This window comes from Mastacembelus armatus, chromosome 16 (assembly GCF_900324485.2).
Source record: "Mastacembelus armatus chromosome 16, fMasArm1.2, whole genome shotgun sequence".
NCBI classification, from domain to species: domain Eukaryota; kingdom Metazoa; phylum Chordata; class Actinopteri; order Synbranchiformes; family Mastacembelidae; genus Mastacembelus; species Mastacembelus armatus.
Genome location: NC_046648.1, coordinates 14,751,723 through 14,963,439, shown reverse-complemented (window position 1 = coordinate 14,963,439; position 211,717 = coordinate 14,751,723). Strand labels below are relative to the sequence as shown.

Here is a 211,717-nt window from a genome sequence, read left to right as displayed (position 1 = left end):
CAAAATATATCACAATGATACAGAATCACTTCACTAATAAAATACTAAATCCAGTACTACAAAGCCTCTGCACAAAAAAATGTTTACCTGCTTGTCAGTTATCTCTAAATCAACATTAAATTACATAAACTACCATGAATGTTGCTGCATAGATAACGTTTGATAGATAATCTCAGTGTTTGGGTAGGGCCCTAATTAACTGAATGACATAAATCATCATTATCATGCTGGGGGGCCACTAGACACCCATTAAAGACCCCTGTGGCTGCCGGACCCCGCCGTGGGAACCTCTAATCATCTGCTATAATCTATATTCCGTATAGTCAGACAGATGGCGCTGGTTCACCGGCACTGATGGGTCGGCCAGTCGGCAGAAACAGAAGTTTGTTCTGCGTCGCGTCTTTACGCAGGCGCAGATCAAGCTGTTTGTCCAGTTTCGCTGCTTGACTTTTACCTGGGAGGTATTTTAGTTTCGGTTCGCGGGTGGGAATAAACAGGAGCACCCACCGGGATCCGCTTAGTCCAGAGGTAATAAGAGTTTCCTCCTCCCTCTCCGGCCCCGTGTGACTCAGGGGTTCCCACTGCGGAGGGTTGGACGGGATTTCTCCGGGATTTTAGAGCCGGTGCGCAACAGCGAGCAAGGTGCACCGGAGAAGACAGGGCAGGGGAAGGAGGAGGGCTGTTTGTATTTCCGTGACAGAGTCCTGTCGTTCACACCGGACCGAATGATTGGAAATCAACTGGTTGGCGCCTCGGTGGTCCATCTGTGTTAGTTTCATTAGTATGCGGCTGGAGTCCCCCCGCTGCTACCGACATCCAGCCTGAGGACTGATCGGCAGCCCTGAAGTCTCCTCCGTGCCTGCTGAGTGACTCCTCGCTCCGGGGAGGACGAGGAGGAGGAGGTGGTGGCAGCAGCAGGAGCAGGACGCCGGCTGCGGCGACTGTTGTGTGGAACAGTTTTCACGGACACAGCACGGACTTCCTCGCCTCGTGGATCGGGAAGATGATGGGCTTTCTGCGCCGGACGTTCAGCCGCCGCTCCCGGAGCCGCTTCCAGACGAGAGAGAGGGACGAGCGGGACGGGAAGGGGGGTGGAGGGGGAGGAACAGGAGGGGTGGCTGGGAACCCCCTGCTCCTGGCCCACCAGCAGCAGGTCGTCCATGCACCTGCTGTGGTCACCGGGGGAGCGTCGGTTCACATCCCGGCGGCCGGGACGGCGCGGACCATCATCACCTGCCGCGTCCTGCTGCTGGACGGCTCGGACGTCAATGTGGATTTGCCCGTGAGTGCGTCGAAGCGGCTCCTTGTGTTTATACTATCCCGGAGAGTGGGTCCACGTAATACATGTAGCAGGACTACGTGGTAGCTTAGATCAGTGTGTGTCAAATATGTCCCGGGGCCCCATTGGAGACTATAAAGTGGTTCCTGTTGGTAAAAAAAAGAAAAGAAAATCGGGGTTAAAATGATATTTATTTTGCTGTGATTTATCCTGCTCAGCCTGGAATCAGGCTGGTTTGAGTCATCAAATTAAACTTTTCTTAAACTTAACTCTTAAACTTCTAGGAGTTGAATGAACACAACCCTTATTAGAGAATATTTAAAAATGCAGAATATATTTTCATTTTATAGGGTTTTATTTCCATAGCAGATGTACAGTTCAAACTAGGGCACAGCTGATTAATCAATTAATGGATTGGCAGAATTTTTTGATGACAATTTGAACTGTGAGGATTTTACTTTTCTCCGTCTTAATATAATCTACAATCAATTATGCAGTGGTGTTAGTTGCAGGCATCGAATTCTAATTGACAACAATATGTGTCTCTTTGGTGTCTGGCACAGATAAGTTTTCCCTCCACCAAAATTTCACAGCCTGTAGTATCACAGTGACCTATATAGTACAAGTGTGTACGTGAGTGTGCCTGTGTTTGCACAGTGCAGCTCACGTGGTCACTTCATCACATTACTTCCACATTCTGACTTAACTAAGATCAACCTGAAGCTGCCCCCTTCCTGTTTTATCTTTTACACAACCTTTCTTTCACTTTCTCCCCTCTATCCCCTGACTTTATCAGGTCTTCCTCAAACAATCTCTGCTCTCCGCTGCCTTCCCTCCTTGTGCCATCCTCCCTCTTAATCAGACATAATCTTTACAGTCCCTCTGTGGCGTGCTCCCTTGTTCATCGTCTTTATCTTTCACACTCTACCTCCCTATCCACCCTCCTTTTCTCCTTTGCTTCCTGTGCTCCATCCATCTCCCTCTGTGTCTTTCTATTCCCTGACTCCCTGATCTGATTTACCACTGCAAGGACTCTGTGTCACGGACGAGTGCTACGAGTGTGTGAGGGGGTAGGTGGGATGATGAGCGAGTGTGTGGGCATGTGTGCGTAAGTAGCTTCTCATAAGATGTTTTTATTTTGAAGGTTGTGTGTGTCACTAAAGCTGTTGCGTGTATTCATCACCTCCGAGATGTTCATCCAGTGTATAGTGGGCTATCGGACTTTTTCTTGTCCTACTGTGAAAATACACATATAATAACACAAAGCCACGGCTTCTGACGAGGTAGGATGGCTCTGGCAGCAAAATGACACATAGATTGTTAGGCTGCATGGTGGCTTTGTCACAGGTGTGTTGGAACAAGTTTGTTCATGTCCCCTTGTTTTCCCACAGGCATTGATACAGAGCTAAAACCCACTTGCTAAAGCTTTTTAGTCTTTCAGTTGAGGTTGAGTGCAAGTGAAACAAAAGGCAGAACGGGTACAGTAAAATATTCACGTCGCTGTGCCTGAGCGTGTGAGATAAATCTTTGCCTCGCTGTTGCTCGTGCATGTGCGCCCACGTGACAGAGGCTATGATTTCAATCAGCTTCTCTAAACTACTTGCAGCAAAATGAGCAAGAGCATTTTGTGATTTATTTTTTTCTGTCCCCAATCCTTTAATGCCACTGATTTCCTCACACGCTCATACACACACTAGGAAGTTCAGATTGGTTATCAGGATCCAAAGTACAAATCTGCCAGCGTTCTACACACCCACTGTGGATGTTATAAGGGTTAGAAATGTGTTGAGGTGATGAGGCGAATCTGCTTGTAAACGGTTTTGATAACGTTTTGGACATAATGCTGCAAGGTGTGCTTAAGTGCAGTGGCTTGTGTTCCTGGTCCTGTGTGTTAAAGACACAGGCCTGAATAAGGGCCCTTACCTCAGGGGCCTGTCCTTTTCTTTTTGACCTAGATGCACACACACTCACACTCAAACAATCACTTTTACATCCACTATAAGAAGTTTTGTTACTCTTATGGTCACAAGTTCTCTTTCTGATATGCTTTTAACTCTCAATTACTAGAAAACTTGTGGGCCACCTGAATGATGAAAATCCTCAGTTTTGAAGTCTGCTTTTATTCAGAGATCATTTGGCACAGCATAAGAGATAAAAAATAAACATGCACAAGGCTCAGTTGAAAACAATTTGTTTTTTATTCTTCTGTTGTAGAGCAAATCCAAAGGCCAGGACCTTTTTGACCAGATCATGTATCATATAGATCTGGTTGAAACTGACTACTTTGGATTGCAGTTCATGGACACAGATCAAGTCTCAGTAAGTACTAAGCTCTTGCTTCTCTCACAATAGACCACACACTGATATAATTCATTCTCACCGTCTTATACTTCTCTATCATCGTCTATTTTAGCACTGGCTGGACATGACCAAGCTTATAAAGAAACAGATCAGAGGTGAGTTAGGCTCGGAGTGTTTTTCTAATTAAGCCTACTTGTGCATGTGTGCAGGGAAATGTGCATCTTGCATGAGGAAGCAGGTAAGTGGAGATCAGGTGGCACATTATCAAATGTTGACATGGTGATGAGCATGTGCATTAGGAGTCATACCCTTGTTTGCTCATCAGTGTGTAACAGAAGGATAGATGATACAGAAAAATTGGCTGAGGGATGGCCTTTGTTCTACTCGTCTACTGGCCGTTTATTCGCTTTGTATTTTTAAAAGAAAGTCAAATCGCTGCTGTAGTGTAACAGGAAAGAAATATTGAAGTAGAGAAAGTACAGAAATAAAGATTTATGACCTTGCTGACAGTGACTGATGGATTTGCTGAACAGAATAGAGTGGAATGATTAAATAAAATGGATAAAATAAATCATAAAAAAATGTATTTGATTAAAATAATTTGAAAAGTTTCTATTTCATCTCTCTGCACCTTCCTGTCTTTGTGTTTGTCACTCTTTAGTCATGCTCTTTTCCCTCATGTCTCCATTTCTTCCAGATGGGCCTCCTTACAGACTGTTTTTCAGAGTGAAATTTTACTCTTCAGAACCAAATAACCTACGTGAGGAATTTACAAGGTAAAAATCTCACACACAAATCAGACATACAGATATGAGCGCACGCAGTTTTCTCTGGAGCCAAGTGTAGAGGTACAGAGGGGATTATAAGGCTAATTACTTTGTTGCTGTGGGCAGATTCAAATTAAGGCCAAATGGGTGGAGACTTGTTAAAGAAAATTATGTGTCAGAGATGAGGAAAAGCTTGTGGTGCATTAATTGATTTACGTTTTATTTTTCCCAACAGGTATCTGTTTGTGTTGCAGCTACGGCAAGATATTCTCTCTGGCAAGTAAGTTCCTTGCACCCATATATGATATATATACACATACAGTATACCACAGTTTTATAGATATATATATATAGTTAAACATCCAGAGATGCTGGGTCAAGAAAACTGTAGTAAACAGGAGATGAAGAGTGTCTAGAACATAAGTTACCTCACCACTGCAAATACTAAGGTGTGTGGCTCTGAGGGGATATACTACTGTGAAACCCTGCTTTGAGGTAAATGCTAGCAGGTAAGTGTAGCTTGTTAACATTTGCTCATTACCACTAAACATAAAGCAGCGCTGAGACTGATGAGGATAATGTCATTAGTTTGGCATGCTTCACTCCTGAGCTGATATAGTGTAGAAATTGAAAATTTGACCCGATGATGGTGCTATATGAAACGTTTTTAAATTGTATCCTGTCTGGCACATGAATATCCCCACAAAGATTTATTGCAATACACCCAGCAGCTGTTGATACATATCATTTTAAATCATTTGACAAATATGATAACAAACATGGAAATTGTGAAGTCATGTTATGTCAAAGAGCTGATGTTTAAGACTATTCTTAAAAGGTAGAGAATGATGGACAATATTCAGCTTGAATATTTTAAATAATTACCCTTCTGTAAATTCCCTACAGGGAAATTTGACTCCATTACTGCAGTGTAAAGTAAACTGATTTCCTTGGACTGTTTTGTGAATTAACAGAAAACCTTTACCTGAACTGCTCACTAGGGCAAAACAAGTCCTCACCAATCAGCTTTTGGTAATTCTTCCTCATTTATCTAAGATGGTTTGTTCTCACAGGTAGCATTTAACCTGTTATACACAAATTTACCTGTGTGAGTGTACACACAGGTCACCTACAGTGAAGTTTGTGGGGATTCTGTGGACATCAGCCAGCTTCTTAGACAAACATTATGTGTTACCCCTCTCTCTCCTCTTGGATCTATCTGGGCCATGGATCCCCAGAGTCCAGCTCTATTATAAAGCTCAAGATCAAGAACAGCAGAGGGCTGTGTATTTTAGGAAAAGCGTTGTTCCTCTCCTCCTTGACATGCACACACAGTGCAGGGCATTCAGACAGGTTTATGTCTTTGTAGCACATGATATCATGAACACATCGCAGCATGAACAGGACAGTGGGCTTGATTTGGTGAAGCATTCACACTATAAACAGTTCATCACCGGTGTGTCATTTTCTCTCTTCAGATTGAAATGTCCATATGATGTCTCAGTAGAGCTGGCAGCATATTGTTTACAAAGTAAGTAGACAGCACATACACACTTGTATACACTTCATTTATAGACAGTTATATTGAGTACCACTTATCAAAGGACCATGCTCATAGCCTTACGATACGTTTAGGCCAACAATTAGATATAATACATATTACTGCCACACTTTTCCAAAGCACATTCAAAACTTTAACATCAATTTTGTTTACATCAATTGCTTACTTTCAGTAATTTATATATGGTGATATATTAAAAAAAAATTCCCTTCTCACCCCCTATTGGTGGTGTGTGTGTGTCTTCCTCAATCTCGGGTCCTCTACAAGAGGCCTGGGAGTTTGAGGGTTCTTCGCAGTATCTTAGCTGTTCCTAGCACTGTGCTCTTCTGGACTGAGATCTCTGATGTTGTTCCTGGGATCTGTTGGAGCCACTCTCCCAGTTTGGCGGTCACGGCCCCGAGGGTGCCGATTACCAGGGGGACCATTGTTGTCTTCACCTTCCACATCTTTTCTAGTTCTTCTTTAAGCCCTTGGTATTTCTCCAGCTTCTCATGTTCCTTCTTTCTGATGTTGCTGTCACTTGGGATTGCTACATCTACCACTACGGCTTTCTTCTGCTGTTTGTCCACCACTATTATGTCCGGTTGGTTAGCCATCACCTGTTTGTCGGTCTGTATCTGGAAGTCCCACAGGATCTTAGCTTGGTCATTCTCCCTCACCTTTGGAGGTGTGTCCCATTTTGACCTTGGGACCTCCAGCCTATACTCGGCACAGATGTTCCTGTACACTATGCCGGCCACTTGGTTATGGCGTTCCATGTACGCTCTGCCTGCTAGCATCTTACAACCTGCTGTTATGTGCTGGATTGTCTCAGGGGCATCTTTGCACAGCCTGCACCTGGGGTCCTGCCTGGTGTGGTAGACCCCGGTCTCTATCGATCTTGTGCTCAGGGCCTGTTCTTGTGCTGCTACGATTAGTGCCTCTGTGTTGTCTTTCAGTCCAGCTTTTTCCAGCCACCGGTAGGACTTTTCAATATCAGCCACTTCTTGTATCTGTCGGTGGTACATACCATGCAGGGGTTTGTCCTGCCATGATGGTTCTTGCTCCTCTTCCTCTGCATTGGGCTTCTGTTGCCTGAGATATTCACTAAGTATTCCATAGCTTGGGGCCATCTTCCTTATGTACTCATGAATCTGTCGTGGAAATTTTTTTAAGTTTGAGAGTGACCCCACTGGTGCCGTGTTGTGGGTCTGATGCTTCCCCATCGGAGTTTGATGAACCTGCAACACATAACTTCTACTTTCTCACCCTACATTTCTGTTTTGTCCTTCTTATTCTCCTCAGCATCACTTTTCTAACTTTACCCTTCATTCTGCAGCAGATTTTTTTCTTATTTCTGCCTCCCTTTCTCACTCTTGAAAAGAGTGCCAATTTATTTTTTCCTTCTTTGCTTTCCTTCTTTCACTTCCTCTTCTCCTTCTCAACAACATTCTATAACCACACATTTAACTAATTTATCTGCCGTTCTTTTAGCACTGGGGCTGGTGCTTAAACTCTCACTGGGCTTATAACATACACACAATAAGTTCTCATTCACACTGATCTTTCCATCTCATCGTATGGTCAGATCTTATCACGCACACACTAACTTAGGATGACTCACTCCAGCCAGGTAGGTTTGTATGACACATTCGTTCTGAGCAACATACCCTTATTGTACACACATTGTGCAGACACTGAAGGAGTCACCACAAAGCTTATGAAATTATCACCTCATTCATATGCCCAGTTCATGATATGGGACAATTTCTAAGGTGGTTCTTATCAATAATAGCTCACTTCTCATTAACAATAATATTGCACTTTTCATTAACAATAACAGCTTACTTCTCCAGTACTGTCTTAATTTTTTCATGTTTTCCACGTATGGGTTGTTTCCTTAATAAAACATATGGCTACCCGAAGGAAGACTTACTTCCTCAGCCAGTGGAGTTTTCTCATTGTTTCGTTTTTGTTTTTTTTTTCTTTTTGTTTTTTTGTTTTTTTGTTTTTTAGGATTATTTTTTCGTCATCTGGTGTCTGACCCTCAGACTCACTGGTCTCATCACCAGGAAGAGATTACAAAGATCACGTGATTACCAAACACACACCTAGGGCTTTTTTTTTTCGACGCAGACCAAAAACATACCAAAAACATAAATCAGCACTTAACAAACATACACAAGAAATGATTCATAACACTGTGAATGGAACATCCACTGTCCGCCACCTGTTCTGATCCAGACCTCCGTTTGTCGGCGCGGAACTTTCCCTTCATTTTTAAATTTTACCATCAGTGGTTCATTCGGTCTAGAACAGGCGCTGGTCAGTGGCATCCCATCCTCGTCGCCAAATTGTCGTGGAAATTTCTTTTAAGTTTGAGAGTTGCTAATCCTCAGAAACAACCACAAGTGTGATGAATCATCTCAGGTTTAATCACGGATGTCCAGAGAGGAGCCTTTGCAGAAATCATTGAGTCGTAGGCTTTCTTGTAGTCAGTCCAGGCGGTGCACAGGTTGGTCTGTCTGGTCTTACAGTCTCGAGTGACTGCTTTATCTACGAGTAGTTGATGTTTTGCTCCCCTGGTGTCCTTACCCATTCCTTTCTGGGCGCCGGTCATGTATTGAGCCATGTGCTTACTCATCTTAGCCACTATGATGCCTGACAGGAGCTTCCATGTTGTGCAGAGGCAGGTTATCGGGCGGTAGTTGGATGGGACTGCTCCCTTCTGGGGGTCCTTCAGGATCAGGACTGTCCTGCCTTCAGTTAGCCACTCTAGATGAGTCCCATCCATTAGCAGCTGGTTCATTTGAGCTGCCAGGCGCTCATGGAGTGTAGTTAGTGTCTTTAGCCAGTAGGTGTAGATCATGTCAGGCCCAGGTGCTGTCCAGTTCTTCATGTTTGAGACCCTTTCTGGGATATCTGCCGTTGTGATGGTTACTGGTTCCTGTTCAGGGAGGTTGCTGTGGTCTGCTTTCAGGTATGCCAGCCACTGGGCATTGGTGTTGTATGATGCCTCCCTCTCCCATATGTTTTTACAGTATTGTTCAGTCTCCAGCCTTGGTGGGTCTGTTCTCATGTTACTACCTTGCCACTGAGAGTACATTTTGGACGGTTCAGTGGAGAACATCCTGTTTATTCTCCTTGCTTCTATTTCTCTGGTGTACCTCTTCAGGTGTGTGACCAGGGCTGTGAGTCGTTGTTTGGCAGTCTCCAGGGCCTCTGGTATGGACAGCTTACTGTACTTCTTACTCAACTTCATCCCACTTCTCTGCAGTTCTGATAGTTGGCTAACTTCTCTCCGTGTTGCCCTTATTTTTGCCTCTAACCTCCTTCTCCATGCAGGATACTGCCCCTTGGTGGTGGTGTATATTTTGTGGCCAAGCATCTCAAGGATCACTGTTGCCATGGTGTATATCAGCTTGTTGGTCTCAGTGATGGTCACAGTAGGGATTGTTCATAACGCTGCATTCACATCTTTTAGTAGACTTTCAGAGGGTACATCAATTGGTCTTGGTAACTGGCTACGGAGGTTCCAGGTGTCCATCTTACTCACAATCTTCACTCTCAGGTCAGCTGCCCTTGTGTTGAGCATGTGGGGGCTTGTCATTGGGGCTTGGTACCCAATCTCGGGTGGGAATGGTATTGTTCCCCCCCCAACCTTGCGTCCTGGCTCCCCCTTGCCATAGCATTTGTGTTGTATCTCTTCAATCTCCAGTTGTGATAGCAGTTGCCATTTGCGGATGTTGAAACATTGAGCTATTAGTTGTTTTGGCCCTAGTATAGATGGTGGGTTTTGAAGTTTCCATAGGTCCCACATCCTCTTCATGTAACCCCTATTACTGGGGTTACTCATGCAGTAGCATTCCAACAGTTCTCTATTCTCCGCCCTCGTCCATGAGTGTCGTGTTCCAGTAGCCCATTTCTCATCAGGTTGCCCAGGTCCCCTAGCACCAGACGCGGACCTTGTTGACCCGGGCGACGTCCGAGCCGGTATGACATCAGTATTCTATTGCTCATTTGTAATGAGGTAGGCTAGTAGCGTTAAGGACCTTGGCAAGGCCTGTCCGGGGTGTACCCCTGCCTTCCATCCGAAAGAGAGCTGGGATAGGCTCCAGCAGATCCCCGTGACCCTGTGACCCCTGACTCACACATATATACACACACACATACACACATACATATATATATATATATATATATATATATATACATATATATATATGCATGCATGCTCTGGCTTCCATGTCAGGAATAGGTTTAGGAATAAGCAGGTATAGATAATGGATGGATGGATGGATGATTTATATAGCTGGAAAATCAAACTAATTTGGTGATTTATTGATTTATTGCATTAAAAGCGTTCCATTTAACATTCTGATTTCAAAACTGAAATATCAATACATAAATGCAACAACAGGGACAGTTTGAGGCTATTCATATTTTTTATATTAAGTATATTAGCTGTGACTAAAGATTTACTAAGTTTAAAAAACATTCATATTCTGTGGAGCAGCTGTTTAAGTATTTAGGAATCTGCAGCTTTAACATAAAACTATGTAGACAAACTGAGCAGCAAATACTGTGACCACAAGTAGAAATTACTGGATGATGGCTTAACCGTATCAAAAGTAGAAGAGAGAAAAGTTATACTGTAAAACTAAGAGTAGCCACCATAAACTACTGATGATACCAGACTAAGTAAAACAGTGGCAGCAGTGTGTAAACTGTATTGAACTGAGAAGAGGTTTTTGTTTGTACGTTAATGACAGTGTCAAGAAAAGCAGTGTGTTCTGTTCAGCATCTGCATATATGAACATATTGTTTTATATATTCATTTATTTGTGTGTGTGTCCTCCTCCAGGTGAGCTGGGAGACTGTGATCCTTTGGACCACTCTCCTGAACTGGTGTCTGAGTTTCGCTTCACTCCCAAACAGAGCGAGGCCATGGAGGCAGACATCTTCAGCAGGTGGCTAGAGCTTAGGTGAGAATAAATAAAAATAAGTTATCATAAATGTTGTGCCAGGCTTTCTTTTGGGACACTTAAAGTTGCAAAAACAAGACATTTGCCTTATAAAAACCAGGATAGTTTCATGTGTGTCTGCACTAGTAGCCACATGTCTGCTGTGTCAAAGCAACTCACTGGAAGGCTTCCAGCTGCTGGTGATTTGACCTGAGCAGTTTTCTCTCCTGACTGAATGAAACAACTGTGGCAAAAAGTTAAGTACTACGCCAGAAAGGAAGTCATTCAGCTGATGTCTTTCAGCACCAGCGTTTCGACCGATGATGGCATTTAAATTTCCCCATCCTTCTGTTCGCTCCTCGTCAGCCTCACTCTCCCTCTCAATGGTCTGTGTGCAGGATTAAAGGATTTATCCCTGAAGGGTCTTGATTGATTCCATGCAGTATTTAACCCAGCCGCAGTGTGTTCACTCCCATCCCGGATTAGATTACATACACATATGCTGTGGATCACCAAGATGTCTGATCCATACAAGGACAAACCCATACTGGGTTCACGTTCGTTTTTACACACCCCACCCCAAGACTGAGTCAGGGATGCAGCCTGATAGTTACTCACCAAGTAGTTCCCTTTAAGCTAACACCAGTTACCGGAGCTCGTGCAGCAAATGTTGTTATTGGTAGTTTTCTTTTTCTGACTGAGCTGCCACACAGAGTTTCAGTGCTGAGGTGATGATGGTTGTAATGTTTCTGTGTGAAAACTCAACATGGTGTCTTCTTTTTTTTTTTTTTGTTTAATCCTCAGGGGCAAAAGCCCGTCTCAAGCAGAGATTTCTTTTCTCAACAAATGCAAGTGGCTGGAGCTTTATGGAGTAGATATGCACTTTGTCAAGGTGTGTTTCAAAATAGCAAACATCATTTAATATGTGTGAGTACATTGTAAATGGGCATTGATGAGAATGTGTGTGTGTGTGTGTGTCGGCTCTTCAGGGCAGAGATGGAGGAGAATATGCACTCGGTCTCACACCTACTGGTATCTTGGTATTTGAAGGCTCCAACAAAATTGGCCTCTTCTTTTGGTAAGAACATCAAACATATAAAATTACCTCAATGACACGCAGTTTGGTTTTTTTGTACATTTTATTCAGGTTAGTTCATATTAACAGATGAAAAATGCATTCTTTAATTATGCTTAAAACTACATACAAACTTAAAATTTGTCACAGCTAATAACATGACAAAACGATGCAATTGATAGTTATAAATGATAAACACACTGTCTGGCTTCTGACTTTTCTGGGTTTATTTGAATTAGATCTGAAATGACTAGTCAGTCAATAATATCAGAGTATTTGACATTACATAGATTTATTCATTGTCAAAAACCTAATCAGGAGATTCATTTCAGCCCTAATGTAAAAATGTTCAATAGCCTAAAAATCCTTACTGTTTTATTGTTTATTGTTTTATTGTTGTAATATTGGATATATTATGCTGACTGGTAAACATGGTGGTGTACCATGAGAAACAAAATCACAAACTTAAAGCACTAATTCATATTCCTTGGTCTTATTTTTGTGTTTCTTTGCATTATCTAGGCCCAAAATCACTCGGCTGGACTTCAAAAAGAGTCGACTCACATTGGTCGTGGTGGAGGACGATGACCAGGTTTATATTTTCTTGTGATAACATACAAACAAGCACAGGCACTCAGCTGTAAGGCAACTAACAGTATTTGGTTGTTTTCTGGTTGGGGTCAGGGTCGGGAGCAGGAGCACACGTTCATGTTCCAGTTGGCCAGCTCCAAGAGCTGCAAACAGCTGTGGAAGTGCGCCGTGGAGAGCCACGCCTTCTTCCGGCTACGACAGCCAACTACAGGAAAGACCAGCCGCAGCGACTTCACACGACTCGGCTCCCGCTTCAGATTCAGGCAGGGCGCAGAGACAGGCTCCCAGCTGCTACTCACTAACTGAACAATGTATTAATGACTGCTGAGACTCTGCTGAAAAAGGATAATGTAAATTGGCTTACTCAGGGGGCTGTGGCCAGCACTAAAACACATAAAACAGAGTCTTTGTATCTATGGTTACAGTGTATCTATGGTTACGTGGATCTGTTCCTATGGCGACTAAGATATTTCCTTCATAATAGTTATTTTCTTCTAACTATTGTCAGAGATCATCAAGGCAAATTTTCACACTGGAAGGACACTGCCTGTCATTTGTTGGAGTAGCTGATCCAAGCAGTGTGAAGTCTGTTGTGCATTAGAGTCAGTGGATACACACTCAAGTTACAGGTGATGGAAGTAACAGGAACACCTGTCCAGTACAAAGTAAACCAAATGATCCATTATGACCTATCTGAAACTTTAAGTTACTCAGTTTCTCAATTTCATAAGAGAAATAAATGGGAAATTAAATATCCTAATATTTAAGAGCAAAAATGTAAGAAATTTCAAGTTAGTTATATAAAAAATCATTTTGGTTTTAGATATTAATTTAGTTATGTCAGACTGCGGAGGGATTCTAGTGAAGTAATAGCCTTCATGCTTTTCGCTCTCTTGTACATCTCAGTGGTAAAACAGAGTATCAGGCCACTCATGGAGGCAGACTGAGGAGAGCCAGCACGTTCGAAAGAAGGCCGAGTAAACGATACCCCTCCCGCACACAGTCATTGGGCAAAGGTGAGTCTTTTCCACACTTAAAATGCGCTGATGACTTACAGCACCTGTTTCGTCCTTTACGTGCCTACAAAGGTGACATACTGTTTTAAATCATTGTATTTTAGAAATCTCAGAATTTTCTACATACGATCGCTTCAGGGAATATTATTTTAGAGAGGACAAGCTGCAGTCTGTAAAAGTTTCATGCCTTCCAAATTGATTTCTCTAAAAAAGTAAAGTGGTAATTCGATAAGTTCAAAACTGCTTAAAAATAGCGCTGGCTTCTTTTAAAGAAAGTGCTCGAAATTCCCAATTATTAGACTTAAGTGTCACCTTTCTACTTTCTCAAAAGCACCTGCTGTACTCTTCACTCCTCCATAATTCCCACATTCTGTGAACTACAGTGGCTTCACAGGCCATAAGCCTCTATGTCCCTATAATCTATGCTATCTACATGATTAATTGCCGACTGAAGATCATATTTTCTCCAATATTGTCAGTGTTGGCATCCAAACACTGTATATATTGGATCTAGAACATCCATTCATTCCTGGAATACAAAAATGTATGGAGATCCAAGTAATGGTAATAGCTGAGCATTAACAAAAAATCTGGGCTAATAAATCAGACTTACACCCAATAAGTCTTGTGAAAAAATACTGGTATATGAAGATAACATGACAAACTTGCAGTGCTACCTTCCATTTCTCTACTTTCGTCTCTTGCTGACATCATGTCTCTCTCCATCAGCTGCCATTTCTCCAGCCAGGCCTCCACATATCAGGTAAAACAAACACTCCGGAAAACCACAAAAATAAATAATACACATTGTGGAAACATCCCAGTTATTCACATTCATTTACATTATCCTGTAACCTTGACCTTGATCAGATAATCCTAACTCCAGTAAAATAGCTCTTTGTAAAAACAAGTGAAATGTCCACCACTTTGATAGAATTTAATTTGTTAAAAAACACACACCATTCACTCTTGGTGAAAGAAATGAATGCATTCAGTTAGGTTTTTAAAATTTGCTATCAGTGACTGTTGTCTGTCTTTTCCAGCTCTCATGCCAGCCCTGATTCCAGCCAACACCCAGTGAGTGACCCTTAGATAACCCACTTTCACACACGCAGCAGCCACTGATCTGGCTTTGCCGTTGTGACAACATTTAATTTCAGCGTCTTTTTAATCCCTCTCCTCTTCTCCTCTTCAGTACCAGCACAACATTCCTATTGGTCACGAGCCGTGGCATCCACCCCACCCAGCTCTCACACCCCCAGTTTACCTGCAGCCCACCAGACACACACCACCACACAGGTAAGACAGCAGATCACACACAGATGACCCAGAGGGTTAGGGTTTAGAAATTCAGGAGCACATGACTGTGAAATGGTGTTGAAGCATCTTAAGAGTCCCTGTTCAGAAACTGCCTGCAGAGCAAGTATTCCTTTTTTTGTTAATAATCTCAGGTAGTGCACCTGGTAGTTCACATTATGAATTTTCCATCACACTTCATGTCACTCACACACGTCATGTGCCTGTTTGTCTGTCTGTATGTCTTTTCTACCTCCATGTACATATATATGTGTGATCCTCATTCACCCTGTTATGTTCAGGCCTTCTGTCGAGGGTACGAGTCCCGTGTCCAGTCATCCTCCCATCCCAACACGAACCAGCAGCACCAGCCTGGGATCCATCAGTGTTGTTTACAGGGATAAGGTCATGACCGCACTTTGACCTCTGTTTGACCTGGGAATCTGTTTCAAAACCCAGACTCTTGACACTAAAACATACACAGACTGGTGCCCCAAAGTTAGAAGCTCTGTTGTTGGACTTTACAGAAAAAGTTGTCACCGTCATCTTTATTACTTCTGTCTTCATTCATTTGTCACATCCCTTTATGTGCTTCAGTGTCCATCTTCCTAAAATAAGAACCTTGTCATATAGACTTCTCAAACTGAGAGGTGAAATATGGAACAAAAATAATGCATGAGGTTTTCTGAAAACAACGGGAAGTCGATTATTGTAATTCAGCCCAATATGGACCAGCTCATGGAGGAATTTAAGCTACTTTAAAATCCCATAGCACCACTGCTTTCCGAAAATTGCGTCAAAGAGCTTACACTTTCTCAGGGTCTTAACTCAGACAAATCTAAGTGCCTTACACTTTCTGGGGATACTGTACATTATCTCCAACATTAATGTTAAACAAGCTTCCACAAGTTCACTTAAAAAAGACACTGCTTAGAGCTCCAAAGGTTGCCTGAGAATCATCAGATTTTTCTTTTCTTTTTTTTCTTTTTTTTTTTTGTATTAAAGTAATCCAGTAATAGTCATCAATACATCCATGGATACATTACAAAGAGGGACATTACAAAAAGGTAATTCTGCATACTTTTGCCACTTTGCCAAAATGTAAATAAAATCTTTCAGTTTTTTTTCATGTTGCACTATGAATTTTGTTTGTTTTTAACATTGTCTTACATTCTTATATTCCTCCAACACCCTCCACTGTTCATTCACATACAAATAGTGTCATACTTGAAATAACTGATGTCGACTAATAGGCACCTCTAAAACACATAAAACAAAGACAGAACCAAGTTGAATAGCTTTGTGCTTTGGTTTGTGTTTAATCCCTCAATATGTTTACTGCAAGAGCTTAGATCTGCCTGGAAGATTTGTCTTCATGCCTTAGAAATGTTGTGACTGCTAATTCATCCAACTCACATTAATAACCATGAGATAAAGTGCTGAATAAGATAAATCTGAAGAGGTGGAAGGGTATTAGTTAAGCACATAGTGTATGTTGGTTTTTGGATTATGCTGCTTTATTCGTAGTATGTAGTTCAAGATGAAATAGAAACATGAATTCGAATTCCTACATGTTTTGTTTGTGCTTTTTGTGCTTTGTGTTTATGCTGTACATTAATGTTATTGTGTTAAATCAGCTGTTTACAGAAAATGTGGCCACTGTTTTGCTGTTATTGTGTGTTGCTTTTACGCTGGGTTGTTTACTTAAATCACATGGTATTTTAGGGATGTTGCCATATTGCTTCTAGAAAAATAAACACTTGATAATTGCAAAAATTCATTGTTTCATAACTTGAACCCACTTGTAAGAGTCAAAGTCTTTTTCAGCATCTATATTGAGATGTTTGATGAATATGATTAGTCACAAAATTATAATTAGATGTTAGATGATCGTTTTTTGTTGCAATATTGCAATTGTTATGAAAATGGAGGGTGTCATTAAAGTGGCATATTGTTGAGTGGGGAATTTGTTTTGATTGCATGTGTTGTTGTCAGTTTCCCTCTGAGTGGTCCTGCATCACACCATCAATTAAGCATTGAGGAGAATGAGACTTCGTATTCTGGCAAGATCCACCACCATCACCGACGCCACACACACAGCCAGGACACGCTCTGCCACACACACACCAAGAACAGTGAGTACTCTTAGCCAGAAGAAGAGCAGTGTCTGTCTGCAAATCTGTGATATGTCTAGACTGTACACTAATGCTCTTTTCACATTCGGTGCTGTATATTGGTCAGCAGCTCTCTTTTATGTTGAATAGTGAAACAGGTTTTATTCTCTGTAATTATTCCTCCTGTTCATACCGGCTGTGAAAAGATCTCTTTGTAATGCATATGCATAGACAGAAATGTTTAATAGTTGAGATGAACAGAAGGAATTACAGAAAAGAAAACCTGTCTCAATGTTCATGTGGGCATCAGAGTATTGTTGTAAGACAGGCTTGAAAAGTATGAGCATATCCTCTAATCTTTTGCTTGTTAGTGGCAGTTAGTTATGCAGATAGCTTTGGTTGCATTTGGCTTGGTTATAAAATATCTGACTTCTTACATCAGCCCAAAATAGTAGAGAGGGATGTAATTTAATATTTTACTCCAGAAATAATGTCCTTGTTAATTATATCTATATATCATAAACAGCATATCTACAGTAAATATGATAACCCACAGTTTTAATCAAGGGCCAAAATAAATAAAAATGTCAAAACCTTTTTAATTTGATGGGAAAATATAATTAATGATTTGGGTGAATTGCCCCTTTTAAATTAATTTTCTTACTCTGCTGTGTGATTCCTTCCTTTTTGTATTTTTCCAACTTTCCTTGTATTTGTTTGCGTTTAAAAGCTTCTACAAAAATATGCCATTGGTGATGTAAAATATGAATTACTAGTTACTAGTATTAGTTACTATAAACCATTTTGATGAAGGAGCCAACTTGAATAAAAAAAGATGTCCATAAAATTACATGCCTATACAATGATAACCTATGGTATATTATATTTTCGTGGTGCATTAGAACGTCGTGCCACTCCATTCGCAGCAGATGAGTTGGACATCTCTCAGTGTCTGCTCAAAGCCCTGGAGTCAGACAGTGATTCTCCTCCCTGGCCCTCGCTGCATGTCAACATGGACAATAAGGTCAGACACATTTCCCATGCACTGATAGGCTACCCTGCTTCAACAATCAAGACCTTGCCCAGATTGTCTTACCTTTGTCCTTGTTCACCTGGCAGGGAGAGGAGAAGCAGTTGTCTGAAAAGTCTCTGCACCCGCCTGCTTCTCCAGCAATGCTCCCTGACCACCTTAAGTGTAACATCCTCAAGGCCCAGATGGAGGCAGCTTTCAGGGTGAGTGCTAAAGTAGACTTAAGACACTTAACCGTCTAAACCATGTATACTCTGCAGTGTAACTAACAGAATCTTTCCTCCTCCAATATGTAGAAGGAAGCTCCAACCACTCCTAGAGGGAAGAACTCAAATGAGACCCTCAGTGACAGGTTAGTAATTCATTCTATCTTCATATGTTTAAATATGTTTTGCATATGTGTGTATGTATCACTAGTTTGCCATGTGATGACTTGTTTCCAGGTGTCAGAGCTCTTCCCAAGACTCAGCTGCATCCAGTCTGACTGCAGAGAAGGCACCTCACTGGCAAGAGCACAACCCAACACTAGAGAGGTTGCAACCCAAAGCCAACCCTAGTACAAATCGCAGAAAACGACTGGTCAGACAATTCAGCTTGTGAGTCCATTTCACTTTTCACTATTGTTTGAAGGGCACGGCTCCTAACCTGCACACAACCAACTTCTGCTAGTGAGAAATAGCACTGCTGTAGTGAATAATCCCCCAGTACTTGAAGCAAAAGCAACGCTTTCGCTGCACTTTGTTCATAGCAATCTGCAGATCATGTGAGTCATTCAGTCTTTCTCGTTTCTCTCGTCAGTAACCATGAAGATGACGATAATCTCCCAGAAGCACTTGCAGCCATCTCCTCCCAGAGCACAGCAAAATCAGGCTCTAGCAGCTCACTGGACAAACAGATACAGCCATCTATATATCCACAGGTAACACACACACACAGGCACACAAACATCTTAAAAAACATTAAGATTGCATGTTTGTATAACGCAATACATGCTACCTATGTGGGATTAATACAGCCTTTCAGCATTATCTGTAAGTAAACAGAAGAATGTTTCTGTGTATACACTGATGTGTATTCCAGGTGGATAATATGCCAGCACTGGAGCTGGGTAGTTCATGCTGTCCCTCTCCTTCACCTTCCCCCCACCTCTCCCCCTCATACTACCGCAGCTCCATCCCTCACCTGGTCCCCTACCTTACTGCTCATACTGACAGGTAACTCACTCTACTCTGCTCTCTAAGACTCTGGGTTTATACAGTTTTGGAAAATCATTTCATTCTGTACATTTATCTACATTAAAGTATTGTAAATAATTATATTTTTTGTTACTTGCGCTTTATTCATTTACATTTTATGCTGCTCCTACTAATATATTTCATAATTCTTTTACACCTGTACTTTTCAAATCAATATTTTAGATAAAAACAGCTTTAAATATACAATGTGTCATTGAAGATTAAGCCTAAACCAGTGGTTCCCAACCTTTTTTAGTATGTGACCCAAAAAGACATTTTCCTTTTACATTTCTTTCCAATTTTAATTTAATTTAATTAGATTTTTTAACTGCTTAACAACAGCCAGGATAAGATATTTCTACCAGAACAGTTTTTTCTCTTAAGACTCAATAGGTGTGTGTGTGTGTGTGTGTGTATATATATATATATATATATATATATATATATATATATATATATATATATATACATACACACACACACACACATATATATATATATATATATGTTCCCACTTTGACTTGATCTTTGTTGAAAAATGCATTTAATTCTCAGTGAGACTTTGGATAGATAGAGGAAATTCAACCTTTAATTTGTTATAATGTGAATTTTGTATGTGTCTGTAGTGGAGAGGAAATCAGGTTGGACAGAGAGAAGATCCTAAGAACTCTCCTGATGACAGAGCTCTAACACCTTGACCCTTGACCCTTGTGACATCATCACCAGACAAAGCAACACAGGCTTTAACTGGAGAAGTGAAAACACTGTCACTGTCTCACTGTCACTCATTGCAATCAACATTTGTAAAAAATTTGCATAATACATTAAGCAATGATAAGTATATATTTGCATAAAGTCAATTCTTATATTTGCTTAATCATTGTTTGAGACGGATGGTTCTTTATATTCATCCAACTGAAACTGTATAAACTACAGATGAGATTAACTCACTGGTTAACACAGTACAGACAAGCTACAGATGTGACTGGCACTGCCTGCATGATAAATATGTTACAAGATTTAGTGTTTATCTGATTTGCATTGGAGTTATATTTAGATTTTATGTGATTTCATCATCTTATGGTGATGTTGATGCCTAAACTGCAACTGTTGAGGCATTGTGCTCTAATCTTTTAACACACTGCTGAAATGAAAGGCAGTTGACTTTGAAATCACTTTGTTCAAAATGTAAATAGACATTATGCTGATACTGTAACAGAGCAGGCATCGTAAATGCCTACTTCCTTATTGTATTTATTCTAATATCAGAAGAGGATTTTGATTTTGAGATGCCACAGCATTTGCAGCATTTGAGTATTAAAAAAAAACAAAACTCCCGAAAGTGAACTGTGAAGATGTCGAGACTGAATTGTGAGCTTGTGCAGCTGCAGTCTTAATCGGTCCACTAGAAGGAGACAAACCTGCAGTCATTTCTCATGTAGCAGCTGAACACGAGATTGGCATGAGGAACCAACTCACTTTGCTCTTTTTTATATAAGGTTTGAGTTTTTAAAGGTCAAATACAAAATTGCTCTCACAAGTCATGCTCTTGTAAGCATAGCCCTGCTGCTCATCAATTTTGTTTCAGCCCTTCCATGGTCTCAACCACATCTGAGGTAGCATATGATCTGACACTCTACTGTCTGTGTTGATTGAATTGTTTCTGCCCTCAGCTGGATCTTAATAAAGACTGTATCATCGGTTTGACAACACAATAGCAGCATCTTTGGTCTCTGCACTGACATGGGAATGTGAATCAGCCTCGCCCTGAGTGCCTGTGTGTTAAATGTGTACGCAGGCCTAACCCACCCTGTGAGAGAATGTTGTTGTAAAGAATATTACTGATGTATCTGCCTGTACACACCTACTAGGTACAGAACAGTGAGTCAGCCTGTAATTGCACCTCTGTTCTGTCCTTCAATGAAACATTCAGCACTGCATAATTCATCTTCAAGTCAAGAAGCAGCACTGGTATAACTGCACTTGTTTGTATTTGAAGGAATTAATGTTAATCTCAAGACATTCATGTATCTGGATGAGATGAACAATATGCTTTTCAAAGCATAATCTTCCCCAGGGTTTTTACTATTGTGTTTGTGCATCATCCCCTTGACTTCAACTTTGATTTCAAGCTTAAACTCAACAATCATTTTAACATTGCTCAAACCAAACACTAGAAGTGGAATTAATGAGCTAAAATTATGTTGTCCTCTTTATCGAGCATTCAAGCTGCTTTGAGTTTTAAAACATGTATTAATACTGTCACTGAACAAATGTTATATAACTAAACTGTCATATTTTTGCATATTGTATAATAAATATAAGTACTTTTATAATGCAGAACAAATTGAAGGCAACCGTTGGCCAGTGAAAAATTTGTGCATTCTTCACAGAGATAGTTTTCAATCCCTAACAATTTATGGAGTCACACTTACTATTTCTCAGAACTGACATACCTCTCCCAAAGCCATAATACAGAGACATGCTTGTTGTTTCAGCATATGGCAACATATACGTTTTATCTATGAAATCCTCAAATGCATTAATAAAAGTATTTTTGTAACTAAATATCCTGTAAACATGTTAAATCTTGCAAGAAAATGCCCTTCCTTTCCTTGTTCTCTTAAAAACTAATCAAATTGAACTACCAAAATGACCAAAAAATACATAACTGTGCCTGTTTTCTGAGCCCACTTCCCTGCTAATTGTTGTCTCTGACACATTGTCCCTTTATCCCAAGGTACTTGTACTTCATATGTAAAGAAAGAAATCATGAACTAATAAATTTTCTTTCAGAACTATGTATAATCACACTGCTTTTTCCTCAGAATAGTCACACATACTTTGCATATTTCCCACAGAACTGCCAATAAAGTGATAGTGATCATAGACAAAAGTATTTTGGGTTTTATTGCAAGGATACTAATAGTGTTGTTGGTGGTTTGGACTGTGTTTACTGGGTGAGCAAATGAGTGAGTGTGTTTAAAAGGGATCAAGTTGGGTGGGGTGCCCAAGATTGTATTACACAATCCCAAATCTGCCCTGAGGGGGTCTGACATGCTTTTGTCTGCCTTCATTCTCTCTTCCCCTCTCTATACTCTCTATTTTTCTTCCCATCCTGTGAAAAAATGTGATTAGTGTGCCTGAGTGACTATAGTTTCTTGCCTTGCATGTATGTATGTCTGTGTGGGAAACAGAAGTAATCACTGGGGACAGTGACTGTGAGGGAGTTCCCACAGTTTTGCCTCCAGCCACATTCTGTCTTCACCACGACTCCACCTGTGTGTTTGTGCTCCAGTACTTAAACCCTCCTGAAGTACAGCCAGCACAATACATACACTGCAAGTGAAATCAAACAGCTGGAGGCCGACTGACTTCACATGTTATGTTTATTATTTTTTCAGCATGGCTGCAGCAGGACATCCTGAGCAGGAGGAGTCTTCTTATAGGCATTTATTAAATTGGGTCCAAATAATATCTCTACAGGGAATAAATGTAAATTCATTCACAGGTTACATGTCAGATGTGTCCATTTTCTGTACTTCTCAACTCCTAAAAATCAGCATATTAAAAAGTAATATGGTGAACAGATTTTTGCAGGGTGAGCCATTGTTTCTGTCTTAGTCCCCATGGTAGATGGGGGAAAGAAGACATGGAAAGTGTGATGGACTGGTAAATCCTTATGGTCTGACGAAAATATTAGAGGAAAATCTAAGCTGAGAGTCTGTGACAAGTCGTCCATAAGACTGAAATCCTGTGATTAATTTATGAAGAACAGTGGCTGACCTCTGATCAGGTGTGGGGAAGACAACATTGGCATTGCACAGCATGAAAAGAGACCCACACAGGGTACATAAAGGAGAGGACCAATGAAGTGTGAGATGTCACATTTTTGGAAGTGAAGTCTGATGCAAGGATCAGACTATTGGACAAACTCACATTGTAACAAGTTTTCATTCAAACATACTGCCATTATATTCATTAGTAGTCTTATTGATTAGCAGTGCATTGATATTTGGCATTATGTAAACATCACAAAGTTTTACTACTAACTTCTTCATGCACTAAAGCTTCCAATACAATCATTGTGTACTATATATATATATATATAATATATATACCCAGTACACATGTGTATAAATGCATACATTGCATTGCATAAACAGATTAGGTGGTAAAATGCATCAACACAGCCATGCATAATACTCATTCTCATCTCACTGCGGACACGCACACGCACACTTTCACTCTTCACAGAAAAGCTGAGGAAAAAAAATGCTTAACTGCTACAAGGTCATTCTTCTCTAAGTTTGGCTGTCAAATATATCATAGTGATTATAATATAACATGTTAAAAATCTCTATAAAGCTTTAAAAATACACACTGTGCAATATACGACAAAACTCCTATTTTTGGCTAAGGCCACAATGATTTTGGTATAAAATACATTAATTTCTGGTCTTAACAATATAAATAACACATCTATAAGACTATTTTTAAAAACCTAAAAGCACATTAGAAGTCACTGTCACATGATCATTGTATATGTGTGACCCTACAGCAGGGTCAGGTCCAGGTACTGCCCTGCTGGTTTGGTCATGAGGGCAGGAATGGACATGATGGGAGCATCACCTCCACTGGACTGACCAATCAGACTGCTGCTCAGAAGGGAAACGGACTCCACGGGGCTCTGGAGGGGGAAAGGAGTGAGAGTTAGGGGGACGAAAGCAGAAACAGAAGATTTTTGTTCAGCGTGAAAACAAAAAACACAAAAAAGCCCTTACACCAACACCAGATGTCACCCATAACCTTCTCAACTGCTTCAAGGCTACACCTGTTATTACCTAAAACATTACATTACAACACCACAGATAAACCATTCACTGAGCCCTGAGACTTATACGCTATACTTGTCAAGCTTTGCATTCTCACACATATGCAGTTTACAATGATGCCACTTTAAAAAAAAGAGCTAAATAAAGCATTTAATTTGGATGCTAATTTGGGTTAGGGTGACTGATGACTGTTGCTGGCAGATCAGATGTAGCTAGCAAGTATAAACTAAAACTGTGAGTTGGTTTAGAAGGAGAAAGGGATTTCAGAATACACACACACACACACACACACACACACACACACACACACACACACACACACACACACACACACACACACACACACACACACACACACACACATATACATACACACACATACTGAGCATAGCGCCTATTAGAGAACAATTCACACCATTGTGGCATATAGAGAAATCTAAAGCTTGACAGAACTACCTAAGCTTAACTGAATAATCACTGTAGGGGCCAGGGTTTAGTGAACAGTCAATAGTCCTCTCAGCTATTGCTACAGCCCATAAAAGACAGAAATACAGTGTTCTGTATTAGATAAAACTGATTTCCATAAAAGAGTTGTGCAGTTGGTCAGAAGACAGCACCTCTTCAGATGATGCAAAACAAACCCAATTATTACTGAATTCCAGGAAAATACCTCTAACCACTCAGCCTACAACACTGTGTGGTTAGTGGGAAATATCACTATTGTGTTGAACCCTGTAACCCGCAATGACCAGTGAAGACCCACGCCACAGCTACAACCACTGAATTAACTGAAATCACTGAGCTCTCAGCCAATCCTTACCTGCCACCTGCCACAGACACCTTAAATACACACCCATTCTTTGGGCTGCGTAAGCAATGTCCTGGCTGGGTCATGAGCATGCATGGGCCCGGGGGTGTGCACGATAACATCCTCAGGGGCGTACTGTGGTGTGAGGAAGGGGGAGGAATGACAGAGACAGTGGGCTGAGATACAAGTAACCACAGACACTAATCTATTGACCACAGGGGCCTCAATGTTTATGAAAAAAATTATCAGTCCCAGTTTGTCACTTAATTTCCTATAAACTCCATTCAGCCACTTATTTATCATACTCATAGAATTCTTTGCTCTTTCAGTTTAAATAAAACTTGAGTTCCTCCAATTCAAGTCTAAGCAAGCAGCAGTGCATGTCATAGATCAGGGAGAGTAGACAGGATAAACTAGTTTGATAGCCTCTGGGCAAACACTGCCTGACAATACACACCCTCAACAGCAGGACACTTAGCTCTTACAGACAGGTATGTGCATTGTGAAGGCACGGAACATTTACATATATAGGAACTGGACTGAAAACCAGTTTTTGAGCATACATAGTACATTCCGGATAGATATGTCTCATACCTGGTACCCCTGGACTGCATTAATGAGGTCTTTGACTCCATTGCTGTTGTAGGTCAAACCTGGCATGCGCACCAACCCCCCTGGAGAGGAGAGGGAGGAGGGGGAGGGGAAGAAACCGATGGTGGTGGGTGAGCCAGGTGGACTGGAGAAAGAAAAGAGAGAATGTAAAGACAGAAAATATATAGAGAAGGGGCATGTTTCTCGAAGTAAAGCATATAAGAATCACAAAGTAATTTGGGTTATTTATGAATGACCCGTTTTCTCTGCATTAACAAGGGAGAAATGGAGGTCAATGATGTTTACCAAGTTTTCTGATACCACAGTGTTCAGTTATTAACTGCCCTTGCCGCAGTCTTTCTCCTTGGAAAGATGCATTAACCAAAGAACTGGTTGTATTTTTCCACTTTGAACAAGAGTCTGTATTTGGTGAATCAAATTTTTGCATTTAAAGTTTGCTTGTCAGCAGTAAAGTGTTTGCAGGCAAAGGATTCACCAGTATAACATGTTATTAGCTCCAGTGAGTGTAAAATCTGCTTTCATGTTCTTCAGTTCACCATAATGATGCCTATGTAAACAGAAGACTCAGAAAAACAAACATATAAACAGCATTAGTTTAGTTTCTTTTGCACATACTCAGCAGCAGTCAACAAGTAAAAACTATCTGACAGGCGCACTTTACAGCAATGTAGTTTATTGGCTCTGAAATCTATTTATCCTGGTTCTGGATCATTTGACTATTTATTTATTATTTTATTTGACTTAACTGTAATTGCTAAGTACACTGAATTTAACACTTGAACACTTTTGAACACTTTTGATTTGGCAATTTAATTTGCCAGAAAGATTCCATTTTCACAAAGGAAAAATTTAAAATTTGGAAAGTTTACTTTGTATGTTCATATCAGAGATATGCTAAACAAAATTATACCCACATATACTTGGCTCATACTGACAACAGCATAAACCATTCTGTATCATACTGATATAGAAAATTTGAAATATAGTTGTCCTGTACTTGTATTAATATCTTTGATCGAGATATACACCACCAGTCAAAAGTCTGGACATACTTTACCATTGAATTGAATGAGAAAGTGTGTCCAATCTTTTGACTGGTACTGTACCTAGTATAATTAAGCATTTGTGCCTTATATGTAAGATTGAAGTATTTGTTTTGTAGTTTTGGGTGGAATACCTTAGAATAAATAGTACATGGGTGGAACTGAACCATTAGTGGCAAAAGGAACAAGTCTACTAAAACATAAACACTGGACTTGTGATACGATTTATGACTGCTCTTGTAGTCACGTTTCTAACAATTTGGCAAAGGTATAACTAGTACCTATACTAGTTCACTTATAGTATATTAAACAGTACACTAACGTGTTGGACTAGTAAAATTACTCAAAATACCCCAAGGAAAGAAACTATGTTGGATCACTATTATTGTTTGAATTTGCATTATTTGGTTATGTTCCTTTTTGGGTGTGTTTGTAACAGTGTACGTGGATATTATTGTGTTATAGTTAATTAGTGTTGTGTGACTAGCAAACTAACATATATGTTCAGGTTTACTTGCAATCTACGTCAAAGTATATTTTCATAAACTAAAGGGTGGGCTAAAAGCAAACAATTAGTACCAACACTCTTACATCTAAAGTATACTTACTAAAAAGTTGGCCAATTTAGTCCCAAAAAGTCTTTAAATAGCACACAGTGTACTATCAGTACATTGATATTAGTATATTTACTACATAAATTATACTTTTATAAGTATAAATATATTTGAACTTAACTTAATAAAGCAAACTTTAAATATTACTTTATACTTTTGTTATAAGGGTTATCTTATCTTAATTATCCCATTGGGGTATTTCTGTAGTTGTAATAGGACAAATTGTATAATTTTCTGAACAAAAGAATTTAAAAGCACAGATCTTGATAAAAATCAAGACAATTTGTCTCGAGGGCAACCTGTGCACTTCTGATAATGGCTGACAACTGACAACCACAATGTGTCTAAAGAGAAATTCAGCATGCTATTTAAATTTTTGAGATAGTGAGACTGACAAGATCTCTGTTCACATCACTTTATATCTGCACCACTTACCTGGGGTAGTAGGCTGTGTAGTTCATGTACAGCTGAGCTGTGTTGGGGTAGTAGGCATGTCCTGGTGGCAGGGGGCGGGGGGCCAGCAACACCTGACCAATGGGAGGGTAGAGGGCAGCAGCAGCCTCTGCAGGCAGGACAGGTGGTGCAGGGGTGAAGGAGTAGGATGGTGGAGACAAACCTAGAGAGAGGATAACAGTGGAAGAGACAGAAACTCAAAAACACGAAAACAGTAACTGATGCACACATTCATGATGGTAAAGTTTGTCATTGTTTGTTTCTAGAATGAGGCGCTCATGCAAATTTACAAACAATGACCACCATTACAATTTCTCAGCACACGTGTGCTGTATAAATGTATATGTTAAAAAGCAAAATCTTTATGAGGATGCATTGTACTGGACAGTGGATCACCTTGAATATTTGGCAGCCAGTTGACCAGCTTTTTAGGCGAAAATCTAAATATCCCTTATATAACTAGTGTTTTGATTTGTTACCATATGTGCAGCTCACCCATAAGCTAACATCGTAACATGGAATTGTCTGAAAGATCAAGTAAATCAGCAATGTATGCAATTATAAGTCTCTGCAACATGTGCTATAATGCTACATTCCCATAAGCAAGCCAAGATCTAATTGATAAATATACAAAACTGTCTATATATCCAGCATTTGCAAGATGAGAGCAATATTCCTCTCAGAGCACAGAGGCATTGTGATCCAAAAAGTGGTTGTGGATATAATCATTTGGGGAAAAAAAAAAAAAAAAAAAAAAAAAGGTATGTGTATATGTACATTCTCAGAAGTGTTTGGTTGTGCCACCTGTACACTTTCCCCCTTTCCAAAATATGTTTCTAGCGAAATGTGGTTATGTGAAACAGAGACATACTGTCTAACGTGTATTTGCTTAAGAATCATCAAAATTTTGTCTTGTCTTAACATGACTTCGCAACTACCCACACATGCCTAGCCTTGAATCACTGTGCTGTATCCTTTTCACTGATGTGAACATCTGCACTTCTTATCAAGCAATTAATAAGCTTCAGACCACTTTTAATTGTACCTGTTTTTTTAAATCTAGGAGTGCACCAGTGCACATTTAGGTGATGGACTACAGACACGGAGAATAAGCACATTTCTATGCATCAGCGTTCAGCTCTGCCCACCTTTCCCATAGCTTCTGATTGGACAAGCACTGGAAACACACACACCTTAAGGTGCATTGATCTATTAAGGTTAAATCCCACAACCACGACTATTAATCTGATAAGACTGGAGAGTTGTAAGCCATTTTGCAATATTGTAGCCTAGTTGGTACTGAAGCAGTTTTGCTTACATTTTCCCAAGCCTTTCAGATCTTTATGAATTACTTGTAAGAAAATTAAATTATGAATGAGTTACAAACATGCTGCTGAAAAGGCAAACTATAACACCTAATTAGAATGTGTGAACACAGGTGATAATTGAAAGAATAAACAGTTAACACATGAGGTTTCTCAGTACATGCAGATGGATTTAATCACACTAAATTACAAAGAGGCACCACACTCTCACAAGCATACACCAACACACACTCATATACAGTTTTGAGTCCTCCTATTTAGACCAGATGTCTCCATCCTCCCATACTACTAGATTGGAGAAAACCCAGCAGCCCTGCCCCCACGGCAGGAACCCACCTACCCTGCAGTCCCGAAGCACCCCAGCTCCCAGCAGCACTTACGTCTTGACTTACATGGCGGCGGGCTGAGCCCTGTCCCACATCTGCTCCGGGTATGTGTGTGTGTATGTGTGTGTGAGAGCGAGCCTCCCATCAGAACTAGGCCCATTTCCTCAGCGCTGCAGGGAAACACTTCCACATAGCGGCTGTTCGCCCCACGCTGGCTGGACATCACATGCTTGTGTAGTCGCTGTGAGGCCTGAAGTGCTCGCTCTGCTGAGGTCATCTGGATGAAGCAGTCACCTGATGGGCGACCCTGGGAACAGACAGAAACAACTGCTCACATGCTGTATCAAAATGCATGTGTGTGGGTGTGTTAGTGCGGTTGCTGCATGTACCTGCTGGTTGAGGACCATGTGTACACCATGTGGTCTGATATCATGTGTAAACTCGCCCAAGAAGGTGAGGATATCCTCTATGCTTGCAGTGTAAGGTAGCCCCCTCAGCCTTAGACAGTCCCTCACACCTCCAGGTGGGGGCAGGAGAGACACTGTGGGAAGCACTGATACCAAAGGGGCAGGTGCAACAGGGATCAGGGGGGCTGAAGAGTACCGGTTCAACACCTAAAACACACACACGGTTGTAATGAGATATTAAAATGAATTAATTTCATGGAGACGTACCCCATCCTTAACTACAAACAGTACATGCCTAACCCTAACCTTAAACCAAATTTAATGATGGCAGCAAGGTGGGGACCAGCATCTGGTCTCATACATGCACACAGAGTGTACAGATTTCCTCTCTCTTACTCTAGTTCAAGGAGTCATTTCTCCACTTGCCAATATAGATTTTACATTTATTTTATAATCATGTAAATGCTTCATAAATGGTAAAAAATTAAGACGTGCATACACAATCAGATGCTGGTAAGCCAGCCTATAACAAACATCCCAGCAAGCCAACGTTGTGTGTGTGTTGCATGTGTTGCAATGTCAGACAGGAGCTGGCTTGTTGCCAACAGGACACCAGCATGTTTGCATTTCTGGAGAGGGCCAATAAAACTACTTAGTCCGTCACACATTAAAGGATAAAGAAAGGAGTTTGCATAGAAACGTATGTCCAAGAAGATAAGAAAATTAGTCCACACGTGTTCATCTCATGAGGGAAGCAGTGGGAGACAGAAGAGAAGAAGCAAAGAATGAAAAAGTAAGAAAGAACAAAAGGGAAAAAGTAGTTGACTGTGCACCTACGCTCTAAAGGGAAACACACAAACAGTCCACCTTGTTATGAAGGTCCCCACCCTTAAGCCCTGTTGCAGTAAATACTACAACTAACCATGGAGAAAAGAAACACACCCACATATCGTCATAAACAGAATTCCTGAAAATCCTCTTTTTAGAAAACAAGATTAAAAGATACAGAACAAATTATATCCCAAATGAAGGGAATCATAGAAAACATTCTACAAATTAAAAATAAACAAAATAATATGTCCACTATGTACAAATACATACTATTCAAAGAAACATATCCACATCCAAGTGGACACCCTGACTTACCTGTTGGACCTCTGCTGCTGTACTCTTAAACAGCTCAATATATCTTTTCCCCAGGATTTCCTTGTGTTTCCTTAGAGCACATTGGGCGTGTTCCTCACAGGCAAATAACACAAAAGCATCCCCAGTTGGACGTCCGTCTGGGTAGCGAACAAATAGGATGCCCTCCTTCCCGCCACTGACTGGACACGTCTCTTTAAGATCCTCCCCTGGAGAGAAGAAGGCAAGCACCTGCTCGTGTGTGGCGGTGAAAGGAAGACCTCGCATCCTCACTATGATCTGGTCTTCACGGGACAGGAACAATGCCACCTCATTGGAGGTACCTAGCACACAAACGCAAGGACACAGACACACCTATTAAACCACAAAACAGATTTATCACACTGCTCAACAGCATAAAGTTTTTTCTTGTCTGAGCAGCCCATAGTGATGGTTTGGAGTGTTTTCTCTTGTGTTGTTTGCCCTTCTTGTTCTATAATTGATAAGATATACTGAAATATATACTGAAAATAACTCTTGTGCCTTCATGATTTTGAGTGACAGTCCAAACTCTACATTTTCAGCACTGCATAAGTCAGACTGATAATTAGAGTTTGTTTCATTCATGTATATTAAACTGCCCAAAAAATAGAACAAGGCCCTTGTTATGGTACACTTTTAAAATATCAGTACAACTTGCCCCAATGGCAACCTGCGCATTTTTGACAAAGTCTATCAATATAGGGTGAGGGTGGAATAAAAAGATCAAATTTAAAACCCTAATGTGAAGTGAGGGAGTGACAGAAATACATGCATGCATTTGTTGTAAATGTGCAAGGTACATAAGTACAGTATGGGGGTAGATATTGCAGCATATATGGAAAGGAAGGCTGGGAATAGTCTTAGTTTTATTGGCTCACCTCCAGCTATCTTTAGGAAGTCCTCTCCTGTTGCTTTGTAAACCTACCATCAGAAGGAACAGAGTTAATAAAAATGTATTATTATGATTAATGGGATATTGTCATGTGTGTTGAGGGATAAGATGTTGGTGACTGAGTTAAATCCAAGTATTGTGGTTGATTTACTTAAACAGTAATAACTAGCTTGGTTCAGACATATTACCTCTATATATCTGTTGCCCATGTGGTGTTTATGTCTCTGTAGCGCCAAGTCTCTGTGTTCCTCACTGACAAAACGAACAAGAGCTTCTCCGTTCCTCCTCCCCTGGGCATTAAGACACAATGCAGCCCCTCCTCTATACAAAACAACACACAGAGCATCATAGCATGTTGTAAACCTTGTGTCAACAGCAGGTTTTAGAGCAAACTCAGCTTATAGTATATGATGTAGCACGAGCATGCCTTTAAAATACCAACAACATACTTGGCAATGTTGAGTCCTCTGAAGAATCGAGCAATGTCCTGGTCAGAAGACTGCCATGGCAGCCCTCTGGCTCTGATCACTGTGTTGTCGCACACTTTCTCCATCTTACTGCTGCACACAAACACACACATCAGCGCAAAAGAAGTGGACTTGATTTTACAGAAAAAAATAATATTTATCTTAAGCAAACTATATTTACCACGTGCCCGTCTCAAACTTCTCACTAACTCTTTCTGAGTGCGAAAACATGTGACCTAGAACAAGAAAGCAAAGGAGAAGGGCTTCCAAAATTAGATAACTGCCTTTTGAAGTCACAAATTATAGTACACAATTAAAACAAATTATGCTGCCTTGTGATTAGGGAAAAAATAAACTATATAATGGATTTATTAATTGAGAGTTCCCTATTACAGATATTTACATAAAGAGCATTTTATTTAAGGGTTGCAAGAATATTGTTATTATTACAGGTTGGAAAATAATGAAAAAGTCCACAAAAATAATTATTTTCCAGGGGAAAACAGGCAACATATTCAAATGTCGTTTTTGTCCAAAAATTAATATATAATACATAGATATTCTGTTTACTATCATATAAGCAAAAAGCAGTAAATTATTTCAGTGAAAGCCCAGGCCCATAATAATATACTTACCTGTAAACACACATTAGTTTAACCTAATTGCCTAATTAACTAATTACCGTTTTGCTTTTAGTGTCCCTGTGCAATATAATACTCACAATATGGCTCAGAAAGCAGGCCAAGGATAATGCTGGACATGATCTGAACATGGCATACTGCTATTTCTGCAGGCAATATGGCTGATGGATCCAGGGTGGCCCACATGGCAGGCACTTCAACTGGTATATTAAGAGCTGAGGAGGAGGTAGTCAAGGAGCAGCCAACAAATAAAAACAATCTAACAGACTGAAGTGAGCAAAAACATGCCGTTACAACCATATGTCTGAGAGGTAAAATTAAAAGATTCATGTGTGTATGAGAGACATATGAGATAAATGAAGACAAACACAAGCCAAAAGAAAGCTGTTAGTTTGGATGTTTGTTTTCCTGTTCTGTCCTGTGGGTGTGTGTAGGGTTTATGCTGTTGGCTAAACACACATACTCTTTCACTCAGTGCTTAGTAAGGTGCTGCCATTGTTTCCATATTTGCATTTCAAAACCTCTAGTCCTGCAGCCAACACCCTGTGGCTTATAAACTTCAGTGTATTGTAAGGTTCTGAGTTTAATATGTGCTCAAAAGATCAAGTTAAACATAATAACAAAAACAAAAATTATCCAAAATATCATGTTAAAGGTGTTATATAATAATATCACAAAGTCAATAGCCCATCAAATGAAAACAGGTGACATATTTAAGGATACAGTCCACCATGAAGTGTACATTCAAGGCCTTGAGGTCAGATGTAGGGAAGTGCTCCTTGAACTCTTTCCGAAGGTCGAAGAAAGAGTAGAAACAGTCTGGAACAAGGATGTTCTGGAGAGGGCAGAAATGAGATCAGGTATTGTGAATATGTGGGCCATCAACAGCTGCTGTTTCAATGCTATTATAGTGATAGCAATAAAACCAGTGAAGTAGCCTCTATGTAACACTTAACAGTTTTGAGATGTGGGAAAATATCACCAGCTACATTGTGTGGCAGTGTGTTATTTGCACAAGTATGGTATGAACATGGGCGTGTATCATTAGACAGGTTTGCATGACTGACTCTCAGCTTTCTCCATAACATTAAATTCAACTAGGAGCACCATGCTGACATGACATATTTCTTTGTGACTTGTGCAAGTGCAGGTTCCTGCAGCAGTGAGCGAACATCCGCCCTGGCTGTGAGGCATTCACCCACCCAGCTCGCTCACCTTGCTCGCAGCCTGAGGGTGAATCACTTGACGAATGTGGAGCTGCCCGTCTGTACACAAACACACTGACGTGCCTGTGCCGACGCTGTTAACCTCATTTGTCAGTTGTAAATGAAACTGCAAACAGAGGCATCAAACATTTAGAAACACTGAGGTTATAATCGAGCCTCAGGACCTTTAATTAGCAACTCATTGGTAATTACTGATTAATAAAAGCCTGAAAGAAATGAAAAGGCTTATTTTAAGTAATTTCGGGAAGAGTGTTACCAGATTTAGAGCCGACTCAAGACTTGTGGCTGTATATACACATTCTGCTCCAGATCCATTCTCCTCTTCCACACTCTCCTCCACCACATCCTCCTCCCCCTTTTCTTCTGTCAAGTCTGAGAGGTCAGGCTTAATGAGGAGCTCATTCACCCTGCCCAACTGGTTCCCAGATATAACAAAAAACAAGTCAGTCTTGAAACTGTAGCCTAAATAGAAAGTCACAAGTTGTCAGGCAGGCTGATAAACTAGTGTTAAAATAGATTTGTATTACATATATTGTTACATATAACGTAGTGTAGGCTACTTACACATCTTTAAGAGAAAGTGTATGCCTGCTTATTATTCTAAACTTCAGAGCCTGTACTCAGCTGATATGTGTTTGTGGAAAGGAAACCCAGAAAATGTCACTCCCTCACCATTTTAAATCATGAATTCATATGGATTTAAACTTTACTTTAGACCTCCATGGCTGTCGTTTGTTCAGCTTACCTGTTCACGCCTTTATTTACAACTACATTTCCTGCTATCACATTTAACTATAATAGGTAGAGTAGTAATAAGTTTTACCTTTTTGTTTTTTACATCCACCAGCTGCCAAACCAGCTGCCCCAGCTCCTTTTCGTCGGATCCCAACAGCTCTCCACTCGCGCCAGATGTGGCGGTGAAAACCACCGCCAGGTAATCTACCTGCGCCGTCATATGTGCACGAACACAGCCAAAAGAAAAAAACCGAATCTAATACCACACAAAACTAAAGACCAGTAACTACAGATACACCGGAGGAAAGACACGCGGGAGGCGAGATGTATAAACACCTTTACTTTGTCACCCGAGCGCAAAGGTGAGCTCAGTAAATCCAGATTTCGTCGCGTGTAAATTTTTACGTGAAGCCTCCCACAGTCACCATCTCGAAGTAATGGCTGAACGTTCCCAGTTTTTGTAGTGCAGCTACCTGTATGACCACGTGATCATCTACCTGCCTCCTCCCTCCTTCAGGTGGTTTTTAGATTAGGACGTGGCAAACTAGACCACGGAGGACACAGAATACAGGTGGATTAGGTATAATACAGGTTTAAAAATGTTTTTATGGTACCGACACAGAGATCGGGGTTAAATGGTTATAGCCCACCTGTCACCTGTTTTCAGTTGAATGATCAGCGCATGAAAAGTAGGTATGACCTCGATTTTTTAAATGGATTTTCCCATTTGATGGGTTTAATATTTATGTAGGATTAAAGTAGTTTATATAGGAATGTCTGAGAGGTAAAATTAAAAGATTCGTGTGTGAATATATATATAAAATAGTTGGTATTAGTATGAATGTTTCTTATTCTGTGGTGAATGGCAGTAGAAAAGACTAATTTTAATAAAAATGGTAATAACATTTATTTATATATATATTTGGTAATAAGATTTATTTACATACACATAACTTCAGTAAGTTAACAGGTTGTTTGAAGGTGTGTACTAAAGCATAGACCAAAAAGTGTCCCACTTTACCAAATCCATCCTATAAATAACGGATAAATGTGGCGAAGCAAAAATTTAAATTCTTGCTACAATAAGGCTTTGTCATTAAAAACGTAATGAAAATGATCAATTCATAAATCAAATATTAATTAAAACATGCCTTACAATGTTGCACTAATAAGCACTAATAAAGACACCTCAACCAAGGCTCATAGTACAGACTTATCATTCAAAACAAAATTGTTACATAGGCTACGATAGATAGATAGATAGATAGATAGATAGATTTTAATATTGCATTTTATCCTTACATAACAAAAACATCAGCTAATAATAACCTATGTCGTGATTCAGTTTTATCGAGTTCAAAATATTTGTTAAGACTGAATGTTACAAATATAAATATACATACATTTATTTATTAATATTGTTAATGTTTTTGTCTGTTTGCTTTCTGCACATTTGTTTATGCCTAACCATCACAAACTGTTAATCATATTGCCCCGGAAGTATTCATTTTCCCGGAAGTTTAAGTCCTGGCCCCGTTGTGAGCAAGAAGCGATGGCGGGGGAGTCTGCAACGGAGCTTCTTTTTCTAGACACGTTTAAGCATCAGAGTGCAGAGGTAATGTCTCCGAGGCGTCTGCTGTAAACTGGCTCCAGAGCTGGCTGTAATTGAAACTTATATCCGTTTTATTGGGGAGTGGCTGCAGTTGCCGAATGATGCTCAACTTTAAGCTAACGGCTAATAATAGCTCTTTCGCGATTATCGTTTGAACGCAGCAACTCAGAGCTTTCATTGAACTACGCTTATTATAGACTCCTTTGTGCCAAACATTCCCGCTAAGCGTGACTTTGTTTGCATAATAATGGAACGCCACACAGTTAGTTTTCTTTTTTAGGTTGTTTGCTAGTTAGCCAATGCTAACTTTAAAGTGATTTACCTCAAAGGCCCTCACAAAGAGAGACTGTGAGGGCCTTTAGTTTTAGCTGTGCTCGATGTGATTAGTTTAGACTATTATTTATTTTGTTGTTAAATATGCTTCAGTTAACCAACGTGGATGTTGTGCGGTTCCCTTGCGGGGTGCTGATCACAGAAGTGCGGGTCATTCCTCCAGGGATCAAGGCGCACAGCAGCTTACCTGACAGCAGAGCATTTGGGTAAGAGCTGCAACACGTTCACTGAAAACACCCTCACAAACATATAATCAGCTGACAGCTTAAAGGGCACACCCAGCTGAGACTAATGCAGTAACTGAAACAGCATTAGAGACGTGTTGATTCAAAATTAGTGGCATTTCTAATTAATTATGCATGCTATTTATATTATAAAGGACATATTTCATTTAGGTCATGTCTTACTTAATAAACTATGAAGTGATTTTACAGTACTGTGCAAAAGCATGTATGCACTTTAAAACTTTATGACTCTGTTACTCTATGTTTGTTGTTGATATAATTTGTTTTAAACCTGTGCATAGTACTGTTGAAGCATGTGGTGACAAACCAATCCAATATTCTGAGTCAGTATCAGTTTTGAACTTTCTGTTCCAGTTTATCTCTCAGCATAATTATGAAATTCAGCAGGTTTCATTTATTCATTTAATATTGGAGTCCTAGCTTTTAGTGCCACAGCATTCCCCGGCCTCATATTTATGCATTACATATTACTGCAGCCGCTGGTATGAAGGGTCTTAACAATGTACGACCCTGAACACATCAGGCCGCTGTTTGGTTTTTATAAAGAGGGAAATTATGGATATACACCCCTTTATACTGCAGTATCACTGTGTATGCATATAATAATGGAAAGTCAGGTTATATCTATTTTATCTAATTCTGCAAATGAAATACTAGGAAAATCTCTTAATGGATTAAAAAATATTTATTGCTTCATGCTCAGTGCTCATTTCTAGCAAGGAAGAAAAACTGCCACCACTTGAACACTACAGCATCACCTTCAACTATGACCTCACCAATAAATATATAAAAACATTTACATATTTCTGAAAAGTGAACATTATAATGTCCCTGAATGTATAATTTTGTGGCATATCTATTGTATTGCGTTAGAATACTGTACAGGTGTACCTAATAAATTAGGCTTTTTTATTGTAATACTGCCCATCTATATGTTTATGTATAGCTCACTATTTGAAAAGACTTGAATATAGGGGCCTGAGTTCTGATTGTCTTGTTATTGTGCGTGTTTTCAGGGAGACATCTCCTCATGCATTCCAGTTGGAGCTTTTCTTCAATAATGTCACTAAACCCAACAGCCCCACCTTCCACAGACTGGGCAGGTCAGATCTAAAACATCTCCTTTTGCTGTTTGTGTATTTCCTCTGAGCCTCTCCTCATTCTCCATCTCTGTTTTTCCTGGTTGATTCTCAAATGTATATAAGATGAAAAGTCTGTTTCATCTGTAAACCAGTCACAGTAGTATCTGAGGCCTGTTTTCTCAGAGGTTTTGTGTGTGTTGTACGTACTTGTATTTCTACCTTTTGTTAGGATCTTTTTTAGCATAATTTTATCCAAATGAGGACCTTTTGACAAAATTAGGACATTTAGCCAGGCCAAACTTTTTCAGAATCTTGGATGTGGGTTAAGTCTTGGTTTTAGGGTAAGGGTTAGAATTAGGTTTAGTTTAGGGTTAGACATTTGGTCGTGATGATTAGGGTTATAGGGTCTATGGAATGAATTATGTCTATTACTGCCCTAATAAGGATAGAAATACAAGTTTGTGTGTGCGTTCGCGCGCACCCACCCATATTCGGATTTCTTTGTTCCTTTGCTGGCTAACTGGTCTCTCCAGAAACTCAAGCACACCCACACAGTAACTGAAAGTTGACACACAAACTTAAAGGTCCTAGTGAAGAAGATGAGTAGTGAATGTTTGAGTCTGGCATTTTATTCTGACATAACAGAGGTGTGAACAGTAGCATCAAAGCATAAACTGGTATCTGGACCCATCCATTGTTGAAAAGAGATGTTGAAAACTTGAACTCTGACACACCCATGTTATTATGTCTGCTGAGAAATTTAGGTGGAGGTTATTTTAACCTGTCTGATTGCTATCATACTATCTCCACAATGTAAGAAATAGGACTGAAATAATTTTTGACAAATAGGATCAGGCCGTGGATGATCCAGGTTACCACACAGGAATGCAGTTTTGCTTTTATGTTACAGAAAATCTGAGGGCAAGGGTGTCAATATACAAAGATTTGTGACCAAATAGGAACCTAGGATATTATAGTCACAATGGAACAGTGATTTGTGACCCCTTAAAACAAAGCATCATACCACATGCAAGTGTCAACAGAGACAAATTCAACCAAAGGCTGAGTCCTCCTTCTCAGGTGTTTTTATTTGGGTAATGTATAGATGTCTGAAAGAGTAAAATTGCTGGAAAAATAGAAAAAAATGCGGTATGGTCAAAGTACATTTTTTTTCTGCTCATATTTTCTGTTATTCTTCTTGCAACCCCTCCATATTTTTATGCATCACCCCTGTGCCTTAGACCAGTGTGCCTTTTAAAAGGTGGTTTGTGCCCTTTTTAGACAGTGGATAATAGTGGGCTGGCAGGAAATGAGAGAACAGGAAGATATAGGGTATGATGAATAAGTGCATTTGCAGGCATTGCTAGGCAATTTATGTGCTGACTGAAAAGAGGTTTATCCAGGACTTAACAGGTGACTGCTAAAACATGCTACTTGGTAAAAATAAACTCTGTAAGACTAATGGTGAACACAGAAGTTCAAGAACAGTTCTGCATCGGTTTATATGAGCAGTTATATTTTACTTTTAATCCTTTTTTTTTTTTTCAGTCTGGAATATGATGAGAACAAGTCCATCGTGTTCAGACCCAATGGAAAGGTAAATGCTTAACTACAAACAAAGTCATTTCAGCTTTTGTCCTTGCTTTTCTTTCATGAATAAGTAAATGGGTTTCTGCGTGCAGGTCAACACAGACGGCTTGGTGCTGCGTGGCTGGTACACCAGTCTGACTGTGGCGGTGTACGGGACAGCGGAGCGCTCGCATGGACATGACCAAGACTCCCCCCCTCCTCCACCACCCCCGCCCCCCCAACAGCCAAGTGGACCAAAGAGGATTGTAAAACAAGGTAGACGTCAACACTATGCTGTTGCCTTCACACCCACTTTCTGAACCTAATGAACCCAATGAATAGGTCCTTTCTTATTTGCACAGATTTACTACTCTTCTCATAAATCAGCTTTTCTATATCTCTATTTAAGAATGGGAAAAGGATGACAACGGCAGTCCTCCCAGACCTGCACCCAGAGGACCTCGCACTCCACCTGGACCTCCACCCCCAGATGATGATGAAGATGAGGAGCAAGTCCAAGTGATGGGTGAGATCTCTACATCTGTTGATGGCTCATCTGTGATGGTTACAAAATTAAAATTAAATTAATTAAAGCTAGCCTGTCAGATGAAGGATACAAAGCAAAAAAAAACAATACGAAGTGCTATATTTTGGCAGTTATGTAAAATATATGTTGTTAGAAACAGGTTAAAATGTAAAAGAACCATGATGATTTCTGTTGCCATGTTTTTGTAGATAAATACTTAGTGTTTTTATTTTTGGTATCTGGGTTAAACTGTGTGCCATCCTATCTGTGTTATGACCTCGACAGGGGGTGTGGCCAAAGTGGAACCATGTGAGGGCCGTGAGGACTATCTGGAGGCCGTGTCACCTGAGAGATCACTGCCTGCTGATGAGACGTACTCAGATGCTGAACAAGAGGAAGAAGGTGAGGAGGAGGAGGAAGAGGAGGAGCAGGAGGAGGAAGAAGATCCACAGACAGAGGAGAGCGTTCCCGAGGAGGAGGAGGAGGAAGAAGAGGAGGAGGAAGATGAGGGTGAGGACGAGGAAGAGGAGATGGAGGAAGGTAGGGGAGATCTTATGTGAGAGCAGGATAGGCTACAATCCCAAATGGACACTGAGCCCTGAACCCTTTGACGCTGCAAAATCATCAGGCTTCCCATGGGGCCACAGGAGAAGGGTCCATTTGGGACTGGGTGACAGTTCAAAGTGTGTGCGCTCTGGCATGTAGCCTCCATCTACAGCCACTGGATAATCCAAACTTTACTCCCTTCCCCCCCCCCCCCGAACTCTGCAGGCTTCAATATTCATAAGGTGTCATGTGCAGGTCTCCCGTCATGGCTGAGCTTGTGCTGTAATTATATCCTGCATGTCAAACTAACCCTGCATGTCTGGAGTGAAGCTGCTGTGTGTCAGGTTTGCCAGTTTACACATTTGTGAACAAGTAAGGGAATCAATAATAGTTGCTGGCCTCCTCATTCTCATCAGTTCTTGCACTTATTTTATGAATAAGATGATGTTTGAAGAATTTCATGAGTTTCTCTACACTAGATAATTTGTTTTGTCTCTCTTACCCTGCTAGGTGATGATGGTTATGAGCAGATTTCCAGCGATGAGGATGACCTGGATAACGGTAGCTTCAAATTGCCCACCTTCGACATGGACTACACTCCTGAGGACCTTGCTTCTGTCCCACCTGTCCAGTTTGACCCCTATGAACGAGAACTCAGACCCCTGCTCCATTTCACCCCTCCATACAAGACTCGCTTTGATACACAATTTGAGAAGGCCAGTGTGGAGGAGCCTCGGGATGCTGGTGGCACAGAGGGACCTGCAGGTGGAGAAGAGGCTGAGGCTGTTGTCCAAATGAAAGAGCTACTAGCTAGCATTGGTAACGACAGAGATGCCCGCTGGGTTACTGCACTGGAAGAGGCACCTGGACTACTGGTCAAGGGGTTGGCTTATTTGCTTAAACAAGGAGAGGAGATGAATGAGGATCCTGTTGGAGTTTTAGTCCATTGGGCTCTCCAGGCTCTGAGTATGGAGGTTGCCCTCACACAGCCCATTGCGCTTAATCTCAGACAATTGAAAGCTGGTGCTAGGCTAGTGTCATGCCTGGCAGAGTGCCCACAAGGGCTCACAGTGCTGCTGCGTGAAGGGGCTCTGGGTGTGCTATTAGAGCTTCTCCACATGAGTCATGTATCCTCCACACTGAAGCTGAGCATCCTGCGAGCCCTTGATGCTCTAATCAGTGCTCCTGCTGGGATAGATGCGTTCTTTCAAGCAGGAGAGACAGAAAAAAGTGGCTATCAGGTTAGAGAAAAGTATACAAACTTCAAAATGTTCTCTTGACACCTTTTCCGTTATACACAAATTTTCTTGTACATTTCTTTAACAGGGATTTCAGGTTTTAAATTTCCCTGAGCTAGAGAACAAAAATGCAATAAATATCCTTGCCTCCCCATTCAAGCTGGAAATCATAATAACCAATGAGACAGTGTCTATCATTTGTTATGATCCAAATGACTGTCAGTCTTTACATAAAACCTGATTGTGTTATTGATTCAGAAGCTAATCTTATTCAGACTCACAGCCTACCCATTCACATTTACAGACAGTATAAGCCACTTGGCCTCATGAGTACCTGATCCTATGCTTCATGTCCTTCACAGCGTCTGGTGCAGCTGTTCCTCCATGAAGAAACAGTTAGAGTCATAACAGCTGGCAATGCCATATTACAGAAGGGCCATATGTATGAAGTGCTGGTCGACCTGCAGCGTACAGCAGCAGCATGGAGTGAGCCACAGCAGGTACACACACACCTACACGCTTAATTCAAAGACCAAGTTTAATTTTGTGATAATCATGACCGGCTATCATCCACAGGAGGAGATGGAGGATGCTGAGAGCCCAACAGAGGAGGAACCATCACTGAGCTCCCCTACAGTAAGTGAGGCAGATCTTGACAGGCTGGTTGGGGTTTTGGAAGAGTTACATCACCTGCTGGAGACGGCCCCCCACTGCATGGTGCAGCCACCTGGAAAGGCCTTTCCCACCACTGCAAGAATTACAGGACCACAAGAAAGGGACGATCCATACCCAACATTGTATAGGTACAGATACAGACACATAACCTAACACAGTACCAAAGTTCAAACAGGTTCAATTTGGTGTTTTTATTGTATTTTCTCCTTTCGCAGGTATATGCATGCGTGCCATCTCCTGGAAAGCATGACGTTGTTGTTGTCAGCAGCTGCTGCGGCTGGACACTTAGGCGTCACCCAAGCAGTCCGGGAGCTCTTGCGCTTCTTGTCGCTCACTCAGTCCGGCCTGCTCTTCCTTCTCGCCCAGCCCACTCCCACCAACCTGCTGCTACGCCTCCTCGCATCAGTGGCAGAGACCGAGGGCGAGGAGAGCACATTTACAGGAGGAGAGGGAGCTCTCACAGGTCCAGGGTTTGGTGAGGAGGGCTTCGGTGTGTGGCTGATGCAGGCGCTGCATGCTCTGCAGAGTGTGTCAGAGCTCATGAGCCATGTGGCCACAGGAGGAGATGGAGGAGCTGGGCTCGAGGAAGGTGACAATGCTGAGGTTCTGGGCATGCTCCATGCACTCTACCTGATGACCTTCACACAAACTGGTCGTAGTGCCGTGGCCCATGTTTGCAGTCTGGACAACAACTTGTCCTGTCTGGTCACCCTACTCCAGCACCACAGCAAGGATGGGCAAGGGTACATCTACCTTCTGCTCCTCATTTTGTGGTTTTCTGTACAACTTGGTTTTTCCAATCAAGCACTGATGTGGAGGTGGTTTCTGAATATGGTTTTGCTTTTTTGTGTTTTCCTATTGTAGTGAGGCCAAAGCTCGCAAGGCAGTGACATATAATTATGCCTGTATGCTAGTGTTGCTGGTCGTGCAGACCTCTAATGAACTGCGGATGATGGAACAATATGCTGCTCCGCTACTAACCTTAGCCAAGGCTGATGACACAAATACCAAGCTACAGGGTAAATATTACTGTTATATGTAACACTCACATATCATGTTATGTAGGAAAGTCATAGTATGAGTATATATGTTTTTTGTCTTTAGAGCTCAGTAAATGGCTGGAGCCTCTGGAGAAACTTCGCTTTGAGATTGGCAGTATTCCAGCCCTCTTAGACTACATCAAACAGGTAGAGATTTATCACTCATTAAACAGACTGCTGAAGCAAAGCAGCATTTCACAACATTTGTATTTTGAGTTTATGTGTGAGCTTTTATCTTCCTATGACCTGCAGTCAGTCCAAATAACTCCAAAGGCCTATTCATTTAGGGAGTGATTAAACATCTTTTTGCTTGGCAGTGCACTCACAGCTGCTATGATGTGTCTATAACAGTTAATTAAAGGAATTGGTTAACTCTCTCAGTGAACAATCAAGATCTCTGATCCTTCACTAACCAACAGGGGCAGGCATCTCAAAGTAGAGTTTAATCATCTTTATTTAATTGCTATTTACAGAACTGAATCAGTATTATCATTGGGAAGCGGTGATATCACTGCTTATAACCAGACCGGATCATAGCTCTGAAACATAGATACAATGCATACACACTTGATAAACTTTTACCAAAACAAATAGTTTTCTTTAAGTAATGTGTTCAACTATGTCCCTTTGGAAAGCAGAGCCTCACTGAAAAATCTGAACTGCTCAAACATGTACAGGCTCAGTAGCACATATGAGTCAAGATTATATGCAAATACAGGATGCTATATCGCTCTATGAAACATGTTTCATCAGAATGTGGAGAATGTCTTGACTGCTGAGGGAATTGGACTCGTCACTGCTCTCAGGGTCCTCTGTCACATTGCATGCCCACCACCTGCCGTAGAAGGTAAAGACGACAAATATAATTTAAAAAGTTCATTAACCAAATAATTTAAATATTTATTTTGAAACTACAATGTCTTGGCTTTCTGTAAATGTTCCTGTTTAGATTTTTTTTTAAATTAGACTGAGAGCTGGTTATCATTCCTGTCACAGTCATCAATTTGACACAGCAAAGTGAACAGATGTAAAATGTTATATTTTTGATGTCTTCCTCATCACGGCAGGTCAGCAGAAGGATCTGAAGTGGAGTCTTGCTGGGGTCCAGCTGTTCTCGGGCGAGGGCCTGGATACATGCGTGCGTGTCCTGCAGAAGCTGTGCAGCATGTTGCTGCAGCCATGGCGGTTACATGGACACATGGGCCCCACCCCTCAGCGCTGCATGATCCTCAGTGTATGTATCAGCACACTCAGATTGCTGCGCACCATGCTGACAGAACTTCTCCGTGGGGGAGCTTTCCAGTTCAGGGACACTCGTGTGGCCAATGTGTTGGTCACACTCCACATGATAGTGTGTTCCATCCCTGCATCTGGACGTTTAGACGGAGAGGAGACCAGAGTGCAGGCGCTTATTGTTGATGTGCTGCTCACCTTCACGCAGGGTGTCAATGAAGAGGTGAGTGAATGAGTGCAGGTGAAGCATTGTTTGTGTAGCCAATAAAGTGTAACATTTCTGAAACGATGTATTTGCTGCAGGTGACTCATACAGAAGAGTCACTGGCCAGCAACACGTGGTCTCTGATGCTAAAGGAAGTTTTGGGCTCACTGCTAAAAGCACCTGAAGGTCTGTTCTCTGGCCTGACATTGCTGTCTGAGCTCCTCCCTCTTCCATTACCAATGCAGAGCACTCAGGTACCTTTACTCTCCCTATCTGACTTCTCATCAAGCCTCTCTAGTTGGCTTCACCTTCCTGTGATGTATGTTGACATATGGTTTTCTCTGCAGGTGATATCAGTCCAAGATGTGGCTGTAGCCCTAAACACAAGAAAGCTGTGGAGCATGCACATACGGGCACAGTGGAAATTGTTCTCTGAGACATTGAGGTGTGTGTGCACCACCAGCTGCCCTCCTCTACTGGCCATGCTGAGGAGAGTGTGTGTTCAGCTGGCAGACCTGTCTTCATCCACTGCAACACTTATCATGAAGACTTTGGTGGAGCTGCTGCTGGAAGAGCTGCAGCCGTGAGTGAAGGACTCTGACACTCAGTGTTTATGTTTATGCTGCAAACTGTATTTAAACTGTGAGTAATGTGCACCAACTGCAGGGCGGAGGGGAAAGGTGTGTGTTGGGGCCAGGTCCTGCGTCTGCTTTCACTGATGGATGCCCTGGTGTCACAGAGAGCCTGTAAGAGTGCAACGTTACACCTGCTGTCTGGATCTGTTTCTGGAGATGAACAACTGGCCGATCTGTTCCCATTGCTTCTGTCTCTGTTGGTTCCTCCAACTGATCACTCCTTACCACAGCAGCAATGTAGTGAACTAGTGGGGACAATATTACAGTCACTGTGTGATCAGGTAAGTAGTGTCAAAGATATTAGGGCAAACATCACATGTAAACAAGCCATTACAGGTAGAAAAATAAAGCCTAAAATTTTAACCCCTCTCTCTTCACCAGGACATTTCTTTGGTAGTTCCTCCACCTGGTGAAAGCTGCGTGTCAGAGGCTGAGCAGCTGGCCAATGCACTTCCGGGGCGAGAGATGATGTCATCAGTGTGCATCGCCTTGTTAGAGGTTCTGGGGACTGCAGAAAGCAGCGTTCCACTGCTCCTGACTTGTATCAGGACTTTGACATTCCTCACAGAGCATGACTATGGTCTCTACCACCTCAAAGTGTAAATGCTCTCTTTTTGTTAGCGGGCATGTCCTTTTCATAATCCAAACAGGGCTTTGATTGCACTTTATCTTTATTTTAGCGCACTGAAGAAACATGGAGGAAGTCTGTGCTCACTGTTAAAGAGGCTGGTGTTTCCATTCAACAAGGATTCAGCAGATCTACTCTCAGCTCTGCTCGACTTCCTCAGACAGATTCTCAACACAGAAACAATGGTACGCTCCTGGCTCAGTCATGTTTTTCATGAAAGTAAATGCCACACGCACCAAGAGTGCACATGCTGCTGAAGTCACTGTAGAAATGTTAAAAAATATTGTTGATAAAATATTTGTTAGAGGGTGTTTAACTTTGTGATTTGTAACAGGTTTTTCAAATTTTCATGCTTACAGTAACCATAAAAAGTCCAATAACAGAGGGTTCCATCTAATTTTGTGTAAGGAAAAAAAAAACAACTTGACTGCATTAAGTATATGATCTGTTTGTGTTCTGATCCAGTGTGTTGAGGAGGGTCAGGGGTCCGGTGAGGAGTCTTTCTCTCCTCCTCCCCGGTTGCTGTCAGGCTCTGAGATGAAAGCTCTGTTGCAGTGGGAGAAGTCTGAGTCCCACCCACTCCCTACTTTAGAAAAGCAGATTACGGTACAGTGCCAAACACATTGTGCTTTTTTTTTTTTTTTACTCTATTTTCCACAGAGTATGCTGTCTGCTGATGCTGTCTGCATTCATCTCACTTTATCTATGTGTTTGTAGAATCTCTGTAAAGAAGATGAGTCCCTAGAGACCATGTTGGAGAACGTGATTGTTCTGAGACAGACGTTGGAGATGGCCACAGACACACTTCCTGCAGCTGAAACTGAGCCCACTCTCCCTGCACCTGAGACACTTGGCGCCCAGTTTAATCACAGGTACAGGTACTAATCTATAATCACACAGTCTTATAGATTAGGCCTTTTGCCATTTATCTATATATCTTTTCTTTCTTTGGATTTATATAGTATTAAGCCACGAGGCATTTTCCACCACAACCAAGGAAAATGTGAATTCAAGTTCTGATATGTGTACCAAAATGTAGTTTTACTGCATGGAAATGACTGCTGAGCTTGATACAGATAAACTTGAATTAACTTCCTTAACCCCTTTTATGGAAAAAGACATTACATACAGTATTTGCTGCACGTGTTGTAGGACAGTGTTCATTCTGTCAGAAGCCCTGGATGAGCAGCTGAAGGCTCTGTGGTTCTCTCCATTCCAAGCAGATGACATAGAAACAGACCTTGATATGGTAGGTGTTTATTCAGTCTGCTCTTGTACTCTGCTTTAAATCAAAGTATAATTGGTTTATATATAGGTTCTTTCCTTCCATCTCTGCCAATTACTAGTGAGTTTGAAGAATCACATGGAACTTGAGGTAGAATCAGAAATGCATTTCATTATTAATGGGTTAAATAACAGCAAAATGGGAATCATAAACAATCATCCAGTGTGTGTGTGTCTGCATGTATTGTAGTATAAAGTTAATGATAGTAATTCCCTTTGTGTGGCAGGTGAAAGTGGATCTCGTTGGTCTGGCTCAGGAATGTTGTCCAGAACTGGACCTGAAGGCAGAGCTGGAGCGCTCCTTCCTGTCTGAGCCTTCCTCTCCTGGCCACACCAAGGCTGCAAAAGGTTTCCGACTGGGCAAACACAAGCATGAGACGTTCATTACTTCAAGGTGTAGTTTTAGTATTTGGCTGCATTTTTTAATTTTACATTTCACAGAATTAACATCTTGAATCTTGTTTTAATCAATTTACTGACTGTCATCTCGTGATGTCTCTGCAGCGGTAAGTCAGATTATGTGGAGCCTGCTAAGCGTGCACACATCATGGCTGCTCCACGAGGTCGTGGGGGTCGAGGAGGATTTGGACAGAATGTCTCCCGACCTCATGATATCTTCCGCCAGCGCAAACAGAACACTTCCCGTCCTCCCAGCATGCATGTGGATGACTTTGTTGCAGCTGAATTTAAAGACATTACAACCCCTCTTGGAATTCTGCCCCCTAAACGTCCCCCTAAGAGCTCCCCAAAACCCCCTACCAGGGGCCTGTTCACAGGCAACAGAGGTAGAGCCACCTTCCACAGCCAGACTCGCTTTTTCACTCCACCACAACCAAAAGGTGTACTGCTTTCTGGTAGGTGCTCCGCACATATATACCCACTCACAGACACACAAATCCTCTGTCCTAATCAAGTTGTAAAAATGTATCAGTACACTGGTTTAAAATTTCCCCAGAAATTGCACAGAATATCCCACTTTTTTTTAATGAATACTACTCTTTCTTAATGCAGCTCAGTGTAATCACATAGAAGGATTAATTTGATAATTCTCTTTACTACATACTTTTAAAAAATCTAGCTTTAATGGTAGTTTTTTCCAAATTTACAAAATGTTACATTTCATTACATGTATTATATTTGCCAAACTAGTACATTACTTTACTTTGCTACTATGTATAATACTATTGCTACACCTGAGGATTTAAGTTCAGAACCATTTGTGTGCCAATAGAGGGTGACAGATCTTTTCTTTTTGGTTTTGCAGGTAACTATGCTCGTAGAGAAGGAGGTCGGGGTTCATCATGGAGCGGCCAAGTTCCTGCTGTCACTCACAGAGGAACCTACAGCGAACCTGGACGTGGTGGTCAGAGCAACTTCACACGTGGGCCACTGCCCTCGAGACAGCCCCCTGCAAGTATGAAATGAACAGATGTGGACATGTTAATTTTGACTTTACATTATGAATTTCTAATCCATGAGTTAAAAATACGGAGGTTTTGGTCTGTGTCTTCCAGGTGCTTATCGGCTGGCTCCACGAGACCGAGCACCACGGGGCAGAGGGGGGACCGGTTTGTCGTGGCTTAGCGGGGGAGGCGGTGGCGGCGGCAGTGCTGGAGGAGGTGGCGGAGGAGGAGGCGGAAGAGGATCACAGGGGAGCAAGTTCGGTGGAGGTGGAGGGAGCGGAGGAGGGAGGGGGAGACATGTTCGCTCCTTCACCAGGTAAATTTGCCTGGGCAATGACCCCAACCTTTCATGGCAGCAAATGGACCAATCAGGATATTATATGTACTGTCTCCATGGAAATGCAGTGGGATGATGCTCTCACAGTGACAGACTGTTGTTTAATGTTTTGTTATCATGAGTTGTATTCAGAGAATAAAGCTGATACTAATTGAGCCTTAATTTGTGTTTTTAAGTAAACTCCAAATAAACCAATGTAGACAGTGACATTGATTACCTGTTAGAGGGTTCAGTCAAGGAGCACTTATTACCCATATGATGCTTTAAAAAACTGATACCTTTACAGAAACAAAGCAAGTAGTTGTGAAGCACAGAAGTGCATAATGTACAACAGGATCTAAAATATCAACCAGACATCTCACAGTGCATGCCTTTGTGAAACACAGGTCTTTCTCATGTCAAAGATTATACATTTAGTGATAAATGCATTTTTGTTGCTTTGATGGAGACAATTACAGCCAAAACACATCAGGTTCTCATCACAAACCATACAGTATAACCTAAAAGCTATTCCAGCCATCATACAAAGTTACATTGTAGGATTTCTTTTTGTGTAACTGACAAACCTCTAAACAATTTTAATTTTAGGCCAGCTTAATAAAGTCTTGGTGTCACGCTTGTGCAGGACACTCAAAAATATATATTTTTTTTTTTGTAAATATACAAAATAAATGCTTGTTTTCTTTCATAGAGAGACAAAAATTGCTTTCCTACTTGAAAATTACACATAAAAAGACCTGCCCTTCAAATCAAAACTATGATTCATTTCACAGATAACTGTTTTAAGCTCATTTGTCCTCATTATTTTATTTTGATACTAATTAAAAAAAATAAAGATTTTGTCATTTGAGGTTTGGTTAATATTTCTTGGATCCATTCTACTCAGATGACAGTCACTTCCTGGGTCTTCCTCTTGATGCAGTCTAGAGTTAGACTCCGGGTACCACCCTTGCGCACTCCCTCACTTAGCTGTGTTGATGGAGGTGGACCTGGTACATTTATAGTATGTGGAGAAAGACTGGAGACATGTAAAGATGCCTCTCTCTGCTGGTGTCTTGTTGGCTCAGTCTGTAGCTCAAATCCAGGCATCTGTTGGTCTCTGGCCTCCTGTTCAACAGGATGCTGACTCCTGGTTGGCTGCAGATCTCTGAGGAGTTCTAACAGCTCCCTCTTCTCCAACTCTGCTTCTGCCAGTTCCTGTCTCCTCAGACGCTCTGCTCCTAAGAGGGTTCGCATGTCACACATCACACGGGACAGCTGATCCTGCACAGAAGAGGACACTGAATGACATGTATAGACTTTTCTGTTATTAACGTACTGGAACAAAGTCATAAAAATTCCTCAAATTTTCACTCGATTGCTGCTGTTGGGTGAATACTCTTTCTTCCCGATGGTTTTCGGGGTTAACTACATGAGAGTGGTTGCCAGGTCACCTTGAGCTCCTCCACCTCGTTCTTCAGCTGCGACTCTTTCTGGACCATGTGTCTCCTCTGTGAATCCAACCGAGACTCCATTTCTCGTCTCATTTCATCCACCTTGCACAGCATCTCTGCCCTATTGTAAACAGTAGAACAAACTAAAATTCTGACCTGCAAAGTGAATACAAACTTCTCAGCTTCACATCACTCTGTATAGGAGTGAAGCCATTTTCTTGACCACAGACATACACACCTGAGCATCTCTACTTCAGCGCGCAGTTCTGCCACACAGTTATGTTGTGATTGACTGACAGACAGAAGAATATGGCCACAGCCATTGGGACACTCTCTGCTACGGAAGTTACATTCTGACAGGTGAGCCTCCAATCCCCTCCTCTCCACCTGCACAGGACAACCTGAGATAGAAGTTCGCTTGACTTAAATATGTTGTGTTAGAAATTACTCAAGTAAAACAAGACAATGTCAAAGTTCAGTCAGATATGATATATAGATTCAGGAGGAAGATGCATAAAGCTGCCTGGGATTACAAGGTTAAAATATCTAACTTAAATGCAAACATACATGGGGCATGCTCGTTACTTTAAAACTATCTTGGTTGGCTATTCGGCTTTCTTTAAAGGGAAAAAGAAATAACTTTCCATTTTATGTATTTAAATTCACAGTGTACACAAAACAATCGAAGTAAAGGGATAAAGGAATAACTTATAGTATGAAAAGAATATTGGGTTTTCACCTCACTACATATATTATGCCTTCTTTTTGACCACATTTAAAAAACTTCTTATATACCACAGCAAATCACAGATAATGACAAATATCAGGTTGAATCTTGAGCTTGCTTTTAACACTGCAAAAGGCCAAACTGCATGCACAAACTGCCAGGGTACCTACCACAATGGTAACATATGTACTCTCCATCTGTCAATGACAGGTCACAGTCACATTTGTGCACAAGATCATATGCTTGTATATACTGTAAATACACAAACAATTAAAATACCCATTGGAGAATTAAGGGAAGTTGATTCTAGACTGTGTGAGGTCTGTGAGCTGTTTTTAGATGGTTGAATGCCAACATTGGACATATGAATTCATTTTGATAGTAACACAAATGATATCCATCTGAAACATCAGTCCCATAGGTGCACTAAGTTTGTGGAGTAGCAATGACAACAAAAGAGCCACCTGCTGCTCCCCCACACACAGAGGTGTCATATTGCCTTTGTATCATACACATCCACAGGGATAGTAATATACCTTTGCAATTACTATTAAAGAAAGAAGTAAAATATCACATTGGGTGACTGGTGACGTTTTATACCTGTGTTAGAGCAGGGTATGAAGGCAAATTCACACTCATCCTCATGTGTGTGCAGGCTCTCCAGGGAGCTGACCACCTCACATCCCTGACCTGCATTTATACAATGGATCTGTAGACGGTTTAGGTCATTACGCATGTACCTGTGGTCAAAGACAAAAACACTATCATAGAGTAGAGCAGTATACATGTGTGACCCCACTGAATGGTAGGAACAATATTAAAACTTTAAAGGGAATTATTGAAATGAAGAGCATAAAAGCCACAATATTCAGACATTCAGACAGACCTGAACAGTGGTTTAAGACTGCCCACATCCAACGGTAGCCTGTCTTCAGGACAGGAGCGATGATGGACCAGCCAGCTACTGATGCATGCACTGCAGTAGGCATGTTCACATGGTGCCTGGAGAGGTCGCTCCAACACGTCTCGACACACACAGCACAGAAGGTCCTCATTCACATATCCCACAAACCTCTCAAGATCATAGCCCATCCTACACACACATAGATTGATTTGAGCAAATGTTAAAATTGGGAAGAACATTTAATCTACCACAGTGTTGGTTCTTTTTTTTCTTCTTCCTGTTGATCACCAGTTCTGAAATTCCTACCTGACAAATAAATTTTCACTTTATCCAGATCTTCTTTCTTTCCTCCTCTGCTGGTCCTCTCCAGTGGATTCTCTACATGTGACCTTACCACTTATCTCTCTGCTGTTACACCTTTTCCTTTTTCATTCTCTCTTAACCTGTTGCTCTGTTAAGGTGAGGGTCTCCTCTCGCCTTAAAGCTGTCCCCTCCGTTTGGGAGTGTCTCCATGGAGAGGTATCCCTGACAACAAGGGTTCAGGATACAGGCTGGCAGCTGTGAGACGAGATCAGATTAAATCAAAGGGACAGGCAGAATTACATAAGAAAAAAACACTCAGATACAAAGTCTGCAGTACTGTGTTTTGATCCAGACTGCCTTACCACTAACTCTGGGATGTGTTGTAGCCTTCAGAGATTACTGCTGTCTTTCAGCTATTTCTGTCTCCCTTAATGAGGCACCCTTCCCTAGGTTTCCTTTCTGTCTTTCTCTCTCTCTCCCTCTTGCTGTCTGTGGATGTGGGATTAACATAGATTACACTCTCTCTTATTCTCTGACTGGATTACAGATTGCACGACATCAGATGACACATACTGTCAGACCACAAAAATCGAAAAGGAACCTACACGCCTACACACATCCCAGAAAGAGTAACTGCGTTTTTGGCTCAGTTAAATGTAGCAACATCACAATTTACTTATAGAAATAGATCTTAAATTTACCTAAGTAAAAGTCTGAAATTGTGCAAGGTGCAGTTAAAGTATCATTCAACTCCTGTCTGTGTCTAATTATTACTAAATATGGAAGCAACATTGTAATGTTCTTGCCAGTTGTGGGGAGCTAATTTAAGCTATTTTGAATAACAATGATTACATGTTTTATGTTAATGGTAGGTTTTTAATCTGTAACTAGATATTTTAGCTATAAAAGAAATGTAGCTATGTAAATAATATTTCCCTCTGAATAGTGTAGAGGAGCAGAAAGCTGAGCTGCTTTTTAAAATCAATTTTCAATCTTTTCTAAATATTTCTATCTGTTCTGTTGTCTGGAAAGTACTAGGTGAGCTCGATTTTCACGTCAGGGATCGACAGGTTGCGGGAAATCCAAGATATGTTATTATGCCTTGATTATATTTTTATTGTAAATGATTTTACTTCTTTATTATTATAGCCGATATATTAGTTTGCGTTGTACCCTTTGCTGCTGTAACAAGGCGAATTTCCTCGTTGTGGTTCAAATAAAGGTTAATTTTGTATTATAACGTAGGGACAATAAAGCTGTGTTACAAATCCAACGTACCACTTCCATTGGTCACGCCCACGGGCTCCACCAATCAAATTCTTCAAACCATTCAGCGGGAGAAAGAAACCTATCAAAAAAAAGAGGAAGTTCACGAAGAGAAAAGAAGAGTTTGGTGGAAATAAGTGACATTTTGTGATTGGAAATGTTTTCATCAAACTTGTAGTTAATCCAGGTACGTATGACATGTTGTCACACATTAAGAAACATGACGTTACAGCCACAGAGTTTAGTACATGTCGTCAGTGTTAGCGAGTGTTTGCTGTTAGCGTGTTAGCTCGCTTGCTAACCTACTGTGGTAATGTAACGGGGGTTAATAAGACCAGAGCGGGTTGTAATGAAACCTCTAGCCAGTTTTTATTCTAATGTCAAACAGATGGAGGATTTTCAGAGATATTGAAACGGGTAGAAAGCCATCGATTAGATAATTATCACCTGGATCAATATATACATATATTTACACAGCAGACTTATGATGATCCTGCGATTGTTGCGTGTATCAGAAATGGACAAGAAAAGGTGAACAAGGGCCTAATAAAAGCCTTCAGTGAGTGGAGTCAATTCCTCCTGCTGAACACCCAAAAGACAAATTAAATGGTGGATTTTCAAAGGACTAAGCCCTCTGCTTATCCAGGCAACATATGAGGTGCGCACATTGAAGTGGTGCCAGCCTACAAATATCTAGGCGTACACGTGGACAATAAGTTGGACTGGTCACTTAACATAGATGTACTACATAAAAAAGGGCTGAGACAACCTTTCCTCCTAAGGTACCTTAGGAGACATCTTAGACGTCTTCATGAAGATGCTGCACATGTTTACCAGACTTGTGGTGTTTTATGCTGCAGTCTGCTGGGGAGGTAGCGTAATAAGGATGCAAGGCGGCTGGACAAACTGCTGCAAATAGTTGGTTCAGTGACTGGAATGAGGTTGGACTCACTGGAGCCTGTGGTGGAGAGAGGCACACAGAAAAAGGTAGAGGCCATCCTGGAATACACTGACCACCCCCTTCACAACATCCTGATGGAGCAGAGAAGCAGCTGCATTGCACAACTCACCTCACTGTGCTGCAGGACTGAAAGATACAGGAGATCCTTCATCCACACTGTTGTCAGGCTTTACAGTACCTTAGCCAATGGCAGATGACAACTGACTATTGACTTACTTATTAACTACAAGACTGCCTGTAGTTCTCCTTAGACAGTAATATAAAAATAGGGGACATTTTATGTGTGTTGTTTTTGTTTTGTGCATCTATGTTGTATCTGTAAACTGATAATTGTCTTTCAAAGCTTTAATCAGAGTTACTTTCGCTAAAAAAAAAAATACCACAGAGTAAAACCCAGCAGTATAGTACCTCACTGTGTTACTGGTTAATTAGGTTCTGGACAAAGATATTATTTCTCATTTTGTCAGAGCATCTTAAAAAGTATCTGGGTATTTCTGGACTACTGAGTCAATCGACATGGTATTATTGTAATTATGATCTAATTAGTTGCTACTAATTGTGTTGATTTTCTTTGCTTTCTATCTTCAAGAGATAGATTAGGAATGAGGCGCTCAGCAGCTCCGAGTCAGCTCTTGGGAAATGCAGTGAAAAAACCTCGATTTGTGCCTCCTGGAGCATCTTCTTCATGTCTTGTGGCTGAATCCAATCCCCTGAACCCCAAACCTGGACTAGGCAATGTCCTGGATAAGGTAAATTTTTTCAATGTTTTTGCCTGCAGTTTGATTCCTCTGCATTAATTTATTCTTTTTTGTTTATCATCCAGCATTGTTTCACACTTCCTCAAATTTTTGTGCAGATTTTTTGCTCTTCCTCTCATCCTGTAGGTCCAAAGGAGTTTAGCGGGTCCAACCCTGAGTAAAACAGAACGTGCTATCCAGGCCAAATCTGCCCACCCTGATGCAGTCTTGTCCAGGGCTCTTGCTCGTGTTCTCAGTGCTACAGAAAGTAAGGAAAATGAGAATGAGACAGAATCTCCTGACACTGGCTCAGGAGATCATGCAGAAGACAACAGACCAGCAGGTAAGACAAAATGACTTTTGGCAAGGGCAGTGTCTGGTACTATGATGGCTTGCCAACATGCCTTTTAGCAAGCTCGAGTCTTTTTTATGTGTCTCTAGCAAAAGTAGGGTCCTCCTGGGTCTTTTTCCACGGAGTAAACTTTAATCTGGAAAACAACATATTTTATAGCTGGACACTCTTGTACCTTGATCTTGGTGATCCCCTTCTATCTATTTTCAAGTTTTCTTTACCACCATTCAAACTATCTTTCTGTCCAATCTGGATTCAACATTCAACATTCAGTACTCAATATTATAATGAGAATGACTGGAATGCATATTTATACCTGTCCCTGATACCATAATCATACTAAAAAAGTCATCCAGAAACTGGAAAGAGGACTTACGGGTGAAGGTCTAACAGATCTCAGTGTTGAGAAAGTAAATATAATGGAATATTGTTATTTTGAGTCTCACAATCTCTTTTTGTCTTTGTCTTGTCACAAACTGCCATTTCTTCATATGAAGATTGTTTCTTATTAGTTGGCAAGCTCTCAGATTGAAGCAACTTTTAATTAATGTTGTATTATACATAGATGCGCAGATGCAGATTATGCCTGTATCCTGAAAACATCATATGCAAATGCCTGAATACACTGTTTACCACTTCAGGTGGTCTCTCAATTTTTATTTGCAGTAAAACTTTAATTAGTAGAGAAATACCTAGACTGACATTTGACTGACATCTTTTCACCATGATGTATATTAATTTTTTCCCTTGCTTTTTTTGCTGTGTGATAAAAGAGAATTTGACACTGTAGGAGATCTAGCAGCCTTGACATAATATACAGTGGTGTGAAAAAGTGTTGGCCACCTTCCTGATTTTTTTTTTTTTTTTTTTTTTTTTCAGATCATCAAACAAATTTAAATATTAGTCAAAGATAACACAAGTAAACACAGTTACCTCTTGTTACAGTAACAGTTTTTAAATGAAGGTTTTTATTATTAAAGGAAAACAAAATCCAAAACTACATGGCCCTGTGTGAAAAAGTCTTTGCCCCACCCCCCGTTAAAACATAATTTAACTGTGGTTTATCACACCTGAGTTCAATTCCTCTAGCCACACCCAGGCCTGATTACCACCACACCTGTTCACAATCAAGAAATCACTTAAATAGGACCTGCCTGACAAAGTGAAGTAGACCAAAAGATCCTCAAAAGCTAGACATCATGCCGAGAGCCAAAGAAATTCAAAAAGAAATGAAAAAGTAATTGAGATCTGTCCATCTGGAAAAGGTTATAAAGCCATTTCTAAAGCTTTGGGACTGCAGCGAACCACAGTGAGAGCCGTTATCTACAAATGGCGAAAACATGAAACAGTGGACAACCTTCCCAGGAGTGGCCGGCCGACCAATATTACCCAAAGAGTGCAGCGACAACTCATCCAAGAGGTCACAAAAGACCCCACAACAACATCCAAAGAGGCCTCACTTGCCTCAGTTAAGGTCACTGTTCATGACTCCACCATAAGAAAGAGACTGGGCAAAAATGGTCTGCATGACAGAGTTCCAAGACGAAAAACCGCTACTGAGCAAAAAGAACATAAAGGCTCGTCTCAGTTTTGCCAGAAAACATCTGGATGATCCCCAAGACTTTTGGGAAAATACTCTGTGGACTGACGAGACAAAAGTTTAACTTTTTGGAAGGTGTGTCTCCCATTACGTCTGGCGTAAAAGTAATGCCACATTTCAGAAAAAGAACATCATACCAACAGTAAAATATGGTGGTGGTAGTGTGATTGGTCTCGGGCTGTTTTGCTGCTTCAGGACTTGGAAGACTTGCTGTGATAACTGGAACCATGAATTCTGCTGTCTACCAAAAAATCCTGAAGGAGAATGTCTGGCCATCTGTTCGTGACCTCAAGCTGAAGCGAACTTGGGTTCTTCAGCAGGACAATGATCCAAAACACACCACCAAGTCCACCTATGAATGGCTGAAGAAAAACAAAATGACTTTGGCGCGTCCTAGTCAAAACTCCTGACCTGAATCCGATTGAGATGCTGTGGCATGACCTTAAAAAGGTCATGCTCGAAAACCCTCCAATGTGTCTGAATTACAACAATTCTGCAAAGATGAGTGGGTCAAAATTCCTCCACAGCGCTGTAACAGACTCATTGCAAGTTATCGCAAACGCTTGATTGCAGTTGTTGCTGCTAAGGGTGGCCCAACCAGTTATTAGGTTTAGGGGGCAAACACTTTTTCACACAGGGCCATGTAGTTTTGGATTTTTTTTCCCGTTAATAATAAAAACCTTCATTTAAAGATTGCATGATGTGTTTACTTGTATTATTTTTGACTAATATTTAAATCTGTTTGATGATCTGAAACATAGTGATAACATAGTGATATCTCATATCTTTGGGTGGGATGAGGGGAACTTTGTTTTCATGCTGGACTGCAGAGGACATAAATGAATAGGCTGTGTCTCTGGAAGATAAATATATCCTTGATATAGGAAGATAAGAAAACGGGGCAAAGAGAAGGCGGTAACAAACTGGGGATGATGATGATAATACTATTACTACTAATAATAATAAACTGCAGGCCTGAAACAGCAGTGCACAAAAAAAACAAAATTAGAGATAGAAGAATTAGATTAAGTAACAACAGGATCCACTGAACGATAATGTATCAAGTTAATCAAAAACATCTTATGTTCCAGGAAGATTTCTGGAAGCATTGCTGATACAAATTAACCCAGAAACACTTACAACACAACCTGTTAAGAGGGATTCAGTTTCTGCGTCACAGGTATAATCTTGGGTTTTAAAAGCATTTTTTCCCACATCAAACACTTAGTTTAAAGCCAAAGCCACAGCCCTGTTCTCTTCGCGTTATTTTTATTCTCAGACATACTGAGCTTAACCTTTTAAACCTACGCAGTGAGAACAACAGCCTCAGTGTTGGTTTCAGTAGATGTGATAATTATGAAACAGGGTGAAAGTCCTTTATGTGCGCTCCAGGTAATCATTTCCCTCATATTTTGCCAGATCTGGCACAAAAAACCGTGTGTCTGTGGCAGGATTGAAGCGGTGGGACGGCGATCTCACATCGCGGTGTCTCGTAACAGTGACAGTCCCGTAATTGTAGCTAATAATAATAACAACAACAATAATAATGACACATAAATACGACGAAGATGGATGTTAGATCAGGCGGGCGGAGGCTGGGTGGCGGTACGTCCAGCATTATGCTAATTAGCGGGGTAGCGCCGGGCAGATTAGGACTGTGCTCGGGATCAGTGAGCCTTCCTTCTGCAGGAGCAACTAGTGCCTCTGTTTACCAGCCTGGGAGCACGCCGTTCACACACGCTCACTTTGGCTGCGCACGGGTTTCCACACGGGTCCTGAACACGTGTTTTGAGTATAAGAATCGATATTTGTAACGCAGAGTTTATTTATTTCTTTTTTAGTGCAGACATTCAGCATCGACATTTTACGGGCATGCGCAGCGCGCTCACAACCCCTCCCCCACTCAGTTAGTTAAGCCAGCCCTATTTCAAAGCGCCACTTACTTTTGGTAAATACACTCCTTACCACTAATAACATGTAAATACACTGTTTGGTGATTGTTTTTTCCAATTTGTGGAGGACTAAGTCGCCGCAGCCTTTCCTGTGTCATGAATAAGCAGCGTGGCTGTGCTTTGCGCTGTACTGGGTTTGAGGTTTAGAGAGACTGAGCAGTGTATGTAGGTCGGGCTGGGTTTAAACGGCTTAGCTACGTCAGCCTAAGCTGGGAGGAATTCATCCAAAGCCCTCCGCGGTAGGCGGGGGCCTAAACGAGGCTGGCCTAGTTAAGCCTGATTCTTATTGTGTGCAGCACAGCCTGTTTTTGTTGTGCAACGTAGCTGAGAGGGAAGCCAGGAGTAGGGTATGAATTCATGCACATGTTAGACATAGCTTATGATTTGATTTAGAGAAAAGGGCAAATGAGACATGTATGGGAGTTGGACCAGTGTTAGTTTCATCGCCGGGGACCAAGAGAAGCCAACAGCAGGGACAGAAAGAAAAAAGGCAGGTGGGAGAGTGAGGATTCACAGTGCACAGTGTGGTTACTGAGGGGTAGCAGCCATAGGCCTGACTTGGTCTGTGCAAATCCGCAATGCTTTAAGATGGCGTCCAGCGCTGTTTTTCTGTCTAGCATGGTGGGTAAAGCCCGCTCCTCCAACTTCACCCTCTCTGAGAAGCTGGACCTGTTGAAGCTGGTCCGTCCTCACATACGCATCCTGGAGGAGCACACCAACAAACATGCAGTCATTGTGGACAAGAACAAATGCTGGGACACTGTGGCTGAGCAGTACAACGCCTTGGGAGGGGACAGACCCCACCGAACTGCCCAGGGCCTCAGGACTCTCTACAAGAGACTGAAGGAGTCCGCCAAGCAGGAAGTGATGCAACGGAGACACGCCCAGCCAGAGTACAGAGCGAGCATCTCTGAGCCAACCCGGAGAATTATGGAGATGATTCCTCACCTGTTTCACCATGTGCCCATCCATGAAAAGGACCAGGCACTGCGCAGGTACAGTTAGATAAACCCCTGCAAGCACAGACACACAATTTATTGTGACAGTTTAGTGAGCAAAAACATCCTCAGTTTCAAAAGAAAAATATGTTCTGCCATCAGTTATTGGCAGCTTGTGATTTTGTCGTATACATTCACCTATAAAATACAAGACGCTATGACCCTTGATTTAGGTTAGGTTTTTTTAATGACAAATGGCTAACAAAGTAAACATCAGGAGGATGTTTTTCACTTACTCAGGAAACTATTTAGAAAGGCAGTGGAAACAACTTCTTTGAATGTTTATTACTTTAACTTTGGCAAATCACAATTTCCTTTTGCTTACTTTGATTAGTCAGCTAATCACTTGATTGGTTGATTTAGTGTGTATTATCACCACCAAAGGCCTACTCTTCTCATAAACAAGATGTAAAGATTCAATAAATGCTCTTTAAGAACTTTCCTATCACGTATTAATGTGCTTCTTTCCATTTGTAGGTTAATATACAACAAGCACAGCTCTCCTATTGAACATCCTGGCAGCAGCTCCTCTCTGGCCGGACTCCAGGATTACTCAGCAGCTGTTTCAAGTATCCCCCATGAGGTGGTCCAGCTGGACCCTGAAGAGGATGTAAAACCACCGCCAGACCTCCCCATTCTCTCTACACACTCGGGGCCAGGGCTGGATGGAGGCCAGGAGCAGGAGAATGAGCAGGACTTGGGCAGTGTCCACGATTACGACGCATCCTTGTCCCCCACACCTTCCTCTGTTAACTTCCCGCTCTCCACCTCACCGCTGCCCTTACGCCATGACCTCTACCCCAATGACATTTTCCCACATCGCGAGCCTGACAGGTTTCGCCCTCTGCACCTGGCCAAAGAGGAGCATGAGCTGGTGTTAGCCAATCATCGGAAGGTTGCACTGTACCTAGATGAGAAGAGGGAGGGGCTGAAGAGGAAGCAGGAACTTGAGGAGGAACTTCTCAGAGCCAAGATCAAAGTGGAGAAACTAAAGGTGGCTCGACTGAGACACGGACTGCCAATTCCTCTATAACAAACATGAACATACATAGCTGAGGCCAGTGTTTGAAAAGGAGAAGTCCTAAGTAGTTTGAAGTGGGGAGGAAAATCTTTGGAGGAATCCAAACTTGTTCCATAGGAATCCAAAGTTTGATGTTTGAGCTGATTCAGAACTGGAGTATGTTTTCGAAACATATTGCCTCATATAGACAATGAAATCCTGAGACTGAGTTGTTTCCATCAGTCTTTGTTTGCACTCGTCAGTGTTAACAATTTATTATCATTCTTGCACTTATTGACAGCAGATACAACAAGACCTGATAAACGCTGCCATTACCAACACTGTGACAGGCCAAAATATGTAATGTTGATGTGAAAGTCCTGTTTTTGGAAGGGAATATTTGTTTTAGTGACATGTACCACGCTGTTTTGTTTTGTTTTTTTTTTTGTCCTGCCTTGACTTGCCAATATTATGTACTTATGCCAATGTTAGGTTAGTGTTAATTGTCTTTATTATTCAAGATTATTAGAGATTATGGTAAGATCATTTTCTGTAATGATATATTGGAGCAACAGGAGTCTGTCTGGAGGAGACTGCTGATTGTCCAAGAAAAATGTCCTAATATGCCATCTGTAGAAACCAGTTGTTAGCCCTTTTAGTTAATTGACCTTGGGGTGTAGGTTAGAAAAGAAAAAGAAACTTTATGTTTCTCTACAAAGTTAACACTGTGGTAGGAAATTCCAGAAATACTAAGATCAGATTTGAACTTTCAAAGGCCTTAATGTGTTAATGTGTTACACTAATAATGATAAATTCACTGAATTGGAAATGTTCAAATTAAATCTGTTGCCAGTTTATGTAAAAGAAGAAGGGAGATGTGATTTTGTGATGTTATTTACTGTATGTAGCTACAACATTGATCGTATTGTAACGTTTGTATAAAAGTGTTGTCAGTTTGTTTTATAATTTGTCCATATGTTCAATTATTTCTATCAAAAAAGTAAGTCAGTCATTATTTTACAGGTCTTGTGTTTTTTACATGTCAGACATCCTTTTTCTTGATTTCAGTATTTTTGAGGAATCTAATTAGAGGCTTTTGAGGAATCTTCTCCTTTAACCATTGTCTCAGGGGTTAATAGCAAAGGATCACACCATAACTAGCTGATATGATATTTGCATTGTTGCGTGTTGCCCCAACTGCCTTAGCCTTGTATATGTGCAACAGGTTTGTTGCATGTTTATTAATGGATCAGGGGGCGCTCTGGTTTTCAGGTGTGTGAACATGGTCATCCTGGTTTTTTTATACAGACTTGGTGCAACATTGACCTCTGCTGGTGGATTGTGTAACTTGTACCTAAGTAACTTTGGTCTTTTCTTCACTGTGTTCAATGTCTTTGCGTTACAGGAGGCTGCTCTCACTTGACTCCAGGGCCTCCTCAAACCCTTCAACCACCTACAGGCTCAGACTCTGGCTGCAGTCAGGATGGTGCACGTTACTTTAGTGTGATGTGGTGCAAGGCCAGTAAGAAGAAACACAAGTGCTGGGAAGGCGACGCAGTCCTGGTCATAAGAGGACGCACAGCCACTCTTAAAGACATGGAAGGAAAGGACATTGGAAAGGGTGAGGCAAATGTGACATTTTGCTTAGTTAATGTATCAAAAAACTTTTGATCAGTGAGCAAACAGTGCAGCTCATGTTGTCTTTAGCAGTTCAGCAAATAGCCAGTGTTTTAGAAAATATCTAGTATCTCTCTAATGCATGCATGATATGGTAAATAGTCTTATACTTGTATAGCGCTTTTCTTTACACTATTTTTCCATTCATACGCTCACACATTCATATACCGGTGGAACCGGGGGCAACTGGTTTCAGTGTCTTGCCCGCCCGATATGCATGCATTAAAATAATAGAAGGTTTTACTCTAGAATATTGGCTATAATATGTATATAGTTATTTATGCTTTGCTGGTTTACCAAACTTACCCTGCGAAAGCTACAACTGTAGGACATTGGATACACATTTTGACTGGTCTATGCATCTAGTTTGTCTATAGCTGTCAATTTCTATGAATGTGCTCTAATAGCACTTGTCCATGTGGAAAATAGTCCACTTCTGTTGTCTAGAGTTTTAAAAAACCTAAACTAATTCTACAGGGACAATCAAAAATTGCATTCACAAATTAAACTGAATGCTCAAGTCTATGCTAAGCCGACCAGCAAGTCCATCATTTCATGACAGTAGTGCATGTTTGTGTGCAGGCAGTGGCTACAAGGTGTCAGAGCTGGCTTCCCTGTCAGAGGGACAGACTCTGATGATTGGAGGGAAGGAGGTGGAGGTCATGGGGATCATTTCTCCTGATGACTTTGCCAGGGGACATTGTTTCCAGGGTGTCCAACTAGAGAGTGAGGAGCCACACATAAAGTCAGCTCTACTCCCTGCTCGTCGCATGGCATCAAAACCTTTCTGCCCCCCCTCACAGTTAGGAAGAGCACTGGATCCAGAGACTAAACCAGGGGAGAAACAAACCTGCAGACCTCAGCATAACCCATTTGCTCCAGGTATAAAGACTAAACCAGAAACATCACTGATTGCTTATTCTGGATGAATGAATTAATCGGAATGCATGAATTATAGTTGTGTATACAATACACTCAAACATATTTAATATCCTTTGCCTTGAAGGCCTTTTCAACATATGTTCAGAACAGTTTATAAAATGTATAATCTACTTCCTCATGCAGTTTTGTTGTTTGTGCTGCAATAATTCATCAGACCATCCCTTCTGACAGCAAAATATATTTTTTTACATTCTTTTTATTTGTGACAAATTTTGTTGCTTTTTGTTATAATTTAGTTTGATAAAAGACAAATATTGTGTGTACATGTTCACACATTTTAGGTGCACTGGTGATGCCTCGTCCCTCTTCCAACCATCAGTGGACTAATAACAGGTCAGGGCTTCCCGTGGTCGATGTTGTTGTTGACCCATACCTGACCGCTCATCTGCGACCCCACCAGAGAGACGGATTGCTCTTCCTCTATGAGTGTGTCATGGGCATGAGGTGATGGAGTGCAACTGCTTCCTGTATTATTTCTAAAATGCAGTTTGACTGCTTTTTGGATTTCAATTGGATTAGCTCATGTTTGGTGTGTGTGCTGCAGAGTTGTGGGTCGCTACGGTGCTATCCTGGCTGACGAGATGGGTCTGGGGAAGACCCTCCAGAGCGTGGCACTGTCCTGGACCCTGCTCAAGCAGGGGCTGTATGGCGGGAAACCGGTTGCGAAGCGCATCCTTGTGGTTACACCTGGCAGCCTGGTACAGAACTGGGGCGCTGAGTTTAACAAGTGGCTGGGACGTGAGAGGATCAGCGTTTTTACTGTGGATCAGGTGAGGGGAGGGGGGGTTCATCATAAGGAGTAGAGACATCCTCAATCGATCAGAAGTTCCAGGTTCAGTCCACTGTGATGCTGCACTGTCATCGACAAAGATTATCCTCTTCTTTAGAAGTGCTTTTTTTTGGTATATTATCTTTTTGATAATCACTTTTTAAACTTATTTTTAGAACACTGTGTAGCAATCATGTGTAAATATAATTTTCTTAAAAGATGAAAAATGAATCTGTTACATTAAATTTATTGATGCACTTTTCTGATGTGAATAGGACCACAGAATAGAGCAGTTTGTGCTATCTCCTCTGCACAGTGTTCTAGTAATCAGCTATGAAATGCTGCTGCGTTGCCTGAAGCAGGTAAATTCACCTCACATCTCTGCTATCAAACAAGCGCGAATGTTGAAGATGTATCAGTTGATTTTAGGTTTGTGTGTTACTCTAGTGTTTTCCTTGTGTTTCCAGGTGCAGAAAGTGGAATTTGGTCTTGTAATTTGTGATGAGGGCCACAGACTGAAGAACAGCAGCATCAAAACATCTTCTGCCCTCAGCAGCCTCAGCTGTAATCGGAGAGTCATACTTACAGGTACACACTGAGGCTGAAATACAGCAGAAAGCGTTTTTGATTGACAACTATAACTTCTTGTAAAGGATTCAGATGTTGTCTTTGTGTTTGGAAGGCACTCCGGTCCAGAATGACCTGCAAGAGTTTTATGCAATTATAGAGTTTGTTAACCCAGGGATTCTGGGCTCATCAACTGCTTATAGAAAAGTTTATGAGGAACCAATCCTCTGCTCCAGACAACCATCCCGTACAGAGGTAATATTCCCTCCATCCTTCCGTCTTTCTCCCTCATTTGTAGTCACTTCCAAGATATAGAAACACCTTTGTCTGGCAATAAACCTGATCTCATACCTGTCTCCTACCAACAGGAGGAGAGAGTTTTGGGAGAAGAGCGGGCGGCTGAGCTTTCTCGCCTGACAGGCATGTTCATCCTGAGACGGACTCAGGAGATCATCAACCGCTATCTGCCACCCCGTCTCGACTGGACATTGTTCTGCGCCCCATCCTCTCTGCAGCTAGAGCTGTACAAGCATCTCCTCTGTCACCAAGTGTTTAGAGCCTGCCTTCAGGGCTCCATGCAAACTCACACACACTTGGCATGCATCACTGCACTGAAGAAGCTCTGTAACCACCCTGGTCTGCTCCACTCCACAGTCAAGGTTACATTTTTTATTACTCAGTTTAGGAAGTGAACCTGCATGTTTGTTAAGCGCTAGTCTGTAAACTTATAGATTATGGTTGATCACTTTCTGTTGTAGTTATTTACTTCTGAGCATCACTGTTGGAAAGAAGTGGAACAACTAGTTGCTCTGTATTTATGTATGTGCTTGGAGACTTAGAGTTAGGCTCCATCCTAACTGTGAGTTGTCCTGGTTTCAGGACCGTGAATCAGTGGAGAGTTCATTGTACGAGGGTCTGGTAGATCTCTTCCCAGAATCCTACTCTTCAGGTGGAATTAGCACTACTGACTCTGGAAAACTCCTGGTTCTGTCAGACCTGCTGACTGCCATCAGACAACTCAGCCCTTCAGACAGGTGTGGATTAAGTAATTTGCATGAGCATAGTTTTGTCTGTGTGTACTGTAAACAGCAGATTTTGACAGTGTACCTGTGCCCCTGCAGAGTGGTTGTAGTGTCCAACTATACTCAGACACTTGACCTGCTCCAGGACTTGTGTGTGCATACGGGCTACACCTTCTGTCGACTAGACGGGCAGACACCCACTGGCCAGAGACAGCGACTAGTTGACAGTTTTAACAGCCCCTATTCTCAGAACTTTGTGTTTCTGCTGAGCTCTAAAGCTGGTGGGGTGGGGCTGAATCTGATTGGTGCTTCTCATCTGGTGTTGTATGATATTGACTGGAATCCTGCTAATGACATTCAGGTACGACAAACACACCAACAGAGTTCAACATCTATAAAACAGTTTTTCTTGTTAATCGCCAGCTTTGCCTTTGATCTTGTGCGTCCTGCCTGCACAGACAAATTCAGGGTGCATTCACAACCAGGTTGTTTGACTTTTTTATTTGGTCCAGATGAAATGGAAAAACTACAAACTACAGGTGTGAAAGCCCTTGATAGACCAACATAGTCGCACACATGCATGTCCTGTAGATGGAGCTGTATACATGTGTGTCATTCTCTGCTTCAGCATCATCTTCTGTATGGTGTTTAGGCCATGGCTCGAGTATGGAGAGATGGACAGAAGAAGACTGTGCACATCTACCGTCTTCTCACTGCAGGTTAGAATACACAAACACACACTGAGCCAGAATACACAGTGTTTCATGAATTAGTCTGTTTTAAAATGTTATGTCTTGATGTGTGATACCTCCTCTTAGGCACCATTGAGGAACGTATATTTCAGAGACAGGTGTCCAAACAGGGGCTTTCGGGCACTGTGGTTGACCTGGGCAAAGGGGCAGAGCACACCAGCTTCTCCACCAATGACCTGCGAGACCTTTTCAGCCTGACGGGCACACCCTCTCTGACACACGACCTGCTGAACTGCAGTTGCAGCATGGATGGAACAGTACAGGGTAATAGTCAGCACTCAACAGTAACACCAGTGTTTTACTTCAGAGACCCTTTATCTCACTTCTGTCTTCTTTCTCAGCCGTCATGGAAGAGGAGCTGCAGATTTCTGATAGGCCTTGCCAGCTCGGTCGTCAAGGTGACCGTGGAGGGGCAGTGCAGAAACATCTCAGCATGTCTGAGCTGATGCAGTGGAAACATTTCTCGGGCGACAGTCACACCTTTTCAGACCCCTACCTTGATTGCGCGCGAACCCACATCACCTTCGCCTTCCAGACCACCATATCTCACAGCATTCAGGAGACAAACACACACTAGATTGTACACTAGATATAGATGATTCACACATATATTTCTTGTAAATGTTATGTGGATGCTTTCAGGGCTTTGGTTACTGCTTGCCCACATTGTGTGACTAAACACTCAACTGCTGTACATTTAAGAACTGTCAACGATGCCATGTCTAATGGTCTGAAAGGACACTGGTTGTGAGATTCTGTCTTGTCTTGTTTTTGTATTTTCCATATTTATTCAAATAAATATACAGTAAATTCATTTTACATAAACAGAAGTCCAAATTAATATGTGTACTAAACGGTTAAGTAGTTAAACATTTGTTGACAGGAAGATTCTTGCTGCAGACAGGGAGACCACATTAGTTGTGTGTATGCAACAACCTGACCTGGAAGTATTTGTTTACTAGGTATATTATAAATATGGTAATGTTTACTGTGTCAGTTAAAGGATTTACATTGTTCTGGGATGGGATTAGGTGACAGGGCCTGGATGGTATAGAGAAAACGTGCACAGCGATTTATTCAAAGGAATCTAATTTATGGCAGTCTGCATAGTGATTGTGTCATCCACAACTGAATTTTTCCATAGAAGAATGAAGGCAAACAAAGAGTCACCTGTGCAAATAATTTTTTGTTTTTCAGTGTCAACAGTTTATAATTTAATGACTTTAAACAGTGTTTAGTAAATCGACTAGGTTTTAGGCGTGGGACACACTGTGAGCTGTTTAGTCTGTTCATGCTCTTCAACACAAAGCTGCTGTGTGGGAGTTATGTAGTTGTGTGTTTCAGTGTGTGTGCGTGCCCTGAATTTAAATATCATTTGTGTTCTGCTCTTGTCAGTTTGACTGAGCTCCAGTACAATGTGTGTCTTTAGGTAGTAATTATTATTTATTGGATGATCACCACTCTGCGTGATTGTTAGACAACCTTGTTGTGTAATAACTGGGTCTTTGGGGTGTTACATTTTCCCTTTATGCATATGACAGTCGAAGGTATTGGCAGCAGTGTGGTGATTATGCAGATACCTGCTGTTTCTCTGCGGCCACAGTGTGAATTAAAGCTGATATTGCCATTCTTACGCCAGGATTCAAAGTCTTCACCCTCACATATTACATATACTAATTGTACAATTTTCTGTGTTGGGTCAATGATTTGGGATGGTAGCACAGTTTGCTTGTGGTTTGGGTCCAGCTGTTGACGTGTGTCTCTCCACCGAGACAAAAGATGTTCACATAAAATGTTAAGTAAGCCAGAAAATATTCATACCTGGGAAACATTAAACATTGCAAAAACAGTTGCTGGCTGAAGGAAATGTTTCTAAGATTTTACTCAAATTGAAGTATTTTGACCTGATGAAGGTGTGGATGAATTGTGAACTGATGAATTCCTGGACATTTTAATGACAATTCACCCAGCAGCTGTTTGTGCCTTTAGGTAGTAATTATTATTTATTGGATGATCACCACTCTGTGTGATTGTTAGACAACCTTGTTGTGTAATAACTGGGTCTTTGGGGTGTTACATTTTCGCTTTATGCATATGACAGTCGAAGGTATTGGCAGCAGTGTGGCGATTATGCAGACACCTGCTGTTTCTCTGCAGCCTCAGTGTGAATTTAAACTGATAATGCCATTCTTGCGCCAGGATTCAGTCTTCAGCCTCATATCAGCCTCACATATTACATATACCAATTGTGCAATTTTCTGTGTTGGGTCAACAATTTGGGAGGGTAGCACAGCTTGCTTGTGGTTTGGGTCCAGCTGCTGATGTGTGTCTCCCCCAAGACAAAAGATGTTTACATAATATGTTAAGTAAGCCAGAAAATATTCATACCTGGGAAGCATTAAACATTGCGAAAAACAGTTGCTGGCTGAAGGAAATGTTGTTTCTAAGATTTTCCTCAAATTGAAGTATTTTGACCTGATGATGGTCTGGATGAATTGTGAACTGATGAATTCCATTCATCATGACATTTTAATGACAATTCATGCAGCAGCTGTTGAATTTTTTCAATCTGTACCAAAGTGGTGGGACCAGCAGACCATCCCCAGAGCCCTGACACTAACATGGACAAGAAAATGAATGCATCTTAACCACAACACAAAGTCTGTGAGTCCTGACGTTAAAGAGACTGAAACCAGTGGTGTCATAGCAACTGTCACCAAGCAACTTAACACAGCCCTGGCTGGGCAGTGTAAAATGGCGTTGTTTTAGAGCAATCACATTTTGTGTGGCAGCAGCAGTTTGGCATGTGTATTGGACACGTGTCTGGCAGACGAGTGTCACTTGCCAAACTGGAGTATTGATCCAACTCACTTCTCTAACAACCTCCGAGGCCATGTGCGAGTGGGTGCATGAGTTGAATTTGTCTGTGTAAAGCTATTACTAGCCACTGCTGGCTGTACTGCAGATCCCTCTTTTAAGCTGTGTGTCCAGTCTGACAGCTCAAAGACCTGGCGCATGGAGGGAATGAATGTCTAAACAGAGGGTAGGGGAGAGAGAGGACCTCATGTTTTAATGGAGACACACAGATTGGAAGTTTGCTCCCTGTCTTCCCAGGAATTCTGCGGAAGATGTGAATGTTCAATAGAGGCTAAATAGCCACGCCACTGGTTCTAAAGGTATTTTATATCCTGTGCATTGTGGTTGGGGCAGAATCAAAGTAGAGGTACACCATGTTGACAGGGTTCATGCAGATGAGGCCTTGAAAGGCAAGCATCTGTCAGCGACTTTCCCTCAAACTTCTATAGAAGGAAACAGGCTACTGGCTGATCTTGATGAAACCCTGCATTTTACGTTAAGCAAAATAAAAAAATAAAAATAAAGAGGTCACTTCTCTGCTACCTTATATAGCCACCAACATCACCCTGCCAATCTGTAACCAGCCAGAGCACAACCCTCCATCCCCTCCTCCTCACCCTGGTCCCGCTCCAGCACTTAACAAGGATTGACTTTGCCCAGTCATCTGTCAAGCAGATCAGATCACAGCTGTAATACATAGCAGCAGGTCCTGCGGTTAAGGCTACAACCCGATACACAAGTCCTGAAAAACAACAGCCGACAAAGAAGCCTAATCCCACAATTACTGTGATAACTCTGTCTGCCCTCAGTCCCTCTGGCTCTCTTACTCTAAACAATTTGCTGAATGAAAATCTGATGTTTATGAGTCCATGAATATTTAATGTGAGGCACTGTCTCTCTGGGCATTTGTGTACATTGTTAGATAGGTCATTGACAATATATTAGCTGGTGGTTTCTACCCCATTAACAATATGCTGGTGCTGGACACATGATCTGAGGTATACAGTGGGTACGGAAAGTATTCAGACCCCTTTTAAATTTTTCACTCTTTGTGTCATTGCAGCCATTTGCCAAAATCAAAAAAGTTCATTTTATTTCTCAATGTACACTCAGCACCCCATCTTGACAGAAAAAACCAGAAATGTAGAAATTTTTGCAAATTTATTAAAAAAGAAAAACTGAAATATCACATGGTCACAAGTATTCAGACTCTGTGCTCAGTATTGAGTATAAGCACCCTTTTGAGCTAGTACAGCCATGAGTCTTCTTGGGAATGATGCAACAACTTTTTCACACCTGGATTTGGGGATCCTCTGCCATTCTTCCTTGCAGATCCTCTCCAATTCTATCAGGTTGGATGGTGAACGTTGTTGGATATAGCAGAGAGAAAAGAACAGCAACAATAAACAACAAATAGACACTGCAGGTTGGTGGGACTAGTAACTGCACATAAGCAATATACAGCTCCAGGACCAGGGACACCTGCAGAAGGTACAGACAGAACAGAGAGAGAGGGAGAAAGCACAAATAGGGGAGAGAGAGCACAAGGTTAGTGACATTCAATGGTGGAATATACATGAGGTGGGAGGAGAGGAAGGGGGGGGGGGGATAACAAAAAAAAGTATGTACATACACACATACTGCAGTAAGACACATAAAAACAGAAAATTAGAACAGTTTTCACTTTAAATTATGTCGACACACAAATCAAAAGAGCTTAAAATCAGAGTTTCTCTGGTTTGAAAAAGAATCAACAGATAAATGACTGGCTCAGTGCACCCATGGTCCTCGGACAGTCTAGGCCTATAGCAGCATAACTAAGGGATGGTTCAGGGTTGCCTGAAAGGCCTAACTATATGCTTTGTCAAAGAGGAAGGTTTTAAGTCTAGCCTTAAAAGTACAGAGTGTCTGCGCCTCCTGAACCCAGGCTGGGAGCTGGTTCCACAGGAGAGGAGCTTGATAACTAAAGGCTCTGCCTCCCAGTCTGCTTTTGGAAATTCTGGGAACCACAAGTAGACCTGCACTCTGAGAGCGAAGTGGTCTATTGGGATAATATGGTACTATGAGGTCTTTAAGGTATGAAGGAGCTTGATTATGAAGGGATTTGTATGTGAGAAGAAGGATTTTAAATTTTATTCTATATTTTACAGGGAGCCAATGAAGAGAAGCCAATATAGGAGAAATACGATCTCTCTTGCTAGTTCCTGTCAGGACTCTGGCTGCGGCATTCTGGATTAATTGGAGGCTTTTTATGGAAATATTGGGACCTCCAGATAGTAATGAGTTACAGTAATCTAGCCTTGAGGTAACAAATGCATGGACTAGTTTTTCTGCGTCATTTTGAGACAGGATGTTCCTAATTTTGGAAATGTTGCGGAGGTGAAAGAATGCAGTTCTAGAGATTTGTTTTATGTGTGAGTTAAAGGACATGTCCTGGTCAAAAATAACTCCAAGGTTTTTTACAGTAGTGCTGGAGGCCAGGGCTAAGCCATCTAGAGTAGCTATAATTTTAGAAAAGTTATTTCTGAGATTTTTTGGCCCAAATATAATGACTTCTGTTTTCTCTGAGTTTAAAAGTAAAAAGTTACTGGTCATCCAGGCCTTTATGTCAGTTAGACAGGCTTGAAGTCTGGTTAACTGGTTTGTGTTAACAGGTTTTATAGATAGATATAACTGAGTGTCATCTGCATAGCAGTGGTAATTAATAGAGTGCTTCCTAATGACATAGCCTAGAGGAAGCATGTACAGGGTGAACAGAATCGGTCCTAGCACGGAGCCTTGTGGAACTCCATAACTAACTTTTGTGCATGTGGAAGGTTCATCATGGACATGAACAAACTGGAATCTGTCTGATAAATAGGATTGGAAACATTTTAACGCTGTTCCTCTGATACCAATCACATGCTCCAGTCTCTGTAATAAGATGTTGTGGTCAATGGTGTCGAATGCAGCACTAAGGTCTAGGAGGACAAGTATAGAAACAAGTCCATTATCTGAGGCTAAGAGAAGATCGTTGGTAACTTTCAACAGTGCTGTTTCTGCACTATCATGTGCTCTAAATCCTGATTGGAAATCTTCAAATAGTTCATTCCTGTGTAAGTGGTCTGATAGCTGCTTAGCAACAGCTTTTTCTAGGATTTTAGAAATAAATGGCAGGTTGGATATTGGTCTATAATTAGCCAAGACTCCTGGATCAAGACTAGGCTTTTTGAGTAAAGGTTTGATTACTGCAGTCTTAAAGGCCTGTGGTACGTAGCCTGATAATACTAGGGAACACTGGGCTCAACAGAGCTGTGACTTTTTGTCAGCCTGGCTACAGTGCTGAAAAGAAACCTGGGATTATTCTTATTTTCCTCTATTAGTGATGAATAGTATGCAGTTCTGGCTTTACGGAGAGCTTTGTTATATGTTAGTAGACCGTTTTTCCAGGCTAGAAAAATTTCCTCTAAGTTTGTGGAACGCACACTTCCTTTCCAGCCTTCGTGATGCCTGCTTTAAGGTACGAATATGTAAATTATACCATGGGGTTAGTCTTCTCTGATTCACTAACTTCTTTTTCAGAGGGGCTACAGAATCAAGCGTTTCACGCAGTGAGGTTACAGCGCTGTCAACAACATGATCAATTTGGTAGGGAGTGGGATTGAAGCAGCTGCCCTCCACTATGTTTATACTTGGCATAGATGTAAATAAAGATGGAATAATTTTCTTAAATTTATTAACAGCGTTGTCGGAAAAACATCTGCTGTAGTGGAATTTTCTTTCAAACGCTGCATGATCCATCATTTTAAATTCAAAAGTTATTAAAGAATGATCTGACAAAACAGGATTTGGGGGGAAAACTATTAGATGTTCAATTTCGATGCCATAGGTCAGAACAAGATCAAGGGTGTGATTGAAACAGTGGGTGGGTTTATTAACGTTTTGAATGAAACCAATTGAATCTAATATAGAATTAAATGCAATGCTGAGGCTGTTATTTTCAACATCTACATGAATGTTAAAATCTCCCACTATAATGACTTTATCTGATCTAAGCACTAAATCAGACAGGAAGTCAGGGAATTCAGTTAAAAACTCTGAGTAAGGGACAGGTGGACGGTACACAATGACAAGTAGAACTGGTTTTTGTGTTTTCCAGTTTGGATGAAAGTTTAATAATAAGTTTGAGTGGAAGATTGTAGCTACTCCTCCACCTCGACCTGTGCTTCGAGGAACATGATAATTTTTATGATTGAGGGGGGTTGATTCTTTCAGACTGACATATTCATCCTGCTGTAACCAGGTTTCAGTAAGATAAAGTAGGTCAATTTGGTGATCAGTTATCAAATCATTTACTAACAGAGATTTAGATTAAAGAGACCTGATATTTATTGATCCACATTTGACAGTTCTGTTATTGGCCCAGTCTGTAATCAGTCATGTCTGGTAACTATCTGTCACGTTGAACAGGCTGCAGCAGAGGTTTGGATCAGTTTCTCTCATCAGCTCATGCACAGAACTCTGTTAACATTGATTAAAAAAAATTGAATTGCAGCTTAGTGTGGAATTCATGAGATCTGAAGTAAAAGCAAAACCCCTTTGTCATGGAAAATAAATTCAGCCTAAATAAACCTTGAAGCACAATTGTTGAAGTATTTCTACAAGAGTTCAGTGAAAAACCTTTGTTTTCTCATACAACATATAACTTCATGATCAAATTTCTTGGTTTTTTAGCAAAATTCATAAATTACTGATAAAGTGACTGAAACTTTTTATCCATCCATCCATTATCAATACCCGCTTATTCCTAACTGGGGTGTTGGGGATCTGCTGGAGCCTATCACAGCTCTCTTTGGGTGAAAGGCAGGGGTACACCAGTCCATCACAGGTCCGCATAGAAACAAACAACCACACACACTCACATTCACTCCTATGGGCAATTTAGAGTCACCAATCAACCTAACATACATGTTTTTGGACTGTGGGAGGAAACTGGAGTACCCGGAGTAAACCCCACGCAAGCACAGGGAGAACATGCAAACTCCACACCCGCTTATTCCTTAACCAGGCTGAATAGTTGTGGCTGAATAGTAGGATTATACATATTTTATGTACATTTTGTAGTATTTTTATGTATGTACATTATTTCTCTTGGAATGCAGAAAAATTGAAAGAGCTAAAATGAAATAAAATCACCTTTTAATTGTACTTCAGGCAAAATACTGTGATTTTAGCACTGCAGCTACCAATGACAGTAACAGGCTAAAACTAAATGTGAAAGTGTGAAAGTGTGACAGTAGCACAGCTGGAGATTGTATCAGCAAACTAACTTACTAACTACTACAGTTTTGGTGTAACTGTAATGCCAGCAGTCACATGAACGACGGCAGTAACACCATCACCCTCCACCCCCCATCCTCCTCTTTATAAAGCGCAGGGAAACTCCATCAGAGCTCCAGAGACTCACTCTGCACCCTGAGGACTCTGCAGCTGGACATGTCGTTCCGGGATTTATCAGTCAAATCTTTTCTTTGCAATTCACGAATTAAAATTTGTTTTTAAAGGGGATTTGCGTTATTTCTTCTAAATCTTATCTGAGTTTTTTTTAATCAGCTTTATTATTGAGGGTGCAGTAAATTGGTGTCGCGTTATAACTGCGGTAGAGCACTAATTCAGACCTTCTTTCCTGAGCTCTTTCTAACTATGCGACAGATTTATGGCACATTTTTTTAAAAGTAGATCTGAGGAACGAAAGGACTTTAATGATATTTATCTGACGGGAAAAAAAGACGACTTTTAAAAAGAGTTTTTTGGGGCGTTTTCTCTAATAAAAGACCTTCTAAAGTGGTTTAGTGCCCTTGCTGTTAATCATCGTTTTGTCACCGGCACCATGCTGTCCACGGTGCGCCGACACAGCCTCCGTCTGCAGACCGAGCTCCACCGCTGGAGCATCTGCGACCCCGGCAGCCACCTGCTCCCGGACGGTCTCATGGCCCGTGTTCCCGGCTGCATCTCTCGCTCCAAGTCCTGCACCAGCTCCGCCGGAGAGTCGGACGGCAGCCGTGGGAGCTGGTCGTCCTCAGACTCGGTCATCTCCACCGACTCCGCCGGGGAAACGGCAGAGACCGGGAGTCCGTACCGGGTGGTGCTGCTGGGGGCCAACGGGGTTGGGAAGACGGCCTTCGCCAGCATCTTCGCTGGAGCAGCGGACAGCATGGACAGTGATGAGTGCGAGCTGTGTGGAGGTGAGAAAAGCTTACAGCCATACTGTAACTTCTCATACTATTTACCAACTATAACCAAAGTATAATACAAACAAAATCAAACCAAATCTCTATAGGCGTACATAGGTCCACTTGCAACATAGAAAAGAGCCATATACTCTGAAAAACTGATATAAAATTATTTGCTATAATAATATAATGAAAACAAATCATTGTATGATTATGTCCAACACATTGATGTTTCACTAATGCAAAAATGCCTGTGTGATTGATTTATAATTTCAGATGAAATGTGTGAAAAGGTAATTGAAGTGGATGGAGAGTCTGCAGCTGTGACTCTGCTAGACACATGGGACACAGAGGTGAGCTTTAAAACAGGCCTTGACTAATGAGAATCAGAGGAAGAGCACATCAGACTGGATGCCAGCGTCCATGCCTTATTCGGCACCCCTTCTCTAACTGTGTGTGCTTTTCAGAGTGATGATGAATGGGCTCAGGAGCGCTGCATGCATACAGGTGATGCCTACCTGTTGTTGTACTCTATAACTGACCGGGCCTCATTCCTGAGAGCCTCAGAGCTTCGAATAATCCTGCGCCACTTCCGGCCTGCCCAACACACACCAATCATCCTGGTGGGGAACAAGTGTGACCTGGTGCGACGCAGAGAGGTGTCAGTCAGTGGTGAGGAGGACACAGTCCCTACCCATTTGTGTGTGATGAACACACTTTTTTTTTTCTACATGCAAGTACAGATTATTTGAATTTGTGTTCCAGAGGGCCGTGCCTGTGCTGCTGTGTTTGACTGCAAGTTTATCGAAACCTCAGCTGCCATGCAGCACAACGTCTGGGAGGCCTTCCATGGCATAGTGCGACAGCTGCGTCTACGCCGAGACTCCAAGGAGGCCAACAAACGTCGGAAACACATAAACTGTAACACACGCCGCGAAAGCCTCCCTGTGAAGGCCAGACGCTTCCTTGACAAAGTGGTGGCAAAGAACAATCCGAGTGTGGCGTTCTGGCTCAAGTCCAAGTCCTGCCATGATCTGTCTGTGCTGTAGGGGCCCAACAGACACATGTGTGTTTTAGCTCTATACCAAAACCTTGAGGGGGTGAACAGAGTGGAGAGCAGAATATGTGTACATGGAGCTGGAAGGAAGCCTGCTTCCAAAGAGGCTACAAGTCAAACCTAGCTCTCACTATTCACATCCACCTTCAACACAACAAGGAAGGAGTACAGGAGAGGTGTTTAAAACACTATTCATATGTAGTCTGAACTAGGCTGAATGGACTGAGCTCTACTGGTCAGCCTTTGTGGTGGACTGGACAATCAGCTCTTGGACATGTCCTGTCTGTGTAGCAGAAATTTTGGAGTTAAACCGATGGAAACTGAGTTGTTTGTTCATTTGTGTTCTGAACAAAGACTTTACATTAGACTTTTCTCTCCTTTTGCTCTCATTCCTGCCAAATATGTCAACTGTCAGTCCTTAAGTGCTAAGATTGCCATTTCTAAGCTACTGATGATTGTGCGATTGTCTTTCATTTTTTGAATGATGATAATTTAGTAGTTACTTATAGTTACATATTTATAACATCTTGGATTTTGCATTTACTGTGAATTATATTATATTGATGAAGTACTGCATTCTGCTATTTGGATGTAGTTTCAGTGTTGTTTGATGAAATAAAGTGATATCTTGTGATTTTGGGGTAAAAAAAAAGTCCCTTTTGTCTGTCATTGCAACCTTCCTAATGAGACATTCCCATTAGGGAGCTGGGTGACTCAGCTTTGACACAAAACACACACACACTTAGACAAACAGTTTTTAAGAGCCACGCAATTGAGGTGATGAGTCAGGCGGTGACATTAACGTTGAACTTCCAGAAACAAAATGAGTCTATTCGTTTGTGTGTGTGAGAGAGAGAGAACTAATTTGGTGTTTTTACTGACCTGACAGTGTGACACCTACCATTGTGCTCAGACGCTACTTGCTCAACCCCCAAATTGAGTTTCGCTGGAAAAGTGAAAAGTAAAAACAAGAAAATGTGTTGCCAAGGTAACAATCAGCCGAGACCAGAAAGTGTGTGTGTGTGTTTTGTATGTTCAGTCCATGGAGCGACAGGCAGATGGTGCTGGTGCATGTTGGCCATAATATCTGTCAGAGTAGTGTATGGGCCGATGTGTTACAAAATCGAGCCACTACCATGTGAATTAATGCATTCATCTGGCGAACCATCAGCAGTCACAGGTTCTATGAATCAGTGACTCACTCACAGCCTGTTTTCCTGCAGTTGCCAATTTACACAAATCTCGTTGTGAAGCTCACTGCTCTCAGCCCAAGATGTGTGAAAAATAATCCAAAATTCAGGTAAAGTTGAAGATTGTTTTAAAGTTGACTTTAACTCCTTTTCTGACATATTTTATGCTTCTTAGAAATGGGAAAATTTAGCAATAATTAAGGTGATGAGCTGGAATCAAATCTGCTGTTTAACAGTTTCAGGGTATGTGCCTCGATCTGCTAAATCACCTGGATGACCCCATAGCTTTGCATTCATATGAAACAGTGGATGGGTGGTGTAATCTGTTAGTACTGTTGTCTACACACACACACACAGAGTTCCTTATCAAGCACAGCCTCTAATGGAAAATCTGACAAGAAACAGTGCAGAGGTCAAAGTCCAAGGGGAAATTAGAAACTTATACACTGGAGAGCAGATTTTTGACAGATTTGACCCATAATGATTCATCCTTTTGTTCTTGGAATAATTATGTGCTGTTTACACAATTGTAATCTAAAATGTAAAAATGTTTACTATTGCTTTGAGATTCTTTCGATCTGTTTGTTTGAAAACAGTAACACAAATAATGTTCAAACTATAACCATTTTAGTATTTATGGTAAATCAATAATTGATATTGGTTGTAATGGATTTGTGTTGTACAGTATTGTGCATATCATTAGCCTGTTCTTTTTATTCCCTCTCTTCTCAGCTGCCTACCCTGCCATTGGTTGGCCTCACAAGAAGGCAGGGTGATTAGACAATGATTAGATCCAATAAAACATTGATGGTTAACACACTGGTTAACGTTTGACCAGACAGGATGGGGCTTCACAGATCTTCACTGAAGTCTGAGGACTGACTCACTTGATCTCTCACTTGATTTCTCCAGTAAGGTAAGTCTCCTCACTCTCTATTTTCCCAATTTTTAGAGTTGTTGGGTATTTTGCGGTGTCTGAACATACAAACAAAACTGCCTCTATTGGTTGTGATAGGCTGTGTGTTGAGGATGTCAGATTCTTAAAGTTTGTTGTTCTGTGATCTTGACTTGACTTTGGAGGGACCTTTGTGTCAGGTGTTGGCATATCTAACAACCAACCATTGCTTCCTTGTGGCTTCTTATTCTTCTGTGCCTGGGAGTCGAAACTGTCTATATGAGACACTAGATTTGATATCACAGCTGCTGAAATTTCACCTAAAGGTTTTTTCATTTACATAGCTATTTCCTGACTGGATCACTATGGAATCATTGTAAGTTGATTTTTCTATGCAGCATTGACTTGTTAAACCTATGCCAGTCAGCAGAGGTAGTATTCAACACAGGGCCAAAACTTATACATGGTATAAACAAATCAGTATATTAAGGTCAAGTTTGTGTTTCGCTCATAAGAAGTTTTGGTTTGCAGTGATAGCATTAAAAGTGCTGTGTGCAGCAAAAAGGTCATTAGCCACAGGTCAATGTCACCTTCACTTTCTGAGGTGGCTGAAGTCAGCCTTCTTTCCAGGAAATCTCAGACTTTGTCAATCATCATTATGTTCCTGTTAAGTGTGCTACACATAGCGTTTGTGTGTAAATATGGTATGTCTACAGTAGTGTCAATTGTATTTTATGTGATAATCCAGTGTCACGAATAATGGTGATTCAATCAACTACTTTGTGACAAGAGTTTTTGAGACACATCAAAGAGACTGTTGCACAGTAAAGGCAAAGTGTATGATACAAAAATGTTAATTTCATCTTCTATTATGCTATTTTTGAGTTACAGTCAGTAACTGTGTTATTTGTTGTTCTTTTTAAACACAAAAGCTTTCTTAAACCCCACTCCTGCACACACACATACTTTCAAGACTGCCATGTATTGTAAAATCATTGGACTCAATGACCTCTGAGTGTTAGTTTCAAATTCACACAAACTGGGACCTGAATGACAGAAGCGGAAACAGGCCTGAGCAACAATCACCTATATTACTTATTTACTGCATCAAAGCTCTAACTAGAGATCTAACAGTTTTTCACTGTGCACTCACATTGGATGGTGATATGACCTGGTCATGTAGGTGGAGCCACACATATAAGGAATTTAAAGTTCTCATTCAGCTTGATGTATGAGGCAGAGGAAGATATCATGTTCATGTGTGGATTCTGAAGAGAGCAGACTTTCTTGACCAAGGTCTTGTCTTTGTGAGTCAGTTCACATGCACGCTGGGTTTAATTGTTTCTACATGGATGGAGTAGCAATAAATCACCTGCATTTTTCATGTTTCTACAAGCTGAGATATGAATTTACCTGAAGGTTACAGTTAATATCATCACTTGTAAACATTTAAATGGGCAATTTGTAAAAATAAAATGTGTAATGCCTCTGCCTCCTCAACCTCCTTCACCATTTTTCAACCTTATATTCCCCATATCTCCTCCTCCTCCACCTATTCCTCTTCCTTCCCAGACTGTGATCATGACACCCATGGTGCATCTGTTGTTGCTCCCACTTCTGTTCGGCATTGTGAGTACAACTACTGCCAACTGCTGCTGCAATCCTTCAATACATATTTATAGAAAATACCCAAATGCATGAACCTGTTAAAGGTCTGTGAAACTGTCAATGTGGATTAATGCTCAGATTTATTCATCTACATTCATATTTTGCTGGGGGATGTTTGGTGCGTCAAAGTGTTTGAAGCCTCTTGTACAAAGAAAATGTCAGAGTCTGCAAGGTTAAGTCATTTTGTGCAGGAAACATTAAATAACTTATTTAAATTGCTAAATGGAATTGTAACAGTATTAACCTTAGTGTTAATTAAAAAAAAACAACAAATCCCTTATGAGCAAGCACTTGGCGACAGTGGAGAGGAAAAACTCCCTTTAACAGAAGAAAAAACCTCCAGCAGAACAGGGCTCAGTTTGGGCAGCCACCTGCCTCGACCGGTTGGGGTGAGTGGATAGAGCAGAGAGAAAAGAACAGCAACAATAAACAACAAATAGACACTGTAGGTTGGTGGGGCCAGTAACTGTACATCAGCAATATACAGCTCCAGGACCAGGAACACCTGCAGAAGGTACAGAGAGAGAACAGAGAGAGAGGGAGAGAGCACAAACTAAGGGAGAGACAGAGAGCACAAAGTTAGTGACATTCAATGGTGGAATATACAATCTTTTGTATCAAGCAAGGTAATCAAGGTGTTAATCTTTTGTCTGTAGACTTTACTCTCCTTCACTAAAGTAAAAAGGGCAAATATGGGCATGAAATTCATTTTCTGCCTGTACCACAGTCAGTTACCTATGACCTCTGTTTCTGTACTCTGATAGGCTGGTGGAAAGGATCTGGAGGAAAAGAAGGGCCCGTTTGTGAACACAGAGCTGGATGTGCCAGAGGGCACACCAGTACCATATCCCATTTACCAGGTATTACACACACATGACAGCAGTGTTAGACACTGGAAAGTATTTCCATATTGTGCTACTTCATACTTCTATTTAACTACATTTTAAGAGGAAAATATTGTACTTTTTACGTCAGTGTATTTAGTTTATTTGACAGCTCTGGTTACTACTCACTTTTTTAAGTAAACATTTTTAAAATGTGAGACAAAACCCGTCACAAAAAAGTCACCTTGTGACATGTTTCAGATGTGTATGAGCAGTTCCATCAGTGATTTCACCTCTAAATGTCTCACAGGTTTTTATTTAATTTTAAGTAAATATTTGAGACCAGGCTTAGATGTTAGCACTGTCGCCTCACAGCAAGAAGATCCCAGGTTCACAACCAGGCAGGGGCCTTTCTGTGTGGAGTTTGCATGTTCTCCCCGTGCTTCCATGGGTACTCAGGTTCCCTCCCACAGTCAAAAACATGTATGTCAGGTTGATTGGTGACTAAATTGCCCATAGGAGTGAGTGTGAGTGGCTGTTTGTTTCTATGTGGCCCAGCAATGAACTGTTGACCTGTCCAGGGTGTAGCAGATCCCCATGACCATGGTTAGGAATAAGCGGATATAGATAATGGATGGATGGATGGATAGATGTTTGAGGCCAAAGAGGTAAAAAAAAAAAAAGTATTTTAAAATGTCTGACCAGTAACTCCATTTTTTAAAAGAATGTAACTATTTTAACTCCTTTGTCTGTGATCAAAGTTTTAAAAGGCCACAAATGAATCTTCAAGTTCAATTCTCCTAATTTTCTCTTTCCTGTCAATCTTTCACCCTGTAGTTTCAGGTGACCCATCCAGGTGTAAATAATTTCAGGCTGAGTGGGGAAGGCAACCAAGAAATTCAGATCTCAAAGGATGGGTGGCTGTACCTGGAGAAGCCGCTGGACTGGTCCCAAGATGACCATTACATAATCATGGTACTGTGGTCTTCTTTTCTTCTTACAAACACACAAAAATATATATCATGCAGTGCAGTAACAATTTAAAGTGTATTTATACAGTATTGTGTATGTGTGAACACATCCAGGTGGAGGCGCTGGCAGATAATGAAGTGGTGGAGGGTCCAGTCAATGTGATCATAAATGTGTTGGATGTCAACAACAATGCTCCATACTTCAACCAGAGTGACTATAAAGCCTTGGTTAGAGAAAACAATGTAGCAGGTGTGTGTTAAAAAAAAAAGGAGGGGAAACACATCTACAGAAAGCTGTTAAAAATACCAGTGGCAAACTTGAAAATATGTCCAGTGGCCAAGGAAAAATTATTGTGGTTGTAACAGCATAGAGTATATGACTTTTCAGCATAAACAATCCATCAAATGTAACAGTAATGGATGCCCTCAAGTATTTCCCTACCCTCTAAGTTTAATTAATTTTAGTTTATTAAAAATCGTCCTGCAATGAAATTTATTGAGATACAATAAGTTAATCGTGAAAAGGAATCTTTATATAATCTTTTGTAATAATTTGTCAAAGAGACTACACTAGGATCGCATATGGATTAAGTAGTATTTCTATATGTTTTTTGTGAACTGTGATCCAATCATTACACTTCTCTGTTTTGAATTACTCAGGCCGACGTCTCACAGTTCTATCTGTTTTTCCAGGTGTCCCATTTACTCGAGTGTTTGCGTTGGATCATGATGACCCAGAGACTCCCAACGCTGATCTGCACTACAGCCTGATAAGCCAGATCCCCAACAAACATGGCACTCTCCTGTTCCAGATCAACCCCAAAACTGGAGAGATCTCCACCACAGAAGAAGGTAGCGCACACGCAAACCTGTACACACACATCCAAACATAAACGCTCAGGAGAGGGTGCAACATCTGGGGGAAAGTCCATAATCTGCCCATCTCTGCCTGTAATCTGGCAGTATAGCCACTGTAAACCCTGATTACACAGCTCATCTTGTGTGCTCAAGATTAACACAGATTGGAGGCAGATTGCCTAAATGTGTTGCGTGATGTTGATCACTGATTACTGGGAACATGTGAATGAGTGAGTTTGAAAATGCCTGTTCACATCGGTGAGGTAAAGTGTTTCTCAAACGGCAGAGTCCAGTGACATTCACACAACTGATCATTGTCAGAATGCAAATGAAATTTGTGTGAATATTTGAACAATATTTGATGTGTGTGTGTGTGCCCTTCAATAGGGGAACGGATGCTGAAGGCCAGAGAAGGCATTCAGTACAGCAGGGGAGAAGATCAGAGCATTGACACTCTGAAGAAAAAGTTTACTGATTACTGTCCATTACAGAAGATCCCTTTTGAAGACAATCCCTTCTTCATCTGTGTACAGAGGGCAGGTTTGTGTCCAGACATACAGTATCCAGAACGTCTAACCATTGGGCATGTATTAATAAACTAGTGAACTGACAGGAAATGATCAGCTATTTTGACAGTATATTGTGAAATGCAAAAATTAGCTTGTTCCATCTTCACAGATACCAATAATTTCTGGTTATCTTTGGCATCCATGATAGAAAAGTGAAGTTCTTTGGACAGCCAGTCAAACCATACAAGGCATCACTTTGGGCTCTAAGAATGTGTCACTGGAAATTTTCTGACTTTTTATAACTCAAATGATAAATTGATTTATTAGGAAATATTGTTTTTTTTACTTACTTACTTACACTATATTGCAACGTGTCTGTTTCTAAAACCTTAAAAGTCATCCTGGAGGGATCCCAGTCATTTGTGGTGTGTATTAAACTTCCAGCTAAGAGCATTTAATGACACAGAATCATGGATGTAATGTAGAAAAACACTGCCTGTAATGAATAAACAACTGTCAGCGATTAGTGATGGTAGAGTGATTTATTGGGTGTTGAGCTGAAGAGTTCATCAAGGGAAAGTGGTTAAGCCAAATCCATGTGACTGAAATGTTGATATTCAGCTAGCTAAACTTTTCCTTTTTTGCCTGTTCAATGACTAAATCCAAGTTTTACCTTCTTCTCTGGTGTCAGAGATGAGGAGGAGGAACATGGACGCCCTGGAGGACCCAGACTACACCCTGTTAGTGCGTGTGCAGGACCTGGGAGGAGGGTCAGACACCGCACTGAGTGGAAACGCCAGAGTTCATATCATTGTGCAGCAAAACCTATGGATCAATCCCGGACCAATAACTGTTAAAGAGCACTTAGAGGAAAATTATCCAATGATCATCACAAAGGTGTGGTGGAATATACAAGCCAGAACCATGCGAAGTTCATGTACAAGTTCAAATAGTCATCATATCTACTTTATGTCCAGTAATTAACTATTTCACTCTGGCTTCTTCACCTCTCTCTGGCTCCAGGTCCAGTCTAATGACCCTGATGCCATCTACAGTTTATTCCAGAAAGAGCGTCAGCTGAAATTTCCCTTCCAGGTAACAGAAGATGGAGAAATACTCCTAACAGAGCCGCTGGACAGAGAAGAGAAGGACATGGTACAAGATACAGGCTTAATTTGCACAATAAAACTGTCTTAACTCACACAGAAATACGGATGAACTTTTGGGTGTTATTCTTAAACATCTGTTTATTCTAAATTCAGTACATCCTGGTGGTGTTTGCTCGGGATAAGAATGACAGAGAGGTGGATCCTCCTATGGAGATTCAAGTCTTAGTGGAGGATGTGAATGACAAAAAACCAGTATGTGAAAATGAAGAGAGTGTATTTGAGCTTCAGGAGGATGAACCCGTAGGTAAGATATGTGTAGGATTATAACATGATATTTTGGTTCTTTCTCTGCTTATATTTAATAAACTTAAAAGATTTACAATAAAGAAATCTCTAAAGAACCAAGTTAGTTGGTTGAGAAATCTTAGAAAAATCTTAGATAAGTGTGATTAGTAAACATTCATCACATAACTTACTCCTACATGCAGTGGAGAATGAGTAGTGTTTAGGTGATCCATGACTGATCACATGTACATTCAGAGCATGGTTCATCCATCATAACAATCTTAATTCTACAAAAAATGAATAATTTTTTAAGTCCTATGAAGTCTAGTATGTCAAGTGGAAATAAGTGTAAAATTGACACATATCAAATACATTTCTGCTTATTGTGGTTTCAGGCAACCTGGTGGGACAGCTGTTGGCCAATGACGACGATGAAGCCGGGACACTGAATGCTCAGCTGACTTACACTATCATGTCCCAGAATCCACCCACCACACCCAACGCCTTCTCCATCGATGCTGCCTCTGGAAGAATCCAGGCACTGCGCTCGTTGCGGCGAAAAGACCAGGAGGTCTTCAACCTCACAGTCAGAGTCAACGACCCAGGTAACACGCACATACCATATGATGAAACACACCTGTAGGCACATGTGAGTCAGCTTTGGCTCCAAGATGTGGTACTCACATCTCTTTGTCTCACAGCTTTCAGCACATATTGTAAAGTCATCATCAAGGTCATTGACATCAACAACGAGGTGCCCCTGTTTGAGAAGAATGATGTAAGTATTTAGATTTGTCACTTGACTCTTATTTCTCACCCAAATTTTCTTCATGTTTCTGAGTTGGTGTGTGTCTGTGCGCAGTATGGCAACCACACTCTTGTAGAGGACACCCCTGTTGGACACACAGTGCTGACCATCACAGCATCAGATGCTGATGAACCAGGCAGCGGCAGCTCACTCATTGAGTTCCATATCTCTGCTGGCAATTATGATGATGTTTTCACTGTGGAAACAAACGGTGACGGCGTTGGCCACTTGGTTACAGCTAAGGTACAGTAACTTCATTCTCTGCAACTCTCACATTAAGAAATGCTTATGATGTCATACAGCTCATCGTGAGTTTGTTTGCTGAAACATTCAAGGTCCCATATGCTATGAAATGTATACTTTTTGTTTTATATTTGTGTGATATCTATCACCTCTTATAAGAGGTTTATGTGAAATTATTAAAATTCCTTCAAATGAATTAGACATATTCAATATTGACACATTTTTTTCAGCAATGCTTCTAAATATCTCAGTCTTTTGAGTGAGTGTGTGCACCCAAAGGACTAAGAGCATCCCACCTACTGTATGTTGTGGCCATTGCTTCACTTTTCTCTGCTAACCAATCTGCCTCTCTCCTAACAGCCTCTGGACTTTGAGTCCTCTCCCACCTATATCCTCCAGATTGATGCTCGTAACCCCGAGCCCCTGAAGAAAGGCCTGAAGTATGACAGCAAATCAACAGCCTTCGTCTCTGTGTCTGTCACTGATGTAGACGAGGCACCAGAGTTCATCCTGGACACACTCCATGTGACTGTACCGGAAAACACCAGCACAGGATCAGTTTTGCTCACTGTGGAGGCGAAGGACCCAGAGGGCAAAGAAATCAGGTAAACAAAATCAGGCTGCTCAACATCACAGTCAAAACTGCTTTAGGTTCAGTAGCTGTGCAGAAGAGGCGACTTGGTAAAAGACAGTCCATGATACAACAGAGATACACAATACAGGCAGGATCAAGCAGCAAATGCCATGTTTGCTGGAGGAAATAACTGTGCCTTTCTCTTAAAATAAAAGTATGTATATTGTGTCCCATTTTTAAAGATGAATGTCATCAATAAATACTGAATGTAACATGAGCTGATTTCCATAAACAGAGCAGCACAGTCAGAAAGTATAAAGGATTGTTATAAGACAAATGTTGACAGAAATTACTTACTCTTGCTTCCCTTAGAAAAAATTAATGAAAAGACAGAAGTATGCTTAGGAGTGCGTTTGCATGTCTGTTACATATAACCATGTTCTTTGCTTGTGTCCGTCAGCTCCATCCAGCACCTCCCACAGTCCTTTGTTAAAATGTAGTTTTTCTTTGGCTGCAGTAACTGCATGATGGTTGCGAGCTGTAAATACAAATCCAGACATTAGAAACCTGCGGGGGGACCTCACCGACACTGTTTCTGTTATATAAGCACTGGTTGATTGGCGATCACGTGCACACAAACCAGACTACTGACTGCTGTATCATGGATAATATGTGAGTGTGGCTTTGTGTGTGATTACTGTTGTGTGTGGTGCAGTTTCAAGTTGGACGGTGACACTCAGGGCTGGCTGGAGATCGATGCTGCCACAGGACAGATCAAGACTAAAGAAAAGCTGGACAGAGAGACCCTGGAGGCTTTTGAAGTCACTGTCACTGCCTTTGAGAAGGGTCAGATAATACAGGGACACACAGCAGCTTTTCATTTGTCATGTATGCCACACACTTTCTGAATCAATACTGGCTGAGAGTATAACAGCCAATAGAGGAGGTGAGGTAGATGCCGTCCTGACAGAAAATATAATAGTGGATTTATACCTTTAATTGTTTTAATATAGTAATAATACTGTTGATGTTAGGAAAACTATAATCTGTCAATGACCTTTAAAACCTAACCACTATTTGCCTTGGGTCAGGAAATCTCTTTCATATTCTCTGATTTCCAGAAAACCCAGAGATGTTTTCTGAGCGTGTCCTGTTTGTGAGGCTGCTGGACGTGAACGACAACATCCCCAAACTGACAGAGACCCAGGCCTTCATCTGTGTAAAGAATCTCGAACCTGTCATCATCAAGGCCCAAGATGAAGACAGTGCCCCCTTCTCCCGACCCTTCACCTTCACTTTGGCCTTTGACAAGAAATCCCCCAACTGGGACCTGACCAGTATTGATGGTATGCTAACACTGTCTGCAGCATATTACAGAATTTGTATTTTCACAGACAATGACATTTTTCCTTGTCCTGTGTGTGTTATGAAGATACAACAGCTAAACTGACCCTGAAGAAAACACCAACTGAAGATAAAACCTTCACACTGCCCATTAACATTAAAGACAATGCAGGCATGGGAGTAACACAGCCGTTTAAGGGTGAGTTAATACTTTAAGTTAAGCTTAAAGGATAAGTCTGGCCAACAAAAATTAATCCACATAACAATTTTTCCTGCCTAACCAAAACCTAATGCAAAAAAAAAAAACAAAGAAAAAAATGAATATACTTTATATGACGATAAAAGATTTAATCCAACACATTGGTAGTTTGTGACTTTGTGAGATTTGATACAGATACTACCCTCAGTCTTATCTTCTAAATGCCAACATGAACACTTCGCTCTGTGACATATCTCTGATAAAGGTTTAAATTGTGTGTTGCTCTCTCCCTGCTACATGCCAGTGAGAGTTTGTAACTGTACAGAGCTGGGCTACTGCTACATGGCACCAGAAAAACGTGACTTCAACTATGGAATGGGACCCACCATCGGGATTTTGGCTGGTACTCTGGGATTCTGTGGTAAGCCTGACAAATGTCATGATAGAGGGCTAGGTCATAAAACCAACTCACACACAGTGCAGTAGCTATTATACTGGAGTTCACTTTGTTCCCTGCTATACTTTTACCCCTATTTTTGTCTTTTTGCAGTGATTATCTTCATCATAGTAGTCAAACGCATAAATAAAAGGGACAAGAAGAATCAAGCCCTGACTGGGGAGGAAGAGAGGAAGATCCTGAATTAGGAATATACATGCTGTTATATATATATTTGTGTGTGTGCGTGTGTGTGTATTTTTTGTGTTAATCAGTGAACACATAGCTTTCAAATAAACTTTCTAAATATATTCACATTTTCATGATCTAAAGCTCAAATTTGTCTTCACAAAGATCGATACACACACACATAAATAAACACACACACACACACACATTTCTTTTAGCTTATTTTATTTACATGGGAGAGCTGATCGTAATGTTTAATTAAACTGTCGCCTCCTCCCAAGCTAATCATTTATTTACTGTATGCAAGTTGTCAACCTAATTTATTAAGATGTAACTCCCACATTTTGGTTGCTTCATTAGCAATTCCATTCATTTAGTATTTGGCCCAGAAGTTGTTTTGTGTTTCCTCTGTTTGAATTTAACAGCAAATTGTTGATTGTTTTGTATTGTGTAACTGCTACAAATTTCTTCAACATCAAAACCTTGACTGTCACTGTTGTCACGGCAATGACTGTTTTGTAATGAGCAATCACGGCTCTCCTTCTTGATAAACACTGGGAACACATCATCATTGTGCACGTCTGCCATGTTTTTGCCTGTGTGGGTGCATGTGATTTGTGACAAAAGACATGAGCTTAATACATACAACTTTCACTGTGCTGTCTTTCTTCAGGTAAACTTCTAGTCAGATTTCTGACTAACATTTATAGTCGCATCCTTATTTTTCTCTCCCCCTTAACTCCCTCCCTCCCTCAAGGCCATAGTACCGAGAGCGATGGACTGAGTCATTTCTGTAACAGTGGGAGAGAAGCCACAGATTGTTATCAGTGCTGAAAGAACGATGGCATCATTGTGGGCTTTCATGCAGCACAATGAGTCCACAGCACAGCACACAGCACACACACAAAATACACTCAGAGTGGAAAAACACAGGTTGAATGTGGGTGCTACATGTGTTGCTGTGACCCCGCATCCTTCCAGTCCATGTGGCACGTTTGTGAGTTATCATGTGTGTGTGTGTTTAGGATGAGTCATCGAATGACCCGCTGGAGCCAAACAGGACAGTGGAGTCAGAAGCACAGGAGCTACTGCCTCATAGTGACAAACTCAACATGGAACCGCTCCAGTGTTTATATCTGCACTTTCTCTTTGCCTGTAACCTAGCAACACTTTCCACAACAACCATAACACACACACATGCATGGAGAGTCCTGGAGCGCTGGTGGTAGAAGTTGAAAAGTTAAGGAACAGAAGAGAAGAGGTGGAAGAGAGACTGGGAGGATAAACTGTCTGATGGATGATCTAGCTATCAAATCTCACTTTCACCATGCAGACAGGAGAACACTCTTATCCTAATATAGAAGTACTAAAGGATCGACACCACACTCAAAATAGTTCTGTACTGCATAAAACATCCATGTTTCCAAAAGTCAGAATTTTTCAGCCTATTGATTGTAATACAATTCATCCTCAGGATAAATTAAACTATTTGTATTTTTTCATTATGTCCAGTTATTAAACTGATAATTCATAGTAATCAGCACAGGAGAAGTGAACCTTTCTTCTATTTACACATATAAGCTACAACTAGTCAGTCCATGTGCATTGTAAAATGTAATGATTTTGTCAAAGGACTGAAATTATTTAAAATATATATATTAAGCCTATTGAAATCACATATGTGTTAAAGACTATTGCACTGCAATCCTGACAAGTTGTGACGTCCTCTAATGGTGGATAACTTTGATTTAATTGGTTGTAGCTGTAGTTGTACCCTGTTGTAATATTGTATATCAAAGACTCAGTTTGATTATGTGGGACTCAGAAACTTTTTTTTTTACAGCTCCTGTCTTAATCTCGCAGTCCCAAGTACAAGCATGTAAATAGATTCCATAAACAAGTGTCACTTAGTTACAAACTGGTCCTGGAAAATGTGCTACAGCGGAAATGAGACATCTATGGGACCAAAATATTATATGGAAGTGTTTATTTCCAGTAAACCAAATGAATATCTCTTATTAACCAAACACCCCAGTGTCATTGATCTCTTATCCCTGTACATCCAGGGTTGCTGGAGCCAACCGCAGAGGTTGGGTACACTCTTCTAAATGTGTCAGTGTTAACAAGCCTTAACGGAGAACGTCTGTAATCATGTAACTCCTCAGTTCCATCTATTATAAAACAATAGAAAGAGTTGCACATTTGCACAGTATTACTCCAGGAAATAAAATAATAAAAGTGTGTTTTGTTATTTTTCCTGAACTTTATTAATGACCCTATATCAGGATTTGATCTCAAGTAACAATACTATCAACAGGCTGCAATGTTCAGGGTTTAATTACACCAGTGACAGAGTTGTTACCTGGAACTATATGAAGTTTTGATCACAGTTAACACAAAAGAATTTATTGGGGTGTTTTCTCCTCAGTATACTGTTTTATTTCTGCTGTTTTAAAGCAGATTTGTTATTTTCTTCTTCTTTTGTGTTGATTCCTGTACTCACAGTCAACTTGGTCATGGTGATCAGCTTAGTGATGAAGGTTCAGGAGAAGTTACCGCATACTGGAACATATGTATAGTTGGTTCATTTTTAAATAACATCTATTAAGAAAACAGAATGAAGGTAATAATTAGTTACTTTTCCCAACCTTTAAAGATTTGAAACTTAAAATTTGGTCAAATAGAATGTATGTAACAGTTTATAATATAAACTGTATAGAGGTATAACAATTATACCTTCGCTATGAAGACATTTCATTTGTTCTTCATTTTAACTAAAGGTTGTATTTTTAAATGTTTACATTATATAAAATAGACAAAAATATCAACTTGATGGTTTTTTCAGCTCTGGTATGGTTCAGAGTTTAACACTTCACCTTACTGATACTGCAGCATCATCTAGTGGTGAAGTGACTGTCCCTGACTGTCGTGTGTTACACTGAACTCACTTATGTGTATTCAGCAGTGACAACAGCCGCATCACCAACCAGGGCTGCAGTGACCATCATCCTTTCAACCCAAGTCACACTGACCCTCCCAGAGATCTCTCCTAGTGTGGTGAACACTAAAACATACAACAACTCAACTACCAGGTGCTGTGTAATTCAGGATTTATTAAACCTATATACAAAAACATACAATTATATATACATCAGATAAACATGTAACATAATGTGAAAGCTGAATAATTAAACTTTAAACAGCTTCTTTCAAGTGTCTATTCTACCAGTCTGGACCTAAATACACTTAAACACACAGCTACGGCCTGTGATTAGCGTTTAGCCGGAAATTATCAGGACACTGTTCTGCTTCTCTCTTCATAAAATTCCAAACTGAAACAAAATGATGACCTGTCAATAAAACAAAAAACAAACAAAAAAAAACCCTACAACTCACCCACTGAAAAACAGAAGCTTCACAGCTGCAAACAGATGTCATAACTATGTTAAAGTTCTGTTTACTAGCAACTCACTGACTTTTATTCTACTTCACTCTAACAAAGCAAGGTTATAAAATGGAGAACACTTTACTTTTAAACATTAGTCATTTTAGCAGAGACGTATCACAATAGTCAAGTGAGACTGTTACAGAAAGTCCAGGTATAAATCAGTTTACCTGTGTTGGTGCAATGCTGCAAGTAGGAGTTCAAGACTTGTTCAAATACAGTTCTGTCGGTAAATATTTAGGCTGTTTTGTTTTTGCCTTGTACTGCAATGCAGCAGATTTCATTTCAAAACAATCAATATTTCAGTGGTTCCCAACCTTTTTGGATGATGAGTATTTAAAACGAAGCAAAGTCGACCTCTATTCCCCCCTTTACAGGTTAGTGCTGGCTCAAAATGTGTTGTGAGCAGTCAGACCAATCGTTAATCAGGCTGTTTCATTTGAAGCTGTTTGAAAAGTCTGAAGGTTTAAGTTTTTGTAACAGAACGACAGAGTAAAGTCTGACCTTTCACCAAATCTATCTCTGACCTACACTTTAATCTGACAGCTACTGTTTGATTTGAAATCCAGTGAGCTGGAGTGGAGAACATCATCTAAACTGTAAATAAAGAACAAAAAGTGTGTTTGGGCAGTACTAAGACTATATCTTCTACAATGGCACACAAAAAAGTAAAAACAAATGGATTCAACAGTCTTCTGTCATAAGATCAGTCTCTCAGGTACAGAAGCATCATAGAAGGTGAAGGAAATTGTGCCTTGGGTGCAGAGAAAGAGAGTGCAGTGTTTTCAAGACAAACCCCAGGTAGAGTCCAGATCAGAAAAAAGCAGGACGTGTCAGTCCTGCAAGGCCTCTTCACTTGTCAAGTCCCAAACTTCACCCTGTTTGGAATTTCCGTCATTTCAATCCTGCAGAATCTATGAGTAGATAAGGTGGCAGAAATTTTTGGCACAAAAAAAAAAAAAAGTGTATAACAATGTCTTCATGCCATGAGGAGAAATGTTATTAAATGGTTGCCAGAAAATGTTGGCAGCATAAATACTTTCCAGTTTTAACCGGACAGTTTTAACAGAGCTCCTTTCACTTCACAAGGGACCAAATCTTCTGTGGTGCTTCATATAAGCTAACAAATTATTTACATAAATAGGATTAAACTAATAAGAAAACTAATTAATTCAGACTGATGGACAGATATTTTCTTAGTATGGCCTATTGTTCCAGAGTGTCCCAGCGTTTAATGTAAATGTGTTTTCTCATCAGCATTACATCAGTGGACGGCTTGTGTACAGCTCAGGACTGCCCTTCCTGTCTCTGTGCTCCAATCACATGCGGGTTGAACTGAGCGATGATAATGGTGATGTCATCGCGGTACATGCGAGCCAGCTCCTCAGGTAGAGATAACATTTTTGACAGCCTCTCATGATCCACAGTGCCAAACTCGTTGTTTCCCACTGCGTGACGCATCAGGTGAGTCGCTGAATTCTGGTCCTCAAAAGCAGAAGATAAGCGAGCCTTCCTCTCTTCGAGCAGGCCCTGCATTTGTCCCAGGGTGACCCTGTAGCCTCCGACTTTGAGCGGCTGACGCTGGTGCACCCCTGTTAAATACTCCCCAACAATACGAACCACTTCCTGTCTGTGAAGGGTCTCCCACAAGCCGTCAGAGCCAATCACCTGGACAGAAAACGGTAAGCAAAGTTACTCACATACTCACTAAAGAAAACCATATAGCACCCTTTCTTTTTTATTATTAGTCTTTGTAAGTGATGAAACTGTGCCTCTTCTCTCACCAGGAAGCGATCCTGTGGTCGCAGTTTGTGGTACGTGATCTCAGGCGCTGCGGTCAGGTAGGGTGGCGTGTGATAGTTTGGGGGGATAAACTTTGTATGCTCATTTTCATGGAGTTGATCAGGCCCAGACTCCAACACGCGCTTTTGCAGCTCAATACTCCACTTGAATTTTACATCCCCGAACGCACGGAACGGCATGAGGAGACCCAACAACCGGTCCTATGGTTACAAAAAAAAAAAAGAAAGAGAAGACAACAACAAAAAGAAGGGATGAGTTTTTAATAAAGACTGTAGAGCAGACTAGCTGGTGTAGTACCTGTCGTATGACCGTCTTTCTCTCTGATGCAGGGTGTTCACTCCGTATCCGAGCCACCTCATCTTCGTTCTGGGCATTGTGGTCATTAGAGAGTGTGTGCGCCCTGAAAGAACCATCCTCCTCCTGTACCCCCAGCACTGCCCGAGCATCTCCTGCATTGGCTATAAACCTTTTAAAACACAGTAAGGATGATCCAGGGCAAAAAGAGAATGCTTAAAGTATTTGGCAACATGAGAATACTTTCTAGTAGAACTTATTTATACCAGGAAACACCTGTTTTGTTAAAAAGTATGCATGCATTCACAACACTATATTGTACATACAGATCAGGCCCATCAATGTGAGCCACACAAGCCGTTGCTCCCGAAAAAGCCACTCGCAGAACCCAGTAGTGCAGGAAAGCATTCGGGTCACCAACCTGCATGATAACACTGTGAGCCTCCAGCATCGAGACACATTACATACAGAGCAACGACAGCTGAGCTCCTCTTTAAACCATAGGTTTAGCATGTGCACAAGTATTTATGCATGGCTGCTGCGAGGCAAAGGTGATATTCAATATGTATCCTGGTGAGTGAAACAGTACTCAGGTCCTGCACATGGAGCAAATATAATGACTTTGAATCAGACTTGAATATCAGTAACTGGAACTTTGGATTCGGTAACAACGCTGACACTGGCAAAATATTTTTAGATCGGTGTCTTGAATATGTGCCTGAACATCTAATTGTTTAATACTATATGGTTACGGCACCAAATGTAGACCAAATGCTGTAAACTGTAAATTTTATGTAAACGTGTGAGACATACTGTCAGTGTGAAAAGTAGGTCCAAATGTAAAATAGGAAAATCAAAACTGCTACAGCCAAATTCATGCAAATTTAAAACATAGAATCAATCAAAAATTAACTTCTGATGTAAAATACACTGTTTAATGTTTTATTCATTGCTAAAAGAGGACCTCATATGTTTCGGGGTTTTGAGATGAATATCTGAGCTTCTCTTTATTACATTATACATTACATTAATACAATAGCTACTATTCCTACCTGAGCCTCTAAAGAAATGTCTTGGTCCAGCCTCTTGAAGGCACTCAGCAAAGCCTCGTGGGTATCTGGAGCCTCACCTGGGCTGAAAAGAGGTCACAGCATGTGTGAAGCAAAAGACATAATCCAGGGGTCTCCATAGACCATAAGTGAAACAGGACTGTGTATATTAAAACGATTGTTCCCGATGCCTTAAGCATTGGGTTAAAAATGGATGTGGTGCTGGGTTAATATATGACAGACACAATGTTGGGTTAACTTTACCCAGAACCCATGGGTTGTTCTCACCCAGTGTTGGTGTTATTTATATATTTCTGCTGGGTGAGTGGATCAAAACACATTGCCTCACCTGGTTTTCTGCCCATGAACACTGGGTAAAGATTACAATTATGCAATTGCTATATTGGGCCAACAGCCTTGGCATCTCCAGCTCTGACAAAAAAAATCAGTGCAAGTGAAATGAACTAGAAAACTTGTGTTTTCTGTCCCAGGATTGTGCTTCTTTTGCTTTGTTTTCTGGTCCTCACCTGGTTAGATCTATTAACTCCTGCCAGTAGGTTCGCAGGCTGTTGAAGTACAGATTCTGAGCCTCCCTGCTGAAGTAGTCATTAGGGTGTTTGTGCCACTGCAGGATGGGGCTGAGGGCTCTGCCAGCCTCCACTGCTGCCTCAAGCTCACACAGTGTGTTGTGGGGCAACAGAGACACAGCTACGTAGTAAAACAACCTCTCACTCAGTGCCTGGCGGAGAGGAGGAGAGTTGATATTCAAACATTTCCCAGGATAAACTAATGTCAATGGAAAAGAATATACACTAGGTTAAGTTGTGATTTGTAGGATATACAGGTTAATACTGACATATGTAAAAGCTTGCCAAATGTTTATAGTTCATAACCTAAAATTTTATAAATCATGTGATAGGCATGCAGCTCACACTCATACTGTAGATGAATATGCAGGTCAAATTAAAGAATCAGATCACAACCCCCCCCCCCAAAAAAAAAGAAAACACTGACTGTTCCTTTGAACATCACTTACTTATTACAGTAAATGTTTAATACTTTAGTAAAGCCAGAGATATAGTTTCCTCATTTTTAACATCACTAGATGGGAAATAATATTATAATTTTTTTGGTTTGTTTTTTAAGCAATGGAGGAATTATTTAACGAAAGAGTTAGACAATAGATAAAAAATGTCAACACAGTCAACCTTACCTGTGCACAGGCACAGCCAGCATGGCCATCAAACACACCCAGCAGCATTCCTCGTGTCTGCAGGCAAGTGGCTGCGCTGCGACGGTCCTCTATTGGGGCATTGGCTGGGAGCTGATTACTCTCAAAGCCCATGACTGATGACACATTCTTCCCATCAAACTCTGGCACCTACAGCCACCACACCACAAGTTAGGATGAAAAATTAAAAAGCAGAGCTAGCAAGTATGTCTGTATGCACAAACAACCCCACAAACCTTGAAGCTGTACTCGTTGGCTTTGAGAATGGAGTTGACCTGTGGTGGTGTGAGAATGTAGCTCTGCAACACTGAAGCTGTCTGGTAACTTCTTGAGCTCTGGTGACTCTGCCACTTGCGGGACGGCCATCTTGAAGCAGGTTGGTGAGTGAGGAGCATTAACTGGGAATGGTACTGTTGGCATGGTAACAGACTGGAGGCCAAAAATTTGGTATGGGGCAAACCCCTGAGCAGCTGAGATGTCACAGGCATGGCTGTCCTTGCACTAAAGGCACACACAAAAAACGCCCCACTGATGTATACACACCTACTGAAGAGGCACATAGAGCTTAGACACACAGCAGTCAGATGGATGTATGTTTGACAAGACTCTTCTACAATGCACCGTTAAGCATTGAATGTGCAAACAGAAAGTTTATGCAATCAGGTTTGAAAGCTGGGACAGACTGAAAGTAACAGGGCATTAAATTACTACCTTCAAAACAACAACTGTTTGGAAATTTGGTGCCTGGTAACCCACCACAAAGGCCAGCAACCTAAAATTTAACCATATTTAAAAACTTCATTCATATAATGTTCAGTCTCTGGTATTTGCCCAATTTTACATTCTGTCCCAGCTGACTACCGTTCACATATTGGTTCAAACTGGTTGCTCATTAACTGCCTGTTATACTGGCTCTGCAGAAACCTGCATAGTTACCAAACCTAATATTAGTAAAAAATAACCTAATGTAATAGTAGTAGTAACAGACCAGTAATACTGCCTTAGCAGCTACTCAGTGTGGTTAAGGGTGACCGATTCACCGATTGGCCAGCTGTGGCGCGCGCCCTGCTAAAAATAGCGTTAGCATTTATTTCAAGCCTGACATTTGCATCTTGAGAAAGGATCTGTCCGGTCATGACCTACTGAACTGGATCCTGACTTCGTATAATCTGTAACCGTTATATAACTAGGCGCTGAAAGTGACTTCTCCCTTAGCTCGATCTGCTTCCAGAAAAGGGTGCAGCAGTATTTACGCTGTGAAAATATCCTAAAGGGGCTGACCGCGCTGTGCAGCAGTAAACCGGACAGCCAAAAATCCCCCCGTGCTGTGCATGAGTCAGAAAACCCAAAGAGGACCTTCCCAGGTCTGAGTTATCAGAGAAAGTTGCCATGTTTGTTGACATAACTAGCCTCCCCTAGCTAGCAGCAAAGCAAGTGTACAAACCCGTCAGCTATCCGCAGAGCAGCTAGCTTCGTTGCAACACAGAAGAGAAGTGTCAGAGAGTTTCGCTACCACAATAAGACATGATTACCAGTTTAGCTCTCTAATGGATCAGACCTGGTCAACCGTGCAGATGAGCCAAATACATGCTAAAAGCAGCTAGTGGTGTCCGAGCTACACCCACCGACTGTCGTCAAACTGGATCATGTCTGCTCACATAAGACACCACTGCTCTGCTTAAAACTGCTATAAACCCAACCGTGTATGAAAGTTAAAGTGTAAAAACGGAGAAAAACGCACTCACCTTAATCGATGACTGTGAAGTTGCTGAAGTTCATAGTTTAACGCACACCCGTCGGCTCCGTGTCATTCTGGAGCGCCGAACCGCACACTGAACGCTGATTGGCTGAGCCCTGACAGCCGCAATGGCGTCACGTCTACCTCACACACGATACGGAGTTGTCTTACATGGAGATATTTGAAAAGACATATATTAATATTATAATAACACTGTGAAAAGTATCAAACAAGTATTAAACTATCCCATTTATCACTTTAACAACAGATTTTTCTTGATGTCAGTCACATCATAATTCACTAGACAAACAGTTGGATTGTATTAAAATGTCCTCAGAACAAAACACAAAACGAGGCTGTTTTCACATCAAAACATTTTACTCAATAAAAACATTGCAATTTTTACAAAAATTATGGTATTTACATTATGAAGCAGCAGTGAAAATGTGTCTGTAAAGAAAAAACATCAAAAAAAGAGCTGGTCAAGCTGTGCACATTTTTTTTTAGCAAAATGCCAATCAATTACGAAAAGTGGATTTTATATCAGAAATCTCTCATCCACCATGGTCTTCTTGGCAAGGTTCTTCCTCCCAAGAATGTTACGGATCAAGCAAAATATCTAGAATAAATGAGATGGTTTTTAATACAAGTTGTTTTTAGCACAGCGAAAGCAAAATACTGCATACATGCTAAATACTGACCATTTGCTGTACGTATGTAAGCACAGCTGCAAGTACAAAGCTCTGAGATCCGAGGTCGACAACACAGAAAAACAAAGTGTCAAAGATTAGGAGTGTGCTTTCATTTCCATAGAACAGCATATCACTGAAGGAGTGGGCCTCATCTGCAAACAGAAACACAAACAGACAGTATATACCAGGGATATACTACATAGTTGTATGTCACAGTGTTTTTTTGTATAGCTTCTGTTAAACAAACAAAACAAAACAAACTAAAATTTATGAAAAAACAGAAATGTAAGGGTTTTTTTTTACCATTGTAAAAGATGCTTTTCTCACTGGCTTCAAGAAATTCCATCCCTATGACCCTCTCAAACATCAGCTTATCCTTCACTATATAGTCCATGTCAGGGTGGGCCTAAGGTCAATAGGGCAACATAACAAAACAAACTCATCCATACAAAATATTTCAAGTCAATCAAAACAACCCATATATTTTACTTCTTATATATAATCAGATCCCAATTTGTACTAACGTGGTCTATAACAGATCCCAGGAAGTGGTTCATCGTGTGGTAAAGTCTAATCTTCTGCTCAAACCCAGTGGGCATGGATGTGTCCATCAGACGTGACGGAATGTTCGCCTGGAGCACAGGAGACAGTTAACAATTTAAACAAAAAAGGTGGGACTGTTTATTATGAGGGTTTATAAGAGTGTTACAAGCACACACCTTACTGAGGGACTCCCGTATCCTGTCATACTGTGACCGCAGATGGTTGGTAAGAGACACCTGAAAGCTCTGGATTTCTGTGTTGGGAAGCAGCCCTCTTTGACCACAGAGGGACTCCTTGTGATACAAAAAGATGGAGGGGAGGGTGGAACGAAAGAGGATGGATATGATGATGCCATAAATATGCTATAAACACTAACACATGTAATCGGTTGGTGTACATACGCCTTCTCTCTTCAGATTGCTGTTCATTTCCTCCATGTTTGTATCTGCATGACCATGTACTGAACGCCCATGGATATAGTAGCCAAAGCAACGATGAGATAATAGCAGAACAGAAATCTATATAGAAACACAGGCAAAATTTGTGGTTTGCCTTATTGGTTCATACATAAAACGCTTCACAGAATACACTGACATACGACATTACAAATAAATTGCTTCATATATTATATACACATTGGTACGTACATTGCTGATGGAGCAGAGATCTACAAACTGACGGATTTTGTCCTCTACAAAGCGCTCATGAAACACAGTGAAGAAAATCACCTGTAGGGTTACATAATGATCTTTTAAAAGGGCTCTCCACGCTCATACTGTTTTTTTTCCTTATTTCTGCAGAATGACAGGATGAAACAAAAGGGAGGTGAGAGAAGAAAGCCATAAGAGCTGATGTCGGAAGTTTCACCTGCAAGAGGCCGATACACAGCCACAAAGTAGCTGCCAAACCATAGCGCAGAGTCAGGCTGTATGAAGGGGTGTATGTCTGTGAGGAGCGCTGTAAATTTGGCCAAGGGTCCCTCAGGGCCAGATTGGAAAAACCCAGCACCTGTACAATGCACAGTGACATTTCAGCAATGAGGAAAGGGGACATTATCAAAAGCTAAGTGTATGTGTTGATGTAAGATGTACTTCAAGAAAGAAGAGCACAGTCATGATCTGAAAAGTTGGGCTGATCTTGCGGATGGTCTGGATCTCATTCCATTCATTAGCTACAAAGTAGGTCCTCCAGATGCTGACAGGAGCAGGGTCACGTTTTAACTCTCCAGTAGCTGAAATAGCAGTGGATATGAATGCAGTAAAACGGTTGTACAACTACTAAATATGATGACATTTAAATCTTGAGTAAATGTGTTTGTACCTTGCACAGTCCTGCTAACTTTGTTTCGTGGCCTCTCCCAGTCAATTAGGAATATATCAATTGACACCTGAAGGCTCAACTTGTGGAGAAACTGCACAGCCTACATACACATACACAAAACAACACTATGTAGCTTTTAAAATTAATACAGCTCATTTTTAACTCTGTTCAGTATGTCTCTAACCTTGAGAGCGAAGGCACAACCAATGTATGTCACAAACTGCTTCTCCTGATGGGGCAGTGGTAACAGCACTGAAACAAACTGTTGGGCCTAAACAGACACATAAACACATAAATCCCAGAAAGCAGCAAATAGCAAATACATCAAAATCTATGCATTCAAAAAACATTTGGGGAAAGTAGAAAATAGACTTGCCTTTAATGTCTAAAGAGTGCAGAGAGGAAAAAAACAGAAAACCATGCAAAGACAAAAGAAACACTGTGTTTAAAAAAGAAATAATTCTAATAAAGGCCTCAAAGGAAAAGGCAGATAGAAAATAGTGACGCAAACAATAAAGACAGAAGTAAAAGTATACAAAAGTATATCAGTCCTATAATTAAGTGAAAGAGACTAACCTTGTAAAAGATGAGCCAGTAAAGTCCAGTTCCCACAGTGACAGCAAAGAAAACATTGGCCAGATCTCCAGCATAAAACAATGCAAACTTCAGCATAGTCTGAGACAGAAGGAGGGAATGACCAGAATTTCCTCTAAAATACACAAACATGAACTGAAGTGGTTTAAATCATGATATGTTACAGACACAGTACCATCACATCAATGAGCGGAGAGGCGATCCTCCTCTTCCAGCTGATTGTTTTCAGGAGAGAGTAAAGCACAGCCACACCACCCATCACACCCAGAGCAGTCTGTGCAAACACAACATTATTAGAGCTACAGGTGATGCTGTGTCATGGCATGCTGTGACATAAACACAGAAACACACAAGAGCTGTTTCAATAATGTTTAATTCAAACTACTCACATCAGTCTTTATGCGAGCCTCACTCTGATCCATCTCATACTCCACAGCAAATGTTGCCTAGATGCAGATAAATAAATAAACAACAACACATGAGACAATTTAAAGTTTGTTTTTGAGATAAAAGCAACTCATTTCTATTGGGAAAAACAATCACATTGCAACTTCATTTCTGAAGATAAGGCTTGGAGTTAGGCATTTCATGGTTAAGAAAGGATTAGGGGATGGTGAATGCATTATCCCGTTCCCACAACTATATGTGTGTGTGTGTGTGTGTGTGTGTGTGTGTGTGTGTGTGTGTGTGTGTGTGTGTGTGTGTGCGCGCAACCTACTCACAGACACAGTTTGCGTATTGATGTCTGTGATGGGAATGTCACTGTAGGTCACAGTCATTAGAGGGGGAAATATCTGTCCTTCCCGGGTTCGTGGAACCAACTGGAACCTAGCAAGTACACACTTTTGATCAAAAACATCATCACAATTTCACAATGTAGTTACAATAGGAAGCTTTCACTTATTTAAAAAAAAAAAAAATGATGGTAGAGTACCATGTACATCAGGAGCCCACCTAATTGTGACACTGCTGGCCACACGGATGACTTTAGGCTGGGAGGTGATGCTCTTCTCTCTTCCACTCAGTGTGTCAACAAGGAACATCCGTCGAGATAGGTACCAGTCCTTCATGCTGTCTGTACAAAGGTCAAACATAGTAAAACAAAGCTCCCGAACAAACACACACACACACACACTCAAAATATACCTTGATTGATGAATCGTCCGTTGTATTGCTGGTTATAGACCAGTGTAGGCAAAGGGAGAAGTTCTCGGTTCTTTTTTCCACCAAGGTCCATAAACACATCATAGAACAGTGGCTCAGGATGGCCATCCAACAGCTTTGCTACTGAGAGATCACACTACAGACACATACAGCTTGTAACACAACTTGGCCTTACAAGAGAGTATAAGATATGTGAAAGAAGAAACACTCACACTTTCCTGGTAAGCAGTTCCAAAGCTGAAGGCTGCTGCCTGTTTGCTGGCCACTTCTGGACAAAGCTAAGCAAGAGGAAAAGAAAAACAGCTTCCTATATTTGTATACTTTGTAAACAAATATAGAACTTAGTCAATAGCACAACTGAAAATTTTCTGTTGTTAACATACAAAAGAGTAAAGGGAAACAATAATTGTGAGTTGACCCTACAACCAACCCATCTGTGCTAACAAGCACTTTTATATACACATGAATGTTACAAAGTGCTATGTTCTTAGAATAAGGCACCACATCTTACCTGTAGATTACCTCCTCCTACTTGCTCCCATCTGAGGAACTCCCCTCTGACATTGTAGACAACAGCAAGCAGCTTAATCTCAGTATTCTGTCAAACAAACACATTTGCATTTCAACATAACATTTTCTGTGCTGTTTTTGGTTTACTGCTCATTTTATAACTTTTTTTTTTTTTTTTTTTGCTGTACAACACTTACCATATTTCCTCCACTAAAACTGAATCCAGTAGGAATAGGATTCGTCTGAAGCACTCTACTGGCCAGTCCTGGTTCTTCCCCATAGTAAAGCCATGGCAGATTAGCTCTCCTGGTGACAGAGGAATCAAAGTGCTTAATTTCGGCCCTGAGTGAAACTCAATCATATAAGGAAGGATCTTCTACAATGCAAGAATATTGCTGATTACCAATAGGAAATGTCCTGAGTTGAGCCTGCAGCAGCCCTTGATCTGAAAATGGTATTAAAGAGACCACAGGCATCATTGGACAGTCCACCGAATGAGTGCATGTTCATCACGCACATGTTCCCGAGAGCCTGGCATGCCGTCATGTTGGAGAAGACCTGTAAGTACACGGATGTGGTTACAATGCTATCTATGCCATGGTCTATGTTATCTAATCGCATGCGTCAGAAAAATCGTAATAACCCTAAAAAACAGTAATGTTTTCGTTACACACAATAATGTCTTAAGAATTGTTTGAACACCAAGACAACACAATTATTTCATCACATGAACTATTACTCTGTATTTTGACACCAACATACCATTGGAAAACCTGAAACATTATCAAGTGGGCTGTGCCCAGGACTAGAACTGGCATCCTATGACATAAAGAAAAAGTAAAACATTCAAGAATAAAAAAAATACATGTAATTACCAAGCAGGCTGCTGATGAGGAATAGAGGTTTTTTACAAACCAGGCAGATTGAAGACTGAACTTCTGCAAGATGAACAGAAGAAAAAATAATAATTAAAATATATCAGAATGAATCAAAATACACTAAGTAAGATGAGACAAAATGAGGAGACTCACCAACTGAGCATAGTTGACACTGGGATTCACATTAGTAGAGAGGGTGCTTGGAGGAATACATAATCCTCCAGCCTGGAAAATCACATAAAAACTATTGATAATATATGGATTGTATTACTCCGTTACATAGATGGTGTGTGTACTTGATGTCAGAGTTGAGGGTAGAAGGTTGGTTGAACTCACCAGGATATTAGGAGAATTACATGCACAGGAGGTGGTAATGAAGGAAGCCTGGCATCTCTCACACCTGAAAAACAATTTTAGACACTGTTCCATCTCTTAAAAACTGCAAATAGATTATTTATATGTTTTATTTTTTAATATACACAGTAACATTATAAGTCACTTGTAAAAATATAATCATCAATATTCAGTATCTTAGTTGTTGTGTCTTGATTTGCAGTTTCAGCCAATACCTGTCTCCACTGCTGTTTGGCACGGAAAAAGCAGAGCTATTTCCGTTACACATTTCACATCTGGCCTCACTCAAAAGGTTTCCATTGTTATCCCTCTCCACTGGAAAAACAGATTACATTCAGTTATTTACATACATTTTATGCAATTATACACACCATCTCTCATGGTGTTGCATTCTTGATATTTATAAATAAGTCCTGTGGCTGGTTACTCACCCAGGACATTGCCTGGTGGGCACTGGCATGTTCCCATATCACTGAGAATGCCTGAACAGCGAATACACCCAAACCCATCTTTTGTTACTGCCTGTAAAACAAGACAGCTGGTCAATAAGGCATCATAAGAAATAAGATTAGAAATTGTGCAGGGAAAGTGACAGTGTGAGATAAATAGTAAACAGCACATACAGGCTGGTCCGTGGGACACTGCTGACAAGTAATGGACGTCTTATCAGTGGTGAGAGTTTGGTACCCAGTTTTGCAAATACAGCTCAGCCCTGCCGGACAAAGGGAGCCAATACACAGTTAGTGTACACATGTGTTACTGTATGATGTATAGGTTCTGAAATATTAATTTGCATCTAATAGTAATCAAAACGTATTAATTCTTCATAAGTATGGGACCCTGTTTATACCAAACCACACCACTGAGATGGTGAGTGACATCACTGCCAGCATAACCAAGAACATAACTATGTACTGTTGCCCTCTCTGCTATGCTCACTACTACTGTAGAACAAAGGGCAGTTCAAGAAGAAGGATGCCAGGCAAGAGCCACATTATGGGGAAATGGATCAAAAGTAAGAAAAGGACTGGTTAATGTGATTAATGTACACACTACTTAATGTGTAAATAGAATTATTATCAAAATGGCATTAAGTACAAAGAAATATTATTAGCAGAATCAGGCTATGATGAAGTCTATTCATTGCAGAAATCAATTAATGATCATCATACTAAATTATACCATACCCAAGTGCTAATACCACTAACAGCTATAATTCCTTCTAGGGATAAATGACACTGACTAATCAAATGTCATTATTAAACATATATTATTAAAACCAGAGTGAACTGGAAACCCCAGGAGCTTCCGCCTGCCTGTGGACGACCTGAAACTTGAAACTTCTCTTTTTATGGCCCTAGAGTACTTGCCTCTTCGCTACCATAATGCATTTGCACTGAAGACCAACTGTCGATAAGAATTTGCTTCTTTTACATTCTTTTACATTTCTGGATGTCAGATGTGTAGGAGAAGAAAAGCAACCTAAACCCGGTTGGCCTCTGCCTTATTTGAGTATTTTCTTGCAGATACCTAAAGAGGCAGAGTAATATTCAAGACAGCAAATTTGAGAATTGTTATTGATTCTGATCGCCATCAGATTTCACAGACCAAACAACTGACTGATTAGTCAAAAAAAATGACTGGAAACTGTTTGTGACTGTTTGTGTTTTAAATATATTAATACTTTACCCCTACTCTGCTTTCCCGTACTCCACCCTCACCTGAGATGGTACCTTCCAACTTCTGATTGGCTGAACAGTTACCTGATTTAGGTAACTAACGCTAGCAGAACAGGGAGAAAACAAACAGGCCACTGGCCCTCGGGGAGCGATGCACCGTGGGTACTTGTTAACGGTGGATTTTCTTTGCTCATTAGCAGTCATGTTAGCTAGGTTCTTGACTGATATTTCAATTATCTTAGCCACCCTGCTAGCGCTTCTCTTGTTTAACGTGGCTTCTTAGCTGACCATCTCACAGTTGATTTACTTTAAAGTAGCTAAATGACTAAAGACAGTTAAATCAGTTCTTATGATGTGGGCTGTCACTAACCGACCTGTTGTACTCCGTCGCTGATTTGGACCGCACTTCACACACGACAGACTCGAAATATCGAAATATTCTTCCACGCCACAATCTGAAGGAGACTTATAGGTAACGACAAAATGCTGGCAGTGCAGTAGGTCTGTGTATATTAAAAGAAATAATGTTAAAGGTACTTTATGTCTGTTAACAACAAACAGTAGCGTCCCTGTCGCCATGGTAAGCAACGGTCTTCCTTTTTACCCACAATTCCATTCATCCAGCGTGATGACGTTACTAACAAATTCTTGTGTACGTCTAAAACACGTAGCGAAACGTAGTGTCATATTCATATTACCAATATGTGTGAATATATTATGAATATTATTTGTAGTGACCTATAACAGAAGCTGGTTTGTGCTCGCTCCTGTGAGAGTGTGCACTTCTGACCATTTAGCTGATCAATAAAAGATCAATGTGGACTTTCAATTTTCTCATCTCTATGAGAAAACTACAAGAATTTCGCCAACACTTTCTTTCTTTCTTTTGGGGATTTAAATTAATAGTCTCTGATCACTCCCTTTATCTGATGCTTCTACAGGCTATCTATCTGGTTTAGTGCAAAAAAATTGGATATTTTTAGATTTGTCTTGTTTTTGGAAGACATCCTCCTTGTCATCCACACCCCCCATGTCATAAAACCTCTTTATTTTACAGTTACATTAACTGAATTTTTTTTTCAGTGAGGGAGGGCTGTCTAATGTAAGCATTGTGTTTGTATCTACATTTTTGGAGGCTGTTTTACTGTTTTTGAAGCTGTGAACCTATAGTGAGTACAGCTTTAAAAATCCAATTTATTTAGAAAAGGTTTAAATATTTAGAACTGTAATTTGTTATTTTTGCCTCTTATAATGTTAAAAAGGTGATATATGATATTATATTATTTAAATTCTGCTATAGTCAAAATAACAGTAAATGTTTTATTTTTCTTGCATTTTAGCTTCCTTTTTTTCCCTAGCAGAATTCTGTGTTGGTGTGTAGAGCCTTTGATGGAACACTAATTAAGAATATCCTTAGGATAACAGTACTTGCCAGTTTTTGGGTATACATTGTATTTAGATGTAAATATTGACCATTATGGCTCAGTTTTTTCAAGCCCTCATCACCAAGAGGGATATTACAGCCCATATCAGAGATAACTTATAGGTTTATTAGGAGGAATATATATATATTTCAGTGCATTCATTTTTCACTTGTCATTGTAGAAAGAGCACCTTATAACTAAAAATTAACATTAACAAAGGTGTCAAAGATCCTGCAGATGGTGAACCTTGAGCTCATTTGTGTGGTCGGCAGTTTAACAAAACCATATTCTCATATAGATTGCAGATCATTAGAGGACCATACAATGCCTGTGAAGGTGAGTATGAATCTTTTTGCAAGAGGAACATTTTTAAACTGGCTGTATAAAGATGACCCTTAGTAATAACAAACAATGCTTTTTAACTTTTGGATTATCATGTGATTCTGAAACAATCTCTGACAGAATATATGAGTCACAGGGGACTTTTAACAGGAACTGTAAGCAGCAGTCTTGAAAATCTAATTCATTTCCTGAATAAGTAGAGTAATATGTCTGCATAGTTATCAAGGAAGAGAGAAGGAGCTCAAGTAAGTACTGCTTTTAGATTAACAAAATGTTATTAAAATGAATGTGTGGCAATAAAAGAGTTTAAGAGGTGTGCATACAAGCTTTACAAAGTCAGTGGAACATTTAAATACATGTGGGTCCTTGCCGGTAACTGTGGGTGACAGGAAGAAGCTGTGTAGAGACCTTTGGGCGAGGTAAATTATGCTGATTGCTAAATGTCTGGGAGCATTTTCTTTGTAATATTTTGGCTGAAGATTGTGATGTTTGTGCTGATGGATTTAGCACTTGGTGAAAGTATCTTTGGGGCTTTTATGGCATCTTATTATTTTATTTATTTTAATTGGGTATTTCTTTGTACGGATTAAAGGCTACATTAAATATGGACTGAAGACAACATTTTTGTGGAGGGAAACGGTTTTTGTAGTGGAAAACGTGATATGCTGTAATGTTTTATAATCATAAAGACTAACGCAGTGAACAAAAGACAGATTATTAAAAATGATTAAGAACAAATATATTATTTCTGTCACAACTAGGATAGTAGGATAGCTCAGTAGTAGGATTTTGCGTGTATACTCTTGTCATAAAATGTTGTTTAACTTTTATTCTGGCAAGAAAATAAATCAGATTTTCCTGCAGATGAGGAAAGATTTCACTGTAGGACACACTCCAGGCCAGTAGGTGGCAGTAATGCACCTCCGTTAGATTTCAGAGCCAATAAAAGTAAAGGGCGGGGAAATGCGCAATGTGGGTTGACGGGGGAGTGGGGGCAGCTCAGGAATCTCCAGCACGAAATTTCGATTAATTTGAGCCAAAACAACAAAAACAGCAACTTTCTGTTAACAACTATAGATTGTATCCTGTAGTGGTGAGTATTTGTATATATTTCGTGGCGACAGAAAACTTTTTTTTTCATATTTTACCGCGTTTTTTCTCTTCCTTTCAGTGCTCCTGTATGACGCACGTGTTTTCTTCCTGAATATCGTGTGGGAATACATAGCAAAAGACTGTTATGCATTTGTTTCGTGTTTTTTCTCATAGTTTCCTTAATTTTCAGATATCATCTGACCTGGTATGACAAAATGACCATAATTCTGCGATTACAAGGGCTTGATGTGAAGGCAGGTACAGAAGATATAAGGAAATTCTTTGAAAGTCTTCACATCCCTGATGGTGGGGTGTACATAGTGGGAGGAAGTCTCAGAGAAGCATTTATTGCATTTAGTACTGAGAAAGAGGCCCAGCTTGCCATGAGGCATACTGGACATTTCCTCAAAGGATCTAAGGTGATTCTGCACATAAGCAGCATGGCAGAGCTGGAGCACAAATTAGAGTCAATGTTGAAGAAGAAACCCTCCTCCACATATCCTACATCTAAGAGACCTGAGCCATCCCTGGAAGTAAATTTGCCATCTTTGAAAGCGGGACCTCGTGATCCCAGGACTTCAGATCTGCCATCGACTCCTCCCAGTGCTGCAAATCTACAAATGCCAGCTCTACAGACCCTTGATTCTAATACTGCCTTTCTTCTTGGTATTTGTACAGTCCTTCAAGGTCTGCAGTCATCCCATCAAGGCAAAGGCGATGGGATGGTGCTGGGAGGTGACTTCCTTAAGGCAGACAGTGTAGTTGTGTCTGACAAGTTGAAAACAACAGAGATAACCATGAATTCAAAACCAGGCTATGTTAGACTGTTTGGTCTGCCACTCTCCGCTACAAAAGAGGACATCTGCATTTTTTTTAGGGGGCTGACAGTACAGGAGGTGATAGTGAATGTGAATCTTGGTCTCAGCCATGGCTGCCTTGTCAAGTTTGCAAGCATGCAAGAAGCATGTGATGCTCTTCGGTTTAACCAACAGTTGCTGGGCTCCATTTGTGTGGAGGTACGTGGTGCAACTGAGAAGATGTGGATTAGTGCATTGCAAGAATGTGAAAGTGCTTTTGTTAATGGGGAAAATGCAAAAGCCCAGCAAAACCTTCTTAGAGAAACTATAAACCACAGACAACAGTCCACTTCTGTGCTGGAGCTCAAGAGGCAATCTGTCAACCTGTTGCTATCAAAATATCCAAAAAAGCCAAGACATGACTGTGACTCAGCTGCCTTATCACCAACTACGGAGCATATTGTCATGGTCAGTAATCTACCCAAAGAGATGACCAAGACTCGAATAAAAGAACTGTTTGGATGTCCAAACATTGAACATAAAAATGTACTCCATCTGCTTGACAAGGAAGGTAACAGAACAGACAAAGCGTTTCTAATTTTTACCCGCTCAGAGGATTATGAATATGCAGTCAATCTCAATGGCTGCTATGTGGGCTTCAGTACCGTTAAAGTATCATCAGTTACTCGGCAAGAGATGAGGGATGTGATGACAAACATCCATCCCAAGAAACCTGAGCATCGTCTGAAGAGGGACACAAAGAAGAAACGAAATCAAAAGAGAAATTTAAATCCAATTGAAACACCTGAAGAAGCACCAGGCATGAAGCTGGATCCAGCAGCTCAGACGTGCCTGTTTATCAGAAACCTGCCTGCAGGTGTGCAGAAAAGTCAAATAAAACAACTTTTCTGCACATACAAACTAAAAGACGATGACATCATCTTACTGCATGACGCTGACAGCAATTGTATTGGCAAGGCTGTGGTTCAGTTTAAATCGCAAAAGCTTGCTGCTCTGGCTCACAGGCTGCATGGAAGAGACTTCATGGGGACACAAGTGCTTCTTACCTGTATAAATGTGAAGCAGATGGAGGAGATGGTGGCAAAAAATGGTTGAAGCTGAAATGCAGACACTGTTGCCAAAGATTGGGATCTTCTCCCCCAACCATGATTAGCTTTCAACTGTCAGTCTTTGTTGCATTTACCTGCTGACTTGTTAAACAATTTTTTATTAATTATTTAAGCAATTCCTCACATTCCCATTGTGAATGTTATGTACATTTTAAAAATAAATGTTTAAATACTGTTTCATGGCTTATTAACTGAAAAGAACTTCCCATTAAGATAACTAGCCTGTATTTGTGCAGGGTTGGAAAGGATCCACTTTGCCGTGCTGTTTCTACTGCTGTATAAATATAAAATGGCCAGAAGGAATCACCCTCACCTACAAAGCCTGGAGGAAATGTACAGACATATTTTGTGGTATTATTTTGGGATTTGTTGAGGTATTTGGTGTATCCACTGAAGCTTGGCCCAGAAGAAGCAGCTTGTAATGTCTTGTGCATTTCAAGGTCTACTTTCAGAAGGCACTGGAGCTCCCCCATTCTTGTCTATGCAGGACAAAAACTGAATGTGTTTTTTAATATTTATTCACATTCACCTTAAGAATGAATCGATTTCACACCATTGTTTTCTTTATTACTAGTAACAGAAATGGACCATGGGAAATTAACAAGTCATACACTTAATGTTCAGTTACAGCTGCTGAAAACATGCACAAGCCATTTTGTGTAAATGTTCACTGTATACACATTTTCAATTTCCTAGTCAAAAACATTTAAAAAAGGAAACTACTGCATAACTAAAATAAAAAACAATGCCTAAAAGCATAAAAATCCAAAAGTTTTCAACTTCATCATGATTGCACACAGCCAGAGATGAGAAGACTGAAGCGTATCTTTCATTTGTAATACCTAGGTGGACCATCAGGGTACCTGGATGGACCTGTAGAAAGACAACATGCCAAAAATACATTGAAATTGACAAAAGTGAAGAAATATGCTTTACCAACATTTGTATTTGAAGCATGAGCAATAGACAAGTGTATCCCGTGGAAAGAACGAATTGACACTTATGTACCTGAGAGACCACTTGGATATCGGTCACTGCTACTTGGTAGTCTGGAGGGTGTAGAGGAGAAGCTTGAGGAGCTCATTGACAAGCTGTCCAGAGAAGAGCCCTGAGGAAGAAATGTAGAAGACAACATTTAGAAAGAAAATAATAAAAACCATATCTTTCCAAGTGCACTGGTTTCAATCAGTTCATCTGAGTTTGCTTATATTTTCAATTTTTTCAAAAGCATGTACTGAAATTATCGCAGTGTGTCAAAGAGCCCAGAAAAACGGATGTCGATGGTTAAAGTGAAAGGAAAGGAAAAAATATGTGGAAGAAACCTGTGAGAGGCAGTATAGGTCCTATAGGTCTCAAAAGGTAGAATGAGAAGAAACTCTTTTGGCCTCAGAGAGAAAGATGGATTTTTGGGTCTCAGATGAAAAGATAGAATGACAGAAAGTCATTTGGATCCCAAGTGGAGAGGCCATCGGGACCTCAGAAGAACAGACAGCACAAGAGGAGCCCTCCTAGGAGAGATTCTCCTGAGCAGTCAAACCAGAAGGAGGACAACAGAGGAAGAATTGAGAGAAGAGCCTGAACAGATTCAGCATAAGGAAGAAGAACCAGAGCTGGTGATTGATTACACCAGCTGCATGTCTCCAATTTCAGAAGCAATACCACCAAAGAAACAAGAAAAGGGAAAAGGTGAAGAAGAGCAGCATTGTGGAACAACCAGTAGGCAGAAATGGAGGACAGATAGAAAGGTGACTCTGAAATATTGATTAAAACCATGTAGAAGTAAAAGTTAATCATTAAGAAGTATAATTGAGAAATTATTTCATAGTAAAAAGTACTGATTTTTATTATAGTTGATTGCATATGAGTCTGTTTTACAGAAAAGAAAACAATACACGAAATGAGTGTGAGAAATTAATGGAATTCAAATAAGTTGTGTGCACAGGTCAACGAATAGGGAAGCGAAAGCTCACGGAAAGTACCAGGAAGACTGGGTGAAGAGATGGCTGGTTGAGAAAGGGAAGTACCTGAATTAAAATAGAATGAAATTGGTAAAATGAAGTCATGATCACTGTAATGTGATCTGAAATGTCACGTATGCCTTAGTTATAGGCCATGCACTGATCACACCATCTGACTTCCCAAAGTCTGCTTGGTAACTGACAAACTCACATGATGGAAGTCCATATCTCATTAATCAAAATTGTAAAGTAAGCATTACCTAATGCAGGAGAAAGAGTATATAAACCCTTGAATTTTGCTAGTTGGGACAGACTTTTCAGTTGCTGGAGGAACTCTGTCTGCCTCAAGATTTTTGCCACAACCAGGAGTGAACTGAGACCAACAGGAGACATCCAGAATCCACCTAATTAGGCAAGACTGCCATAGGCAGTTACACCATCGAACCTGGAGATGAGACTCCAACGCCAAGGACGGTGAAAAGCATGACAGAATCGAGCTTGAACCACAGACTTAACAACCAATTTTTACATTTTTGATTTTTATACTCTTCAACCAGCCTTATTCTTTAAACACCAAGGAGGTTGTGACAGGGAAAGAATAGAAATTTCTGATTGATTATTGTATTATTGATTTTATTGTTTTAAACACTTTTGTTTCTGTTACCTTTTGCATCTGCTATATAAAGTACGACATCTGCAGTTAAAGTAAAAGCTCCCTTGCTTGTAATTTTATAAGGGTTTCTTTAAATTGTGTGTAGCTTCTCCATGTTGATGTAAAAGAAATAGATTGTGTGTGACTACGGTGTATTCACACCTGTGGCTCGTTTACTTTGTTCTGAGTCAGGGCTAAAAATACACATTGTTGCATTTTTCTTTTGGGTCATTTGTGTTCACAGGGTAACAGCCCCAAGCCGTCCAAAGTTGTAAACAAATGTCATGCACGAGCCAACTGTTCTCTAATTTGTCAGAAATCTTACTTGGTAGGAGGAATAGTTTACCCGGGAAACCATTCAGACCCATTCAGGAGGTGGCGGTAATGCACTATATGTTATTTGCCAACCGCCACATAAATAATAAGAATAAGAAGTTGTTTACCTGAGAAAAACAAACATGGAGCATCAGCAGCGTGTGTGGCTAGTTTGTTTGGTAATGCTGGTAATTGGTTTGACAATTGGCAACCAGGCGCAAACCAGCCTAGGTGTGAATACACCCTAAGTCAGGTTCATTAGATGGAGCCTCTAGTTGGTTTACTCTAGACCCTGAAATTAATATCTCCTAAGCAGTAAAAGTATACGGCATAAAGTATTACCGCTTAAATACTTTCCAGCAACCATAACAACTGTTACTATAAGAAGGAAGCTACCATTACCTAGTGTGACTTTTAGTATCTGTAGTTTCAGGCCTATGCAGGTGCTACTGAAGAGGCAGCAGGGGGAACACTGGGATGAAGGTAGTGAATAGCTGGATGAATTCCTTTGCCTGAGCCTAGAGTAGAAACCTGGTCTGTGCAAACTTGGGCAGGCTAGTAATTACCATTTTAATGTGAAGGTTGAACTGGACTCATGTACAGGAGTGCCAGGGTAACAAGTGATTGATACTACATAGAAACAATTCAATTATAATTAAACTGAAACCATAGTAGACAAATCGGTAGACTAAATCTGATTTTTAACAATTGATCATTTTGCTTTAAAGATTTGAGAACAGGATTGTTATTTTCCATACCGCTGATACACTCCTCAGTCTGTACTCCATCAGTACATCTGTTAGTTTCTGTGTCACCTTCAGCACCAGTTGTGCATCATTCTCGTTCTCAATCCGGAAAGTATCCTTAAATAAAAATAAATAAATAAAATAAAAACCCACATTTTAAGAAGTAACTGTATGTTTGAATACAAAAATCTGTAATTTTACAGAGTAATATGACACTTGTTGTAAAGTGGAGAAATCTATTATGAGAAATGAGACACATACCAGGTATGTGAGCAGTGTATTAGAAAGGTTGCTACTCTCTGGAGATGCTCCCATTAAGCCTGGTCTGTCCTGTGGTTTGTCAATTGTTCTATCCATTAAACTACTCCCCATTTGACCGCCCCGGTATTCGTCAGGATACATTCTGCTTGGGGTCTCCTCCAGCAGTCTTCTACTTCCATAATCATCTCTTCCACCACCTGGTCCAAAGCCATCTCCAGTTCTAGCTGGGTGATGACCCATCCCATCTGGGAAAGGTCTCCGATCCATGCCAGAGTCAGGTATCCTGGTCAGGTAGCCTCCAAAACCAGGCTCTCCATATTCTTCAATTGGGTAGTCAGACAGAGGACTGCCCTGAGGAGGAAACTCCCCTGGAAACCTGGGGTCAGGGAACCTGGGACCTGTAAAAGAGATTTGTTAATTGCATTTGCACACATCAACAGAAGCACAAATTGTACATACACACTGTTATACGAACATGCTTCAAATACACATACCAAAGGGTAGTCCCTTTGGTCCCATCCCTGGCACTGGTGGAGGAATAACTTTAGGAGCAGCAGAACCTGTGAGAGAGGGAAGTACAAGAGACATACAAAAATGAGAAAGCAACCAACAGGAAATAAGCCGTTACTGAAATAACCCATAGCAGTGTAGCTCACGGAGTCCTTTGAAAGCAGGTACATCAAAAGGCTCCTTCAGGATCACCTAAAAGACAACAGGAACAGGAAAATGTCAAGTCTGCAATCTTATGAGACTAAATCTTATAATAATGAACGTTAAAGTTCATGGGTGGAAGCAAATAAGGCTGGCTACACATTAGATGGGTTTCAACTGTTCACCCCTTTAAAAATGTGGGAGAACAGACATAAGGACAGTTACAAATAATTTTTAACATAATAATCCTCTGAGTGCACATACTAGATTATTTGATTAGACCAGAATACCACACACCTGTCATTTGTATTACCAATTTGACGCTGGCGATTTCCAGACACAAAATTTCACAGAAACTCAAGTTATGAAATGTGACTTTCTGACGCACACCTTTTTTACTGTGAACTCTATTGTGGAATGTCTTGCACGATACATTAAAAAGACAACAGCAATGTTGACATATTTTAACAACCATGTCTTCTTTTTCAGAGCTCCTCAAATTTGGCCACGCCCCCCACAATCACTTTAGGGGGCAAACTGGGCCCAAAATCAGGCATATAATCATCTGGTATGAAGCCAGCTTAATCTGGCCCTCCTAGATCATATTTCATCTGACACTCACCTTAAGCTGTCCTCTTCCCTCTGTCTTCTCCACCTCAGCTGCAACATCTTTAACCATCTTTCTTACAGCAGGATCTCTGATGGCCTCCTCCTCCTCACAGGTGACTTTGTCAGGGTGGACCTTTTTCTGTTTATGGGAAGGAGAACAAATTTTACAATAATACCAGGCCTTTAAGGCAAACAAATAAACCAATAATACTCACTAAGTATCTGAAACTGTGTTTCCAGCCTTTCACGTGAGCAAGCATATCATGCTGCAAGCGGGAGACGGCACAGAGTTTACACTGGTAGTGTGGTGGCACAGATTTACTTGGGCTGCGATACTCCCACACATACTGAAGACCTGTAGACGTGCAAAGGTCATAAGTTATGCATGTAAATATAGGAAGGGAAGGGGAAATAGGATGGTAATGTATGTAAAATGTATCTCTTTGCTCACCAATGACACACTCTGTGACCCCCTTCAACTGTTTGCTAAGAGAGGGTACGGTCTGGATAGACGTCCCTTTTGTGAAAACTGGGAAAAGACAACATTGATCAGCACAAAGCACACCTCAATATTGGTTCACAATGGATGAACAACTTCATGTTCAACAAACTAGTTCATGAAGCCACTGGGTTGTACATTCCTTAGGAGACACCTGTAATTATAATAAACATACAAATGAAGATGCTGAAGTGTTGTGTTCCTACGTTGCTTGCAGTGTCTGACGGCCAAGGAATTTTATTCTGGCAATAGGAACTGAAGCATCATTGGAAACCCAAAATACCTCATGTGCTTTTGAAGACTGGGGGAAGAACATGAACGGCAGTTCTTATCTAACCCCCATTCAGGCCCAAAACGGGCTGTTGACACCAGCTCCTATGGTTTGTTGCGTCTCACTGTGCCCAACTGCAGAAGTTATCACTTCTGAGTTGCACTAATGACACAGTCCAACTGCGAACACACAGTAAATACCCCATATAATTTGAAATACTCTGATAAGCAGATATGATTTACTTGGTATAAAAAGCAATGTAATACAAGACATCATCACTCAAGCCAGTGTAGCACAGGCAACTGAATGTAAGAGGGGATGCTGCATTCAGCAGTGTTAAAAAGTATTTCATGGAGAAGAAAATATGTTTATACAACCATCACAGCACAAAGTGCATAAAACATCACCACCAACCATAGCAGATGTATGGTTGTATTAGTATATGTCCCAGACCATGTTTTGGGACCATGTGCAGATGTCACTAGGGACTAATGGAGCTTATGGTGCTGGTCTTCAGTGTATCATCATCTCAGGAGTATGGGTTAACATTTATAAATTTGTCAAATTTTAAATGCCACCTAAAATGATGAAAATCCGATTTTCTACATAGCAAATCTGTGTTAAGATACTGGAAAATGTTTTGCAGACGCAAACATGGATCTCCAAAGACCAAAACCATGGACGACACCACAACAGCACCCATCTCTGAGAGTGAGAGTCTCAGAGTGGTGAACATGCCACCACCTGTGACATGAAGCAGGGAAATCTAGATCTCAAGCTTCTGCTCTCAGAACTGGCAGTGGCACCGTGTGTACAGGACTTACCTATATCAGCAGAATGCTGCGGCTGCTTTCTCTGTCAATGGAGGGAATAAACCCACATGAAGGAGAGAGACACAGAGGCATTAGTGATAGGACGACACTTAGCGGAGGACTGAACTCCTTGTTCAACCCCGCCAGACTATATACGCCATATAGCCATTATTATCCTAATTCTCCATGAGCCCTGCAACAAGCAGTGACTGTCAGAGAATTGTATAAATGGTGTCTAAATCATGTCATCTGGTCATTAGTCTACATGCTCAATAAATGAGAATGTAGAGCTGCAACGCTTAGTCTCTTAGATTTAATATACTCAAGGCTAAACCATAAATTTCAATATGTCAACAGTGGCAACATTTAAGAACACTGAGGTCAGGACCTCAGGAAATGCCTCACTAAAATGAAAGACTAAGAGAGCTTAGCGCTTACAAGAAGATCAACATCAAATGTTGTATTGGGGTCTAAGCCTAAAGAGGTTACAAACTTATTGAGTGGAAAATAATCTCAAGAATGAGTCGTTCTGGTTACTGTAGCTCAGAGTGCAGAATTAACCATAGCTTCAGAGATCTGGTCAGAGCTCTGACTTTATGAAGGCTGTAGTAGATTTTATTATACAGGAATGAACTATTTTAAAGTAACTTCTTCCATTTGAGTATTATGGAGGCCACTGTGCTCCAGGGAACATTCAGTGCAGGCCTTCTATTGAGAAGTGTGTGCCTTTCCAAATCATGTCCAATCAATCAAACTTACCACAGGTGGCCTCCAATCAAGGTGCAGAGACATCTCAGCAACGATCAAGAGAAATGGGAGATGCTTGAGCAAATTTTCTTGTGTTGTTGCAAAGGCTCTAAATACTTATGTAAATGTGATACTTCAGTTTTTCCTGAAATTCTGTTGTCACTTTGTCATTATGTTGTGCTGAATGTAGAATAATGAGAAAAAAAAATTCAAACAATTATAGTATCAGGCTACAACATGACAAAATTGAAAAAAGTGAAGTGCACTGTAATCTTCTATTATTGGTGAATTTTTTTTACACCAAATTCAGGAATTTAACAACAGGATTTCTCAAATTTCCCATCGATTCACAGCAATCACTGCAACGACGCTCTGTTTTATAGCTGATTTACATTTTAAGTAACAACGCAAGGAAGAGGCCCTGTTAAAGATTAGGCCTATATTGTTTTGAACATGACAGCACTCAGAAGTAAAAACCAAGTAAACTGCCATTAGCTATTGGTTCAGAGAACCAAGTTCACATCACACAGAAAGCTCCAACTCAGATGTGAAGAACAACAAAAAAATGCTTGCTTTGTGAAGCCAAAGAGCTGGACTTTGCAGGACACACATGAGAGCTCCAGACCAATGAGTAGGGTCTTCAAAACCCAGTGTACAATTAGGCCTGAGAGCACAAGAGGCTGGCACCTAAGTCCACCTGCCCAGGACTGCTGCCGCCTGGCTCTCCATCACAGCAGCCAGTGTACAGAAGAAAGACACCAGAAAGGAAATCAAGTTTCCTTCATGGCAGTCAGCATCATGCATGTCAGCTAATGTGAGTGTGACCATAAAATCTGTTATTTTGATTTTTTTAAAAGATCTTTGTCATACTTACCTTAGCATTTTTCTTTTGATTCTGCTGAGGCCCATTTTTTGGTTGATGCTGGTTGACTACAGCCTGAGCCTCCATTTCTCCAGTTTCTCCACCCTGGGACAATGAAAGAGGCTGCATCAAAAATCACTCAGATGTTAAGTAAGTCCCCTTAAAGACTAAGACACGCTCTCGATGCTGACTATTGGGTTAGGGCATGGGTTTCTAAAAAAAAAAAGCGCTCGAGGGACACTGTTTTGCTTGTTTAACAACTATCCCTGTCCTTACCCACTGTTGATTACCTGGACCAGGCGTTTTCAGCCAATCACAATATGCAAGGGTAAGGATAGTTGGAAAACAAGCAGGACAGTTTGAGACCCCTGGGTTTGGGTCTGTCTGCGTTCACACTGGGCTTGCGTTGTTTCGCTTCAGGCCCAGCAGAGCCTAACATAAAAACAACTCTGAAAAGCATTAACGCTTGGTATAAAAACATCGAAGCTAGTCCAAAGGATAAATGCCACACATGTATCCACTTAATCAGAAAAACAGCATTACCTTATTTAAAATATAACGCTGAAATCTTTTAACACAAACTGCAGGCTGCTCACTTCACGGGGTCAGGTCAGAAAATGGGTTTATTCTTCTTCTTCGGGGTTTCGTCGTCTTTTTCTTCTTTTTGTGGATTTTATTGACAGTTGGCAACCATACTGAAAGAGCATTACTGCCACCTACTGGGCTGGAGCGTGGAACAGCTATCCCATGTCATCTTTACATATTTATTCAGGGCACTAAATATTTCCCATGACACTCGTTCAAAGAGATTCTGAAAATGGGCTTTCATATTTTCTTCTCTTAGTAGGACTACTGGCAGCTGTGGACTTATTAATGCTCCTGTGTAGCATCAGTCTAAAATAATTGAACTCTTTTATGAGAGTACTATCTATATCACTATAACAGAATATATGTGTTGTCATCTATGCTGAAACAATTCCTGCCATCATAATTTTAAAATGATCCTATATTGTTTTAGATAACCTGGGGTAAGTTTATAATTACTGACCCTTATCTCTTTGGCAGTGTCTTAGCAGTTTAAAGAAGATCTTATTTATCTCTACATTTTACACCAAAGCCGAATGAGACTTCTGTAAATGTTATTTTAATTTGTCATGAGTGAATTTTTCTAAGGCACTTGTGCGGACAACTATAAGGTACGTTCGTTTTGTATATCAGGGTTAGCCGTAAAATCTTTCTGCAGCAAACCCGATCAAAGTATAAAACGTAGATATTTCGCGGGGCACTTGAAGATAAAGTTTGAACTTAGTTTTAATAACATGTGGGCACTTAAAATATAGTTTGAGCATCTTACAGCATTTTTAAGGTTTTTAATGCCCTATGCCCCGCCGCCTTTGTGCTCTAATGAGTCTTCGGCGTTGCAAACGTGTATGTGCAGAAATAGAGGACCCAGTGCAGCAACACGAGACTCTGATTACATATTTAAATTTTCTTTGTATTGATAATTTTTTTTAGCAGGGCGAAATCTTGACACCGAGAGAAAGAGTTTGATGGTGTGTGAACCTCGGGCAGTAGCAGCCCAGGCTTTTCCTTTGGTAAGTAAAATAAATGATGTTAACCAAAGGCACAGCTAGCTACAGGGTAGCTAATTTAGCTTCGGTAATCCAGCTGAAACGCATTTTATGATTTATAATGTTCACTACAAAACTGAGCAGTTTATTATTTGTTGTGTCAAATGCGCAGTTGTCAGTTTATTAGGTACACATAGCTAATACTAATGCAGTCTAATACAGCAGTCCTGCAGTAAATCCTCCTTTAATGTGGTAATTTGTGAGATATGTTTATTTCAAATCAAAATCAAATCAAATTTATTTATATGACACTTTGAAAACAACATCAAGCTGACCAAAATACTTTACATAGACAGAATAACATTAAAAAACAAAAAACAACTAAAGTAAGTATAATCAAAACATGAAATAATACAACACTGCAATAAAGATAACAGATTAAAAAGAAAGTATCAGACTATGTGTTAAAAGCCAAGAACAAATAAAAACTTCTTAAGCAAAGATTTAAAAGAAGCCAAATCTGTAGCTGTGTTCTAACACTGAGAGGTAGACTATTCCAAAATTTAGTGGATGCAGGTCACTCCTGTGGAAGAAGCTCGATTTCACAACTGAGTTAATCTGTTTATCAAATTTCAAGTCACTATGAAGCATCACCCCCAGGGTTTTTATGGTTGTCTTCAGGTGAGAAGTAAAAGGGCCAAAACTATTGGTCATAGTATTTAAGACCAGTTTATCACCAAACACCTGTATCCTGATTTTCCAGTCATGTGTTACTGGTGTTTGTGGTAACAGCTGTATGTTCGTTTGGGACAATGTGGTTTTTGGCTGTTGTTGAACTCTCCTGCATGATTGTTATGTTTTATTGAATCAATGCATTAATATAGTGCCGGTATCTCACGTTTGTACCTGGTAACACAGACAGCAGTATAGACTTAAGAGATGAAGGCCAAGAAGAAGAGGAGACAGGATGACTTCCAGAAGGTCAAGTTAAAGGTGGGAAAGAAGAAGCCCAGAGCTGATAATGCCACTAACACCAGTTTCCGCACAAAGGGAATCCATTTACCTGAACAGCTGAAGAGAGACACAAGTGGCCCCACCACGCATAGACAGCTTGGTATCAGTGTAAGCTCTTCATCACTCTTTCTCAAACATACCAGCCTGCGTTCACTAAAAGTTGTGTTTTTAAAATTGAAATCTTTTTCTTTCTCTATCTTTCCTCCAAATCTCACCAGGACCTCCTGTCTCAGCTCCATCACTACAATGCCAATGTTAAACACAGTGCCTTGTTGGGTTTGAGAGAGTTGTTGTCCCTTAATCCATCTCTGTTAGACCAGCATCTATCTCGCCTGCTTTCTGAAGTGGCAGCTGTTTTCACAGATAAGGATGGCAACGTTCGTGTGGCAGCTACACGAGTGCTCAGGTTAGAGAAACGATGATGCAGAAATACAACAGTACAATAAAAAGTGTGTAAGGCTTTTGTTTTTATCCCACATAACACGTTTTAAAACTTATTTCAGGTTCATTGCACAGTCAGTGCCTGCAGAACGTGTGGCCCCGTTTTTCCCCCTCCTCAGTGCCCACCTGTCGTGTGCCATGACCCACATTGAGACAGGAATTCATGAAGATGCAATGACCGTACTTGATGTGTTGCTGGAGCACTATCCTGCTCTGCTGGCAGCACGGCCTGCAGTACTTCTCACTAATTTCCTAGAGTTGATCTCTCACAGGCAAAGCAGTGGAGGAGCAAAAAAGGCCCAGGTTGCCAAGGGCAGAACCTGGGCTCTGTCTGTCAATCCTAACAGAGCCGTGACTAGCCAACAGTGGCGACTCTCTGTGCTTCTCAGGTATGGATTCCACTGATGGAGAGATTAAAAAAAAAAAAATCTAAAATCATAATTCTGGATTCTAACCTTGTGGCATGTACCTCTTATGTTTCAGGCTTGGACGCTTTCTCCAGGCAGTAGTTGATGAAAGGCCAGTGGAGATAGGTGACATGTCTGTCCCAACAGATGGAGTGTTTGGTTCCAGTGAAGAGGGCCGGCTTACTCCTCTGTATCTCACCTGGGAAGAGCTTGCTTACAGCAAGGTCGGAGTTAGGGTGTATGCACATTCTGGGGCCAAACCAACTCCACATTCCACCTTTAAACTGAGGTACGATACTACAAATTCCTGTAACTATATATATAATATAACCTCCTGCTATGCATAAAACTATTGCATGATCACATTTGAGCTTTTAGAAAACAAAAAAATTGGCATCTGCCTTAGTTCTCTAGTGTCTTTGCTTTACAATTTGTACATCCAGTGGTATAACAAAACCAGCAATATATGACAGAAATAAAAATCCTTTAGGGACCACAAACACAATTTGTGTGAACATAACATGTAACACCTGACATTGTTTATTAAGTTAAATTTAAACTCTTATTCATGTTTGTCATATTGTTTTTTTATTATCTCACTAGACCGCAGGTGGATTCTGAAGCTGTGGTGGGTGAGGATTTAGCCTCAGCTGAGGCTGTTCAGAGCTTTGCAGCTACACTGGTGCCACTTCTGCTTGAAGTGTGGTTCGAAGCCAGTGCTAGTGACTCCCCCTGGAATAACACTGAGGGTGCTCACCTACTTACACCAGATTCCATGTCAGTAATGTTCCATGTGCTGTCTATTCTGCAGCTACTGAGAAAACTGGCACCGCAAAAGGAAAATCTGGATGCACTGGTGAGATGAGGAATACAGTGTTGATTTTTTTTCTTGTACAAAGTTTGCTAAGACCTGCTGAGTGTGTATTATCTTTGTGTAGGATGCATGGTTTCGTAAAGAATACCTGGAAGATTTTAAGCAGCACTTCATAAAAAACTTCCCCTATGGTAGTCGGGACACACCAAAACATAAAAAGAAGATTGATCTCAAAAGGTAAGGCCTATATGTTGTTGTCTGCACTGTCTTGTCTTTTCTTGTCTTCATGTGCACTTCTGTTGTATGTTAAGTTCTTAAGAATGCACCTTAAGTATAGTTTAATTTTTCTTAGTTTAATCTTTTTTTTTTTTTTTTAAATTCTAATTTAGTTTTTGTCATAGCTCTATGTTTGTCTGCGTCACTGTGCTTTGTGTTTTGTGTAGCACCTCTGGTCTAGGAGGAATGTTGTTTCGCTTCACTGTGTACTGCGTCTGCTATATATGGTTGAAGTGACAATAAAGCTTCTTTGACTTGACTTTTGACTTGACTTTGAATATTAGTGGTAAATATTTATGGATGTGCATGGATAATCAACCCGTAAGACTGTGTGAAGATCTAAACTAGCTGACATTACCCTCATTTTACTGTCTTCCCTTCAGGAGTAAACAGGCCGCAACTGTTCAAAGTCCAATGGTGGAGCCTCTGGCCATAAACATCACACTTTGCCAGGTCATGGTTTCCCTCAGCCAGAGGCAGGGAGCCAGTCAAGAGACAGATGTGGACTGGCTGATACCACTCAGGACGTTTGTCCGAGACACTCTGAGCAGCGGAGTGAAACTGAGCTACAAGCAGCTGCAAATGCTGCTGGGTACTGTGTGGAAGATGGTGCTCACACAGAGGAGCAAAAGTAAGCCTATAGAGTCTATTTGTGTCTGATTTAATAAACACAGAAGCATGAATTAAATAACATTTTAGTGTTAGATAATGTGGGTCACAGTGTCCACCCACAAATTGAATGCATATTATTTCAGTTCCCTGAGACAAGATTCTGGTTATAGATTTGTGACATTTGAGAGGTTAAGTTATTTTTAATATTAATATTTGTATGTGTACTTGTATCTGTGCAGCAGTAACAGAGGACCTTTTGGCAGCTGTATATATCTACTATAGGCAGAGGCACCTGACTCTACAGACACGATCTCTGCTGCTGTCTTTCTACAGCAAGCTCTACCTACAGGAACAAGGACACACACATATAGCCAGGTGACCTCAGGCACTGTTGTTTAACATGGGATCTTCTTCTAAATAATGTTACTATAACTATAGCAGTAGCATTGTGTTGCTGATTGAGCATTAAATTCAATGCTTTCTGTACCAAAACCCAACTATTAGGAGGAAATATATCTTTGTACAGTAACATGGTAAATTTAGACAATAGTCCAATGCCTCTCAAAACTGCCAAACCTTGTTAAATAATTATAAAATGTAGGCATTGTAGATATAAAATGAATTAACTATACTTATTGTTTTTATAGAAACTAATTTGGGTAGATTGATTTCAAGAACTTACACATTTCCACAACAATCCATTGTGCTTTTTCTTGTATAACATTCCATTGCACAGAGTGGTGGCTTGTCAGAGAGCATTTTTTGCAGGAAGAGCTTATAATGTGCATATGAAATGATGTCTTACTAAAGCAAATTTATCTATGATGATGCCAGACCATATTGAGCAAAAAAGGGGGATAGCTCTGGTAGGCTGTAACATCTTTAATGCTACTGAAAACTAATAATTCATATTTGTGGAGGGGAAATCAGTTCATCTACTGTATTAACCCTCAAGATTTGTTCCAATGGGTTGTGTTCCTTTCTTATTTTAAATACAAATGGAAAAACTGTTTTCTGTTCACTGTAATTATTTTTAGTGCTATAAATTCAATGGAAATAGACATTAGTTTGTGTCTAGATGCGAGCGACAATTGGTCTATTAAAGCCTAGATAAAAATTGAAAACCAGCAGCTATGCCTTTATTATGACACCTCATTCCACAGGATTTGCTTCTTATGCAGTTTTGTCTATTATGTTTCTCTGTAGGAGTAAGGTGTTGTGTCGGTGGCTGGCATCTCTTCCTGTGCAGCTGTCCCAGCTCGGCCACCGTAACCCTGCTCTCTCTGCGCGACTTATCCAGTCTATCCAAGCTGCTGCTTCTCGAGGAAACAAAGACCTGCTCAACAGTCTGCAGACACATGCCTGCAGGCTCTACGGTACATACACAGCATAAAAACAACGAGACAGTGGTCATACATGGTCAGACAGCTTGTCTGAAAATTTGTTTTTGTGTAAATCGCATTTAATGTCAGATATAAATCACATCCATAGTGGAATAGCAAAGTATCACTAACCAAACAGGACCAAAACTCTCTATTGCAGTGATCTTAGTGGTTTGAAACTTGTTACCCCTCTGGGTACATCCCAGTCAGCGGTCGCTGCACCTTTTATGTGCAATAACAGTGCAGTATGGTACAAAATGCAGATACAATATGGACTGAGTACAAAAGCCAAAAAGACAAGTTACCCCATAGTTTCCCTAGGAGGCAGTATAACTTCATTTTTATTCACCCAGGACATTTTTGCAAAAATGACGTTTAACCAGAGGCAGAAAGCACAAGACAGAGCTGGAAGCCTGTCCATACCCACAGCTCAGAGGATGGTCTGATAGTTGAGCTGGTGACAGAGCGGGCCAGGAATGGAAGAGTTAAGGGGGTCAGTACTCTCAATAGAAACGGCAGCAGAGCCAACATCTCACCATCACAAGACTCCTTTTGTCTGAGGGCTTCTGACATCAGCATGTGCGTCAGAGATAGACAGATCACCACACACGCATGCACACACAGATTATCTGGGCCCTCACTTTAGTAGCCATGCCTCTCTGTCTCTCGCCTTTTTTTTTTTTTTTTTTTTTAAAACAAGTTTGAACATAGTCTGATTTTACTGTTATCGCAGGATGCAGTGCACTGCATTAAACATATAGTCAGTGTCTTTGTATCTCCGTAAAGATCCACAGGAAGGCGTTGTGGTAGTGTTACCAGCAGAGTCCCAGCAACGAATGGTGCAGCTGCTTTACTTCCTACCCAAGATGTCCCAGTCCCTTCTGGCCAACCTGAGCTGCTGTTGCACTGCTGGACGAATCTCTGCTGGCCTCGCAGCTTCTCTGATCCATATCATACACCTTAGGTGAGCTTAAAAACTTCCATAGACCCACGTAGAGCACATGAACTCACTTTACTGGACACTACCTATCAGTTAAACTTGTCAAAGCACTCTAGCTGGCCTCCATCAGGTGGCAGTATTGCGCTTTTACCGAGAAATGCCTGACATTTTATCAGATTTCTTATCTTACCACTTATCTTTACTTTTGTTACATTAAAAACAGTTGTTTTATTTAAATTCCATTACACACCAGCTGCTTTCCTTTCCCTTTGATACTGTGTATGTGCATTTGTGTATTTGACCTTTTTCTTGTGTCAGTGGGGCAGTGTTATACAAATTTTGAGTGAAGTGACTGCTGAGTTCAAATGGGACTCGTGTGTGTGTGTGTGTGTGTGTGTGTGTGTGTGTGTGTGTAGTGGATATGATACAAAGAGCTCTTTGGTTGGCTGGAATGCAGCATCGTCATGGAGTATTAAGACGTTCTGCATGTGCCTCCCAGCCTTCACAAAACACACTGTTATGCATGCGCATTTCCTATTTTTACAGATCTATTCTCCCGTCAGGACAAGGAAGAGATTTTTGAGAGGGAGTTGATATGGTCATGTTCATGGATTATTTTCTCCAGGTCTCCCCTGAGTGGATGGTCGGTTGGGAGCCAGGAAGCGGCTCTGCAGGATGTCGACTACATCAGCTTCCTGTTCTCCACCCTTACGGGCTTCTCATCCGACAAGCTCGCCTCACTGCAGGAGGCCAGCGATGAGAGCGCCCTGCCTCCCTCCCCTCTGTCACCTCTCAGCCTCTATCCCACCCCGCTGGAGCAGTTCACACACCACTGGGACATTGTTCAGGTGCGTGCACTGAACTGTCTCTCTTATAGTTGCCCAAACCTTTCTCTTCCTGAAACTGCTGTCACTCAGAAAAATGAATTTAGCAGGGCCAAAGACTAGGATGTGAAGCAAGGAGGGGAAAAAAAGACATTGTTTTGAAAATTGAAAAATGTTGATATTCTGGCCGCAGCTGTGGTCTTTCAGTCTCCCCGGCCCCCAGTCTCTCTGTCTCTCATGTAGAGCTCAGAGGGTGGAAGCTTTATCGTGTCACTCCAGCTAAGAGGGGAACCTTTATCGCGTTGCACAGGTTGGAGATCCTTGGTTATCGGGCATGGTGGATATGCACAAATGCTAATGAGAGCCCACGGCATTATGGGAGTGTGACATTTCTGCACAGAAATTACCGTTAACATAACTATGCCCTGAGGCAAGTCTGTGTGAGTGTGTGAGCAAGTGGGAGGCTTATAATCACTAATTCAGCCCCTCAATTAAGGCCTCAGATCCTGCCTCTCTCATCTCCCTGTCTGAGTCAATCACTGGCAAGTGGCGGGAATGAGGGGGGAGGGACACGTGGTGGTGAGGGGGGCACCATTAAGGGACGGACTATGTCAACTCTAGTTTGACTAATGAGATGGGATTGTTTTTAATGACGGGGAGAATGCCAACAGGTGCACAGCCCTGACACACACTGGCTCACACTTACTTCTGCACTTCAGTGCGCACACACACACCTCAATTTGATAAAAACCAATTAGAAATTTGATTTTGATTTAAAATTAATGAGGAAAAGTTTAGCCTTATTTTTCTCTTTTAAAAAGTTGGTGGCATAGTGGCTTCTTAGGCCTGAAACCAATCCTGTCTATATCCCAAAAAGAACAGAATTGAGATGGTGCTCTATTACCTGGTAAAGGTACAATGAAGGTAGAATGTAAAAATACTCTAGTTTCAGTAATGCGGACTATGGTTTGAAATTCAGGTTAAAGCTGTTTTAATCATCTCTCCCTCTCATCATTACTGCTGTTTCTTTCAGCTGCCTATCATTACTTTTTCACAAAACATTGTTTTATTTTTAATTTTATATGCTGTACATTTTGGGAAATGGCCATAACAAGGTTCAAGTTAGTCTGTGGGTTTTCCCATGACAGCATGGGGCAATTATCCCCAGAAATATGAGAACCTCAAAAATCTATATTTCATAGCTCTAGTAAAAAAGGACATTAGCTTATCTTTTGTAGTGTACTGGAATACTGGAAGTGTTTGATGCATTGCTTAAATTAGAATTATCTATCAATCTTTGTTTGTAAGCAGTATTTTGTGAAACAGTCATGTTAGATATGACATGATGTTTTTTCTTTTCTTCTTTAAAGGAAGTTTGCCACTGTCTGGAATCTCTGGGTGCAAAGTCTCAGTGCTTTGACATCTTGCAAAATGGCATTTGCAAATACCTGGTAAGAAACTATTTTCATTAACATAGGAATTTGTAACTCATAGTTAAACTCATAGTGCTTGTTTCTGTGGTTTATCACTTGAGCTGCTTATGTTTGTTATTATGTTATTTCTATTGTCTTTGTTTAAAAGCATGAATAATAAGCCTAATGTCCTGTATATGTTATCTGCGTGTGTCTCTCAGACCAAGTTGCGGTTGGTTCCTGACAGTTTGGCAGCCGGGCTGCTCAGAGCAGTGTCCAGATTACTGGACCTTTCTGTCCTGCCCATTGAGCCTGTGTTGCGTTTCTTGTCGCAGTGCTGCCTCAGTCTGCTGGCTCTCCTCATCATCCTACAGCAGGAAGCTCCTGCTGAAACCAGCCACAAAAGGTATTTGTTGAAATAACTTCAGTCATCTGTGTTTGCAAATGATCTCCTGTTGATATCAATCCTGGCATTAAAAGTAGCAGTTTGCTTTTCTGATAAAGGTGATTTAAGATTTACAACATTTGGGTTTAAAACACCTTTGTGACTTATTTGCAGGGAGGCAATTTGGGGTGCTTGTGTGTCGGCAATGAACACTGTTCCCCGCCTGCTACGGATGGTTCTGCAGCTGTTGCGTGTTGGAGATGTGAGTGAGGAGGAGCTGCCCCAGCTTGGACAAATACTGTCAATGCTGCTGCAGCACACACCGATCCACAACCAGCTGCTGGCCAATGCCACTCTGCTGCAAGAGATCATACAACACCTTACAGTATGTACAGCACACACACAATGTAATTCACATAGATTCTACAGTTTTTGTACATATTAGATGTATGGGTACATATTACCCCGCTGCGGTGGTTGATCACCTGACTGAACATGTATGTGTGTATTTCAGAGGTACTCCCGAGGAGGGACCAGGGAACAGTGGCTGACAGACCTGCTCTACTATTACAGCGTCACTGTGGCTCACAGCTCTTCCACTCTCCGTGGAAACCTGGGCCTTCGAGATATGTACTGACCCACACACTCAGCAGACAACATCTTACATTCACTTTACAGTCAGACAGATCATACATGATTTTCAGATATGCAGAGATATATTCTAGATATGTAGCCTTATACTCTAGATTATTGTTTTAACCTTGAAGCGAGAAGAGCTTTTTCTGTCTTAAGCCGCTTCTGTATTGCTTCATTTTTGAGTAACTGTTTTTCTTTTGATATATCATTGTTGCCAAATGTTGTCCATTGTTATTGAGCTACCTGGTTATTATTGATTAAAAGACAACTAAAGAAAGAAGGGGAAAAAACACAATAAAGCCAAAAAAAAAGTGCATAGCCTTTTATTTCAATTTCTATTTAATTTTTTATAATAAAATAAGAAAGCAAGAAACATCAAGGTACATATGTAGAAAATTACACAAAAAGGATTATTTTGTGCACACACAAAACTGCATAGCTCTTAAATATATCTTTCTCTTGAGAGCGAAAAGAAGATCAGACTGATGTGTAGAAAATAACTTACGTGTGTGTGTCTGTGTCTGTGCATGCGTGTGCGTGCGCGCGGCTGCAGGTGGCCTATCTGTATGACCGGCTGTTGATAGACTGCCTCATTCTCCACAGCAGGAGGAAAGGTTATCTCAGTGTGTGTGCAACAGCAATGAAGAACGAAGGAGATGGAGTGTGTATGTGTTTCTTCCACAATAGATGAAAGGTTATCTTTTACACGCTATTTCTGTAGACTTAACCCCACCCTGTGAGGTCATGGCTCTGATGTCATATGGCTTAATTTTAGAAAGCTTGACACATTGAGCGAACAATGTGTATAGTAATTCTATAAGGTACGGCTGCCAGCCAGCTGAGAAAACATCAAATAACACAAGGGGTGTGCGTGTGGGTGTAGTTTCAATGTTTTCCTCGGCCTCTGGTCCCCTGTCCAGCACTGTGTGGTCTCAAGTGGTAAGAGTACTGCTTGGCTTGATTCACCACATCAGTCAGGTGTACACAGTCTATACCGCTCACTGAACAACAAGCACATACAGTGACCTTTTGAGACTTTAATAACTTGATTAGAAATGTGTGTTTGCTTTTGTCTGCACACTTACATTGGCTCTGGGTGCGTAGTGGTATGTCCAGGAGCAGCTGAGACTGTGATCCCCGAAGTGAACGCCCACGTCTGGCCATAGAGTTGCCTAAAGGACAACAAAATATATTGTTTGTATAATATATCTGTTTAGATTTGTAGTCAAATAATTTGAACTGCTTCTGAATTGAAATGGCTGGTGCCACACAACCAAGGCCAGGAAATGCCTGTAACTGGTTCATCTAGTTAGATCACATGCCCACAGTTATTTGGTGTGTTGTATTTATATTCTCATCTGACATGTTGGCACTTATTCATGGCCCTATAGCTCAGAGGTTAGAGCACTGGTCTTGTAAACCAGGGGTCGTGAGTTCAAATCTCGCTGGGGCCTAATTTTTATTTTTTTTTTAACTTAAATAAAATGCCTAAATAGACACAAACACAACTGACAGTGTATTTAGGAGCAACTTTTCACTTTGAGACACTCACAAGTATTCTACTACAGGTACTACAATAGATTGACCTGTTTGACCTGTAACATGTAAACGTATGTTCTTATGTAGAGAATAATCTACCTATTAGTCTAAGAATGATTATGTTAGAGAACTTAAAAAGGCCTCAATTTTTGGTAGCCTGTTTATGGTATAAATGGAGCTTGGAACATGTATTTTTCACTGCTCCATTTTTGTATAAAGGATTTGAGGAGCACAGTCCTCTTTATGTGAAATATTTGTACTGCAAACCAAATCAATCAAGCTTACACATAGCAACACTATGACACAGCCTTACCTATCTTTTCAGTCTCCCTGTGTGCAGCTACAAATGAACAGATATTAAAGATGTAATTCAGATCAAAAAATAAACAGCCAGTTTAAAAAATGGTTGATGATGATTAAGCGAGCAATACAACCAAATTAAGAGTTGTATGTCAAATGCCTGTCTCCTTTATAGAAAATAAAAAAGAGTGAGAAAATGTGTGCGTGTGTGTGTGTGTGTGGGGGGGGGGTGTTTGTGTGTTTTGCAGATAGCTCTACGCCGTAGTCTGACATTCCCACTGACAGCGCTGAACTTTTCACAGTGCCAGGACTGTCAAAGAGAGGAGAGAAAGACGCCGAGAGGGAGGGAGGTGAGGTGAGAAGGGGGAGGGGAAAGCCACGTCAGAAGGCTGGGTTGGAACGAGGAGTGTTTCTTGTATGTTTTGGCACAGCAAGATTTCTGCCCATCCTCCCATCATCACCTGGTGATGTGTGAAGAAGGTCAGACCTGTCTGGGGGCGAAACCCTACCAAAGAGTCCACACAGGCACTGAAGCTGATACTGTCCTGTATGTGAACTGAAGCATCACCCAAAAATTAACAGGAGCTCCTTACATTGATATGACAACTGTCCTGATTTTCAGCTACTTACTTTGATCAAACAAAATCTCAGTCCGTTTTCAAGTAATTTAAGAGTTATGGTTTTTATTTAGATAGAACAATGTCTACCTTTATAAGATACATTAAAACTGAATCTGGGCAGACATGCTGCACATGGAGCCCCTCATGACCAAAGGGTTTAAAACACCACCCAGGAAGTGGAAGAGCCCTGTTTTGAGTGTCCTCTGGTGAGTGTCTTCAATTACACTCAATGCAAATGACAAGTAAGTTCAGATTTTCTTTGTGTTTTAGCCAGTAGAAATACTACTGCACTAAGTTCAGTACCTGAAGTCAATATTCTAGCAGTATACTATCACTCTGTACAAAATTAGACTACTCGATTACACAGTGCAGCAAGACTGCTTAAAGTCTGTAATTGGTGTATTTAATATTCATTTAGCTCCCTGCTTTGTTGCTGGGACATATAATTTTTCCAAGGCTGAGCATTGGGCACTTTTATTGGACTGAAGTCAAATGGTTACACATGGTTTAATAAGGGGATCTACTGGTTAAAGACTATGGTATTCCCCTCACAAACAAAACAAAAGTGCAGCCTCTCACCATAGATACTTTGTAGCACTGTGTTCTTACTCGCTGCCATTTTGGCAGGTGGACCTCTGACTTCCATCTTCTTCTTGTTATGGGTATGGTTTGAAAAAAGAAACCCCACCTCTTCCTGGGCCTTACTCTCTCTCCATCTGCGCGTGCGAAACCTGCAGACACATATCCAATCCATGCAAGCACACACACATATACAGTGTTCAATAAAAAAAATCTCTGACAGTGTTCAAAGGTCTAATAAGCTGGTAAGTCTGGCACTAATACTCACTATGCATAAACAAAGTAAACAGAGTTTATTCAAGTCAGTTAATAGGCAACAAATACAGATTCTAATTGTCAAGCTGAATGGAAACAGAGGGCCTCCTGCAGAGGACTGGCAGCCTCTAAGAGAAATGCATAGTGTGTAAGAGGGAGAGAAAAGCAGTGCAAGGCTGATGGTAGCTATTAGAGAAGCATGACTGAACTTTTAGCCTCTTGTTAAACCAGTATATCCAGACCAAAGATGGAGAGTGTTACAGGAGAAATGGCAGTGGGTTAGCATGTATGTGGGAGAGGGCACATGTGGGCTCCACATGGCACTGCCAGCCCCGCCCCACTGCCACAGGAGCTTTAGCTACTCAGCACCCCTCAAGGTACAAACTCAAAACCTTACATGTAAACTAACCTTCGCCAAGCTTGTTGGATCAGGCGTGCAGCTTCGTTCCTCCTCCTGCGCTCCTCTTTGTCATATTCCCTGTGTGTGCGTGTTAATATTGGTGCATGTGTGGCAAACTGAGTCCTTTTCATAGAGATTTTGTGCTCTAAAGATGTACTGCTTCTTAGTGAGGGAGTGTGAGTTTGGTCTTTGGTAGCAACCCTGTCTGAAGTTTGCTCCTTGTGGTTTCTGTGCTTTTGTGGAGACGTGCGCGCATCACTCTGTGTTGAGTGAGTGTCTTTCTTTTTTAGACGCCTGTATTCTCCAGCACTAATCTCAGTTTGGACCATAGTGGGGACACTTGTGGAAGGAGCGTATGTGGTTGGAAAAAGTTGTTCCCTGACTTTGGGAATGGAGGGGGGTCTGGGTTTGAGGGTGGGTGGCTGCCTGAAGCTGACGGGTGAGAGAAGCTCCTTCGGCCTGGTGTGGCACCTCAAAGTTTCAGGAACATCACACGGTTCAGTTGCGTTACTTCTTCTGGAGGATCGGCTCTTGTGGACTTGTAAGGTGGAATTAAAAGTTTGATAAATGAATAAAAATATGAACAAAAGTTTAAATCCCTAATGCCAAAACAGAATCATAACTGACAGCACTAGTAAAACTGAAAGCTGCATTAAACATCTTTAAGTATTTCTGCATACTTTTACCTTTGTGTTTCTCCTCTTTGCTCTTCATACGTTCAGCTTTTGATGATTTTGTTGTTTCCACCGAGTCATTCATGGATAAATCCTCTATGTTCACTAAGGAGAGCTTCTCTTGCTCCGATTTCACTAGGGATACCTTCCTTTTCTCTGCAGCAGACACTGGAACTTGTGGCACGGCTTCTCTTCTCCGCTGTTCCTCCTCTCGTTTCCTAAATACAAATAAACGTTACCTAATCATAGCATGTAGTTTTGTGTGAGTATATTTAACATTAGATATGCCGTATTCAGCTGCATTAATTCACTACCCAGTGTTTGGCTTAATTTTCATGATGAAAAAAATGTGATTAGACAGAACATTTTAAGAAACACAGACTCAAAGCTTGATAAACCTGCTGATGTGAAATATCAAAAAAAAAGTAAAAGTCACTGTGCCCTCTTAAAACAAATTAACTTTTCAAAAGCATTGTGTAAGACAATAAAGGTGGGACTAGTGTGCAAATGACAAACAGAGGACAAGCAATAAGAGAAAGACAGGGGGAAGATGTATGTGTGTGCAGGAATGACAGAAAGAAAGATAGATATGGAGAGAGTGTGACTGTTCTTTTATGGGTAGAAAAGAGACGACAGAGACAGATAATGAAAACAGAAACAGGAATGAGAGATGAACACAATGCATGTAAATGTAAAATGCAACAGGTATTGTGTGACAAAGATAGATGCTGATGAGTGCCTCACAATGAAAACAAGCATCTTAAAGGCACAAGGCTTCAGTATACGTGTGGCTATGTGTATGTCTTGGTTCTCAAATGTGTAATGTTTGCGTGTGTGCACTCATCACTCACTTGGCTGCATCCTTGCGCAGCTGTTCATGCCTCATGAGGAGCTGCTTTCTCTCCCTAAACGCCTTGCGGACGGTGTAGCCTTTGTAGACAGCCTGGATAGAGGCAGCCGCAATGTCCTGGATGGCTGCTATGGACAGAGCCCCGTGCTCCAGCATGAACTGAGTCACCTCACTGTGCCCCCCCAGCAGAGCATAGTCCAGTGGTGTGTACCTACACAGCACAAAAGCTAGTGTCAGGGATCAATTTTCCCACTTCCACTTTATTGTCTCCTCACCTCTGCTGCTTTCAAGACTAGCCCTCTCCTCACCTCTCCTCAGTGTGCTCCATGTGGTTAGGAAAGGCACTGTAGCCCAGCAGCAGTTTGACAGCATCCAGGTAGCCATTGTTACATGACCAGTGGAGAGGAGTACGTCCCTGTGCACCCATAAAGAAAATAATCTGTTAACATTGCAATCGGACACAGCGCCAATAAAACAAACACATATGCTGGTGCATAATTTGGCATATGAGAAGATCCTTACTTCCTTGTTCTGAATGTTTGGATCAGCATTGTTCTCCATGAGAATGGCCATGCAGGTGATGTAGCCTCCATAGGCAGCACACTGCAGAGGTGTCCGTCCTGCCTGGTCCTGCCCAGGAGCAGTCACATATTTAGCAGCCAGTTGCAAAACATTTAAAGAGTAGAAGGATTTAAGGAGTCAATCTTGATTATATATTAAGAGCTTGTGTAGTACACAGGAGAATGTGATTGTATAGTTTGATGCTGAGAAAATATAATTGCTGATTAAACTGTTATGAAATGACCTCTCATGTTAGCTATGACAGGCTGCTGTTGTAGTTTATCTTCTTGTGTACTGCACAGAGTGAAGATGGGAAACTAGAGCTGCACAGCCCACAAAAACATCCTTGCTAATTATCTATTGAGCCACTGGTATTAAACTGCTAAAACCTTCAAGTGTTTGTGCGTGTGCTAGTACCTGTACATTGGGACTAATCCCATTCTCCATCAGTATCTGGCAAACTTCGGCGTTTCCTCCCAGTGCGGCCCAGTGAAGAGCAGTGTGACCATCCACGTCTACTAGGTCCACACAGGCAGAACCTTTAATGAGACATTTAACCAACAAGCTTAAAAGTTTTAGTGTGGAACAGTCAAATTATCTTCATGTCCTACATCATAACGCTAGAATGGTTGATGAAGATAAATACTGAGAACACACGGGCAAAGAAAATGTGTAGCTATTGGAATACATATGTACCAATTACATCTACCTTTGATGAGTGTCAGTATGACATCTCTGTGTCCCATCTCGCAGGCACGAAACAGGGGCGTATGTTTCATCACATCCAGTGAGTCAACCAATGCTCCTCTCTCCAACAGTAGCTTCACTGTGCTCACATGGCCTGACAGGGAGGCAGCATGGAGCGCTGTGCAAACACACACATACACAAGGAAAAACACTGAGATAAGAATACAAGGTCCTAAGCTAAATGGACAAAAAACATCCTCAGGACTTCTCAGCACAGCATCTGCCTGTTTGACTGCAGATCCTCTCCAGCTGTGGCTAAAAGTCTGGTCAATGAAGAGTTAGACAGAAAATTTTAATGAGGCGCAATACACTTAAACCTCCTTGTGGCTACACCCTCCTCCCCCTCTCTCCAGTTCCCAGACAGTACAGACTAGTGCATGGAAGTGATCTGGACACCAGTCAGCTCTACTGCCCTTCACGCCATCTCATTAGCATGACTCAACTATTGCATGTTATGCATGCATAAACAATGACCGCCTGGCTGAGCAGAGGGGCTATCGCCATGGAGATTATATGTCCAAACATCCCTGGGGGTCAGAGCGTTGCAGTAAGTCATGTGTGTCTGCATGTGTGTGAGTTTGTCAGAGGACAATGTTGACAGTGGTGGAAGTCTATTCAGTGAGCTTTCAGTAATTTTGCTGACACTATCACTTCCCTCACTCTCATACTCTCTCTCTAGTACCTTGGGGGGGATCCCCTTGACAACATGATCCCTAAACTAAACCAAGAACCAGGCCCTGCTATGAAAGTGAACATGGATAAAATTGCGTGTGGTTGTGCATGTATACAGTATCAAGACCTGGTCCTTTATGTCACCATGCCCAGGAAGCAAACAGAAGTGTGGTGAGTCAAAGCACTTTAGAAGAGGGCTCAGTTGCTCATCTTGTTTTATCAGGCACTCACCGGTGCCTCCGTACTTGTCGGCCATGTTGATGTCAATATGAGGGGTTAGGGCCAGCATGGTACGGATGACATCGTCACTGCCCTTCCCAGCGGCCCACATAAAGGATGTCCGTCCCTCCAGATCAGGCTCATCCTTCACCGAGGGGTGAGACAGAAACACACCAACTGTCTCCTACATACGTATGGAAAGAAAATTACATTTAGTTTTCGTTATCGGACATTATAATAAGGAAGACACTCAATCACATGCTAATAATGAGACAATAAACTTCAATAATTATTTCCATTGTCAAGCTTTTTTTCAAAGTATTATTTTTTTGGGCAGTTTTTGCCTTTATTTTGACAGGACAGTGTAAATAGACAGGAAGCCAGGGTAGAGAGGAGGGGAGGACAGGCAGGTATACAGGACGGCCGGCTCGGGAGTTGAGCCGGCGTCACCTGCGTACATGGACGGGCACGCTACCGCTACGCCACCAGCGGCCCCCTTCCATTGTCAAGCTTGATGTGAAGAAAAAATATGTTATTCCAGTTACATCATATTACTAATAAACAAATAAAATAATATAGATTATCAATTATCATTACATTTCCAAAGTCACAGAAGCTTTATAAAATTTTATAAAATCCATCTTTATCAAATTATTATTCACACATAAGTACCTTATTGTGCAGAAGTTTTATGTAAATTATATTGAAAGCATTCCCTGTGTATTTTTTGTGCCTAAAACTTTTGTACGGTACTGTATATTAATAAGATTTTATATTATGTTTTCCAGAAGGATAACAAAAACATAGAATAAGATATGTTTATTTCATTTATCCACAATATTGTATTTTGGAAAAAGCAGTGTAATGCTGACTCAGCAGGTTTTTTCAACCTTGTGTGTGTGTGTGTGTGTGTATGTGTACAACTCACAGCATTGTTGCTCTGAGCTCCATAGTGCAGAGGTGTTGCTCCTTGGCTGTCTGAGGGAATAGTGCCTGATGTATTTCTCTCCAACAACAGGTGGACGATTTTGGCATGACCTGAAAAACACATTAGTGAGATGCGACGGTGACAGATAATGACAGTAAGAAGAAAGTCATATGGACATATGTCTCTTGCTATGCCAGCTTCCTCTCACAGCTGGTAATTCTAAATTAGTATTAACTGAATGTAAGTGTGAGTGTTTGTCAGTCCAGCGATCTGTCCAGGTTGTACCCTGTGTTTTGCTCCAGTCCCACCCACATAACTCTCAATAGGAAAGTGGTATAGACAATGGATGGATGGCTAAACTGTGGAAATAATTTCCACATATCCTGAAACTGTTCATCAGAGTGCGTACCTTCATTCAGACTGCTGTGGGTCACATTCAGGAAGTGTATTCACTCACCGAGCAGAGCGGCCCAGTGTAGTGGTGTTCTGAAGAGGTTATCATAAGCTGTCACATTACAGCCCTCATAAGATGTCAGCACTTCCACCACTGCCTCGTTACCATCGGCAACAGCAAAGTGCAGTGGCGTTCGTCCCTCATAGTCCTGCCAGTTCAATAGGGACTCAGTAGGAGCTGCCTCCTTCATATGTGAACACACACAGAAACAGAAACAGACTCGCAGGTGACAATGGAGGATAGTGATCGTGACAGGGTTCAGTGTATGCATGTGTGTGTTCTATGGTGTGTACCAATATGCAGCGGACAGTTTGTGTGGCGCTGGGCTCCTGACTGTGCGCGGCCCAGTGAAGGGGGATCTTGCCCTCACTGTCTGGGATGCCGATGTTGGAATCGTGCTTGATCAGAAGGCGAACGTGTTCTGGTCGGTTATAAAATGCTGACCAGTGGAGAGCAGTTTGCTGAGAAGAGAGAGAGAAATGAAAAGGGAGAGACAATGAAACTGAACAGAATAGAACAGAAACAGAAATGGCTGCGGTAACACCAAGTTTGTGGTTTGCATTTAAGTGAAAAGTTACCTCTGCCAACAAATTTCAGGGCTACTTTTTACACAACCTCATATTAAAGATCCAGCTGTGAGCTGAGATTGTAATCCAGATACTGCCTCCATGATGGCTGCTGAGCTATTCTGAGATTTGTTGGAACCACCGTCATCTGACACGATGATGCACATTGGATTATTACAAAACTAACTACTGATGTCAGATACATATCAGTTCCAACAGACAGAGGAGGCTGTGTGTTTCTGTGTTTGTAGTCTTATCAACAGAACACAGGACAAAGCAGCAGCTTGTTACATTTTGCAAGTGTGCCTCTAAGGGTTTATGTGTGTATGACCTAAACATCGCGCTGCTTCTAACGAACTCCTTGCAGTTTACTGGCTAGACAACTAGAGTGGCTGGTTTCTGAGAGGATAGTTGTGAAGACAATCTTCCAACAACCTTCCATATTTGTGTGTGTCTGTACTGAATCACCTTATTCTTGTCTTGTGTGTCAACCTCTCCAGGTCCTATGTGTTTAAGTAACAGGGCGAGGGCTTTTGGGGAGGGGTGTCGGGTGGCCAGGTGGAGCGGGGTCATCCCCTCCAAATCTTTTTGCAGCCAGTTAGCACGCCTGGACAGCAACAGCTTCAGGAAACGCACATTCCCCTGCAACATGCACATACATTAAAAACTATGTTAAAAAGTAGCTCAGAAATCACCAATACTCCTCAATATTAGTCATGACCCAGCAGCAATGACACAAACACTCCCACACATACAGACTCCCTGGGCTTTTAGAGTGTCTGGTTCAATCCACAGGTCATCCATCTTTGTTCCCTCCTCCTGCTTCTTTGCTCAGCGTGTGAGATGAGCTGTTAAACAGTAAACACAAGCTCTGTTGCCTGACAGAGCAGTTGCTTTCTGCCTATCATCCCCTTCACGTAATTATCATCATCATCATCATCCTCGGTTTTGGACTCTCACCACCAGGCCACAGGGTGCTGTATTGTGCAACAGCTATTGTTGAGTGTGTGCCCACACAGGCATGACCATGTACACATGTTCGGTTGCTTTGTATATTTGCCATCTTGTGACCACAACACCACAATCTGATCACATGACAGATCTATCTGTGTGTGTGTGTCCATGCATCTAGACTGTGAGTGTGCGTGTGTTCCTGTCCTCCCTATTCTCACTCCAATTAGATCAGTAATCCCTGGCCTCTCTTGCTGTCTCAACCACTTATTGATCAGATGTCAAAGAGACAGGGCTTCCCATCACTAGCATCCCCCATTTCACACTCACACTCACACTCTCTCACACACACACACACACGCACGCACGCGCGCGCACACACACACACACACACACACACACACACACACCCACCATCTGTGAGGCAGACCCCCCAATAACCTACTACCTCCCCTCTTTCTTAAATATGATGATCTTGTATCAGTACATTCCCATAAAAATAAGTACTGGTAGGTTGTAAAGAGATATTATTACTACATTAGTACACCCCATTGCTAAACCCATCTAGAGTGAACAAACCACCCTGTCTGGAGGTGTCCTCATTAGTTTTTTGTTCTCTGACTGTTGTGTAGATTCAAGTGAGAAGCACATTAGCTTTCGTTTCACAGGTTTCAGTGGATAAAATGCTGTGAAACATGATTTTCTCCAAACAGAATAATTGTTTATTTATAAAAGTGTGCCTAAATAAAAGTAATTTCGATGACATTCCCCATCACAAGCCCTTAGGACAATTAAAGCCACTAGGGGGCACTGGCTTGTCACTGGAGTTTATGGACTGTGAGAAATTCTATTTCCCACTAAAGCTGAATGGGATCACACCAACTTTTCAGACTCATTCCACCTTTATAAATCCATCCATATCAGTTAATGTGAAATATCTCTTAACTTTATCCATCCATCCATTATCTATACCCGCTTATTCCTTAACCAGGTTTATGGGGATCTGCTGGAGCCTATCCCAGCACTCTTTCGGGTGGAAGGCAGGGGTACACCCTGGACAGGTCACCAGTCCATCACAGGGCCACACATAGAAACACAGACACAAACAACCACACACAATCACACTCACTCCTATCACTCCTAACCTAACATACATGTTAGGTTGATCGGTGACTCTAAATTACTAGCATACATGTTTTTGGACTGTGGGAGATAACTGGAGTACCCGGAGTAAACCCACGCAAACATGGAGAGAACATGCAAACTCCACACAGAAAGGCTGGGTTGCGAACCCAGGATCTCTTAACTTTATGCTATAAAAATGTAACTTATGGTGTAAGAGTCAGCATATCTGGGTGCTCCTGTATGGGTCAGTGTATTTGTGGGTGACCATACCTTCTGTGCTGCAAGGTGCAGGGCAGTGCGCTGGCTGTGATCAGTTTTGTTGACCGAGGCTCCAGCCTTCAGCAGAATCTCTGCACAATCCAGGCGGTCAGCCAGCACACAGTACATCAAAGGGGTCCGGCCAAACTGATCCTCACAGTCCCGCAAAGGGGGTTCCACTACACAGCCAAACATGCGCACAGACACACATATAAACAAAGCACAGTTTATGGTTTAAGTCAGAGGATAAATGTTAATAGAGACCAAGATTTTGGCCAATATGTGTACAAAATGTGCCTTGTGTTTGAATATGCTCAACACCTTAAGTCCAAGGAATCGCTTTGTATTTGAAATGCATTTTTAACACTTCAGTTTAATAGGAATGCTGATGACATTTTCTTAAATACAGTCTATTTATTTGGAGCAGCTGGATGCCAAAAGGAAATAGTATACTATAATATTCATAACCTGAGGGCCATATTGGTTCTTTGCAAAGAGTGACTTTGCAAACAAATTTGCAACGATGATTTGATTTTATTTTCTTTTTGTATTTTTAGTCACATATTTTACCAGACAAAATGTTCTGTATATTCATGATTAAATATCAACATGGCTAAATACGCAGGACTTCGACAGAACAGTGAACCAGCTTCCACACGTGCTCTGCTGTAGCTTCTTTATGTAAAACCCTGAACTTCAACCAGCTGCTGAAGCTGACCATCCATCCATCCATCAGCTAGACCACTTATGCTGTAGAGAGTCTGAAAGGAGGAGCCAGTAAATGCAACAAAAATGTCCTTATAGAAATCAATAAAGAAACACATTACTACATATTAATGTATATTGAACTCTGTGTTTGGGCTGACTTTATACCCTAGTGGTTAAGATGCATACACCATATAACAATGCAATGTTTCAGTTTTAGCAAGGAGCCTTTGCTGCATTTTATATTTTTCACTCTTCAAATGTTTCATAACTGTCAATATCTAATCAAGGCAAAAATGCAAACAAGAAATTACTAGTTTACCTGGCCGCTGCACATACGTCATATGGTTAATGTGAATGAAACTCTAATATGTTTTAGAAGTTCACTGTGCTGCTTACTTGTGATGATTTTGAGGAGGACACTCCTATTTCCATTAACAGCTGCAGCATGAACTTGCGAGCTTAGAGTGGCTTGTCCTGGGCTACACATCACTGAGGCCTGGAACACAAACAGGTGGAAAGTACACTTTGATTACTCATTTGTATGATAAACCACTTTTTAATGGAAATCCTAATAAAATAGTCCCTGCTAAAAAAGGGAAATTGAAAGGAAAACAAGTCAATTGCCTCAGCCACAGACTCTACGTTAAATTTTACCATAAACACCTGAAGCTCTGTTAGCAGACAACAAAACAGATGCGGGCAGAATGGTGGCTGAATGGTTAGCATTGTTGCCTCACAGCAAGAAGGTCCTGGGTTTGTAACCTGGCCTTTCTGTGTGGAGTTTGCATGTTCTCCCTGTGCTTACGTGGGTTTACTCCAGGTACTCTGGTTTCCTCCCACAGTCCAAAAACATGCTGTTAGGTTGATTGGTGACTCTAAATTGAGTGTGAGTATGTGTGGTTGTTTGTCTATATGTGGCCCTGTGATGGACTTGTGACCTGTCCAGGGTGTATCCCTGCCTTCCACCCGAAAGATAGATGGGATAGGCTCCAGCAGATCCCCATGACCCTGGTTAAGAAATAAGCGGGTATAGAAAATGGATGGACGGATGGAAAACAAATGCTTTCCAATAATGTAATAAGCAAACTGATGTCTCATGACAGGAGGGAGTGTGTGTATGCATGCTTCTACTGTATCTGTGCTCTTATGCGCATATGTGTTCCTGCTCCTGCTGAGGGGGTTAAATCTCTTCCTGGCCCCATTTAACCACAGCACAGTGATAGCTGGGTAATCTGCAGACAGGAAGCAGCTGGGGAGGGGGAGACCCTGTGTGAGGGTGTAAGAAGGGGGTCTCTCTTCATGTCTTATTCATGTCTCATTAATACTGCAGCATGCCTGTGTGTGTGTGTGTGGGGGGGGGGTTTACGTGCATGTGTGTGTGAGGAAGGGGTTTAGAGATGTGGGACAAGCCCTGCGGGGCACAACACAGAAATCAATTACTGCCCCTAAACACATAAATGCTGGAGGCACAAACTCATAGCATCAAGATTTCTCCAAGACATTTTCATTAACAGTCACACAGACAGATCTGATTGACCATATAAAGAGGTTGTAAATAAAACAACTGATAGGAATTATTGGTAAGTTAAAGGCAGGTTGATTATTTGAGAAGTTTTAAGCTCCTTGTACACTGAAGGGAGGCAGGAATACTTTGGTGCCCTCATTCCTCTCTCCCTCCCTGCCATCACCTCATAAAAAGTGCTCCTGTAGACACTGCGTGCAGCATGACAATTACCCATCATGCTAGCTGCTTTCTCACGCTAAGCCAAATAATGGCAGAGATTTAATACAGGTTAACTTCTACCTTTACTGCAAAGTAGGTATATATGAGCATCAAGCAGGCTGGGAGGGTCAGATTGTAAGTGAGGCGCTTAAAAATCTGTGTGTGATTTTGTTAATGTGTGAGTGTGTGTTTGTTTGGCACATGTGCCACATTATGGGAAGCTATTTTCCGTGAGAGAGAGTTTTTACAGGGGCTTTGCTGAAATCAACCACATCTCTAATTTCCAGTGATTACTCAGTCAATAATGCATGTGCACATACACACAGTCTGCTAAAACTAACATCTAACACATGCAGAAATAACAGTGATGCCATATCTGCGCATCAGAAAAAAAGATCATGTTTCTGATGTTGCTAATACTCTAGAAGCTAAATGAGACAAACATATATCTACTGTGTTTCTTTTCAAACATGGTAAGAATTTTCCCTTACATTTTCCTTACTTTTGTTGACGAATCTTGATCTTTTGCTGCATTTTTGGAGTCAATATGACTGCAAGCTGCCACAGTAAAAATATGAATTGATTTATAAATAATCTTAGATGGATGGGAAAAAAGGATTTAATAAAAAACACTGACACAAGGTACATGAGTCAATATTTGAATCTGTGTGAGGGACATTCATATCGCCAAAAGCAGGCAATTAGAGTTTCATGAGGACCTGAGTGTTTTGGAAACTCCTACAGTGCCTCCAATTTTGCTAAAAAGGCTTCTGCAATGCAGTGTCTGAACTCAAACAAAAGAGGGTGTAAAAACAACACCAGGTCCTGTTGAGAGGTGTGGAGTGAACTCATTTAGCCATTCATAGGTGTTCCTCAGGGAGCACTCCATTTGGTAATATGAAGACAATAACTCAGAGTACACCATTGATCACAGGCTGAGGTCCAGACCAAGTGATTGTGCATCTGTATAAGTATTGATTCATGCTGATGCTGACATTATTCAGTCTTTATTCATATTCAGCCTCATATAACCACTGCGAGTTTAACAAAGAATCTAAACACTCCTAGAAAACCTTTCAGAAACACTACAGGAGTGCTGTGCACGTGCACATTTCTGCCTCCTGACACACACACACACACACACACACACACACACACACACACACACTCTGACTGCCCATTATAACACTTTAGTTGAGGTGACTGGGACACACAGAAACTGAAGAATTATAGTGTGTGTTTGCCTGTGTACAGTGGTACTCTATATTTGTCTATATGTTTATTCAACTGTCTGTCACTGGGAAGGTGTCTGCTTTTGGTATAGGGCATAGCTAGGGCATGCTGGGTAAGCAGTGGGGAACAGAGCTTGAGCCTGTGGCTTTTATTTCAATTCTTGACAGGTGCACACACATTTTTATATGTACTTTTTTTAACAGGTGTTTAGGTTCTTGGTCAACATGAGGTTATTATAGGTGTCTATTATAGGTGTGTATCTATATTTCAGAGAGTAGATGAAAGTTGCAGGGACAGGATCCTGGGTTTTGAATGACAAAAAGAGGTGGGAAGGAAGATAATATCAACCCACAGGGATGCCCAGTCTGTAAAGTCCTATTTCTGGGGGACTTCCTGGTTCCCCAAGGACCAATGAGATGGCTTCCTCAGCTGGGGGTTGAGCCCTTGGGGCACATTGGGGCCAATCAGCAGGGAGGAAGAAAGCTGAGCGACACATAGATCTGCTAATTTACATCATTACCACAATGCATCCTGACAAATGAGCCTCCAGGGTGTGAGTCAATCACCTGGGAAAGTAATGCAATTAGGCGGGACCACAGCTGTCAATCTCACAGCCATGGGGGTCAGGTAGAGACACCTGTGGCTAAGACTCCCCTGCCTGCAACCTGTCGTTCACACACCCATCTATATATGCACACACATATAGACATATAGGGAAAGACACCAATGAGTGATGGAGATATAAAATGTAGGCTGTAGGAGTGGGACACAGCAGTGGCTGGCATCTCTCTCCTGAGGGTGGAGGGAAGGAGGTGCTGTGTAACACTGCTAGAGGGACACAAAGATTGACTTGATATCATACCAGACCACTCCATTGTGTCAATAAGGATCTGCCTAGTGTGTTGTTAATGTCTGTTGAGTGTGTGTATGTGGCCTGGTCAATGCTGATGTGACTGGCAGACTGTAAGGCAATGTTGGAGATATATCAGAAGCACTAATAACACCGAAGCTCTGCCTCAAAACACTTTTCCCTACCCCTTCATTTCTTCAGTACCAAACGAAAGGAAGTGTGCAATCATTCATGATGAAACCCTCTCTAAAACAACCCCATACCTTCTGTAACAGCGAGCAAATGCAGTTGTAGTCATCTTGTGTGTGTGGTTCAGCTGCTGCTCAATACACTCTCAGAGTTAGGGGAGCTGTGTGTTTTGTGTCATCCCATTATATCACTAATGAGCTGCCCTCAGGAGGGAGGGGGAGAGAGACAGCAAGACAGACTGGAAAAGACAGACGAAGAAAAAGAGGAGAGGAGAGAGAACAAGAAGGGGGAAGGGAGACAGAGAATCCAGCCTGGGGACTTTTGCCTCTTCTCCCCTTCCACTCCCTTTTCCCCCACACCTCTGAGTCTAATTGGACTAAAACTGTGATCTAATTAAATGTCCAATTAAGGTGCAGAGAGCAATCAGAGTACAGGGACATAATCAGCTGGAAAAACAAACAAAAAAAATCAATAGGAGCAAGGTGAAATCAAAAAAGATGGAGAAAACAGAAAAGGGAGGTCAAGGCAGAATGGACAGATGGAATCAGAGTGCTATCAGTGTGTACTACATGTAGCAGGACACTGCATTGCATCTTCATACAAGTTTACTTCAGAAAATATACTGTCAAAAAAACTACTCAAGCAGGATTTGCCTTGAATCTGGATACAAGATAATAAAGCATGTAGCTGTGCTTTAAATCTGTCAACCTAAACCTTAAACAATTTTAATCATCGATTAATCACTAAAGTCATTAGTCAAGCACAGATAAGGGCTTCTGAAAATGGAAGGGTTTATTAGCTTTTATCTTGATAATTTTTGTGTTTTGGATATGCATAAAACTTGAAAACACTTTTTTTATATAACAATTTCCCTTCTCACCCCTATGGGTGGTGTGCGTGTTTTCCTCAATCTCGGGTCCTCTGCCAGAGGCCTAGGAGTTTGACAGTTCTTCGCAGTATCTTAGCTGTTCCTAGCACTGCGCTCTTCTGGACTGAGAACTCTGATGTTGTTCCTGGGATCTGTTGGAGCCACTCTCCCAGTTTGGGGGTCACAGCCCCAAGGGTGCCGATTACCACAGGGACCACTGTTGCTTTTACCTTCCACATCTTTTCTAGTTCTTCTTTCAGCCCTTGGTATTTCTCAAGCTTCTTTCTGATGTTGCTATCACTTGGGATTGCTACATCTACCACTATGGCTTTCTTCTGCTGTTTGTCCACCACAACTATGTCCGGTTGGTTAGCCATCACCTGTTTGTCGGTCTGTGTCTGGAGGTCCCACAGGATCTTAGCTCGGTCATTCTCCACCACCTTTGGAGGTGTGTCCCATTTTGACCTTGGGACCTCCAGCCCAGGCACAGATGTTCCTGTACACTATGCCAGCCACTTGGTTATGACGTTCCATGTATGCCCTGCCTGCTAGCATCTTACAACTTGCTGTTATGTGCTGGATTGTCCCAGGGGCATCTTTGCACAGCCTGCACCTGGGGTCCTACCTGGTGTAGTAAACCCCAGCCTTTATCAATCTTGTGCTCAGGGCCTGTTCTTGTGCTGCTACGATTAGTGCCTCTGTGTTGTCTTTCAGTTCAGCTTTTTCCAGCCGCTGGTAGGACTTTTTGATATCAGCCACTTCTTCTATCTGTCGGTGGTACATACCGTGCAGGGGTTTGTCCTGCCATGGTGGTTTTTGCTCTTCTTCCTCTGCATCGGGCTTCTGTTGCCTGAGATATTCACTAAGTATTCCATCGCTTGGGGTCATCTTCCTGATGTACTCATGGATCTTTGTCATTTCATCTCGGATGGTGGCTCTGACACTCACCAGTCCTCGGCCTCCTTCCTTCCTCTTAGTGTACAGTCTCAGGATGCTGGATTTGGGGTGAAACCCTCCATGCATTGTAGGGAGCTTCCTTGTCTTGACATCAGTGGCTTCTATGTTCTCTTTTGGCCAGCTTATTATGCCAGCGGGATATCTGATGACCGGCAGGGCGAAGGTGTTGATGGCTTGGACCTTGTTCTTCCCATTTAGCTGGCTTCTTAGGACTTGTCTTACTCTTTGTAGGTATTTGGCTGTGGCAGCTTTCCTTGTGGCTTCTTCTTGGTTCCCATTTGCCTGTGGGATTCCAAGGTACTTGCAGCTTCCCTCAACATCCACTATGCTGCCTCTGCCTTCTGGAAATTCAAATCCTTCAGTCCTGACAACCTTCTCTCTCTTCGTTATCATTCGACCACACTTATCCAGTCCGAATGACATTCCAATGTCGTTGCTGTATATCCTGGTGGTGTGGATCAATGAGTCGATGTCACACTCACTCCTGGCATGCAGCTTGATGTCATCCATGTACAGGAGGTGGCTGATGGTTGCTCCATTTCGTAGTCGGTATCCAAAGCCAGTGATGATCTGGCTGAGGGGGTTCAGACCTATGCAGAACAGCAGTGCGGACAGAGCATCTCTTTGGTAGATGCCACACTTAATGGATACTTGTGCAATCAGCTTGAGGTTGGCCACTAGGGTTGTTTTCCGCAGTCCCATTGAGTTCCTTATTAAAGTTCTTAGAGTCCTATCAATGTTGTATAGCTCCAAGCATTCCAGGATCCAAGTGTGAGGCATTGAGTCATAGGCTTTCTTGTAATCAAGCCAGGCGTTACACAAGTTAGTCTGTCTGGTCTTACAGTCTCTAGTGACTGCTTTATCTACCAGTAGTTGATGTTTTGCTCCCCTGGTATCCTTACCCATTCCTTGTACTCATGTACTCATGTATTTAGCCATGTGCTTACTCATCTTAGCCACTATGATGCCTGACAGGAGCTTCCATGTTGTGCAGAGGCACGTTATCGGGCGGTAGTTAGATGGGACTGCTCCCTTTTGGGGGTCCTTCAGGATCAGGACTGTCCTGCCTTCAGTTAGCCACTCTGGGTGAGTCCCATCCATTAGCAGTGAGGTCATTTGAGCTGCCAGGTACTCATGGAGTGTAGTTAGCTTCTTTAGCCAGTAGCTATATATGTGTATAATTATATTAATATATATGCTATAAAATATATATTAATTATATTAATTTGTAATTAATTAATCAAAATAAAATAATTACATCAGTAATGACATGAATTATTAGAGCCCAACTTAAAACCAGAGTATCGAGAGCTTTTTCACCTCCTTTATTGATTTTTTCATCTTCAGCTACTGTGTTTCTGAAAAAAATCATCTAAATCAGAATAAACTCCTAAATATTACGCCTAAATATTACAAAAATCAACCATAACAGAGCTCAGGGTATATCAACAAAGTCATTTTTATGGAATAGCCTAATAGGTAAAAATTTCAAAATCTGTGCCATTTGCTTCACTTCTTCACACTGCTTCATTACTGTACCTGTACTGAACATGTACTTTCATGTTATATCCAGTAGCAAAAATGTTTTTTAACAAACATCACTTCTGTCTACAGTATGGTATTCTAGTGGAATCTATCCAGTTTAAAATTATGAATGTACACAATTTTGAAACTTATGGTTTGAACTGTTGTTGCAGACACTGATACTGCACTATAGCAAGTCCCATCCATCTGTCAACAAACTGAAACATTTACTTATAATAATTTCAAATTGGCTACTTAAGATGATATTAACCCAATATGTACTTTCTACAAGTTATCACATCAATACAAGCTAAAACTAATCCAGTGTAATATAACTCTCCTGCAGTAAATCTTCCATTCATGAGGGTGACAATGCCCAGGTTCAGTAAGGAGGTGCTGATTCAGCTGTACTGGGATTTTGGAAGATAGAGTTTGTGCTGCTGTTGAATTGTTTTGTGTTATACTGATGGGTCTTGCTGTTATTTCTGTTATTTCTGCTGTTATTTAAAGTTATTTCTAACATTTTTGAGAATTTCAACATTTATTAAGTTATCATTTATGTTACCACATACAGTAGTTCAAAGAAATAACTCAATACCTCAGATCATAAAATGATATAAATCAATACTGGAGGGAAAAATCTGGTTATTGTGATGTTTATGTTGTTCCTATTACCTAGTTGTAACAACTAAACAAAGACATTCTGGTCCCTCTTCTCGCCATCATATTCCACCAAGCAGAGAAATCGTCCTCTGACTCCATCTGTGAGTTGCTCACACACTGTGAACCCCCTATGGACAGCTTTAGCCCATAAAATATTTATGCTGGGATTCAATTCAACATTCCACCTTAATCTCCTTAACAATTAGGTGGTTACAGCAGACACAATTATGTTTGTTACAAACAGTTTCAATGGTTTTGACTTTTGAGAGGGAATTAAAATCTGGCAGTATAGGAGTGACACCAAAAGTAACTAATATATACCTCCAAAAACTTCAGAAAAGAAAAATCTTCAGTCATTTATGACCCTAAATCAGATCTAGATTGTTACTCTCTGTGTGTTGGATTCTTACCATAGTTTCGTTGATGGGGACACTTTAGCAGATGTTTCCCAGCTCAGTGCATCCTTGGTGGGTGTGGATGAATGTCCACGTCCCCTGCCTGCCCTGATCCTGATTCCTGCTGGGGCAGAGAAAGAGGATCATTCACATACTGAGGCCTGCCCACCTGTTCACACATATAACTGCCAGCTTAACACTGCTACTTTACTGATCACAGAAGGAGAGAGGATGCCTCAAAGTCACAATGGGTTTTGTTAGTCAGTCTAATCTTATCTAATTTGATGAGATCCAACAATCTTTTGCTTAAATAACAGTATTCGGTGCAACCTGTGCAGCCTCTGTTTGATTAAGTAACAACTAAACTGTGGTGGAAAACTCACTTACTGCACTTAAGCACAGCTTTAGGTACTTCCACCTTACCTGACTATTTCCAAGTTATGCTACTTTATACTTTCAATCCAAAATTGTACTTTTTTAAGCACTACATTCATCTGACATCTATAGTCACTTATGATTATGTTATAAAATATGGTGCATCACCGTAGATTAAATACCTGCACACAAACAGTTATGTGGGTAATTGGAGTTGAAAGCTCTGCTAGGATTTATGAGAGCTCATCAGTAAAAAACATATCACTGTGACAAAACTAACAGACAGGCCCCTAAAGATATTTCAGGATCTTGGGGGATCCATAATTTACACTTAAATAAGAGGTCATTATGCATAAAGAGTACTTTTACATGGGATTATTTATTTTGCTGGTAATATGTTCAGAATGCAGTAGAGTATTTTCACAGTGTGATGTTGCTGCTGAAAGATGTGAGTAGTTCTGCAGCTAAGTACAAACTTCTGCTCGAATCAGGGAGTAAATTGATTTTGACAAGCTGTGCATCAAAGTACTAAAGACTTTCTAACTGAAGTATTGTGGTACAAAGTTGGTTTTTACTCAGGACCATAAAACGCATTAGTAGAGAGAGAAAAATCGGTCGAACAGAGTATTGCAAAAACTGAATTATAATGATGCAACTCCCTCTTGTACAAGAGAAATCAGTTATCCATAAGCGTAGTAAAGAAGTACAGAGGACAAATGTATGTCAATGGCTAAACTGAGTAGAACGTTAATGCTATAGGATTTTAATAAAATGTCCATGACACTCTTCCTTTGTCTGTTTTCTATTTACCGTTTGATTTTCTTTTCAGGTGAAATCTTTGGACAGTTTTCTTCCGAGGCGTACCGTTGAACCTCCACCGTCCGCTGGATGACAAAATACTACAATTCCCATTACTGTGGTACAGCGCTATATCGCCATTGTTGAAGTTTTCACCATACTTGAGATCCAGTGGTTTGAACGATTTCTAGACTACATTACCCATAAGGCCAAACGACTCCCAGGAAACGTTACTCACGTTTCCGTGGTCACCGTGAGACGAGCTCGCCATCAGTTTCCTGCTGCAGTGAGAAGAGCGGCGTCGAGACAGATTGGGAAGACTGAATTACACCACCTTTATTAATTATACTATACAATGAAACAGTTAGTAAAAATTCCCTCTCTCGATGTCCGCTTCGTTACGGTTATACTTCTGGTAAGCCTTTGCATCTCAGCTTTGTTATATTCCCTAACAGTTAGCTGCTTTAGCTAACGTTAGCTATGTAACGATGGTTAGCTTGCAGCTGCTCGCTAACCCATGGGTCTGCTGACATAAGACGTGGCTTTTAAAGTGGCTAAGGTCAGTGGAGAACCAGCTCACTCGCTGCTGAGATGCATAACCTTAGCCACTTCACTGGGAGGCCTTTTTAAATGTATTTCACCCAGCGACTTCCATAACTAACAAGTTATCAGCTGCAAAGTCAACTTAGCCGGTGTGTTGGACAGCGCTAGCCGTTATAACTACATGTTGTATATAACTGAGATATTACTCATGTGATTCTTAACATGCCGTTTGATCTTAACTTCAGAAATGGAGCTAAAGTTGGACTCGTGGTGACTTTATCGAGGAGTGAAGCACCCAACTAGCATTAGGGGCTGTTATAACACACTGACAGCGGGGGTATACTGCTAAGTTTTAGCATGGTTAAACTGTTGTGTTTATCTGAGGGGCTGCTCTGCGGTGTTTGCTAAAGGTTAATATTTGTAGATGCACAGCTCCACCAAGTTATTCCTGCACTCTCCGTGTGTCTGTGTGTCTCTCCGTGGGATGATCGCCGGTTGGTGAATTCCTCTGTTGTGGCTCATTCTTATTGGCTGACAACCCGGAACTAGACAAAGCGCAGTTTGGGCCCGAAATAAAACTTAAAACTTCTTCATGTGTTTCTTCAGGACTAAGCACAATAACTAGGTCAGATCATATCACAATGCAGCTGTGTCATAGTGTGTGTTGAAAGGGCACGGGGGAGTTCAGTTTGCAAATGAGCACAGGAAATGTTTTCTCAAGAGCTGATCAGTTGCACAGACAATATATCAGCAACTATTGTGATATTTGCTTAAGACTCTTTGTTTTTTAAAGAAATAGGCTACTATTTTGCTTTTCTTTACTAAAGTGTGACCATAAACCTAATAATTTGGGGTTTTGTCTTGTTGATTATATAAAGATGTCAGGCTCTGGAAAATGGTGATGGGCATTTGTCACAATTTACTGATGTTTTATAGACAAAACAAGCAATGAGTCATTTAAGAACCACACCACATTCACTGGTCCCAATCTGCCAGATGTGAGGACTGGTTGTATACAGTTTGTTAGTGTAAATGTAATATCTTTGATCTTTTGTTTGGACAGAAAGAAGCTGTTTAACATGACAAGGTGATGTAGGCATAGACTAGATTATTGTTTACCCAAGATCAGTGGAAGTAAAACTTGCAATCCAAATTTTACATTGGGAAATGTTTAAACAACACTAAACTAAGAGAAGGACAGATACTGTTAAAGTGCCTATGGGTTTCAGTGAGAGCAAAGTTCAGATACATATTAAGGTAACTCAGAAAAAGGATAAAACTGTACCAGCTCTGATTATAAACTGATAAGGAAGAGTGTCTTTTTTATAAGCCACATTGATATTTGTCACAGCGTCAAGGAGGATGGCTGTGATATATCTTATTTGCAGAAGAACTTGAGTAAGCACAGCTCACAGCAGATAAATAGAGGCAGGTATAAATGTAAAGCATTTTATTGGTACATAGTAATGCATGTCATTATGATGTAGGAATGTTTGGGATGTAACATTTTGATAATGCAGTCCTCATCTGTCTTCTTCTGTTACGACATCTGTATTGTTAAACACAGGCTCTTTCGGTAAAAGAGTTTACTTGGGCCACATTAGCCTACATATGTATGTATGTATTATTTTGGCATTCCTGCCTTTATTAGAAAGCATTTAGAAAAGAGGCAGAGAAAGAGAGAGGAGGTATAACATTGCCATTTTTGTAACTGCTACCAGGGCACTCCCCAGGGCTCTCCTCTCTAACCCTGATGTTCTTTTTCCCATTTTACTGTTCAGTGAATGTAATTTTAGCCCTTAGATTTTCTACTCTTTCGCTTTCATATCAGATTCTTTTTATACAGCACTACAGTCGGGGCAGATTCAGAATTCCCCAGCTGGTGCATCATAATTACAACCTTATCCTTATTTGAGTGATCCAGGACAGAAAATACAAGGAAGGAAAATGGACTCAAAAATGTATTTTTCTAAATTCCCCAGGCAACAGCTGTTATGTCAAGTGCAAAACTGTAATCATTTTCATGCACATAAAAAGACAGTTCCAAACAGTCAGGTCATACTGGTATTCAAGACAGAACACTGAAATTTGCATGTTGGTCTACAGGTAGGCCAAAGATGACATTGTTTACTGTACATTTAGCCCACTACCGGGAACTATTGACTGGGAGAAGAACCTTTAATGGAATAAAGAATCACTGGATAGACTACACCTCTCAGAATAAGCTTAGCACTGTTGTTGTTGTACTTATACATTGTGAGAACTGGTCAGAGCATAGATATGCAAGTGTGCTGACAAGCTTGTTTTTAGTCAGCGATCTTCATGGTCTTTTGTCACCCTCCCCCGCATAAATGCCTTGTCCACCATGTCTGCATTTTATGGTTTATTTGCTGATCTGTCTTTTACCTCTGCGTCTGTAGGTGATGGGCCTCTCTACTCCAGGACTTGCAGAAATCACCAGTCTGGACTCAGGCAACATTGATGATGTTTTAAGTAAGACATAATATTTTACTCTTAAGAATTTCTTTAAAGGAATGGTTTGACATTTAGAAAAATATACATATTTACTTTCTTGCTGTGAATCAAAGAACAAGTCACCGGCATTTGAAACCAAAGCCAGTGGTTGGTTAGCTTAGCTCTGTGTAATGGCTGGAAACTGCACATTCCTTGGATTTTTATTCTCAAACATCTTTCAGCAAGGCACCAAATAGGTGTATTTGCTTGTCTGTTTGCTTGTCTCTCTGTTAGTTAGCAGGCTTTCATTAAATCATTAAACAGATGTCTGTAAAATTGGGTGGCCAAGGATGATCTCTGGCCATTATGTAGTTAGTAGTTGGTGCAGATAGCACTATATGGAAAATACATATAACGATGTAAATGCACTTTGAGGACATAATGGATTCTGTTCAACACTTCTATACAAAAATCTACCCTAATACCCAGTGGTAAGTTTGTGATTGTATGTAACTTGTGGTCAAGCAAATACATATATTTGACTTTTCTGTGTTATTTTCCTAAGTAGTAGTCACTTCTCCATGTCCACTCTTCAGCTGTCCTTGTAATAAATCACCATTAAAAAAAAAAAAAAAAAAAAAAAGAAGGAGGTGGCAGAAATATTGGTGACATAAGAGGCAGTGATTGTAGCCCGACACCAATAGAATTTGGGTAAGCAATAGGAGATGGACAAGACACTATGGTTTATGGAGCCGGTCAGTTTGGTGTGACATTAATGTTTCAGAAACCTCTGTTCATGATTGGACACCAATATTTTTGGACAAACAGTGGGGATAATTTATATAATAGTACAAAAGACATAATGCAGCAAGTAGCAGTTTCTGGGGACCACTCAGGTTTATGTGTTATTTTCAAAGTGCACAATAAACCTTTGCATCAGACTTTGCTGAGAGTTGGATTCTTCATTTCCAAGTTAGAAGAACAGATTTACATTTCTCATGAGGCGTTCAATGGAAGCTCTTGACCTTTGAGAATTCTGCACAACAAACATTAAATCCCATTCTTCTTTTGGATACTAAACCATAGAGCAGAGCAGCCATTTAAATTTGTTTTTTTCTTCTGGGATCACTGCCATCACATCTGCCTGTCTGTTCATACTGGCCCCACCTATTCCTGTATGCTCAGATTTTTACCATTCCTACAAATTGTTCCAATATACATTGTGGTTATTAATATAGTTGGTTGACCTGGACCTGGAAAGGTATTCATTGGATTGTCTTCTAATTGCCACATTGTAGATGTGGCCTGTTTGATAGTCCTTTTCTTTGGTATGATAAATTCATTTATACAGTCAGTAGTCAAAAATTACTATTATTAAAATGCTCTGCATGTTCTTCTCTTTGATTTTATTCCCATCCAGTAACTGAAAACTGAGGGGCATATGATTAATTACTCCAATTAATTTTATTAGCAATTTATACAGTGAATGTATTCAATAATGTGTAGTGTCTTATATGGTTTTTCTGTTTTTGTGTGTGTTTCTTTGTAGATAATGCTGGGGTGGCATTAGTCAATTTTTATGCAGACTGGTAAGTGTGTTTTATTCTCATGGTTACTGGACCTCTCTATAGTATATCATATATGTTGAAATTGAGCTTTAATGTAAGGTGGAGACTTTGCTAAGATATATTTAAAGGGGTTTTACATCGTGTATCTGTTTTCCTGGTTGTTCTGATTAATCAGTGGATAATGTAACTGTTTTAGAAACATTTGACTACTTAGTCAAACACTGCAAAATATAGTCTAGTGGAAAAAAATCTACTTACAAATTGTGGCAAGACATTTGACCTCATACTACTCCTGCCATTTCCTACCGCAGGTGTAGATTCAGTCAGATGCTTCATCCAATTTTTGAGGAGGCATCCAATGTAGTGCGGGAGGAGTTCCCTGATACCACACAGGTGGTGTTTGCCCGTGTCGACTGTGACCAACACTGTGAGTATCATTGTCAATGAACACACTACCAAAACGATTTTTTTGTTGTTGTTGTTTAACTGTGTAATTTTGTTGTTGTTGTTTAACTTTTAACATGAAAAATAATGTGAAATGGTATCAGATTTATTGCAGAGTAACCATAATTTTGAAGCTGAAACTGGAAAATGGTTTAGATTACCATTGATATAAACAATTTCTGAAGTATTATCTGAAGTATTATAATTTGTAGTATTTGTGTATGTATTTTAAGATCCACCTCCTTAAATTGCTATAACACCCAAATTCTATTTACAGGAAACAAAAAACGGCAAGTACACACACACACACACACACACAATATTTGATGCACATATGTACACATAGATGTCCAGCACACCAAAGCAGAGACACATAAACCTCCAGCCTCAGCCTTTTGAGATAAAGCAAATTAAAGAGAATTATTGATGAACTGCAAACTGTTTGAAGACTAATGACAAAACTGCAGCTTCCTGTGAAGACTGGTGGCTTAGAGACACCCCACAGGGAGATTGACACCTGCCACATGCACATACACACATCCACTCATGCATTGTGTGCAGAGAGAATATTTACTCTTAGCAGGGGGCAGCTTTCATGTGGGAGATCAGAGCTCCGAGCTGACTGAAGGCAGTGTTTTCAGTCTGAGGTTTAACCACTGCTTTGCTCCTCATCCACCCATCCCCATGTGTTTTTACTTTGCTCCCCCCACTTTATCAATTGATTTGTCTTTCTTTACTTAACTTCTCCTCTGCCACTGTGTCTAGCCGACATTGCCCAGCGGTATCGTATCACCAAATACCCGACACTGAAGTTGTTCCGCAATGGGATGATGATGAAGAGGGAGTACAGGGGTCAGAGGTCAGTGGCGGCCATCGCTGACTTCATCCGGCAGCAACAGGTCGACCCGGTGAAAGAAATGCACTCGATGGAGGAGGTCAACACTCTGGATGTAAGTGGCAAATGAACACACTGTAAAAATACAGATTTACAGGTCATAAAATAAAATTATGTCATTTTTATTCTTAACATTTTTGTTTTCCTATCAAACAGAGAAGCAAGAGAAACATCATAGGTTACTTTGAGAAAAAGGACTCTGATAACTACCGCATATATGAAAAAGTTGCCAACATCCTTCGAGATGACTGCACATTCTTGGCTGCCTTTGGGTGAGCCACAGCACCATCTTTAGACCTGTGTGAACTTCAAAGATTACCCACTGTTTTAATGTTATTCCTCTGTTTGTATTTGTCACCATGAGTCTTTCTTTGCTGCTTTACAGTACTGTCTCTGAGTCTGAGCGCTTCAGTGGAGACAATGTGATCTACAAACCTGTGGGTGAGAGCATCCCTGACATGGTCTACCTTGGCTCACTCACCAACTTTGACCTGACCTACGCTTGGGCTCAGGACAAGTGTGTACCTCTGGTCAGGGAGATCACCTTTGAAAATGGAGAGGTTTGTTGCCTGCATTTGCATATCAAGCATCATCAGCATGATAATATGCTGGTTTGTTGTTCAGACATCAAATGTATAAATATGGAGATTTGGATGTACATAGATATTTACACTAAAAAAGGCCTGGAGTGGTTATTCATAGTGTCTGTTGCTAGTCCATCTGTTGAACCACGGAAAGGCCCCAACTCCATCTGTCTTTGACACTTGGTGTGTGTTTTTGTGTGTGTTTTTCAGGAACTGACTGAAGAAGGGATCCCTTTCCTTATTTTGTTTCATATCAAAGAAGACACAGACAGCTTAGAAAAGTTCCAACATGAAGTAGCTCGTCAGCTCATCAGTGAGAAAGGTAAGCATTGGTGACATTTTATACCTGTCAGGGATGAGGATTTGGACAAAAGTGGTGTTCATGTTCATTAGTCACAGTATTCTCTTCTCCTCCACAGGGTCTATAAACTTCCTTCACGCAGACTGTGATAAGTTCCGCCATCCTCTGCTCCATATACAGAAGACTCCAGCCGACTGTCCCGTCATTGCTATAGACTCATTCAGACACATGTATGTCTTCCCTGACTTTAAAGACCTCACGTAAGTACCACCTTTCACTTTGTCTATAAAAGGGTGTTGTGCCGTGTATATCTGTGCAACAATTTAATACTTCAAATTAAAGACCCAGAATCTTTTCAATATCTAATACATTTTTGACTGCATGGTTAATTCGTACAGTGCTGTTTCATTTGTTATACCATTGGTATGGGCTGGTTTATTATAAAAAGGAATAGCCAAATACAAATGAAAACTCACCACAAAGGCACCTGTAATTAATAAATGGATCATTCCAATATCAAATAGCTGTGATAAATTCAGCGCTTTTGGACATTTTTGAGCAATTGTTGCCAGATACTGGTGAGCTGAATAATATAATATACCCCTATGTGAAATTATTCGTAACAAGATCTTCTTAAATTAAGTTAATTTCATTACACACAGAGACAGACACATACAACACAATCCACTGTGCGCTGAACACTAGAAAAATGTCACACCTCCTAAAATCTGTCCTTTATGAATGGGCAAAGACAGTGGAGCTAATGTGACATGATTTGGCACGTGCAATAAGTGCTAAACTAATCCAGTCTAATCTAATTTACTCTTATTTATTTTGCCCCAAACCACTTCATCCCCCCCCACCACAATTCCCAGAGTCTGATCAGATAGACAGAAGCCGCGAGGACTGAACAGCCTCCACAACCTAATTACATCACATCACCACACGTGTGTGTGTGTGTGTGTGCATGCGTGCGCGTGCGTGCGTGCTTGCGTGCTTGTTTGGCACATGGGGTTAGCTGTGACTGGGGACCAGCTCCACCTGTGTGATATGACAACAGCTCATGAGTCGTTGTTAATGAGCACACTTCACGGCGTTGATATGGATTAATGTTCCTTCATGACATGTCCGCAGGGACTAGTGTCCCCTTTGCTGCTGCCACCACAAGCTGTTGTCTCATATCAGTGGTTAAGTTCAGGCAGGTCTGTCTTTAATGTTGCACTTTGTATGTAGGAATGTTTTTGTCAAACACGCAGTTAATGTGCCTATAAATGAAACACTATATGTGTGATTTTCTTTAAATTTTCTCTTGAGTGGTCCTGACCTGCCATTTGTTCTTGCCACTTGAAAATGCAAACCATAAAGAATCATAATAATGCCTTAATCAATTTTTGTACTCTTCTGTACTTAATATGAGCAGACCTCACAGAAAAGGGTAATTGAAAAATACTTGTGCATGATGTCCAGAGTGTTTCTCTGTGTTTTTGTAGTGTTCCTGGCAAGCTGAGACAGTTTGTGTTGGACCTTCACTCCGGAAAACTTCACAGAGAGTTTCACCATGGTCCTGACCCCACAGACAGCACTCCCGGACAGGTCAGACAGCACACACCACAGAGTCACTGAAAGTCGTGTTTGCTATGTCCTGTGAAATTTAATTGTTCTGAATTTGATATTTTCCTTCAGGAGGAAATGGGAGGAGAAGTGGCCAGCAGCCCCCCAGAGAGCTCGTTCCAGAAACTGGCACCCAGCGAGACTCGCTACACCATCCTCAGACGGGACCGTGATGAGCTGTGACCTCAGTTGCCTTCCAGTTATCCTGTGACTCAATGCCACGCCCTGGGGTCAGGGAGGAGATTAGGGTTGGGCTAGGCCAGCGGAACAGAACAGCAACACCCAACACCCTTACTGAGAAAGATATGGAAGAGGAGGATGAAGCGGGAAGTAGAAGATAAATTGGAGAAAAAAAGGGGAATACAGCCCATTACACAACCATGTTGGAATAACCTATATTTTCATAACTCTTTCATGTACAATTTTTATTTTGGATTAAACAGATGGGGTGCTAAGAAGAAAATTTGTTTGGGCGGGCAGAGAGTTAGGGGCATTAGGACGTAAAGAGAAGTGTTTTTACTTTTATGTTTTGGAACTTGTAAATATGTTTGTTGTACATGGGAGTCTCGTTGGTCTAAATTAAATGCAGAGTTTTCTTTATTTTAATCCTTTCTTTTTCATCACCCTGCTTTTTGTAGGAAAAAACAGCACCCTCCCTCCTTTTCTTCCGTTCTTATCTGTGGGTAATCGAGTTCAGCCTGTCTGATAGGAGACGCTTGTCCAGTCTCGATGACCTCATGGCTGCATCTCAATATGACCAACTCTAGTGTAATTCATTTGTATAGCAAAGCTACAGCAATATGCCTGTTTGAATTATCACCATATGTTCTCCACATACAGTTCAGAAGGAATAGAAAAATATTTTGAAAAACCTAGTACAAGTATCATCATTTCAAACCAAAACAGTTCTACTCCAGCGTATTGAGATGCATCCCTTCTCTCCTGGGTACTAAATAGTGATAGATTATGATGTCTGACAGTGCTTATAAAAAGTATTCACTCTATTGGACCTTAATATGTTTTACCTTTTTTACCGCTGAATCACAGTAGGTGTAATTGGGTTTTTTTTTTTTTTTTTTTAATGTTAACAATCAACAAAAGTACTGTAATGTCAAAATGAATGAGCTGTTAGAACATCATACTAGTCTAATTCTGCAGATTACCAGAAACACAGCATCCCCACCATGAAGCCTGCTGGTGGCAGCATCATGCCGTGTGGAAGCATCTCTGCAGCAGGCCCAGAATGGCTTGTGATGGTACAAAGGGTTGAATGAAAGAGGCAAAAAGCAAAAGAACCTCGCAATATATTATCATCATCATTAATAGAATTACTATTTTTAAGGAAGACATACAGTTAAACTTAAAGCCAGATTAACACAGGAACAACATGAAAACCACCATGTTCCATACCAATCTGTAGAAATTACATTTGATATTTATATTAAAAGAGTCTTTCTGCTGATCAGTGTCTAAAAGTCTAATTGAATCCATATGAGTAAACCAGGAAATTATGAAACGGTCAAACTGGGCTAAGTTTTCATAAGCAAATTTTTTGTCATAACACTTCTGAGTTGTGTTCCTGGGAATCAGAGAAAAGAGAAAATGTTCTGAAATGATGTACTTTAACATGGTAATGAATATATGAAATGGCTGTTTATTGCTGTTACCTGTTGTCAGATGTGTAATTGTGCTGCATTAGGAAAGACTGCATCCTTCCCTGTGTTTTTAGAGTTTAGAGACGAGGGGAAAATATTCGGGTGAATGGTGGAAATTTAGTCTACCATTTTATATGAGTCCCCTTTAAAACTGGGTTTGTCTCTTTATGTCTTTCAGGTTTTTGGTACAAGTCTAGATTCCTGAGATCCAGAGAGTGTGAATGAGTATGGGAGCCCATTACTGTGCACCCTGTCCTTCCATAGACGCCAACAGATACCTGCATAGTGATATATCAGCTCCACATACAGAACAGCAACAGCAAGGAGTGGGTGATATTTCTATACAAGTCAATTGAGGGGAAGAAGAGTAAAATAATGAAAAAGTAAATTAAAAAAACGTTTTTATAGGATGTTTTATCTAATGCTTTAAATATCTGTCTCTGGACTTCACCGTGGTCATTCTTCTGTAAAGAAGAGAAACATTTTATTGGGCAGAAAAACAGCAGCAGTGCAACCAATACATGTCAAGTTCTTAAAACCCAGTCTCTGAAGTGATCTAGGCAGTGGCACTTTGGTGTGTTTTGTGCAATTTTGTTCTCACACTTGGCGAAACAGATCTGTATCTTTATACAGCATGATTTATATAAACACAGAAGCAGCAGCACTTTACATTGAGTAAATGTAACACCACAGTGGTGTTAGGCAAAAACATTTTCTCCACAAATCATTCTTATTGTAGTCCCAGTTGTATACCTGTTCACATTGGTTCTATCTTCTGCATTAAGGAAAATCGTGGCATAATATTAGGTAAATTTGCAGTCTGGTAAGGAAAATATCCTGTCTGTTAATTGATTTGGTGCCAAAGACTTCTTTTAGCAAGAGAGGTGCTCACAGCCATGTCAGGCTTGTCCAGCCACACACTAAAAACTGGGTTCATAATAAAACAAAACAAAATGTTAAACGTAAAATAAGATTCATGTCCTCACACAAACAGCCTTCACACTTTAACGTCAAAGCCTTAGGTAAGGCTGTTGTTACACATATGTTTTAAAGCAGTGCTTGGCAACAGATGTTCTTGGAGACGACATCTAATGCTGAGTCTCTTTGTGCTTCTGATCGATCAGTCAAATGGTCAATCAACACATGAATCTCAGTCATCAGCAGCAGTAGTCAGGGAATTGTTGGGTCATGTCAATGCTTAACTCAAGGTTCAGCTGGTGGTTCTGGTGGTGGTGCTGTCAGTTTCTTTCATTTGCAGATCCACTTGGCCTTTACGGTGTTTCTGGACCAGGCTGCCTCCAGCGAACCCGAGGGCACCCCCTCCCAGCGCAGCAGCCACCCCTGCAGCTTTGAACCCAGCCAGCAGACCAAGTGGGCCTCCTAATACACCGCCCAGCAGCGCCCCAGCAACTGGCAACACAGCCAACTTGTAGCCCACCGCCTACACAGACAAGAGTAAGAGTTGGCAAGAGTTCAATTTAACACACAGATACACACACCTTTAGCCCTTTGTGGCTTTGTGACAGTGTGTGATAGAGTTTGGATGTGTCTATCCTTTCATGATCACACATCAACCCATGGAGGGAGCGGGGGGGGGGGGGGGGGGTGACACAAATAAATGTAAATGTAAACCAACACTTCCACAGCTGCATCAAAGCATTTTCATTATCTTCATTTAGGCATTTAGCAGAAATCAGAGATGTGGCCTGTGTGTTATTACGGCTGTTATCATCAGAGTAGAAGGTGCTCTTTGCTGATGGCAATTAATGACTGATTTTCTGACCATTCTCACTCACTAACACACACACACACACACACACACACTTGATTAACACCTTACTATTAAATTAATCTAGTTCAAAAGCAAGCTTGCTTGCCCCAACCCCTGTGGTGGTTATAGGAATTTTAATTTAATCTGAGCTGAGTTAAAAGGGTTCTGGTACAGGTTGCAGAGGATAGAGGAAATGTGGGTGTTATATGACAACATGTATGTGTGTGTGTGTGTAATGCCATTTGACCTGATGACAGATTACAAACTTTCAAATACTTCAAATCATCGCCTCTTATATGCTTTATCTCCATGTTAGTCTGGTCTAATGTGCAGCCCACTACACCGGCAATCTCACAGACAGGTCAACCTTTGCTTTTTTCACCACTGACATGAATTTATTGTACATGAACAATTTCCAAAAAATATTTTATTATTTGATGGATTTAATTCTTAAATATCAAGTTTAAATTTTTTTTTACAGGTTTTAAAGGCCTGGGTCATATATTTTTATACAAAAAAGTCATTTCTTCTTTTTTCTTACTTACCTTCATTGATAACTGGTATATATACAAATCAAATGTTGTATATATACAACATTTGAGTATCTGTCAAATGTTGAGTATCTGTTTTGGTGAATTGACAGCTGCAGTAAAAGGCTGTGTAAACATCTATTAAAATGCTTCTTTTTTATTAGGGCTGTCAAGTGTTAGCATCTACAGGTTTCTGTTGCACACAAGAATCATGACTCAGTGTCATCACCATCTCTGAATGTCTGTAATTACACAATAATTACTTCACACCTTCCTCATTATGTTCCTAAAGGTGTGAGCAAAACAAAGGTAAAAATGGAATATCCAAAGTTAAGGAAAAAACAAACAATTCTTAGAAGAAAATTGCTGGCACTGGTGCGTGTATGTTTGTGTATATTTTAGTTTGAGAAAAACAGGTGATTCATTCTGCGCAGTACAGACAAAAAGTTCAACATTTCAAGTGTGTAATATGTGTGAAAGCCACTGAGTTGTCCTTCTGAGTTACACTCAGTGCAATGTGTACTGCTCTGACAATGGAAGTCTGAATGCTGCTCCTAAACTATTAAACAGTCATTCAAACCTCTCCTTAATGCTACACACACAAACACATAGACCCTCTCTTGTCAACCCGCTCATCCTACCTCTCTATCACTCTTCCTTCCCTCCACTCCTCTTTACCCCTCTCCTCTCTCTATTTCCTTAATTGCAGCTTTCCTCCGTATTCGAATGGATCAATAGGGACAAGCGCTGTGGAATGGCTGGGAGGCAAAGTGCCATCGATCTCCCAAACACCACAAACACACACACACACACACATCAGATCATCAGGACACACACGCACATACCTTCCCCAGGCTCTTGGTCCCCTCCTCCACGTTGGCAGCGGCTGTGTTGACATTGTCCTCTATGCTGTCAATCTTCTCCTGCTGGGACTGGTGCACAGGGGTTAGACACACACAATCACACCTTAACACACATACAAGCAAGCGCCAGTGCATACACACATGTGAAACAGTAACCACCTGTTGTGTACTTTTGTGTGTTACTCTTGTCCAAACTTTTCTCCGCAGCACAAGATAACATGGGAAAGGTGTGTATGAGCGTCTATAGCGGATTCAAGGAAGATTAAAATGGGGGTGGGGCCATAGGGTTTGTGTGTTTGTGTGTGGCATTCTGTAGATCTCATGAAATATTCAGAGTGGCAGCTGTCTCTCTCCATGTGAGGGCTAGATGGACACACTGACCAAACAACAACCAGACCACTTTTTCCTCTCCTTCCTCACCTTTCCTCAGTACTGCTTCTTCCTCTAAACCTAAAGTCAAGTTTTTTTGGCTTTGTCCCTTTTTACTGCTTCTTGCAACATCCCCATGTTAAGGCTATAGTAGGATAGTTAGTAATTCTTTTATTGTTCTTATTTCATAACATAACAATCTCTGTTTTGATGAAATTAAATCAACTGCAAACCTCATATTTGTTTAGCTTTTATTAAAAATGATAAAATAAATAAAATAAATAAAAAGGCCATTTTAGGACTACAGATTATATTCAAGTAGTTCTGCCCCCATTACTGACATTTTACATTGTAAAAAGCTAGGTGATCATAAGAAATACTTACTAAATTAATAACTTAATACTGTATGTCAGGTTTAACCTTAGGACAACTCTAGAAAATAAAAAAAATACAGATAAGCACAACAGTATGCAGACAAACACCGGAACAGCCACTAACATGACGCATGTACAGACACAACCACACACTCACACTCACTCAGTATTTCCACTGTGGCTAAGCGCTGGAATATTATTCCCCTAACGGCCTCTTTCACCCTAGAGACACCACAACAACATGTCTATGCTCTTTCTGCCCCCTTCATGGCTCTGTTTTTTCACCCTAAAGAAACTACAACTTCACTATCTCTCTTTCAGTCTTTCCTTCACCGAGCCTCCCTTCTTCTCTCTCTATCCCTGAGGATAGAGTGATAACTTGAGATGTCCGTTCTCCACCTGCTCCGATGTATCCCTTGTTCCTCTCATAGCCCCCCGTGGACAACCCACTAGTCTCACCCCCAAATCCTCCCTGTCTCCCCTGACTACTCCTCAGTCTCTCCTCTTGCCTGAGTGTAGGCACTCTGGGGCCCCAGCAGCAGCAGCTGATCTTTGTAACCTCCTCTCAGCGGAGAGACTTACCAGGCAACACAAGCGTACATGGTCAAATACACACCACTTCCTGGAAATGCTACAGGCTAACTGCTTCTGTCGCAGTGTTTCTGTTCATAGAGGTAGGTGTGCACACACGTAGATAGAGAATTGCATACAAAGTTGAAATATAGCAGCAAAAAAGCACAAGACAGAGTGCTTGTACTCACGTGGACGAGCAGAGAGAACTCCGTCACCAAACCACTCAGCCCCTTCAGATCCTGAGAAGAAATAAATTACCGTATTTATTTCATGATGCTTATAAAAGAAATTGCGGCAGACGGACAATAGCATTAACTAATGAGAGTGAATTGTATTGTCAGTTAGGTACATTACATTAAAGCAGAATCAAATAAGTCTGTAGGAACAGGTTAGTCAAAGATAACATAAATAAACACATCATGCAGTTTTAAAAGCTTGTATTATATATCTGCATTATGTGTTTACTTGTGTTATCTTTCACTAATAATTAAATTTGTTTGATGATCTGAAACAAAGTGTGACAAACACATACAGACACAAAAAAATAAGAAATCAGGAAGGGGGCCAACACTTTTTCACACCACTGTAGCTGTTTCAGTTTCAGGGTCCTACTGCTGTCGCACTAAATTGACTTATTGGGACACTTGTATACACTAAAGAGTAGCAGTCATGGATGTTAGGAATACAATGTAGTGCAGTCTAACAATAAACCAATAACATAAAATACATGTTAAAAAAAAAAAAAGTATGATTGCTTCACTACAAGTTACTGTTCAACAATGCTGTGTTGGTAGCAAAAGAATCCAGACATCCAAACCTCTTCCAGGTTCTCCCAGGATTCAGCTGCACTTTGATCTGCAGGGATTTCTGGAAGGTTCATCTGTGTTTGCCTGCCAGACACAGGCTCCTTGCCCACATTGTCATTGGCATGGCAACTGCTGGGCACACAGCTGGATGTCTGAGCGCCAGGTGTTAGTGCTGGTGTGGACTGATGTGCAGAGTTAGAGTGCAAAAGCAGGAAATCGTGGGCAGCTGATGAAGCCCTGTCTCGGACTGGCTTGACAAGCACTTCCAGGGCGTGAGCGTCTTCAGCATGGACCCGAGCACACAGCTTCTCCATCTCTCTGATGTTCGCTCTTAGCTGCTGCAGTGAGACAGAAGAGAAGCAGGTTGCTTAGTGAAACTGAGTGTCATGCCTGAAAATTTTAGATAAGACATGGATTGAAACACAGACAGAATAGCGAAACCCTTGATTAACCAACACATTAACTAGACAAAGCTTTGATTAAATCCACAGAGTAGAAAAAAACCTATATAATACATACAGCTTAACAATCTATTACAATGATATAAATATGTTTCATGTTAATACATACAGGACCCAAAATTAACAATAAATTATCACTAAATACAAGTAAACACTCTAAAACAGAAGGAGATACAATAAATGACCTATTATTCTAATAAGCAACTACATAAGTAAATATGTATGAATATAATGTCTTCTAAAGCCTCCTGAGAATGAGAGTACTTGGTTTGTTGGCCCAAGTTGTAAAGAAGTGCACCTGCTGACAAGTGGAGCATCCCAGTTACTGTTCTAGCAATGGGCTGAGTGTGCATTGGTGGGGACTTAATAAGGTTCAGATATGAGGCTGGGGATAACAAGCCCTCTCATCCCGTGATGCCCTGAGGGTGACAGGAGGATTACATCCCAACCATCAGCCCTCCAGGCCATAGCATGACCCAGGCTCGGGGGGTCAGTGGGCTGCCGATAACAAATTCCGCTAATTACACAACATGAATAAACACACATGCATACACTGGTCGTCACATGCATAACACTGAAAAACACACCAATTAACACCAAGGCAATCAGGTCAGGCACCTATCAACCTGCAGATTAACCGTGACTGTACGTAGCGCAAACACACGGAGACCAACCTACCACATACTTAATAGCAGATATTCATTATAAAATAGTATTGATTCAGCTCCCTTGTTTCCAGCATTTGTTGTAGCTGCTGTGGTAAAGGTGGGGGGCACTAAGTCACTAAACTTGGTGCAAGGATAGTGGGAGTGCATGTCAATCATCAGAGAATGCAGTCTATCTTTCTGGTGGGAGGGACTCAGGACACATGGATATAGGGAAATATGATAAACAGGCAAAAAGAAAGGACTCTTGTATATATGAAACAGAAGCGCATATGTGCACACACAACTAAAGCACAGTAAACTAACCCCTACTCTAGATTAACACCATGAAGACATGGGAAAGCACTCTTTGGGTGTCCCTGGGGTTTGTAGGATATTGGTGAGAGATAGGTGTGCGCCTGTTTGGAGTTATTTCACCTTCCGAGACATGGTGGCTTCCAGGCAACAACATCCCTCGAGGCAATTTATACCCACCATGTGAACAAGAATGCATGTACTTAGACACACGCAAGAGATGGCCCATTTGAGGTTTGGTAGCAGCTCTTCTTGTCCTGATTTTTTTTAAAGCTAGAGTGAATTTCTACACAAAGTTGATTTAGTTATTATTAACTAATCCAGTCTTTTTCACATGTATGTGCAGCTTTTGTATAAAAACAGAAGGTAACATTTTCTGGAAAAGCTAATTCTAAATAAATTTTACATTTATTTTGCTTTTGACCACGTCACATGCCTCAGTTGTCATAGTTTGATTGTAATCTCATCACCTGTAATGTAATAATGGGTGGTCAGATATGGGAGAAGACATTGACCCCTGTGTATATTTACATTATTTATGTCATTTTTATGTTTGTTATTTTTCAGCTGAGTGTTATTCCAGACAATCGTCATTTCTTCATTGTAGTCTGGTATCGTTCAGCATGTCAGACATGAATGAAACATCTATTCAAGTAGGTTCCTTTTTCTTAACTATACTTAAGTGGACAAAGACAATACTCACTGCCCTGCCACTGGTCTTTACTTTGATTTTTAACTGGAAAAAGTTGGTAGCCAGAAATCAGGAAGCTGCAAATTTTTCAAAAACTGAGCTCCCATATGTTTCAGGCAGTTTGTAACAAAAAGTATGTTCTTCAGTTTCAGGATAACGCTTCCTCAGGAATTTAGAGAGGTGGTGAGTCACATCATCATCTACACAATCATCAGATTGACTAAGATAACAAACGCCTCTACACCACTTGCCTCATACCTGTACTGTTCTGCTGGCATTTATATGCTCCTGATGAAGACGGTCCCACTGCTGGTTATGTTGGTACTGTGAAAAAAACCCCAAAACAAAACAGTTACTCCAGAAGTAACAGTGTGGAAGTGAGGGTGCAATTGCATGTCCAGCCAGATTTCAGCCATCACCTTGAGTATATTATTGTGGTGTTTCTGCAGTCTCTCCAGGTCCGTGGGTAGAGCCACTTTAATGAACTTGTGAATCGGTGCCTCCAGGCGCCTCAGTGTCAGCTTGTTGCTCTCCTTTGCCATGTGCCCTGCTGACTGCCCACAGCCAACACCTCTGTGTAACTTTAGACACTGCACCTGCTCAGCTTTATCTATCTGCCCCCACAGACACTGTAAATATCAGCAGAGTATGATTTTAATAAATACTTAAATCAAATTAATAAACTCCATGACACATGCAAGTCTGCCCACACATCTAAAATTGGCACCGCCATAAGATGAATACAATATTTTCTTGCCAACATCCTCTCAGTTAAAAGAGTAGCTGAAGTATTACTTCTGATATATGGCTGTACAACATATATGCTGAAGTTATTATTCAATTGGTTAGTTTTCAGAAACTTAACTAACAATTTGGACAATCAACATAATTGTTTATGTTATTTATCAAGCAAGAATGCCAAACATCTTTGGGTTCAATTTCCTATATATGAGAATTTGCTACGTTTTTCTATGTTGTGTTATTTAAAATAAAATATCTTTGGGTTTTGGACCATTTAGGACAAAACAAACTATTTTAATACATTACACTAAATTCTAGGAAACACGAATAAGCTTTTTTCACTATTTTATGATGTTTTCTAAACTAACAATGGATGTTTTGAATAGTAACAGCGGCTAAAGAATTAAACAAGCAGACTTTAGCTGATAGCTAAATGCTGGAGCTAACAGGTCCGTGTGCTGATCAATAACATTTTAGACGATATCAATCAACTTACCCATTTATCGAAAATTACCTACTGTGGTCAACCACCTTTGCGACAAACGAAACTTAAAGGACATACGACGACACTTACCAGAGAAAATACAACTCAGTTATTTAAATTATATTCGATAAAGATGGTTGGGAGCCTCCATACTGTTTGAAAATTAATATTTAGCCACATTTGCTAATTTTCATCGTAGCTTTCGTTTTGTTTCTGGGAGTTTGTTGTTTGTAAACAACTCTCTTCCCAGTGCATCCACGAATAGTTTCCGACTTCTACCAGCAGCCACAACACATTTTGTTCCCCATCACCGTGTCCAAGATAGTGTCCATAACAAAAGTCATTCAGGTAGAATCAAAATAATTCTGTGACGACTTGAAGTGTTTAGTTTTTGTATTAATCATATTTGATCGTGTTTTTTGGATTCAGAAAGGACAGACACAAAGTCTAAAACACAATGTGTGTGTGAAGTATTTAAAACACACACACACACACACACACACCACATTTTACCGTCAGAGCTTTCAAAATTAAATTCTATTTATTTCCATTCAAAAATGTCCTAATTAATAAAAGCCAGGACTGTAGCAACCATAGGACACAGTTTGTGTCTTAACTGGGCTTAACATAGCTGCTAATTTAGGGTTAAAAAGGCTATTTTGCACACATATGTATGGGTTATTTATGGACTAATACTAAGACTGAATATTTAGACTACATACCCCTGAATCTCTATACAGTGAATACATTTTTAAAAATAATTGTATTCTCACTCATCAGCATGTTAACCACAACAAAGAGAGTTAAAGAAGTTAAAGGACATATAGATGAACAGTTAAATTGATAAACACATTTGTCTGTGATTTTGTGACTGGTCAAAATTTTCATAGGTGGGTGGGGTTTTGCTGAGGTCTTTGGACTTTACAACCACAGAATTTCCAAAGTCCTGGGTACAACCCTTCTTTGGGGTTATTATTCTACATTCGGAAGTATTGTGAATGTGACAGTGGGGTCACACTGTGGCAGCAACTACTGAAAAGAATTGCAGCCTTCTATTAAAAATGTATAAATGGTTAAAAAAATGTGTTTCAGTAATACATAACAGATAGACTAATAGTGTCAATATGGTAAAATATGAGCTATGACAAAATATGATAATTGTCTAATCAGGTCACACACCCTCACCCAACACCACTGAATAACACAGATCTGGTTCTTAAAACTTATAATTACTTATTAGAGGTAATAGCAATGAGGTGTAGTATTGAAATTTTCCAAAGATTTAGTTTTCTTTGTCCTTTCCATTTAGCTTTTAACAGTTGGCAGCATGTATAAATAGCATCACTCCTGTGGAAAGAAACATTAAGAGTGATATTTTTGTCTGTACTGTGTTTGGAAGAGAAATAGAGAGAGATTTGGGGTTCCCCCTCCTCTACGCTGAGATCAGCTTGTGTGAGTGGGTCTATTGCATGTTTCCACTTCTCTTCTTTGGCACCTTTTACCTTTGACATTTAGGCCAACCCCCCACACACTCTTCCCTCAGCGGATGCTCCATGCGAGGGGCCACAGTCAAACACACAGTCCCCAGCTACAGGGGATTTCCCCTGGTGCTGTACATATATGTGTGTGCCTTTGTTTGTGTGTCTGTGTGTGTGCCTCTCTGTCCACTTCCAGGGGACTCCCAGAATTACAGACTGAGGGGGAGAAACAAAGCTGACAATGAAAGTCTAAATAGCAAATCATCAAAAATGTTTGGGTTCATGTGTCAGCCTCTGTGTTTGTGTGCTTAAAGTATGTATTTGTGTGTATGTGTGCTCAGGAGAACTCATGCTGTTGACTTCAGTCTAATCCAGGAAGTTTGTCACCAGGAGAGGAAGCCAGCTGGGAGTTCTGTTCACATCTTACTGTTTTTAAAGCAGGTGACATCCTGATAGCACAGTGGACAGTTTGACTTGGCATGTGACAGATTGCTTGCATGCACAATATCATGACACTGAAAAACAAAGCAGGTGATAGAAGCTTAGTCATTAATTTTGTTATTTGTTGTTAAAAAAGGTCTATAAACCCACACGTCTGTCTTCATATCCAAATTTTCATATCATGACAGTTTGACAGAAGTCAACAATGTTAGCCATATCGAGAGAAATTGCTGTTTTTTTTATGTGTGTGCATGTGCATATTTATTTGTGTGTGTATGCGTGTGTCCTAAGGGGACCTCTAATTAAGACTCTGGGGGTATCTGCTATCTGTCAGCATTGATCGATTGACCCGGGGACTGACAGCTCCCTGTCTGTATGTGTGTGCCCACAGGTACGTGCAAACTTGAATGTGTGTGTGTTTCCCTTTCTTTGCTCTATGGTCACGTTATTTTACCTGTCATGCAGAAACGTCGCTGCCATACAAGGATGATTAACACACATTCATTTGCGCACATTCACATGCGCACACTAACACTGGTACTGATCTTTTTCTGCATGTTGATCAAAAACAGACATCATAGTGTGTAGCAGGAGCAGAGTTCACATAACAACCACACATACACACACACAAAATTTGTAAATTTGTCACTAGAAGAAATTGTGTTTTTAGTCCCTGAAATATTTAATAACACAAATGCAAATAAGTTCAATTTGAAAAAAATGGAGTTGCATCTTTTTATATGGAGCATCAACAGTGTGGTAAACTCCTCACTTATACACCATTTTACACTGGCACACCTCTTTCTTTTTTCCTCTCTTTCACACACACACCCAGAGTTGTTCACAATTTCACTACCACAGTTACTATCAATCACCTGGCTGTCTGAGAGAGAGTGTTTGTGTGTGTTAGTGCTTGTGCTGTTGCGTAGGAGGGTGGGCAAGTGAGTGATGGCAGTGACAGTATAGACGGCATGTGCTGAGAAATGTCACCATGGCGATCGATGGTGTTTAACGAGGGTGGAGGCTGATCTGGACCTCATGCTAACATGAAGCTCCCCCCCTCCTCTTAATTCCCCTCCAGTCTCTTTGAGAGCCCATAGTCCCGTGGGAGAGAGACTAGGCCTTTTACCTGTCAGGAGGCTTTTGTGTCTCAACCGGTGCACATAGACACACGCAGAAACACATGCTCAAATCTGGACTCTTGTCTACTTTAAAAACAGTCAGGTTTTTATTTTGCATTTTTGTGTGAAAGAGGAAATTATTTTGAAGAATCAAAACACAGGACTCAGTTGGGCAGAATAATCAGAACTAGTTTATGATTTCAAAGTGCTGAACAGAAAATCCAGTGAACCAAAGAGAAAGAAAAAAAATTGAACAGGAAACTCAAACCAAAGAGGGACATTGAAAAAACAGCTTTTTTTCAACTTTTTTTGTTTTTTGTTTCTCTTCTTCAAAAAACAATGCACAACTCGTACAATATTTGAAAAAGCTAAAAACACTTCAAAATATTAGTTCTATATATATATATATATATATATATCCACACACACACACACACATATATATATATATATATATATATATATATATATATATATCCACACACACACACACACATATATATATATATATATATATATATATACACATATATATATATATAACTCTATAATTTGCTTTCATCATATTTCAAACTGCTGCCGTGAGTGTGTGAGTGGGTGGTGGAGGCCCCTTTAGATCCCCATAGAGCCGCAGTCAGAGACGCAAACACAGGTTGAGCTGTTTTGACAGGCCATGGCAGCTCACACACCATGCATATGATCCTGGCTTTTCCAAGTGTACACACAAAGACAGTATGCAACCATTTCCTCCACGCTCTCACACGGCCTCCACAATAGAAACAAATAGAAAAAGAGCATGACTGTGGAATGTTTCACCCCTGGACATACAGCTATCTGTCGAGCACCCTTCTTTCTGCATCGTCTGTGCGACCAGGTAGGGTGTGTGTCTTGTGCCTCTAGCCCTTCTTAGGGTGCTAAGTGCTTCAAAAGCCAATTTCTGTCCATGTTCATTCCTCCACACTCCTACTCGACCTATGATTTCAAAATGAGTTAATAAAAAAAAATACTAGAGCAAGTCTGGGTGACTCAGTCATCTATCGTTAGTGCACAGTATCTCCTCTGCTGTCTATAGCCAGATAGAGACTGCCTTTATTTCTTTTAGCTTCTTACAGTACAGGACAAGTTTTTTGTATTAAAATAATTTAGAGTTTGAAATTAAACCGTTCCTTCTGTCTCTTCCTTCTGTGGTGAGATAGCACTTAAGAAATTGCACTTGGAATCAAGAGCCCAACTCAAAAGCCACTTCCATGTGTTTATGAAATATCTGCATCCTGCTTTGTGATGCTTTCATGTGTCTATGCTTAAATTGAATGACCTCTGACATTTCAGTACATTTCATTATGAAAACACCCCTTCCTCCTTTCAACAGAGGAACTAGAATACACAGCGAGTTGTGTTTAACTGGATGTCTTCAGCTTTGCAAACATTCGTTGACACTAATGCCTCTCCTTTCCTCTTTAATAAAACAGAAGTCCTCAGACTGGATGAGTGAGGCCAGAACACAGATTAACAGTACTCATAACCCATGGGAATCTTTCTTGCTGCATGAACTGCCACCCAGACAAAGCGAGGACAGTAAAAAGTTATTATTCTGTTGTTCATCTCATTCTTGTCATCCTCCCCCAGGATAAACACAAGGGGACAAAACAAAAAGTGATAAAGCATTTGAGTAACTCTCTGTTATTCTGGTCAAAAGCATTTAGTTGGCTGTCCTGAAAAACATGTCATTGTCCCTCTTGGCTCTGCGTCAGTTGGAGGGGAATGAGTCTCTCTTCTGGAGGTGTGTGTGTGTGTGCTCCTTGTGGGGAAAGGCCTGAACAGGATGTGACGTGGATTTATCTCTTTCTGGTCGGTCCATACTGTCAGTAGGGCAGAGTGTCCAGGAACCTGTCAATCAATGGAGGGGGCGGTACCAAATCCTCCAGTTTCAGGTAGAAGATTCGTTGAAGGCCCTGGGTCCTCTGGGAACGAAGCTCTGCCCTTAAACCCAAAATACGACTCAAAGGGGGCGCAGCCTTGGATGAGGAGGAAGAAGGTCCACAACCTAGGTGGTCTCTGAGACAACAAATCACTTTATTCTGCAGCTCCTCCACCCGCTTTGAGTCCTTCAGTCCTGGGACTTGCTCTATGGAAAGACAGACAGAGATGTTAGAAGAAATATTAAGTCAGTGGAAAAAAGAAACACACACGCACACACACACATAAACGCACACATACATCAGAGCTCATTCAGCTGAAAGAGCATTAGCAACATCTTCGTTTATATTGAATTCCACCTCATTAGCCCGTATGGCTCATGTTCTTAGCAGGCCTTAACCTGTCTCACTCACTACAGATCAATACACAGTCTAACCTAATAAGCCCCTTGCACACTGTGTACGGACACTCACACACACCACACATATATATAAAGATTTGGGCACACACACACAGTCCCTGCAATTTAAGACATCGACAGAAACAAAAGTGCTCAACAATTAGCTGATTATTCGGCCCTGTGAGCAGCCAAATGAAATTAAAAACACAGGCACAAACACACACTGCTGCCCATAGCAACTCCAGTGGCACCCGTACAAAGCTTAATGTGACACTAACTCATTCTACAGAGAACAGGGTGTCCAGCCCTAGACACACACAAGCACATACACAAGCCAGGCCGTGCTGCAGGGAGGCTGTCACTAAGACCAGTCTCACTTTGAGGTATCCATTATCTGAAGTGTATTTATTGTTTGCTTATGTAGCTGTTTTGTTTGTTCTCTGTTTGCTGCTGCAAAGTCACTCCAGCCCTCCTTTCGCTCTGGCTTTCAGACCTCTAACACACTCTCGATTCCCTCTCGCCCCGCTCTCCCTATCACTTCTTTCTCTATGTACGTGAGCTCCTGGAGAGGGATCGATGACTCTCTTTCTGCACCGGCCACTCTGAAGCGGTCGATCGCCTGGTGGCTCTGGCGGCTCTGTCGTGGCAGTGCGTTGTGTGCTTTGCCGAGGTGGCAGAGTGCCACTGAGAACAGTGCAGACACCATTCCAGAGCTGTACTCCACAGTGGGCTGGTCGATCAGGCACAGAGTTAAGTGCTCCCCCAGAGAGTGAGGATGGGGTTAGAGAGCTTAGACAGAGGATGATGAGGAGGAGGTGGTGGGGGTAGGGTGAGGTAAGGAAGCTGAGTGTGGGGGAAGGGTATTTAACCCATCAAACATTTATGTACAGATTCAGACTTTGACATGAAGTCTGAACTTCATTTAACAGGTGACGTGTGTCACCCTGCACTACATTGGCAATTACCTATTTCAACTTTCCTGACAAACTGTCGTAGATTCGCAGGGGAAGCCGTGGCTGTCCTCTTTCACACATGCACACTGATTAGAGGGCCAGGTGTGTGGCAGGTGCTTCTGGGTATCGGGTTCTTGTTTCAGGCAGGGATGTGTGGCAACACACATGTGCCTTTGAGCATTTGTGACGTGAGTGGATATATCCACCTGTCCACTGCCACACTGACTCACCAATAGCCAAAGCATTGGACAAAGGAAAGAAAGTGTGTGTGTGTATATTTATGTGAAAACAGCTCATATGATGAGCTTGTATGCATGTAGAAAAGGACAACTGTATGTCTAATAGTAATATACTTTTTACAGGCTGCTATTTTTGGTGATACGAGATATAATTTCACATTTTATTTTTCTTTGATGTTGATTTTGAGATATAAAATCTGATGTTAGTGTTTGTTTTTGTTTTTTTTTTCACCTGTGAGAAGCACAAGGGCGGACAGACAGGCAAAGGCAGAAGTGTCCAGGTTTAGGTTCTGGAGGTGGGTGGCGAAGTCCCGAATGGAGTCCAGCCACTCTCCAAACCCACGAAGGCACTGGAACCTGTGCAGCACCAAACCGTTACAGAACACTAATTTATCCTCTGATAGCATCGACCTGAGAAACAGGGAAAGAAAAAGAGACAAAGACTCTGGTTAGAACACTCACCCAGTAAAACGCTATTGTTTCCCTCATGGATTGTAAATATGCTTTGAGATACCGGTGCAAGGAAACAATTACAATAAAAACAATGAGAAAACCTGGCAGTATGTGCACTCACACACAAACAGGACACACATCAAACACATGCATGCAGCTGATTAAGGCTGGGTTTTCCAAATTATAGCATTTTAAAACATTCCTGCATTTCCTTTTGGCAGCACGGGGTGAAGGGTTAGGGCAGAGGGCTGCTCTATGTGTGTGTGTATTTGCAGATAGGTAAACTGTTACAACTTTAATGTGCCCAGGCTGTGGTGTGCAGTGGGAACACAAAGCCTTAATGAGGAACTAAAAAGACTTCTCATATGTATTTAACCATTAGTTACTCACGACAAACAACATCCCACGTTTTTACGATCGAGCAGAGAAGGAGAGAGAGCAAGCATTGAATGACAGAGGGCTATGGCTGGCCTATATTTCTCCCTTAAAGAACATTGTTTTCCATGGAAAGCTGATATAGTGTTTAGCTGGTAAATCTCAAGAGGACAACAAATAGTTGCATGAAGCTAAGGCAGATAGAAGATGCAGGACAAACGCAGGAGGCTAAAGTGTGTGTTTGGAAAACAGCTGATGGTGAGAATAGAGAGACAGGAAGGGAGATGGAGGGAAAGAGAAGAAGCCTCAGATTATCCCCTGCACAAACAATGGTTTAGCAGTAATGAGGAGAAGTTGAAATATCATTTGTGTCTAATTATCCTTACTACAGTTTAAAAGCTACAGTTCACCCACTCTCTGAGGAACACATAACTGTACATCACCAACTCTTTCATTCCTACATATCCATAAGAACAACTTCTGTCTCACATACCAATAAAAAAATCAATTAGCACGACCCATCAGACCAAAACATTCATCTGGGAGCCAGAGACTGGAAAAAGAAGTTAAGGGTAATGGAGAAAATAAAAAGAGGTGTTGGGAAAGGGGCACTAACTTAAACTGATTCTTTTTAACTGTAATCTTTTTGTATAATTTTGTCTCTGTCAAGGCTCAAGTTAGCAACCTTCAATCACAAACCTACATTTTTTAATGTAAAAATTCCACATATTGTTTGTATATATTTAACATTTCCCCCAAATTTAACATTAAATGGTTTGCATATATGAAATTCTACACTCTAATATTTGGAAAGCTTTCTTTGTGAATAGTGTGTAGCAACACTGCATTTGAATGAATGATTGACAGGTATATGCTGGGAAATGGACATTTAATCTTCTACTTCAAACAAATATGTGGAATTTATCTTTTCTAAAACAGTAACAGTACACTACTTTCAATACCAGTATCCATTTAAATAAATTTAAAAAATAAAACAGTTTCAATATAAATGTCTCAGCTGATAAGGTCTGCATTGTCCCAAGTAGGTTAAACACAGTCAACTAGTACAATAAGCAGCAATGCTAAGAATTATTCCAAAATACTATTTGATCCCTGTCTAATAGTATCACATGAGCAAAACTACACAGACAGCCTGGCAGACAAGCAGCCAGGCAGATGCACACACACAGCTGGATGTCTGCCACACATTCCACTCACCCCTAACTACACTGTCACCACGGTAATCAACCAATAACCACAGAAACAGTTTGGTAACGGGGTGCTTACAGCAATGCCAGCCCAGAAGAGCGGAGCAAATTTACTCTACACACACTGAGCACAAATAGACACACACACACGCTCATGCGCATACAAACATACGCTTGCACGGGGGTCTGCAAGGCATCTGAGTTCAACACAGGGTCACCGCAGGGCCACATCAGCAAGGAGATGGGAGTGTAGGCTGCATATTATGCTCTCACAGAACAGGGAGAAAGTAAGACAGTGCAGGGTTTGTGTTTTCCTCTGTGCCGTGGGAGTTTGGCTGATGGGAAGATGAGCGGTGCCTAAAGAGCATGTGTGTGTTTGATAGAGGCCCCTGTGAGTCCGACGTTTAGTGTGAGTCAGAGTCCCAGCTCCCCCTCCTGCTGCGGCTGTGATGCCACCACCCATCCTCTACCCACCCTGCACCTGGACCTACCCTGAGAGGAGGAGAGAAAGTTGGGATTCTACATCATCAGTGTGTGTGTGAGTAAGTGCGCTTGTGTGTGTGACTGTGTTGATTTTCTGTCCTAGACAACAGTGAAGACAAAAGGATGAGCTTGTAGCCTGACCCCCCTCCTTCCCATAAATTTAACCAGCCACATGCCTTACAAGAGCAGACTGGTAACCCAGGGCAATTCTGAGGCAAAGATGGGCCGGGGCAGTCATAATGGCACCACAGGTATCCACGAGGGAAAGACACACACACACACTCTCTAACACACACACACTCACACACTTTACTAAATGCATGAGGTAAATGAAGTTGATTCTGTTTTTATTTCAGTCAGCTGAACTGAACATGTATTTCCTTCCATAGAAGACCTTTTCAGTTTCTCAGCTGACCGGCCTTTAGATGGAATTGATCCTGTCAATTCAAATTTCACAATGTTAGCACAGTTATGTCCTGCAGAACACACACAGAGCTCTCTGTGCGTCAGATATCAGACGAGCAGAGCGGAACTCTGTGGGTGTAGCTGCTGTCATAGCTACAGACTCCATTCATAATTTGGTTCATATGGTGATTACTCAGCTCCACTCCTCCTACTCTGGAGATACACCAACACAGCAGTACATAGCTTTGGCAGCACAGTTACACACTGTACTGTACTGCAGAAAAGTTAACCCAGAATCTTTTAGATGTGTGCATGTCAGTGAAGATCTGCTCACAAGTTATAGAAGTGAAATTTAAAGTGTTTCTGTGTGTATCTGTTTCTTTTTACCTGTGAGCCAATCGCAGCACAAACAGCTCCAGGAAGGCAGAGTCTATGAGCAGGTTCTGATCTTCACGGTGAAGCTCAGAGAAGCCAGGCAGCCGGTCTGCCCAGCACCGTGTGGTCTCCATCGAGATTGTGAGCAGCCTGTAGAAGAGGTGGATATGCTCAGCATCTGAGGAGGAGGAAGGAGGGTCGGCAGCACTGAACTGTGGAGATGGACAGAGATAAATAACCGAACAAATTTCTAAAACCAGCCATATTTTCTTAATAAACACGTGCATTTCTATAACTGAAATGAAAGGAGTTGGGTGCTAGGGCTACCTGGCTGTAGTCAAGGTCACGGGGCGTGCAGTGGGAATAAGCCCTGAGCAGAGCGGAAAGCAGACTGAGGGGTGGAGAAGGAGGAGATGTTTCTGTCTGCAGGGGGCTCTTTGGTTTGGATGGCAGACGGCCTCGGCGCCCCTTCAAGCTATCGGTGCGCACCACTGTGAACCAGAAAAGACAGAAGACAAAATGTTTTTCAGTTGTATCTGGTAATATTTACGCATGCATGCACAAGGAACTTCTGTTCTCCTACTGACAGACTGGTTATCAGTATCTTACAACAGTGTAACCACAACTGAATGGAGTCTTTTTCCACGGAAACGCTCTAACATTCCCACAAATCCTACACAGGAAGCTACTAGCCAGCAGATGGCAGTGGAGCTGTTCTATGGGCTGCATACACGTGTTATTGGGATAGAGAAGTGTGTGTAGTGCGTGGGTTTGTTTGCATTAATGTGAGTATGTGGGTGGGGGTATTACATGACATGTGTGAGACAGGTGAGAAGCCTTAGAGAAAACGAGGGCAGAGCACCACGCTGATTCTGCATATCAGCAAAACATCTCTGCAGTGCAATAATAGTCAGCCAAATCAGATATGATGACACAAATGAAGAGGTGGAAAGTGTGAGAATCTTTGAGCAGGATGGGCACCAGTGTGCCTCTTTCAACCCTTTGAAATCATCCAAAATTCAGAGATTTTAAAGGTGACTGGTATTGAGTGGTGGGCTGCATTTAATACTAGTCTTCCTGCACTCTAGAGGGGAGTTCCTGCTGCATGGATGTGTGTGATGGTGCCACAGGTCAATTTATTGCCGGTCTATTAATCCCTGATTGCTGAGACAAACTTCATCTTTGCTGGCTGCATGGCAGATTTGTGCTGCACTTCCTGGCTCATTTTAAGTGAGAAACAGGTGTGTGGTTTCTTACCTTCCTTTACCATGCCAACACTCAGACATTTCTGAAAGCGGCAGTACTGGCAGCGGTTGCGTCTCCTTTTGTCCACAGGACAATTTTTACTGGCAAGACACACATACTTGGCGTTTTTCTGCACGGTGCGCTGGAGAGAGAAGAAACAAGCATACCAATAATCAGCCTCCAAACACAATCAGCCACCCAATATTTGATTTGTTTAATTCAATTTCTGTTTTTTCCTCTTCCTCATCAAAGAATGAATGCAGAAGCTCGCAGGTCAGATTTTAATTACGCGCTGAAAGGCGGCGGTGACATCAGTATAATTAGATAAAATTAATTTCCCAACAAGCCTCGCCTGCAGGAGGGACAATTGTATTAGCGCCGAAGCTGACAATGGAGACTGGGCGCGTGGCGTGCCTAGACGGGTCCCGCGAGACAGAGGGACAGCAAACGCAAGATCTGCGTGATCAGATCATTTGTGAAGCTCGCGGGTCAGCTCCTGGCACCTTCGGGGCCTAGCGCATGGCGCCTCTTTGAATGGGCCCCGCGGGAGCTGTTTTCCCCTCGACTGGCTAGCGCGATTATTACTGACCTTATTAAAATGAAATCAGAAACTGGCCACGTGGGGGCCGGATACGCTATCCGCGTGGATGAACGACAGTAATAACAGAGGTAGTAATGGGTGCTTGCACGCGTACCAATGGACCAATCTCGCGCACCTGGGACTAGATAAAGTTGTGGCTAAAAGGCTCTCATGTGGGATAAGAGCTCTGGTGAAAAGTTCTCTGAACAGAATACAATTTTCTCAGCTAGACGCAGCTGGATGCAACTTTTTTATATTTAGTGCTGTGTGAGAATGCGGAAACAAAAAAAAATCTCTGGAAACGAAACCACCTATACTCTTGAGTTCAGGTGGTCAACTATAGCCTGAAACAAACTTGGTGATACACTACCCCATGAGTCATGTCAATCTTTACACGCGTCTTTGGCAGAAAGATAAAAACTCTTGTGCAAGACTTTCCCTGGGATGCAGCTCTGTTACACAAGAATTAAAAAAAAAAATGTTAAAAAAGCTATAACACTTAATCATTTTAATTTGCAAAGTGTGTACATTTTATCCGCTGTTAAAATATGACTCGGGTATAAGCCAGTCCAGCACCAGAACAAACTTTGATAAACAAACGAAACGCACGGAAAATGTCGCGGGTTCCCATCTTCTTTAACGCCTCTAAAACACATCAAAACAAATAAATCCAATTAGGAACCCCTCGCGCCACACATGCCCGTGCCCCCGGGAGACCAATAACACACCAATTATTCCATATGCTCTGGCGCGAGTGCGGAACTGGCGCGTAATGGGCGCCAGCGCCGGATGAGAGTGGTTGCCATGGCTCCGCAGATCGCGGTGAACGTCTCCCTCTCATCTCTTCAGTGGTCAGTGACCCACGAGCGCCCGGTTAAGTTAGTCATGGTTATTAATGTTGTTGATGGAAGACAGCAGCATCCGTTTAATGGCAGTCTGAACAAAACATAACGCTGAATGATGCACACAGCATCTTGCCTGCATTTATTTACACCTTTAAAACTTGGCAGAAAAGTCAGCACAAAGTCTAAAGACAATTTAATATGTTTCTTCTGTGTCCAAACGCAAAGTCAGATTAATATGTTAGATTAGTGTCAGATTCTAAACTTTGGGTGTTGAGGATGAAATTCTTTTTTTCTTTAAAGTTGTTTTAGCAATAAGAGTTGGTGCTTTGCCTACAGCATATTGGGAGTTTAGGTGAAAGTGGCTTAGGGTTGGAGCAGACCCCTGTGTTTTTGGAGGCAGAAGGTTCTCCTTTCAGTGGCAGGGTCTAGTTTACAACATAGCTGATTCCAAGAAAAACCCTGGTTTGTAATTATGAGGATCTGATAAATTAAGCTTTCATGATTGAATACTGGTCTGTTTCCTGCTGTGTCCTCTTCTGCGAGTGTATGTGTGTGCATGTGTGTATGTGTATGTGTGTGTGTGTGTGCGCGCATGTGGTTGGGACTCTTGTGACTTTGCTTTCTAATAAGCAGCATGGAGCATGACTGGCGTCTCAGTAGAGACACAACTTATCAGAGCTAATACTGTGTAACTAACCGGTCCCTGATATTCCTCAATTATGTCAATATGCTTATGAAATCTGCAGATCCTTCTTGTACTTCTCATGCTATTGTACTATTTGGACCAGCCTAAAAGAGTGTGCATGAGAGTGTGGGGTATACTTTCTCCAACTTAAATTAATCTCATCTGTCCTGTAATTTATCTTCGTGTTTGCAGCTGAATTCCACTATGGGGAGAAAAAAAACTACTTAAAATCTGCATTTTTGTGTGCAAGAAATTAATTCAAGTGAAGGAAGAGGAGTCAGAATTGAGAAATGAGTTATGTGCACTAAATTCACAAATGAACACATGCTCACAGAAGCTCACACAATGCTGTGGGCATTGTGGGGGCTGGAATGGAGGTATGCAAAGGCAGATTCTTGACATATAACATGTGCTAATAGCCTTGGCTTAAATTAAAAGCCTTAAGGGACTTTATCCCCTCTCCTCCTCCTTCTGTCTCCTCTATCCCCTCTTCTCCTTTGCTTTTTAGTCTGAGGCAATCAGACTGAGGCAATCAGACTCTCGCTCTGTGTCTTTTGGGCTTGTGCAAGGGCAGTTTGTAGTGAAAACATATCTGTGAGTTTTGAATAGAAATTGCTTAACTTAACTTTTACAACCTGATTTGGGTCTGTGAATGTGTATGGGTGCTTATCTGGCTACATTTTCCCCAATGCATAAAATAATAATTTATGTATCATGTATGTGTTTCATATGAGTGAAAAATGTATTTCTATGTTAGAATCCAGCTTGTTTTTCAGCCTTCTTTTCCAAGTAATGGAGCATAGAAATCGTGTGCAATGCAGCTAAAGCAAGTCACTTTTTAGTGGATGCATAAAAATAGGACACTATTCAATGTTCTGTTTTTTGTTTCTAACATAATGTTTGTATTACACTAAAAGCTGAAGTCTAGTCTTGATTTTTAAAAAATCAAAATCTGAATGGGTTTACTAAATTAATGGAAACCAGTGAATGAAACACATTATTCTAGTACAATAATGAACAGGAAAAACTAACTACATGTTTAAGAGCTAAAATTAATTCACGGTGAAAATGTGTTTCAAATTGTGCTAATGAAATAACAATAATTTACAGCAAGACTTGAGTGTGGTTTAATGTGTAATAACTAATCAGGTATAATTAAATATATTCAGGAAAATATTTTTTAGCGGACAATAAAACCATCAGGATAATGGAGGTAATGTGTCCCATAATATGAATATGAAAAAGAGCAGGTGTATGAAAGGCATCTTTTAGTTTCTGCTGTTACATCAGCATGTATCAGTGAAAAACATGTTCATGCTGCTGTATGAATAAATATGTTTTTTTATATGTGCATGTGTGGTTATGTGAATATGTTGTGCATGCATGGTTGCTTGCATCTGCATGCAGTTGTACTGTAAAGGAAACATAGTGAGGTTTGACAGGCTGAGCGGCTGCTGAGCGCTGCAGCAACCAGACAGCCCGCGGCCTGATGCCACCAGACGCTGCTGTTGTTAATTACTAAATAAAAACAAATTGTGAAACTAATTGAAAAGAAGGATAATCCATTTCCACCCACCAGCGGCATTATTCAATTAAATATACACCCTCCTTGCTGTCACTTAATTTTGCTCTCTTGCCTCACACAGCCAATTGAATGCTTAACAAGTGTGCTCGAAAATGTTCACATTCAAATACTGTGCAAAGAAATTGCTTCATTGTCACTGAGTTGGAGTTAACTGTAATTTGAATGAAGTGCTGTACCATTTGCACGTGCCAGAGAAGTTTCTTGCTATGTCTGTGGGGTTTTATGACTTGCATCAGGAAAATGAAAAATCTGACTGACTGAAAACCACCTAACTGGCGATGTTAAACTATATATGTGTGAGCACGTGTGCGGTAACATGGTATGTGAGATAGTTAACTGAGAAGTATTACACTGAATCATTTGATGAACCAAATTTCGAACTGACTCATAACATCCCGTGTATTATGTCAGTAAACTGTGGTCAATTTTGTTGCCACTGATTCACTGCGAACACTGAAAGGAAACTTTGATTTCAATGAGGATTCCTTTTCCACTGCACTCTCACCGCACTTGATTTTGGAGAGACTGACTGTCAAGCATGGAGGGCAATTTTCCCTGGTTGTCTGAGAGAGAATATGTTTTTTTTTATCATCCTGTGTGCTCATGTAACACAAGTAATCATGCGCATACGCAGACCATTCATACTCAAACTTTGCCTATTTAGTTGCTGAGAGAGATGACCCCTGTGGGTGTGTTGTGCTTTCGGAATGACTTTAAAGTCATTTAGAGAGCACAAAGTAAGGTGGAAAGTGGGAGCGAAGCAAGTGCAAGAAAATTGTTTCAGCTGGTTGTGCAGATACTAGGTGATATTTTTAGTTGTGAGTCTGAGTGTGTGCATCTGGTTGTGTGCCTGTTGTAGGGCGCACAGGACAAAAACAAGAGGAGAGGATACACAGACTTGTAGGCATACAGGAGAAGAAAAATTAAAGGTACAGTAGATGTGGGCCATGTTTTGTCAGTAACCACAAGACTCACTACTGATATAAAAGACAAAATCATTGCAGTTTCAAGTTCTGATTAAAACCTTTGCTTTGAAGGGTTTTTACCTTGAAGAAACCTTTGCAGCCCTCACAAGTGCGTACGCCATAGTGCTGGCAGGCTGCATTGTCTCCACACACTGCACAGGTGCCCTCTCCTTGAGGACCACGTGGGGGAGGTGAGGGCAGGCTGTCTCCTAACAGGGGGCCACAGGGCCCAAGAGCCAAGGAACGGAATGCGAAGCTGCTACCCCCAGCCCCACGGTGCAGCTGGTACATGGACTGCTCCAGGGGTGGACCGTGAGTATGGGAGACTGAGGATGAGGAGGAGGAGGAAGAGGAGGAGGTGCGAACTATTCCTCCTCCCAGATTCTCATAACCGCCACCGACGCTGCCTCCACTGTGGGGTGGCGAGTGCTGATAGAAATGTGGAAAGCGGGGTGACTTGAGGGGTCCTGTCTCCAGGCTGGAGCCAAGAGAGTGGGGGTGCGATGGAGGGGCCAGGGAGTGCTCGTCCCACAGGAAGGAGGTGCCGGGCTGGGGCGGCATGGAAGGGGTAGTGGGAGTTGAGGGGGGTGACTGTTTAAAGTACATAGTGGAGGAGGACATGGCCTCCAGTGGTGGAGCAGTTGGGTAGCTCTCCTCCTCCTTTTTGATGGTGGGCCTGTGTGTAGGCATCTGGTAGAGGCAGGAGGATTTGGGCTCGTAGTTGCCCTCCACAAAGACGTTGAAACTGGGGAGGGAGGTGGTTGCAGCAGCAGCGGAAATCTCACCCCCACCCAAGTCCAGCTTGGTGTAGTCAGTGGTCATGATGTCAGAGCTGTAGCTGTCGCCCTGGTAACTGAAGGACTGGCCAGAGTAGGCTGAGCCTGGAGGGGCGGGCCCGTACTGAGCCTGCACACAGGGCATGTCTGCCAGGGAGACAGAGCACACACGTAGGTTAATGCTGCATGGCACATCAGACCGCATGTATTCCACAAACATTTCTCATGGTGTTAGTAGACTATAGCAATACAGCAACAGTCATTAATCAGAGAAGAAAGTTTATTGACATATTAGTTAACACACTGATTTAAACAGATAAGCAAGACATCATGAAGGGGAGTGGCCACAGAAGCACAATACAGGAACAACCCTACAGCAAATCGGCAGGATAAAGACTCTATTGGAGATGTGCATGCAAAGGTAGTGCTAAAAAGTGGATTATGACAACAGTTACACTGTGAATAACTAAAAAACTCTGCACAGCTCTATTGGAACAGGCAGTTGTTTCAGCTCTTGAGGTGTCAGAGATTTCACAATCTTAGAAAAGTTTTCTGAATGCACCTTTCAAGGAATATGAAAAGCTTTGAACAAATCTTTCCATTTACTCAATTTCCTGCTTCTATATTTCTTGCACTACACTGAATAGGTTTAGTAGAACTATTTGGTGCACACACTCACTCACACACACACACACAAAACTGCTGATTCTCCTACAGTGAGTTCAGTTAAAGAAGCTGTACTTCATCAGTGCACATTTCTGAAGCGACGAAGTGGTCAAAACAACCATCACATCCAAGAATCTCTATGTGTGCGTACCAAGTGTGTGTGTGAGTGTGTAGGGACGAGTGTGTGTGGTGGGGGTTGGGCGTGTGTGTGTGAGTGTGTGTGTGTGTGTGTGTGTGTGTGTGTGTGTGTGTGTGTGTGTGTGTGACTGTAGTCTGGTTAGTCAGATGGCAAAGCAGATGAGATAACATTAAATAATAATGGAACCCCATGGTGGTGCTGGATGCTTGCTGCACAACCCACACACACAATGAGTTAACGCACAGATGCATACACTGGCAAACACAGACACACACATATTTCCTCTAACTGCTGCAGACGCCAGTCAGTGAGTCTTGAGTTTTCCCTTTGATTTAATTATTTTACAGTCACAGCAGCAGGCCACCACCTCATCATCTGTGCGTGTGTAAGTGCGTTTGTGTGTGTGTGTGTGTGTGTGTGTGTGTGTGTGTATGGACTATATGCTGTTTCCTTATCAAACTCCTTACGTAATACACTTCACCTGCGTTTGCGTGCTCTTGAGCATGTATTCACGTGTGTGTGTGCTAATCAGTTATGAGTCTCAGCGCAGCCATTGCTTTGTGCTGTTTGCTTGTCGCTCCTGAGCAGGGAAGTGTCAACACAGCGTCGCTCCTATTGACGCCCAGCATGCACGCGCTCTACCGTAATAGCCTCAGGTTCCTCGCGCGTCATGTTTGTCTACTCAAATACGGGACATGTCGGTCCTGCTGTTGTGATAGCACTCGGAAATACCTCCATTCAAACGCGCTCACATGGGATTTAAGTTATAGTGCATTTATTAACGCAATCAAAATAAAACTCCTGTTACTTCATAAAACCCACAATTTATTTGTAGGCCTATTTGAATATTTTCTACTGCGTCATTCAAACAAAACAAAACAAAATTAAATTTGCGTACAACTTGCTTTCATTTATGCCCAATAAACACTGAATACCGCTCACTACTGAAGAGCCAGAGTGACACTTTAACCGCTGTAAAGCAATTAAATTATACCTGAAGGGCAGCAGAAGTTATAGCTGAAGGGCTCGAAAAACAAAAGGATGATTGAAAGCATGAATTAAGTAATTGAAAAAAACGTATGGACACACTCATCTATATAACATAATTTATTAATTCTTGTATTTATTTTGTATTTCTGCAGGTCATTTAGTCCATTTATTCTATAAAGTGACCTCTCAGGTCCTGGTGGTAGAAAAACACAACAATCTGAAAACAATTCGAGCCTAAAGCCATAATATTATTTGATTAAGTTCAGGTTCAAGACTTATTTAAACTTAGCATGTATACAAAGGTCTGCAGTATGTCTCAGTAGTGACTATAAGCCAAAAGATTTTTTTAAATTGAGGATGTGAGTCAAACTGTAGGCCTACGTGTATTAAACGTCATCACGTCATTTTTTTTCTTCTACAAATGACCAGGTCTTCAGCCCACGTGGAAAAACACACACACGGAGCGTTATGGGCGTCATGGCGCCTTTTTGGGCTATACTTAAAGACTTCTGCAAACGAGTCGACATCAGAGGAAGAAGGGAGAGACAAGCGAGAACTAGTGGTAAACCCTGTAGCTCTCTGTGCTGTGTCAGTAGGTCAAGCCTCAGATCAGTGTTAGCCATTTCTGCGTGTATAGTTTGTAGGGAGTGTTTATCGCTTTTCCCCCCACCTGTCATATACAGTGTTTTATATCAGTATCTATACATTCACATATATTTTATATATATTAGGTTTTGAGGTGAATTTTTATTTATACATACTTCATCACAATGGGCTCAATATGTCAACATCAACCTGTATATGAGAGTTCTGCCCACATGTGCCCTTATCCTGAGAAGAACCTGTAAAACCACTTGTGTCTGCAAACTTCTCATTTTCTTCTGTGCTGTAAATTTGGTGGTGTGCATTGTCATCACTCACTAACACACGCACGCACACGCTCACAAACGTGCACCCTCACACAATGACCAACATAAATAGAGTTGAATCAGTGGAGCGATTTTATTTTTTGTGTCACCAAAGCAGATCTGGAGGAAAACTTCCTACACTCCAACCCCACCATCAGATTGCTTTTATTACACTTGCATGCAAGCAGGTGTGTGTGCAAACAGGAGGACAGACAACCCAAGCAGAGTCAGACACAGGTGGTGCAGCATAGTGAGGCGAAGGGAAACAGTCTCTAACCTCGAGGTGTGCATTTCAACTGGACAAACTGCAGCTGTTCCAATAACTGAGCGCGCTTGTTCATTGTCAGAATGCCATAGATCTAACAAATAAAAACATTAAGTTGAAGACATGAATACAAAAACACAGAATTTCTTTTCAGTGAATTGTGAAATAAATTGTTTGACTTTAGATGCCTCTCACACAGCAAGTAAAGTGATTTGCATTCATATGCACATACTCCACACACACAAAGCATTTTGAGGGGTTTATCATCTGGTTAATTTAGCAAAAACGGAGGTGAAAATAGTTGGATATTGAATATTTATTTGCCAGGTTCAGCATACAATAATGATTAAAAAGAAATGTAACTCAATCAATACAAAAAATCTAGTCAGAATTTTGTCATCTTTAGTCATAAAGGCTTTTAAAGGATCGGTGTCTATCACCTAAGTAATTCACCCACTTCTGTATTTAGGTGTGTTTAGGTTTGCCTCGTTTATTTCTGCCAGTTTGTCTAATGATTGAAATGTCAACTCAGTCCGCACTTGCCAGCTGACACACACACACACACACACACACACAAACACACACGGGTTAAAGCGCACAGATCACCGGGTAAAGAGCAATCTGTTCATAAAACTTTACTATTTTCAACTGGATTTTAATATAAATAAAACGATCTACATATTTGTCGTTAAAATCTGACTTAACGCCTCAATCGGTAATATGGGTTTTCGAGGTTAACTTACAAATAAAGCGCTATCACATTACAATTAGACCCGTGCCACAACACTCCCAAGTAATTGCATCAGTTGAGGAAATAAAGTGCAGAAAAAAGTAATGAAAGAAAGAAAGTAAAAGAGAAGATGAAACTGAAAAGGAGGGACTAAGGTTCTCTTCGTACCTGGTGAAGGAGTTTCGCGCTGAATGGTGCTGGGTGTCCGGGATTGAGGGGTGGCGTGGCTGCGGCTGGGACAGGGCTCCTGGAGCGGGGAGGACACGGCGGGCGTCGCAGAGGAAGTGTCCGATCGCCGGGGCTCCGAGCTCGGCTGGGCGCGCTCTTCCGAACCTATGTCTGGAGGAGAGACGGCTCGGTTACAGCCAGTGATGTGGCGGCAGGCTTAATAAAAATGTGGGCACCGCCATCCCCGCCCTTCAATGATCCAAAGTCAAAGACGTTCATAGGTAAGCAGCAACTGATGGCTAAACTTTAAATCGTAGGTGAAGCTCAATTTTACAATTTTACATTTCTATTAACCCAAAACATTTGGGCCCATTTCATTTAACACTAAAAATAGATAGGCATTTACCAAAAATCTACTCTGACAGATAAAGTCAGTAAATGAGATGAAACAAGCAGATAAGGACATACACACTACTCTGCGCATATGACAGATGCCTCTAAATGAAACCGGTATAAATCGTTGCCATTATCCATGCAAACCCATAGAAGAGTAACAATTTACTCATTTAAATTAAATATAGCGCAATTTTGACATAAAATACGACTTTGACTACAGGCTACAAAGAGAATAAGAACCACAACTAAGGACTTTAAGCTCATTTCAAGACTTACACTTACGTGGGCGACAAGTTTCATTCTAACAGCAAGCAACGCTCCGTTATTGTTATAATTTTCAATTTGATACAGTGTCAAGCAGGCTAAAACAGTACCCAACTTCTCCAAATACAGACCTACAAAAGTGACAACTTTCAGAAAAGCAGTCTGCGCCAATGCCTGTACGCCATCACTTCTCTTGACTCTGACCACCACCGTATTCGCCTGCTCAGGGTTCATCCAGAAGAGAGATAAATCGAGAAACTGAGTCGGACCCGTAAGTAAACCAGCGGAGTCCAGTGCGCCGTGCGCCTGAAACTCCCTCTCACTGCAGCAGGGCGCACCGTGGCCAGTGGATTTCATGGCCCAGAGCGACCCCTTTCGGTCACACACTCTTGTATCTCTCTCTCTCTCTCTCTCCCTCTCTCTCCATATATCTATGTGCACACAAACACACACACTTTCTCTCATTTTGACAGATACGCAGACCCTCTGGGATACGGTCAAGTCGAGAGACCACTCTATCTCCCCGTATCCACATCAGTACGGTCAACTGCACTCATAACAGGTACCTTCAGCTCGCCTTCATCTCTTATCTTTATGTCAACAGATCCTACTAGACCACGTTGTGCAAAAAAGAGCAGTCACTTTTTAAACACTGAGATGAAACATTGAACCGCTCTTTTGACGATTATTTGGGCAGGATACGGTTATACAAATTTAATGCCTAACAGAGCCTTCAGCTATGTCGAAATAAAGAAAAAACAAACCAGAGTAAACAAACAAGTCATGCTGCATAACATTTATTTAATCATGGTCAATTTGGAAAATTTAAGTCATTATTCAATACTGTGCGAGGCTTTTCGAGTACAAACAAAACCTTTACGCTTAAAAAGTAAATGGTTGCAGCACCAGGAAATTATATATATATATATATATATATATATATAAATCTAACAAGCCACATTGTTTAATGAACCTGTGAAGTTTAGAGCTTAATTGTGCGTAAATGCGCTCTTGTCACAATCTTTCTGTGTTGTTAAAAATAAAGTGGCACGTTTAAATTGGTAAAAAACATTTTCTGCAAAACTGAGAAAGTCATTATTTTTTTTATAAATGAACAAATGGATCCTCTCACTTTCTTCTCAGGCCGAACCGACCGGTGGGACTCTGGCCTTGCGCGTACCGGTAACCAGGAGAACGACATAAGAGCTGCAAAGCACGCGCACTGGAGCGCCGATAGCCCCCGGTAGCCCCTCACACCAATAACCACGGACAGCCCAAGGCTTCCAGCAAACAGAGACAGAGAAAAGACAGGACATAAAGGAGTGACCAGGGAAATATGTGAGCACTGTAAATCAGTCCTGAGAGGGAGACTATCAGAAGTGCCTGAGTGCACGACTGAGTGCGTGCGTAAAAGAAAGAAAGGTAAAATCAGCAAGTTGCTGAAGTATTTTAACTCAGCACTATAGTATTTTTTATATAATAAACTCAAAGGATTGCCCAGCGGTTTACAGCTGTTGTAGTGGGAATACAATGACCGTGTTGTCGTCAGAGGTGTCTAGGAAATATTTCACAGAGGGCTTCTGAAATTTGATGTGGCTTTCTGGTGAATGACTGAGGATGTCCTCACAAAGACAATGTGAGTGCTAATATTTGTGCTTGGCCATCACCCTATCACCCCTACCCTATCCTAAAAAGCAGACCAGGACCCAGCAATAAATATACTTAAACTGACAAACAGTATAGTACAGTAGATCAATGAAATGGCATATAGTATAAAACATACCCACTATCCCAGACTTTCAAACCACTCATTAACAGCACAGCTTAACAGACAATCCAACACGAGGCAAAGAAAAAGCCTACATGGCATGAAATCAAAGAGCTTCAGCTCTCCTCTCTTGGCTTCGGCCTGAATGTAGGTTAGACTATTCTCCACTCAGACCATTAGTGCGTCTGACTCCACTATTCATTGTGTGACTGAGAGGCATCTGATTTCCATGACAACCAGAAAGGATATGATACCTTCCCAGCGCAAATTAAATTTGAATTCAGCCTTATTTGCTCCTGGAGACACCAGACACACACACACACACACACACACACACACGATCACACAGAGACGACATCAGCAACAGCACTGGAGCTTCACATAGCTATCAACAAGTTACAAGCACAAAGTTGGACCGACCAAACACTGACGATGATAAGAGTAGAAATTCAACATGAAGCAAAATTTTAGGTAATATAATGTAAACCGTGCATAAAGCTGAGTCCTCGTATTTGGTTCTGTGTGAGTTTGGCGATAGAGCAAGTGCGATACACGGCGCAAGATCAGCGTTTCATTCATTTCCAGTTTACTTACTGGTTTGCTGTAGCGGTTCCGTCTTTACATGTGGTAATAACCTCGCATGAAGTATCCTATTCCCATCCAGAATAATCACCAAGAGTCGAAGTAATGAGGAGAAATAAAAATACAAAAAAAGAAAGACAAAAAACTAATATCGGAGAGGTAAAGGATGCACTGGCTGTGGAAAAGTTTATTGTTCTTCTTCTTTCGTCTTATAAAGTACACAAAGTAGAGAAAACGACATATAAAATTTAAAAAATGAAAAAATCCCGAGTGTAAAAAGTGTGTCTGCGTCCGTTCTCGTGAGCTGAGCGCGTCAGTGCCGGTGCAAAATGTGGAGTTGTAATTCGCGTTTGTTTATGTGCGCCGTCTGAGGGGAGAAAGTCAAATAGTGCATTTATGTGGGCTCTGCCTCCACATAGAGAGGCTGGTATGCGCTACGTCAATGTGACGCCATGGGAGAGGTGACGTCACTCAAAGCAGAGCTCCCTCTCTCTCCGTACACTAGCAGACACATAAGCCCCGCGAGCCCTGCCAGACAGAGAGCGAGAGAGAGAGAGAGAGAGAGAGAGAGAGAGCAAGCGAGAGAGAGAGGGAGGTTGGTTTGATGGTTGCTGTGGAGGAAACTGAGGGGGATCCAACAGGCGAGCTTGCACCATTACTGGTTATGGCAGATATCTCGCACATGTGCATTTGCCAGGCTATTTTATTCTTAGCATGATAATGGAGAGAAAATTCAAGAGTTTAGAAATTGCCGATATATTAATGCAAATCAAATAATGAGGCCAAATCACTTATGTCACAATATTTTGCTACATTTGCTAATTTACCTTTTATTGAACCAGGTGAAATCTCATTGAGATTTGAAAGACAAATATTACACTTTTAGTCCACTTCTTTAACCTAAGCGCTATGGGGACTTTGCAGATTCAAACAGTACAAGGGTTGGCAACTTTATCCTGCTTGTTTTCCAGTTACACTTTCTCTACCTATTGCTGATTATCTGGATCTGGTGTATTGAGTCAATTAAAAGCTGGAAGATACCAATTCACATTGTCTTTCCCCACTATACCGTCATCTGAGATAGTATCTTTTAGCTTCTGATAGACTGAACACACCTAATCCAGGAAATCAGTGGTGGATAGGGCTGGGTTTGCTGGAAAACAAGCAAGGTGTTTTGTATGATGACTTCTTTAACTTTTAGACTATTTACAGATATGCATGTATCCTACTCTTATTCAAACATCACTTTAACTGCAGAACTTTTGGTGTGTAGTCCAATTTTACATTGTGCTTTTGCTGCATTTACTGCTTGTACTTAAGTTTATCCATCTGCCTCTGGGACCCAGAGGCTGTGTGCGAAGGTATTTAGCATATGTTTTGTACCTCAAGGCATAATAAGTCTCTGTCACACTGTCTTCTCATTAACAAAGACAATCGAGCACCATTGTCAACACAAATTAACTTCCATTTCAATTGCCCCTTAAGGCTAATATTATGACCTTATGACCTTTCTTGACCCTAAGTTATTAAAAATCACCATCCCAACCAGCCATTTAGTCTATCATCAGGTCCAAAAATCCTATTTGTTAATGTGAAATTATTAAGTTGGATTCTTTTACCCTTTCCTTAATTCAAATCAACTTATTTAAATAAGCTCCCACAATAAATGCAAGTGAGGAGCCTTATCATGTCCTGAAATCAGGAAAAGCACACTGAGAGAGAATTACATTTTAATAAAACTGCCACACTTGTTAGAATTGGTGAGTTTGCAAACACAAACATGTGATACTTTACAAATGATTTGTCTACTAGAACTTATATACCCAATAGCAAAAGTCCTCCAGCATAAAGAAAACATGACAAATGTAAATAACTTTCAAAAGTTTGGTTAATCGCTTTATAACTGTGAATGAATGTGGTCAAAATAGGAAATGGTGCAATCAACAGGTTTGGTAGAAAGAAACCATAGACAGGATTTTAGATGAGCAAATCCTTGCAGTGTGCTCGGCAACCTCAAAATTAAAAAGCGCGTCCGGAGCCGCTGGGAGAAATAATTCACAACAGCCAATCACGACGCGCGTATTTTTCAGTCAACGTCTTAATTCTGACCAATGATGACCACCGGGGGGCGGGGGAACCCTTGACGCATTGAGGCTCGTGATTGACGCAAGCTTTGTTACTAATTTTAGCAGCTGGACGGCGGAGGATGAGTGAGATAGCAGAGACCCCATTCATTGTACCGGGGCGGGCCCGACTATTTTAGTGGTGTGATTGTGATCCAGCCAAGCCAAATATAGTCGTAGACAGGTATTTTTAGCCGTCAGTCTTAACCCCATTTTCATTCAGCAAAGGCAACTTCAGCGACATCGGATACAGTTTGAAATGAGCCAAAAATCAACACACTCAGTGTTAATTTGTATATTTTTTACAGTCAGCTGATGTTGCCGACAGATCCAGAGAGAAACAACTGTAGGAGCTGCCCAGAGTTAATTTCACTGCCACAGACTCTCTCTGTCCGGGGAAAAAGGTTGGAAAAGATTGTAGATCCGAAGACAAATAGCCTTCGGTACGACGGCAGGTTTGTGAATGTGGTGGTTTAGCAGCTTCGCACGGCAGCGCTGCTTCTTCCTCAGCTGCTCACATGCTTGTGGCTTCTTAACTGAGAAGATCCTCTGAGGGTAAAAGCACTGCAGCTAAGCTGCTGCAGGAGATGTTGTTGCATTTAATGCGAAAAGTTTTAGGCTAAACGCAATTTATCGAGAATTGCACACTTAATGCACTCATGGCTATAGTAGCCGATCTCCTTGGGAAATCCCGTTCCAGTGTTACACATTAGATAAAATGTAAACTGCAAATAAGGAAGCCAAACATTTGATTATGCATTTGTGCATACTGGGATCCAAGTTCTCCCATTTCCTCATTGAGCTTTTACTCTATTTGTAGTGAAATGTGAAGGGGATCCAACACCCCAGTCATTTGCTACGTTGGTTTGTGACATACTTGAAAAGTGTGACTGGTGATTAATACTGGGGGAACACTCCTCGGTCTCACTGTCAGGATCAGATGCAGGGCATGCAGATCACATGCCTCCAGGCCTCTGACCACAAGAGAAAAAATAACAGATTAATTCACATTACCCTCTCTTAATTCACACTTCCACAAATCTCACACTTTGTTTAAAGGGACTGTCTATTAGTTAACTTACATCTGATGGTGGTGGGCAAAGTGTCTCTAAATGCTGTACACTTCTGGAGTGATCACTGTATCTTTTGAGCTCTCGTGATTTTTGTCAGTTTCTCTTATAATGGCAATTTTTTAGCAAATTGTAATTTAAAAGTACTCCTTCCCTGTGGAAAATCATATCCTATTGGCATAGATCACAAGTTCCTGTGCATTACATCTCATGTCATCTGGATTAGGGTTATCTGGATTAGATTCTGGTTAAATATCTTTTAGTTGATAAAAGGGAGTTATGAATGAGCACTACTGCATGCAACTTTGTTGTTCATATTTGTTGTGAGTATCTATAAGCATGCTTTTGTTATGTAGGGTAAAATTTTCTAACTGAGTCATTTATCCTTAAGGGTGGGGCATTTAAAGTCATCTATATGACTGTTGTTCTTTGTTTGTCTCCCTGTCTCCCCTTGTCTTCACCTGTCTCTCCCTTGTCAGGGTATCAGCTGACTTGGTTGTGACCTCACTGCAGTGACGTGTAAATCCAGATTAACCCGATCTCCTATTCTGCCAGACATGAAGTGATTAGAGATTATAACCATGTCCTTTTAATAGAATCGGACGTGTGGGTGATCAACTGCGTCCACCAGTTTTGTTAGTCAGGTGACTCACTGACACTGTCATACACACAAAAACTTGTTTTTGTCATTAGACAGGCCATTGCATTGATTTGCATCAATTCCCTGGAGGCTATTCTAAATCACAACTAGTACATGACCTTAACCAAACACTCAATTACAAACTATAAATTGAATCACCATAATGTTGCAATATGAATTGAAGTCCTCCTAAAACATTTTTATGACTGTTCAAAACATCACTCTGAGAAAATGTATAATTTACATTGTCACACATTACATTTCCTCTGTGCATATCAGCTCTGTTCTGTAGTTTTGCTTCACCATAGCTAAATATACATTTCCTGACTTCATCAGGAACTTGTGCTATCTCACCCCTCAGCTACTAACTCAAGTGAGAAACAATAAATAAAGGAAATGTAAAAGATAACCTGCCATACTGCCTTGTACAAACTGCCTTACTGGAAGAGGAGGTACTCTGTAACAACAAGATGATTTCTCTTTCATTCATCCGTTCATGCCTTACACTGTGGTCACAGCACAATTGCATGGCTGTATTTCTTTATACATTTTGACAAGAGACAGGTGAAACATTACTGTCCCATAGATTAAAAGTTATACTCACACCTCCCTAACACGTTGTTTTCTGTGCCCTCTATTCCTGTTTCAGCCATACTGCATCCATCCCATTCTGCTGCTTTTAACCCTCCTCTATGCAGGTATGCAAAAGGAAAAACAGTCAATGAATAAAAGGTGAAGAGGTCAATCCTATCTTCTTTTAGACGATTGACAATTGTTTTTGCTTTTTTTAAAAAAAATTCCAGGGTAATCTTCATTCTGATCAAGTTCCATGCAAAGTGAACAAGGTGGCAATCTATGCGAGGCAGCAAGCACATCTTGGATGGATGGCAAATGAATCTTACTATTTTATATCAGACAAGCTGAATATTACTAATCCAGTTAGTTTTTGTTCTTGCTGTTTTTTTTGCCTGTGTTTAAAACTAATTATCTTGCAATAAACAATAGCAGTGACAGGTTGAGTGTCTGCCTCTGCATAGAATTGTTAAATCTCTGAATGCTTGCCAGTGTTGTCAGATTTATGACATGAGAAGTTAGGCCCTTTGTGTGAAATGTGATTCAAACTTGCTGTGCGTCAGAGTTGTGACTGCAGAGTTGTAGTAGCTAAATACAGTGGACTAGCATCATTAGACCTGCTGTACAGAGCTGCTGTCTGCATGTTGGACATTTTGCTCCAGGACACTCTGAACTTTGTCTTATCACAAAGCAGAAGTGGAAAGTAATTGTGTCTGTTTGAATGAGCTCTCTATGTCTATGGCCAAGGCATCAGCACTCAGCACTCTGGTGACACTGGAGAAAGAGGAAAGCAGAGAAAGAGAGAAACAGAGGAAGGCTTTTATCTTCGTGTCACCAAATCTGTTCCAACTGTACGTCAGAGTGCAAGCGAGGACGGGAAGGGGTGGGGTGTGTGGGGGAGAGGATTGCTGGCGCAATAGCAGGGCACTCAATGGTGGTATTCTTCCTTTTCTGTGGGGACGGATATATACGCACACACAGAAACACACAGAAACACAGCCACACCAGGGGGATTCCCCTTGGGAGTACCCAAGTGAAGTAATACAACCCATCACAGCCTTATCACACCAATGCCCAAAGACAGGAGAGAGTAGTGTAGAGAAGTGTTTCCATGAACCATGACCCAGGATTTGTGTTTGTCTATCACTCAGGGATTGTGGACCATTATATGATGTGTATACGTCTTTTTAAAACATTTTTGTTTGTCTTGACAGAGAGAGCGAAGGGTAATATGCAGCAGCTTGTGCATAATGTTCTGTAGGTTGCCTCACTTATTTGATGGCAGATTTATCACCTCATTTATTATTACCCTGCAATGGAATTTAACAGTGTGATTCACTGCGTTGTGTAAATTTCAGAGGATGTGTGGCAGTGTGAGTAAAACCCAGCCCCATATCGGTTTTGTTTGTGTGTGCATTTATCTGTGTTCTTTTATGCATGTGTTTAAATATGTGGAGATATTTATGTATGTGCACAGTAGAGGCAGTTTTACAAGATCTCCAGCATTTCTTTAGTGTAAAAGTTGAGCAGTCAATATTAAGGGAGATGTATGCAGTGGCTTAACTTACATGGTTTCAAAGGGAGGAGTTTATTTAAGCTCATGCATTTTAGCTGTCAATCCCACATTATCTTCTGTGCGTGTGTGTGCAGAGTCAGGACTAATAGAGTTCGAGGCTTTCAATTCCAAAATCCAGAGCTCAAGCTTTTTTAGGGACCATATGAAAAATACAGTATACTCTCTGATACATGCACTCAACTTCGAGCAGGAATCAACATGCTGCGTCATGTGATAGTATGTGCTATTTTCATATCTTCTGATTAATTCACTAATGTTGCCCCCTAGGAATCTCCTGTGTTTGGCCTTTTGCATGGTTCGATTTTTTCCATTTATAAGAGACATTTAAAATGTTTATTTATAATATTCATTAGTGCATCATACATTGATATGATTTAAAAATAAAGTTTAGAGCACTTTATCACTGTCAAGTTTTCTGATTTAAAGCTGCAGTTGCTATTCAGTGAAACTTGTTTGACTCCTTTGTAATAGCTACTATTGCTTTAAGTATTACATGTTTGTCTGTACTCTTAAAGCCTGGGTATGTTGACAGACCCGTTGGATATCTCCATTATTAGCCAGTCTGCAGTTATGTGGGGTAGAACAAATGTCAGACACAGACAGTATTCAATCAAATGGATAACAGTGATTGTCTTTAATGAGGCACTGCAGCAGCTGCAGATCACTAATTAAAAGTCAGATTTGTTTTGTAGGGCTTGGACCACTTATGGATGGGCTCATCAATTAAGTCAGTCACATGCTGATCAAACAAGGATCCCATGTGGGTGGGTCACGATGTGCAACTGTTGACTTTAGAGGAAGACAAACAGCTTGAACATTAGCACATCACGCAAATGTAAAGGATACCTATTCATACCCTGGTGTTATTGACAGCAAATCTGCAGAAAGGATCATTGTAGCTAACTTAAACAAGTATTTGTCTTAATGTTATAGTGTTACAATGTGTTATAATAATATGGTATAATGTCTTAGGTTTTGCAGAATAATGTATGTCCAGAATCAGACACTTGAACACTGTTTTCATATTCATCTGCTGAAGGTGGAAAGTTTTTCTGTGCTCACCTTAAAACTCAATTCAACGTGTGACACTGTGACTAATTTGGAAGCTGATCTTGTTTTGAACATTTGAACTATTGAAATGACCAATATTTGGATAGTCATAAATTACAAGGAAGAGTATCTTTAAACCTGCTGATGCACACTGATCACATGTCTCCTAGTCACCATGGGTTTTGAAGTCTATTCAAAATCTGTCTGGTTTTCAGTTATGATTCTGTCTGTGGTTGCTTATATCATCTTTCATTAAAAAAACAAAACAAAACAGAAATATTCTGCTGATCGAGTCTTGTGCACCACCCAAGGAGACCTCTAGTGTAAAGTCACTTCAGATGAGCTCTCTTGACAGATGTCTTATTATTGGAGGTAAAAAGTTTTTAAATTAACTACTAGCAATGAATTAAAGTGTTAGTGGACATATTTTGTAAGATATTGTGTGGAAATAAGTGAACAGTGGGTGTATGAGTCACATTAGTGTGGGCAGTTGTTTAAAGGCCATTTTCTTGGAGATGGTAGAAACAGGAGCATGTATTAGTATATATGTGTGTGTGTGTCCCAGTGTGTGTGATGTGACTAGTAACACCACAAGTCTCTCTCTATTAGAGTGTTTAAATTAAGTTATCAGACAACAAACAGGGTGAGTCCCCTCATGGCTGAACTACAGTAGGTGTCCACTTGAAAACATATGGTGAGCAGTGCAGCAAGTGATACAGAATTAGCCAAATATTTGCATGCAGACTATAAATAAACTGAATATAAAACATGCAGTGAGGACCTGGAATGATACAGTGGATGTTATTTTTAAAGTTAGGGATTTGTATGCAAAAATCAGTATGTGTATCTGTGGATTGATATACAGTTAATATGTTTGTGCTCATGTGAGAAACTGTTGCCCTTCAACTTTTCACATCTGGGCCTTGCTAATTGCCTTCTGGATGGATTCCCTGCAACCCTCGATTAGTTTCATGTTTGCTCATTTCATGCCCACAACCTCTGCCCAGGTATCTGCTTGAGAGCTTGTAATTGTAGTTCAGACTGACATTGTAAAAAAGGAGTTATGACATTTCAGTAGCTGAGTCAGTGTCTTCATCACCCTTCAGATATTCAACACTTGAGCAGAAGGTGTCTATTCTCTGATTTTTGTGTTTGGGGTCTAAATATGTGCTTTGCGTTTGCCGCTTTTGCTGTGGCTCAAAGTAATCTCAATCTGGGTCACACACTGACCACATGGGCATGTACAAGAGTACGAACACACAAAAACACACACATACTCATAGAGATAAACAAGTGGTTGCATTTCTCCATGAGTCACAGTCGTGGGCAGTGGTGGAAAGTTTCCTTGTTTGGGCTATTCCCCCCTGCTGACACTTTTGATACTTTTTTGAAGTATCTGATGCTTGTAGTGGACAGTACATTCAGCGCATATCTTGTAAAATTACAGACATCCTAACCTCTCTCCCTCTCTTTATTGACACATGCACATACACGTCCCATGCATATACACAGTGCATATGAATGCACTGGCATACAGCCATACACACCTTAATAATACTTTATTTCTGTAAAAATAAAGTGTCTGTGGGAGGCTTTTGGTTTTTTACTATCACTAATATTATTACTACTATTAATTCTACTATTTAGAAGAAAAAGAAGAAGAAGAAGAAGAGTACTTTATTAATCCCCAAGGGGAAATTGTTACACCACTTTTTTGGGGGTGGGGTGTGTGTGTGTGCATGTGCGTGTGTGTGTGTGTGCGTGCGTACGCATGCGCGCATGTGTGTATGTGGTGTCTGTCTGTGCGTGTTATTGTTTATATTGTGGAATTATAGTAGCTGTGGACACAAAAGACCTCTTGAATCTCTGTCTTGACTTTAGGAGGAATTAGTCTGTGGCTGAATGAATTTCCCATTCGCTATAGTTCCTCATGAAGTGGGTGGGCAGAATTGTCCAGTATGGAGTTGATTTTGTCCACCATCTTCCTCTCTGCCACAGGCTCCAGACTGTCCAGTTCCAGTCCAACAACAGATTTTGCCTTCCTGATCAACTTGTTTAGTCTGTTGGCCTCACCAGCCTTGATGCCACCTCCCCAGCACACAACTGCAAAGAACAATGCACTCACTACTACAGACTGATAGAACAGTTTCAGTAGCTTGTTGCAATTCAATTCAATTCAATTTTATTTGTATAGCGCCAAATCACAATACAAATCATCTCAAGGCACTTTACAAAAACTAAAACTAAAAACCCAACAATTCCCTTATGAGCAAGCACTTGGCGACAGTGGAGGGGAAAAACTCCCTTTAACGGAAGAAAAAACCTCCAGCAGAACCGAGCTCAGTTTGGCCGGCCATCTGCCTCGACCGTTTGGGGTGAGTGGATAGAGCAGAGAGAAAAGAACAGAAACAATAAACAACAAATAGACACTGCAGGTTGGTGGGACCAGTAACTGCACATCAGCAATATACAGCCCCAGGACCAGGACCACCTGCAGAAGGTACAGAGAGAACAGAGAGAGAGGGAGAGAGCACAAACTAGGGGAGAGAGAGAGCACAAGGTTAGTGACATTCAATGGTGGAATATACATTAGGTGGGAGGAAGAGAGGGGAGGGGAAGGGAAGGGGGGGGGGGTTAGGGTAGGGGAGCTCAGTGCACCAATGGTCCTCGGGCAGTCTAGGCCTATAGCAGCATAACTAAGGGATGGTTCAGGGTTGCCTGAAGCCAGCCCTAACTATATGCTTTGTCAAAGAGCATTCTGGATTAATTGGAGGCTTTTTATGGAGATATTGGGACATCCAGATAGTAATGAGTTACAGTAATCTAGCCTTGAGGTAACAAATGCATGGACTAGTTTTTCTGCATCATTTTGAGACAGGATGTTCCTAATTTTGGAAATGTTGCGGAGGTGAAAGAATGCAGTTCTTGTTTTATGTTTGAGTTAAAGGACATGTCCTGGTCAAAAATAACTCCAAGGTTTTTTACAGTAGTGCTGGAGGCCAGGGCTATGCCATCTAGAGTAGCTATAATTTTAGAAAAGTGATTTTTTGGCCCAAATATAATGACTTCTGTTTTCTCTGAGTTTAAAAGTAAAAAGTTACTGGTCATCCAGGCCTTGATGTCAGTTAGACAGGCTTGAAGTCTTGTTAACTGGTTTGTGTTAACAGGTTTATAGATAGATATAACTGAGTGTCATCTGCATAGCAGTGGTAATTAATAGAGTGCTTCCTAATGACATATCCTAAAGGAAGCATGTACAGGGTGAACAGAATCGGTCCTAGCACGGAGCCTTGTGGAACTCCATAACTAACTTTTGTTCGTGTGGAAGGTTCATCATGGACATGAACAAACTGGAATCTGTCCGATAAATAGGATTGGAACCACTTTAACGCTGTTCCTCTGATACCAATCACATGCTCCAGTCTCTGTAATAAGATGTTGTGGTCAATGGTGTCGAATGCAGCACTAAGGTCTAGGAGGACAAGTATAGAAACAAGTCCATTATCTGAGGCTAAGAGAAGATCGTTGGTAACTTTTAACAGTGCTGTACTATGATGTGCTCTAAATCCTGATTGAAAATCTTCAAATAGTTCATTCCTGTGTAAGTGGTCTGATAGCTGTTTAGAAACAGCTTTTTCTTTTTTAGAAATAAATGGCAGGTTGGATATTGGTCTATAATTAGCCAAGACTCCTGGATCAAGACTAGGCTTTTTGAGTAAAGGTTTGATTACTGCAGTCTTAAAGGCCTGTGGTACGTAGCCTGATACTAGAGATAAATTTATCAAGTCTAATAAAGATGAGTTCATTAATGGCAGGATGTCTTTAAGCAGTCTAGTCGGGATGGGGTCTAAGAGACACGTTGATGATTTCGATGAAGCATCTACTGATGTAAATTCAGAGAGATCTATGGGAGAGAAGCAGTCTAAACATAACTGAGGTCCTACAGATGATTCAAGAGCTACTGTAGTAGAAGATTCATTTATTGCAGGTATAGGAAGCATCTGCTGAATTTTATCTCTAATAGTTGTGATTTTATTTGTAAAGAAACTCATAAATTCATCACTGCTGAGAGCTAAGGGAACACTGGGCTCAACAGAGCTGTGACTTTTTGTCAGCCTGGCTACAGTGCTGAAAAGAAACCTGGGATTGTTCTTATTTTCCTCTATTAGTGATGAATAGTATGCAGTTCTGGCTTTACGGAGAGCTTTTTTATATGTTAGTTGACTGTTTTTCCAGGCTAGAAAAATTTCCTCTAAGTTTGTGGAATGCCACTTCCTTTCCAGCCTTCGTGATGCCTGCTTTAAGGTACGAATATGTAAATGATACCATGGAGCTAAACTCCTCTGATTCACTAACTTCTTTTTCAGAGGGGCTACAGAATCAAGCGTTTCACGCAGTGAGGTTACAGCGCTGTCAACAACATGATCAATTTGGTAGGGAGTGGGATTGAAGCAGCTGCCCTCCACTATGTTTATACTTGGCATAGATGTAAATAAAGATGGAATCATTTGATTGCACACGCCAAAGGAACAGTCTCCTGAGGATGAACAGTCTGCTCTGTCCTTTCTTGAAGAGTGCATATGTATTGTTTGACCAGTCCAGTTTGTTGTTAATGTGGATTCCAAGACATTTGTAGGAGTCCGCAATCTCTACTTCCTCTCCAAGGATGGAGACAGGGACTGGGGTCCTCCTGCTCTTGCTAAAGTCCACCACCAGTTCTCTGGTTTTCTTGATATTGAGCTTTAGACAGTTGTTGTTACACCAATCATCAAAGCTTTTTATCAAGTGTCTGTACTCCTCATTGTTATCATTATTGATGCATCCAATGATTGAGGAGTCATCAGAGAACTTCTGGAGGTGACAGGTTACTGAGTTGTAGCGGAAGTCTGAGGTGTAGTGTGTAAACAGGAATGGTGCCAGCACAGTTCCTTGGGGTGCACCGGTGCTGCTCATCACCACATAAGATCTAAGCGAATAAACTGTGGCCGCCCAGTGAGGTAGTCTTTGATCCACTCCACCATGTCTGCGGGAACAATCATATCCTGCATCTTTGCACTTAGCAGGTGGGGTTGAATAGTTTTGAAAGCACTTGAAAAGTCAAAGAACATGACTCTCATAGTGTTGCCCTGCCTCTCCAGACGGGAGTGTGCTCTGTGCATTAAGAAAATGATACCATCTTTCACCCCGATGTGTTCCTGATATGCAAACTGCAGGGGGTCTAGAAATTCAGACATTTGAGACCTCAGGTGTTGCAGGACCAGTCTCTTAAACACCTTCATGACATGTAATGTTAGCGCTACTGGTCTGAAGTCACTAAGAGAACTGGGACGGCCTCTTTTTGGTAATGGGACAATACAGGAATTTTTCCATAACTTAGGCACCTTTTTGAGCCTCAGAGAGAGGTTGAAGAGTTTCTGAAAAACCTCTGCAAGCTGTCCAGCACACACCTTAAGTAACCTTTCATTCCATTCCACACCTCTTTGATATTATTCTGTCTCAACTTGTGCTCTACTCTGTCTCTATAGAGCTGCTTTGCCTCCCTCAGCTTCCTCTTGAGTTCCTTCTGCACAGCTCGGAGTTCCTCCTTGTCTCTTGCCATGAACGCCCTCTTCTTCTTGTTGAGGAGATCTTTAATGTCCTTATTTATCCATGGCTTATTATTGGGGAAACAACAAACTTTTTTGGATGGAACAACATTGTCCTCACAGAAGCAGATGTAGTCTGTGATACAGTGAGAGATGCCTTTGATGTCCTCACCATGAGCATCCATGAAAAGGTCCCAGTTTGTAACCCTGAAGCACTCCTGCAGTGCCTCCTCAGCATCCTTTGACAAAACCTTCACATTCCTCTTGGTAGATGACTGTTGTCTTCCCACGGGCTTGTATGTTGGTACTAGATAGATTAAATTGTGGTCTGATCCACCAAGCGGAGGGAGGACTGAAGAGCTGTATGCATCCTTCACATTGGCATAAAGGAGATCAAGAATCTTATTTTCCCGTGTTGCACAGTCCACATACTGTTTGAAGTTGGTCAGAGTTCCCGAAATACTGACATGGTTAAAATTCCCATTAATTACTATACGGGCACTGGGGTGTTTTGTCAGGAGACCAGCGACAACTGTGTGGATGATGTCACGTGCACTCTGTGCTGCATTTGAGGGAGGAATGTAAACAGTCACAACAATGGCGAAAAATAGCGAAACCACCTCCTCTTTTCTTGCTGCTCTGTTTCCCTCTGTCCGCTTGCACTAGTGAGAACCTAGGTAGTTCAAGTGAGCCGGTATATTTTCATTCAGCCAGGTCTTGGTGCAGCAAAGCACTCTCTGTACTCTCACTGGCTGCTAGCTAAACCAGAAAGTTCATCCACTTTGTTGCAGAGTGACCTCACATTCCCCATAATAATTGTTGGGAGAAATTGTTTAAATCTCCTATGTTTTTCTTGATGTTGATTTCTTGATTTTCTTTTCTCCTGCTCTGCAGTCCCTCCTATGCCTCTGCAGGTCTTGGAGGATTTCATCTTTTATACCAAGAAGCAGACTTGTTCCCTTGAGAGCTAACAGTTGCTCGTATGTATTGATGCTGTTGCCACAGAAACGTATATTTTCTGATGTAGTTTCCATAATCTCCATATGTCTCTCCACAGGAATTAGAAGATCCCAATTCATATCAGAACGAAAAGCATAGATCTTGACTTGACTTGGATTAACAGATGATAATTCAGTAAAAAATTGTCAAAACTTTCAAGAAACAAAAAACAAACAGAGGAGCTGCTGTAACTAAATTTATACTGATACTCTAACATTGTGTACAGTTTATCATATCTTATTGTGCATAGTTGTGGATTATTTGTCCTGTTCTGCTTGATTAGAATTTTACAACAGTTATAATATATCTTTGTCACAGCACACATTTAGCATGTCATGAGAGGAAAATCACAGCTAACAATATTAACAATGACTATATTCCATTACGTATCCTACTAAACCATGCATTGTATGTATGTACCCTTCATCAGTTTTAGTTACATCTGTACTTATGCTGTGACATGTCAAAATACTGTGGAAAAAGGTCTGATTTATCATTTATCATTTCCATCCGTCCATCCATCCATCCATCCATCCATCCATCCATCCATCCATCCATCCACTATCTATACCACTTACTTACTGATGGTCAGGATGGTGGCTGGAACCAATCCCGTCTGACTTGGTGAAAGGTGGGGTATGCCATAGACAGATTGCCAGTCTATCACAGGGCTAACATTCACGCTCACATTCACAACTACAGATAAGTTAATAATTCAGCAATTAACCTAAACCCAAACTGCATGTCTTTGGACTGTGGGAGAAAGCCAGAGTAACCAAAATCAGAAAAAGACTTATTGCCAAGTTTTGTTGGGCACACAAGGAATTTGACTCCAAGTGTGTTTATCCTAACAAAGTCACTGTTTTTGGAAAAAACCCACATAAACACAGGGAGAACATGCAAATTCCACACAGAAATGCAGCAGTTCCACCATGTGCTAAAACCCAGAAACAGATTTATGAATGATGAAAAAAATATTTAGGGTACAAATCCCCAACTGTTCCAGTTAATCTTGTTGAAAGTAAACAGATCTTAAGTCTCCAGTAATAAAGGTTCAGAAAATTTTATTATTATTATTTACAGTAAAATTACAAAATCATATTGCTCAATGTGTTACTTCAGTACAAAAAGTGTACACTTCTGCGTTAATATTAGCTGATGCCTTTTTGATAACAAGACAAGTACATGGTTTTGTCATTAACTTTGGTCATTAGTTTTTAATTCATTGTTTAATCAAGTAGGTCTTTGTCTGCCATCTTCATACAAATACCTATTTGTATGTGGATGCTTGCATGTACATGCTGCAAAAAGTACATATTATTATTATTATTGTTGTTGTTTTTTAACAAGTTTAGTTATTAACCATCGATATTTTGTGTGGCATGGGTAGACCGGCCTCTGCATTTACATTGTTTTGAGTGTATGTGTTGACTCCGAATATGCAAATAGAAATGTTAAGTGATAAATAATCCCTGTCAGGCTTGTCAGTAGGGTGTTTTCACAACAGCCTTGATCACATTGCGATAACTCCTCTTTTCATTTTCTCTAGGCTTTCTCTATGAGGCTGCAGTGGGTGTAAAAAGAACAGATCAGAAAGAAAATCAACCATTTACAAAAAGTTGGCATTTGTTAATATTTTCCCTTCTTGGCCACAAACTCTCTTCAAGATAATCATTAAAAACATCCCCATGATAACAAGGTTTGGAACAAATGTGATGGTCTGGGATGGTCTGAGGTTGTGTACCTCAAAATTCTTCCACATTTTCTCTAGTCACATAACTGTTAGATGACTTTATTTATGAGTGTATTTTATTGTTGTAACAATGTGGAACATATTAACCACTCAAAACCAGAAACAAGACAAAAGTTTCACTTCTTATTTGAATATGTGAGAGCTGTAATTCTTTCACATTTTCAAGGTGAAAGCATAAAAGTAATATTCACTAGAGACACGATTACTACAAGAATCTTCTCGTAAGTTCAACTTCATTTTATTTATTTATTTTTTCAGAAATCGTTCAGAAAACTACCGCAGATAACTGCAGCATGATAATCTCATTTGTGAACAACATCTTGGCATAGATTGCATGAGGGGATTAATTTTCTAATTTAAGCTGACTTCCCCTTTGCCTTGACCTTTTCTTTTCAAATGTTCATCTCTTCTGATTCAGTGCATGTCAACTTTGACATTTAAATCTTGTCTCCTTCTCACGATAGAAACCTGGGTCTGGGAATCTACCCTGTGTATCCCTATGCATATCATGGCTGCTGTGTGGGCACCAAGTATCAATAACAGTATTGCACCCAAATGTGCCATTGTTATCTTCCCAGCAGTCCTTAGTGCATAGACAGAGACACTCCTAATTTTCATAAAAAAGATTTAATCTTGTGAGAGAGGAGCACTGGGATGTCTCTTGTGATTCTTCGCCAGCTACATACCTCAAGAGCAAGTATTTACGTGTGCCACTCCTTATAACTGGAAGTGCCAACTTGTGTGGGAGTGCAGTGCCCAAAAATGCTGACATAATTTGATGCTGATGTAAGATCTCCAGAGGGAGTTCCAGAATCATGTATAATTTTCAGGAATATTGGAAATTAGAAATCTGTTTTATTGGAAGTACGCCTACATCCAGACACCCACCTGCTTGTGCAATGACAGCATTGAGAAATTATATTTAAAAAATGTGTTTGCATCATTTGAAGACGCTGATTTTCCATTTACGTTAACAGTGTCCTCCCCCACATATACTTAGATGACCACATAATAGAGCTCCAACCAGACTGTGGGTTTTTGAGGCTCAAGTCCGAGACCACCATAGTCCTGCTTTCTCTTCTCAAGCCTTTGATACTTACAAAGTGCTCTGCTGCAATTTGGCTGCACTGCTCTCTGAAAAAGTAGTGGAAGTAACAAAAATGGGCAAACTGAACAACCAGGATACTACAATGAATCATTTTTATCTGGTACCTTTTGTAGTGTCTTACATTATATTCTTTTAATTACTGCAGTAAGGCAGCAGCAGGAGATCATTGGCAGCTGTCCTTCTGTCCTTATATAAGGTAGAGAAATACACCTCCATTGTTAAAATGTATGTTTTATTCTAGCATAAAGACTAGTTGGAACAAATATTTTCTCCGTTTAATATTTACATATATTTTGTTAACAGTTGCTGTTGATCCTGTGTTGATAGTAGGAGCAGAGCAGTTGTAGCTCGGTCGCTGAGATGCTGAGGACAGCACTCCTCCCCTCCCCTTCGGTTGAATAATCTGCTTACTCACCGGATGTGATTCACCTAACTAACGCTGTTAAAAGAGGGGTCTGTTGTCTA

At 41.1% G+C, this 211,717-nt stretch overlaps 17 protein-coding genes and 1 non-coding gene across 36 annotated transcripts; 10 read left to right on the top strand and 8 right to left on the bottom strand.

Moving 5' to 3' along the window:
- The first annotated feature begins 368 nt into the window (after positions 1 to 368).
- Positions 369 to 19,978, top strand: epb41l4b (erythrocyte membrane protein band 4.1 like 4B). The gene is made up of 23 exons (XM_026317287.2): positions 369 to 1,282; positions 3,494 to 3,598; positions 3,693 to 3,735; positions 4,278 to 4,356; positions 4,583 to 4,627; positions 5,826 to 5,878; positions 10,752 to 10,872; positions 11,656 to 11,743; positions 11,841 to 11,929; positions 12,449 to 12,518; positions 12,611 to 12,780; positions 13,424 to 13,533; positions 14,263 to 14,296; positions 14,577 to 14,610; positions 14,729 to 14,832; positions 16,825 to 16,964; positions 17,846 to 17,967; positions 18,063 to 18,176; positions 18,270 to 18,325; positions 18,417 to 18,569; positions 18,772 to 18,892; positions 19,054 to 19,187; positions 19,835 to 19,978. The coding sequence occupies exons 1-23, from the start codon at positions 1,004 to 1,006 to the stop codon at positions 19,896 to 19,898; spliced, it is 2,328 nt and encodes a 775-aa protein (XP_026173072.1). The 5' UTR covers positions 369 to 1,003; the 3' UTR covers positions 19,899 to 19,978.
- A 2,601-nt stretch (positions 19,979 to 22,579) lies between these two features.
- Positions 22,580 to 35,197, bottom strand: esrp1 (epithelial splicing regulatory protein 1). Of its 6 annotated transcripts, none has more exons than XM_026317391.1 (16): positions 34,845 to 35,197; positions 34,278 to 34,436; positions 34,011 to 34,127; positions 33,519 to 33,630; positions 32,876 to 33,010; positions 32,336 to 32,390; positions 32,137 to 32,247; positions 31,876 to 32,008; positions 31,674 to 31,716; positions 30,778 to 31,097; positions 29,614 to 29,838; positions 29,279 to 29,531; positions 27,556 to 27,736; positions 25,446 to 25,587; positions 24,897 to 24,986; positions 22,580 to 23,898 (listed from the first exon to the last, which is right to left on the bottom strand). In XM_026317391.1, exons 1-16 carry the CDS (start codon positions 34,974 to 34,976, stop codon positions 23,764 to 23,766), a joined length of 2,343 nt encoding a protein of 780 aa, XP_026173176.1. In that variant the 5' UTR covers positions 34,977 to 35,197; the 3' UTR covers positions 22,580 to 23,763. The 6 variants fall into 6 exon arrangements, with proteins under 6 accessions (XP_026173176.1, XP_026173178.1, XP_026173177.1 ...); XM_026317393.1 differs by having other exon boundaries at positions 29,291 to 29,531; XM_026317392.1 differs by having other exon boundaries at positions 32,137 to 32,244.
- Positions 35,198 to 36,280: 1,083 nt separating this feature from the next.
- Positions 36,281 to 50,085, top strand: virma (vir like m6A methyltransferase associated). The gene is given in 28 exon segments (XM_026317117.2): positions 36,281 to 36,371; positions 36,795 to 36,907; positions 37,963 to 38,049; positions 39,577 to 39,625; positions 39,711 to 39,873; positions 40,007 to 40,123; positions 40,409 to 40,663; positions 41,180 to 41,910; positions 42,270 to 42,407; positions 42,484 to 42,710; positions 42,798 to 43,325; positions 43,447 to 43,601; positions 43,687 to 43,769; positions 44,376 to 44,469; positions 44,690 to 45,078; positions 45,159 to 45,314; positions 45,408 to 45,643; positions 45,727 to 45,976; positions 46,077 to 46,294; positions 46,376 to 46,508; positions 46,789 to 46,929; positions 47,041 to 47,195; positions 47,476 to 47,572; positions 47,835 to 48,001; positions 48,112 to 48,461; positions 48,872 to 49,021; positions 49,122 to 49,236; positions 49,238 to 50,085. Coding segments are annotated over 28 exon segments (5,625 nt in total). The 5' UTR covers positions 36,281 to 36,308; the 3' UTR covers positions 49,503 to 50,085.
- A 144-nt stretch (positions 50,086 to 50,229) lies between these two features.
- rnf41l (ring finger protein 41, like) lies at positions 50,230 to 52,869 on the bottom strand. Its single transcript, XM_026317341.1, has 5 exons — positions 52,394 to 52,869; positions 52,108 to 52,247; positions 51,019 to 51,181; positions 50,781 to 50,901; positions 50,230 to 50,610 (listed from the first exon to the last, which is right to left on the bottom strand). Exons 1-5 carry the CDS (start codon positions 52,648 to 52,650, stop codon positions 50,230 to 50,232), a joined length of 1,062 nt encoding a protein of 353 aa, XP_026173126.1. The 5' UTR covers positions 52,651 to 52,869.
- A 1,151-nt stretch (positions 52,870 to 54,020) lies between these two features.
- rad54b (RAD54 homolog B) lies at positions 54,021 to 68,134 on the top strand. 3 transcript variants are annotated; one of them, XM_026317640.1, is made up of 16 exons: positions 54,021 to 54,167; positions 55,537 to 55,690; positions 55,826 to 56,021; positions 62,986 to 63,201; positions 63,840 to 64,139; positions 64,481 to 64,643; positions 64,744 to 64,969; positions 65,244 to 65,330; positions 65,436 to 65,556; positions 65,651 to 65,790; positions 65,904 to 66,194; positions 66,415 to 66,569; positions 66,657 to 66,918; positions 67,210 to 67,276; positions 67,376 to 67,573; positions 67,651 to 68,134. In XM_026317640.1, exons 2-16 carry the CDS (start codon positions 55,544 to 55,546, stop codon positions 67,884 to 67,886), a joined length of 2,805 nt encoding a protein of 934 aa, XP_026173425.1. In that variant the 5' UTR covers positions 54,021 to 54,167; positions 55,537 to 55,543; the 3' UTR covers positions 67,887 to 68,134. The 3 variants fall into 3 exon arrangements, 2 of the variants coding, with proteins under 2 accessions (XP_026173425.1, XP_026173424.1); XM_026317639.1 differs by having other exon boundaries at positions 55,531 to 55,690; XR_003296279.1 differs by lacking the exon at positions 67,651 to 68,134 and having other exon boundaries at positions 55,531 to 55,690; positions 67,186 to 67,276; positions 67,376 to 67,407.
- Positions 60,171 to 62,965, top strand: LOC113136662 (fibrinogen silencer-binding protein). The gene is made up of 2 exons (XM_026317641.1): positions 60,171 to 60,577; positions 61,058 to 62,965. Exons 1-2 carry the CDS (start codon positions 60,171 to 60,173, stop codon positions 61,611 to 61,613), a joined length of 963 nt encoding a protein of 320 aa, XP_026173426.1. The 3' UTR covers positions 61,614 to 62,965.
- A 7,900-nt stretch (positions 68,135 to 76,034) lies between the features above and the next one.
- Positions 76,035 to 77,426, top strand: gem (GTP binding protein overexpressed in skeletal muscle). The gene is made up of 4 exons (XM_026317387.1): positions 76,035 to 76,389; positions 76,654 to 76,730; positions 76,845 to 77,049; positions 77,143 to 77,426. The coding sequence occupies exons 1-4, from the start codon at positions 76,035 to 76,037 to the stop codon at positions 77,424 to 77,426; spliced, it is 921 nt and encodes a 306-aa protein (XP_026173172.1).
- A 2,011-nt stretch (positions 77,427 to 79,437) lies between these two features.
- Positions 79,438 to 90,104, top strand: cdh17 (cadherin 17, LI cadherin (liver-intestine)). The gene is made up of 19 exons (XM_026316750.1): positions 79,438 to 79,540; positions 81,092 to 81,148; positions 81,952 to 82,047; positions 82,849 to 82,986; positions 83,097 to 83,232; positions 83,676 to 83,834; positions 84,228 to 84,380; positions 85,041 to 85,246; positions 85,373 to 85,504; positions 85,612 to 85,762; positions 86,139 to 86,348; positions 86,445 to 86,521; positions 86,606 to 86,794; positions 87,155 to 87,399; positions 88,084 to 88,214; positions 88,490 to 88,714; positions 88,801 to 88,911; positions 89,216 to 89,332; positions 89,462 to 90,104. The coding sequence occupies exons 2-19, from the start codon at positions 81,101 to 81,103 to the stop codon at positions 89,554 to 89,556; spliced, it is 2,619 nt and encodes an 872-aa protein (XP_026172535.1). The 5' UTR covers positions 79,438 to 79,540; positions 81,092 to 81,100; the 3' UTR covers positions 89,557 to 90,104.
- Positions 90,105 to 92,629: 2,525 nt separating this feature from the next.
- On the bottom strand, positions 92,630 to 99,226 carry pdp1 (pyruvate dehydrogenase phosphatase catalytic subunit 1). 2 transcript variants are annotated; one of them, XM_033325599.1, is made up of 10 exons: positions 99,104 to 99,157; positions 98,070 to 98,130; positions 97,595 to 97,859; positions 97,341 to 97,508; positions 96,655 to 96,866; positions 96,131 to 96,212; positions 95,405 to 95,499; positions 95,082 to 95,250; positions 94,766 to 94,984; positions 92,630 to 94,649 (listed from the first exon to the last, which is right to left on the bottom strand). In XM_033325599.1, exons 3-10 carry the CDS (start codon positions 97,844 to 97,846, stop codon positions 94,269 to 94,271), a joined length of 1,578 nt encoding a protein of 525 aa, XP_033181490.1. In that variant the 5' UTR covers positions 97,847 to 97,859; positions 98,070 to 98,130; positions 99,104 to 99,157; the 3' UTR covers positions 92,630 to 94,268. The 2 variants fall into 2 exon arrangements, with proteins under 2 accessions (XP_033181490.1, XP_026172537.1); XM_026316752.1 differs by lacking the exon at positions 98,070 to 98,130 and having other exon boundaries at positions 99,104 to 99,226.
- A 314-nt stretch (positions 99,227 to 99,540) lies between these two features.
- On the bottom strand, positions 99,541 to 107,463 carry tmem67 (transmembrane protein 67). Of its 2 annotated transcripts, XM_026316763.2 has the most exons (29): positions 107,205 to 107,463; positions 105,775 to 105,863; positions 105,583 to 105,673; positions 105,367 to 105,466; positions 105,134 to 105,197; positions 104,951 to 105,022; positions 104,795 to 104,857; positions 104,323 to 104,477; positions 104,117 to 104,225; positions 103,921 to 104,007; positions 103,622 to 103,687; positions 103,392 to 103,545; positions 103,200 to 103,320; positions 102,968 to 103,073; positions 102,635 to 102,691; positions 102,421 to 102,519; positions 102,228 to 102,326; positions 102,028 to 102,036; positions 101,836 to 101,922; positions 101,652 to 101,751; positions 101,423 to 101,562; positions 101,199 to 101,339; positions 100,979 to 101,059; positions 100,733 to 100,849; positions 100,508 to 100,624; positions 100,313 to 100,420; positions 100,092 to 100,194; positions 99,798 to 99,940; positions 99,541 to 99,715 (listed from the first exon to the last, which is right to left on the bottom strand). In XM_026316763.2, exons 1-29 carry the CDS (start codon positions 107,407 to 107,409, stop codon positions 99,635 to 99,637), a joined length of 2,964 nt encoding a protein of 987 aa, XP_026172548.1. In that variant the 5' UTR covers positions 107,410 to 107,463; the 3' UTR covers positions 99,541 to 99,634. The 2 variants fall into 2 exon arrangements, with proteins under 2 accessions (XP_026172548.1, XP_026172550.1); XM_026316765.2 differs by lacking the exon at positions 102,028 to 102,036.
- A 1,115-nt stretch (positions 107,464 to 108,578) lies between these two features.
- rbm12ba (RNA binding motif protein 12Ba) lies at positions 108,579 to 112,050 on the top strand. Of its 4 annotated transcripts, none has more exons than XM_026316769.2 (2): positions 108,579 to 108,841; positions 109,879 to 112,050. In XM_026316769.2, exon 2 carries the CDS (start codon positions 109,904 to 109,906, stop codon positions 111,599 to 111,601), a length of 1,698 nt encoding a protein of 565 aa, XP_026172554.1. In that variant the 5' UTR covers positions 108,579 to 108,841; positions 109,879 to 109,903; the 3' UTR covers positions 111,602 to 112,050. The 4 variants fall into 4 exon arrangements, with proteins under 4 accessions (XP_026172554.1, XP_026172553.1, XP_026172551.1 ...); XM_026316768.1 differs by having other exon boundaries at positions 108,778 to 108,841; positions 109,863 to 112,050; XM_026316766.1 differs by lacking the exon at positions 108,579 to 108,841 and adding an exon at positions 108,860 to 109,689.
- A 108-nt stretch (positions 112,051 to 112,158) lies between these two features.
- LOC113136195 (uncharacterized) lies at positions 112,159 to 120,645 on the bottom strand. 3 transcript variants are annotated; one of them, XM_033325597.1, is made up of 13 exons: positions 120,542 to 120,645; positions 120,011 to 120,103; positions 118,402 to 118,432; positions 117,259 to 117,336; positions 117,023 to 117,162; positions 116,821 to 116,946; positions 116,204 to 116,249; positions 116,042 to 116,107; positions 115,548 to 115,945; positions 115,299 to 115,403; positions 113,595 to 113,639; positions 112,624 to 112,723; positions 112,159 to 112,488 (listed from the first exon to the last, which is right to left on the bottom strand). In XM_033325597.1, the coding sequence occupies exons 2-13, from the start codon at positions 120,083 to 120,085 to the stop codon at positions 112,445 to 112,447; spliced, it is 1,254 nt and encodes a 417-aa protein (XP_033181488.1). In that variant the 5' UTR covers positions 120,086 to 120,103; positions 120,542 to 120,645; the 3' UTR covers positions 112,159 to 112,444. The 3 variants fall into 3 exon arrangements, with proteins under 3 accessions (XP_033181488.1, XP_033181489.1, XP_026172555.1); XM_033325598.1 differs by lacking the exon at positions 120,542 to 120,645 and adding an exon at positions 119,149 to 119,316; XM_026316770.1 differs by lacking the exon at positions 113,595 to 113,639.
- Positions 120,646 to 121,227: 582 nt separating this feature from the next.
- Positions 121,228 to 131,026, top strand: tex10 (testis expressed 10). Its single transcript, XM_026317670.1, has 16 exons — positions 121,228 to 121,593; positions 122,488 to 122,691; positions 122,802 to 122,989; positions 123,087 to 123,413; positions 123,508 to 123,720; positions 124,035 to 124,287; positions 124,370 to 124,482; positions 124,905 to 125,152; positions 125,373 to 125,508; positions 126,340 to 126,509; positions 127,302 to 127,479; positions 128,081 to 128,303; positions 129,650 to 129,730; positions 129,913 to 130,097; positions 130,251 to 130,461; positions 130,591 to 131,026. The coding sequence occupies exons 2-16, from the start codon at positions 122,509 to 122,511 to the stop codon at positions 130,711 to 130,713; spliced, it is 2,832 nt and encodes a 943-aa protein (XP_026173455.1). The 5' UTR covers positions 121,228 to 121,593; positions 122,488 to 122,508; the 3' UTR covers positions 130,714 to 131,026.
- invs (inversin) lies at positions 131,020 to 152,793 on the bottom strand. Of its 3 annotated transcripts, none has more exons than XM_026317668.1 (19): positions 152,706 to 152,793; positions 151,536 to 151,644; positions 143,515 to 143,614; positions 142,423 to 142,589; positions 140,545 to 140,718; positions 139,804 to 139,971; positions 139,514 to 139,694; positions 139,057 to 139,166; positions 138,141 to 138,312; positions 137,200 to 137,355; positions 136,908 to 137,029; positions 136,452 to 136,559; positions 136,238 to 136,344; positions 135,931 to 136,140; positions 135,092 to 135,297; positions 134,415 to 134,943; positions 133,751 to 133,902; positions 131,798 to 131,884; positions 131,020 to 131,713 (listed from the first exon to the last, which is right to left on the bottom strand). In XM_026317668.1, exons 2-19 carry the CDS (start codon positions 151,536 to 151,538, stop codon positions 131,598 to 131,600), a joined length of 2,868 nt encoding a protein of 955 aa, XP_026173453.1. In that variant the 5' UTR covers positions 151,539 to 151,644; positions 152,706 to 152,793; the 3' UTR covers positions 131,020 to 131,597. The 3 variants fall into 3 exon arrangements, with proteins under 3 accessions (XP_026173453.1, XP_026173451.1, XP_026173454.1); XM_026317666.1 differs by having other exon boundaries at positions 151,536 to 151,641; positions 152,706 to 152,782; XM_026317669.1 differs by lacking the exons at positions 151,536 to 151,644; positions 152,706 to 152,793 and adding an exon at positions 143,782 to 143,823.
- trnat-ugu (transfer RNA threonine (anticodon UGU)) lies at positions 132,094 to 132,166 on the top strand. Its single transcript has one exon. It is a non-coding gene; the product is annotated as a tRNA-Thr (tRNA).
- Positions 152,794 to 152,952: 159 nt separating the features above from the next.
- Positions 152,953 to 162,555, top strand: erp44 (endoplasmic reticulum protein 44). The gene is made up of 11 exons (XM_026317664.2): positions 152,953 to 153,108; positions 155,657 to 155,729; positions 157,240 to 157,279; positions 157,570 to 157,685; positions 158,468 to 158,652; positions 158,754 to 158,869; positions 158,983 to 159,157; positions 159,392 to 159,503; positions 159,601 to 159,742; positions 160,973 to 161,075; positions 161,166 to 162,555. Exons 1-11 carry the CDS (start codon positions 153,049 to 153,051, stop codon positions 161,274 to 161,276), a joined length of 1,233 nt encoding a protein of 410 aa, XP_026173449.1. The 5' UTR covers positions 152,953 to 153,048; the 3' UTR covers positions 161,277 to 162,555.
- A 646-nt stretch (positions 162,556 to 163,201) lies between these two features.
- stx17 (syntaxin 17) lies at positions 163,202 to 171,627 on the bottom strand. The gene is given in 8 exon segments (XM_026317665.1): positions 163,202 to 163,996; positions 163,998 to 164,189; positions 165,895 to 165,981; positions 167,417 to 167,467; positions 168,046 to 168,372; positions 170,404 to 170,469; positions 170,565 to 170,774; positions 171,383 to 171,627. Coding segments are annotated over 7 exon segments (891 nt in total). The 5' UTR covers positions 170,688 to 170,774; positions 171,383 to 171,627; the 3' UTR covers positions 163,202 to 163,951.
- Positions 171,628 to 174,945: 3,318 nt separating this feature from the next.
- Positions 174,946 to 195,143, bottom strand: nr4a3 (nuclear receptor subfamily 4, group A, member 3). Of its 3 annotated transcripts, XM_026317382.2 has the most exons (9): positions 194,788 to 195,143; positions 191,766 to 191,936; positions 190,880 to 190,961; positions 187,205 to 188,046; positions 182,476 to 182,605; positions 181,546 to 181,709; positions 181,231 to 181,430; positions 178,152 to 178,330; positions 174,946 to 176,535 (listed from the first exon to the last, which is right to left on the bottom strand). In XM_026317382.2, the coding sequence occupies exons 3-9, from the start codon at positions 190,941 to 190,943 to the stop codon at positions 176,273 to 176,275; spliced, it is 1,842 nt and encodes a 613-aa protein (XP_026173167.1). In that variant the 5' UTR covers positions 190,944 to 190,961; positions 191,766 to 191,936; positions 194,788 to 195,143; the 3' UTR covers positions 174,946 to 176,272. The 3 variants fall into 3 exon arrangements, with proteins under 3 accessions (XP_026173167.1, XP_026173168.1, XP_026173166.1); XM_026317383.2 differs by lacking the exon at positions 190,880 to 190,961 and having other exon boundaries at positions 194,788 to 194,917; XM_026317381.2 differs by lacking the exons at positions 190,880 to 190,961; positions 194,788 to 195,143 and adding an exon at positions 192,557 to 192,754.
- Positions 195,144 to 211,717: the final 16,574 nt, after the last annotated feature.

Bases quoted from the DNA above. Each gene is read 5' to 3' on its own strand.
- epb41l4b (XM_026317287.2), top strand. From the start codon at position 1,004: ATGATGGGCTTTCTGCGCCGGACGTTCAGCCGCCGCTCCCGGAGCCGC. The intron at 12,781-13,423 runs GCAGGGCGCAGA...TGTACATCTCAG, and splicing joins GGCTCCCGCTTCAGATTCAG to TGGTAAAACAGAGTATCAGG. The intron at 18,326-18,416 runs GTTAGTAATTCA...ACTTGTTTCCAG, and splicing joins AATGAGACCCTCAGTGACAG to GTGTCAGAGCTCTTCCCAAG.
- esrp1 (XM_026317391.1), bottom strand. From the start codon at position 34,976: ATGACGGCGCAGGTAGATTACCTGGCGGTGGTTTTCACCGCCACATCT. The intron at 32,009-32,136 runs GTATGTTGTTGG...TGTTTTGTATAG, and splicing joins AGAGGACTCAACATTGCCAA to AGGAGGGGCTGCATTGTGTC. The intron at 29,839-30,777 runs GTAAGTCAGGGT...TGTGTGTTTTAG, and splicing joins CAGCAGCAGAGGTCCAACAG to GTGTTGAACCGGTACTCTTC.
- rnf41l (XM_026317341.1), bottom strand. From the start codon at position 52,650: ATGTTCTTCCCAATTTTAACATTTGCTCAAATCAATCTATGTGTGTGT. The intron at 50,902-51,018 runs GTGTGTATGTCT...TGTTTACAATAG, and splicing joins GCTGAAGTAGAGATGCTCAG to GGCAGAGATGCTGTGCAAGG. The intron at 50,611-50,780 runs GTGACCTGGCAA...TCTTCTGTGCAG, and splicing joins ACGAGGTGGAGGAGCTCAAG to GATCAGCTGTCCCGTGTGAT.
- rad54b (XM_026317640.1), top strand. From the start codon at position 55,544: ATGAGGCGCTCAGCAGCTCCGAGTCAGCTCTTGGGAAATGCAGTGAAA. The intron at 64,140-64,480 runs GTATAAAGACTA...CACACATTTTAG, and splicing joins GCATAACCCATTTGCTCCAG to GTGCACTGGTGATGCCTCGT. The intron at 67,574-67,650 runs GTAATAGTCAGC...CTTCTTTCTCAG, and splicing joins CATGGATGGAACAGTACAGG to CCGTCATGGAAGAGGAGCTG.
- LOC113136662 (XM_026317641.1), top strand. From the start codon at position 60,171: ATGGCGTCCAGCGCTGTTTTTCTGTCTAGCATGGTGGGTAAAGCCCGC. The intron at 60,578-61,057 runs GTACAGTTAGAT...TTCCATTTGTAG, and splicing joins AAGGACCAGGCACTGCGCAG to GTTAATATACAACAAGCACA.
- gem (XM_026317387.1), top strand. From the start codon at position 76,035: ATGCTGTCCACGGTGCGCCGACACAGCCTCCGTCTGCAGACCGAGCTC. The intron at 76,390-76,653 runs GTGAGAAAAGCT...TTATAATTTCAG, and splicing joins TGAGTGCGAGCTGTGTGGAG to ATGAAATGTGTGAAAAGGTA. The intron at 76,731-76,844 runs GTGAGCTTTAAA...TGTGCTTTTCAG, and splicing joins TAGACACATGGGACACAGAG to AGTGATGATGAATGGGCTCA.
- cdh17 (XM_026316750.1), top strand. From the start codon at position 81,101: ATGACACCCATGGTGCATCTGTTGTTGCTCCCACTTCTGTTCGGCATT. The intron at 82,987-83,096 runs GTACTGTGGTCT...GAACACATCCAG, and splicing joins ATGACCATTACATAATCATG to GTGGAGGCGCTGGCAGATAA. The intron at 89,333-89,461 runs GTAAGCCTGACA...GTCTTTTTGCAG, and splicing joins TGGTACTCTGGGATTCTGTG to TGATTATCTTCATCATAGTA.
- pdp1 (XM_026316752.1), bottom strand. From the start codon at position 97,846: ATGCCTGTGACATCTCAGCTGCTCAGGGGTTTGCCCCATACCAAATTT. The intron at 96,213-96,654 runs GTGAGGACCAGA...ACCTCTTTTCAG, and splicing joins GAGTTAATAGATCTAACCAG to CCCAGGTGAGGCTCCAGATA. The intron at 95,251-95,404 runs GTATGTACAATA...GTGTTTTAAAAG, and splicing joins CACATTGATGGGCCTGATCT to GTTTATAGCCAATGCAGGAG.
- tmem67 (XM_026316763.2), bottom strand. From the start codon at position 107,409: ATGGCGACAGGGACGCTACTGTTTGTTGTTAACAGACATAAAGTACCT. The intron at 103,321-103,391 runs GTATATTTTGAG...ACCTTTGTACAG, and splicing joins CGGACGATTCATCAATCAAG to ACAGCATGAAGGACTGGTAC. The intron at 102,692-102,967 runs GTGAGTAGGTTG...ATCTGCATCTAG, and splicing joins TCAATACGCAAACTGTGTCT to GCAACATTTGCTGTGGAGTA.
- rbm12ba (XM_026316769.2), top strand. From the start codon at position 109,904: ATGACCATAATTCTGCGATTACAAGGGCTTGATGTGAAGGCAGGTACA.
- LOC113136195 (XM_033325597.1), bottom strand. From the start codon at position 120,085: ATGGAGGCTCAGGCTGTAGTCAACCAGCATCAACCAAAAAATGGGCCT. The intron at 116,947-117,022 runs GTGAGTATTATT...TCCCATAAACAG, and splicing joins AACACAGTTTCAGATACTTA to AAAAAGGTCCACCCTGACAA. The intron at 115,404-115,547 runs GTATGTGTCTCA...TTTTTATTTAAG, and splicing joins ATACACTGCTCACATACCTG to GATACTTTCCGGATTGAGAA.
- tex10 (XM_026317670.1), top strand. From the start codon at position 122,509: ATGAAGGCCAAGAAGAAGAGGAGACAGGATGACTTCCAGAAGGTCAAG. The intron at 122,692-122,801 runs GTAAGCTCTTCA...AAATCTCACCAG, and splicing joins ATAGACAGCTTGGTATCAGT to GACCTCCTGTCTCAGCTCCA. The intron at 128,304-129,649 runs GTGCGTGCACTG...TCTTCTTTAAAG, and splicing joins ACCACTGGGACATTGTTCAG to GAAGTTTGCCACTGTCTGGA.
- invs (XM_026317668.1), bottom strand. The intron at 136,345-136,451 runs GTAAGGATCTTC...ATGGGTGCACAG, and splicing joins CAAACATTCAGAACAAGGAA to GGACGTACTCCTCTCCACTG. The intron at 131,885-133,750 runs GTGAGAGGCTGC...GTTGTCCTTTAG, and splicing joins AGTGCTACAAAGTATCTATG to GCAACTCTATGGCCAGACGT.
- erp44 (XM_026317664.2), top strand. From the start codon at position 153,049: ATGAAACAGTTAGTAAAAATTCCCTCTCTCGATGTCCGCTTCGTTACG. The intron at 157,280-157,569 runs GTAAGTGTGTTT...TTCCTACCGCAG, and splicing joins GTCAATTTTTATGCAGACTG to GTGTAGATTCAGTCAGATGC. The intron at 158,870-158,982 runs GTGAGCCACAGC...GCTGCTTTACAG, and splicing joins ACATTCTTGGCTGCCTTTGG to TACTGTCTCTGAGTCTGAGC.
- nr4a3 (XM_026317381.2), bottom strand. From the start codon at position 192,659: ATGAACCCTGAGCAGGCGAATACGGTGGTGGTCAGAGTCAAGAGAAGT. The intron at 178,331-181,230 runs GTAAAAAGAAAC...CCTGTTTCTCAG, and splicing joins GTGCTGCGATTGGCTCACAG to GTCGATGCTATCAGAGGATA. The intron at 176,536-178,151 runs GTGAAAAAAAAA...GTCTTTCCATAG, and splicing joins CGCCCTTGTGCTTCTCACAG to AGCAAGTCCCAGGACTGAAG.